Source organism: Lepidochelys olivacea (genome assembly GCF_965140295.1).
Source record: "Lepidochelys olivacea isolate rLepOli2 genome assembly, chromosome: 9".
In the NCBI taxonomy this organism is placed as follows: Eukaryota; Metazoa; Chordata; order Testudines; family Cheloniidae; genus Lepidochelys; species Lepidochelys olivacea.
In genome coordinates this window covers 25,022,923-25,266,734 of record NC_140419.1, presented here as the reverse complement: position 1 = coordinate 25,266,734, position 243,812 = coordinate 25,022,923, and the positions used below count along the sequence as shown (strand labels likewise).

General features: G+C 41.5%; 1 protein-coding gene and 1 long non-coding RNA gene across 6 annotated transcripts; one reads left to right on the top strand and one right to left on the bottom strand.

Annotated features, from left to right (window-relative positions):
• The first annotated feature begins 20,668 nt into the window (after positions 1–20,668).
• On the top strand, positions 20,669–50,454 carry LOC311525738. 2 transcript variants are annotated; one of them, XR_014712851.1, is made up of 4 exons: positions 20,669–20,822; positions 21,592–21,790; positions 35,024–35,133; positions 50,317–50,454. It is a non-coding gene; the product is annotated as an uncharacterized lncRNA (long non-coding RNA). The 2 variants fall into 2 exon arrangements; XR_014712850.1 differs by lacking the exon at positions 21,592–21,790.
• A 30,589-nt stretch (positions 50,455–81,043) lies between these two features.
• On the bottom strand, positions 81,044–243,211 carry PLCH1 (phospholipase C eta 1). Of its 4 annotated transcripts, none has more exons than XM_084640035.1 (23): positions 243,075–243,211; positions 214,812–214,929; positions 159,460–159,606; positions 154,111–154,354; positions 147,635–147,764; positions 142,709–142,879; positions 134,652–134,745; positions 130,805–131,008; positions 123,857–123,977; positions 120,307–120,478; positions 116,244–116,351; positions 113,754–113,915; positions 105,040–105,111; positions 102,372–102,466; positions 101,470–101,567; positions 98,396–98,575; positions 98,189–98,296; positions 97,244–97,368; positions 96,706–96,790; positions 93,242–93,388; positions 92,827–92,906; positions 89,987–90,347; positions 81,044–84,517 (listed from the first exon to the last, which is right to left on the bottom strand). In XM_084640035.1, exons 2-23 carry the CDS (start codon positions 214,888–214,890, stop codon positions 82,413–82,415), a joined length of 5,088 nt encoding a protein of 1,695 aa, XP_084496161.1. In that variant the 5' UTR covers positions 214,891–214,929; positions 243,075–243,211; the 3' UTR covers positions 81,044–82,412. The 4 variants fall into 4 exon arrangements, with proteins under 4 accessions (XP_084496161.1, XP_084496162.1, XP_084496163.1 ...); XM_084640036.1 differs by lacking the exons at positions 214,812–214,929; positions 243,075–243,211 and adding exons at positions 158,110–158,145; positions 187,067–187,164; XM_084640037.1 differs by lacking the exons at positions 154,111–154,354; positions 243,075–243,211 and having other exon boundaries at positions 81,045–84,517; positions 147,635–147,751; positions 214,812–214,923.
• Positions 243,212–243,812: the final 601 nt, after the last annotated feature.

Here is a 243,812-nt window from a genome sequence, read left to right as displayed (position 1 = left end):
GGAGATGTGTTTGGGTGGATATCTGAGGGTTGTCCATTGTCTTGTAAATATGTGAGGCAGGCAGCTATGCCACCACTGTGAGGAATGTTGGTGTCAGGGAAGTGACATCCATGGTGGCAAGGACAGTGTTCTGAGGGAGGTTGTTAATGTTGTAGAATTTGTGGAGGAAGTCAGTTCTGTCCTGGAGGAAGCTGACCCTTTGTGTGGTGAGTGTGGTTTTTGTTTTGTTTTATATTACAGTCCATTCGCCTGTGACAATGGGCTGTGGGGAAGGAAGTATGTTAAATTCCAGTGAGATACAGAATATAAAAGAAAATGTGTGAAAAAATGAAATGACATAGTGTCATAAATATAAAGGGAAGAGTAACCACCTTTAAAATCCATCCTGGCCAGAGGAAAAATCCTTTCACCTGTAAAGGGTTAAGAAGCTAAAGGTAACCTCGCTGGCACCTGATCAAAATGACCAATGAGGAGACAAGATACTTTCAAAAGCTGGGAGGAGGGAGAAAAACAAAGGGTCTGTGTCTGTCTGTGTGATGCTTTTGCCGGGGACAGAACAGGAATGGAGTCTTAGAACTTAGTAAGTAATCTAGCTAGGTATGTGTTAGATTATGATTTCTTTAAATGGCTGAGAAAATAGCTGTGCTGAATAGAATGAATATTCCTGTCTGTGTGTCTTTTTTGTAACTTAAGGTTTTGCCTAGAGGGATTCTCTGTGTTTTGAATCTAATTACCCTGTAAGGTATTTACCATCCTGATTTACAGAGGTGATTCTTTTTACTGTTTCTTCTATTAAAATGTTTCTTTTCAAGAACTGAATGTTTTTTTTCATTGTTCTAAGATCCAAGGGTTTGGGTCTGTGGTCACCTATGCAAATTGGTGAGGTTTTTTACCAAACCTTCCCCAGGAAGTGGGGTGCAAGGGTTGGGAGGATTTTGGGGGGAAAGACGTTTCCAAACGATGCTTTCCTAATAAAAATAAACCCAGATAAATGTTTGGTGGTGGCAGTGGAAGTCCAAGGGCAAAGGGTAAAATAGTTTGTATCTTGGAGAAGTTTAACCTAAGCTGGTAAAAGTAAGCTTAAGAGGTTTTCATGCAGGTCCCCATATCTGTACCCTAGAGTTCAGAGTGGGGAAGGAACCTTGACACATAGTTTCACTGGTTTGATGTTAATTGTGTGCTCGGTGAATGTGGCAGATCTTTCTGACATGGGCAAATGAAATCGAAGTTCAGTGTGCCTACACAGAGCTTCCAAGAAATAACCACATGTTACTTATTTAGAACTTGCATGAGATACCTGGACAACAGGTAAGGGTAACATTTTTAAAAGCACCTAACTCCCATTTTCAAAAGTTATTTAGGCACTGAGGAGCCTGCATGACATTGATTTAGGTTCCTAAGTCACTTTTGAAAATAGGAATAACCAATGGGAGGGGTTTTCCATATGACCATGAATGGAAGACAGGGAGTGTAAAGGAATAAGCACCCATGTGGGTTTCTTAAACTGGGTAAGGGCTGCCTCGGAGGAAGGACTCCTACCTATACCTCTGACATCCCTTTGAAAATCACTTATGCCCCCACCTTTCATTCAGATGCTCAACTAGGCACCAAGCTGGTGATTTAGGCAACGAGATATTTTTGAAAATTCTGACTTCAAGTGTTCAAGCAGAAGTGCTATTAATGTGCATGCTGTACTCTCCCTTGTTTTTAATAAGCAGGTTTAGTAACTGAAACAACAGAATATTCTGATTTAGAAGCAGCCTCATTACTCAGCCATGAGGCAGTGAATATGATTCTTTCACTCAAGCGAAGGCAAAATCTTGGTTTTCTTAAAAAAAAACCCATAACACTCCTCATTCAGAGGTGAAATATTTGACATTTAACAGCACTGAAGATCAAAACACACTTTTCATCACAGCATGCAAACTAATTAACCACAATGAGGTTTTTCCTTCTCTAAGCATGAATATGTCAGGGAAATATTTATAGATATGCCCTATAAAACATATAAGATAGAAAGTGTTTACCAAAGGCCTTAAAAACAACAGGCCAAGGAAATGTCACTGACTCCTACATTTATATTTTACTGCTTCCTCAATCAAACATTTAAATGCCCTGAAGATTTCACAGCAGGAATTCAACTTGTGGGTGACTGCATTGGATCTCTGTAGAGCTCACTGTACAATAAACTGTCAGATTTACAAGTTGAAGTTATAACCATTATAAAGTCCACAATTTTGGCACAGAAATGTTTAGTAAATTTCCTGGCAGAGGTATGGGAGAAAAAACAATGTCAGAAAAAGGGGGAAGATTGGGGTGCAAGCCCACCCCACATTCACCCTGCAACCACCCACAGCTCCTCTGCCACAGAGCTAGGCCCAGCTCCCTGCTCCAGGCTTTGCAACCTGGCACATGGGATTGCAATGCCTCTCAGGTTTGGTCTGTCCGCCCCTCTGTAGATGGAGACAGGCCACATTTGAGTGGCATTGCAACCCTGTGCACTAGGTCGCAACACCACTCAGTTTTTACAGCAACTACCAACAATTCATGGACTTTATTCAAATTCACGATTTCCATGATCACCGTGACCTCTGTGACAAAATCGTAGCCTTAACCATGATGAATAAACAACGTACCAGTGATGGAAACAATGTGCTACCAAGTGTCTGCATTTTCCATAAAATGCACATGGCTCCTAATGCTATAATGTCGCCAATGAAAATCTGGGGTTTGGATTGGTTTTGTTGAAGGAAAAATGCATGTAGAATGAAAGTGGCATTAACAGAGACACCATGAAATAGTAATGTCTGGGAGAAAAAACTAACTGATGTCCCATAAAGCATGGATCAACTGCTTCTTCCTCAATTTTCTTAGCAAAAGAGAATCTCACACTGACTGTATCAAGGTGTACATGAAAGACAAATATGCTAATCTCTGAGCATTTCAATTTCTCCTTATTAGTGAATGTCAAATGCGAATTTCCTCTCTCGCTAAACCCCTCCACTTTGCTTTCCCTGAAGGTTCCATCCTTGGCTTCCATCTCCTGTGAACATCTTATCTCCTTTGGTCATCTCCTTTCCAATTCATTGCAGGCTGAAGCCAATGTACAAACAGGGGAGGAGAGTCTCATGGTCTTCTCCCTGAGGTACTTCCTCAGTCGAAGTTCTCATCCTCCTTGGTTCAGGGAGGGAAGACGCTGCAAATTCTGCACTTGGCAGAGATATGAGCCTCCCCCAGGCAGTAAAGGCAGTGCTGATGTTTGTCACCACCAACGGAGTTAAACCCCAGGACAGTCTTAAATCCCAGGACTCTAGGCATAGTCCTTCTCTCCAGGGAGAGGGTCCCTGAGGCAGAGAGAAACTAAAGTATAGTATCTAAACGAAAAAACCACAAACACTAAAAATACACAGAGGATTCCAACTCAGGCCATGCAGCAGTAAGAAGTGTTAGTCCACCCGGCCCCTTATGCCTTCAGTATGGAGCACAAGGGGAGTGATTGTACAGGCATAGACCAATGGACTAATCACTCCCAAACCCCATCCAGACTAAAAACTAAAGCTTTCCATCCTCAACCTACTTCCCTCCCCATTCAACTCACCCCATCAGAAAAAGACCTGGGGAAATAGACAGGATTTGTAGCATGTCCTGAATGCTATACTCCTGAGGGCATGCTGCACCAAAAAAATAAAAATTCTGTGCACAATATTTTTAAATTCTGAAAATTGTATTTGTCAAATAAATGTGAAGCCTCCAGCATGGCATTGGGGAGCACAGACACAGAGGTGGGAGATCACTGTGCAGCTCCCCCGCAGGACCCGGACTGAGTAGTGAGGCTGCGCCCAACCCTGACACAGTGCAAGGCCCAGGGCCTGCCCCAGAAACACCCCAGGACCCTGGCCCTCCATGCCAGGTGCACCAGGTGTGAGCAGGCAGGCTTAGCAAGGCAGAATCCAAATGTGGAGGGACTTAGTGGGGGAGATTCAGGTGTGGGTTGAGAGGGTTCTGTGTGGGGCAATCTGGATACAGGCGGCTCAGTGAGGGATCCGGGTGCAGGGCGGGATCTGGCTGCACAAGGGCTTGTTGGGGCATTCTGGGTACAATGGTAATGGGACTCTGCAAAGGGGTCCAGGTGAAGGTGGTTGGGGCTCAGCAGGAGGAGGTCTCTGTGTGGGGGGGGGAATAGAGCTTGGCGGGGGCTCTGGGTGTGGGGAGCTCAGTGGGGAGTCCAGAAGCTGGGGAAGTGGGGCTCGGTGGGGTGGGGATCCGGGTGCGGGTGGCTTGTTGGGGTAGCCCAGGTGCAGGGGGAGTGGGACTGGTCGGGGCAGTTCTGAGTATGGGAGTGTGACGCTTGGCCAGAGGATTTGGGTGTGAGGGGGTCTGGATGCATGGGGGTTAGGCAGATGCGGGAGCAACTCCCCGGACAGGGATCCATCCCCCTGCAGCTGAGGAGCAATGGGCGCAGGAAGCGGAGGGCAGGAGTGGGGGGGTGAAGTTTGCAGAGCTTTCCTGCATTGGGGGAGAAATCTGGGGGTGGGTCTGACCCGGCCCCAGATGCCATGCAGGGGAAGAGGAAGTCCTGTCCTTCCCAGTCCAGCCAGGACTAGCAGCTGAGCCTGGCACAGGGTAGGAGCCACCAGCCTTGTCTTCCCCAGTCCTGCCCCCTGCCCCACCGTGATTTACCTTCTCTCTGTCTCCAGGACCCTCTCCCTGGGCACCCAAAACATACTGCTGGGGAGGGCCACATGACCACTCTTGCAGCTTCCCTTTTCTTCCCTGTCAGAAAGTCATTTTTCTGCAGGGACACAAATAAATCAGTAGGGGACATAAATTCTGTGCATACGCAGTGGCGCACAATTCCCGCAGGAGTTATGTCAACCACCTTGGGCTCTGCTGGACCAAGAGGGGTAAGAACTACATCCTTGAGTCTGGAATCCCTTTCCTGAGAACACTCCAAATTGTGGGACTGTGACCTGGAGAATCCCAGCTGGCCTCCAGTACTTGTGACAACACTTCCAACGCAAAACTCAGTGCCAACTACAGACATGTAAGCAAAGGTGAAATGGGCCCTATGGACATGAACAGTGCTGTTCTCTGAAAAATGAATTTATATGGCAGGGAAAGAGCACAGCCACACAAATTTCCCATCTGGTACTGCTAACAACTGTTTTTGCATGATAGCCCAAATACTGCTCATGTGATAAAAGCAAGCTGAATGTGTCCCCATGTGGCCTGGAGGTACAATGTATCCCCCAAAATGGACAGAGATGTGAGAGGTGTTGTTTTGCAACAGACTTTTTCTATTCCAGTGAATACTTTTGTGCAATTAAATTGGCCAAGTTTTCCTATTTCCAGTGGCTATTTATTCATTCAGCACTTTAGTATTTAGCAAAAAATTACATTATAAATCTAATCACCCAGAGAAAGATGTAGAAGTTCTTTATTTCTTTCTCTTTAACAGTTTTATGACAGCATTCATAAAGAGTTAATGTATTAGCTGAACTCAGTTTGGAAATGCTTTATGACTAATGGGGGGAGGCATAGCTCAGTGGTTTGAGCATTGGCCTGCTAAACCCAGGGCTGTGTAGTTTAATCCTTGAGGGGGCCATTTAGGGATCTGGGCCAAAAATTGGGGATTGGTCCTGCTTTGAGCAGGGGGTTGGACTAGATGACCTCCTGAGATCCCTTCCAACCCTAATATTCTATGATTCTATAATGTGAACATCTGTCAATACCTCTTTTATCTATTATTTGCAGACTGTCCTGGCATTCAAAAAATCATGTATCTGATTGAGTACTATGTTTAAGTAAAAGATGATTTACCATGCTGCAAGCGTTTATTGTGCAAGCAATTAATGTAATCAAAATATTTGGTTACATCTGTCAACTTCATTTTCCAAATACTGTAAATGAAAATGTAATAAAATATATAAATGAATTAAATAAAATAGCCCCTTTTCATTTGCATGTTGTGTTTTAGTCTTTCAAAGCAACTGGAGATTACATAATTTGCAGTTGGAGTCACAGTGTGACTTCGTGTGGGGTCAGAGAGTTATGTGAGCATTTTGTGGTGCAACTCTAGAAATAGATCTTTATAGGCCATAAATAGGTGGCAAAATTTGACAGCTTTGTTCATCCTACTCAGCTTAGTTTTGCCGTTGCATTTAATCATGATCCCCAGTGCTTCCGTCTACTCCTATTATTATAGCAAATGGTGTCTCTAAAGCACAGACTCTCAGTTGGTGTAAGTTAATTGAGGGTTTTATGCGAAGGATGAATTTCTGTCTAGACACTAGACTGAGATCCCTAACCTTATTTCACTTATGACTAAAGCAAAATGTGAACTTGGGCCTATACGGAATCATTAGTCTGTTAGTCAGTTACACCACTTAACTTCTGCTCTTTCAGGAACCCTTTCCCTATTGCTGTTTAATACTTTCCTGGGAGGAGAAGCAAGAGTAATGACCCTTTGCCTTTCTTCAGAGCAGTAAGAAAAAAAATAAACTTTTTTGAAAAAAAGGGTTATCACAGATTATTATCTTCTCAGCAAGTAATTGACCGATTTATGCGCTAGTGGGTTTTTGGTGTTATTTCTTCTTTAGTTTTTGGTTTCAAGGGAGTAATTTTCTATGTGAATCTAAAAATGCATTACCACAATCAACCTGAACATTTCCAGCATACAGCTTGAGGCTATTTATTAGAGTAGGATGAATGGTTCATGGGAAAACATTCAGAGCCTTGTGAAATTAGCCTGTGTGAATCTGTACACATCCAAGTTTGGTCATGCAACCTTGGCATTGCAGCATTTCAAGGGGAGACATTTAGCTCGCTCATTCTCCCTGAGCTCCGTAGGACTACTTCCTGAACTAGCTATCTCCTAAAGCTGGCACTGCAATGGAATATATCACAATGCAAATAGAAGCACTTTAGCTTTGAGTAGGGTTTCAAGTTCACTGAAATTTGTGGCCAAAACTCCAAACTTGAACTTCTGATCTGTCCATTTCAACTCCTTATGGAGGAAGGGAAGAAGCTCTCATTAGATTTCCAGGCCACTGATAGGATGATGCTGTGACCACCTTTTTTAGAACATAAGATGTGTTGCACAATATTCCAAAAGGGACGGCAAACAGAGAAAAGGCAACAAGAACCTGGGGTAAAACTGGATGCTATTGGAGGTAATTTTAACAACTGAGTAGTGAATGTTAATGGTGCAACTATTCATGATCACAGATGGGTTTGGGATAGTCTCCTCTGAATCCAGCATGTGAGGCCGTAATGTCTAACTGACCATGCCTAAAAATTGTATTTGAATCCCATAGTTAAATGTAAATATGTGTATAGCATGAAATATTAAATTCACAGCCATGATAAATGTGTCCCGGACTGTGAAATCTGATCTCCCTCCATGAAATCTGTATAGTATAGGGTAAAAGCACACAAGACTGAATCCAAGCATTAGCTACAAATTAAAAAAACAAAACATTCTCTATCAAATTTAACAAATGGAATAGAAATGAAGCAAAGGAAACAATGAACTGTACAAATGTCATTTTTAGGCATCAAGTGTCAGGGACTTACCACTACTTTCAAAATGCTCCCTTGAAGTCTTTAAACCATGATTTGAGGACTTCAGTAGCTCAGACACAAGTTAGGGGTTTGTTACAGGAATTGGTGGGTGAGATTCCATGACCTGCGTTTTGCAGGAGGTCAGACTAGATGATCATAATGGTCCCTTCTGACCTTAAAGTCTATGATTCTATGATTCTATGATATTGAACACTTATTTCTGCAAGCGGATACACCCATGAATGCATACTTATTTTCAGCATTTTTTCTTGCTATACTATCCACAGAAGAGAGACTAACTGGCATTCCCCATCCCAATCAGCGAAGGTTAACCATCTCCTTTGGCTCAATGGCTACTAAATAGGCCCACCTTCAGGGCCTGCTCTACTTGGAAGAAGCAAGCTTAAAAGAGAGAACTCACCACAGGAAAGGGCAGTAACCAGTAGGAAAACTGAGAGATAGTGGGCACTTGTAACAAAGTTGTTCGGAGGAAGACAGCTTGTAAACCTCTGCCGCTCACAAGGCCTAACCAGACCAGGGACAAGATGATTGTCAAAAGGGAGGTTTGAAGATAAACTAACTCTGACCCGGGGTTTAGCTGTACCTAACTACCATAAACAAGCCAGGCCTCTATAGATTCTCCTGAAGGAAAACCCAGAGCTTAAACATCCTCTTAAATGGCAGATCCCTATACCTGTGAATCTGGAAAGACTGGAGCAGGGTTCCAAAAGGGGGGAAAGGCCTTTGGAAGAGAAAGAGACTCTGAAAATGCACAAACGGGGGCCTGGTAGAGACTTAACGTATCACTCTCGCCTATTAACCTTTTCCATGTCAGACTATGAGAGGTTGGCTTGAAACAAATTGTTGGTATCCAAGTGTCCCTGTGTGACGAAGTGGGAACGTTCTTAATGTTTTCTCTGAATACTGTGTGGGTGCCTCAGTTTCCCCTATGCAGTTCTTAAGTATCTAGGTGGTGGGGTAAGGGAGTGTGATTGTCGCAGAGTCCTAGAGGCCAGTGTGATGGTGTCTGCACAGAGAATGGCCAACACCCTGTCTCCTGGCAACTGATGGCCTGGGCCCCTTCTCTGCAAAGGTGCCAACTGAAGGTGTTGGAGAACAAAGAGATCAAGTGGCCTCCTGGCCCGGGGAAAGAAACAAAGGCCAGAGGAGGGGTGAGAGAGTGGCAGTTTGGAGCTGGCTGGGGAAATGGAGGGAGGCTCAGATGGGGCTCTGGCCTCTCTGCACCCCAAGACGGACCTGACTGAGGGGTCCTGTTGTCTGTACCTACAAGCTCTGTTTTAGACCATGTTCCTGTCGTCTAATAAACCTTCTGTTTTACTGGCTGGCTGAGAGTCACGTCTGACTGTGGAATTAGGGTGCAGGGCCCTCTGGCTTCCCCATGAGCCCCACCTGTGCAGACTCGCTGTGGGAAGCGCACGGTGTGAAAAAGGGGGTGCTGAATGCTCCGGAGTCAGACCCAGGAAGGTCGAAGCTATGTAAGCTTCTTGCCCTGGAGACAGTATGCTTACAGAGAGGAGGCTTCCCCAGAGTCCTGACTGGCTTCATATGGAGTAGTCCCAGAGCATTACCCGGTGACTCTGTGACATCCTGAAGTTTGAGACCTATGTCTGAACTTTGTGACTTAAGTTCATCCTTACATATTCTGTGAACCAGGATGACTCTGTAGTAGCTACCACAAGACTTAGAGTGAGCAAAGTCACCTAAATCTGCCCCCAAAGCAAGAACAATCCCCCTGAAAAGGGAAATGTACTACATGACCTCATAAAAATCTTTCATCTCTAATTTCTAGACCATAGAATATCCATCTATCTTGGAGTTTTGCACCTGTCTATAGTAATACTGAACCAAATATCTGCGCCTATTCTTATGAAGAATAATGGTGCAGAGTATGTGCCCTTCCACTTCTTAGCATGTAAATTACACAAAGTTACTGACATGTAGCTAACACCCCCCTGTATAACACCTGTGAATTTTGCTCCAGGACTGAGTGTGTCTACATAGCACCTGGGAGGTGCTAGCACACTAAAAATAGCAGTGGCTCGGTCTAGATCCCCCAAGTATGTATCCGGGGGTCAGATGGGCTTGTACATGGGTGACTAGCCCAAGCCACCACCTGAGCCATTGCAGCTACACTGTATTTTTAGCTCACTAGCCTGAACAGAGCATGTATATATACCCGAGCTGGGAATCAAATCTCCCAGCAGCTTTGTAGACATAACTTTTGTGAGTTTGCTAAAGTCAAAATGTTTTGCTCTTTTCCTGAACTATATTTTTAAATGTAGATTTCTTTACTAAAGTGGCAAATTTGTACTTGTAGCAAATTTGGGACTTTTGACATTTTCATCACAAAAAGCTGTGTTAGTTGACAAACAAGGAGACTTGCAAATACCTGAGAATACGAAAATTCAAGTGCAAAGCTAGACTTGCAAAGCTAGTGTGGTAGTTTCTCTCACCTCCAGTCCAAATGATTTGAGTCTGATTAAACTTGCACTTGCATCAGTTTAGATCAGGAGTAATTCAATTAAATCAATGGATTTGTACCAGAAAAAAAACAGAGGAGAATTGGGCCCTTTGTATGCTATTCAACTGGAAGTTCCTTTGCTGGAGGTGAGAGCAGCAGATGGGGAAATATTCACAGCATTTTAACACTACCTTGAATTAAGCTGCAAAGATTCATAGATTCCAAGGCCAGAAGGGAACATTGTGATCCTCTAGCCTGACCTCGTGTATAATGCAGGCCATAGAACTTCCTCAGAGTAATTCCTAGGAGACACCTTTCAGAAAAACATCCAATCTGGATTTAAAAATTGTCAGTGATGGAGAATCCTCCACAACCCTTATTAAGTTGTTCCTATGGTTAATTACTCTCACCATTCCTCCATAACCCTTATTAAGTTGTTCCTATGGTTAATTACTCTCACCATGTATGCCTTATTTCCAATCAGAATTTGTATAGCTTTAACTTCCAGCCATTAGATCGTGTTATACCTTCCTCTGCTAGACTGAAGAGCTCATTATCAATATTTGTTCTCAATGTAGGTACTTCTAGAAGGTAATCAAGTCACCCCTTAACCTTCGCTTTGTTAAGCTAAATAGATTGAGCTACTTGAGTCTAACACTATACGGCATGTTTTCTAATCTTTCAGTCATTCTCATGGCTCTTCCCTGAACCTTCTCCTGTTTATTAACATCCTTCTTTAACTGTGGGCACCAGAATTGGACACAGTATTCCAGCTGTGGTTGCACCAGTGCTAAAGATAAAGATAAAATAACTCTCTACTCCTACTCAACATACCGCTCCGGACCCCTCAGTCAGGTCCGTCCTGGGGGGCAGAGAGGCCAGAGCCCCATCTGAGGCTCGAAGGATTGTAATAGCCCTTTTGGTCACAGTGTTGCACTGAGAGAACTTGCAAAGATTGTGGAAACAGCATCTCTAGCTGTGATGATGATCATAACACCCTTTGAGCCTTGCTTTCTATAGGATAAGATGTGCTGTAGTAGTTGTATATTGACCTAGGGGGTTATTTCATAATGAAGGGACAAGGCTCACAGTTATATATCTTTATGCTCAGCAGAACTACAAAGCACTAACACAGTAAGATGTTGTAGTATTTTGAAAACAACTCTCCCAATGTAAAAACCATTATAGATAGGTTTTTGCTCTCAGATTATTCTTTCTGTGAGTGAGGTCTAGCTCGGCTCATGTGGCAGATAGATCTAGCTTTTCACTTGAAATTAGAGCAGACACTGGATGTGTTGAAATAGAATTTATGTGAGGAAGATGGGAAAAGATCTATAAGGGATGAGTGCGGGAAAATTTCTTTTCTGTGTGAAGGAAGATAAGTAGCACAAGGCAAGAGTAACGAAATACAACATGTTCCAACAGGCAAATGGCTGTACTTTTAATAAACTTTGGAAAAAAGCCACCCAATTCAACATAACAACTTACAGTACTATTCTTCTGTCATTCTCTCTCAGACATTAGAACGTTAGAACCATTGCTTATAAAGATACTTCTTGACTATTATGTTTGATTTGAAGATTGACCTACTGTAGCAGTAGGCTGCTGAAACTTGAGTGAAACACAGAAAATACACACACTTAGCTTGCGTGTGAGGTACTGAAATGAAATATATACCCAAGAGATGGCACTGTACCTAGGTAATATTGGAGCTGAAAAGATTTAAGCGTATAGGTTTTGTTGCAGCAACAAAGAAACTCGGAGCCCAAACCAGCTCCCACTAAAGTCAGTGGCAAAAGTTCCACTGACTCCAGTGGAAACAAAATCAGGTTCTTCAACCTGGATTTTTTAAGGATTTAGGCAAGCACCCATGTCAATTTCAAAAATAAGATTCAGGTGTTGCAATCCTGAGCACAGTGACGTCGAATACCTTTAAAATTCTGGGCCTTGGGATCCATTTTTGTCACATGCTGAGCTCCCTCAGCTCCTCTTGAGTTTGTCATTCCAGGTACTCGGTCTCTAGGAAAAGCTTACAGATTATGGGGACTGGATATCTGAACAGACTGGTAATGATGGTGGCAACTATTGGGCTCCTAATGATTATAGAAATTGTGACAGTGAATGTTGTGGAATCACTGAACCCAAGCCTTTCCAGCGCAATTCAGAATGTGAATGGAGATGCCAGCTAGTGGTGGAAAACTGGGTTCAATTCCCTAGTATGGACAAGGTTTATGTGAAGTAAATATTTGTTGCCGATCAACTTTTGTATATTTTCCTACATACAGTAAGTTTCTTGCTTTTCTCCATCCAACAATTTCAGAAACTTGAGCAACAGTCAATTATATTAATTCCAAGAATGGTTTTTAACAAAAATGCAAATGCCTTGAGGTGTCTCAACCTATTTCATAACTTCTTGCTCACAACCATAGCATAGCAACAAAGCAAAAAACAAAATAAATTAGCCATCATACACACACGAAAGTTTCATGGGGATAATCATACATTTAAAAGCCATAAGTATTAGAAGAGGTTACTGAGTAATTCCAGTTAGGCTTATTGCTCAGTGCATGATCTTCCACAGCATCATGTTGAATCAGATGGAACAATATAAGGCAAATCATCATCAAGATGACCTGGATATCTGAAATCACTGATCCGTAAGACTCACTATGTATCTTAAACTTACAGACGGCCTAGACACTATGGTGACAGCCATTTTACAAACAGATAAGATGAATAAATACATCTGAACAGGGGAATATCAAATAGGAATAAGGAGGTGGCATAACCTATCTATATGGCATTAGGCAGACCGGTATTGGAATAGCGTGTCCAGTTCTGGTGCTAACGCTTTAAACAGAATGTTGAAAAATTGGAAAGGGCTCCAAAGAGAGCCCTACTGCCCCATGGTGGGGAGTCCACACCTACACCCTTGTAGGCCCAGGGGGTGTTGGGTGGCTAAACAGAACACTTAAAACAAAATCCACCTAAATTATTTTAGCATGAGACCCATATACTATTTAGTTATTTTTCTTTCCAGAAAAACAAGATATAGATCATGTCAGTTTACAACATGAGGTAGTGCAATTGGGATGACTTAATGTAATCAGTTTCACGCTGTTGGAGAAATGCTTCACAATACCGAAATATGTCAGTTTGGAAAACAAAAGAAGATGGCAATTGTGAGTATAATAAAAAGTAAACCCTAGGGATATAGGGCAACTAAATCCATCTTCCACTGGATATAGTATTCTCCAGTTACTTCAATAATCTGTAGTGCAGTGAAGCTGGGTTCTGATGTATTTCTCAGAGTGAGCAGCGGAAAGCCAGTCTTTGCAGTGATCTGCACCCACTGCAATCCACACTGCAATCTGTACAGTCTTTAAAGGGCTTTGGGATCCATTTCTGTTAAGGCACGAGGTAAGATTCTCCTTAATATAATGGAATCTTTAAATTACATATTCTGTACAAAACTTCACATCCTGTGGGAGCAGTGGTTTGCAGATATTCAGAGCACTCAGACCCTATAAACATTCACACATTCTATTTTACATAGGCCATTCAGTGACAGCGGCTACAAATTTTCTCACTCTGTCGTCGTCAAAAGTAGTTGCTTGATTCACGATGTCATCTGATGTCCCCAAAGATACATTATCCATATTATATCAATCTCAGGGCCAAATCAGCATTCAGATACCACAGTGTTGGGCCTTACAGAAAACTCTAACATAGATCATGATAATCCACAATGTGGGCTGACAAGAAAACCTCATAAATGGATCCTTGTATTCCTTTAAAAATTCCTTCTTTTAGGAAGATTTTATCTGTGTGGGGTTTTAAACTAGCTGAAAGAACCAAACAATCCTCTCTCTTTATAGTCCAGAACAGGATAACTCATGCAACACACAATCTTTGAATTTTTCAGAGTTTTAAAGCATATACCTCCAAATGCTATGGGTGTGACTCTCTGCTTGCTTGTAACCATGTAAATCCTATCAATGGAGTTACAGTGGTATAAATGGAGTGTAAGTGAGCACAGAATCAGGTCCTATGAGTCTTCTGCCGTCAAGAACAAATTACTTCCCCAGGTCATCCTAACTACACCCCACTTGTTTATCTCATTCACCTGTTCGATCGTCTCTCAGATTGCAAGCACTTCAGGAGCAGGTGTAAGTGGGGGAATGGTCCCACTATTGTGGGGAACTTTCCTGGCTTCTGCACTACCCCAGTGAAATGGGCTAGAGGAAGGATCTGAGTCCTCTCTCCTACTTCCTTTTCCCAGAGGCCTCCCTGCCCTTGAGGACTCTCCTTCTACTCTCCTGTCTGGCAGATTTTTTGTAACCCCAGCAGGGCTGGGCCCAAGATTGGGAGTCAAGCCTCCCAGAAATCCTGCTGTGGTCACCTAGGACAGGGGCTAGGGTGTCCCCATTCCAGGGTACTCTCTCTGCACTGGACACTTCCCTGACCCATTGATCACTACATACAATTTAAAGCAAATACAATTTATTTAATCAGCAATTAATTTAAAAAAGAATAAGGAAAAATGGGAAAGGTTAAAGGGAACACATCACCCCGCTCTGTGGCAGGGAACATCACAAACAGCGTCTCTGGAACGTCAGGGCAGTTCACAGTCTGTTCCGTGCAAGTCCCAGGCCTCCTTCTCCGGCCCTGGCTGTGCTGCAGGGATGCTGTGGGCTGGACACTTGCTCTGGGGGTGGCCACACACCTCCAGGCTTTGGGTGGTGGGACCCTTCTTCCCAGCATCAGCCCCACATCAGGTTAAGATCCCCCTCCCAGTCTGGCCTGCAAGGACCCTCGGCTGGGGGCGTCTCTCTGCGCTGGGCCCTTTGCCCGGGGCCCCCCCTTGGCTGGCCCCAGTGGCTCACCGCACCCGGCTCCAGACTGCTCCAGCTCCAGCCCCAGGTCCACTGTTCTAGTTTTGGCTCCGCTCTGCCTCAGCACGGCTGCTGCTGCTCTGCCTCCAGCCCCCTGGGCTGCTTCTCTGGCCCCTCTGGCTCTGGGGCTGCAGCCCTGCTCCCAGCACAGAATCTGCTCTCCCTGGGCTGTGTCTCTGGCTCTGGGGCTGCAGCCCTGCTCCCAGCACAGGATCTGCTCTCCCTGGGCTGTGTCTCTGGCTCTGGGGCTGCAGCCCTGCTCCCAGCACAGGATCTGCTCTCCCTGGGCTGTGTCTCTGGCTCTGGGGCTGCAGCCCTGCTCCCAGCACAGGATCTGCTCTCCCTGGGCTGTGTCTCTGGCTCTGGGGCTGCAGCCCTGCTCCCAGCACAGGATCTGCTCTCCCTGGGCTGTGTCTCTGGCTCTGGGGCTGCAGCCCTGCTCCCAGCACAGGATCTGCTCTCCCTGGGCTGTGCCTCTGGCTCTGGGGCTGCAGCCCTGCTCCCAGCACAGGATCTGCTCTCCCTGGGCTGTGTCTCTGGCTTTGGGTCTGCAGCCCTGCTCCCAGCACAGAATCTGCTCTCTCTGGGCCGTGTCTCTGGCTCTGGGGCTGCAGCCCTGCTCCCAGCACAGAATCTGCTCTCCCTGGGCTGTGTCTCTGGCTTTGGGGCTGCAGCCCTGCTCCCAGCACAGGATCTGCTCTCCCTGGGCTGTGTCTCTGGCTCTGGGGCTGCAGCCCTGCTCCCAGCACAGGATCTGCTCTCCCTGGGCTGTGTCTCTGGCTCTGGGGCTGCAGCCCTGCTCCCAGCACAGGATCTGCTCTCCCTGGGCTGTGTCTCTGGCTCTGGGGCTGCAGCCCTGCTCCCAGCACAGGATCTGCTCTCCCTGGGCTGTGTCTCTGGCTCTGGGGCTGCAGCCCTGCTCCCAGCACAGGATCTGCTCTCCCTGGGCTGTGTCTCTGGCTCTGGGGCTGCAGCCCTGCTCCCAGCACAGGATCTGCTCTCCCTGGGCTGTGCCTCTGGCTTTGGGGCTGCAGCTCTACTCCCAGCACAGGATCTGCTCTCCCTGGGCTGTGTCTCTGGCTCTGTGGCTGCAGCCCTGCTCCCAGCACAGAATCTGCTCTCCCTGGGCTGTGTCTCTGGCTCTGGGGCTGCAGCCCTGCTCCCAGCACAGAATCTGCTCTCCCTGGGCTGTGTCTCTGGCTTTGGGGCTGCAGCCCTGCTCCCAGCACAGAATCTGCTCTCCCTGGGCTGTGTCTCTGGCTCTGGGGCTGCAGCCCTGCTCCCAGCACAGGATCTGCTCTCCCTGGGCTGTGTCTCTGGCTCTGGGGCTGCAGCCCTGCTCCCAGCACAGGATCTGCTCTCCCTGGGCTGTGTCTCTGGCTCTGGGGCTGCAGCCCTGCTCCCAGCACAGGATCTGCTCTCCCTGGGCTGTGTCTCTGGCTCTGGGGCTGCAGCCCTGCTCCCAGCACAGGATCTGCTCTCCCTGGGCTGTGTCTCTGGCTCTGGGGCTGCAGCCCTGCTCCCAGCACAGGATCTGCTCTCCCTGGGCTGTGTCTCTGGCTCTGGGGCTGCAGCCCTGCTCCCAGCACAGGATCTGCTCTCCCTGGGCTGTGCCTCTGGCTTTGGGGCTGCAGCTCTACTCCCAGCACAGGATCTGCTCTCCCTGGGCTGTGTCTCTGGCTCTGTGGCTGCAGCCCTGCTCCCAGCACAGAATCTGCTCTCCCTGGGCTGTGTCTCTGGCTCTGGGGCTGCAGCCCTGCTCCCAGCACAGAATCTGCTCTCCCTGGGCTGTGTCTCTGGCTTTGGGGCTGCAGCCCTGCTCCCAGCACAGAATCTGCTCTCCCTGGGCTGTGCCTCTGGCTTTGGGGCTGCAGCTCTACTCCCAGCACAGGATCTGCTCTCCCTGGGCTGTGTCTCTGGCTCTGTGGCTGCAGCCCTGCTCCCAGCACAGAATCTGCTCTCCCTGGGCTGTGTCTCTGGCTCTGGGGCTGCAGCCCTGCTCCCAGCACAGAATCTGCTCTCCCTGGGCTGTGTCTCTGGCTCTGTGGCTGCAGCCCTGCTCCCAGCACAGGATCTGCTCTCTCCTTGGCTCGGCCCCACTCTGTCTGTCTGACCTAGGGTGACCAGACAGCAAATGTGAAAAATCGGGACAGGGATTTGGGGGGGGGGGGGTATAGGAGCCTATATAAGAAAAAGACCCAAAAATCGGGACTGTCCTTATAAAATCGGGACATCTGGTCACCCTAGTCTGACCCAGGGCGATTCCAGCTCACATGGAGGACGGGACCTTTCTGACCCCCTAAGTCCATCATTAGCCTGTCTGCCCTGTCAATCAGGCTGACCTGGAGCATTGGCCTCTCCCCATTGCCCCAGGGGACTGTCAGTCTCAGGGTCCTGGTTTCCCATCAGGGCCAGCTCCGGGCACCAGTGTTCCAAGCAGGTGCCTGGGGCGGCAGGTCGAAAGGGGCGGCAGTTCCTCCAGCCGCGGCAGCAATTCGGTGGCAGCTTTTCCCCTTTGCCGGCCACGGCGGCAAATCGGCAGCAGCTTCTTCCTTTTGCTGTCCGCGGCGGCCGGTTTTTTTCACTGCTTGGGGCAGCAAAAACTGGGACCTAGCCAACCAAAACCCCCCACTGAATTTTAGCCCCTTATACAGGGACTGTCACTGACTGATTGTTTCTATCCTGCCTCGCACCACGGGGCCCTAATCTGGATTGCCTCTAGTGCTACTTCAATACAAATATTAAATAACAACAACAATTTTAAATGAGGTAGCCCTATAGTGCTTGTGTGCACAGCTGCCAGAAGCCCATCAGTGCTGTTGATCCTGCATGCTGCTGAGTGCCTTCAACTCCAGTTTTAGTCAATAAGAACTAAGGAAGCTCAGCACTTTGACGGAGGTTCTTCAGACTCTTGAAATATCAGCCCCAAAGTCATTCGAGGCATTCCTAACCTTACTCCCACTCCCCATCCCTTCCTCTTCTCGGGGCTGGAAATACTACTTATGCAGAACACCCAACTCCTGCAGTCTAGAAGTGAGTGACCACGTTTGAGCCTAACCCTCAGATTGGCATATGGGGGTAAGATACAAGTCCAGGAGTAGCAACAGCTTCTTTCTTACACATCGCTGTGAACAAAATTATAGCACCTTGCCGTCTTGCACAATAAGTAAGCCTGCTTTGATCAAAAGCAAGCCTGTAACCAACAGCGAAGAAAACTGAATTTTAATGAAGTTAATGTTTTTTATTCTGCTAAATATATATACAAACCTCACATTCTCTGGAACTTTCAGTGTATGATGGTATTTTAAACATGTCAAGTTCAAATAAATACACCCTAAAGGTTATTTACATTTGTTGATTAGCTACATTAATAAGTCAGACAAAAAGGTCTGGTTTACATTAACCATTTGAATGACGTAATCTAATTTTACCTGACAATAGCATAACATAGGGCCAAGTCTTTTGATAAATTAGAATACTAGCAATCAAAAGACAGAAATAAAAGGGCTGGAGTAAACTAATGAGTCTCAATGTATCCTTGGAAGGCTCTACCACACGTGCTACACTGTTTTAATAAATTAACAGATGTTTATAAATGGAGTAGTGGCCAGGGGTCTGAAGTTCCATGTAATGATGACGTGGGCCCTGGTCCTGGAATGAGCTACATACATCTTCAGTCCCAGTCCTGAAATGGGGGCCTCTGCCCACATGGACCTAATTGCAGGATCAGTGCCTTGCTTTTTACAGACCTAGTTCTGCATGACACTGAGCATCTTCAGCAGGGAAATCTGAGAGGGCAGACCTCTGTGGAGCCCTACTGAAGTCAAAGGGGCTCCACACAGATGCAGGCAGGTCCACCTGTGCAAAGCCCAGTGACTTCAGTGGGGTTCTGTGCAAGCCAAGTGGAATTTGCTGAAGGATGATGGCCTTCCTGCATGCTACTAAGCACCTTCAAACCCCCTTAAATACTCCTCAACTTCCACTGAAATCAGATAATTAGCCTCTTACAGTTGGTATGGCTACTTACACCTTTTCATGTTCACTGTATGTATATATACAGTATTTCTTACTATATGTTCCATTCTATGCATCCGATGAAGTGGGCTGTAGCCCACAAAAGCTTATGCTCAAAATAAATTTGTTAGTCTCTAAGGTGCCATGAGTACTCCTGTTCTTTTTGCGGATACAGACTAACACAGCTGCTACTCTGAAAACCGAGATCAATGGTAGTTATGGGTTCACAGCACATTTCTCTGATCTCCTTGCTCATGCAATGAGAGTGTGGGGAGAAAGGAGGCAGAGTAAACAGAAGCAAGGGAACAAGAGGAAGAAACAAGATAACACAGGAAAAAGCAAATCCCATATGGCAGAGAATAGTAAGAATATGAGAAATAAAGAATCAGTGTGCATTTTCAAAGGAAGAGATGAAAGGAGAGAATGAAAAAGAGAAAGCAATCAATAAAATGAGAGAATGGAAAGAAAGTGGAATTGAGGTGAGTAGAACAGATCAAAAAAGGAAAGGAGAAAAGAAAGTCAGATGGCAAAAGAGAGAAAAGCAAGAAAGGGCATATTTTAGGCCACCGAATTTAATTCAATTACTTTATGTTCCTTGTCTCATTGTAGGGGACAAGTGCCAAATACTATCTGTCTATTTGGGGGAGAATGTCTATTTTTATACTAATGTTGTATGAATATTGCTAGCTACTCTGGATAAAATAGCTAAACAATATAAGCAAAAGACAGAGAAGGTAATATGTACCAGAAAGCAGCACACAACCCCCTGTGACAGATGGAACCCCTAGCAGCAACCAGGCCCTGGCTTATTTGGATAGATGTCCCTTGAAACAATTTTGGGGAAACTATGCACAGATCCCAGCACAAACAGCTGGGTTCCACTTCTCCAGCAGCAAAGGGGGCTGGTGGAGCTCAAAGATTCTCACTCTGCTTCTTCTATCTAAACAATATCACTTTGGGTTTGGGGGTGGTAGTGAACGAATCACCTCTGCACAAAATCCTGAGGGTAGTTCTGTGCCTAAGGCAGTGATTGCATTGGACAGGAATACAATCAGTTTTGAAGGCTCTGAAAAATTGGTTTGCAGATCCACCCTAAAATGTTATGGGTCATCTTAGCTTATAGAGAACCAAATCCTCAACTGGTGTATACTGGTGTAGTTCCTTGGACCTCAATGGAGTGACACAGATTTATACTATACTAGCAGAGAATCTAATCCTATACTGTATGCATAATACAAATGCTAACACATTGTACACTGACCACGCACTCAATGACACAGAGATAGAAAGATAAAACTGCCTCAATTTAATTGCAACACAGCCCTCCCTTTGGTGGAAGTCAGCCAGAGAAAGTCTCCTTGAGAAATGCTTCAAGTGGCTGAACGCTAAGTGCTCCTGCCAAATGGGGCAAGATCACAGAGACAGAAATGACCTATTAGATCAAGTCCACCCCCTGCAAGTGCAGGAGGTACCAGCTGAATGCGTTGGGTTTTTTTGTGATTAAAAGGAACATGTGTGGGCTGCTCAGAGAATGGAGCTGGATGGTTTGTAACAATTACAAAAAAATCGTTCTGAAGAATGGTCAATGCAGTTTAAACTGTGTGCGGGGTGTATATTTTGTTGAAACAATTCACCCTTTTCTTCTATAAAACTGGCCACAGCTGCCTTTCCTTATCATAACAGGACCCAACAGTGGGAGCATGGGAACCATCAGTGAAATACTTTGTTTCAGCATCTTTTTCTTTTTATAGTGCTGTCAATTCATTTATATTGTGGATTCTGCTGTAGGAGAAAGAGGGCAGAGACAAGAAACTAGCTAAGAAGGACATAATCTGACGAGAATGACTACACGGGGAAAGAGAGACAAGGTGGGTAAGATAATATCTTTTATTGGACCAAATTCTGTGTCTGTCACCAATACCCCAACAAAAAACTTCAAGAACAGACTCCAATGAGAAACTGCAGAATTGGAATTAATTTGCAAACTGGACACCATTAAATTAGGCTTGAATAAAGACTGGGAGTGGGTGGGTCATTACACAAAGTAAAAACTATTTCCCCATGCTAATTTTTCCCCTACTGTTACTCACACCTTCCTGTCAACTGTTTGAAATGGACCATCCTGATTATCACTACAAACATTTTTTTTCTCCTGATGATAATAGCCCACCTTAATTGATTGGTCTCATTACAGTTGTTATGGCGACACCCATTTTTTCATGTTCTCTGTGTATATATATCTTCCTACTGTATTTTCCACTGCATGCATCGGATGAAGTGGGTTTTAGCCCACGAAAGCTTATGCTCAAACAAATTTGTTAGTCTCTAAGGTGACACAAGTACTCATTCTTTTAACTGCTGCTCTGCTTTTCGCAAATACTTTATAGCTGCAAAGAGAGTGCCATCTGGTGGGTGCATGTGAGATAAACCTCTCTGAAAAATAATGGCCAAAATATGTAGCATCACCAAGGGGTAGGTTGCAGCAAATGTTGCAAAAATTAAAGAAATAATTAAATCTACAAAGTAAGCTCTGTCACTTAATTTGCTTTATGTAACAGAGTTAGTGTAATGCAAAACAGATACAGCTGTGAAGTCGTCTGGTAAAAGACCTTAAATATTTGCTCTGTCCAATTGCAGGAGGAAAACTGGTCTTATTGAAAAAACATAGAACTGGGAGTTAATAGAACTTAGATCAGTCCCTGGCTCAGCATAGGCACGGAAGGATATATTCAAACACACAAAGCTGATTTTCAGCGGGAGCTGGGTGCCTCTGAAAATGTCCCACTTTCCGTGGGGCTACGATCAACTCCCGCAGGAACTGATCCCTTTCCTCCTAGTAAGTAAATAATATAATAATACCTAGCTTTTATATTGTGCTTTTCACCAGTAGGTCTGAAAGTGCTTTACAAATGAGATATAATTATCGCCACTTTATGGGTAAACAGGCACGGGGTACACTAAAGTGAAGCGACTTGTTCAAGATCACCAAGCGGAGCAGGGAATACATGGAGGTCGCCTGAGTTTCAGTGTTCTATCTCCTAGGCTACACTACTTCATTAAAATCATTGAAGGGGCATTGAGTGGGTTAATTCATGAATGTCTATATAGGGCTTTGAGATCATCCGATGGAAGCAGTCACTGGGGAAGTTCTGAATATTTCCCAGTGCCAGATTGCATGCTTTTATACAGAGATAAAAGAAGAGCACAATACCAGGGCTAATTCAGCTGGTGCTGCCAATCCTGCAGCTACAAGAGAAACGCCTCATTACGGTGACCCATGAAGGCTAGTGAAATGGTTGCCATACTTACTGCTCGTTATTATAATTTAATATTTATATTAAGCTAGTGCCCAAAAGCCCCGAACAGGATGTGGCCCATTGTGCTAGGCACTGCACAAACACTCAGAGACCCCCCCCCCACCGAAATCAGACACTGTGTCTCCATGTGGAGGCAAGTGTCCATCCATGCAGATCCAGTTGCAATATCAGGGACAAATATTGCACGGGATGAAGGATGAGGTGTTGATTTAGACTTCTGTGAGCCCTCTGTGAAATAAAATCATCTCCCACTTTGACATGGCCTTGGCTGGAGCATATCACAGGTTACCTCCCCTGTTTAACAGAAAATCTCCATTCCCCGAACTGCTTCCACAAACACCAATTCAGACTCATTACCTATCCTCCCTTCCTTTTGAGGCACTTAATCTCTATAGCTGACACTGTATAAGAGACCGGGGCAGGTAAGGTATTCAGGAGAAAGAGGTTTGTTCACCAAATCTTAGGAATTAAATTGAATAATTTCTCAACAGAACCCAAATTTACTTGAGGCAGTCCTGACTACAATTAATGTATGTTCTATTTATTGGTTTGATTTGTCAATGGGCAGAAGATGAAAACTGAGTTTTTATTTACTTGGCATAAAAATCCAACAAAACACTGCAATCTGAACTCAAGGACCGGGTCAGAAAACCATCTCTAATGTGATAAATATGTATTTGCAAATTCTATTTACTTTACTGGGCTTGCTTTCAGAAAAGAATTCAAAGAAATGCACTAACATCCTAATCTATTTCAATGTTAATCGAACTAACCTTAAATCCACTTGAAACAGCTGCTTCAACACATCTGATATGGATGATGACACTAAGTCGAGACAGCTGTTTGAATATTTATCAAGCTTGCCTTTTGGCATTGAGATTCTATGAATATTTTCTGGTTTTATACATCTGATTTTGTTTTACCCTTTCAGCTCCATGTAAATGAGCTCACATGTGAAACGAGTGGAAAAAACAATATATCAAATCCATTCCTACAAATCTGGAACACTCTAATATTTCAGAAGTACTCTCTCAATGCATTATATCATCCACCCTGACAATGGTGTCTGCGGCTGAGCAAACCTTTCAAGAAAGTATGCACGCTTGTCTTATGAGGTTTCAGAGTAACAACCGTGTTAGTCTGTATTCGCAAAAAGAAAAGGAGTACTTGTGGCACCTTAGAGACTAACCAATTTATTTGAGCATAAGCTTTCGTGAGCTACAGCTCACTTCATCGGATGAGGCTTTCTCCAAGGCTTTTCAATCAATCAATTAATTTATTTTGGGGAAGATTGTAATATATGTTTTAATGCACTCTGCTGCCAGGCCTACAAGGTCCAATTCATAAGAAAACAAAAACCATAACTGTCATATGCAGCTATTCCTAGATTAGATTGTGAAATATTAGGGTCATTAGAGTATTAGGAATCCAAGGGGAACTGACGGTTTAAAAGAAAACCTGATGTTGAAAGTGTGTCTAGTCTAGGTCAGACTAGATGATCTGGTGGTCTCTTATGGCCTTAAACTCCACAGCCGTATGCTTAGTAACATCTGTATAAATAAACCACTTTTGCTGTACAAGCTGGGTGCAGCAAATTAATAGCCCAGTCCTAAAATCTTTACCTGACCAAAAAAAAAACAACCCATTGAGTGAAATTCTGCTCTCAATTACAGCAGTATAAATCTTGAGTAATTCCATTGACTTGTCGCCATGGGATCTTTACTCAAAATAAACAAACACTCATCCATAGTAACAGAAAACAAACACACCATTTAACCAATCCTTGCTCTACCCTAGGAAAAGCAAATGATAATTCCCTCGCTGGGTACCTAGGAACCCCTGATGTATCCACTCATGCTTGGCCCTTTATTACTCTGTGACCTCTGCTGTGCCCCCCTCATCACAAGGTATCCTTCTCACCTCAATTCTTGCTCCTTCAGCCTTCACTTCTCCAGCCCCCCTCCTTACACGTCTATTTCTTTATCCAAAGTTAAGCGGACATCACCAGCTTCAGTTCACTATTCTGAGTGCAAAGTGTTTAGCATCTTGTCCCATGAACCAGGTGTCTGTCTTGGAAGTGTGAATGTCTCCAGCTGGTGCTTGGAGGTATACAGCTTTCAAGCTGGTGCTCCTGTAATCTGCAGGGCTTTCCCATAATGACAAGAGGAGCTGCTCCTGGGGGAAGTCTTCAAGAATCTCTCTCCTGAGACGACAGGAGAAAGAAAGGAGTAGCGGGGCCAAGAGCTCCCTTTCCTCAGAATGAAGAAATAGAAATTCACCTTGAGGAAGGGGGTGGGAGGCTGCTATTATGGGGATATTACAAAGGCCCCCTATAATGATACAGCAGAAAAGGACCCCCCAAAAAAATATTGTGATCTAATAAAATGATCAAATAGCTTTCTATTTCATATGCCACTCTCTAACACACAGATGCACTTGCATTCCTCGGTCACTCTCCTTACTATGTGACCGGACAAGAGTATACATTGCTTCCAGGGCCACACGTCAATCTGTTGCTGCACATAAACTGGGGGTACCAGGATGTGTCAGCAAATCTGCTCAGAGTTTCTTTCTATTGCACTCGATCACATAAATGGTGGCTTCAAGTGCAGGGTTTAAGTGTCTATCTCACCTTAGCAGCTCAGCAACCATCCGGAAGGTTCTCAGAAAATACTGAGTTGAGGCACTAAACCAGGGGTGGGCAAACTTTTTGGCCTGAGGGCCACATCGGGGTTGCAACACTATATGGAGGGCCAGATAGAGAAGGCTGTGCCTCCCCAAACAGCCTGGTCCCTGCCCCCATCCGCCTCTTCCCACTTCCCGCCCCCTGACTGCGCCCCTCAGAACCCCCTACCCATCCAACCCCCCATGCTCCTTGTCCCGACTGCCCCCTCCTGGGACCGCACCCCCTACCCAAACACCCCTTCTCCCTGTCCCCTGACTGCCCCGCCCCTATCCATACCCCCGCCCCCTAACAGACCCCCCGGGACTCCCATGCATATCCAGCCTCCCCTGTTCCCCATTCCCTGACCCCCCCAAACCTCCACCCCATCCAACCGCCCCCCTTCTCCCTGTCCCCTGACTGCTCCCCGGGACCCCCCGCTCCCTGCCACACTGGAGCCACCACGCCGCCGTGCTGCCTGGCAGGAGCAGCAGGCCAGAGCATTGGCGGAGCAGCACGCTGAGGCTGCAAGGGAGGGGGAGCAGCGGAGGAGGGGCTAGGGACTAGCCTCCCTGGCTGGGAGCTCAGGGGCTCGGCAGGACAGTCCCATGGGCTGGATGTGGCCCATGGACTGTTGTTTGTCCACCTCTGCACTAAAGAAAACTGGCATGGCTCAGAAGGCATTCACTCCTTCGTGGGCTGGTGCCTGTAACTAGGAAATGGGACCATTATCCTGTGATATAGTTTTAATGCATTCATCAAAACATTACCTAAGGGCTTGGCTATACTTCCAAGTTGCAATAAAGGAGCCCTGGGCGCACTAGCTCACTACCCGTCCACACTGGCAAGGCACGTAGAGCGCTCTGACTCCACGGCTACAGCGCGGCTGGTACTCCACCTCGGCGAGTGGAATAACATTTGCTGCGCCCCTGCTGGAGCGCCGCGGCACCAGTGTGAACGAGGTGTTGCAGAACTCAAAGCGCTCTACATCTCCAAGTGTAGCCATGCCCTAAGTATTCTTGTCTTCCACTATGGGCATGGCTACACTTGCAGATGTAGAGCGCTCTGAGTTAAACCAGCCTTCGCAGAGTGCAGTAGGGAAAGCGCTGCAACCAGTCCACACTGACAGCTGCAAGCGCACTGGCATGGCCACGTTAGCAGCTCTTGCAACGGCCACAGAGAGCAGTGCATTGTGGTAGCGATCCCACTATGCAAGTGGCTGCAACGTGCTTTGGGGGAGGGGAAGTGGGGGGGGGGGTGACAGGGAATGTGGGGGGAAGAGAGATGGGGGGGGGCTGAGAGCATGTCAGCATGCTGTCTTGTAAGTTTAGACAGCAGCAGACCCCCCCGCCATCTCTCTCTCTCACACACAGCGTTCCACCATAATAGTTTGCTTTGTCTCAGAGCAGATAAGCATGCCGGATGTCAGAAATGGTGCTTTCAAAGGGTATAGCCGCATTCCTGCAGTGATTCGAAAACAATGACAAGAGTGGCCACTTGACTTAAGGGGATTATGGGACGTTTCTGGAGGCCAATCAGAGTGCAGTAATGCAACACCTCGTTCACACTGACACCTGGGTGTCTCAGCCAAGGCACACCAAGCATTAATCTTCTCGCCGAGGTGGTGTACCAGGAGCGCTCTACGTGCCTTGCCAGTGTGGATGGCTAGTGAGCTAGGGTGCTCAGGGCTGCTTTAATGCACTCTAACTCGCAAGTGTAGCCTCGCCCTGGGAGTGAATTATTAGTTCCAAATAAAGTCAGTGATTAGTATCACTGGTGTAATTATTGTGTAAGCTTCTCCAGACAGCTCTCCCTATGTACCTCACTCCTGAACCACATCTCCCCTGCTATTCTACACACAGGGTTTTTTTTTCCAGACATGCCACCTGTACCAAATTTGATATTGATTTGATAATGTGCACAAATGGACACTAAAATGAGAAAATCATTTTCATCAGCCACCAAAGGGTCAATTTCTTCTCTCCTTATGCAGGCAGTCCTATTAAATTTAATGGAATTACTTGTGGTAAGGCCCAATCCAACTTCCAGTGAAGTCAAGTCCCAATTACTCTGATGGGAACTAGACTGGATTCTGAGTGAGGAGATCAGATTCTGTCCCTAGAATTGGATTTAAACATCAAAGATCAAGAGATAAGTTGACACTTATCTACATGTTTATTAGACAATACTTTAAGCTTTCAGGCCTTATGAAGCCTAAGTCATGCTTATACTACAAACTACATATAGAATTCTTGCCACATAAATATAGCAACTTTTCCTAGCTCTCTTTCATCCTCCAGAGAACACTATGGATTTATACATAGCCATGTTGGTGTGATTGCATTTTAAATGAGAAAAGAGAATTTTGTTTTGGAAAATTTATTTAGAGAGTAAACATTATTCCAGAGTTGGGGGGGGGTTCAACAATTTATTGTTTAATTTAGTATTTCCTTTCTACCGCAAGACATTAAAGATGATCCATGTACTGCTTCGAGGTGTCTTGCATCCCACAGAGTTTACTTGTGTATCTAGGTCACCAGCTCCATTTGGCACTGTTTGTCACCACCAAAAATAAGGATTCTGGACATTTTAGTTCCAAGGAGGCTGATTTTCAAGATGGCTAGGAACTAGTGGTTTGGAAGGTAGGCAAATACCTGACCTACCACAGGACTCCAAATACCACTCAGTTCAGAAGTATCTGAACTAACCTCATATCTATGTTGTAGATAGAAAGTGTATATCATGCCTACATTGTGGTATTAAAATAAAATAGGCACTGTACAAGTTGTAAGGACTAGACATTTCCATTTAACTTCTGGGTTCTTCCAATCAATGTCATTGTGAAATCTTCTTTTCTGCAGAACAAAAAATTCCCTTAGTAAAAAGGTAGCACTGCAAATTGTAATAAGTGTTGACTGAATATGCACACGGTACAAATAACTTACCTTCATCAAGAAAAGACGATGTAAACCATTAATACACAACCCACAATCCAGCCAACCATGAGAAGTGCAGGTACAACAAGACGTGAGTATGGGATTTCCCCTGAAGAGAGAGAATATAGACTTTTATTCAGAAAGAATATGACAGATAGGTCACGTTACACTAACTCTAAATCTGTTAAGTAAAACATGTGAAAACTGTGCTGATCTTTAAAAAAAAAAAAAAGACCAGTGAACTGAGGCAACCAATAATAGACAATAGTGAAAGCCTAACGGATTTTTTAATTACCATGTAAAATTATGATTGTACATGAAAAGATTCTTATTTAGCACAGTGATTTAGAAAATAGAAATCAAGTTTTAGGAAAATCTATTTCTGTTCTAAATCAGGATTTCAAGAAAAAAATTTCAACCTCTTCCAGCAAATAGTAAGTTTGTACTGCCCAAAAGCTTACTACTAAGAATGGGATCCACAGAAATACTTTGTGGCCAGGATGAGTCCACTTTAGTTTCCTTTTAGAAAACATTTCAAAATAAGTCCTCCAGCAATGAAAAATATAGGAACTGTTTTGATAGCATAAGACCACGCATCACATTGAGGTGACTGGATCACATTGGCAGTCTTGGTGGGGTAATCAACAGCTCAATATTTTGCTCACTACACTATAAAAGCTAAATACACAGAGTATGCCATACCACTAAATAATAGACAGCACCTCTACACACAAGAACTGCATAGACTTCTATTTAAAATACAGCATGGATAAGCAACCACATAACACAAAGATAAACTCCATTGTAGGGTTTTGGTGACATGGAGCCACAAGGAAATTCCAAACTACACTTTCTTTTTGAGACACTTACGTATCGGATACTTCATTAGAGAAAGATACTTCTATTGAGAGACTGGCTGTAATATTTCCTAAAGGTCACATTACAAATGAAGGGCTGTATCCTGCAGGGTGGCAGCACAGAGTTTGTACAGAACAGTTGCTAAATTAACAGTAGGGCTGCTGAGTATGGTGCTTTGTTACTTGAGAGCTAATTAGATGAAGTAAGATATGAGAAGCAGGCGCTGCAAGCTGGTGGGTCAGCAAGAACACTGCCCAGCATAAATCATAAAGCACTGAGCAGCTGGCTCTGTGGAATAGTGTTTCATAGGAACCATTGGAAGCATTTATGTTAGTGGAGGAGCAGTCCTAAACACTGCTCACAAGCACAAGACACTGCTCCTGGGACCTAATCCAAAGTCCATTGCAGTCAACGGAAAGGCCCACTGACTTCAAGAGACTTTGGATCAGAGAGGTGGTTGACAGCAGGAGTAACTGAAAATCCTAAAAACAGCTGCTATGCCCCATATTTGCCAGTCAGCGCCTATGCTACTGCCATGCTCTCTTTCTCCCCATCGCCCTAGTTTTTCCTCTTTCTTAGTTGTATGAATCTCAGAGCCAGGGGTTTGTTCAGATTGCCGAGCACCCTGCTCTTTTCTGCACACTCCACGGAAGCTCCTCTGCACAGGAAAGGAGCAAACTGAGTGCTTTGGATCTCTGCACTTCAGCAGCTTGCAAGAACAAGTGTAAAGAGCCTAATCCTGCAATCCTCACTCCCATGAGTAGACCTTATGAAGTCAAGGATTTCGCTAGTACAGGATATATGCATGAATGAGGGATTACTGGCTAAGTGCATCACTATATAACTGGAAATGGGCACTAAGCAGCCAGTCTTTCCATTCCTCACTCAGCTTCCTCCTTTTTATCCAGAACGGTGTAAGGGCTCAGCTTTTCAGTCTTTACTCAGGTAAAGCTCCCCCTAACATGAATAGGATTGTGCCCAGGGTCTCAATGAACTCCTATTGCACTTGAGATGTCCAATCTGGCCAGGGCTGAAATGGGTTTACAGTGGTGAGTAAAAACCACATTCTTTGGTCTTTAAGCCAGTGTGCAAGCCAATTTGCTCCTTGCACAGGCTTAAAAATCTTGATCTTATACCTCCCATGCCCCTTAACCCCCAAATATCTCAGCAGATTTCACTTAGTAGATTTTTTTATATTCTATACCGTATGTACACACACATACCCCTAAACTACCATTTAGCCAACAGTCTGAATATGGAGTAGTGTGGAATCACTCGGGAGCTCGTGGAGGGATTGTGCAACCCCATGCAAAGGAGATGGTGTATGCTGCACCACCCTGTGCTGTGAGCCTGCGCTGAGGGCTGGTACAGATGGAGACAGGCTATAAACTCTGCCTCGCTGTCCCCTCTGGGGTGCTATATGCCTATGGGGTGCACTGAGGGAGGGGTCATTATGTGTCACTGTCTACATCTATTCCCCTTGTATCCTTGTAAGTGCTTGTCACAATATGGCAGATGCTGCCTATGTGTGTCCATCTACATATCTATAGCCACACATGCTTTATGGTACAGAATAGAGACCATACAAATATGTTGGTCTTAAAAGAAATTTAAAGATTCTTCTAAGATTCTATTATTTCCCTGGGATAAGGAGACTCATTCCAACAAACTCTGAAGAAAGGACTACCATGGGATCTGCGTATAAGAATATATAAATAACTCGGGAGCTTTTGTTGACTTTGTGTCCTCAGTATCGAAGAGGCATATATTGTTCACAATTACACAGCATGGAAGATGTTGCTGCTTTTATAAAATATGGACTTTATTTTTTTTTTATTTGTAACATCTATCCAAAGAGCAATAAGGGAATGTCATTCTTACAGGAAAATAATGTTACAAAGAATTTCTGACTGGAGCAGAAAGTTACAACATTCTAAAATGAATGTGCAATCAAATAAATACTTTTCTAAAGAAGAGAAGCACTCTTTATAAAGTGATAATTCCAATTACACAAATCAATCCATCTCCTGGGCTAGTCAGCTCACGCTAAAGAGGTGCTGGTTTGAGGCATCAGTATCCCAAAGGGTCAACAATATGATGAAATAGTTAATAACCAGGCACCCATCCATACTTGTATGCGTGGATTAGAATGATAAAATAAACCTGTCAATCCTGCTTTTTCAGAATGTGTATTTGATGATACACTGCATACTACATCTTCCTAGATGTCAAAAGCCCCAGATGTCCACTGTCCACCTGCCAAACTCCTCTGACAGCTTCTTCAATGCAATTATGTATTGTCAATACAAAATCTCTGACACACTGAAAATTCATTTCAATAACAAAATAAATAAAGGGAGAGCTCTGGTATGGATTGTTTTAGCAATTTTCATATTTAAATAATTAAAATCCTTTTATCTTTCAGTTAAGTGAGGTTGCCTCATGAATTGTCTGTCTGCTGCACTGAGGTATTGCAAGAGCCAGGGACCTTAATGGAGAATTTTGATCCAGCTTGCAGTTGAGTACATAGGACCTTGGTTAAAGATATAGTTATATAGGAAACAGTGACATCTAGTTGATAGGGCACCAGGCTGGGCGTCAGGAGACCTGGGTTCTAGTCCTGACTCTACCACTGTTTTACTGTAAAATCTAGGCCAAATCATGTGTGTCTTCCTTTATTTATTTATTTGTAAAATGGGAACAATGAGACATACCCTACTGATGTAAAGTACTTTGATATCTATGGATAAAACAGCTATATAAATACTAAATATTATTATTTATTCTGCATAGTGGTTGAAATGAAAAAGTCAGCATTCACCAACATTTATCACACTGCTGAAGCTGAGATTAGCACAGTTTTCCCTGTACTTAGAAGATACCAATGGTGACTGTGTAGGTGGCAGATTGTTCTCACTGGCTTTTACCATCTACAAATTTATAACACTTAATACTACAAATAATAAATCAAACAGAACATTTCTACAAGTAAACAACTTGAGTAACTACATGTACCAACCGCCAACATGGTTACACCTATAGTTGCTTTCCATCCACTCCTCGTGAAAATGGTGTAAATACAGCAGTGCACTATGTGTAGAATGCACTTTATTGTCGTTTGTTATGGGCAATCAATGCAAAAATCACACGTTGTGATTTCACTTTGCCCTGCCATTTGGAAACTGTGGAGTCACAACCTAGCTCATATAAAAACAAAAGGGTATTTATCTTTCTCACTTTCCCATACCCTCAGACTGTACCCACACAAACAATATCATTTATACACACACAATCTATACATATACATGCACTGAACATATTGTTAAACACAAATCAAAATATTCACAATAGTTTGGTAAATTAGAGACTCCTGTCAACTTAAAAAGTACATGTCTGGCTGAATAGATTGCAACTACTGTTGTTTAAACAACAACTGAGATGACTACTGCTGAAAGAGATCAAAGAGAAAAAAGTGTTCTCCGGTTTCCAGTGTGTTGGTATATTTGACAATACTTTGCATATAGTCATTTTTAGTGTTTAACCTATAAAGTCAGTTAGTCACTTTCCCTTACTGTTAGTCTTTCATGGGGACAGACTTTAAAAAACAGGAAAATGTGATTGTAAAAGCACAAAAACTGCCAGTGAGATTCGGAAGCAGGAGACTTCAAAATACTTTTAACTTTTTTTTTTTTAGCAGATTGGATTTCAAATGTACTCTATTCCTTTACTGAAAAGTAAAATATACAATACATCATCTAGGAATTAGTAGCTTACAAGTAGCATAATATCTTTGCACTATACTGCTATACTTATGCATTTTAAACATACATTATTTATCTGTGCATCTTACCTACTTCTGCCATTCCTCCCTCTACTGGATTTATTGACAAGTTTTAAGGTTTGCCTCAGCAGTTGTTACTGTGAGCTCTGGGATGCTTTAAATAGAGCAATATTTGGAATGTACTGCAGCTGCTTTTACACTGATGCCAATTTTCTGCTATATGCATTCAATTGTTTGAAAAGAGTTCAGGTCTTAAAGTTTACAACTTCCAGTTCTTGTTAATTTATAGAACTGTATTAAAGAAAGATAGGAGGTTAATTTTTGCATGGACAATGAAATGAGGGCTGAAGTTTGATTTATGGTGTCTTAGCTTAGTTTCAGCATTTTACTGTGTAATATTCATGATCATCACTTTATTTAGAGCAAGACTGGGATCCAATTTGCTCTTGAATTCCCAGTCCTCCTTAATTCCATTCCCTGATAAGAAGACAAGCAACATTACAGTTGCTTGTACATTTGTGTTACTATTATTTTCTATGCACCAACATTGAGTTTGGCATTGCACAGGACAGGAGAGAAAAGGAGACAGTCCCTAACCCTAAGAGTTTACAATCTAGAATCCTGTTTCTCTTATTCATGTGAGTGAGTATATTCAGTGGAGACACTCACATGAATGACGTAAAAAGCATTTTGCCATAAATATAACATATAAATAGGTAATTTAATAAAAATGGTTACAAGCTGCAATCTCGAATAATGCAGGGGAAAAATATAGGAACTGTTGCCAGCTGTATGCCAAAAAGATAAACTGTATGTGTTGAATTAAGGGGGAAATCCACATACAGATTATTAGGAAATGTTCCTGGTAATAGCTTTTTCACTGATTCATTAAGGATCTGTTCAGAGATCATTTGCTCGATGGAATCCAGTATTAAATATAGATTGTTCCACAGAAGATTGGAGATTGTTAGATATGCAGGTTCAATTGTACATTATCCATAAACACTAAACAGGATGTTTTTTCTCTATTTTGCTTCAGGGTTAGGATGACATTAATTTTCAGCACGCTTCAGCTCACGAAAGCTTATGCTCAAATAAATTTGTTAGTCTCTAAGGTGCCACAAGTCCTCCTTTTCTTTTTGTGGATACAGACTAACACGGCTGCTACTCTGAAACCTGTCATTCATTTTCAGCAAAATTATGTCCTTCAGAAAAATTAATATGATATGCAATCCCACTTGAGAGCTGTGCCTAAATGTCAACAAAGTGAACATTCTCCCCTATGGTTTTGAAATATAGCAAAATGATGAAGTGTTGGTCAAAGCTATGACAAGCTTTACTGGATTTTTGGGGGTTATCTGATCCAGATGTTTGCACTGTAAGTAATTTAGAACTGATCATACTGCCCCAAAGCTCTGCCCCTGCTCTACCTACATGTGACATCAAAATGAAATGGTGCTCACAGCATATTATGCAGATCTTCATAACATAATTATCCCTTTTCATATGTGTTTTAATCAGCAGTGAAGTAATTAACATTGTTGACCTTTAAAATGTTATCATTGTGCTTCAGCATTAACTCCTTATTAAGATGGATGGGGAGCTCACACCTTTCTTAAAGCAACTGTATCAGGCTGACCACAGGCTGACATTTTTAAAGGTTTTCTTAATATTTCTTTTGAATCAAAGTTTAAATATTGGAGCACAAGATGTTCTCCACCAGAGACAAGCAAGGACTCGTGGAGCCATTGTGAGCTAACTGATTCTAAAACCTGCTGACAACACGTGCACCTGCTCTTTTAAAAGGGGTGTAAATGAAAGCTAAAAGCCCAGGGTTCTGCGGGGTGAGGGTTGCCCTGGCACAGGCAATGTGGGATACAACGATACAGCTACTTTTCAAGGACTCTCACAAGCCCTGTGTAGGAGGCACGCCAGCTATGGAGATTCTGGGCCGAACTACAGCCCACAGGGACAGGAAAGACTGCCATAACTTAGAAACTAAATACCCACGTAAAAGGCAGTCGAAAGTGTGCTCACCACTGTATACAGGGTAAGAGCTCTTTTTCCTGTAACGGTGGAAACTATGGGCCCCGTACGGTGTATATTTGGTATCTGTGTGCAAAATATTCTCATCTAGGATGAACAAGAAAAATGGGTGACAATGAGATAATTGAAAGGGAATGATTTCTATTTTCATAGTCAGTGTCTTAGAAACCACACTAGGACACACAAAGTGACTTAGCTGCACTCAACTCAGCATAACTTTATTGAAGTCAATAGAGAGGATTAATTTAAACTTATTATGTATCTATTTCCCATCTTGCTGTCAACAATTCTTGTTTCCATGCCTGCTTACTTCAGCATGGTTTCTAAACTGATGACCACAGAAAAACAATGAAACCAAATGTCACCCACTGAAGTTCCCACCAGTCTCCAGTATCAAATGTCTGACTAGTTTTCTGGTTTCTCTTTCTGCCACTCTGTATTTAACTGATTCACCATTGCTTTACTTTAGCTTAAGGACGAATTACATGGACATAAAACAGAAGTAATACTTTTAAAAGGGCCAGAGCAGTATAAAGGGGACCTGCCCTGAGTGCATCAGGCCCATGCTGTCCTGTTTAGGTAGGTATATTTTTTCCTGTATTTACCTTAAACTGTATTTACCTTTTGTCCCCAGGCCAATGGAATTTGGGACTTCTATGTGGACTTCCACTCCTACCACATAACTCCTGGGCCATAACTCTCTTCAGGCAGACTGGCCAATCCAATGGTCATACTATTATTGGTCCATCTGTCCATGGCTGCATTCCCTGCCACCCTTTTCAAAGGGTGGATGAATGTACGGATTGCAAAGTAAAACTGCTACCGACATCTGCTGCTACTTATATGGGTTTTCCCTGGGGAATATATGTTCCTAGACTGGCTGCTCCTCGACTATTGCTCCCCTTCAGCTACAATATCCAAAATTATGTGTTTAAATGGGCTGCCACTGGCTCAGCGGGTTTGGGGAGATGCTATGTAGGTTTCACTCTACTATTCCCATTTGGCTGCAATCTGTGGCGTGGTTTGATTTCCTCCATGCATTGCAATGGAATGGAGCAAAGGGCCCTTATCCTGATTCCACACACACTCTCTTATTCCTGTCTGATAGTCATCTAACTATTTTCTTTTCCATTTATATACTTCTGTTTCAACCCTTTCTCCTAAAGTAGCTTTGTTCTTCATAACCCCTGCAGAAAACCTCAGTGTGTCACAGCTAACCTTCTGGTCTGTTATCTGCATTGTATTCAGAATGGAGAGCAGATTTGTTCCCTGTTTAATGGCCACAGTCCTCTACATTCTCTAAAGAAATCAGAGATTACATTATTTTCCCGTGATACCTGAAAGATTTTTTTTAAAAATTACAGAAATATTGAGCCCATCACTGAAGCACAGCTGCTTCGGTCAATTTGTGCTTAGATCTCCTACATTCTTCTGTTTTTAAATGTATGTCAGGGGCACCTAGCCCTCTGGATGAGTGCTTTCTGTGGTGGAGTTTCCATTGCTACAGGTACCATGGAGACACAAAGCCTGATTCTCCTATCGCCTGCATCAGTTTTACACCAGCGTGTCTGGTGACATCAATGAAGTTACTCCTGATTTACCTGAGGGCAGGATCAGGCCTGTAGAATCTGCAAGCTCCTGCTTGGTAGAACCATGAGGCTGATTTCCTGCAGGACTCTGCAGTACTTCTAGCACTGCAGAAATGTGCCATCTACTTTTCAATGAAGGCTCCTCTGGTCTCCTCAAAGAACATGAAGGGTCTGATCCTATGATCACTGAAGAGGATGGAAAGACCCCCCACTGGCTTTTATAGGCAGTGGGTCAGTCTGACTGTACGTTTTTGCTCTCATAAGTCTAACTATTCTGATTATTATACTATTCCTGCATCCTAAATTTGATTTATTTCATTGAATTATTCCTAGGACCCTATTGTTGAGAGTTCTTCAGTTTATAAACAACCATTCCTCACCCCGGTGGTCTAGCAGGAGTGAAGTTAGCATTGAGGGATTATTAATCACAAAACCTGGGCAGCAAAACTCATTCTCTCTTCCAAGAGGAAAATAAACTCCCAACTGGGAGTTATTAACCTCTCTTCCAAATTCTTCAGCATTACATTCTGAGATTTGTAATAATCACCTTATAAAATTATAGGATAAACAACCAGCACAACGCAGGTCTGTTTCACTCAGAAGTTTCAACTTTTGCTGGCTTTAAAACCATTTGTTTTTTCATAGGCCTCTGAGGAGCGATTCTTCTAGCACAGTAGGTGAAACACAGTGTTCCCTAACAGATCTTTGTTTATAATACTTCCTAAAGATGTCAAGATTTAATAAAACAGGTCCCAAGCCTTTTCCAATCTATAGTACATCCTAGTAAAATCTCTAAGTGAAGCATTTAAAACCTGAAGAGATTTTCTACATATTGACTAAATCTTTCTTTGTTCAAGATAAACCAGAATTTTAATCTACAGTCTCATCCAGGAACTTTCTTCTAAATCTAGGTAGTGGCATATGCATCATCCCTATAGTATAGCTGCTCCATTTTAAATCATATTTAAAATCTGTAAAGGCATTTCCCTTTTCCTATCTTACCACTTGAGTCCTCATTGGTTTTATTGGGCTATTTATTTGTGAACATACAGAATAAAAACCTGTAAGATACAGTATAGAATACAAAAAGACCTCTGATGGAGTCCAACTAGGAGAGCTTGTAGGATCAAATATACAGCACTTTAGTCAATTGGCTTATGAAGCACTGGGGAACAGAGTAAATGGTTCCACTGGCTACTAACCATCGCCATCTTATTTTTCATTACTCGCATAGGAAAAAACAACATAAACAAAGAAGGAAAGAATGCAGTGGAGTAAACTGATGTAAACAGGAGCTAAACAGCCTACATCCCCTGTTTCTCTCTCTTACATGACTAACCTTTTCCGTCTAACCCGCAGATTCTGGCACCATTATTCATGTTAGGGTTTGACCTCAGTGGGGTATTTGTGCAGTAGGGAACTAACTACTCATTCAACAACTCCATCAGAATCTGGCCCCTGATTTCTAATTTTCGTGGTAACTCCTCTGTTACCTTTGTTTGGGTTAAAACCTGGATTAGGCACAGGACAAAAATGAAAATTAGTGTTGTGCTTTTAGATTAGTTCTTAATAAAGAATGATGCAATGTTGTCTGAGTCACAGTTATCACTCCTTTTTAAGGAGACACTATGGACTGAATTAGCAAAGGTGCTGCAGATTAGTCCCGAAGTTTTTTGGCAGGGGTGTACGAATATGCCTACAGACTGCTTGTCAACACATTGCTGGCTTTTGCAAATCATTCTTTCAAGTTCACGAGCAATACAATTCCCTTTAAAAAATGCCTGCCTCTCAGCAAGCATTGCATGAAGAGTCTAATTTGGTTTTAGTAATTTAAAACAGGTACTTTGCAAAACAACTCATGAATCTATAATATTCTATCATGCTATGCATACCTCCCGCACAGCTCAGTGTATTATTTCATGATGAGAGACAAGATTAAAGATTAAAGCCCAAGCTTTAAATGCTTTTTCTAACTTTGGTGTTCAGGACAATAGTTTTTTGGGATAGTATCCAGTTCATTGTAGAAATAGGATTCTGTTCCCTGTACAACACAAAAACATTTATTTAAAAACTCTGTGATGCAATACCGTCATTGTCTGCATAGCTGCTCCTATAAGAATTCTATTTGCTGTACTTCTGCTAATTATATACACCTGATCTAGTGGAAATAATTTCTGCCATGAACAATGTATCCCCAACAAGACATACTGACCTTCGTGAATTGGGATCTTTCCAGTCCTTGCTCTTTTGAGCAAGGACACAGGGTCAATGCCCTTTAAAACAGCTTCAAGAACTAAATTAATTTAGCTGAAAGCATAAAAGGGATTATTTAGCAAATCTCAGGTGTGAAGTTCAGTTGTGTTACTCTACATTTTTTGTAAATTTACAGTTTAAAATGCGAGTTATTTGAAGCTACTAAACCACAATACAGAATGCAAGAATACACATTGGAAATAAATTAAATTCTACAACAGATCAAAGCACAACAGCCAAAACAAACAGGTGTACAGTTTCAAATATAAAAGCAAAGACATCTACACTACAAATGACCAAGGAAACAGAGCTCAGAGGATAATTCATAGCAAGTACTTGACTTGCTTCTTGCCTGCTTGCAGAAAGTCCATGAGAAGAACATGATTTCCTGAAATTGACTAGTGATTGAATTTGCAACGTTTTTTTTCATTTCCCCCCTTCCGTGTTTATTGTGATGATCCCATATGCAATATTCAACATTTGACCTGTTTTGGTTAGGGGTGATTGGTCACCAAATCACAGGATATAATTTCTCCTCATGAACTGGGTGAATAAGGTATTCAAGCAAGTGAGTAGTCCTATTGACTTCAATGAGTCTACTCATGTACTTAAAGTTAAGCACATGCTTTAAGTGAGCTGCTGAAATCAGGCCATAATCAAGAGGAGGGATTGAACAATCCACTGGAGCTTTGAGTTTCTTGGGAAGAGAAAGCATTACATGGGGTGGAAACAGGATTGTGCTATTTTAGAAAATATTAAATCTTTTGCTTTCTGGGCCATACAGATTTTGCTTTAGAGAAAGATCAGGCTACTGCTAGATTGGCCATATCTATTGTTTAAACGACTATATCTATAAAATAGTTGATAAAATACCATGGATCAGCGTGGCTATCTAGGTATCAAATGATAAAGCATAGCATTTCTATTTCTGTTAGCAGTATTTATAGCATCTGAACATCTATACACACCATTTTGTAGATTAGCTGAGGAATGCTTTCCTTTTTACATATCCCACTTGATTCATACATTCTTTTAGGAGGCACTGCTTCCAAAAAGGCTAGAAGCATTTCACTGAGAATATTAAAATCTGATTTGAGGAGAAAATTGCCTCGTATAATTTACAAGTTTCTTGGACTTTCCCATTATGAAATGTTAGCCCCCATCAAAGAAAATTGACATTTTCTTCCATTAAAGCAGCTTCTTCTCTTAGAAAATGAGGCGGCAATAAGTCAAAGGCCCTATTTTTATATATATATATATATCTTATTACTATTATTTTGCCAGATTCCATCAATGGCCTAGGAATTTTAATATTGATGAGAAAATATTGCAGTTTTATTAAATCTGAAGTTTAGGGACATGTGGATATAAACACATCTAGAGATATTTTTATTTGACATGGGCCTGAGTCTCAAAATGTGAATCCCTCCCCTGCCAAAAAGTGGCAGCAAGGTTGGAGAGAATTTCTGATCACTTTTGAGAGCATGAAAAATAAGACTGGTTGTTGACTTCCTTCATATTTGTTAAGTAGAGAAACTAAGAAATCTCATTTACTCTGCCATGTAAAATTTAAATCCACACACTCTTTCCCAGGGCTCAGGGTATACGTGAGCAATTTGTTTGTGAGCTAAGTGGGGTCAAGGACACTGGTTTATTGGAATACTGAAGCATATCAGTACAAAGATAACTGTGAATAATGTCACTTGGAGAAATGATGTTACCAATTCGCAACTTCACATACAATCTAATTTGGGGGTTGTTTCCTTGTTGTTTTCTATAATTTTAAAAATTATCTTGACAAAGATTTAGGTTTTGACTTTGCATTGTTTCATTTCAGACAGTGACTTTTGAGTGATTGCTTGGTGAATATCTTCTTTTGGATTGGCACAGGGATAATTGTTGTGAATAAAAATTCTTGACAGGTGATTTATGAAAAGTCATCTCATGCTGGATTTCTTCGTAATGGGCTCTAGATCACTAGAAGGCATGCTGCACTGTAAATTGACAGTATGTAAGGCAATATCATATTTTAAAGCAGCCACTTTAGCAGCTGCAGTATCTACTGGAGCATTGCAATTCTGTGTGGTGAGTAACAACAACAGATAGAGCAGCTTGTGATCTAGTTGTCAGGAATTTTATTTTCCAGTCAAATGTTATCCTTCCTCATCTTTTAACTGTATTTATTACCTGGGACAGAACCAGTTTAATAGCAGTAATGCCAGCCTGTGTTTTCCATACACTCTACCAAGAAATCTGACAACCTGTCCCATCCTCTGTCACATGATGTGCTATATGATGAATAAGAGGCCAGGCATATTTTACTACCGTGGTTTGGACACGTAGAGAAGATTAGGAGTCCTGTCCTGAAAAGTGCTAAGCCACTTAATCAGCCACTGATCACAACTGAAGTTGAGGGTACTCAACACCTGACAGGAATTACTCAGCACCCTGAAGAATGAGGGCCTGGGTCACTGACAGAAAGCGCTATAGATATTTCATGTAAACCTTCCTTAGTATTTCCTCTTCTCCAGTGAGCCTTATTCAGCAAGGAAAACAGCCAGACCATATACAATAGCACCTCAGGAACATGTCAAGTCTTCAGGAGGCTATGTTGTCAGATTGATGCCTTATTGTACCACCCTGGTGCGACTTATACTGCAGGAGCTGAAGAAGACCTGGCATTGCCGTTATAATTTTAAGGAGTTTAACATGTCACACTTTCAAAATTACATTGCTCTAAAACTTTCTGTCTGAGCCCAGGTGAAAGTTTTGATTTGAGCATGCCTGCAGTGTTTCCCACGTGACTTTTTGGCCATCACAGAAGCATGGTGCCAACAGTTAGTTTCCTTGCAGTATTGTGTAAGCAAATATAACCAACAGTGAATATTGTACACTATAAAACTTCAGGGACAACAAGACCAGTATGTATTCTAATGTGGATCTATTAGCAACTGACTGGATGCCAGTCTCCGTCCCTTCCACTGCCCCCATGCCACATGTAGGAGAGGGTTTCACCAGGTGTAGCGGCAACCCCTTTCACTATTCCTCAGGAGTGCCCACGACCAATGCCCAAGCAGCAACTGGGTTCAAAGACCCTCAGCTGGACCATTCCTAACTGACCAATCAACTGGAATGCACCAAAATTATGACAATTGTAATTTAGTCCCTCCTCTGAAACCAAATCGCCTGGATGCTGGGTAGCATGTGAAAAGATGCACAGCACTGTGCCACTTCCATCATTTTGGAAAATCCCTTCCAGACACACAGACTGGATATCAGCTTAGCCCCCAGTATCTCTGCAGATCCACTAACTAGTTTAAGGGTGGAAAGGAGGGGACTGAGCTAGGGAGCTCACAGTGGTGACACTGCCTAGAAAGCAAACTGTATACACCTTCCTGCTCGTCCACCAGACAGGAGCCAATCACCCAGCCCCACACTACTCCCATTGCACAATGGCAATGTGCAGGACAAGTGCCAGAACCTGGACCCAACAGCAGTGTGCAATTCTCCCTTCCTCCCCACCATGCCCTGCAGCATGAGGATGGAAGGGGAGGGAAGAAGGAATCAGGGTGAGTGAAGTAGCAGACGCCCCTACCAGAGGTGGAGGAAGGGGTATGGGGAACACTGCCTCAGTTGCTCCTAGCCACGATCACCCCTTCCCCACAGGGTGTCTTCACTGCTCCGCTCCCATCCTGACTGGTAAGAGAACATTGCTTAGAGTCAGTTTTAGTTAACTTCCCAGATTTCCCTGCAGTGCTTGGGACCAGAACCTCGATTCTGCCAACACCATTCCACTCCACAAAGGGAATAGGCAATGGAAGACTCCCCCAGTAAATGTTGAGGATGGGGGGGAATGATGAAGATGGGGACATGTAGTGCCAGCGGTGAAAGGAGGCAGGGTTGTAGAAATGTGGGACACTACAACAAATGTAATTTACAGCAGCCTAGTGGCTGAGAGCCATTGCAGCCCCCAGCAAGCTGAGGATCAGGTAAACAGGTGACTTAGAGCCACCTTCCCCTCCTTCTCAGCTGCATCAGTCCGCAGCTGGGCATAGCTGAGGTTCACGCTCTTGGTGCCTTGACACTGTGGCAATGGGCACATTAGAATACCTAGCAAGCTGAAAACCAAATTTAATAACTGGATATTCTTGGCTGGGTGTATGATGGTTCTCTTGCTGCTTTTCCAAAATACAGCAACAGCAATGAAATGTCCAGCCTTGATGCTTATTTCAGGTCTTGATTCAGCTCCGAATTTCACGAACAACTTCCTATTAAATTAAAACGTTCTGCATTTTTGTGTTTTCAGTTCATGTATAAAGAGGCAGAAAGTATTTGGACCTGGGTCTGGCTGTATCTTCTAAAAGAAAAACACTGGCAGGTGCCAAAAGTGAGATATAATGACAAAACATGAACTAGGGAAGCTGGCAAAAAAATGGAAAGAGAGAGATTTGATAAATACTCATTGGCATTGTTTGTTAAGAACATTTTATTTACTTGAGATTTAAATTATTTTAGTTTTAGTCTGAAATCATTTTGTTTGTTTAGTGAAAAGGCAGCTAAAAATGGAGCAAAAAGATTTCATTACCCTCTTAGGAACAATAAGTGTCTTGCCAAAATGAGGGATCTCCCCAGAAAGATTCATTCAGCAATTTCCTTTATCTAAAATTCTGGGACAAAACAGAGGGACAGCTAGCCCTGCCAGCCCTCCTCTAAAATAATTAGATGCAACTGAAACTTCCTTCCAGGAGATACTGATTCCATTAAAAAAAAAACCTGGGTCAAAGCAGGACTAAAGAGTAGGGCAGTTAGTGAAAAAGGATAAAACAGAAGACCAAGAGATATTACAAAGAACTTTCAATAGAAACAAAGTATGAATATACATTAACTGAGGATGTGGCCCTATATTTCACACCTCTGAGAAATAGCGAACCCTAAAAGCCAGATCCTCATCTTAAGAGCCATCCCCTAGAACCCACTCATTGCATCCAAAATCCAAATGGGTGATAGTGAGCTCCAGACACTCAAAGGGTATCTATCATTTCAGAATTATGGACCTGTACTTGCACTATTCTGTCAATGAGAGAGTTGCGACAGATTTCAAGTGGGAACAGGTTCAGTCCCTATAGAACAAACGTATTAAACTGGATAGGAAAGAAACTAATAAAATAGCACAAATAAATCTTTATACATTACTGTTTCAGTGGCACCTGATATCCTCGCAGTTAAAGAAAATTTACAAGATGTATCAGATGGCTGTTGGGGAGAATGTGGGTTGAAAGATTCCTTCATCCATATTTGGTGGGAATCTCATAAATCACAGGAATATTAATCAGGATTTTTTACTTCATAATAGATATAAACAAATGTGGAATGGATCCCATGGGAAGAGCTTTTGGATTTCCAGGATTTAAAAAATTATATATATATACATACCCACTCCCAGTACCAATTGTTCTCACATCTAACAGTATCAGGATGTGGACTGTCAGAGGTTAGGAAGAAGAGGGAGCCTTCTGGTAATGTCTTCAGCTTCAGAAGTGCATGGGATCTTCTCATATGGGGAAAGCTCACAGATGAGGCATTAGTTCTTCACAGAGTCTATTCTATATAGGTTCTTATACTGCTCATCACCCCAGTATCTGAGTGCCTACCAGAAGTGCATTAAGCAATATGACTTGCATCTGTCATGTGTGGTTTGTTCTCTCTCTCAATCTCTAGTCAGGAGAATTGTGTGCACAGTGGCGTGTTTTGGTGATGGGTTTTTTATTTTCTTAATTTAAATGCACATGCTACTCTATGTTTATGTTAGAGAAAGCAGGTTGAAGAAATGCGCCTTGTACTTGAAGAGGCAGGTGGTGAGGTTTGTGATCCTCCTCAGTTCCTATGGGAGTTTGTTCCCCAGTCTCAGAATGGCCTCCGAGAAAGCTTTGTCTCCCACACAGACAAGCTTTACCCTTATTGTAGAGAGTTCCATTGTGCATGAAGAGTGGAGTTGTCAACTACAGTATTTAGCCAAGAGTTCAAGGTGACCTTTTAGATATGCTAGGCCCAGGCCAATGGTGTACTTTTGGTGGCCCATGTTGGTGAGAAGATGTGCTGCACCATTCTGTACTAGCTGGAGTTTCCTAAGTGTGAACGGCTTCATGGCCAGGTATTCTGCATTGCTATAGTTGAGACAGGAGGTGAAGAATGCATCTATAACATAGGGAATGTCATTGTTTGCCAGGATGAAACAGTCTCCTAACCAATCAGTGATGGTAGAAAGCATGATGCATACAGTTATTTGAGAGCTTAGTGTCAGCGAGGAATCCAAGAGCACTCCTAAATTATGGACTGACCTGAACAATTGCAGCAGGTGTGACCTTGCAACAAAAGAAGACTGGCACCATGACTGCAAACTCAAAGTGCTTTTCTCTGCCAGCTAGCATAACCTCTGCCTTGCTCAGATGGATCTAGAATTATTGTAATATAGAAAAAGATAAGTCAAAAGAAACACAGGGGGTGAAATCTGGTGCAATTTCATCTGTCAATTAATCCAGTTAATGCATGCAATTAACGCAAAACCAATTAACGTGATTAAAAAATAGTCATGATTAATTGTGGTTTCAGATAACAGCCGTGTTAGTCTGTATTCGCAAAAAGAAAAGGAGTACTTGTGGCACCTTAGAGACTAACCAATTTATTTGAGCATAAGCTTTCGTGAGCTAGCTACAGCTCACGAAAGCTTATGCTCAAATAAATTGGTTAGTCTCTAAGGTGCCACAAGTACTCCTTTTCTTTTTATGATTAATTGTAATTTTAATTGCACTGTTAAACAATAATACAATAGCCATTTATTATAATTCTTTTTGGATGTTTTTCTGCATTTTCAAATATATTGATTTTAATTACAATACAGAATACAAAGTATAAAGTGCTCACTTTATATTATTATTTTATTATAAATATTTGCCCTGTAACAAAGATAAACAAAAGAAATAGTATTTTTCAATTCACCTCACACAAGTCCACTCAGTCCTATTTCTTGTTCAGCCAATCGCTAAGACAAATAAGTTTGTTTACATTTATGAGAGATAATGCTGCCCGCTTCTTATTTACAATGTCACCTGAAAGTGAGAACGGGCATTCTCATGGCACGGCTGTAACCGGTGTTGAAAGGTATTTACATTCCAGATATGTTAAACATTCATATGCCTCTTCATGCTTCATCTTGTAGATTCTAAAGTTTTACATTTGTAAGTTGCACTTTCAAAATAAAGAGATTGCACTACAGTACTTGTATGAGGTGAATTGAAAAATACTATTTGTTTTGTTTATCTTTTTTACAGTGCAAATATTTGTAATAAAAATACAAAGTGAGCACTGTACAGTATATTTGAAATCAGTATATTTGAAAATGTAGACAAACATCCAAAATATTTATAATAAAGTTAAATTGGTATTCTATTATTGTTTAACAGTGTGATTAAAACTGATTAATCATGAGTATTTTTTTAATCTTGAGATTAATTGTGATTTTTTAAATCGTTTGACAGCCCTAAGTGTAATGGCAAAACTCCCTTTAACTCCAATGAAGCCAAGATTTCATGCAGAGATTTCATAGGAGCAGATTTCACTTCCCTAAATGGATTGCACTCCATCCATATAAAGGCTTCACTCAGTCCTTAGGGAAGTGGGGAGGAGAAGAATAAATTTCATCCATTCTGCTTAGGGGAGACAATGGAAAGAAGAAGCAGAGACACAAGGAGAAAATATCCATTGAAAAATAAATACTATATATACACTGAATAAAGAGCCCCTACTTTTGCCAGTATGGCTATTTCTGGATGGAGTGTGTGTTGGAGGTTCTTTTTTCCTTAATACATACATAGCTTTGATTTCCCTTTATTTAGAAGTTTCTTTGTAAATCAATCACAACTGGGAGAAAACATGGATTTAAATGACAAGGAACATGATTCACTAATTCCAAATAGTGTTTCAAGGTTTGAAAAGCTGTTAAGTTATTTAAGCAAAACCTTCATATGCACCACAGGCAGCTCTGAATTGAGTTAGGCTATGTTACCCTCTAGTGACAAATGGTGGAACTTCACATTTAGAGCAATCTGAAGAGAGACAGTGCTCTGTTGCACTAGCATATTGAAGTGCAGTAATGATATAACTGGTACAAACAAAAAAATCAATGCAAAAATATTTTAAGAAACTAAATATACTGTAGTTTCTGAATAGAGTGGAGTTTGCTTCTTCCCAATCTGGTATTGACACTCTTGGGCTTTGAAAAGGCTGATGGACATTTGCTCTGGCTTATCAGAATATTATAATTATCTGAAACTTTGCTGGGCCCCAGAAACCTACTACCTAATCCCCACATATGTCTCCACACCTGTGGTTCCCCAACTTGTTCCGCTGCTTGTGCAGGGAAAGCCCCTGGCGGACTGGGCCGGTTTGTTTACCTGCCATGTCCGCAGGTTCGGCCGATTGCGGCTCCCAGCGGTCGCGGTTTGCTGCTCCAGGCCAATGGGAGCTGCTGGAAGCGGTGGCCAGTACATCCCTCAGCCCACACCGCATCCAGCAGCTCCCATTGGCCTGGAGCAGCGAATCGCGGCCGCTGGGAGCCGCAATCGGCCAAACCTGCGGATGGGGCTGGTAAACAAACCGGCCCGGCCTGGCAGGGGCTTTCCATGCACAAGCAGCAGAGCAAGTTTGGGAACCACTGCTCGATACGATAGCCTTCCTCCTGAAAAACTCCAGGTCAACTAATTCACAGCCTTGGAAAGGATCTCAACAGCAGAAGTGGTGCTGAGGGCCCCAGAAAATGGTGATGGAGCTGACAAGTACATTCAATAAATTTTAGGAACAAAGACATTGGTGAAGCTACCAGGGAAGGGTGGGCCTTGGTCTCAGTTTCCCTTGCTGAAAGATGGACTGACTTTGATTTTCCTGCTGTGGTTCAATATTTATTACCTTGTGCTTTCTAAAAACACATCTAAATGCAACGAGCACTACCAAACACTCACATCAAAGACTGCTATCGTTTTTTGAAAATACAAGCATTGATCCATTCCCAAAGTTTGTTAGTGGTGTCAAAATAAAAAAATGTAGATATGAATAATAGAGTCATTATTTGGAACAGAGTTTTCCAAACATAATGCATTTTAGTATAGCAGACATTCCAATTCATACCTAAAACCTTTACATTATACCATCACATATTCCAGTCTCCATCATAACACCCTATTATTCTTACAACTTCACCAAACTTTAGCCATTCAGGCTGAAATTTTCCAGGCCATATGTCTGCACCCCAGAGAGCTCTGAGAAGAATTCTACCTCAAGGACGACTTCTTTTCAGAGTTTTTCCTGGGGAGGGACATCTGTGCTCCTCCTCCAATACAGGGCTGTGTCTAATGTTATGAATGAGCCCTTAGAAAGTAAGTTGGAATCATCACATGCATCGAGACATTGTATGTGATCTTGCATGTATATATATAATCAGGGCCTGCTACCAGCTGCTTCTGCAGAATTGTGCTCCAGAAGTTCAGCTTTCATTGAATAAAATAATAAGGAAAGTTTCTGTTGTATCAACCAGGCAAGGTACTAACAAGCTTCAACAGGACTTTATTTTCAAAGTGGAAACCTCTTTACCAAGCTGCTGCTGCACTCTGTAGCTTTCTCTCAGCCTCTCAACTCCTCCCCCCTCCTTCCTGTTTCCTGTCCTTTCAGACTCCCAACAGCCAGTGCTCCCAATTCTAATAATTACAAGCAACATCTAAACACCACAGTTTCTCAACCTTAAGTTTCCAAAGAAGCCTTCCAAACATGAAGTGCAAATCAGACAGTGCCATCTGGTTGAATCTGCAGACAACCTGAAGCAATAGCTCTGAAATGTGTGAAACTGTTTGTCTCAACAGGTTGTTGACGCTGAAACCGAAAGACGAGTGTAGAATTTTCAAGTCCCACGACTTGGGCTGCTAACTTCCTTAAACTCCTTTGAAAATCCCAGCTTTAAATGTCAACATTAACTATCTCACTGATGATCACTTTAGCAGAAGGAGCCACTTAATGTGCGTGTTCCATATTCCCTAACTGCCTTCTCATCTGCCAGAGGCCCCAAGTGCTCCTGTCCAGATGTCAAAATCTCTAGCTTTAGCCCAACAACAATGCATCTAGGAGTATTCAATACAAAATTCTGCAGCACACTAACAATTAAAAAATTAGAGGCCAGATAAAATCAATTCAATTGAACATCAAATTAAAGAACACCAAAAATACTGTGCAGATAACATCATTCAGTTTCCTATTTAACACTATAAACCTCCACTTTTAAATGTATATAAAACTGTGGCCATTTCCAATCTGCTGCACCGGAGCACTGCAGAATCCCTGCCACAGAACACAAAGACCGCAAATCACAATCAAGGTGACTGAATATTAGTAGAAAGGAAGTGATACAGTGGAATGAACAGGGCATAAATCATCATTAGCTCAGACTGAAGTTTACTCATTCACAAATAGTTAACTGGGATGGACTAATTCTACCTGGTATCTTACAAAAGTTCATTTCCAATACAGAAACATTGCCAACCACACACAGACACAGGTAGACAAGCTGCAGAAACTCCTATTGCACTGATACCAAAATAATAATTCTGATCAGCTTCAGTTTGTCTTATGACCTGTGAGCTAAACTGTGCCCTTAGCAGCCTCCACACAATTCCTCCGGGGACTCTGGCAATGCACCCTGTTATGGCAGCTACATTTCCCTGAGAGAAGAGGCAAAATGCTGCACAGTGGTGCCAGAGAAGAGGAGTGGCTGCTTGTAATCTCCTCCTCTTGCATATCCTGCCAGGGGATGGGCATAGTCCAGCCCTAACTGTATAGTTTAGGTATCTACAGCAGCATCGCCAACTCCAAGCATTCAAAGGATTGGCTTAAAATTCACAATAGTTTTCTTTTTTTATATGGCAATTTGAAAAGCAACATTAAAAGTCAACGTCCAAGTTTGTCATCCATTCTATGGCTTTCAGTAACCTGGAACGAATCAAGGCTTCTCCTCCAGAGAAGGATCTTAGAAGGCAGAGATTCATTAGATGTTCCATGGTTTTGATATCTTTTTCACAGTCACATACTGAGCTGTCCTTCATTTGCCATTTGTTTAGTAGGTAACTGCATGGCACACATGAGGTTCTGATGTGGTTCGCTGTGATCCATATCTTACATGGCATGATGAAGCCAGGTTGTCGGTCTATAGGATCTGGGATCAGGTCTTGATTCTTGACCCCGGTCTTTTCCCAGCAACTCTGCCACTTGTCTTTTGGTGACAGTTCTGAGGTTTTAAGAGCTTTGGCCACTACCAAGAAGGGATTCCTGGATTTAAGGGGGCATCTCAAGGGGAGGATGGTGTTGGAGATCTTCATAGATGGGCAAGTCTGAATTCGTTGGCACTCTGTTGTAGTCTTGAATTATTGCCGCTTCTTTTTGGAGGGATGGCAAGATATGCACAAAAGAACAGGGAGCCAGACAGCTGGTGTTGCTTCACTACACCTGTAACAATTCTCATAGCAGCGTTCAGTTCTATATGTACGCTACGTGCCCCTACTTTGGCACAATATTCACCTGCTAAAAAGACAAGGATCAAGGTGGCTGTGTACAAAGCAGGTGTGTCTGCTCCCAGCAAGTTTGTGGATTATATTGCTTGTAGCTTTTACCAGGGCAACAGCCTTCATCGGATGTTGGCAGTATGTGAGGCTACAGTCAGTACCACTGAGATTTTTCAGGAAATTCTCGTGCCTGAGTTTGGTATCACAGAAGGTGACATTCAGGCACTTCTTTGTATGTGGTTGCTTTACTGGTATGCAGAGACAGCTGGTTTTTGAGGGCATGGTCAGAGTAGCCATAATCAACAGTATTCCATTTTTTTCAGGTCTTCTGTGAGGATGAGTTCCACTTGGGTGAAAGTGCTCGCTTGGATGGCGAGTGCAAGATCAACCATGAATCCAAATTTCCATGACTGGGCCGATGGCATGGTGTTGATATAAATATTAAAGAGTGATGCTGTCAAGATGGATTCCCAGGAGATCCTGTTATTCAGTAGATGAGGTCTGCTGGTCTGTTCATTGGATGTATGTGACACTTTGGTGCAGAACAACACTGAGCCTACTGAAAATTATGTTCACCAACCCTATTTTCAACACTTTCAGGAGCAAGCCGGCCCACGAAACTATGTTGTATGCCAAGGATAGACTACACAGGTCTCTGTTTTGAGCCTGCATTGATAGCCAGCTCTGATGTAAGTCCTTGGTATGATAACCTGATCACACATGCTTCGTCCAGGTCTAAATCTGGTTTGCTGTTGAAGAACAAAATCCTCAAAGATGGGTGTAAGTCTCTAAAGGAACATCCTTTCCAAGAGCTTGTATATTACACATAGTAATGATATTGGCTGGTAGTATTTCAGATCATTGCTTTTTTTCCCTGGTTTCAGGATGGTGGTGACCTGCCTATCACCATACAATGGTAAAGAAGCACAGTCAGTCGTGGCCATGCTGGTCTAGTTTTTCAGAAATTCTGGGAAGATGCCCTCTGGGACTGACACCTGATGAAGTTTAGTGTTATGGCCTTGTCCACTTCTTCTCTAGTGAATGGCTCTGATAGATTCGATGGTGCCGAGCAAAGTGATAGGCAACAATGAAGCTCTTTCTTCACTTTCCTTCTTTGATGACAATCCGGTTGAGCCTTGGAATTCATGAGCATTTTGGTGACAATGGCATTGGCTGTGACTTTTGGAACTCCAATTTGGGGAGGTTAGCACTGCCAAGATAATGGAGAAGCCTCCAGGCTTCCCCGCTTGAGTGGGTTAAAACTAGACTCTTCATGGTTTTTGTCTCATCTAGCGGAGTTCAGTAATTTAAGAAGTGAGGTTGCAACAGCAGGTTTAACTGCTGTCCTCTACTCCTTTAGCAGTGTTTCACCCTCTGCCAATCAGCAGGGAGTATAGGTTTTTCTGTAGCTGTGGGGGATGTTCCCTTTCACAATTTAAGGAAGCTGATGAAGATGTCGTAGTTGGCTACATTCACAGACAGTCAGGGAGCCATTTTTTCTTGTTTACATATAGCCATTCCAGTCAGCCTTCCTAAAGTTCCAGTGTGGCTTTAGGAGCGACGTGATGAGGTAGATGTGGAGACCAACATATATGATGACAGAACAGTGTTGGCTATGTAGAAAATCACTGAGGATAGTTTGTTCTGCCACTAGGGCCCGCGCAGTCCAGTCACAGGACAGAAAACCCAAGTCCAGTCTTTTCTCCATCCTCACAAGATTAAAACAACAACAGTAACAGTTGGGCTCTTTTTCTTTGCCTTTAGGGTGCACTTGGATCATGTTGTCAGGCATTTTTCTGCAGCCATGACAGCTAGAAACTTTCTTTTTTTAAATGGAAGCTGCGATTCTCACACAGTCAGCTACTTCCAGGAGCAGGGCCTTTAACATTAACAAGTATAATGAGACCTACTACAAACTAATGAGAGCTGGCGACACTACTCCAGGGTACCAAGCACAGTAGTATTCAGGCACAAAGTACATTCTTAAGGTAAGCATAAAAAACATCCACATAGATTTTGATTTTGTCATTCATGGTCCAATCGTTTGCACTTGCACTTTACTCCCTTTCCTCATTACTGAAGGTAACTCTCTGTAAAAAGGTGGCTTTTGGCCCAGTGCTATAAACTGGCAGGCTAAAGCCATGTCTACACTAGAAAGTTTCGTTGGTAGCAGTTGCTGTAATGTCACTAAAATGTGGCTGCATGTCCTCACTCCTAGAGGTTCTAGAGGAAAAAGACACACTGCACTTTAGGTAGACAATCCAGTGTGCCCTAGGTCACCATCAGCTACATTGACTTTTGAGGTATTTTGAAGGTATTGTGGGATGCCAATACTCCTCCTCAGGAATTGTGAGGATTTGGGGTCAAGTCGCCACAATTCCCTCTGCTCCATCCCACAATTTTTGCACTGCTTTTTAAAATTCCCACTGTTCATTCATAAGGCTACTTCAAATCTTTGAGGAGGGTGTCCCACAGGCTAAGACCCAAAGTCAAGACAGCCCCACCTCTGGCTACCAAAGTTGTCACTCTGTGTGTCTCACCTCTATGTCCCAATAAGCACAGATGTCTTGGTGGGGCACAAATGGACACTAGTTAATGGATTACTCTCAAAGTAGCCTAATTTTCCCTATACTATACGTGATCCGTTAAATCTGATTAACAGACCAGTAAACTAGGGTGGGGTTGTTCCCTGAACAGCATTCACGCTCCTGAACTACATTTCACCTCTCTGCTTTGCAAGAATCTACATCAATACAACAAATTTCATAATCAGTCAGTTTAGATTGAACAACCAGGTCACCCTATTCCCCCCACATCTGCTTTCCTTAGATCTAGCAGATAGTTTTCCTTCATCAGCTAGATGACCTTTAGACAGAAATAACTTGACATGCTGTATATCAATCAGTATGTACTTTAAAGTACTATGGCATTGTGGCCACCAGATGGCAACCAAGGTTTCAAGTCCAAATCAGCAAATCAGAATGTTGGTTAAATACTGATGTTAGATTTCTTCGATTACAGATTATTTCAGCAGGTAGAAGAGTAATTATTGTTTAGAAACATACACAGTGGATTGGCAAAATAAATCTGAATTACAAAAAAGTAATTACCATTTCTTTAAACAGATAGCAATAAATTGTTTAAAAATCAGGAATATTTTCTCATCACAGCTTCTTGGACTTGATTCTCCTCCCTTGAAATATAAATCCTACAAATTCAGAATAAGGCTCCACGTGTATTTTAAAAGGCTAATTGATCTCTCTCTCTCCACTTTCACATACACACTCACTCTTGTATAGCAGAATGATTTGTGCTTCTCCAACATTTGAGGAATGCTTCATCACCCCCCACTTTTCCATTCCCCGGATGCGCTCTCACAAAAAATAACAAAAGGATACCAAGCCCTATTGAAACACCCAAACTCACTAGTCACTTTTGAAAATGTAGGCATATTACACCCACTGAGCTGTCCAGATATGCATGTGTCTTCTTTTCTACCACGAACTGCTTTTACTTAGGCCCCAAGCTTCAAGTACATTCATATACATTTCCTTGTATTCTCCAAGCTGTCTAAACCGTGCTCTGCTCTCACAGCAGTTCTAAAGCCTCCTAGCTCCAGGAAACTTTTTATGTTTATATAGATATTTTACCTCTTAGCCAAAGAAGCAGCAACCTCTGGCAGAAATTTAGACATTTTCTGTGGAACCTGGCCCTGAATATGCATTCCTGGGGACGGGAGGGCGGAGGGGGGAGATCACCTATTTAGTCTTATTCTATTCTGCTTTTAAAATATAACAAAATATTGAAGGTTAACCTTACTAGGACCAGAGATTATGGATAGAGATGCAAACTGATTTGACTTTCAGCCTGTCAGCAAGCAGATGGATTTATTAGCTCCAACTCAGAAGATAAAAGTTGAGTCTTCCTCTGTAAGACCTTAGCTACTCACAAACTTGCACTAGTTTAAACAAACTGGTTTAGTTCAACTGGTGCAATTCCCTACCTGGACACTCTTATTTTGGTTTCAGAAATGTTTATTTCACTTTAGCTTCAATTTGTTTCTAATTGACCTAATCTAAACTGAAATAAAATGGGTTTAACCTGAAATAAGAGTCCACCCAACCTTTTCATCAGTTTAAGATCCCACCTTAAGTAAAAGGGTTGCAGCTCTGCACATAGACAAGCCCTGAGGCAGAGGGAATGAGAGGGAGGTCAGAGGAAGATCCTACCTTATGAACAGTCCAGTTCAGTCAGAATTTCAGATGGAGGTTTACATTAGTGAGTGAGTGAGAGCATGTGTGTGTACATATATAAGAAATCCACCTGTTTACACTAGTGTTTAAATTAACATACTGGTAAAATATCATTAGTACATATCCTTAAGTACCTATTTTGGGAATTGACAACAGAACTGCTGTTTGACTCTTTCCCTCCCTGGCAATTACAAGTGTCACCAACTGTCAAGTACAGTTTAAAAACAAATTCAAACCCCCAGATGAAACACAAATTCTCTCATTCTTTCCTCGCCAGGGGATTTTGGTTTGTTGCTTATTAATTCAGGTATGTCCTGTGAATAGTGATATTTAAATCTATTTTGCAACAATTACTCATCTAAAATACCAAATGAGACTTGCACATTCCATTTAAAGGGTCTATACATTGTAACAATAATTGAAATATGTTTTTACATAGAGATACAGATATGAGGGATAAATACAGCAGACTATTTCATTTCAAAATATTTTTTGAATTTTTCAGACCTTCCCTAAGCTGAGATGATTTTTTTTTCCTGTTTAGCTATTTCTGAACTAGAAGCCCTCAAAGTTTAAATGCTGCCAAATGCCAAGGGATGCCAAGGGATGAATACTAATTAAATTAGTAATGTATGTAATTATGCTGATTTTAATGCTGTATGTAGTATGTGAGGCTAAAACAAACAGACAGAATTTGCATGCACTGTCAAATATGACTACATCTTTATCATTTAGCACTAAAATATTAACACAGATCTGTTAAGAGGGTGATGTTGGTAAGTTAATGCTCTATAGTGCATAATTGTTAATGACTCTTTCTGTAGCATTAGCCAGCTACTTTGCTTTTGCAACGTTAAATGCAAAATTCAGACCAGTTTCTAGTGCCTCTAGAGGAGACTGTTGGCCAAATCCTGCACCAATGTATTGTACATCCTTTGCATCCCCCCTGGGGCCAATGAGATTGTCTTTGAGACTGATTCCTATTTATACATGGATTCCTATTTATAGCATGAGCATGAGCCGTGCAAGCTTCCCTGACCCCCACCCCATACCAATGTGGTCATTTCAGATATGCTCCTGAACAGCCATCATATGAAAACTCTCAGTCGCTGCTTAGCTGGGATGGATTTGAAGCAAAGATGAGTGAGCAGTTCCATTTCTTTTAATTAAGTTCCTGGGCCAACATGATACTTCAGACCTCCTCTCTAATTTTACTGAGCTGACAATCAGGTGTTCCACTTCGATCTTGCGCATTAAAACTAGTTGCCTCACAAATTCATGGTCTATATTTTAGTTGACCTCTTAACTCCTGTACTCTAGTTACTGCAGCGAACTTGCTCATTCACTGCTGCAATGCTCCTGTTGCACCCTGTTGTTTTCCATGGGACTACTCCCAAAGCATAAAGTTAAGCATATGCATAAGACTTTGTAAGATCAGAGCTTTGGTCTGTTAACTCCATGCCCCAAAATGTAAAACTGGAAAGATGGAAGTAAAAAGAGACTTACCAGAGCATCATAAAAAAAATTGCCCCAAAAAATAGTCATATCTTGGCTTACTTGGCATATGCCACCAATACTTATGGAGGCCAGAATTTCAGATCTCATGGATAGCAAGCTCATTTTCTCCATTTGTGCAGTAACAATGCAGTGTCACACAATGCTATTCAAACAGTTATGCACTTTTAATAACATACCATTCCACCTTTGCAAATACTATGGAAAATATCAATGTAAAGTGTGACTCGCATACTTAGACATTTATAAGAGAGAGTCCCAACAAAGGGCCCAAGCCCGCATTCCTTATTTGAAATCATGGAGACTGCAAGGTGAGGTTTGCCTTGCAAAAGAACTGAGTGTAAAGTGTTGGACTTTGGAATCTCACTTGAGGTGTCTTTAACCTTCTGGAGACTACTGCAGAAAAGTCACTTACATACAACTTCAGTCTAAGTCCCATCACTGGCATCTGCCATCTCCTCTTTAATTTATTATCATTTGCAGAATATTGTAAAATGCATCAAATATTTTAATGTTATGTGTGGGGAAAGCTGTTAGAATGAAAAATTTGGAAAACTAGCTCCGAGCTAATAAATAATAGATTTTAAAAAAGCTGTTTGCAGAATTTTTGAATAACTTTTGCAAATAGTGTAGGAGAGCCCATCTTTTAAACATGACTTTTTGAATATGCTACAGCAAATTAGTTATTTTCCCCTTTTTTGGCTGGAGAAAGGAACTCTCTATTGATATATCATATAGGAGGATCTGGATGACCTTGTAAACTGGAGTAATAGTAATAGGATGAAATTTAATAGTGAGAAGTGTAAGGTCATGCATTTAGGGATTAATAACAAGAATTTTAGTTATAAGCTGGGGAAGCATCAATTAGAAGTAACGGAGGAGGAGAAGGACCTTGGAGTATTGGTTGATCATAGGATGACTATGAGCTGCCAATGTGATATGGCTGTGAAAAAGGCTAATGCGGTCTTGGGATGCATCAGGCGAGGTATTTCCAGTAGGGATAAGGAGGTTCTAGTACCGTTATACAAGGCACTGGTGAGACCTCACCTGGAATACTCTGTGCAGTTCTGGTCTCCCATGTTTAAGAAGGATGAATTCAAACTGGAACAGGTACAGAGAAGGGCTACTAAGATGGTCTGAGGAATGGAAAACTTGTCTTATAAAAGGAGACTCAAGGAGCTTGGATTGTTTAGCCTAACTAAAAGAAGGTTGAGGGGAGATATGGTTGCTCTCTATAAATATATCAGAGGGATAAATACCAGAGAGGGAGAGGAATTATTTAAGCTCAGTACCAATGTGGACACAAGAACAAATGGATATAAACTGGCCACCAGGAAGTTTAGACTTGAAATTAGACAAAGGTTTCTAACCATCAGAGGAGTGAAGTTTTGGAATAGCCTTCCAAGGGAAGAGTGGGGGCAAAAGATCTATCTGGCTTTAAGATTAAACTTGATAAGTTTATGGAGGAGCTGGTATGATGGGATAACATGGTTTTGATAATTAAATATCCATGGTAAACAGGCCCAATGGCCTGTGATGGGATATTAGATTGGGTGGGATCTGAGTTACCCAGGGAAGAATTTTCTGTAGTATCTGGCTGATGAATCTTGCCCATATGCTCAGGGTTTAGCTGATCGCCATATTTGGGGTCGGGAAGGAATTTTCCTCTAGGGCAGATTGGAAGAGGCCCTGGAGGTTTTTCACCTTCCTCTGTAGCATGGGGCACGGGTCACTTGCTGGAGGATTCTCTGCTCCTTGAAGTCTTTAAACCACGATTTGAGGACTTCAATAGTTCAGACATGGGTGAGAGGTTTTTTGCAGGAGTGGGTGGGTGAAATTCTGTGGCCTGCATTGTGCAGGAGGTCAGACTGGATGGTCATAATGGTCCCTTCTGACCTTAGTATCTATGAATCTGTGAATATCTGGGTATGTACATTGTGCTCATGGCAATAGTATCTGAGTACAGTGCAACATTATAGAAGTAAATAAAAGACAAAACCCACTAAGTTTACGGGACTCTAGTTCTCCTGTCTCTCCTCAAAATGTCTTCATTTTCTTGGTCATTACTATGATCACTCTCTTCCTATTAGAGAGCTCTGCTGTGTTCTAAAATGGCTTTTATAGTGAGATAGACTTCATGGAGGTGGTGAAATTGTGGCTCTTTTAATATCTTTTTTCAATATTTGGGTACCTCTGAACATATATTATATTAATTATAAACTTTAAATACTGAAAAACTCCAACTCAAAAATACAACTAGTCTATTGTCTGAATCTTTAATTTTAGAACTATCAGCCAAATTCTAAGATACATCTAATTTAAAGGCATCAAAAGGAATCTGTTGTAGTAATTTAACTTACACATTTTTCCAGCTCCCTTAGCTTGTGTAGAATTGGCTTAGACTCACCTGTTTACTGATGTATGATTTATACCCATTCTTATACATTACCTCTGAATCTGGCCTACTGAGCTGAATTGACCAAACTCCCTGACACCAGTTCAGATCCATTCACTGATCTGTAATCTACACATCACCTCTGAATTTGGCCCAGTGTTAATCTTTGGACACAAATACAAGGTTCAATTTTAAATTTCCAGCAATTCATTAAATCACTTTTGTTCCAAGACACAAATGAAGAAAGTTCAGAATATATATGCATTTTATACATATGACATCATCTCTGTAATGTTAAAGTCACTGATACGCAAACCACATGGAAATACATAGAAGACCAGAACTGAAGCCCCCTGAAATCAGTGAGTGTCTTTCTATTGACGTCAGATATGGGTTTGCGGATTATATATTGTTCTACTGAGATCTGTTTAAAATAATATTTTAACCAAAAATAAAAAGTCAGCCTTCTCCCAATAAGAACAAAACTTAATGTAAATTAAGTACATCAAATACATTCTGTTTTATATATTTGAGGTTTTCAAATCAGAGTAATTTCATTATGTATCTTCACAGAGAAGGCTGGTTCTTTCCTCATTTAACTCAGTATAAACCAGGCACAAAGGCAACAGCATAACATTGGTGTACAACCAGAGAACAGTACAGCCCATCATGGGGAGCTCTGTACCTCAGGGAAGCACGATCCACTCCAGAGTCGCCTGGAATGTGAAGGGACTGTTCCACAAGGAATGACTGCCCTGTTGTATGGGCCAGCATAGACGAGAAGATACAGGAACATTAAGAGCTTCAGCAGAGCAAATATTCCTACCAAGTGCAGCTCTCAAATAAATGAAAACAAATGATCCCAACTGACATGAGTCATTTTTAAACAGTGCAACATGAACTGCATTTACTCAAATTTAGCAAGATAATATTAGCAAATTCCTGGTATTGTATTTATCCCAATTAAAAGGCTTAAGATATTATATTCCCAGCTCCTTGTATAACCAATTCAAGTTACATAACATAACTGTAACTGCTTCCAACTGTATTCCAGATGGTAATATATTACTAAGCCAAAGCTATACAATCACAATTTGGCAGAGAACAGATCACGACTTTATTACATGTCAAAACTATCAAACTGGCCTGAACATTTCAAATTAAAAAAGCAAACAGAAAATAATCCTTGTATTGGGTAGGTTTTATTGCATTACTTCACTCGTGAATTTATAGCATGATTATTTTACCAATTCTTTTGCTATTTTCCATTACCTCTAGGTGGGTTTCCATGCCTTTATTATGTCAATTTAGGGGGATATTGTCATTAGCACTGTATGGGTGCACAAAGGCTGTGGGAGGGGGGGTGACGACAACAAAAGGAGCCCTCTCCAAAACATAGGGAACACAGGGACAAGACACAGAATGGCTCCATGCTATCACTAGTCCCAAGAATTTGTAATTCACAGACACAGAAAATAGTGCAACAGAACTAAGGGGAAGGGGAAGCTTTTCATAGGCAGCCTGCTGCATGTAAGAAGAATGCAAGAAAAATCCTGGGACCAGCCTTTTACATGGATTTTGTCACATTTTACCGTGAGAAGATCTAAATACCTTTGTGACACAAGGGATATGCTTTTGCTACTAATGAGCTGGGGGCCAGGGCTAGGGGGTGATTGCATGGGCCTCTTCTTACTAAAGCCGTAGAGAGAATCTTAATTTCAACTAACCAAAGAAAGGCTAGGTTTTTTCCCCTCTTTCCCCTACAGCTTTGAAATATAAACTGACGTGAATAAGTCAATGTAAACCGATCAGTAGGACTGAGAGGAGCCGGGCTGCCTCTCTGCAGCAGGAAGCCAAGTGGGATATAATTAATTTCCTTCTCTCACACACACTTATTCTGTACAGTGCGGTAGTCAAATGTTGAGGTGCATCCCAAAGAATCATCTGTGTACCCCTTCCCAAAGTCCTCATGCCAGGCCTGTGTAGCATGGCAGAGAGGAATCAGTTCATAGGAAGGGGGGACTGTTTTCAGGCCCACTTAAAACTGCTAATGACAGGGTATTCCCTAAGGAAATGCTGGAAATAAAGATACATAAAATGAAAGCTTTAGAAACATTTAATTAAAATCATGCTTCCGTACACTGTTTTGATGGCTTTTATCTTAACTGTGGTCCTGAATACCACAGAGTATAGATTTTCACATCGATCTGTATGTAAAATACATAATAAAGGGCCCAAATTCATTAACAAACCCCAGCACACAGCAAAGTTTATGCGATAGTGAATTGTTCTCAAATGAGCAGTGCAACGAGAAATGCAAAGGGCCTAATTCACCACTGTGTATTGCTCCAGTTTTATGCTGGTGTAACGCCATTGACATCTTTAAGATACTGTAGGCAGTCATTCAGATGAATAACCCAGGATTCAGAGTGGTATTTAAATTGGATGCTGAGCCTTTGGTATTTACTCTGTACCATCCACAATAGTAGATCCTCTATAGTAGTCACCCTGTTATACATAAGGAAATTCAAAACTACTACAAAGTGAGGGTCCTGCCTCTCTCTCTTCTCCCCAAAAGAGGAGGGGTGGCAGAGGGGTTGTAGGACGGAGTAGTCCCTAAAGGGCAGGGATTGATATGATGATGATCTGTTCCTACGTGGGAGGCATAAGGCCCAATCTGCCCCTAAGCTGTTTTTGTTCAGTATATCCAACAAACCCTGCACTGTTCATCATTGCTGTAACTACACAGAAATCAACAAAGCTTGTGTGTGTTACTACTTTTGATTTTTTGGGGAGTTTGAGGGTAAAGGCCAAATAATCCTTCCATTAACACCAATGCAAAGCCACTGACTGCACTGGGGCTGTGTGAATGGCTCTAGATCTCTTTTGGCATTACTCCTTCTCAGATTTCTCTCTCCCATTACATTACCACTAATACTGACTTGTTTTTCCCCCAGATAAATTGCCTTGATTTTTCCAGAATAGTGGGCTGTCCTCCTTGGGGTAGACACACCCACTGTGTAGCTACCCCCTTTTTACAGTCTAATCACACTAGCCATGCTGCTGGGGGCACCTCCGCAGCCTCAGATGAGAAGGTTAACTCGTTAAGTGCATAAATCTCCCATCCTTTGAGAGACCACACCTATGTGTTGTGCTGCACTGTTTGGGTCACAAATAAGTGTTGGAGAATAGGGGGTTTTTTTGTTTGAATAAACCTTGTATTCCCCTGCTACTATATCGCAAAGTTTGTGGAGCAAAATATGTGAAACATGAAGGCAAATGCTAGGGAAGTGAAATAGTCCCTGTAATTTAATTATGCACTGAAATGTGGCTTAGGCAACCACTGAAGAGATTAACTAAAATCAATTAACAGAGTTGATCTTCTGATAAAGCTGGACCTCAGCTGTACTCAGTACTTTTGGGGCTCTCTCTTAAGACACAAGAGTGCCTAATAAGGATAGTCTCTTGTACAAATTTCACTGCATTTAGCTCCCACAACCTCTTCTTTTAAAAAAAAGGTACCTGGCAAAGTATAAATCCTACCACTATAATACCATTTTAATCATAGAAGGTTAGAGAGATGATAGCCCCGATCATCTGCTCCACCTACCACAGACCTATGCAATGTTCTTCTCTTAACAAAAAGCAGCTTCCTTTCCTCATTCTACTGCTCCAGAAACATTCACAGAATCAAGCAACTGTTTAATACTCAAGATGCTGTGAAGTTGCTTTTAAAGTAAAATGGTCAATAATTCCTACCAAGACATTCCTAACATAGTTTCAGCCTCTAAATACCTTTCCTTTCAGCTGAGCCAGGATCCTTTTTATGGCTTTGCTAAGGCTGACCTTTCATTCTCCAGGTCACTTGATTCAAACATATATTGCAAACAAAAGACAAAAAGAAATTCCTCTCTCTTTTCTTTCATCAGTAATTTTCACTTCCAAGTACAGACACTCTAGACATTTGCTTTAAAAATAAGTTACTGTTTTTTAGGGAAAAGGTCAGGTATTCATCTTAACTCCACCCCCATGCCGTAACTGCTGGCAGTCTCATACTATAAAAGCAGTGTCTGAGAGAGCTGCTTTCTTTTCAGTGTCAATTCTTGTTTCTAGGATAGGTTGCATTTATGATGGCTTGGGTAAATTTATTCCACAGAAGCTTATGCCCCAAAGCATATTTTACATACATCCCTCAGTTTCTTTGGTCAAGCTCTTAGAAAGTTAAAAGGGTATTTGAACCTGATTTAAAGAGAAAAGCGGCAAAAAGACACAAAGGTCTGAGCCAGCTCCAAATACATAGCTCCAAACAAAGGCATATTGCCTTTATAGGGGCAACCAATGACAAAACACATTCAGGTTTCACATATAATCCAGATTACTTTAACTCAGTCAGCTTTAAAAATTTTAGAGCTTTCAGGTGATCTATATGCTGCTTTTATAGCAGTGGTGGGCAACCTCTGGCCTGGGGGTCATATGCAGCCCGTCAGGGCAATCCGCTGGTGGACTGCCAGACAGTTGGTTTACATTTGCATGGCCGCCCGCAACTCCCAGTGGCCTCAGTTCGCCGTTCCCGGACAATGGAAGCTGTGGGAAGCAGCTGCTAGCACGTCCCTGCAGCCCGCGTCGCTTCCCACAGCTCCCCTTGGCCAGGGAAGGGGAATATGTGCAAATAACACAGTATTTAATTAAACCCAACCCAATCCTTTCACTATGCTATAGGGATCAGATACCTGTCCAGCTCACACTGTGGAAGGGGGCTGGCTTTGCTGGCAGGGCAGGCAGAGTGAAGAGAGTGTTGGCTGGGTGTGATCTCCCAGATCTGATTATGAAATGCCGTCTTCCTTAGGGGGGAGTTATGCCTCTAGTTGACAGTCTGCTATTGTCGCTGTTTGATATTACTACACCCGCCATGATGATGACACAGCGAAAATCAGTGTTGCCAGATCTCATGATTTTATCACAAGTCTCACAATGTTTGGTGTTTTTCTTAAAGCCCCAGCTCCTGGAGTCATGAGAATTTCTGCATTCATTACCAAAAAAAAAAAGTTTCTAGCCCTCATGATTGCAGAGAAAAGCTGAAAAACATGTACTGAGTATAACCCTACAGGGATTTAACCCCGGGGTAACCTTAGAGTTGGCAATACTGCTGTCTGGAATACCCAGCATGGGCTCCCTTCCACTATGTCTGCTAGCTCCAGCAGGAGCCATTCAAGTACTTGACCTGTCCCGTCCTCCATAGCACAGCACCGGGGGTGGGTTACACGCACAAACTTTAATAGGTTATAAAGGCTACGTGGACTGAAATAAGATATTATTTTGCTCCATTGATACAAAATTATATGGCTGACTAAAACCACACAGCTGATGTCCACAACTTCACACCTACTCTGGAATCATTTACTGTCAATAGGTGCCCAGGAAATCTGCGCTGAGAGAGGTGCTGTGTGCACACTAGTTTTTTGCCTATTTTCAAATTAGCAAAATTATCTGGAAGCCTGGCAGCTGAGTCCTCCCGCAGGCTAATCACAAAGGAGCTTCCCTTTTCAGGAACACCAATTACTTCATAGAATCAGTGCTATTCATCTCCTTTTCCACTTGATTGGACTAAAAATTTAATTCAACTGGGGGGGGAGAGGGAAGTGTGCATAAATTAAAGAGCCAATCTTGAAAGTACATTTTGAGCACTTCATTGAAACAAGCACTGGATGCTGTGATCTGCTCATTAGGTTGAGTTAATAGAAAATTAGACACCTCTGTCATTTTAAGCTATAAAATTTATTGCAACTTGCTCCAAGACAAATGAGTTTTTGTTTTAATTTTTTAAAAGAGCAAAATGTGCAGCAAAAAGTTATTTTGTCAGATTTTTTTTTGGACAGTAAAAAACAAAATCCAGTAAGGTACAAATCCCCCTTCTCCCCACAAACACACACACCAAGCAGGGTAGCTGAGCTTGAGGCAAGGGAGTTCTGCTGGAATTTGGATAGAAGAATCTTCCACCCATTAGAGAGCAGCAGTGAAGCTGCTCTGACGGGCAATGGCTAGCAAATCGACTGAACCTGTCTTCCAGTCCTCCCCCAGCCTTCTTCCATGCTGCACTGCAGGGACATGATGGAAACCCATAAAACTGGGCTCTGTGGCATGCTGGAAGTACAGTATGGGCCCTAACTGCATTCCACAAATCTTGTCCTCATTCCCACATGTGAAGTAGAACTGTCTCAGTCCTGCTGCTTCTGGGACGCTCTGCAATCATGGAGGACTTTTAATTAGCAAATTCCTTTACATATTGGATACACAGTACTGGTTAAAACAACCAAAAGTAACATCCTATTACTGAATACTGACGGATTACTCAAAGAGAATTTAGGACTCTGCCAAACATAGTGAATGCTTTGGCAGATGAGTCCACTTCACAAAAAGCAAGATTAGGTATGCAAGAAAAGTATGTCAAATTTTGACAGCATAATAAATTTGCCAGTGCAAGCAGCAACATATGCTAGGATTGGCACTAAGAAATGCCATACGGCCAGGATCATATCACAAGACAAACAACGTGTTAAAGATTCAATAAAGAGTTTTTATCTCAAACACAATAATCCTCTCAGGATGTTTGATAGCTGAAGAGAAATACAACCAGGGAATTTATTAATCTAATGGCATTGTGCTAAAATTAAATGAGTTACTGAATGATATTTTACAGTTCAATAGTCCCTTTCATGCCAAAGCATTCCAAAACAACTACCACACAGCACCGCTGAAGCACACCCATCTCTGGAGTGGCAGGGTGGCAGACAAGGGAGAAAACAGCACATAGACAGTGGAGGTGAAATATGGGGAGATGTTAACACGAGGACGAACCTTGCAATTTCTCTGATTCTAGGTATTTGAAAAATGAAGCTCCTAAAGCTGCCCCTCCAAACAAAACACAGTATTTGTCTTCTATAGAGACTTGGCCCTGAACCTCCCCACTGAAGTCGAAGGAGCTACGCCAATTTATAACAGCTAAGGATCTGCTCCCCTTGTTTCCATAACTAAGCTCTCCATGCTCCTGAGAGTGTATTAACATGGGTTACATCCTTACGTCTACTGTGAGGAGAGAAGTTGCCACAGAGAGTGGGCGCCTGCAGTCGGGGAGCCCCTAGAAGCAGAGATGAGCAAGGTCACACTTTGGCCCTCAGAAGCTTTGGAATCTTTTCATGGGGCAAGAATACAGATTAGGAATAAACAGAACAAAGCAAAATCACTGTTTTTCATTAGGGTGTTCTGTTCAGAGACCCTCAGAGTATTCAATATCCAATTCACATTTTATTTGTTATCCTTTTGAATAGGGTGGTTGGCTATTATTAGTACTATTTATTATTTATATGGTGGTAGCATCCAGAAGCTTCAAAGAGGATTGGATCCCCACTATGCTAACACAGGAAGATGTAGTCCTGGCCCCAAAGAACTTCAATCTCAGGGCAGAATCCTTGTCTTCAATTACTTCAGTGGGACTCCACGCCATTGGCCTCTGCAGTAACATCAGTGGCCCAGCTTCATAGTAGCACAGCAGTCTGCCTGCAAGGCTCAGAACGCCTGGTGAAAGATAAGATGGATAAGATAAGAGCCTGGTGAAAGATAAGATGCAGTAAATAAATGTGTCAAACAACAGGAGAGAAGGAAGGATGAAAGATGTCAGTAAGGAGTTCAAATAGTTACATCAGAATTAAAGTCCATGTTGCCAGTAAACTAGAATCTTGACATTTCTGCCAGAAGTCACCGAAGATCATCATTTTTTCTTGTTGCATTTCAAATGTTCAAGTTCCCTTTTCAGCTAGAATTTGTAATTAGATTCCTTATGGGGTTGGTTGTACAGAGGAGGGGGGAAACAGGCTCAAATTTGAACTTTAACCTTTTCATCAGAGGTCACCCCAAGACAAGTTAGTCTAACAAATTACAGTCGTATTAATTTCTTCAGTGACTCTGGGCATAAACCCTCTAATCTGGAGACAATAAGGTAACCTGAGGTCATAGTTTCTGTTAAGCAGATTTTAGTCACAAACTGCTCAAGATGAAGATTTCACAGAAGACATGGACTGTGATAGCCACATATATGCAAAGGGTGGGTGGCTGGCACCTAAAATATAGTCCTGGGGCCTCTACGACTTAGATTTTGGTTTGTGAATTGACTTAGTACTGGAGGACATTCTTAGCTATTATCCATCTTTACATTTCTCTCTTTACTGTCTGAGCAAGCAACAAATTATCAATAGTTTAATTATTAAGCTTCATGGAAGGTGTATTTGTAGGACATATTTAATCCCATTTCCTATTTCTCATAAGTGGTAGTATGATTCACATTAAAACTATGAATAGATTCTGTAAATATCATACACCTGCTTCTGCTGTCAAACTGATTCTGTTCTACTGCCAATTATTTCTCAGTGCTGCCTCTGAGTATATGTGAATCTCATTTGTATACAAAAAAGGAGCAGATGGGTTTGACAGCATCCATAGATTATTTCACCACAATGGCAGGAAAGTCAAGTTGTATTAATGTTTGACTATGTTGGTTTAAAAATAATTTAGTTCACTTTTTTATGATTATGGTTGACATGCCTTGATACCTGCTGCAGATTTCTTAACTAATTTGTCCTGACTAGACGGGCACAAATTATAAACAATAGTGAACTTTCAACGCATAAACAATATTATTCATGGTACATGAGCCAAAACCCTTAATATGGAAAATCTTGCCAACTGATATAGAGTAAAACACATCAGTCTCAAAAGGTATTATTCATCCAGACCACATGCCACTAATGGAGTGACTGCCAAAAGGAATATGTTCTCTTCTAGATGTTTTAGTCTCCCCTGTTCATATATTGTAGTACCTTCAATCATCCAATGTGCATGATATTTTTTTAAAAAAGACTATTTAAAAGCGCTGAACTCATATGTGCTAGAGGATTTTTTGATATGTTACTGAGGTACCTGTGGTTACATATACTGGCAGTAAAAGAAAGTAGAGAAGTTATTTTTGGGCTACCTTGTTACTCCTTAAGCATCTGATTGCAATGTGTGAAAAGAAAAATTGTGTTTTTATGGGCACTTCAATCTGGGAGATGTACGATGGAGGGCCCATGCACAGTAGCAAGATATCATTAGATATCTAAAAATAATAGATAACTTTGTAACACAAAATGTATTCCAACCAACACACGGTAGCTATTTTGGATCTCAGGGATAAATATAAATTAATCACTGGACTGGAAGTTGGTAGTTGCCTAGGGACCAGTGATTATGATCCAATTACATTCAACAAGGGCAAACAGAGGACAGTCCCAACCAGATATATGTACATAACTGGTGCTTCAAAAGGGCTAATTTCCAAGAGAGGAAGGAAATCATGAGCAAAAATGACTGTGAGGGAAAATTTAGACATAAAAATTTCAATGAAAATTTGGAATTTGTTAAGAAGAGTTTATTAGATAACAAAAAAGCCATTATTCCAACAATCAAGAAAGAGGACTTTGTCAAAAAGGCCATCCTGGTTCAGTGGCAAAGTGAAGGCAGAAATTAGAAAGAAAAAAAGCTATATAATAAGGAGTAACAAGGGCACAGATAACCATCAATATAAATTAGACATTATTAAGTATAGAAAGTAGATAAGAGAAGCAAAAGACATCAGGGAAAATATATGGCTGGTAGGGCTAAGAGAGTTCTGTGAGTATATTAGGAACAAAAAAAAACTAAACAAAACACCAGCAATAGTATTGACCCCAACTAGAAGAAGTTGGTAAAATTGTTATTAATGATGCAGAAAAGGAGGAAGTGTGAGGCAGACTCAGAGCCAACCCAGGGCTGCTTGCTCAACTATACTGTCTTAACCTTCCAACTCACATCCCATGTTTGAACATGATTGAGAAGAATCGAGTTAGTTGATAAAATGTGGTCAATGTGGGCCAGGATAAATTGTGGTTTGCATCAGGTAAGATAATGTGATTCTTCACAACTGCGTTCAGACATGGTCAAGACTGTAAGAGTGTACACCAGCAATCAACTGTCCAGGACAAAACTACAAAAAAAAGTTTAAAAAATTAAAATCTCATTTTACTGCCAACATACTAAATACTTGTATTCTAGCTCTACGTTTTTCAGTGAACAGCACAACACTTCTCAGAAACCCATTTTTTAGTGTGTGGGGATCATTAAAGCAATGATGCCATTCTGTGCCCTACCCCAAATTCAACCCACAAACGCACTTCCAACTAACTTCCATGAAAATCTCGGCACACACATAATGTCAGCTATTTGTGATTAGGGCTTCTGTTCAGCATTTGCAGTTAATTTGTCTCCATGCAGCTTTTGAATATGTATGAGGGGAGGTGATTTATATGCAAAGGACATGAAGCTGAGCAGATGGATTTGACAGCAACAGCATATTATTTCACAAAAATATGGCAGCATTACAAATAGAGCTCTTGTAAAGCATGGCAACTGTTAACATAACCACTTATTTACCAATATTTCATGGCATGTCAGACTTATTGGCAGTGTCAGAGCTTTACTTGTCAAAAGCTGAACGTATTGCCAACTACTTTCTCCTGGACTTACAAAATCAACACAGAGTTTGGGCAGGTTAGTTATTTGTCTGTTTTTAATATATTAAGAGCCAAGATCAATATTTGGAGTCAAACAGATAAATACAAGTGATCCAGAGTAGAATGGGCCATGTGAGAGAATCTTTGAAGAGAACTAACTAGTTTCTTTAATTATCTTGGGAGAGAAAAGTATCAGCCTATTAAGTCTGTGATTTATTATCTATAGGAGGCAAGATTTCAATTTAAAAAATCCAGTAGCCTCTAGTTCTCAAAACAGGACCACATACTAGTTTTCAAAGACCCAGCGAGCTGTAATCACTTGTAGGCATGATGTTAAAATGAGTTCTTCTTGGCCCGCGCTTTATCTATTTTTAAGGAAATTAAGTTCAAGATATTCTAAAAATAACTTTCAAAAGGCCTCAGAACATCCCCCACCTGGTCTTTTACTGGCCTGGTGTGTCCAAGCATAGTTCCGTTCAGATCATTCAGTTCTCCTTGTGCCTATACTGGTCCTTATCAGCTCTTTTGTGGCACGATTTAGGGAAGAAAATCACAGCCTTTCCCATTCCATGGGCCTACCACTCAAGCTGTACACACGCAGACAGACAGACATACAATGTACACATAATGCATATGTAAAAAAAAAATTGTTTAAGTATTATAATGAAGTGGACCCTTGCTACAAAAATAAGGCAATTGTTTTTAGTCTATTCAGATTGTGGACTATTGAAGAGATACACTGACATATAGAAATTTGCACAGCAGATCCTGTCTTTAATGCTTTGTAATGCATGCTACTGCCTAGTGCACCATGTTTCCATTTCAGCTTAAAGAAAGAATGGTTCACATCCAGAGGAAGCCATAAACACTTTAATGGATTTATGCAGTGAGTAATCCTGCTTAGTTCACTGTAATGTGATAAAAATATTGAGCTGTACTTTCTCTCTTTTTTTTTTTACTATTATGCATACCAGCCTATTGTTCCACTTTCACAGTTGAGAGCTGCTACAATAAACCAATGTGGGGTCTTAAACAGAGAGATTCCTGAAACAAAACTCCATCTCCCAACATCCTTGCAACATGTTCAAATGAGCTCTCTCATACTTTTCCATCATTACTTGTAAATAATTGGTGTTTCCTGTAACCACTTGATAAAGGTGAAGTGGTTTACAAAAGTGGTTAACTACACTAAAGCTCTATTCCTATTACTTTAGCAAATGCTGCATAGAGATATAGAGCAAAACCCCTTTTTGTGACCAAACAAAAATATAGTGCAATTGTGACTGATTTGGAGCTGCCTGTAATAATTTATGAATACTGTATCGTGACTGAGTTATTATGATATTTATTACATACAATATATTCAGTTAATTCAATACCAGGGCTGTCAGGAAATGCACTCAGGAAGGGGAGGTGGAACCAGTCACACACTTCCCAGCAAACCCTTAAGGGACAAAGCAAGAACCATACATGCTGATGCCCTAGCTTGGCCCCCTGCAAGACCTGCCAGGCAGACTTCCCAGGAGGGACTTGGTCCCTGGGCGGGGGGGAGCACATGGAGAAAACAAAGGATCCAGAAGTGTCAAAAGATACACAGTCCCTCAAGGGAGAAGACAGGTCTTTGGAGACTGAGAACCCAGACCTGCTATGTGGGGGTCTGGGAGAAATTAGATATACCCAGGTCTCCAACAGGAGGGTGCCTAAACTATAGGAAAGAAAGACCTGTGTACACCTTTTGTTATTTTAAAATCTTTTTTTTCCGGATGTCATGCTTTGTTCCAACTGTTAAGATTAAACAATATTTTGGTTTGAGAAGGCTGCTTTGGGTCACAGTAATTCATTGGTTATAAGCTCCTGAAGGGAAGTACAACAGATGGCTTTGTGTGTGTTGTCTTTGCTGGGACCATCAGTGGTGGAGGTTATTGTAGGGGGGGTTGTGGTGCTGCTACCCTTACTTCTGCACTGCTGCTGCTGGTGGCCCTGCCTTCAGAGCTGGGCACCTGGAGAGCGGCGGCTGTTGACCAGGAGCCCCGCTCTGAGGGCAGAGCTGTTGCCAGTAGCAGAAGTAAGGGTGGCACGGTATGGGATTGCCACCCTTACTTCTGCACTGCTGTCTGCAGAGCTGGGCCCTCAGTCAGCAGCCACCACTCTCCAGCTGCCCAGATCTGAAGGCAGCACAGAAACAAGGGTGGCAATACCGTGACCCCCCTAAATTAACCTTATGAGCCCCCTGCAACTCCCTTTTGGGTCAGGACCCCCAATTTAAGAAACGCTGCTCGCCCCCTGTGAAATCTGTATAGTATAGGGTAAAAACACACAAAAGACCAGATTTCATGGTCCGTGACACATTTTTCACGGCCGCAAATTTGGTAGAGCCCTAACTATGGTAAACAGAGAAGAGAGTTTAAGGGAGTCTAAACTGGTGTAAGGTAAGTTATTTAACACGTATATTGTAGCAATGCCCTGAGGCCCCAATTAGGATGGTACTGCAGGGAATAAGGCATTTCTCCAAATTCTTCAGGAACAGCCAGGGCCGGTGAAAGGATATTTTGCACCCTAGGTGAAACTTCCACCTTGTGCCCCCCTGGCCCCATCCCCCCCGCAGCATCGCTTATTAAAAGCTTTCAAAAATGAATACTGCATACTGTGGCATTGTTCATTAGAATTAATACACGTTCAGCTTGAAAATTTATTAATTTCATTATTTAGTCTACATATTTAATGAAAATAAATGAATTACCTAACAGCGTTGACATCGTTATTGTTTTCACTTTGCACAACATAGCATGGATCTTAAAATAAATTACATACATTATACACAATACACTGTCACAGAGTAACACATTAGAATTTAGAATTTATTTTTCCGCGCTTTCAGTTTAGCAAATTTAGAAACAAGCCCCTCCAAGTCAATGCTGTGAGCAATGTCATGTTCTACTGACAAGGTAGATAGCGCAACAACTTGAGCTTGGAGAAGCTTCACTCACACTGGCCATAGAAACTGGGAGAGTCAAGAGGATGCGAAGAGCAATAACTGTTGGGGACGCTATCTGCCAGCTTATTTGTCCATATGAAGTTCAATACATCTTGCGGTGATGCACTCTTTTGGACTCGTCTTGCAATAGCTTGCAATTCATTGCACAAGTCAAAGGCATCAATATCTTTGGATTCACCATGTTGCAAAGCTTGGTCCAGATTCAAGCAATATTCTATAATTTGCTTTGGTGTTGTATTTTGCAAACTGTAAACATCATATAGGAAGCCAAATACTGAACTAATTTGCTGCATCAATGTGAATCTTTCTTCAACCGAATGTATTGCTGTGTCGATGACTGCCAAGTTAAAGTTCACTTTGAATTTTTCTTTTGCATTATAAATAGGTTCATCATCTGCTTCATTTGTGAACTGCTTCCTCCGCAAGTTCACCTGCATCTACCAATGTTTTCTCAAAGTCTGCATCACTACTGTGGCCTACAAGAAACTTCTTCATTTCTCCAAGTTGATTAATGGCTTCACTTATGACGATTCTTTTGCCTGAAGTTGTTTGCTAGTCATGTTGATCTCAAACAATATATTATACCACACAACAAGAGAAACAAGAAACTTGAAACTAGAAATGGCTTTTGCAAGATCCTTTGCATCAACTTGTGACTTATTGCCAGATGATCCTGTTAGAGTAGTGTCATCATAGATGTCTATCACAGCATCATAGATGTCACCAAGCTGATAGCGAAGAGGTTTCAGGGCATCAATTCGACTTTCCCATCTTGTTTCACTCAATGGTTTAACTGTGAGATTAGATACGTGGTGTGTTAGAACTTCCCAGCGATGTGTAGAAGCTGAGAAATACACATAAACACGTTGAATTAAATCAAAGAAGCCAGTTGCCTCCAAGCAACACTTTGCAGCATCATTAACAACCACATTCAATGAATGTGCACTGCAAGGAACGAAAAAGGCTTGTGGATTAATATCCAAAATTCTTTGCTGGACACCATTTTCTTTCCCTTTCATATTGCTCCATTCATCGTAGCCTTGACCACGCAAGTTTTCTATAGGCAGTGACATCTCTTCTAACTGGTGAAGAATAGTTTCTGTCATACCAGCTCCAGTTGTCTCCGTAACCAACACAAATCCCAAGAAGTGTTCCTTTATGTATACTGATTCAGTCTCATTCTCTGTCTCTGAAGTAGGCCTATCCACAAACCGAACGATCGTGGTCATTTGTTCAACATGGCCTGCATCTGGTGTACAATCTAGAATGATCGAAAAGTATTTTCCAGCACGAGCAGATGCTAGGATTTTTTGTTTGATGGCATTGGATAGAAGCTGAATAAGCTCAACCTGTATGTCTTTCCCTAGGTAATGTACATGCATCTCCTTCTCCTTAATCCTGCGAAGATGCTCATCCATAAGCGGGTCAAACAAAGCTAGATATTTGACAAATTTGAGGAAGTTCCTGTTACCAGAAGTGTGCAGTGTTTCTTGTTTTCCCCGAAAGGCCAGGTTTTGCATACCAAGAAACCTGACCAAAGCAATCAGACGTTTTAGTATTTGCTGCCAATACTTTTCTTCTTGCTCAATGAAGCGCAAATGTTCTTCATCAATTGTTCTCTTGTATTTCAATCACAGTTCAAGTTCCTTCCATGTCTGAACATTCGTCAAATGTTGACTGCTTTTCTCGTGCCCTGAAAGAATTGCAGACATGTTTTTCCAGTCCCTTGAGCCTTTTCCAGAAAGAGATGATGCGCCAATAGTACTACTGGCAATGGCAAACAACTTGGCGCAGAAGCAAAAGACAGAATCATTTGATGTGGAATACTGCAGCCACTGACGGTGCATTTCTTCTCCATTAACAAGCCTACGTTTGTAATGAATTGTCGAGAATTTTCTTTGCTTACTACCTTTGGGAAAATCGAACTGCTGAACTTGTTCCGGCCCATGTTCCACCAAAATTTGTCGGACTTGGTCATCGCATTTGGCCCAAGTAGCAGGATCACTAAAGCTCAAATTATAAGAAGGGAATGGGATGGAGGTGCAAGCAAGGTGGGGCAGGAGCACAGAGCAGGCTGACCCATTTGTCACAGGAAAGGGGGAATGAGGCAGAGCTGCCCTCAGGTGCTGTGCTGGGTTCTTGCTCTCCCCTCCCCTCTTGTGTGAACGGCATCAGCTTCTCCCTCCTATTCAAACTCCCTTCTGTCTCCTGACAGGAGGGTGACCAGATAGCAAGCGTGAAAAATCGGGACGGGGGGCTATAGGCACCTATATAAGAAAAAGCCCCAAATGTCAGGACTGTCCCTTTAAAATCGGGATATCTGGTTACCCTACCTGACAGAAGGCGGGGGAGCTCTCCCCACCTGTCCACCTCTGATTGGCTGCTCTTCCCCAGGAGGGGGAAATGGAAAGGGCTGGGGCCAGGCTGAAAATCAAGGGTTGGAGCAGTTCTCCTCATTGCTACAGGCTCCAGCAGGGGCTAAAATCCTAGTTAAAGCCTGAGAGTTGGCAACAGTGACTTGTGCACAAAAGTCCTGGTTCTAGTTTACCATTTCTTTGAGCAAAGCCCAGTACAGTCTAAATAAGCATTACATTGTCTATATTTAAATAAATATGCATAAATGTAAATAACTCTGTAGTCATATTAAAAGAAAGGAAGAGAGAGTGATGGGGGAGAGCGAGAGAGAGCGCTTTCAGCATTTCATTTTATAAGGACATAAGAACGGCCCTACTGAGTCAGACCAATGGTCCATCTAGCCCAGTGTCCTGTCTTCTGACACTAGCTGGTGCCAGTTGCCTCAGAGGGAGTGAACAGAACAGGGCAATTTATTGAGTGATATACCCGTCGTGTAGTCCTAGCTCCTAGCAATCCGAGCTAGGGACGCACACAGCATGAGGTTGCATCCCTGACCACCTTTGCTAATAGCCATTGATGGACCTACGATCCACGAACTTATAGAACTTCTTTTTTGACTCCAGTTATACTTTTAGCCTTCACAACACCGCTGGGCAACACGTTCCAAAGTTTACTGTGTATTGTGTGCAGTACTTCCTTATGTTTGTTTTAAACCTGCTGCCTATTAATATTATTGGGTGGCCCCTGGTTCTTGTGTTAGATGAAGGGGTAAATAACACTTCCTTATTCACTGTCTTCATACCATTCATGGCTTTACCGACCTCTGTCATATCCCCCTTAGTTGTCTCATTTTGATCTTTCCTCAGATGAGAATTGTTCCATACCCTAATCACTATTGTTGCCTTCTCTGTACTTATTCCAGTTCTAATATATCTTTTTTGAGATGGGGTGACCAGAACTGCACACAGTATTCAAGGTGTGAATATACCATGGATTTATATACTGGCATTATGATCTTTTCTGTTTTATTATCTATCTCTTTTCTAATGGTTCCTAATATTCTGTTAGTTTTTTTGACTGCCGCTGCACACTGAGCAGATGTTTTTAGAGACCTATCTGGAGTGAAAGCCACTAATTTAGACCCCATCATTTTGTATGTATAGTTCGGATTATGTTTTCCAATGTGTATTACTTTGCACTTATCAACAGTGAATTTCATCTGTGATTTTGTTGCCCAGTCACCCGGTTTTGTGAGATTCCTTTGTAACTCTTCACAGTCAGCTTTGGATGTAAGTTTCTTAAGCAATTTTGTGTCAGCTGCAAACTTTACCACCTCACTGTTTACCCCTTTTTCCAGATCATTTATGAATATGTTGAACAGCACTGGTCCCAGTATAGATCCTTGGAGGATTTTGCTATTTACCTCTCTACACTACAAAAACTGACCATTTACTCCTACCCTTTGTTTCCTGTCTTTTAACCAATTGCTGATCTGAAAGAGGACCTTGCCTCTTATCCATGACAGCTTACTTTTCTTAAGAGCTTTTGGGGTGGAATCTTGTCAAAGGCTTTCTGAAAGTCCAAGTACACTATATCCACTGGAACATCTTTGTCCACATGCTTGTTGACCCCCTCACATAATTCTAATAGATTGGTGAGGCACGATTTCCCTTTGCAAAAGCCGTACTGACTCTTTCCCAGCATATCCTGTTTGTTTATTTGTATGATCATTATGTTCTTTACTTTATAGTTTCAACCTATTTACATGGCACTGAAGTTAGGCTTACCAGCCTGTAATTGCCAGGATCGCCTCTGGAACCTTTTTTAAAATATCAGCATTAGTTATCTTCCTGTCATCTAGTACAGAGGCTGATTTAAGTGATAGTTACATGCCATACTTTATAGTTTTGCAATTTCATATTTGAGTTCCTTCAGAACTCCTGGGTGAATACCATCTGGTCCGGCTGACTTCTTAGTGTTTAACTTATCAGTTTGTTCCAAAACCTCCTCTATCGACACCTCAGTCTCGGATAGTTCCTCACATTTGTCACCTAAAAAGAATGGCTCAGGTGAAGGAATCTCCCTCACGTCCTCTGCAATGAAGATCAATGCAAAGAATTAATTTAGTTTCTCTGCAACAGCCTTGTCATCCCCGAATGCTCCTTTAGCACCTTGATCATCTAGTGGCCCCATTGATTGTTTGGCAGGCTTCCTGCTTCTCATGTATTTAAAAAAATGTTTGCTTTTAGTTTGTGTGTCTTTTTCTAGTTGGTCTTTACATTCTTTTTTGGCCTGCCTCATTATATTTTTATATTTGACTTGCCAGAGTTTATGCTCCTTTCTATTTTCTTCAGTAGAATCTGGCTTCCCATTTTTACAGAATGCCTTTTTGCCTCTAACCACCTCTTTTACTCTGTTGTTTAGCCATGGGTTTTTTTGGTCCTCTTACTGATTTTTTTAATTTGGTTTGAGCCTCTGTTATGGTGTTCTTAAACAGTTTCACTCTTGTGAACTGTTCCTTTTAATTTCTGTTTAATTAGTTTCCTCATTTTTGTGTAGTTTCCCTTTTTGAAGTTAAATGCAGGCTAAATGGGCAATTTTCATATGTTTTGCAGTGATTACTAGTGGAGGGCAGGATGCAGTTCTATCTATTTAAATTTGCGTTAAGTCATTTGGTAACATTGCAATATTTACTTTAGAGTTTAAGGATTGAGATGTGTGCAATGTAGAGCCAGATCCTAAACTGCTGTAATTCACTGAAGTAACTGGAGCTACATAAATTTACACTAGCTGATGATCCGGCCCTTTCATTACATAACAAGTAGCATGGTGTAGATACAGCAAGGTAAAGTGGAGCAAACATAAAATACAATATAAATATACCATCGTCTGTGGATTCAAGTTTTGGATACTTGAGTCAGGATTTCATAGCAAAGAGAACAAACAACAATGGTCAGTACATAAGAGATAAGATGTCCAAAATGATGAAAAGCTTACACATCATGAGCTAAATCTATCCCTTGAGAACTCCACTGAGGAGCTCCATCGAGTTACAGCAGGGATGAATTTGGCCTAACACCTATAAATAAGAAGGCAACATTGCTGTTGGCAAGACAGCCTGATATTTTACAGTAATTGTAGTTTTCATCACCAAAATCTAATGCTCCTCCATAACTTGCATTCCTTTTTGTGGGATAACATGAAGCTGACTCAGTTAAATGAGCAAATTACAAAAGCAGAGAGAGAGAGAGAGAGAGAGAGAGTGGGTATTTCTAGACATCTGTGAAATTGTTTAAAAATTAGAATAGAACCCAACATAAAACCTACTATATTGCAATACATCTTTAAAAATAAAGGATTATCTCAGTTTATCAGCTGACTTTCCTGTATGACCCTTATTCAACATACATACTACTGTATCTTAAACTTTCATTTAGCACACAGAAATACTATGTCACACAAGCATTTTCTTTAGCTTTCACTTCCATCTTTTGTCGTTGCCTGAGGTCCTTGCTATTTAAAAGCTCATCATTCACACCATTATGCATAATGATGAGCAATGGGGAAATCATCATTTATGCAAATGGCTTATACAATGGAAATGGAATCGAAGTTTAATCTCAGATTTCAAGCATCTTTGTCTAACACTTACAGAAAGGCTCCCAATCCTGCAATACATTTATCCACGTTTAACTTTAAGCACATAACTAGTCAAACTGACTTCTATTAGACTAGACACATGGTTAAGTGCTTTGCCAGATCATGGTCTATGTTTTTACCTCCATTATCCACAAATATAATAACTTCATTAAGGGCCCAACCTTGCTGGACATTGAGGACCAGAGGCTTAGCTCCTTCAATTCCTCCCAAATTAAAAAGAATCAGATGGGACTCAGCAACCGGCAGAAGGAGAAGGACTGAGCCTAACAAAGGAGGGGTGTTTGTCATAATAATAAAATATTGAATTGGTTTCAGACACTCTAAAAATTAATACTGTTTTCTTATCATGTACAGTATTTACTCTTATTATAGACCTATTTTTCTACCACAATTTTTTGGAGAAAGCAACAATCCACTAAAGGGCTTGATCTGGGATTTTGGTTCAGACCCCTCTCTAATTCTAAGTATGTAAACTGTAAATACTTCCTTCTATTCTTAAAAATGCCTTGAGGAAGTAACAAACGTCTGTAGCAAGGCCCTTTTGGATAGCTGGCTGTTAGTACTGTACATTTAGACAAGCTGAGGTGTGTCAGGGCATTGGGCTTGCAAATCCTGTTTGGGGAGGATAGCTTTGTCATGGACTTGTAGTTCTATGTATGTACTTCACTTTCAAGCAGCAAATCTATTTCAATCAATTTCTGAAAACACCATCTTTCCAGACTGAAGGCTTTACTGACCTAAAAACCTCTTTCTCATAGGTTACTGCTTAGTCAAATAGACCTAAAACAGTCTTCTTATCAGCTCCTACCTCCCAGACCCACACGACACCAAACGTTATTCAAGAACAGGAATTTATGACAGTGGATGTGTGTAATTCTTCCCTCTTCACCTGCCCTACATATTGTGACAAGACCTTTGAAGGCACAAAACATTTAAGGGGAAAAAGCATTCAGGCACTTATGGATTCTGGCACACAGAACTATTTTGTCATCAAAATGGAGGCTCTGTAACATATTGCATCTCTCAGTGAGATTCCACATAAACAGAAAAAACACTGAGCCAAGGATCTCGGCCTGAGTCTTCACTGCATATGTTTTACCAACAGGCATTCATTTCATTACCCAAATTGAGCTGCAATTATCACATATACACATAACTGAAGGCCCGTTCCCCCGTAAGTCTCTCCTCCCTATATGTCCCCCGGATGAGCTATACAGAAAGAGTTTTCAGGTCCTACTAATGCGGACAAGAAATAGTTTTGTGAGTGTTTGTGACACGCAATGCCAAAGGATACCCAAAATGGCAGAGCAGTCACACCACTTTTTCACCCTATCGCTCAGTCAATGGTCACTTCAATGGTCAATATTGTTAAGCCACACAGTTAGTGTGACTTGAAAGCTGAAACTATTTCTCAGGAGGCACCAAGGCAGATTCTGCCACCTTTACTTATGCTGAGTAGTATCTTGCTCTGCAAATAGTGTAGAGGAAATTGCTGGCCCTGTTAATAGTACCAGGGTTAGCATCTATTGGTAGACTAGAGCTGGGCAAAAGGCTTAGAGTTTTGATCTGTTTCTGAACCTCCCCAAAGTTAGGAAGTTTGGATCAATCAATCCAAAATGGATCTCTCTTACTGGGATAAGCCCAATCTCTGGATCTGGATCCAAAGTTCCAGGGAATTCAGATCCCAGTATAAGATTTCCACTCCATTAGTAAAAGCATTCTATAGTTAGAAAAAAGCCTGTTAACATTTCCCTATATCCAAGTGAACATGACTAAAGAACAATTCTGCATAGGATAGTCAAAGTCACATATATCAATCCCGTGGCTAGTGCAAGATTATTTCTGCCCTTGCTGCATTTGTAAACACTGAAACTGACTGTTAACACCTTTTTATCGTTAGTTTTGTTCTTGATACATTGTATGATCACAGCAATGTGTGGTTTTTAATGCAAAAATAATGACAAAGAAAAACAAGTGACCTACTTAATCTCACAAAATAAACATTTTTTTCCCAAGCAGTTGGCATAATTAAGTACTATTCAAGGGCTTCCTGTTTTTCATTCACATATTTTGCACAAGCTCCAGAGTCATAATATTAATGAATGCTTTGAAATAGCATATCTGTTCCCTAGGAAATTAACACTGAAGTGAGACAAATTTTCATGAAGTTGCGTTATGCATTATGCATTCATGCATTTATCTAGAGTGAGGGATCTGTACAAAATGTAAAACAACATCAGAATGAGCAGACAGCAATCTTAGTGCTTGGTAGAAGGCATCCAACTGCATTAAAATGCTGCATTCATTAAAATCAGTATTCTATCATCCTAGTCCAAATTTTTTTGGACAATGCCTTGCATACATTCAAGAGGCTCACCAACATCAATATTGTCTAGCTCCAATGGGAATAGCAGTAAAATATTGTCAGATAGAAAGACTAGCTCTTGCGGTTGCAGTGCAGAGCCTAAAGCCAAAGGGCAACATGTGCCATTGTTATTTTTTTGCCTTGAAGCATTTTTATGCTGCTACTCCCCCTGAAAGCCAGTCAATATCTGTTTTACATTCCACACAGGGCTCCAGCTAGCATGCTAAAAATAGCAAGGTGGAAGTTGTGGTTTGGGCAGCAACTCAGGCTCTCAAGCCCAACCAGCCCTAGGTCTGAGCTCAGATGGCTACTCCGAGTCTTCACCAGAGCCACAACTTCCAGCTGCTATTTTTAGTCAGGGAGGGAGGGATGTACCAGGCAGGGAGGCATGTTCTACCTGCAGTGTAGATGTACCCTAAGAGCACTGGACGAGTGGACTGGAGGGCTCCCAATATTGTCACTGAACATGGGGATTTAGCAGCAGCTAATAGAGCTGGAGACTACATTGGACATTATTCTATCCTGTATAGTTACTATCCTTGTGTGTATGTTTTGATTTGATTTGCTCTAGCTGAGGGATATAGCACAAAATATTTTTGTCACGTGACTGGTTAAAAAAAATCAATCAGGAGAGTCCAAAAAAAATGGGTCTATTAAAAATACACACTGTATCAGTTAACATTCAAAATCTACAAATGGGCATTTTGACACAAAAAGTAGGGACATTCCATTGAAAAATATTGGATTGGGAGAAACTTCTACAGGGAGAGAATAGATAAATGGTAAATATGGCACTGTCATTTCTAACTGGTAATTATAGAAATACTCAGTAACTATGACTTCCTTTCAGAACCATTTAGCAACATTGGATGCTTTTCTCCCCTTTAGAAAATAGAATGTTCTGAGTTGTAAATTACTTGTTAGAATTATGACCACTACCTGACATGAGAAGGGTTTTCCTTTATAAAGATTTATTGCAAATGCACGACAAGACAAATGTCTGCAATCACTGACTGCCACAAGCTCAACAGTAATTGCATTTGCTGTAACATCACTAAATATGTATCAGGTGCATAAAAATCTATTTTAATGATGTCTCCATGAATAATAATATCCTGTATTACAAAAGAAAAGAGGTAAAAGGTCTTTTACATATCATGAAAAATGTGTTCACAGTGACAGCAAATTATACCTTAAACCCAAAATAAAGCTATCTTGCTCCCTTCAGGGAAGTTTTGTGTATTTTTGTAATTCACTCACTTGGTTTTCAACATAATGCAGAAAAAGCCCTTTTCTCAAAACCATGTGATGATGGAAGCCAAACTACTTATCCTGATATGTATGCAGTAACTACTATACTGACAATCAACAATTTAGCATATAACTACAAACATAGAAAACATCTCTGCTACTGTATTCAAGTTACATATACAGCCAATATCAAAAATACATAACAAAATACTTGGAAAGCAAGATTTTCTTCCACTTGTTGAATGCTCATTTCAGGATGGGAACAGGATGAACAGGAATGCTGGAAGAAGTCTATGTATAAGAACATTCCTGTTCACCACACTCGCATCCTGAAATAAGCACTCAACAAGAGGAAGAAAAAGTTACCATTCTATTTCATTTAAAGAGCGGAAGACGATCTACAAGTTACTTGCAAATTTGAATGAATCCTAATGCTACAAATCTGTATTTCATGTATGGAAAGGCTTAAAATCAACATTAACAAACATGTAAATACAATTAAGATAGAAAACAGCTTTATGAATGAAACATCTAATCCTGAAAACACCTATTATTGGTGTTAGTGATTCCCACCGTCAATAGTCCCATTGACTACTAATGGCAGGAAGCATTATCCTAAGTAGCAATTCCAAGATGGTGTCCAAAAAGGTGGTCTCCTAAAATTCTCTCTGCAAGCAGCTAAAAGGTTTAGGGGGAAAAGCAATATATTTATTGAATGAATTGCTGAGCTCTGCTGATGTGCACAGAAGTGCAGAACTCTATTCTTAAAATTTACATGCATTACAAATACAGGACACTGAATGTTCAGATCTATTGCATGCAAATAATTCACATTGTCATTTCTGAATAAAAATACATACATACATAAGAAAGGATCACAGAATCTATTTACATAATTTTTGACAGGAAACGGCACATGAAGTCAAGACTAAATCATTAGCTTAAAATTGCATTTCTAAATAATTTAAAAGTCAAGGACTATACTTCTTGCTAAAAATCCTTCATTCAGTGAAATAGTTTGTAAACACTGAAGATGTACATGTATACAATTTACAGTCTCAGAAGGAAATAAATTTCTGGTTTATCATCACTGCTTGGTTCCATCTGCAAAACGGAATCATCTGTACAAAATTGGTCATTGCCTCCATAGCGCAAAGAAGTACATGCGCCCTCTGGTACACCTCGACCTTCCAGATCCTCCCCACTGAAGTCATTCAGGTATCTTGCTATGTAAGAGCCAGTGGAATGCCTGTTGATAACATGAGCTGATACTGATGGTTTGTTTCTTAGCACTACCCCTGCTATGCTGCTAGCATTAGAAAGTTTTTGCTTGTTGGCTTCTTGTCTTTCCTTAGCACGACTAGCAATATTGCGTACTCTGCTTTGACTTCTGGATGACAGTTTTCTGACCAATGCCTTGGGGCAATCATCATCATTCTGCTTAGAATACAAAGTTTGACAGTTGTCCTCCTGGTCAAAGGACACCAGTTTTCGCAATTGTTCTGTCAGAGTGTCTATAGATTGTGGTCTCTTAGTTTTCATAGCTGCAACTTTCTTGTCTCTCATGCCAGATGTAATAAAGCTTCTACTTATGTATTTGTACTTGCTTTCAAAATTGCAGGAGATATCCTCTGATGTCAAGTCTCCCAGGCTCTTGGATTTGCAAGGACTAGGCTGTTTGACGACTGTAGTAGGAGGGTAGGGCAAAGTGTTCTTGGGTGTAGGTGAATGCATATTAAGTCTGGATCTTTGGGAGACATACAACAAATCATTTCGTGTATCTGAAGTTTGCAGATAATTATTATGCAAAAAGCCAACACTCTGAAATGCTGGGTAAGGAAAACTTTGATTTCTTGCAGTCCTAAAATTATTTGAATTATCCAGGGCAGCACTGTGAAGGTCCTCGTTAATTAAATTATTCCCAGAGATTCTCTCACAGTAGTATACTGAGTCCTGATTATGCTTCAGTTTCAAAGAAGCAGCAAGTTGGCTCATATCTTCTCTCTTGAATTCATATGCAGTTATCAGGAGGTCTTGGGAATCTCCCTCTACTTCCATAAGACTGCTGCCTGCTGAGGTTATACAAGCAGGAGGGTCAGCTATTGTATCCTCCAAAGTGCAGGAACTGCAATCCTCAAGGGTTTCCCAATTTGTTCCACACTTCCTTTTGGGATTTGCTGTTAGCAAATGGAGAGAGGAAGTGCAGGGGGACACTGGAACGCTATTTTCCACACAGTCTGATTTCTTGCAAGCTGGTTCATCTATTGGTTTACAATCAGAGGCTGGTGAAAGAGATGCCTCATGGATAATTGTATACACAGAATACTCTGTTGTCTCAGGGCTGGAGAACATAGCAGTATCTGGTGTTGAGAATAATGGAGATTCAACAGATTTTACATTAGTAAAGTTTTGTTTAAGGGGGGTACTTAGATCAACAGTAAACATGTGTGGATGTGCCGACACCACACTGAAGGTTTGGTTGCTGGTGCCATGAAGACTTGAAACCACAGTCAGATTAGTTCGGTCATCTGTAACATCAAACTGTCCAATCAGTGCTGAGACAGAACTGCTCATCTCGCTCTCGTTTGTTAAAGAAACCTCATCTATGAGACGAGAAACATCACTATCTTGAAGAGCTGCAGTCGAGTGTAAATCGTAGATGTCAGAACAGATGGTGGAAGATATATCAGCCAGTGAAAAAGCGGTTACAGTACTGCTCATAATGACATCATATTTATTATTTTCAAACTCCTGTTCCTTTGCAGAAAGACAACTTCCTGCTGGTGTTTTTTTCTCCTCTTTACACCCTCCAGTCTCCTCTTCTCTCTTTTCATCTGTGTAATTTGTATCTTGTATTTTTTCTGTATCAAGGTCAAAAACTGAATCCTGCCTTATATGAACAGGTTCATTGGAAAGGTGACTTTTCTGATATTCTGTGGAGTGATTTGTCTCAGCTATCCCACTTACAAAGTTGAAGCTTTCTGCATGTTCATGTACAGGTGATTCTGTAGAACTGCCAATTCTGGCGTCACTCTGGGAAGTAGCTTTTTTATGCAGAGATGCAGAATTTGAAGAAGGTGCAGCTTGCTCAGGGGATGAAAAGATATGTTCTTTCCAGTTTGTTTGGTTCACGCTTGTACCATTGTTGCTATCTGCTAAATCAAATAAAAAGCACATTCGTTATACATGTTTTGTTTACTATCTGCTAACAACTATTTTGCCTTTAGACAGACAAATGGAGAATGTAAAATTAGTTACAATTGTGATAAGACTTAATTATGGGGTTGTGCAGGTTTAGTAAAAATTATTTGTGTGATATGAATAAATGGGAAAATATAGTTGTAGGCACTTCATTGAAGCTTCCTTTGAATGTCTATTACATCAGACACCTGATGTAATATTTGTTGTAAATAATGTCAATGAGGTACCATATTTTGTACATGTGGCATTACCTTCAGTTGTGTTCCTATTCAGATTTGTACTATAAAGAAGCATGGTAATAAAGACAGAACAAAACAGCTCTGTTAAACAACATAATATATCTGGAAACAAGAGGCATGTTTATAAGAACTCTGAGTAGAACATCAGATAGTTGGACCCCATGCATAATGTTTTTGGTAACAGTTTATGTGCAATTTCAGATTTAATTTGTGAGTCTCTAACAACATTTAACTTTCTAAACTTCTGCATTCATAAGAGAACTAGATTTTGAATTCCATGAAAGAATATATTTTACATGTTTCTACATTAGCTTATCAAATTCTGGTTACATTTCTACAACTATATAGGCTGAATCCTGCCTCCATTACTCATTCCTTACATAGGTAAGACCCCTGTTAACTTCAGCTACACTTTTACCTAACTTAGGGCTGGATATGTACAGCAGGAAATTGACCTTTTACGGATTACAGTTTCTAACATTCAACAGAAATAAGGTACAACTAGAAAAAAAAACCCAAAGAGTAAGGGCCTGGTCCCTCATTTATTGGGCATTCAAAACTCCCAGCATTGGTGTTTATAGTGCACAGGCAATGCAGGATCAGTCCCCGAATTATAACAGTGAAAACATTCCTAATGTTCTCAAGACCAAACATATTAAGTTGAAAGTATCTCCACATACTGATTGAACTGATCCATATTTGATTTCTTTCTGTAGAGAACACAGCAAAATATACAGGGCCAAATTCAACCTTGGTGTAATTCTAGTAAAGTTAGTGAAGAATAATTTAGCCACAGTATTTTGCTGCAATGAGCCTTTGTTGGGTTCAGTTTAGCAGCCTGATGTTCTTTGCTTTCTGTAATGAAATATGGACAATTTGTAACCTGATTATTTCCTTTCTGGGACTGACCTCTCCCCTAGGCTGAAAAATTGGGGCTGAACCTCTTTTTCTACAAATACCATAGGCACTTCACACATGTGCATGTGTCTTTGCCACATCCCTTCCATCCTTGCTCAAGATAAGTACTTCCAAGGCTATACAGATATGTGAGATCCTTAGTAGCAGATAGACTATAACTAAGGATAAGATTTTATCATGTAGGTCATGGAAGTCACGGATTCCATGACTTTCAGAGACCTCCAGGACATTTTCTGCTTCAGCTTCAACCCTGTGCCCTTGGAGCTCTGAGCTGCCACAGAAGGCAGGGGCCGTGGAGCTCCGAGTCTCTTCCCCTGGAGTTTGGAGCCGCTGCAGGCGATGGGGGCCACTAAGCTCTGAGCCTCTGGCCCTGGAGCTATGAGCCACTGCAGGTGGTGGGCGCCTGGAGCTTTGAGGCACTGTGGGGGGGGCTCTGGAGCTGTCAGCCACATGGCTGTGGCTGGAGCCCTCCCCATGTGGCATAGCTCAGGCTCTCAGTCCCCCCCACCTCCATGCAAGGCTTGGGCTTCATTTGTTGTAATCGCGCTCGCCCCCACCCCTACCCCCCGTTACTTTTATTAAAAGTCACAGTTGCGGACTTCCTTGAATTTTTGTTTATTACCTGCGATCTGTCTGTGACTTTTACTAAAAATAACCGTGACAAAATCTTAACCTTAACTATAACTTTTGAACAGCAATGCCTTATTCGATTATGTCAACTATGTACATGGACCCTGAAGAGGCCACTGTAAAGATTCCTAAGTAACTTACCTTGGGTGAGGCAGACTGAAGGGAGAGATCAGTGCCAGAAAGAAAATCATCAAGGAACAAATTTTCCATTCTGGACCTTGATCTTTCCCCCAGTGTAAGGCATCTGGGAAGGAGTGATCAATAGGGGAAAATTCGTAGGGAGGGAGAGATAAGTAAAACACTAGAAGAAAGCTCCCCTTTTCTGTAAATTAGCAGTCTTCATCTATTTTGGGACCACTGCCCCTGAGCACCTTCCTAGCAAAGGATGTTTCTGCAGAGGAATGAGGTCCAGCCTTTAGTGTTTTATTAATGTAGTGATGGATGACCAGATGGTGATAGCATTACAGATTTCCTCTGTAATGGCTAATGCCCTTTGTCCCCACAGGCCACCACAGAACATGTTGAATGGACTCTGATCCCTTATGGAATAAGTTTATCTGTGGCTGAATATGCTTTGGTGATGCCACAGTTTATCCAGCTAGCTATGGAGGATTAGGGTACCTTCAGGCCCAATCATTTAGAGTGGGAGGAAACAATAAAGATAGAACAGTTCTGCGAAGATACATTTTAGTTGCTCTTCTTGCATCCAGCATGTGCCACACTTTATCTTATAGGCACTGAAACTTTAGGAGAAAAACTCCTTACTCTGTAGGGAAGGAGTTAGTTGTGAATTATTCTGGAGTATGACCCTAGAGATACAGTAAGTCCTCACGGAAGATACAGTAAGTTCAGTGTCTTTCAAGAGTAGAGGAGATGTGATTGTGACCAGGGAGCATGTCTCTACAGAAAGGAAATAAAAGGAACTGGATGACATCAGTTCACAAGGATGACACCTGTAGCACTGTAGTCAGAACCCAGATTCAGAGAATTGGCCTAACGGTTGTTTTGGATTGAGGTACTGGTCTCAGCTGGTCTCTCACAAGACTTGGAAGAGTCTGTGTTAGACACATTTTAACAATGCAGTGTGAGGTATGATGATGGGAGGATTTAGGCCCAAATCTAGGCCATCTAGCAGAAATCCAGAGGGCCTGGACTGTTTAGTTTTCAGGGCTGATCCATCCTGATGCTGGTAGGAGAATTTTATCCAAATTCTTACATAGGCCAAGAGGATGGAAAACTTGCACAAAACTAAGAGAGTCTATAACTGCCGAGGAGTATTCCATCTTGTTTAACGCTTGTCACTCATTAGCCAAACTGTGAGGTTCAGTAATCTGGACAGAGATACAAAAGTGGGTCAGAGAACAGGAGAGCCTGCCTGCTGGACCATGGAGTACATCCTGCCTGTGCAACAGCTCCACCAGCTCTGAGAACCACAGCCTTCTTAGCAAATTGAGGGTGATTAAAAAGGAGAAGGCCACAGTCATTCCAATCTTCTGAATCACTCTTCCGAGTACTGAAAGAAGGAGAAAGCGGAGAGAGGCTGATTCAGTCATTTGTGTCTATTTGTGTCACAATCTATTTCCAGTGACATTTTGTCTGGTTCCCTGGTGAAAAATAACCTCACCTTTGTGTTCTGGCTGAACATGAATAGGTCTGTTTCGGGGTGGCCTAGCTCCCTGGATATCAGCTTGGTTCATGGACTATTCTGAGCTGTCTATCTGCTGATAACTTAGCTTATTCACTTTTGTGATGTGGCCCATTTATGAGGATCACACCAGATCACTGTGTCTCTAGCACATTGTTGCTTCACAGAACACTGAAGAAGCTTTGAAGTCCCTTCTAAGGATGTCTTCTATCTAGCTGCCTGTAGAGTCTTCAGGAATTACCACATCCTCTACCAGGGATGCCCATACTGCAACAGCCTTCAGGCAGAAGAAGAGAGAACCTTTGAATTCTAGGACTCTGCAGAATTTCAGGGCTTGCTAACTAAGTCTTATCCTTTATTGGGATTTTCCCATTCTTCCCTAATGACTTATTTGAAGGAGGAATACAGGGGGATGGCAAACTTTGTTTTCATTTTGCTCACTGCTCCGCCAGAATCAGCTTTTAAAAGCTAGGGACCAGATTCTGTTTCTTCCAAGAACGCAGGGAAGTAGGGCAAAGATGGCTTATGGCTATAGACTTTCTCTTGCTAGGAGCCTCGCTAAGCCTGCTCTAATTTAAGAGTGGCCGCAATGGCTCTGTAGGGTGCCAGTCCATAGCCAAGAATAACCAGAATGCAGGCACACTCTGGCCATGCCTTCTGCCACCGATATGGTCCAAGCATGCTTCCTGCATCAAGAACTGAAAAGGGAACTGAAAAGAGGGCAGCTCTTCACTATCTGAAGAAACCCCTTATTCCCTGAGGGGCCATTCCTACCAGGTGAAGAGCCTTTTTATATTACTGGAACAGTATGAAGGGGCTAATCTGGCTTTCGTATTACAGTGCGTAAGACGGGAGTGCTGAACTGCTGCTCTGCACTGCCAAAAGCACCGAACCTGGAGCAAGGGTGCAGGGGGTATGGCAAAGCCCTGGAGCCATGGAGGTGTCTGAATGGAGTATTTGCAGAACGAAAAGTGCCGCTCAGATGTTTCAGACTGGGTGAGAGCTCTGGATCAGGAACAAAAAGGTCTCAGACATCAATACCACACAATTACAGACTTTCTGGAACTATTCAGATGCTCGTTTGTGTCACCTGTTTGGCACACTGAGCTGGGTCTGCATTTCATTTGCCCAGGTTTTACACCAAAGGCCACTGGATTCACCCCAGTATATCAGATATCAAACTCAGGCCGAGTGGATTTAAATACTTTTGTGCTGAGTAACTTCAAGAATCAAAACATACTACATGTGAACGTTTATATTTAATCTAGGAATATAAAAAATAACTAAGATTCCAGCCTCGCCCACCATTTTCCACATATAATCCAGGTTTATAATTTTGAAAAGTTAATTTTAAAGGACAATGTCAAGGTTCCTAGATTCAAAATTTGACCTACTTTTTTCCCCTTTTACATCTGTTTGCAAAGTCCATGTTTTTCTTTATATACAAAACAAATGCTTTTCTTTCTTTCCAAAACAAATGCTTCCTGCTTTTTTTCCCTTGAATAAAAAAATTAAAAATACACAATGCCAGCTCTCATGCGTAAACTCACAGTAACAAACCCAGAGCTTGAAAATGATTGAAGAAAAAACAATTTTGGCAAGGATGTAGATTTCATCTTCAAGCTTCTAAAGGATACTTAAAAAATCAACTGCTAATAAACTAACTTTTTAAATCATGAAAAGAAACTTGACAAGTGTTCTTTAAGCAAATCTGTGGAAAATACTGTAATCCATTTGCCTAGTTTGGGGAGAGGAAACTTTTCTTGGGTTTCACTTGTCAGGATACAGGAAGAAGTTTAAAAATGCAAGTGACTGTTTTGTTGCATATCACTTTGATAAGCATAACAGTCATTTTACATCCTGTTGGGCTTGATCCTGCAGTCCTTATTCACATGAGTTCAATGGAACTACTCATATGAGGATTGCAGTACTGAGTTTAATAAAATGGTTTTAAAGCTACTGCAGTAAAAGTCACTTTGGAAGCATCTTACCAGAGGTATTTTCTTTTCTTTTGGTGTCTTTAACCGTTTCACATTCTGGGGAAGACAATCCCATCAGAAGGAATTTGTCAACTGGCATAGAAGCAGGACGTGCTTGCAAACTCCTGGTTGTACGCCTTATAACTCCTTCCTTGTCTTTCATGTCTGTTGGCTCAGAGGTACCGTCTTTAATTTCTGTAGTTTCCTGAAAGCCCATTTTGCTCTTTTTCCTGCCTTTTGCCGGAGCACTGGCTGTGCGTCGGAGAATTCGATCACCAATTGATCGTTTCCGCACGTAATGCCCATTGTTTTCAGCAGAATTGTGTTTAGGATTCTTGTTAAACAACCCTTTGAGTCCTATCAGCTGCCTATTCTGAAAACAAGAAAACAAACACATTCTTTAAGTTCAGCCTGTGATTTAAACTGCTATTGAATACATATGTGTGAATCATGAATGCAACATCAAAAAGCAAAGCAAAGCAAAAATTCACACCAACTAATTCACACATATTCAGACCAGGAAACAATCAGCACAGGTCACCATGAATTCGTGCATGTATGAATTCCCCCTCATTCGGAAGGCAGCCTGCCATAATTATTGTGGATCTTTACTAGAAGTTTCCTAATCAGAGCTGAGAAGATTGTAAGAAATGCTCTGTAGTGACAGGCTGCCCATTAACATAGAGTTTTATGACATGGGCCTGATCAAAGCAACATTTAAATATTTCAGACTCTTAATGAGGAATGAAGAGATATAGTAGTTATGGTACATCATGCGACTGGGAACTGTTTGATAAATCTGTGCCCAGCAAGTGCAAAGTGCATGATAATGAAGACTACCTTAGTGGCTCCTAGAAAGTGCAATATAGTATAACTGGGATTGAGGATTAAAGGACTCCACTGAAAGGAAAACAAATGCAAACATATTTGGCTAACGTTTTCAAGGCTGTGACACAAGCAAGCAAGATAGGTGGTGTAAGTAGTTCTCTATAGTTAAGTCATTTAAAATAGATTATTAGTCTTACACTAATCTCATTCAGATACACACTTCACTCGGTATCCTCGGTTATACAGGGTATGGAAAGTATTAAATATAGCTTGTAAAAAAAACAATACAGTCCATCATTATAGTAAGCATTTGGTGGCAGAGCAAAATTTTAAACAGAAAAGCTCAAGCCTTACAGGGTGTTTTTTAAATCCTCTCCTAGTGCTACCATTCAGCCCAATTATACTAGGAAATTACTCAGAAATTTTTTCCCCTTAACTCTGTCCTCTCTGAAGTGTATGTGAGCCAAACAGCAATCCCTGTTGAACGTCAGTGACATGGGATTTCACTTGTATTCACTTGTGCATCTGAATACCTACAGATCCTGTGAGCCCCTATACATTTTCTTCAGTCCTTTTAATTTTAATTTAAGATGGATTTAGTGTTGGTGAAAGATGCCAGACTGATCACTTTGGAGACTGAGGATCTCTGTGTTTCCACAGAACAGAAACAGCCCAGGCAGTGTCAATGCAAGTTGCTCAGCAATGGCCTCCACCCTTTGTTGAAGGGACCACTTCCAGAGGTAAGAGCAAGTAATTCAGTTCCCATGTGCATTCAATCCCACATATATGCTGAGACCAGAGTGCCAATTGTGGGGTAAACTCCTGTACACATGAATCTGGACTGACATCGCCAACTCATTTAACATAGGGCAGGATGTTTATGAAATGGTCACGAATTCAGTCACTGTTGATCGGACAGTGTTAAAACTGGTGACCTAGGCCCCATCTACACTCGCCTTTTCCCCTCAAATGTTTCCGCTGACGCAAATCTACTAGTTGGAGCAACTGCAGGGGCTCTAGTGCATACAAAGTGCTGGTGGTGTTGCTTTTAGATCTTGTTGTTTAGATCTGCTCTGAGCAGAGAGAGAGACTCTGAGCTACCTAATTCCTCTTTTCACACTCCTTAAAAAATAAATCTAAATATAGTCATTGAAATGAAAGTCCTTTTTGTTCTTGGTACCCCTCTCTGTTTTAATTATCTTATCTATGCCATTGACTTCTGGTAATTCTTTTAACCCCCTATTTATAGTAAAGAGTTGTACAGAGGTAGCTAACGCTGAAATAATGAGTAATGGACTGAGCTTTTGCTTTCATTTTAAAACTTGAAGTTTTAAAATTTTTCATCTGAAAAAACAGAAAAGCAACAACACTTCACATGCTAAAACTTAAACGGTTGAGAATTAAAATTGGAGTTTAAAATGTCTTGTCAAATACCCAGAACTAATGGTGTGACTACAGCTCTTGACAATTACTTTTTAAAAATAAAGTAACTTAAAATGAGCCTATAGGGATGTACATACTGTACATAGGTGAGAAATTAATATTAGGTGACAAAGAAAAGAGGATTCACTGTTATGCGTGCTAGGATTATGGCAATGATATTGCTTTGAGGTTAAAGAGATCTTCTGCAAGCGTCGGGCGGGGGGAATTTTATATTATGGGCCTTATTCTCCATCACCCTGTGCTTTGTGCAGTCATTTACATAAGGGCTAAGGGAGTGAAACTGCACTGGTGTAAATGATGACACAAGGTGCAGAGCAGTAGAGAATTAGGCCCTATCTCTCTTGTTATTGTTGCTGTTGTTTTGTATATTTTGCTTTTCTCTGAAGCGTTAGGTGTTAGCCCCTAGATTTGATAGACCACTGGTCTGATCCAATATAAAAAATGCCATGTTCCAAAATTGTAGGAATCAGTCAGAGCCCACATTAGTTCTACGAGGTTATACTGATGCATCTTAATCCATTGTTGCCAGCAGTACGATATAGAAACATTTGTAAAGTATTTATGTTCCCATGTATACCTACTTTTCCATAGATTTCATTGATTGTTATATGGACAAATATGGAGGCTTCAGTCAGTCCCTCTAAGTACACATGACGATAGCCTAATAAAATGAGAAAACAAAGTAACAAAGAATCAGCACTATGTATTTTATGTGCAGTTAGCAAGGCTGTCCATACAATGTCTTTTGCAATTATACATTACATATACAGTAACTCTGAGCAATTGTTTATTTATAATAATACAGTCCCCTTCCATAACACCTTCCATCTGAGAACCTCAAATGGCTTCACAAACATTAATGACTTTAGCCTTACAACCCCCTAGTGAGGTAAATAAGTATTTATCTCCATTTTACATTCTCTGCTTTAACTACAAAACTATCCTTCCTTCTATTTTCAACTAAATATCAAAGTCAAGTCAATGAGTGGAACTAACCAGGCACAAGACTGCTGAAGGCCACAGTTCTTTGTCCAACAAAATCTCGACCAATAGGATCATGGTCCCAAACAAGAAATCGAACCAAAGCTATTTCAGGCATGTGGATGGTAAAAGTGAGAGTTTCCTCCCAAACAGGGTTAAATCCTATGGGACAAACAGAATAGAAAGTCAGGAAAATACAAAAGCAGCAGCCGATGATGATGTCATTATCTGTGAAACACCAGAGGTAAGGAAACCAGCCACTCAAACAGACCTGATGCACAAGTGAATGTACATTATTTCCCATAAAATCCCTAAGAGTCACTAGCAGACAAATAAATGAAGAAGCTGCAACATAGCCATGTCCCTTCTCTAAGTGGGAGCTTTGCTTTGTGGTTGCTACATGGGAGTTGAGCTGTGTGCCTGGCAAGCCCAGAGGATGGAGTGAGGAGAATAGCTACTAATGCAGTCTGTGTAAATTACAATGCACTATGATGTGCCAAGGCAGCTGTGCGAAGAGACCCATATGCAGAAAAATGAGTGGTATCTCTCTAGAAGCTTTTATGAACTACAGAAAGGGTCTGGATTGAGCATCTGGCAGAGAGTCTGCATGTGGCAGCATGGCAGGGCAGATTGCTGTGCTACTAGTGTGATAGGTCAAGCTGAGATGGGCCAAGATGCCCAGGAACTATCCCTGTGTTTCTCCACGGGACATTGCCATTCATGAGAATTGACAGCCACATCTCCCTGGCCGTTCCACTCTGTTGCTAGCCTTGTGTCCCATAGGAGCTGATGTGGCAGAGAGGCTTCTATGGCACGGTTTGTTTTCATTTTGTTTCTCATTATTTGTATATACCATGCATGTACGTACGATAGGTACTAGGGACTTCTACCTAAAGGAGACATAAGCAGAGTCCAGGGAAAAGAGAGATTGTGAGGAAGGCATTCTCCCTTCTCAACCACTCCATTATCTTATTTTTCCCACTCCTGCAATTTTTGGCTAGAAAGCAAAATTTTAAAGCTCAAGATCCAAGAATATATCATCCATCAAAAGATAGTCACTTGGTTCCATGTGCTATCAAGCTTTGCAGTCTAACACTGATGTGAAAAAAAATTAATACAGGATCTGACTGATATAGTTGACTGCAGATACAGAATTTTTCTTAACCATTTTGTTTTTCTTGGTTCTGGTGTTGGTCGTCATCTTACCTGCAGACAGCTTTTGTCATGTCGCTGTTTCCATGATTCTACCGTGAGCAGGTCAGTTACTACTCACACATGCCCTCTTCCCAGGACTCTTCTTAAAAATTGAAGGGTTAACCTTGTTTTCTTCTCCTCTCACTAGCTAGGAAATTCCAGCCCATTCTTCACTCTAAAGGGACTGTGGGCTTGAATACGTCATAACTATGTTACCTGCCTAATTAAGGACCAGATCCTGCCACCCCTTTCACATGCTATGTAATAACTTACCCTGCAAACTGTCCCATTTTAATCACTATGGGTACCTTCACCAGTGTTAGTGTTCAATGGGACTACCAGCATAACAAGGTATTACTATAGTATTACTTGACAGGAGGCAAGCATGTCAGAATCTGTCCCTAAGAGTATAATTCAATAACCATTGGAGAGAGAATTACACATAGATGTAGCAGAGAAGACTAGACCCCAAAAGACTAAAATATTCAGGGCCTGACTCTTATCTATGCCCTGTTGCCTCTATATAGCTTTGGTGGGGTAAAAGGGCCATAAAGGGGGAGAAAACAGCCTCAGGAAATGTTCTCTACACAAGGAGACCCTCTGGCAAGAGAAGAGCTGGCAGAGTAGCTCTGTGCTAGCCTCCTCCATGTCCCTAGGTGTATGCCAGGAACAAGTCAACAATAATTTATAGTCAAATACTATCAAAAACTGCAGACCAAGCTAAAAATCAGCAAGGAAATTTCACCCTTGTCAATCACTAGAAGGTAATTCTCAAACTCATCAGGGACATAATAACATGGAGAAGGATCAGAATATCACACAAGGACAACCATGAAAACTGGAGTTATAGAAATGGGATGAAATTGAATGGTGAAAAGTGTACGGTCATGCACGTAGGGACTAGCAACAAGAATTTTTGCTACAAACTTGGGATTTATTGGTTGAAAGTGACAGTGGATGAGAAAGACATGAGTATATTGGTCAACTATAGGATGACTATGAGCCGCCAGCGTGATGTGTCCATGAAAAAGCCTAATGCAATCCTAGGATGCATCAGGCAAAGTATTTCCAGTAGAGACAGGGAAGTGTTATTACCATTGTACAAGGCCCTGGTGAGAACTCATCTGGAATACTACATGCAGTTTTGGTCTCCCATGTTTAAGAAAGATTAATTCAAACTGGAAAGGATGCAGAAAAAGGCCACTGGGAGGACCAGAGGAATGGAGAACCTGCCTGACACGAGGAGACTTGAGGAGCTTGACTTGTTTAGCCTAACAAAAGGAAGTCTATGGGAAGATATGATTGCTCTCTATGAATACATCAGAGGGGCAAACACCAAGGAGGGGGAGGAATTATTTAAGTTAAGGGACAATGTTGGACAAATGGATATAAACTGGCCTTCAACAAGTTTAGGCTTGAAATTAGACAAAGCTTTCTAACTATCAGAGGAGTGAAGTAACTGGGTCCCATAACACAATTGTTATTGGAGTGTGGAAAATTCTGAGTCTAACCACTTCCTAACTTGGTTTGGCTGGCCAATATGGACATGGCAAACCATGCCTGAATAACTGCATTATGTAGCGCCCTACATTACAGCATAGTATGGCCCCATTTACATTGGTTGACCAAACCATATTAGCATGTCTAAGCATGGACATGTTTTACACTTTTAAGAAATTTGGGCTAAACACAGTTTCTAACACACTTTTGTCCAAACCGTATCAGCAATGGCCAGCTGAAACTGATTTTGCTGGAATTGATGTTAAACACAATTTCTCAGAATGATTAAAAACCCTGTATAGGTGGGGCTTAAACCAAATGAGAAGAAAGTCCATGCAATCCCTGAAGGATTAGTAGGTCAGCAGTTGTCACCCCAGCATTCCACAGCTCGCCTCTGCATTGATCTAGCAATATGTTTTTCATTATTTGAAAATATGGTTGTACTTCATATTAAGGGTACATTTATAAATAACTTATAAAAGGCTAATAAATGATTAATAGAAGTTATAAGCATATTATAGACATGAGGAATATGTTTTATTGATGATTCTATGTCAGTAAAGGTTTTATAGATAGTTATATGCCCTTATTTTAAACAACTTTTTGACCTGTTTATTAACTGTTTATAAACTATTGATAAATATTGTTTTATTATAAAGTGTGACCAAAAAATACTATGTTCGTCACTCTTTGCGTCTCTGGTAAATTATTCTGTGTACCTCTAGTCATGCATAATTATTCAATAATTTACTATAGAAAAGAGGAAGGAGGGTACGTTATCTTACCATTGTCATCAACCACTCTGGTCTGGTCTTTACAGCAATCTACAGGTAACCCAATAATTTCCACCTCGACAAAAGGATCTATTATCTATTTTAAAAAACAACAATTTAAAAGCAACTCATTGTTATATATACAGGATTATTTTCTATTAAACTCTCAAATAAATGCACATTTGATTGCTAAGTCACTGCTCAGTGTGATTTTCCCAGTAGTGTGATTATGGGAAATGCCACAATAGACTACAGGATGATGTAGGTTTCATCACTGCTGTTTTGTGACACTGGGATATGTGGCTAGGTAGAATAAACTTTCAGTTCAGTGCTAACAGCTAAAGAAATACTAACCAGCAGAATATATAGAATACAGGGATTGTGGGAAAAATGCAGATCTAATGTGCAAATCCTGAACATCTGAAAATTACTGGCATATTTTAATTTAAGAGAAAAACTCTCTTTAGAACAAATGCTGCCATGTCACTCCTAGGCGTACTATGGCAGCTATAGTGGAAAAAAATATTTAGTATCACTCAAACTACTTTACCTCCCCTCTGTCTCCTAATACTGAATCTGGAGGTTTAGGTAGTTGCTGTCCACTAATGACTTTGAGAATAAGCTGCTTTTTAGAGTTGGCAGGAAGTGGATCACCGGAATAAGGGTTGAATGTACCTAGAAATTTGCAGAGAATGAGAAAAAATAAAACCCTTAATATTAGAAATCCTATACAGGAGAAAAAAACAGAACTTCTACCCTCCCGAATGCATAGAATAAATAACATCATATAATCACATGCTTGACTGGGCCTCCAGTCTATAACTTAATTTCTAAGAATGACATTCGCCCTGATGCAAAGGGCTCATTCAAGGACCAATAACTACATAGGCCCATTTTACGAGAATGATCCTACCAGTTCCAGTGTTAATCTGGCTCAAAGAAATAATGTGATTTTAAAATGATGGTGGCGAACCAAAACCCTAAACAAATAGAAATGTGCTCACTGTATGAGCATAAGGATAACTGATTCCTGTTCTAGAAATACAAGGACGCCTATTGATTTCAGTGACAGATCAGGCCGTAAAAGCTGACTGCTATGGGGTGTTAAGTCACTTCAACTCCCAAGTTGCTCAGGCTGGTCTACACTTTGTAGGAGGGACCCAGCATATCACAAGACTGGGTGCTAATAACTTACCTAGATTAACTCTGAGAGATCATATTAGAGTATTTACATATTCATAAAGTTGGCAGTCATTTTTTTAAGGTTGATAGCAAACACTGCAAATGTGCCTTTCATTAATCATTTAAAAAGTCAGCTGCAAACCAAGTTAATTATTTTATATATGTGTCAAAAAGCTCCCATGCAAGTTCTTGTTTTAATTCCTTGTTTTATTCTAGATATTTAGCTCTAAATGCAAAATAATGGGAAACTGACTGCAAAGTCATTTTCTAAAATAACTGATATAATAATAATAAATGTGCAGTGTGACATTACCTTTGCACATCTGCTGAGGTTTGAGGACATACCCACAGTTGCCATTAATCCTGAATTTTGCTTGATTAACCTGCATCACGCGCCCATCAGACTGGTAGTTTAATGCCACTGTTGAATTAAGAGATTTAGGAATCATTGATAAGTGTAACTGTAACTTGCATTTAACATAAAGCCCATGTGAAAACATTACATACATAAAACACCTACCCAGCTGGCAACCAGCATTCCAGTATGGTATGGGGTTGAAATTGCTGGAGTCAATCCGATATGCAGATGGATAGATTCTGGTGAGCTGTTTCTGGTTGTAAAGTATAAATTGCTCAGACTTCTGCTGCACTACCTGGTGGGCCCTTGTTTCACTGAATGATAACACATTTCCCATAGTCCCTATGAGTTTATAGTTTAAAAAAAAACAAGAATAACAACTGTGAGACAAATTGCTATATTCACAGGTCAGTTACACTGGTGTATCTCTAGAGTAATTTGGACTGACATCAGTGGAGTTAGTCTAGATTCACAGATAGATTATCATCATACCTCTTACAGCTGGAGATCAAATGGAAAAGATATACAGTATAGCCTCTAATTCCCATTTGGCAATATTCCTAAACTGTGTTGAGTTCAATAAAGCTGATGTATAATGAACAAACTCTTTCCATACGTATGATTACGTTCTCCCTCATCCTACCTCCATATACCCATGACACCTTTCAGCTGCCTCCTGACAGCCTGCAAATCCCCTCGGGCTTTGACAATCCTCTTCCACACACCCCATCACTCCATAAATCACTGTATGGACCAGAAAGCTGGGTGAAGTTCAACCTTCCAAGCCAGGGCCAAAGAAGAAGCTAGGGAATTCAGGCTCCACCATGTCTTGCTGGCACTGGAGTCAGACAAGAACATGGATGTGGAATCAGGAATGGAACTCTGGCTGGCAGGTTGGATTTATGTGTGGGGGTTGTGGAGCCCCTGGAAGGACAGATCACATAGACCTCAGAATAGCACTGCCTTGCTCTTATGCTCTTTCTGTAACCTTGCCCCACCTTACCTGCAAGTGTGTGCCACAAGGTCTTTCCTCTACAGGGATTTGGGCAAGGGCTGGAATGGGACGGAATGGACCAAGGCACCAACCTCCATTTGCAGGACTGTCCCTTGCTCGGCCTCTTGCTTTCCAGGCTTATGTGGAAAACCAGGCAGGAGTCAATGTTAATTGAAAATGCATCATATCCTGGAAAGCCCCAACCAGAACTGTTGGTAAGAAGCTACAGAGGACTCAGACAATGACAGCATGGCTAAAATCTTGCTGAAGCCTTGTAGCCAGGGGGAGAGAGTAATCAGCTCAGCCCCACAGAAAGTCAGCTCCTTCCTCTATGGATCTGGGGATGCCCTTCGCTGTGGATCCCCCAGATCCATGGGAGGAGAATGCCTATGCAATCCACAGTCTCCTAAATTCATTCCACTAGAGGAAATATTTGCATGAAAGCTTGGGTTTTCATTTGGGGCCTAAAACATTATCCTGATTCTCACTTTTCCCTAAGTCAGTAGGCATTGTCCTGCACTCTTACATAGCTTGTCTCTATGGCTGAAGTGCTTTTGAATGTAGGTTCATAATTCTCTGCATAGTATTTTTTTAAAGCAGAAATAACCCTTGCACTTGAATGTTTTTTCTATCTTCCATATAGAGACAGAGACTCTAATTAAACAGAGCCACTGAGCAGTATCTGTCACTTTCAGATATTTAAAGCTGCTCAGTGGCATAATTCGTCTTTGCTTATATTACTGTTCTGGGAGAGTTGAAAAAGGCAGTAAAAATTGATACAGAAATTAAGAAATGTTTGCAGCCAATAGAAAAGCATTTATATTCCTTTAAAAGAACAAGGGTTCACTTTCAGCACTTAGGAAATGAGGAGCTGATCTAAAAGACTAGACCTGTGATCCACAGCTAGACCTCTGACAGTAACCAGTACCAGATACGTCAGAAGGGGGTGTCAAAAGCCTTAATAGTGATTGTGGAATAATCTGGTCATAGGACAAGTTTCTTCCAAGCCCTGTTAGTTAGTTGTTGTCTTGTGCCCTGAATCATGAAGGTTTAGTTCCCCTATAAAAACGTTTAGCCTATTGTTGAAACTGTTACTCATATGAACATCTAATCCTAGTAAAAATGCTACTAAGCTCTTGGACTCAACGACATCTTGTGGCAATGAGTTCCTCTAGTTTATTAGGCAATGTGTGAAGAAGTATTTTCTTTAATCAATTTTACATCTATTGTCTTTCAGTTTCACCAAATGTACTCAAGTCCTTGTTTTATGTGAAAGGGTAAATTGAAGCACCCAGTCTACCACCTCTATATCAATCACACCTCCGATTATTCATCTTCTCTCGAAAGGGACCCAGTCTTTTCAATCTTTTTTTAATGCAGAAATCTTTCTTCTGAGCATTTTTGTCTTTTTTCTGAGCTACAGTGACCAGGACTAAGCACAGTATTCTAGGTGGAGATGCCCAACATGAGAAACTCTAAAGGGGCCTGATTTTCAGAAAATACTCAGCATTCAGCATCTGAATGTCAGACCCAAAATTCACCCAAAACGACTAGTCACTTTTAGGCTTCTTGGCCTGAGATTCTCTGCAATGCCTTTATCCTCCTTAATTGCTCCATTTACTCACTGGTAGTCCGAAAGCCCATATATTCCCATACAAGCTGACATACACATAGAATTTCTTGTTTGTTTTTACATCTTTGGCTATCTGCTCTTCAAATTCCATCTTAGCCCTGTCAATTTCCATTTTCCCTTGTCTAATAAAACAACAGTAAGCTCTTTGGGGCAGAGACTTGTGTACCTCTATACAGCACCTAGCATAATGGAGTCCTGATCCCAACTGCGGTCTCTGGGCACTACATAATATCAATATTAAATAATAGTACATACTGTTATAATAAAAGCTAAGATAAATCTCATAATACTGTGAAACTATACAAGCTGCTCCTGGAAGAGTCTGCATTCCCAGAATCACGCAGGGAGAAGATTACTAAATTATGAAGCTCACAAGGAAATTGAAGAAACACGGGAGGGCACATTTCTCTGGGGAAGAAAAGGAAGGTGTTATATTGTCTTTCACATGGACAAAGATAGATGGCAAGAACTGATGAGCTACCTGGTCAACTTTTAAAAGTTCTCTGAAAATAGAGGAAACTTAAGACCATAGGCATGTGTCCCATCCAAATATATAATCAAGTGAAATAACAACATTTATGTAAGTAAAATCTACATTCCCAGTCTCACCATCATCTACTATATCTTGGGCTGCCACAGAGTTTGTGTACACCACTAAATCAGAAAGAGCACGGCACAACTTCATGGTTTTTCTCCGGCGGCCCAACCTGTTGAGTAACGTTATATATTAAAAACAAAGCCGATTTTTATTTTTAATACTTAAAAATTATTTAAATCTCTCTCCTGTAATTCCTTTTCACAATTTATCAAAAAATTAATTCACAGCTGAGCACGGTTATATCTATTTATACTATACTAACTATAGCTATTTCCTAACTGAAAAATAAGTTTAAATAGCAAGAAATAAAGGAAAGGCAAGAGGCTTACTAAACAGGATTTGGGGCAATCTCTAAGATTATGGTTCATTCCACACCCCTGTTTCTCTCTCTCTCTCTCTCTCTCTCTCTGTCTTTCTCTCACACACACACACATACACATTCTAGATATCCTGTTATACTAACAAAAACAAGGTGGGCAACCAGCTTTAGAAAAAACATCAGCAAAAGGGATATTTTAAATGCAATAAATGCATACTTGAAAATGCATTTATTCCATTCTCAGCTGTAATGAACTGGGAGAGGCTATGATGTGCTTTTATTCAGTCTATTTTCATGTAAAATTGACTCCGGCTTTTTTTCACTAGCAAAGTATTGCTGCACCATTTCTATTTAATTTAAGAGTCATTATTATTTGTATTTCACTGAAACACCATGTAACTCAGTATTTTAAGGAAATACATTTAAGGAAATACATACTTTAAGGAAATACATTTCAACAATGCAGGCGACACAACAGATTTGCTATTGAGAACTGACTTAGGTCACTGAGATGGCATAAAGCATAATATGGACATTTAATGGCAAACATGTCTCTAGTTTTCAATGAAGTGAAAAATTGTGGGGATTTCTGACCTGTACAACTGCCCAGTTTCCTTTCCAGAAGAATTTTTCTGACTTTCTTCATCATCAGATGTGCTATGAGATTTGGACCTTGATTTGACAGCTTTCTGTTGGGGAAATCAATGAATCCATCTGCCATGTAAATCCACCACACTTTACTGACATTAAATGAAGTTTAAGATGTCCCAAAGGTGCACAAGGTGACCTGACTGGTATTTTATATATCTCATTTCTATGATTAAAAAAAATAACAGATCTGGTTTCGATTCAAAATATGCAATGGCCATCATCTTACTGTCTCAGTGTAATGTATTAGAGAACATGGGGCTACATTCTTGCTGGCAACTCTGCAAATACAGGATAAGAGATGGCCAAGATGGGATCTGTGGGGTCAGCTCTTGTGCCCTGATTTTTACTCTCACAAAATCCAAGGTCTTCACACCCCACAGGCACTCCATGGATTAAAGCAGCAGTGTGGCAATCTGGGACAGGGTTTATAGGCATCATCCATGTGAATCCCACCTCACCCTTGGACCCACTATCACCTTACACTCCTCCTTCACTTGCACTATACTTTTGGTACCAATAACCTGCATGTGTGCTTTTGCAAAGGCTAATGAGGCCAAAGAAGAAGGCCAAAGAAGAAGCTAGGGAATTTTATAGGTGGGGGACAAAAATGAGGAGAGTCAACATTTGGCCTGTAATAAAACCAAAGTTATGACTGCTGTTTCCACTAAACTAGTATTGGTCATATTGGGTTTCTAATGTACCATAGTATATCTAATAACAGCAAAAGATCTTTAATAGACAGCAACACAAATACAAAATGCATTGCTTCCAGCTATGACTTCTGCACCATTTATAAGAGAAGATTAACAAATGCTTTCACAAAGAATTGAACAAACAGTCTCCAGGCAAAATTTTCAAACATCTTAAAGTTTGTTTCTGTTTTATGAGCCACACAGGATAGGAAAGGATCAAAAGATTCTAATTCCATACAATATACAATAAAATTTCTATCTACAATAAAAAGGCTAATATTTCTCTTTTCATAAGCATCTCTCTTTTAAATAGCAATAATGATTGCCAGCTGTAGCTTTTGTGATGCCAACAAGTAGCCAGTTTACTGAAAATATCTTCTCTACAGTGTAGTCTCTCCAACCTTTGATTTCAACATTCTTACATATTCAGTGACATTATGACTGCAGTTCAAAGAGCTCTTTAATTTCCCCTCTCAGTATTAAGTGGCTACTGTGTAAGTGAGAAGCCCTTTTCCTTTCTCTCGCAGATTACTCCTATTACATTCCATCTGAACTTCACAGATTTTATTTCATTTAATATGGTATACTAATAATGACCATAACTGAGTTGATCCTGCTGTCCTCTGTGCTGAAATAGAATGATCAACCCTTTTGTAGATTATGTATGCTGTTTAGTCTTAAATCTAGGGGCCTGGGAGTCTGTACTCCTGAATTTGACTTACAGCTCTGTTAATGACTCACTAAGTGAACCTGATGTAGTTACTTAACCCTGATTTCCAAAGTTCCAAATTTTCAAAGCATTTACATTTAATACACTTGTAAGTATCCTGATTTTCACAGGGGCTGTGCACACACAGCTTCCAATTAGGTCATTTATTTAGGAGCCTAAATTTAGATTTAGGTAGGTAATTTTAGGTACTAATATTTAAAAATATTGGCCTCAATCCCCTGTGCCTCAGTTTACCCTTTTTCACAGTGTATCCACTTAAAGCTACCCAGCAATCTGTTCTGTTGTGAGAATTCATTAATGTCTGCTTAGAGTTTTGAGAGTCTCAGTTGGAGGTCTCTGTACATGTGAAGAATATTACTACTACATATCCTCCTAAGCATCCTTTTGGCTGCCCGCATGGAAAATGACAGTGTTCTAAGAGTTAAGTTATTCTAAGTCTGTCTTGGTCTGTCTGCAATAGTCATTAAAAATAATAATACTCTGCCTTATTTATTTCAGCAATGATATGAAGTAAATGGGGCATCCAACTGGCTACATCCAATTAGAATAATTAGTTGAAGTAATTAAATTATTAAAACATTTTCCACTCCTCAGTGTAGCCAGTACTTTCAGTTTTTTAGCAACTGATTTCTTTATCTGGCATCCCAGTACAGAGCATTTATTCTCTCATCGGTGTACACTGGATTCTAATGTGTAATGCCCATTAGCGTGTATGTTACTTGTAGAAATCACCTGTGTATTGAATGGACAGAATTTCTTATTGCTCACCTTTTAGTTCCCTGAAAAACAAAGATTGTGAACATGTGCACTTAGCTAAAGCAACAACAACAACAACAAAAACCTACTAGTTTTAAACCAGTGCAATTTTATGATCTAATTACAAATTGGCTTGATTCTCTTCTCCATTATACAACTTCCACACTAGTGTAACTTCACTGATTTCATTTTAATTAAACCAGCATGATTAAATGGAGTTATTCTGCCATAAAAATGGTATAATGGATTAAAGAATCAGATCATGCAACTCCACAAAAATTCAGATATTATCTGAAATGCAATTAAAAGCTATGAAAAATTACACTTTTACAAAACAGAAGTATAGGACCTGGTTCTGCCATGGTTATTGAGTAACCTCTATTTATTAACCCTTAGACAAACAACAGATATGAGACACTGCAGTTCCACCTACCTTGTGTTTCCCAAAATTGCCCATTAATGAGCGGCTATGGGATTTCTTCCCACTTTCTTTTGTGTCTCGGTTCTGTACAAAGAAAAATGCACAATGAACATATTTTTCAAGCCACCTCAGGAAGTGTCTTTGTTCTGTAATTTTTTTAAGTTTGCTACAATCTTTAAAAAGATGTATTTTTCACACTAATGTGCATTCTTGTATGTGACACTGCTATTAAGATAATATAATAATTACAGGGGGGGAATAAGAGTGAAAGTGAAGCTGTTGAAGCCTAAACCCAAAATACTTAGCTTTGGATGTAAACTTAAATCTGCATCTGTAATACAGGGGTTTTCTGCTGCTTTATACTATTAATGACTTGGCAACCACTGATGGTAGGGAAAATGTACAAGTAGTAACCCAACAGCATTTTAAAACTAACTGAAGACCAGAAAACAAGAACAGAAGGAGATATTCTTTCTCATAAGTGCATTTTGATGATGGGAAATCAGCAACATCATCTTTATTCAGGCTAGCTGATGAAACCTCATTTTACAGACTGAATGTGATGGAGGCCAGATTAATGATTAAAATAGGAGAGATTCCAAATTTCTCTCTGCTTTTCTTTTAACAGACAAAAATATTCCTCTCTCCTCCACCTAATGCCATTTTCCTAACTATTGCTATCACTTCATCATCAATTGCTTGCTGCGAATAGATGAAGAAGCACATAGCGGCCATTCAAGAATTAGTGGATTCAGAGGGACACCATACAAATAGATGCTCCGAGTACAGAAGGCCACAGCATGATCGATAACAGTAGCAGGTCGTTAATGGAGAGCAAGCTTGATTTTTCATTTTATGCATTTCTAGATCAGTTGATCTGCCATGGACACTATCGCATAGGACTAAATTACTCCTGTTTCTAGTTAAACCATGCAAGTCAAGAGTAATTCTGTTCCCATATGTAAGTAAATCAGGAGTCACTAAACTGAAGTCAGTGAATTACAAATATGCAGAAACAGTGGGCTTAATTTTTCTCTCTGTCTCAGCAGCTTGTGTCACCAAATATACTTCTGCAAAGTGAGTGGGTGTAAAATCTTACCACCAGTGTAAGTGAGTGCATAATTCTGATAAGGTATAATTTTACAGCCACAGTGCATACACTTTGCACAAGTGTACATGAAGACACAAGCTACAAAGCACTGCAGATATAGGTCCTCTAAATGAGATTAAAATCTGTCCTAATAGATTTTTAGATTTTTTAGATTTTTTTAGATTTCCTAAACCACAAAGAATATTCTTGACTTAGCAACTCCATGGTTATCAGTAAATTCTGAGGATTCTGAATGGTTAGGCAATTCATTACATAGTTAATTTTACTCAGGCTAAGCATGCTTGTGGACTATCTCGTTTCTCAAGCAGCCTCTGAAACAATTATTACCCAAGTGAGCAGGCAACACATATGTTACATTATCTAGAGGCTAATGCTTTTTGCAGATGCCAGTAATGGGGCCATTTGTAAGCAATAAGTACATGTTTTAATGAGGTAACAGCAGGGTTGTGGGGTCCCTTTAGCAAAAGGAAGAGATGAATCAGCAAGATGTCTCAGGAGTTGAATTGAAATCATAAGGAATGGAATCCAGATGGACCAAAAAATAATACAAAAATCCTGCAGCATTTGAAAGTGTAGATAAAGGACACATTAAAAGCTGAAAAAAATGGACAGGTGCAGAGTTTGTTAGGCCACCTGAGTTTCACTTGTATAGAAATATCCCCTGGGACATCAATTTGATGATCACTGGCAGTATCCAGTTTTGTTGTTGGAAAAACACATCCCTTCATCTGTCTGAAGAGCTGAAGAGAAACCTAAAGATATTGAAAATATTCCCCCAACATTTCACAATGTGAATCCAAATAGTTCCAGTTATTCAATGTGCAGCTATGGGTTGGGATGTATTTTTAATTACCAGAATGTTAGAGGCATTAGATATTTTTCTTGGCTCCAGACAAGGTTGCTAATTGTATGCATAATTTTCATACATTTATTTCTAGCGTAAGTTGCAAGGCATAGTATGTAGAGGAAACTCTTAGCAGAGTTATTTAGATAATAGTATAGCCGTTGACAGTGTCAAATCTGCAAAGTCAAAACCAGTAGTAGACCTAGTGTCAAAAGTCTTACAGCTTCTGATCTTCTCAATACTTTTTCTCATTGTTAGTTGTAGATTCCATTTCCTAGCAGACGGCATTACACTTATTGCCAGGTAACTGAGATGTCTGTGAAAATACACACATTATTTATGAGTTTTCTTTCCATTATTTGTTTAAATTTGGCACTTTTAGAATTAAGGAACTAGTAGGACTGGCTAGATCCAGATAATAGTATGGGAGAGGACTCTCAAGACAGCTTGGCCAATGCACTTCAGTCCTGCTGTGTGACACATAGGAATGTATGAAATGCCACAGTGGAACAGGTCTGTGGGCCATCTAGTCCAGTATATGGTTTCCAGCAATGGCCAGTACCAGACATTTCAGAGGAAGGTATAAAACTCCTGAGACAGAAAACTGTGCACATACTTTTCTAACCCCAGCAGTTAGTGGTTTCCATGATTGTTTACATATCCCTTGTTTTTATACTATCCATGTCCTGAAGCATGATTGTTTATATATCCCTTATTTTCACACTATCCAATGTACTTGTGGATATTCTTGTTAGTCATATAAAGACTCATCTCTAATCCCTTTTTTTTTTTTTTTTAAATCCTACTAATAGCCTTGTTTTCCAGTCCAGGGCCTTTCCTGAACAAGGACAAGCAAATGTGCAGTGCTTCTCTGATACAAACAAATACCCACTTGGGATCCTGGTGATTGTTTTCATTTGTGGCCTGAACAGGATTTGAACTCATATCTCCAAAAATAAAAGGATAGTGCACAAAGCCACAGAGGAGAAAAAACCCCATGACAGTAAGCACAAGGAATCAGTGGTACTAGAAGGTAAAGACCACGTTCGTTTAAATCTTTCTGCTTTTGTACTTTTGTTGTGGTTCTTATGCCAAAAATACAAATTCTGGAGTTTGTACAGACTTGGTACAGCTAGTACTTTCCATTACAGTGGTTAGCCTTCACAAGTGACCAGCTGCCTCAGACTGCAATTAGACACACAGTTCAGTATGTTCTTTCTTTCCAGTAAATTCATAGATCATGGTAATTCAAGGAAAAGTTTACAGAAAGTTGTGCCAGGTCAAAAAGAAAAGGTCAAAAGACATCACCTATTTTTCCTCTGGACAGACTATTTTTCTTGTTCTAGGACTATTTACACAAAGTTTTTGAAGTAGATTATTAATAACAATCTCTCATACTTCTGAAGCAAGTTGCAGCTAAGGATCTGCAAAAACTTTGCAAATATAAATCGATTAAGACTTGTAAATCCCTTGTAAAATAGGCGGGTGTTATTAAACTCATTTTATAGACATGGAAATTGAACTTTAAAAAAAATCACACTTGACAGCATTTGATCTCTGAAAGGGCCTTTGACACAGCACAGAGAAGAGAAAAAAAACAACAAAATGTAGGAAAATTAGGTGATAAAACCTCAAAAACTGAACTCAGAGGCAAATGTAATTTCTTGAACTGCTTTCAATTCATTTTTTAAAAAGTGACTAGACTTCAGGTTGATGGAGTCTCTTTAAGTGATTTGACAGCAGCACCCAGGACACAACAGCCACGGTGATGGTGAGCTGAGCTGAGTGGGCTCAATGCTTGCCCTGGTATGGCGTCTGCACAGAAAAAAGGAGCGAAACAATTGTCTGCAGTTACTTTCACAGAGGGAGGTGTGACTGACAACATGTACCCAAAACCACCCGCAACAATGTTTTTGCCCCATCAGGCATTGGGAGCTTAACCCAGAATTCCAATGGTGGCGGAGACTGTGGGAACTGTGGGATAGCTACCCACAGTGCACCGCTCCGTAAGTCGATGCTAGCCACGGTAGTGAAGACGCACTCAGCCGACTTAATGTGGACATATGCAATCAACTGTATAAAATCAATTTCTCAAAATCGACTTCTATAAAATAGACCTAATTTCGTAGTGTAGACATACCCTAAGATTACACCATAAGGCCCTGTGTCTGAACAGCACCCCTCAAGAGGTGCAGCCTAGGAATGGCAGCGCAAAGGTGGCTTTCTGCCTGCCACCATTGTACCTCTGGGCTTCTGTGCTGAGCTGGAGCATGCTTGAACCTTGGCCTAACTTAGAGCACCTCAGAGGCGGCTCTAATTTATGACGGCTTTGAACAGCTCCCTATGGGTCATCTACCATGCCAAAATTGTAGTGCATAAGTACAGTGGACTCCAGTCATCCCCCCGCTTTCCTGCCCTGTCCCTTTCTGCCTCATGCATGCCCCTACACTGTGTTCTGCAAGGTGGCAGGTTGTACAGGGACATTACATTGGCTCTATGCCTCCCAAGAAATGCCTCTTTCCCGCCCCACTACTGTATTATTCCCTAAGGAGAGTTACACCAGTTTTGAGGTCCATTTTTCATGTCTGACCACAGAATCAGGGCCTATGTTTTGTGGACTATCTAGGAAACAGAATGTTGATTTCCTGATGCCTAGTTCTGTAATCTAACCATTACACCATGCTCCTCTTCTATTATGTGATATTAACTTGAGGACAAGGCATAAACTTGTGCTATAACATGCTCTGTTTTTGAAAACATGGTAATGCTATGGGGAAATGAATGACACTTGGATAGCTGCAATTAAGGGGCATGAGATTTGCATAATAAAACAAAAGCAAATGGAAAAATCTTCTCAGGAGATACCTTTCAGGTACGACAATCAGATGAAAATGATTTGAAACTAGCTTTATAATGACAAACACTTAGTATAACAGAGCTAGCTAATGAGTTACTGAATTACCAAAACATAAAAGTTTAATTCTTGTTTACAATTGTTTCTCTCCTATGTAGGTCAACATTTGATATCAGTTAAGCCTCCAGATACGTTGGCTTGTTATTGCATTGCTGAGCTCTGAGCTGACAAAAGGACCAAAAATCACTCCTAAAAGCCATAGTCAAGCACCGCAAGGCTTCAGACAGGAATGGGAAGAGACAAATGGGTATCATTAGTGGCCACTTAAATTGTATCAGATTAATGAATCAGCAAAAGTCTAGCCTCAGGGCTGGTCTACATTAAAGCTGTAAGTTGACGTAAGTTCGTAAGTTACATAACTGAAGTGGAAGTCCACCTAAGTTATGCTACCTCAGTTACGTAAGTTACATAACTGAAGTCGACGTAACTGAGGTCAACTTTCAGTGGTGTCTACACCACGCTGTGTTGACAGGAGATGCTCTCCCGCCAACTTACTGTACACTTCTCACAGAAGTGGAGTACAGACGTTGACGGGAAAACGCTCTGCCACTGACTTAGCTTGTCTTCACCAGACTCGTTAAATCGACACCACTGCATCAATCGCAGCAATGCCGATTTACCCGTAAGTATACACAAGCCCTCAAATTTGATACTGCTAGTTGACAGCATCCCACTCAATGGCTGGACATGGCTACAGTCATTGATATCTGCAACACTCTCATCTTCAACAATTTTCTTGGCTCATATTCATTAGATGTAACTGCTAAGCTCAGATGATTAATTTCTCCAAGGTGAAAGACTCATGCCCAACATGACTACCTCCTGGAGGAAATTACTATCATTTTTGTAAATAATCAAAGTGATGACCTTTTGGTGACTTATGTGTTTGACTTCCTAATTCCAGATTTGGTTATTTTCACCTAATCAGCAATTAGGTGTGTACCAAAGAATGTACTAAGTGGCAGGATTCTAGCTCAAAAGGGAACCTGCGTGGTTGATATCTGATCATAATTACTAATCCCCTGAGAACAACTGATGACTTTTGGTGACCTCTTGTGGAAAGATCAATGTTCAAATTTGTGAGAAGAGGAAGGGATCAGAGGAAAAGTCTTTAACAGTCAGACATGACAAGGTGGGGCTTTGGTCTCACCAGTAAATTCATTTTCAACAAAAGAGATTATCAATCTGGAAATGGGCTCCTTCTCCTTGTGGCGTGGCCTCAGTTCAGGAGGCTCTGCCCCCTAGGTTCTGCTACCCTCCCTCCTCCAATCAAAGCTTCCCTCCCTCTCAAAGAAGTAAGCAGGCTGGGCAGTATAAACCTGCCAGAATGATGCTCAGCTTTAGGCAGGTGCTCCTTATCCAGCCTCCCGGTATCAGTATCATAGAATATCAGGGTTGGAAGGGACCTCAGGAGGTCATCTCGTCCAACTCCCTGCTCAAAGCAGGACCGATCCCCAACTAAATCGTCCCAGCCAGGGCTTTGTCAAGCCTAACCTTAAAAACCTCTAAGGAAGGAGACTCCACCACCTCCCTAGGTAACCCATTCCAGTGCTTCACCACCCTCCTAGTGAAATAGTTTTTCCTAATATCCAACCTAAACCTCCCCCACTGCAACTTGAGACCATTACTCCTCGTTCTGTCATCTGCTGCCACTGAGAACAGTCTAGATCCATCCTCTTTGGAACCCCCTTTCAGGTAGTTGAAAACAGCTATCAAATCCCTGCTCATTCTTCTCTTCTGCAGACTAAATAATCCCAATTCTCTCAGCCTCTCCTCATAAATCATGTGCTCCAGCCCCCTAATCATTTTTGTTGCCCTCCGCTGGACTCTTTCCAATTTTTCCACATCCTTCTTGTGGAGCAGTAGCGGAGGTTTGGGGAAAGACAGTGGGCTGCAGGCTCAAATTACCTAGCAGCATCTCGGGGCAATCAATGGGCGACTCACAGCAGTAAATGCTATGCCCATTAGTAAATCAGGCCCTAAGAAAGTATCACTGGTTATTAACTCACTGTAATATGCTGTGATGGGGCGTCTGCCCCCACACTAGACCATAAAGCGTTAACAGAACCCTAGGGAAGCTGCGCAACAAGCAGCCTATTAGAGAGAACCCTAGGGAGGCTGCGCAATAGGCAGCCAATTAGAGAAGACCTGAGGGATGCTGTGCAGGAGACAGCCGATTGGAGGGGGCTACGAGGAGCAGCTAATCAGGGCCCATATAAAAAGAGCCTCAGGGCAGAGAAGGTCAGTCACTCTCTGGAGCTTGAGGAGTGTCGTGGACTGGCTGCCTTGCAGGCTGAGGGCAGTAAGCACCCTAGACTTAGCAGTGCTGTAGGCTGGTGCTGCAGGTTGAGGCCCTGAGGTTAGGGAAAAGAGGGTGCTGGGGCCTCAGGGAAGTGGCCCAGGGAGATCCACAGAGGAATCCGAGGGGATGCCGTAAGTGGCTGCTATATATAAGGTCCATGGGCCGGGACCTGGAGTAGTGGGCGGGCCCAGGTCCCTCCCCCCTGCTCCTTGCCACTGAAGGAAGTGGCTGGACAGTGGACTACAGTTCCCTCAGAAGGGGGGAACATGGAGTGTGGCACAGCCAGAGGGCAGTGTCATGAAAAGTACGCCATGGTCCAGGGAGTTATGTGGGTCCAGGAACAGAGGTGACAGTGGGTAAGACATCACCAGCAGAGGGCAGCTCTATTTCCCTGGACAGCCAGCAGGAGGCGCCACAGTGGTGAGTTGCCCCCTGTCACGTATGCTTGAAAGCTCAGACAATGTTTAAAATTCAGTGCAGAAATACTTTGCTTCACATTTACACAATCAAGTTCTCTTGATTCTGCTCCCATTGATTTTAGTGATTCAGAATTAAACCCTTTGAAATGGTTTTTACAATCTGCCCTGCAGTACAGGAGGGAACATGGCTAAATAGAAATGGAAGTTAGGACTCCAGGGATCTATTTCTCAGCTCCGCCACAGATTTTCTGTCACTTTTAGCAACTCATCTAACCTTTCAGTTTTCAGTTTATATTTTCAGTATAAAATGGCTAGCTGCTTACTTCACCTTGAGGTTTAATCAATTATTGTGGGTGAAGTAAGTTGAGATCTTCAGACTGAAGGAGCTATGGAAGTGGAAAGTGTTAGCATCGTTTACTATATGTTTCAAGCTACACTAAGCAAATAGAGTAAAGACACAGCTGTAAAACTACATTAATTTTGTAACTGTTTCTGTTTTATTTAATGTCTGAGGTCACACTCTCTTATATTGCCACAGTTTGGAATAAAAAACTGACTGGACCAGTTACACCAATGATAATCCAGAATGATGCCACTCACTTAAACAGAGTTACTCCAGATTTATACCCATGTAATTGGGATGAGAATCTACTCTCAGTGTGACACATACTAGTGAGACCATATCTAAAGCGCCTGCTTCGCTCACATTCTGTCACCAGCCTTCACTTACCCTTATCTTTCCTCATACAGGACACAATTTATGCCAAAGGACCTGGTGATGTGATGAGACCCATTAGCATGGACCTTTTGACCCATGTGCAGTCTCAGTGACTAGTGAACTTTATCTACGTATGAGTCCATGCTGGCAAATCCCTTCCAGTGCCAATAGTTGCTGCAGTTTCTTTACTAATACAGATTAACATATACCCTTCACATCTGACAGTTCTAGAATCCTCTCTTAACATTTTTAAATAACTGTTCCAAGCTCTTATTTTAGATAAAATAATATTTAAAGGGTTGTTTATAAAATATTACTATGAGCTTTTATTACACACCAAATCTGCAATGAATATTGCTACTATCCTAATATTACTGCATTTGTCATAACACGAGGAAGGAAAAAAGAATGATCATACCTGTTTCAGGTTTACATTTAAGCCTTCATGTGTTGCCTTTAACAGCGCTCTCACGGTGAAACTGTCAGGGTCTTCTTTGTCCCGGATTTGAGATTCTTTTATCAGTGATTCAAGTTTCTTTCTTATAAAAGATTCCATCTGGTGCTCAGTTGTACCATTACTCTGAAATGAATAAACAAATCCTGTTAAAATACATTCAGACACACCAATTCTATTTGAGTAACCCAAATGGAGCAGTATGGATGCTTCCATCCAAGCAAACTATTGATGTTCTCAACATTTCCTCCTACCCTTTCCAAGTACAACTAGGATGATGGAAAAAGCTTTAGTTTGCATCTTCCTATTGGCTGCTTTCCCTGCCATGTTTTTCCCTTTAGTCCTTTGATGTGTAAGTTACGTTGACTTAGGTCACCATTTAGATCACCTCAGAATTTTGCACCTCTGTGTCAGCTTCCCCATATGGGAACAATCGTATCTTACCTACTTACCTACTCTCTCTGAGATGTAGTGAGGAACATACAGCTGACGTGTTGCCACAGCCCTTTGAAAATGTAGAGCACTAAGTGCAACATTATAACTCTTTCTTGATGGAACACAGATGAGGCATTTTTATTATTAATAATAGTCATTTGTATTGTGATAGCACCTATGGGCCTGATTGTGCTAGGTGCTGTACAAACACAGAAAAAAAATGTTTAGCGGAACTTTTGATGTCAAGGGACTCACATCAGAGTGGAATTCCCTCTTCGTTCCTCTGCTGAGGGAGAGGGAGAGTTCACCCCTATGGAAGAAAGTAAGGGCTTATTACCAAATCCTACAGATGCTCCAGTGGCAGACACAGGGCCACCCACAAGGAAGCCCTGTGCGTCCCTGTTGGGTCTAAGGACTCCCATTCCCTGGCAGTGCAGCTCTTGCCTCGAGTGTCTCCTTTAAGATAATTCTATATGATGGAGGGAGTACCCAGGGAAAGCTAATATAGCCTCTGCCAGTCACTGAGAATGTTTCTGTTCAATGGTGTGGGTGCATGAATGGGGAGTTAAAGCTGTGGTCACCATTGGTTGACTAACCTTACCTAGCAAATGTCATAGTTTTTAATGCTTGGGGTTATATTTATAGTTGTATTCAATGGCATCTCTTCACTTCAACTCCGATCCTGCAAAGATTTAGACAAGTGCTTAACATTAAGCACAGCCTAAAGGCTTTGCGAATCGGGGACCTAAATTGCATTTAGCAACCTTCACTGTAGCTTAGTTTTTTGTTACTAAATATGAAAAAGTTCCAAGCTGCAAGAAATACGGAGGGAACATAACTTCTTGGGTCACTGAACGAGCAGTCTTTGCCTCATGCTTCATGGACCCAAATCAAAATTCTATTTCTCCATGAGGCTGTCTTGTAGACCATATGGCTCAAATAGCATCACACTACATTCTGACCACAAAGTAATAGGAAAGCCTAAGGCTTTGTAAAAATCAAATGAATCACATCTTCTTGCTCAATGTTAAGTATCACTGCATTTATCTGTCTTGAGAGAGAGAGAAATTCAGTCCCTTTATGCAATGTACATGACTCCTAGAGAAGACTTTGCTGATTTCTTGACATGTAGGTGGTGCCTGTGCATAGAATTAATGAAAAGAAGTGGCGTGAACATCTGCTTTCTCTAAACTAGTTCAGAAGGGAATCTATAGTACCTAAATCTGCAAACTGATTCCCAAGTCAGCCTGTGAAATGTTTAACTCCCAACAGCAGATGTAAATGATAAAGAAAAACAAAACAAAATCTGTTTAAAAAGCTATTGCAAAATATTTATTACAACTGAGAACTACATGGGGATGTGTGTCTGCAGTAAAAACATTCAATATGAATGAAAACTGTGTGTGTGTGTGTAATTAAAACAGTCAGTATAAATTAAAATGATATGGGACTGAGTGTGGGTAAAATAAAAAAGCAAGCTCACTGGGCCAAATTCAAACCTGAGATCAATGGAGTTACATCTGCTGATGCCAAATCTGAATTTGGCCCCTTCTATTTGTACCGTACTGTATAATATCTTCTTTCTTGTTCAAAATTTTAAATTAGTGAAGTGTGGCTGCTGCTGGGCTGGACATCTGTTGCATAGTGTGCATCAGCACTGCACAACTGTTTGTTAGGTAGCAACAAATATGGAAATGGCTAAAAATAAAATTAAAGCATCAAAAAAAATAGACCAGAGTTAAATATTTAAAAGAGAGAGTAAGTAAAGGGTCCGGAGTTAAAGGCAACAAAAAAAGAAGAGAAAACAGACAAAAGGCTAAGAAATAATAAAAGAATGCGTTAGAACTGTGAAATTCAGACCACTCTGGTGCTTACATAGGGATTTAGGTGCATGAGTTTAGGCATCCAAATTCAAAAATTTTAATCTATATCAGTAATAATATTAACTGGGAGTTTAGGGTGTGTAAGGAACACAGGATTGGGAAAGCAAATTGTGCCATATAATTGTTATACACTTACGTAACAGAGCTTTAACTTGCAGTCATCTTCAATTTCATCAGCACTGTCTTCATCAGAAACCTCCCCTTCTTCAGCATCAGCTCCAAGGTTATATGGTAGCTTCTTACCCTAAAAATTAGCACAAAAATATATATAATATATGTAGAAGTTGCTAGTGTTACTGGGGAGAAGACAGGCTAAAATTCTTGTTCATGTTCATAGTTCCAAATAAGGTCTGATGGGAGAATACATTTTTTCAAGTTGTGATCATGACCATGTGGTTTCAGAATTTTTCATTTAGGTTTTGACAGATACCTCCCAGGGAACCAGTTTATCCTAAGGAAAATGACTGCTGGTTAATGGGACAGTATAAGCAAAATATCTGCTTAATGGAATACACCCAGCCAGTGCCAAGAGCATTTTGCTCAGAGCAGATCTACGTAGCACGGTACTTAAGATACTGGCAGCTTCCAGCACCATGTCTATGCTAGTAGTTGGACTACTGATACCACAGGTGGAGGTGAAGTGGTAGGAAATTTTAGAGATATAACCCTAGTGTAGACAAGTCCTCAGAACCTTGCTAAGAAACACAATGTTCAAACACAATTGTAGGCAGTGTGGTTCTGATCTCAGTTTGGACAGGTTCTTCATAATCATTGCCCTTCACAAAGGCCAGATGCTAAGCCCACTGAACTTAATGGGAGTCTTGCTATGGACATCAATGGATTTAGACTACGCCATGAGTCTGGACCAGTCTCTCCGTGCACTGGTAACAGGCGCTAATTATATTGCGTGGGATTTTCAAAGCACCTAATGAAGCTAGGTGCCAATTCCCCTTGAATTTTGAAAATGCTACCTATTTAATGTTTTGATGTTTCCTATTACCTTTCATTACACCATGCAGTTGCTAACTCTGATGCTATCATTGAAGTGATGTAAAACAAATCTATTGTCTATGATCTCTGGAGTCTTGGTAACATCACATTTCTATTCTTAAAGAAGTTTGAGATGCTAAAAAAATAAAAAGAATCCTTCCTGGCAGTAAGTTGCCTCTTTTTAAAAAAACTCAAATGAAAAAAGGGCTGCCATTGGTAATATGTACAGTTTAAGAATTCCTCTCCCAGTAAGATGAGCAGCTCTACAGGCAAATCTGTATCTTGCCTGCTTTTGACAGACGTGCCATGAATATTGCTGCAAGTCTTTTAAATCATTAGGCACTGAAGCATCATTATACTGCTAGTCAGCATAAATGCTGTGCAATGTGCTGGTCCTAACTCTAGCAGTAAATTGACTTTATGTAAGATAGTACGTGCCCCACGAGTACTTTTAGATTCAGTTTATTGTTCAGTTATTATGTGTTAAAAATAGTAGAGCCCAAAAGTGTATTGTGCATTACTCCATTTTCTGTTCTCCACTGACCAATGGTAGTAATACTTGGCTCCATAATTTACATGCTTAACTCTTGGAATGCAATATTTTCTAGCCATTAGAATACTTAGGATGACATGAGCATATAGACAGATAGATATATGAGGCATCCAAAGGGCACAATTATAAAGATGCTGATTATCTATGCTCTTAACCGCTAAGGCCCTCAGCTTTCTTAAGTTCAGTATGTCACAGTCAATTTCTGCAACAAGAGGTAACTGCCTCAAAGGCAGGGTTAACAAAACCCTTTGGGAAGTCTAATTTTTGACTGGCAGAATTCACTGTCAGCTGCAGGATTCAAAGAACTTTCTATCCTGACGTTTTCAAAAAAATATTGGACATTCTCCCATCTCTAGCGCAGCCTTTTTGTCAGAATGTCTTTGTATAACGAGACTCAGCTGTTTCATGCTCACCTCCAGCAGGCTGTTCTGTGTTATAAAATCAGACCCTAAGGCTGACACTCTACATCAGAAGCAGGGAAAGTGCAGACACAAGGGAACTTGATTGCATTTGGCAGTTAGCGTGAGGGAAGCAGGAAAGCATATAGAAATATTGCATGTACAGTTCGGAGTGTAGTCATCAGTCTGAAATTAGTGGCTAATCCATTGCTGCAAGGCAAATATGTCTTACTTGGGTCTGGAAGGAATTTCCCCTAAGCTCATGTCTAGCTTTGAACAGCTGGCTAGTGTGGTGGAATATGGATGCAGCATTTGTTGGCTACTTCTGGTGACAGGATACAAGGCTTGAAGGATCAATGGTAAACAGAACAATAAATCTTCCTGAATTTTCCTATATGATCACTCACTTTGCAAGTGCAGTTCTGTAGATACCTAGCAGTGTATTAATAGAAGGTCTGATAAGGAATAAAAATCAAGATGCCAGTTAATATCTAGGAAATTAAACTTGTATGCTGTGATGTGTGCTTACCTTCACCACTGATTAGGCTCTCTACATTTGTCAATGCCAGATACCGCCACAAACTACATTATTCTCCATGAGATTTATACCGCGAGATAAACAGGACATTAACACTGCATTTTTTTGAATGGATAGTAGTAGTCTGCCAGCCAGAGGGTCCGATTCACCTCTGACTTACACCTTTATAACTCCACTGAAAGTGGAGCCACTCCTGATTTACACTGACCTAAGGGCTTGTCTACTTGGACAGCGTTTCAAAAGCGGGTAGATCAAAGTGCACTTCAGAACTGTTAGTTCACAACAGCAGGGTACATTGGATACTTAGCATGCAGCAGGCCAGCGTGGGGTAATTGTACATCCCAGCCCACCACAAACTAGGTGTTTGTGTGGATAAGCCCTAAGTGAGGGGAGAATCAAGCTCAGTGTCTGGATAATCCAGTAACACTACACGTTGTTCAGGGATGAAGGATGAACAAATGCATAAATGGAGTACACATAATGGCAGGGAGCTGTGGAACTGGCTTGTTACTTCCCCAAAAGCTGCTGATTCATAAGTAACAAAGTTTGTTTTTTCTCACATGCCGGGCTGACATGAGTAATAGATGGGATAGCAGTTACAGTATTTTGTGAAATCAAACAGTCTCCAATGATGGTGAAAACAGCCTTTGTCACTTTGAAATGCTGGCCGCTTCAGCTCCATGCTTAGACAGCTAATTCTGTGCTTACAGAGAATGAAGTGTCCTCACCATGCTAAATTAAATTAAAAAGAGGCAGTCTGATAGGGTAAATACATATTACTCATTCTCTCAAAGTACTATCTAGCATTTTCATCTTTATTTCATTATTTTCATCTAGTTCTCTGAAATACCTTTCAGAAAGGAACTGTTTACACTGAAAAGTTCAAATTATTCATCTCAAGACACAACACTGGCACTTTTTCCTTGTTGTTCCTTAGCTCTTCTCTGAAGCATTCTTCTCACTTACATAGCCACAACTGATGTACCATGAAAAAATGCTTTTATCTGATGAACCGTTGCTCTTAGCAGCAGGAAGGTGAGAAGAGAAGGGAAAGAATGCTTTTCTCATAAATTTGAAATGATTTGTCACTCTTTTCTATATTGTGCCTAAAGAATACACTGTAAGGAGAGAAAATTCCCAGCTTAGGATCATAATGCAGACTGGTGCTTAGCACCACTGTGAAGACACCTTAGAAAAACCACAGATCAAATGGAATAGATAGAGATTAGAGTAGGGGAATGGGAATCAGGGACCTTGGATTCTATTCTTGACTTTGCCATTGATTCCTTGTTTGATCCTGGCTGCCTCATATTCCCCAGCTATAAATATGGGTATAATAATATTGCTCCTACCTCATAGGGCTACTGTAAGTGTACGTAATTAACAGATGTAAAATGCTTTGAGATCATCAGATGAAATAATATATAAATACAAATTATTTATGTATTTTTATTATTATTAATTATTACTATTATTATTATTTTATTTAATATAGCCTGGTAATATCACTTTACAGGATACTTGCTAAGTCTGAAATAAAACCTGTTTTAATGTCTGTGTGAAAAGAAACACAAGATCAAAACCCAGCTAACTGTATCTGTTCTGTTGCTTGTGTTACTGGTAATTGCGTTCTTAGGGCCTGAGGGGACAAGAGCTAGGATGATAAGTATAATATACTGACTGTTATTACATTCTGTACATAATACTGGTAGCAAATTACCTTCACTAGGATTTTGCCTTTCAAACTTTGAGGGCTAGGAAGCTGCTTGGAATCTCCAGTGATTACAGATGACAAGTCCAGTTTGTCACTGAATATTTCCTTGAGGTACTGAGCAATCTTCTTTTGCTGCTGGATACTACAGTGATTCTCAATAGACAATATCACTGGAAACCTAAAACAAAAGCAAAACCCCCAGATGACATCATAACAGCTTTTCAAGATATATGACCAGGCAGTCATAATGCAACTTAGAAAGTAGGTTGTTTTACATTCATCTTGCTCTTGCAATCTCTGTAGCAGCAATTTTGTTTTTAAAATTGTGTTTTTCATCATACTATTACAATCATATCTCCTTGAATAAAGCATGAAAACTGACTAACTGTGATGAGGTGTACAAATCCCACACTGGGCCCAAAGGGGTTGAAAGGCAATACTGGACCCAGGTAACTCTACCCCTCTGGGACTACAGGAGCAGGTTAAAAGGAGCTCAGAAGGCCAGGCAAATGGTGGTGGATAGGCTGCAAGAGAGAGTTCTTCTCCAATAAACCAAATGGAGGATTGAGTCTGACAGTTCTGCGGAAAAGGACCTAGGGGTGACAGTGGACGAGAAGCTGGATATGAGTCAGCAGTGTGCCCTTGTTGCCAAGAAGGCCAATGGCATTTTGGGATGTATAAGTAGGGGCATAGCGAGCAGATCGAGGGACGTGATCGTTCCCCTCTATTCGACATTGGTGAGGCCTCATCTGGAGTACTGTGTCCAGTTTTGGGCCCCACACTTCAAGAAGGATGTGGATAAATTGGAGAGAGTCCAGCAAAGGGCAACAAAAATGATTAGGGGACTGGAACACATGAGTTATGAGGAGAGGCTGAGGGAGCTGGGATTGTTTAGCCTGCAGAAGAGAAGAATGAGGGGGGATTTGATAGCTGCTTTCAACTACCTGAAAGGGGGTTCCAAAGAGGATGGCTCTAGACTGTTCTCAATGGTAGCAGATGACAGAACGAGGAGTAATGGTCTCAAGTTGCAGTGGGGGAGGTTTAGATTGGATATTAGGAAAAACTTTTTCACTAAGAGGGTGGTGAAACACTGGAATGCGTTACCTAGGGAGGTGGTAGAATCTCCTTCCTTAGAGGTTTTTAAGGTCAGGCTTGACAAAGCCCTGGCTGGGATGATTTAACTGGGAATTGGTCCTGCTTCGAGCAGGGGGTTGGACTAGATGACCTTCTGGGGTCCCTTCCAACCCTGATATTCTATGATTCTATGGGATCACAAAGCAGGTCAGGCCCGCAGGCAGAGTGTTTCTAACCACCACATCCTGCAAGGCTCTGCTCCTTTGAACTCTTCTGTTAAAGGAGTGACTGTTTGGACTATAGGGGCCATACCTCAAACTGAAGGGACACATAGATAAGAAGTAGCCCAGAGCACTGGACTTGGACTTGCTGCAGGGAGGATCCTGCCAGTGCTGCTTCCCACAGCACTGTGTGCTGGGACCCCCTATTTCACAACCCCCCACCCCACCCTTCAGGGCCAAGCCCCAGGTGTGGGTAGAAAGCAGAAAATTCCCGGCTTAGAATCAAGAACAGGCACCTCTACTGCTTTGACAAAGAGATGAGGGGCTGGAAGTTGGGTATGCTAACTACTTGGCTGTCCAGCTCTCTGAGCACCCATCACACTAATGCAGTGGTTTTCAGCCTATGATCTGCAGACCCCTGGGGTCCACAGACTGTCTAAGGGGTCTGCAAAGGGTTGTTGTTACCATAGAACACTGGTTTTCAACTTGTGGTCCCCAGACCCTAGAGGGTCCAAAGACTATGTCTACAATTTCCAAAAGGGTACGCACCTCCATTCAAAAATTTTTAGGGGTCTTCAAATGAAAAAAGGTTGAAAACTAATGAATAAACTCAGAGGGACACATAGTTTGGTTGAGCCCTACACCACCTGGACCAAATTCTGCATCTGGTTACACTAATGCAAATCCAGAGTAATTCCACTGAAGTTAACAGTCACTATGGATTTACACTGGTGTAATTGCAGGTAGAATTTTGCCCTATATTTTTATCTCATTAATAAAGACAACAAGAGTCAAATTCTGCCCTGACATGCACTCTTTGCACCATCATTGAAGTCAATTAGGGTCTCAAGAGCTACCTAATTTCTAAAAACAGCTCAGTGTAGCTTCAGAGAAGATCCATGTTGTCTGTTTATGGGTCAAGGTCCTCTAAAGAGTAAGGACCCCATGACACTCTTTGTAAGACCATGTGTGGGTGAAAATATCCCCTCTCCTGTTGTTTTTCAATGTGCATCAGTTGTTTGATTGGCTTTAGCCTTCTGCCCTACAGACAGATGCACACAGGTAGTTCTCTGTGTGTATAGATAGTTACCTTCCCTTCCTGAGTAAAACAGGTATGAAAGGAAAACCCATGTGGAAAATGCCACCAGCTTTCCAGCTAATTTGGTGTGAGGGTAAATATCAATTTGATGGCAGAATAGACATGGGAAGGTCTATAAAGCCAAGATCCACAGGAATACAGGCACAGATCTCAGACCCAATAGTCTGCCATCTCCTCTCTGAGGCCACTACACAGGCTCCCTGTTCTGTGTGGAGTAGGAGTTAGGAGATCAAGTGATCTACAGACCACGTTCTCCTCTTAGGGCTCTGAAACTTAGCATGCAAAGCAATACTGTTGCCCTAAACAGGATATCTCCCCCTCTGCAGCTTTCAGAGACCTCACAAGGGGAATAAGAGTCTGTGGTGGAGCAGGGATATGAACATGGATCTTCCAAGTTCTCAGCTACCGCCCTAATCACTGGGCTGGTCTTCCTAGCCACTCTACATCCTCTCAGCAAACCTAGCTCACTAGAGGGAAGTATTTAAAAGCTCTATAGGTTCATCCCATGGAGTTCTCAATCTTCTCTGCCCCCCTTCCAAAGTTTTTATCTTGGTGGCAGGAATGATCTAGCCTTCATTTTCAATGTATCATGTTGTGCTTACAGTAGGTGCGGTAGTATCACGATTGACTTTAATAATATGGTATATTCTATAATCCTGAGGCACAATAGGATAAATAATGAGCAGAATGTTACCTTCTTTACCCTTGAACTTCCTAGATTTTTTTACTATGAAGATTTTAGAAAACTTTGTCCTTTTTCAGGCAAATCTGCCACTGAAATTGAGGACACTTATCCCCGAAAGCAACATTATGCCACTAATTTTTAAGCAGAATTCCCCACTGGAAATCAGTGAAAAATTCTTCTTAAAAATGGACCAAAACAACTCTGAAAGTATACAGTTATGGCTATCTCCATATATTAAACAAAAAGATGATTGAGTTGGCGATTTATAACAGATCCTCTGTAGCCTGGGTATTGATTAATGGGAAGATAAAATGTTCACACTGTTAAAAGATAAATCAAAGTTAACAATAGGGAAAATAATCAGATTCGCTGTGTGTTTGAAGGAAGAAATTTACATTGGGATACAATATTTCCATAGAAGATTTACTACACAAGAGAAGTAGACTGCTCTACACTCAGAACCTGCATTGCACTTACTCATTTTTGACAAAGGCATTTTTACTGATAGCTTCTACCACATCTCTGAAGAGTATTTTGGAAGTAAAGGTATAACCGTGATGCACTACTGGCTCTCCATCTGGACCATCCCAGCAGTCAACTGTCAAGACAAGAAAACTATACATGAAAAAATATCCAGTGTCTTATAAATTTTTTACAATTTTCTTCTGAAGGGGAGAGGAATTTTGTATGTGTTCATGTAAATCAGACATGAATCCTGTGTAATAAACTGATACTTTCATATTGTATTTTTTACAAACTATACAAAACATAACGGCAAACAACCGAAGACCGATCTCTATTATACAAACACTGTGATAAATTTATATTCCCTTCAAGTATAATTACAAGGATCTGTTGCCATCAGAACCAGAAGAAAAGCCTCCATAAGAACATTCAACCTTAAGGACCTGACCCTGCAGAAGCTAACTCACATCAGTAGTCCTTATTTGTGTGAGCAGTCCAGTGTACTCCTGCCCGTAAATTTCATTCAGCCAATAGGACTACTGATGTGAATTAAGGCTGGGGGGAAAGACTTTCTATATGCTATCAAAGATGGTTATTTTCTCAATTATCTGCTCTCAGAATATGGATATTTTATTTGTGGGGAAATATAAATCAATTTTCACTCTGTTACTCCAGTTTATATATTATACCATCTCCATACTGTATATGAATATGTGAAACATTTCTGAGTACCAAAACATTCTGATTACCAAACTGACGCTCAATTTACTATCACACGTGAATCACATTTCATTCATGAAAAAGTATTTTAGATCATTTTATTTCAGAAACGAGACTAGAAAAATGTAATAGCAAATCATAAGAAAATTAGAAATAAGAAAATCATAAGCAATTACTTACATTGCAAAAAGTTAATAGAGTTATCATATACACTACATGAGTGGACAGGAAAACCAGTTTCATCATAAATTTATTTATAAATTGGTTTACCTATCCAGTCATGTTTGTAGAACAGCTCTATTAGGTCTTTGCAAATACAGTTTCAAAAATGTAACTTACCAGATCTGTTCATGGGTCTCAATTATAATACATTTTTTACAGGGCAGGGAGGTTGTTTTTTTAAATTCTGAATATTAGCCTCATTATAATGCAGAAGGATAAGCTTATTGCCATTAAAATTGCTCTGCCTTTTGAAAATTAATAGCGAGAAGGTGGGTGAGGTAATATCTTTCATTGGAACAGAAATTGGTCCAATAAAACATATTATCTCACCCACCTTGTCTCTCTAATATCCTGGAACCAACACAGGTACAGCTACACTGCACATGACAATTTTGAAAATTATTACATTAAATGTTATTCCTCATAAAGTACTCTCATTCAATGATGAGCAGGGTTTCTGCTTTATGTGATCATACATTGAGAAATATTTTGTGTCAAAAGTTCTATGAAAAAAATTAAGGGACTCCTCAGGCTGGCAAAACCCTGATCCTCAAGAATTAAGGAGAAAAGAGTACATGAGTTGGTCTGAATGGTATATCCAAGCACCAGGCCAAATTCTCCTCTCGATTCAGTGGTCCTCTACAGGTGGGGTAGGGTTGGCAGCACAGAAGGAACCAATATCTCCACTGCAATCCATGCAGATGGAAGCCATATTGATATTCCATGCAGATGGAAGCCATTATCCTGATGACAGAGGTGTCTGCTAATGCTCACAGCAGTGCTGCATGCCAGTAGGAGTGAGTGGGGTGTCTGAGAAGGAAGGGAGGAATGGATACCCGCTACTCCTGCTTCACTCCATCAAGCTCTGAGGGGAATTCATGCTATGCTTTTTCCACAGAGGAAGTAAGTGCTGCTTCTGAACATGCCTCCCTCCAGGATTCCTAAAGCCATTAACTTACAAAGGTATAATGCCATCCTCCACTACTGCTCATAAGTTCAAGTTGCTAACCCCATTGTCTGGCGCTCTGCTGGTTCTCAGAGCCATAATTTACTACACGACAGACAACAAATTCATAATGAAAACTTACTAGCCCAAATACGTCTATTTATCCAACATTATCATGATAACATATTTTTCAAAAGACACTAAATACAATGTCCATTAGAGTTACTTCAGCTTCTTTTAGGAAACTGTGTATGAATTTTAAAAGTATCTGGATAATTACCTCTATTCCACTATACAGCTTTTTTCTTCTCTCTTTCATTTATAAAAGCTCAGGGGAACTCCCTCCCCCACCCGAAAAAAAAAGAATAAAGAATTTCGTGCCTGGCTTAATACAACAACAACAAAAGAAAGCTGTGACGGGGCGTGCATACCTGGCACTAGGCCAGAATGGGTTAACCCCACACTATCGGCAGAAGAAGTCCCACCCCTCACACCACACTGGGCATGCTCCAAGTGCTATGCTAGTATACAAGGGAGAAGCCCGGCTCAGTCTAGGCTGACTGCTGGAGAGGAAGGACCTTTGCTGGAGGCTCCAGCTGAAAAGCTGTCTCGGCCCATCCCTGCGGGACCCGGAGATCCTGAAATCTGGACCAGAGACCTGTTGCCATCAGAGTCCCAGGGAGTTACCTGTGCTGAGGAGCCCAGAGACCCCGATGCCCCAGTGACTACAGCTTCAGGAAGCTCGGTAGGAAGTGACCCAGAGAGGGTAAGTAAGTAGTATCTCCCACTCCTGTGAGGTCAGCGTGTTTTCTTGGGACTCCCCACTGACCCAGTGGTGGACCACTCTGCCACTGTTTGGGCCCTGGGTCGGGGCCCGGTGGAGTAGAGTGGGCCCGGGTCCCAATACCCAGGCTGCCACCCCCCTGGTGACAGCCCCCTGGGTATTGGCCACTAGGCCACACTGCCCTGTATCTGAGGGTGGCTATATTGATTCTGGCCACTAGGCTGCGCTGTCTTGTTTCTGGGGCTGCTATATGGACTCTGGCCGCTAGGCCATGCTGCCCTGTACCTGAGGGCTGCCGCTCAGACCCTGATCCTTGAATCTTAGTGTAGCGAGACCCAAGACAATTGGGTAGGCTGTAACCATGGTATCAGCATGCCCCCTGCCCACCCTGACAAGGGACGGGGTGTGCATACACCACCACAACTGCCAAAAGAAGGAATTTGCTAGAATATTTAATGTCATATGTGGATATGCCTCACAGACAAGTTGAGGAGAAGGAGAGATTCCATCAAAGCTGAGAACTTGATTATCAGAGCAGATCTTAACAGACAGATGGGAGAACACAGTAAGGAGTATGACAATCACCATGGAGGATGAGTTTTCGGAACCTGAAATGAAGATGGTGAGGATATCGTAGAGTTAGCCAGAGCCCAAGGACTGAGTGTTGTCCATACATACTTTGTAAAGAGGGAGAAGCACTTAATTACATACATGAACGGTGCCAACAGGTGCCAGATTGATTACTTTTTGACATGAGGAAGAGATCTAAAAAATGTGAGAGACTGTAAAGTGATCCCAGGAGAGCAGATTGTGGACCAACAAAGATTGCTTGTAATGGACTTTTGGTGATTATGTTAGTGGGAGACAAAAGATGAGTTGTGGAACAAAGGATAAAGTGGCAGGGGCTCCTGGAAGGTAATTTAGTCTGAGATTTAAGCATGAGGTTCTACAGAAGTTGGAGAATGACAAAACCGACCATGATGATACCAACAAAGTTTGGGGGGAAAATATCCAAACAAGTTACAGAAAGTGCACAAGTTACCTGTGGCTAGATGAAAGGAGTGTAATTTCATGGCAAAGAGACATGGTGATGGTCCAGCGATGTACATGTGGCAGGAAGGAAGAAAGAGGAAAGGTTTAAATGATGGCAGAAAGTGTGAATGGGGGAAAGTTATGAAGACTACAAGCTGGTAAAAAAATAATGGTGAAAAAGAGCATTGCAGAAGCTAATAGTCAGTCATGTAAAGCCTTATACACAAGACTACTTAAAGAGAAAAGATTAGCCAAGATAAGGCAAAGAAGTACAGAGCACTTAAGAGCTGTGACATGTGTCAAAGGTGAAAACGAAAGAGTGCTGGTGGAAATCTGCAAAATCACTAGGAAGTGGCAGAGATTTTATGAGAAGCTGCTCGATGTAGAGAATGTGAAGAAACTGTCGAGGGACGTGTCTGCAAGCAACAACCTCACAAGACCTATCAAAATGGTGGAGACAGTGGTAAAGATGATGAAATGTGGGAAGGCAGTGGGACCAGACAGTGTATCAGTTGAACCAGTCAGAGCATTAGGCCATGAGTAGGGCCCTACCAAATTCACGGTCCATTTTGGTCAATTTCATGGTCATAGGATTTTTTAAATCATAAATTTCATTTCAGCTATTTAAATCTGAAATGTCACGGTGTTATAATTTTAGGGGTCTTGACCCATAAAGGAGGTGGGGTCGCATGGCTATTGTAGGGGGGGCTGTGGGACTGCTACCCTTATTTCTGCAATACTGCTGATAGTGGCGCTGCCTTCAGAGCATCTGGAGAACAGCAGCTGCTGCCTGGGAGCCCAGCTCTGAAAGCAGCCCAGAAGTAAGGGCAGCAACACTGTGACCTCTCCCAAAATAACCTTGTGACCCCCCTGCAACTCCCTTTTGGGTCAGGACCCCCAATCTGAGAAACACTGGTCTTCCTGCATGAAATCTGTATAGTATAGGGCAAAAGCACACAAAAGACCAGATTTCACGGTCCATGATGCGTTTTTCATGGCCATGAATTTGGTAGGGCCCTAGCCATGAGGGAGTAATGTTGATGACTAACTTTTTCAGCTTACTTCCCTATACTGGACAAATGCTTGACAAGTGAAGGAAAAGCACATTGGTCCCAATCTTCAAGCGTAAAGGAGATGTGAAGAATGTAGCAATTATTGACGCATCAAGTTAATGATCCACATCATGAAAAGGCTGGAAAGAATTATTGAGAAAAGACTTCAGGAGAAGCTGGAGTAAGCAACAGTCAGTTCAGGCTTAAGCCAGGAAAGTCAACAATGGATGCAGTGTTTGCACTCTGAATACTGCAGGAGAAGCATAGGTAGAAATGCCAAAAATTACACTTTGTGTTTGTGGATTTAGAGAAGGCTTATAACAGCTCCTACAGAATTGCTGTGGTGGTGCCCATGGTTGCACAATCAGCTGAAGACATATGTTCAGACTAACATGGATATGTACTAGGGTGGCCAACAGTAGCGAGAAGCAGCAGTGGCTACAATGAGTCATTCACTGTGATGGTAGGTCCACATCAAGGATCAGCTTTAAACCCATTCCTATTTGTGATTGCAATGAACACCCTGACACAGGAGATTAGAGGAGAGGCTCCATGGAGCATGCTTTTTGCTGATGACATAATGTTGTGCTGTGAAGATAAATATGAATTGGAAAGGGACTAGAACTATGCAGAGCTGTTTTAGAAGAAAATGGCTTATTAATCAGCTGACAAAAGACAGAATACATGTGATGCTTCGTTGAGAGGGACAACGAAAAGCCACTAAAACTAGAGGGTACAGAGTTAAAGTCTGTGCAACAATTTAAATACCTCAATTCAGTGTTGAGCCATGATGGGAATGTGGATGCTCTGCAATAAGAATATGCCAAGTAAATTAGAGAGCAAAGTGTATAAGGTGATGATTAGGCCAGCCATGAGTATGGGCTGGAACGCTGGCCAATGAGGACAAGAGAAAAATAACTACTTCACACTGACAAAATGAAAATGCTTGGGTGGATGCTGGGTAAGACAAGAGCTGACAGGCTAGGTAATGAAATGGTACAAGACATGATGAAGGTAGCCCCCCACACGGAAAAGCTGAGGGAGTATCACTGAGACAGCTGGGTCATGTGAGGCAACAAGATGTGGGAAGTCCTAGAAAAAGGTGGCTTGAGACGCTGATGGAGGACATGAAGAAGGGTGGTGTCAGTTTGGAAGATGGACTTAAGAAGAAGACTTGAAGTCAAAGAACAAGAGCCACCCAACCCAACTGACAGGACAAAGTGAAGGCAAAGAAGAAGATGAAAACAACAAAAAAGAGAGGCCAAAAGAAGGAACTGCTAGTCTGAAATCCCGCCAAGGTGATGAAGAAAAAGGGGGGACTATCCAGAAAAAAGTTTATTACAGTGTCTCCTGCTTCTACAGCAGGCATTAAAGGCTACTAAAGCTCTTAAAGGCACTACCTCTTTATCTTAAAATATATAGTGAGAATTGCTATTGTCGCACATATCCCAGTATCTTATGCTTCCCAAGTGTACATTATCAACTGCAGGGGTCAGGAAGGATTTATTTCCACGATGTACAGTGTTGCACAATTGTTTGTTTTTTTCCCCACCTTCAAAGGTCACTTCTGGAAGCACAGTGCTGCTGCAGTAGATGAACAAATGGTCTAATCAACTATTGCAGAGCCTGTGTTCTCCCAGTGTTTGTTCTTAACACATTCTAGTCTATCTCAGAATGCTATTACTGATGAGAAAATCTGAACATCGAGTTTTTAGAATGACTGAGATTCTTATAATTAAACTCAGATGGTCAAATTTATCCCTGGTGTAACTCCAGTGATTTTGATGTTATTAACTTTGAGTTTGACTTCAAACTCCACCAACTTAGTCTCAGAGATGTTTCACACAGAAACACCAGGTTATTGGGCTATGACAGATATTACTAAAAGCAACAGGAGGAAAGAGAACAATGGGGAAGACATGGAAAATGTTATTAGAGCCAATGTTAAGGTGAGCCATTTAATAAAGGGCCGCAGAGGAGAAACCAGCAGTGGCTATGCTTTGTCTGTATGAGACACTCATCTCAACAGCAAACATTACTTGTTAAGATTGCTAACAAATAAAATTTACCAAACAGGTGAAGAAGATAGTGAAGTAAAATATGAGCAAATTAATTTGCACATTCAGTGCCAAACTTAAAACTTAAGAGTAATGTCTGTCAGACTTTATAGAGCTTTACACCCAAACAAATAACATTAAAACTACCTTCAACGCATCGACAACCATCCTGCAACACCCGGGCATACATCTCCACTTTGGACTGAGATAGAAGTTGGTCTCCTGTCAGGTATGTATTGTGAGATGAAGCAATATAGTAGTTACAAAGGGGCTGATCCATATCCTGGTGGACTTCAGAATGCAAAGGGTTAAATATATCACAAGCAGAACTGCGCATGAAGCTGGTGAAACCTTTGAACAAAAAGAAACAGTTTTTCAAGAGTGCAGTGTACCTGGACAGATTAACCTTAGTAGAATACACAGGTTGATAAAATAAATACAATTTATGCTAAAGCCTGTCAGTGTTAATCTGCCACCCAAGAATGGCTGTGTCATGTGGGATGAATCCACCATCCTGAGTATCTGAACTACCATCTATGGTTTGACTATTTCTTTTGCAAGTTCCTTCAGGCGAGGCCAAAGACCTATAGCATGGGGCACGGGTCACTTGCTGGAGGATTCTCTGCACCTTGAAGTCTTTGAGGACTTAAATAGCTCAGACATAAGTGAGAGGTTTATTGCAGGAATGGGTGGGTGAGATTCTGTGGCCTGCCTTGTGCAGGAGGTCAGACTATATGATCATAATGGTCCCTTCTGACCTTAATGTCTATAAGTCTATGAGACCAAATTCATTGCTAGCATCAACAGGAGTTACACCTGCTAAAGTCAATGGGAGTTCTGACCATTTATGCCAGACAAGTCTATCATTTTCTCCTGGTCTCTACAGCATCACATGCACTGTTGTCTCTCAAGAAATATTAAACAAACTACAAAACAAACAAAACAGAACAATGTAGTAATATGTTTACAAATCCATGCCTACCAAAGCCAGCAGAGTTTGGACAGCAATGGCACTGAGCTAAGGGATTCATAAGACATCTATTAACAAAGAATAGCGGGAGCAGAAATTTGTATTCAAGTAGTAAATATGAAAGCTTAAATAATGAATGGCAGCAATATGGCAGACTAAGAAAAGCAGAGATCTGCAATCCCATTATCAAGTCAGTGTTCACATCATACATTTCCTTCATGCCCTTAAGGAGTATATGATGGAAATCTGTGTGTAAAAATTATTTGGAACCCTGGAGAGTTTCTCTGGGCCAAATCTGATGCACAGACTTAGGCAAGTACTGTATGCTAACACAGTCTCTTGCAGTTCAAACGAAAACATTCCAATAACAAACAGAACAAAACAGCTCATCATTGTTTCCATTAAAAGTTATAAAACTTCCTTTCTTCAAATTATTTGATAAGATTAAAAATTATTTATCTTAATCTAAACACCACTGCAAACAATCAGGTACTTTGTACCCAAACAATGCCTCGCTGTCATTAAAAACTGCCCTGCACAGATGCGACCCTCGGCAAACTGATATCTCCTGACTCCTTGGGATGCGTTGTGGAATGGGGGAAGGGATGTCAATTGCCTCTGCAGCCACATCCCTCTTTCCAAAGACCCGGGAGAGTGTTCCTGCAGGTTGGGGAACCATTTGGAGGAATGGGGAAATGACTGGGTTGGTGTAAGGGATGGAGTGGGAGCCTCGTGTTGGGGGTATGAGGCATCAAGGGGATGCACATTGTCTTTCTACTGGCCCAGTGAAGATTATGGACTAAGAGTGATATATCCTGGGTATCATAGGATGGTCATCGCCTGGAAATGAAACCAATCCCGCGCACCTGTGCCCAAACAGGTGTTTCCACTTAGCATAATTAAGGGCCATGGCAGCACCTGGGCCAGGTAAATAGGAGAGAGCTGGTGCATCAGGACTGCTTGAGTGCACAGACTGGAGAAGCAAAGGACAGGGGCAGGTGAGAGCTGCCTGGGAGACAGTCTGCAGGGAATGGTAAACTTTGCAGGCCCTCACTGGGCAGAGAGGCTAGTGCACTGACAGTCCTGAGCTAGAGAGGCTGACAGGGCTGAGAGCTAGGAGTCAACAGAAGGGCTAGTTTGCTGTCTGTCCTGAGCTAGGAGGCTGGAAAGGGCTGAGAGCTAGGAAGCTGTGGAGGGGCTAGCTGCCGGCCCTTGCTGAGCCACAGAGCCATGGCTAGAGAGGGCTGAAGGCTGAGAGCAGGAGAGGGTGATGCCTGCTGGCTCTCTGAGCCAGAAAACGGAAGCCTGGGAGTGAAGTGTGGTGAGAGATGTCAAAGTTGCACTGGAGAGCTGGAGCATGGTGAGAGATCCCATGGTGAGAGATGCTGAAGCTGTGCTTGGTGTATCGCATGTACCCTCTGGACTATGCTGGGGAATTTGGGACTGTGCTTATGGGATTTGTGTTATAGTTTATCTGCACAGGGCTTTCTCTCATGATAGATTAAGCTGCTAAGGCTATTTTTATTCGGAAAGACTATTTGGCCTAGTCCTGGGGACTCTGAAGGAGAAAATGAGGCAGGTGTGCCTGTTGTGCTCTAGCCTGTTGTGCAAGCAGCCCTATGATACTGGGATAATATTACCTCTTCCATGGAGCCTTCTTCACCAGTGGGATCCCTCTTTAAGAGAAATGTCGGGACAGCTGGAGCCAGAGTAAATGCCTGGCAGCTGCTCGGAAAGATATGGAGGCACAGGGCCTGCAAGGGGATAGGCCTGGCCTCCTGGAGATCCCCCAGAATTTTGTACTGGTAACCATTTCCATGTTGGAACCCACGCTAAATGCAACACTGCAGAAATATTCCAATAGGTCACAATAATGTGAAAACGACCTAAATCCAGCTCTGGCATAAGTGGACACGATTCCCATTTAAATTAATGAGAGCTACCACTTATACCAGGGATGAATTTGGCTCCGAGGTCTCTACCATATCCTGACAAGGAATCAGAGGGCTTGATTCTGACTTCATACCACCATGACTCCACTGCATCAGTTACTGATTTACACCAGTGTAACTTAGATCAGAATTGGGACTAGAGTTTAAATAGCTAACTTTAGAATATGGAATTTAAAATGTTTTAAAGGGACAAAGCAAACTATTAAGACTCTGAATGTAATTAAGTGTGAGGGGAGCGTTATTAAACCTAATAGGAATAGAAGTGTTTTCAAATGTTTAAAATGCCACAGTTTGTTGCTTTGTTTTGTTTTCTTAATTCTAGCCTAAGTGAATTTCCCAGAGTAACAGAACTTATGGCAGAACCATGAGGATAAATCCAGGCCTCCTGTTTCCTTGCTGTGGTTTAGCAAGAAGATGATTCTTATCCCTACAGAATCCAACAAGCAAATTAATCTGCTCATGGAAGTTACCTTCTGGGCTAATTAACCGACCGTAGCATTTAAATTATTTCAATCTAATTCTGAAAGATTTATTGATACATGCAGATCTGAATATGGTATTAAGTTGGTTTCAGAATTAATATACCACCTGCAGCCTTGTTTTTGCAAATGAAAGGAGCAAGTTTCTAAATCTTGTAAGAAAATATTCTGGGCCCTATTATGTTCCCTGCTGCCACTTACTCGAGTGTAAATTAATGGACCACTGTAGAGTGGTTTTACACTAGTGCAACAGCACCAGTTTTTTTTACATCAATGAAAATAGGTTATGGTATAAACAAACACAAATAATCAATTAGCAATAAGAACCAATACAAATTTGTTTGCACTCTTGTTTTAAGATGATATTGGAATCACTTGCAGTACAATTGTGGCTGGTAGTACAGTACTAGAACCCATTGTTCTCCCATTTTTCAACCCATAACTTATTAAAATACCCCCCAAACAATCATGTGGTTGAGCCTTCACATTAATCGGTTGTAGTCATCAGACATTAAAAGCCACATCAAGGAAAATGTTGTTAGAACTCTTCCACTCTACTGCAATGGAAATAAATTGAGAATCAAATACTTTACCTTCTATCCCCAGAACATTTTGCTCCTTGTTTTCTTCTGAAACTTCAAACTTCCTTATGATGTCAAGGCAATATTCTGTGGTCACATTATTCATCTGCACAAAAATGACAGCACTGGTATACATACTTTTTTCTAGTATGTGACCAACATGTCAAAATATACTTCAGGCCCCTGTGTCTGGCTGAAAATCTTGTGATCAAACACTGAACTCAGTCAACCATGAATAAAACTGGCAGTAACACTATTATAAATTACCTTTGTTTTTTTTCTGGGGTGGGAAAGGGGGAAAGAGGGGGTTGGTAACTCTCCACAAGCCTCATGCTCTTTATCTTTTAACTTTTAGGATGAACATGGTAGAGAATTGATAATCACAACTACACTGGTTGGTTTAAGAGCTGAAAATTTGCAGGAAAAGAGTCTTTAATAGTTCGAATTCCAATATTATAATAGTAAGTACAGAGAAAGGATTGATACTGATATTTTTAATGCAATTTACTTTTTAAAAAATCTGATTTTTTTCCTCACACTTGTTTTCGACAATTAACTTCACTGCTTTCAGCAGTTACTTGTGATACATAGGAGATGTGACCGGAGAATCAGGTCCAGAGATGAAAGTCTGGCCCTACTGAAGTCAGTTATCTCCTTTCTATAATGACAAGTAGCTGTTTTTCATACCCTAAACTTAACAGAAGTGAAGTGAAAAAATGATTAGGTTAGGCATATTTTTTCCACAAAAATGATACTATCATATTTCCATAAAGCTTCTCATTCTTCACCAAAGTTAGTTCAAACACTGGCTTTGCATAACTTCAAATTAAGACATCAATCATACTTCAAGTGAAAGAATCCAGGAAGATAGATGTTTTCTTTCTCAAATTGTACCTAGTCTGTATTAAATATTATTGCTTCAGGCAAAGGCAACAAGGCGGATTGCTCAGTGTTGCAGGTTATTTGCTATTCACGGTTCAGATTCAAAGAAATGTTCCCTTGGTGGCTTGTTGCTCTTCCTTCTCGTTGACTGGAGGAATTTACTTTCTTTTGGCTGGCATTTCCAGTGACTTTACTACTTCTATAGCCTTGATTTGCTTTTCATCCTCCCTACCATTGTCTGTAGGTAAGCAGGCCCAAGTACCAACACTTACCTTTGTGGACATCTTTTGAGGAAGGTTGAGATCCTTGAGCGGAGCTCTTTAAGGGCCTAATTCTGCCAGGTGCTGAGCATCTTCCAAGAGATGGTGAAGGCCCTGATTCCCACTGACCACTTCTCAAGAAGCACTCAGCACCATGCAGCATAGGGCCAAAATGTGAAAGAAAGTGGAAGGGGGAAAAATCTTAATGTGCAAACAGTAAGTGTCATAATGGGAGGGAAACAGATAGTGATATTAGTAGATATAACATAAGATCGGCCATACTGGGTCAAACCAAAGGTCCATCTAGCCCAGTATCCTGTCTTCTGACAGTGGCCAATGCCAGGTGTCCCAGAGGGAAGGAACAGAACAGGTAATCATCAAGTGATCCATTCCCTGACTCCCATTCCCAGGTTCTTGCAAACAGAGGTTAGGGACACGAACTCAATATGGGCAGAAGTGAATTATCCTAGCTAGTGAGAAGTTCAAAAAATGTCACTAACTGAGAGGAAGGGACAGAGTCTCATCTACTATCCCCAGACTTATGTGCACTATTTAAAACTAGCAGTAACTTGGGAAACATTCATATCTGTAGCAGTAATGGAGCCTGTAATATTGCTGGGCTGCACACACAAATGAGCAGGTCTGAAAAGACTTACTCGTATGCTTAACTCTATGCACTGTAAACAGCCCCCATCAAGGAGTTATCCACAGTGCATAAACTTAAGCACGTGCAGAAGTCTTTACAGGATCAGGACCAGAGAGAAGCCACATCTGATGTTTCTGCTGTCAGTTACACCAACTTTATGCTAGGAAAATCAATTAACTGCCATACAGTTACTCCAGTGACTGAAGTGAGAGCAGAATCACTGTCAATATTTGCCACTTCATCAATCCTGTAATACTAAAGTACTTTCTGTTCAGAGTCAGGAAGGTACTGCAGTTACAGCAGATACCTAAGGATGTTGAGATTCTAGTGATACACTGAAAGAGATATTAATCCTGATGTTTGCTTTGACACTGTTTCTTTGGATCTCATTTGAAAAGAACTTTGGCTATTGAAATGCAAATTGTCAAGCAAAATGAGATGCCATTATCTCCAGGCCTGTCTCTCAGAGGTTTACACGTCTTCACTCAACCACAAAAAGTAGTTCTCTAATGAGGTTTTCTGGCAACTTTTTAATGCACACAAATGCAACCGCATAAAAGTTTTCCTGGCAGAATTTGATCCTTAGTTTGCACTAGGAATCATTTCATCTTACACTGCTGTGTTGTTGTTTTTTTAAGTCCAAATAACGATGGGACAATGAAGTTTCCCCTGGCAACACAGTCCGCGCCGCTTCCCGCAGCTCCCATTGGCCGGGAACGGTGAACCACAGCCACAGGGAGCTGCGGGCAGCCATGCCTGCAGACAGTCAATGTAAATAAACTGTCTCACAGCCTGCCAGTGGATTACCCTGATGGGCCACATGCAGCCCATGGGCTGCAGGTTGCCCACCACTGATCTATGCTCTCTGTATGTCTCTATAAAACACTGAGGAGATACCACAGTCACTTTGAGCTCTTCCCTTCAGACACTAATGATATTGGTCTCTCTTTTCGCTATTATGATACTACTTCTGACTCCCAGATATTGCATAGAAATCAGAAGGTGAGTCAGTGTATCACATCCCCACTCAGCAAATGTTCCTGGGCCTCCTGGATTTTTACAGATTTCATGGCTGCGATGGCTTTGCAAACATCTTCAAAAGCAGAAGTTATCCAGGGTTATTCTGCACCACCCATTGTTTCACATGTTATGTGATACATTTGTGGTAAAAATGGATGGTAAGACGTTCACACCATTAATGCATGATGCATATCTTTGTCAATAAGGCTATAAGACACCTCTTCTAAGGACCATAGGCATTTGTGGCAAGCTGTGCTAAGCCTAAAAGCACAGCTAGACCATCCAGACTGCCGCATGTCACTAGTGATGTCCCTATTTGCCAGTATTGGCTCCAATTCAAGAAAGCACTTAAATATGTGCTTAAGTCCATATGCAAGACCATGCTTAAGCATACGCTTGAGTTCTATTGATTGCTATGGGATTTAAGCCTGTGCTTTAGTGTTATTGTGACTAACATATTTTCCTTAATGGAGACCATTGTTTGGGACTGCCACATGCTATCGTAATACAATCAGAAGTGTGGCCCCATTGTGCCAGGTGCTGTTCAAATCCAGTGTAAAAGACAGTCCCTGCCTTGAAGAGTTTACAATCTAAATAGACAAGAGAGGCAGACAAAATGGACAAACGCGAACGAATATCAAACAAAATATATGCAAAAACTGAAGCAGAAAACACAGCCAGAATGCGGAATTATTAAAGTGAGGGAGACTTCTGCTGAGGGTCTCTCTCTCTGCCATCATCATCATCAATTGAGTAGATGAAAAACTTGTCAGGTTGCAATAGAAGACAGGCTGTCTGACCATGTGTGTAAAGTGTATTCAGTCTCCTTCTGCACAGACGTGCCTTCTACACCATTAGCAGGGTTTCAACATTCCTGTGTCTTTGCCTTTGCCAGTTTTAGGTGAGCACTCAGTACCCTAGAGGAAGCAGGCACATTTATCTTTGCTTTACTGGGATGCATTAAATAGAATAATTGGCCAGTGTTTCTGAGAGCTGCAAGAATAAGAGTTATGCACCAGAAGTAGCATATGGTTTAGTGGCTCTTCCTTACCATGACTTTTAATGCTAAAAAGTAGAAGACTTGGTATTTCTAAGAATTTTCACTTCAACTTTCATGCCAAGATGCCAGCAGAGAAGGAGGTTTAACAGGTTTTGAACAGTAGCTCCAAGATTTTAAGCTGAAGTTAATAATTTTGTCATAATATGACCATCCTGCTTCTGTCAGCCCAACCCCTCACAATTGGTCCTTCTCAGCTACAGCACAGAATCTTTGAACTGTGTTCCTAAAAATTGCTCAGGTTTCTCAGTGCTTCAGAAGAAGCAGGGTGAGCACTGGGTACATTTGTTCGCGGTGCTCCTCATGTCTGAGAGAGACCAGCTGCACATGTCTGAGCAATTTCTTTTCTGTGGAAGACAAAGAATGGGAAATGGAGTGTGACACGTGAAGACAACAACTGGTGAGCATCTTGGCGGCTGTGACCCATAAGCTGAGAACTGCTGCTCTCAGCTAATGGAAAGAAACATGAAAATAGTGGATGACTTGCAGGTTCTTATAGCTAAATCTTTCAAACAAACCTCAATACAAATACCAAACATCGCTAGTATACTGAAATAACTATACACTGTAATCATAGGACAGCTCATCTATCATCTATCAGCTCATATCTCTCTCCCTCCAAATGTTATAGAGAGCACAGGGGATGGCTCAGTTTGTTTCTTAGAAAATTTTATTTATAACTCCAAGCTAAACCTGCATCATGAGAAGCCTACTAGAATTACACAGGATAATAGAAATGAGAACACTTCACTGGAGAAAATAACTGATTATCCAAGCTCAAGTAGAGGCTGCTCTTTGATTGTAAAGGCTATTCCTAGCAGAGCCTTCTTCAGCACAACCTGTTGAGAATTAACTTTTTCATCATTTTCACAGGCTTCTTGATGTCTGTATGGCAGCGTTTGCATGTGTAATAGGAATGAAAATGTCTAATCTAAGCAAAGGTTACAGCTGTTAAGGGACAGGAGTCCCTTCACTTGTGCTCTTTTAACTTTAACTTGAGAGAGATGACACAGATTCTCACTTCTAATTAAAATTTACTTTAATTAAATTGTAAAATGCCTTTTACATGAACGGTAATGTTTGAATATGGGCATATATGGATACATCAGTTACTGAATATGCTAATTAATACTGGAACGTAAATCTTTTGAATGTAGGAATTTATACGCTGCTGATGAAAGACTGATTTTGATGCAGACATTTTTCTTTCAAAAAACCAACCCTCTACAGGTTCAGCAAGATGTTGTTTTTTGAGTATTTGAATGAGTCATCTGTTGGCCTAAAATAAAGTGTCACAAAAACTCATCAAGAAGTGACACTATCCCTGGCTTGCAGAGGAGAGAGTGGAAGGAGGATGTCACAGTCCCTCTGGGTAGGATGTTAGAAAACTCCACCACCCAACAATCAAATGTTAGCAAAGCAGCAATAGAGCGATGAGTAAGGCTCCATGTTTGTCACCCACGTCACAGATTCCGTGACTTTCCATGACCTTTGTGACTTCTGCAGCAGCCCATGCGGCTGGCCCGGGAGCCGTCTGAGCAGCCCCTGGACCAGTCACACCGGCTGTTACTGGGGCAGTCTCGGACTCCCCCACACCCAGGCAGCAGGAGTTTGGGTGTAGGGGGACTCAGGGCTGGGGATTGGGATGCAATGCGGTGCTTACTGGGGGGCTCCCCAGAAGGGCAACAGGAACTCCCCTACCTCAGCTCCGAGCTCTACATGCTGCCTCTGCCTGCAGGCGCCACCCCTGTGGCTCCCATTGGCCTCGCTTCCCAGCCAATGGGATCTGCTGTCCACACACTAAAGATAACTTTCATACACCAGCATCTTAATTTGTTATATGTATGACTGTAGCTCCTAGGTCTCCAAGCCCAGGATTAGGACTTCACTGTGCTAGATGCAGTACAAACAAAGAACTAAAAGACAGCCCTTGTCCCAGAGAGCTTACAGTCTATCCATATTTAAGCAAGTAAGTAAAAGTAGCCTGATTTTCAGAGGTGCTCAGCACCTGCAGCTCTTATAGTCTTCACTCTGAGTTGCTCAGTACAACAATCAAGCCTAAATGTGGATTTCGGTGCCTACATTCAAACAATTCTGTCATAGTCTCTGACCTGAAGAGCTCAAATACAGAGGTTTGTGCATGTTGTATAGCTTATCTCTAATATTTTTTTAAACAAAAAGATACCAGTGCCCTAGCTGGTAAAGGCAGTGAAAATGTTGCCTGTTACAAGAAGAGAACTGCTGAGTACTAAACCAAAATTTATACACAAAGAAAAGCCTTGTAAGTACTAAGCCAAAACAAATTTCACAATCTCTTCAAAAATCTTTTTAAAAAAGAAGCCCTGTACAAAGAACATGGATTTTTAACAGAAAAAGTTGTTATAAAGATATATATTTCTAGGCACACTGCCTAACCCCACTCTGACATAGTCAAGTCAGAATTCAAAACAGGAGATTGTCATAATGTAATACTCCAATAATATTAATTCTGATATATTGCTCATTACTTCACTTCACTTTAGGGATGAACAAAAGATTATATTAAAACTACAATAAAGAAAACACTAATCAATTGTCAGTAGTGATAGCTTGAAGTGAGTCCACTTTATTAACTTCCTGTATAAGTAGCTTGAACATTGTAAATTTTTATTAATTTGTAAATATTTAAGTCTTGGTTTTTAAAGGTACAGTAGCTGTTATTTATTGTTTTTAAAGTGACCTAGAGGCTCCTAGGTTGAGGATAAAATTCAATAAACGTATGGGATTTAATTTAAGTTTAAATGAAAAGATGTTGCATCAAAAACTCATTTTAACACAAACTACTGAACTAAAACTAGACAGGCAAATCAGATATGGAAAGTCACAGACTTTAGCTTTTTCTTCATCCTACATTATTTTGTTAAAAACCAAGTAATTGTTTCTACTTTAAAATGTAATCTGTATTGTCCTCACTCACTTTCTAACACACTTTTCAAACCTTTTGTTTATTAAAGGTCAGATTCTGCCACCCTTACTCATATTGCACCCTCCTTTCAACATAAACAAGAAACTTTCTAAAGGCAAGAGAAGTTATAAGATACAACATTACAGCACTAAAATGCACTGCTTGTTGGATTACTAACATTAAATGTAAATTTATTATCTGGAAGTCAGTATAAGCCAGTGTGGTTATTTACCTAATATGCCACTTTTCCCCCATAAAAGATCAAAAAGCTCCTGCTTTCCAAAAGCATTTGATTGTACAGTAACTCCTCACTTAAAGTCCTCCCACTTAATGTTGTTTCAAAGTTACGTCACTGCTCAATTAGGGAACATGTTCATTTAAAGTTGCACAATGCTGCCTTATAACATCGTCTGGCTGCCTGCTCTGTCCACTGCATGTAAGATTTTGTGGAAGAGCAGCGACTTTACAAGGGAGCATTGCACAAGTTCCTCTTCTCCGCCTCCGCCTCCTCCCCCTCCCTCCCAGCACTTCCCTCACTGCCAAACAGCTGTTTGGAGGCGCTTAGGATTTCTGGGAGGGAGGGGAAAGAGCGGGGAAGCACCACGTCTCCACTCCTCCTCCTCCCTCCCAGAAAGTCCTAAGCCTGCCAAACTGCTGTTTGGCAGCGCTTAGGACTTTCTGGGGGTGTGGAAGGAGCAGGGATGCGGCGTGCTCCAGAGAGGTGGTGGAGTAGGGGTGGGAAAAAGTTGGCCTGGAGTGGAGCGGGGATGGGAAAAGGCAGGCCTGAAGCATCCCCCAACAAAGTCAGCACCTGTTCTTCTCCGGGTAAGCTGCCACTGCTGCTGCAAAGGTGCTTCCTAGCATCCATGCCTGCAGTGGGCTGTGTCTGTGTGGGGTAAGTGTGGGGCACTTCCCAACCACAGTACTGTACAGTATATAATGCCTTTTGTCTGCCCCCAAAAAATTTCCTTGGAACCTAACCCCCCGCATTTACATTAAATCTTATGGGAAAACTGGATTCGTTTAACATCGTTTCACTTAAAGTTGCATTTTGCAGGAACATAACTACAGTGTTAAGTGAGGAGTTACTGTACTACAGTATTTAATCAGATTCATTTTGTCTTAGCATCTCCATTCCAAATCTTTCATTTTTAGCATTTGCTAGTGTTTACAGCCTGGACAAAGTAAGAGCTAACATTGGTCGCACACTTTTGTTGTGTGTTAAAACAAGACCATCAGCTAAATTTATTATTCTCTTACCTTTTGTTCCATCTTCAGAAACTGAGCAAATTCTTCAACAGTGAGATGATCTTTCTTATCACTGTAGCTCAAAAGCAACAAGTAGAGATCGCGTCGTAATGACATCATCTTGTAAAACACAGAGAATTCTTCAAATGTTAGGGTTCCCTGATTCTCATCTGTGTCAGCTTCCTGAGGAGCAAGAACACCCAAGTAAGTGTGCTGGGTAGGTATATGATGAATTCAGGGAATGGAGCAGAATAGAACATACGTATAAGAAAAGATACACTTTCAATACACTTCAAGCCACATGAACCCACTCATCCTCAACAACGCTAGCAAGCACTTGCTAATGTTACAACAAAATTTAAAGGATTCTTATTGGATTTCTTGGTGGAAATTAAATTGTTTAAGTAAAACGACAAAATCTCAATGAAAAGGCAAATTCTGTCTTTAGATTTCATTGTATTAAATTATTTCATGAGAAGGACTCACATTGGGCCAGATTCTGATCTCAGTTACACTGGTGTAAATCTAGAGTGATCTATTGATTCAATGGAGTCACACTGGATAGCATCAGAATCTCGCCCACTGACTTCATCGAAAGGCAGAATCAGACATTTATAAATGTTCTGTATTATATTACAATGCTAAAGAGATGTCAACATGATAAATTGCAACAATTGTTTAATCCCATTGCCAGCACAGTGTATGTGAACAGGATTAAGTCTGCAACAACAGCTACATTCCATGCAGAAAAATATCTCCACAGTCTTGATTGCTGTTTTAGTTTGTCCTCAGAGCTATTGTTAGAGAAGAAAACAGTACTTACTGTATTATTATTACTGCTTTTTACTTTGAGCATCTGCCTAATAGGATTTGCTTTGGATTTACAAAACATTTGACAGCAGTTTTATAATTTATTTTCTCTTTGATGTAGGTCTCTCCAGTAACCCAAACTCAAGAAAGACTCCTTTCACTGCTGAGTTTTAGATTGTAAGCAGCTCAAGAAAAGTGAAAGGAAGTTTTAACATCATAGATGGTTTAGTTTCCTATGTGCATCCATGAATAACACCTCTCATTCACAGCATTGCATATTGTTTTTCTTTATGCACTTTCTTTACATTTCAGTTAACCCAGGCCTTATGTCCTGATCCTGCATCAAGATCTGCAAATGAAGATGCCTGCAGCCATGCAGAGTCCTATTAAAGATAGTGCCTCCTTAACTTCTCTGTACAGGGCTCTCCTTTCTGTACAGAGTTCTTCCCAATGTTGATTTGCCCTGAATTCCCTCAGGGTGGGTTCTTCTGTCCAACAGTTTACCCAATAAAATGTGAACACAAATTCTCACAACAGCCTGCATCTCATCTAGGGTTGCCAATTCTGGTTGGACGTATTCCTGGAGGTTTCCTCACATGACATAATATTTAATTGAATATTAATCTTTAATTCCTGGAGACTCCAGGACAAAACTGGAGGGTTGGCAATGCTAATCTCACCACCAATCCTTTTTGTTCTGGGGTCAGCTTTTCCTTCCTCCACCCACTCTCACACTTGCCAGAGTGGAGCTGCTGATCAGCCAGCCTGTAACTACAGTGAACAGTAGCCCCAGTTGTCCAGTTTGGAACTACACTTTCCATTTTCACTTTCCCTTTGAACAAAGTATTCCATTTACCATTTGTTTTAAACACATTTCTAGGATATGAATATCACTGTACTCTATATAAGTAAACACCAAGATGAAAAATACAGCCTCATAATTCCATGGTTCTACACCCCTCTTTCCTTATAGACCAGTTGTCTCCTAGATGCTCTTGCTCTGTAATATATAATCCTCCATATTCAGGGGTGCTGGGAAAATGAAACTATACTGGGGTTAGCTTTCCCAGACTACGTCTGATGGCAAATTTGAAATCTTCTAGTCAGGATATCAGTCGATTCCCTGTAGTCCGCTTCTGGTGTCTTCACTCATGAATGCCTCATAGCAAGATTTACCTGGATCACATACATCTAATATTTCCTGGATTCTGGATAGCAGGTTATCTGTCTGGCATAGTTTTACTATTTAAGTCTACATAACAAAAGGAAGGGGCACATCTTCAGTGGTGCAAGTGAAAACTGGGAACAGGTAGCACAGAGCCCAACTCTGTCAGGAGAAATCATTTAGGACAGGTTTCTAGCTGCTTTGTATCATCAGAGCAGCACAAAGCTGCCTGATCCAGGACTAAGAATTTGGCACAGTGTCTATCCTTTATCATGCATGAATCTGGTAATAATGGAAGTCCACTGGACCCCTTGCATGAGTGAGGATGATTCGAGAAATAAGGGCTATCCGCCTGGTCCTCAAGCCAGTCTAACAACAGGATAAGCTTTCAAAATGTCATTCTTTCTTCAACAGCAAGGGTTCTGACCATTTCTGCAACATCTATGATATGAACCCAGATATAGGCTGGCAGCAACAAAGGAAAAAAATTCAACTTGTTTTTGTCAAATCAAAATAATAGATGGTTCTGGGTTATAAAAAGGTTGCCTGTTAATGAGATCATGTTACATCCCTAGATATTTCTTTTCCATTTGAAAGTGAACTAAAAGGCTTTTTGCCTGTCAATACATGACTTCACAATTCTCTGTTTCTCTTGCAGATGCAGCATTAGTAATAGCTAAGGAATCACAGGGAGCTGCATTCATTACACCAGTGGTTCTCAACTGTGGGTCAGGACTTCAAAGTGGGTTACAACCCCATTTTAATGGCATTACCAGGAATGGCTTAGACTTGCTGGGGCTCAGAGCCCAAGCCAAAGCCCGAGGGATTCAGCCCTGGATGGCAGGGATCAGGTTACAGGCTCCCTGGCTGGGGCTGAGGCCATTGGGCTTCAGGTTTTGAGCCCTTCCGCACCTGAGGCAGTGGGGCTCAGGCTTTGGCTTTGTCCCCCCTCCCTACCTTCCTCCCCGCCACCCTCCACCTGGGGCAGTGGGACTTGAGCGGGCTCAGGCTTCGGTCCCCCCTCCTGGGGTCATGTAGTAATTTTTGTTGTCAGAAGGGGGGTCGCAGTGCAATGAAGTTTGAGAACCCCTGTATTATACTATGTTAGGAGTTAGCATTGCTGTCATCTAAATCCATAAATTCAGATCTTAGCACATAAGTGAAAAAGGAAATGATTTTTAGCTACAAGGTAAGAAATAAGATTTGTTTGCTCATTTTAAAGTCTACACATACCCCAAACAAGATTTATGATTTGGGGGCAAAATTCAGTGTAATTTTTCTCTACATCTGCTAGCTAGTCCATACTATTCCCAGGCTTTGCACAGCCATGGAGCGTACTCTGCATTCCAAAGCTTACAGCTGTGCCATGCTGACTGTACCCCAGAAGGCTATGCACATTTGTAAAGGGTTCTAGGATCTTTAAAAAACTTCTGTTTTGTGCAGTGGTCTAGGTTTTGGCCCATAATCTTGGTTTTTGCATTTTGTTTTGCTCATGGTGCACCCAATACATTTTTAGCATCTTTCATTTCCAATGGTGTAAATATTAGGGATGGTCAAACAATGATGAATATATTCTCAGAAAATTTCAAAGTGAAAAAAAAAATTAGTTTTGCTAACTTTAATTTAAAAACAGAAGTTTCTGCAAAAATTGTCATTTCCTTCAAAAAGTCATTTTTCATTTAACATTTTTCTATGAAAAAAATTTCAACCACTTCCGCATTAGGTAGCAGCTCCACTTTGCATTTACACTAGGGTAAGAGCAAAATTAGATACAGAATGATGAGAACAAATAGTGCCCAAAACTGTGTGTCCTTTCTACAATTTGTGTATGTTGGGCCCTTCAGCATGAGGTATATATATCTATATGAAGTTAAAAGTGATACAGTGCAAACAACATGCTCCAAGAGAAATTCCATGGGCTAGAAGAGAGGACAGGTAACTTAGAAGTTCCAACTCCTGGGTTCTATTTCTGGCTTCCCAAATGAATGCTCCATGCTGCCCCCTAGTCATTCTAGTGTCCGATGGGTTCACTGTGTGACCCTGGACAAATTACTTGACCTCCTAGCACTTTATTTTGTCCATCTGTAAAATGCAAATAATATTTACCTACCTCACAGGTGTTTGTGAGGCAACTTAATTCATTAAGGGCTAGATAATCCTCTAGTTCAAACAGGAATCCAGAGAGGTCCTGTATTATACAGGAGGTCAGACTAGATGACCACAATGGTACTTTCTGGCCTTATAATCTATGAATCACGGCACCTATGTCACAGCTCTGCACAGAATGTTCTGGGACTTACGCATTGGGGAGACTGTGCCTCAGGCAGGCAAAATCTCTGGCTGGACTCCTCTGGGCATGTGTGTTGAATGCAATCTGCACTCCATGCATTAGAAAGGAGCAGACTGTCCCCCTGCACCATGATCCCACCTCCTCTTGCCCCTTTCAACTCCCTTTTCGGGCTCTTGCTCCCCTTACTCACTACACATGGGTTTTCTCTTACTGTTAATGAGACACTGGTTTTTGGAAGACAGGCGAGGAGGTGGAGTAATGTTGAAAACCTAATTGAAGACTTCATTCTGTCACGCGTATTCACATTCAGAAGTACTTTAATACATAAGTAGGATCATTGATTTCCAATAAACCACTTATGAAATGGCATACGGTGGGGGACACATACCTCAAAATAATAAAACTTTTCTATCAAGACTGTAATTAATCAGCTGTGAAAATTCCTGGCATGGAGGCTTTTGCCCAATGTCAGCAACCTAGCTAGAGCTAAAGGGTGAAATCACATAGTACAGTGTTCTCTCCTTCTCTTCACTTATATAACAACAATGAAATGGAACTGTTTGCTCATTAATCTTTAAAAATACCCACTTTTGTCAGTGACCTCAAGCTTTTCCCCGAGAAGGCAATATGTATTTACAAACAAAATATTGCACTGTGTGAAAAGTACACTGACCTGGAACATCTGTCGCACCTTTCTGCGGGGCAGATTGACATTCAGTTTATGCATCAATTGGTGGATCTCTTCAATATTCAAAAAGCCATCTCCGTTCTTATCAGCTTCCTCAAAGGTCTGTTTCACCCAAGTGCAAATATATTAAGGAAAGGTTAAACTACTTAAAATTAATGTTTTTATCTTGGAGAATTACAAAGGGTCAGGTTCCTCCAGCCTTGCCATATATGACATATGCCAATCAGTCCCTCAGTATAAGTAACGGTGGCAAAATTTGTCCCAAAGTGACAGAATATGGCCCATAGTTTGCATCAAAACGTGTCCACTTCCACACTCTGGGATAAATTCATCCCTGGTGTCATTTCTCTGGAGTCAATAAACCAGATGCTGATCTCACAGCATCAGTGTACACATTAGTGTAACTCTCTTGATTTTCACAGTTATTCCAGATTTACACTGGTATAACTGGGATCAGAATTATGATGTCACGGGAACCACACCAGGGATGTGTTTGACTCATGATTTGTACCACCAGGAGTCTTGCTCAATGGGCATGTGTATCAGTGACAAAATTCATCTAGTGCTAGAGCATGGAATAAAGATGTCTAAACAGATAACTGCAAGACTGCAATTTCAATAAGACCCTTATTAAAAAATTAACAGCTCTTGTTTTTCCATCCTCTCTCTCCTCTAAGTTTAAGCTTTTGTTTTTTCATGCTGCTATTTCACCTTTATATTTTTAATTCTTCTGAAAGCTTCTTCTCCATTCCACCATCACATTCTTAACCATAATCCCATCTCCTTAGGTCTCTTCTCCCCTCTAATCATGTTTCCTTCACCCTCTACATATTTCCTTTCTCTTTCATTCCCACCCTTTCCTCCCCATCCCACCTCACCGTCACTGCAGAGTACAGAGGGAGTCAGACATACTTGGGGAAAATAAGCTGAACCATCCTACGTCCACATGTAATCTATATGCGATGTGGAGTTCAGGGCGGGAGGGTGCTCCCTGACACACAATCCCCATCTTGGTGCTACTTTAGGCTGGTGTGGAGCATCCTAGACCTTACAGCCTAGTGCCTAGCTGGCACAATTTGTTCATCAATCTAGGTATTAGGCAACAGGCAAGTGCTGTCCACTTCAGCAGATACACAGGGCAGATGTGTTCTCTGACTGCAGGCTTCCTTACATCCATGGGGACGTCCATCCTACAGACCTAACAAGGTTCCAGGGTCGGAGTTCCCTTAACCTACAGCAAGTCCTTTTGAAAAGTATGGAAATGCATATTCTGTGCCTTTGGCCCCAGCTGCTTCTGTGACCCTGTGAGTTTCCTAAACTTTACAGAACTCCCCTTTCACTCCCTGACCACTGACTTTAATAGATGTAGGACCATTTGAGATAAAAATATTTAGGAATTGCTTGAGCCATCCCAGTGTTGGGTACAACTGTTCTATACCTGCAGCACTAGGCAAGAATGTTTCAAGAGGCAGAATTACACTCTGATCACTAAAATAACACTCTGATCATTAAAATGGCTCTTCGTAATTACAGCACGAGCTTCAAAGACAACATTTACTACATTTTAAATGATAATGCAAGATAATTCAGTAGGAGAAGTGATTCCTTCATTTAAATGCAAGAGATAGGATGGGGTCAGTGTACAAATGCAAATTCCATTTATAATTCCTAAAAGCTTTGGGGAGCATTAAAAATTTGTTAACAAAGTTGAAGGTGGCTTTACCTTGAATAAGGACTTCACGGCTGAGCACATTAGGCCCAAACCTGACCACTATGCTGAAGCCAAACACACAGATTTGACTCAGGGGTTCTCCACAAGGGGTTGGCTATAGGTCACACGTTAAACTTTTCTGCAGCCACTCCTGTAGCCCTTTGTTCTATACCTCCCAAGGAGGTTTTAGCCAAGACCACCGGCTTACACCACTTCTCCTGACTTCACCGGAAGCTTTCTGTTGCTCTTTTGTGGACCCCAGTAATGTAATCCTTAATCTCTGCAACTCTCCCCAAGAACAGACTCATCATGATAAAAAGTTTGGCCAAATTTAGCTTCCTTAAAAAGAAAAATGATAGAACAATGCTTTGTGATGATAATTTCACAAAGGTAGTTTTCCTTTGGTTTATACAGTTATTCTGGATTTACACTCGTGTAATTGAAAAGGAAATTAAAATCTGGCCATCTGTATTTATTTGACTCAAAAGTAATAACGTACAAACTCTCCGATGTTTCAGACATGGCCTATTCCTCCTCCCATAGAGGCAAAGTCCACTCCAATCCAAAATCTTATAAAATAGTTAAGCACCAAATCCAGCTCTCCTGATGGTTAGCCCTTATCCTAGCAGGAATTTCATTGTATTTTGAATATTTAAAAATAGTGCCAACTTCTGACAGAATTTTTTTTGTCTGAGTCCATAACACTTTCCCCCTTTGCCTCTCTTGTGTCTGATTTTAGCTGTTATTCCAGTAGTGTATGTTTAATTCTCAGACACCCCATTGACTTTCTCTGTCACTCTCTCTCTCCCCTGCTACTCCCAACCACTTATTCTCAATTACCTTTCTCCAGCTTACAGGTCCCCCGCTCTCTCTAGCTGCAAGCTTCTACCCTCTTTGGGGATAAATCTACACCTTTGTGGCTTCCATTACAGTCTCAGTCAAGATGGAACTGTAACAGGGTCATTTCATTCTGCAATCTCCCAGCTTTTTCTCTTGCTTAGTCTCATTTAAATCTCTGTTCTTTGCTAATACACTTATTCTTAGGTGTACTATAAACTATCTCAGTGCTGTTATAGTGAAGTAAAGTCTGAGTCTTCAGCTAACCTCAGAGGCTGGTGTATGCATTGAAGGCAGTGAATTTAATAATTTGTGTGTGTGTCCAGCAAGAGGAACTAGACCCTACTGAGAGACGTCTCGGGGAAACTTGAGAACTGGGGTTCACTGATTGTTACCTGCCAGGCAAGATTTGGATGGACAGATTTCTGAGGGGTTGGCTGGCAAGGCAAACAGGCGGGTGTGTCAGGGATCTGACACACAGTATAACAGCAGCAAACCTCTCACTTGCTGAGGCAGAGAGGCAATGCAGTGGCTTACAGTTCTGGGTTTCCTGAGCAGAACACCATATCCCTAATCCTGTCCTGGACAAAGCTAGGAATGAGGGGCATGGAAGGGACTGCTGGCCACATTATAACTGCAGTGTAGCCCAGACCAGCACCATGCACAAGTCACTAGGAGTAGAATAATGTGTACCAGCAGGGAGTGGGGGTTGTGCATAGAGTCTTCTGCTAAATCAGAGAGAGTATGAAAGCTTATGCTCAAATAAATTGGTTAGTTTCTAAGGTGCCACAAGTACTCCTTTTCTTTATGTGAATAATTAGCATGCAGACCACACACACTGAATACTAGTGTACACACTGTAAACCCTTCAAAATGATTCCTGTTTGTGGAAGACCAGCAGAGCAGCCTGTGTGTAACATTTCAGAAGGGCCCAACCCGGGGCAGCCAAATCCATCCAGCTCTCCTGCTACCATCTGAGGAATGTGCCTATGCAAAGCACGACGCAGAATTTGGACCTATCTATCTGCAATTCACAGATTTACACAGTTCCTTTTATTGATTAGGACATTCATTAAGTCACTTTAATGTTTGTAATTATCTGTCCTAAACCCAGTGTACAGTGTAGACCTTGCTGCACTGGCCCCAAAACTAAAGCACACCAAAGTAACTTTTCTGTGTATTGTTAACAAATCAAAAACAAATCTATTGGGGCAGTTTTAAACAAGTGGAGTGACCCTGCTACTGGAATTTTTACCAGATAATAAAATAGCTTTGAACTACAGAGCCATATTGTGTATTTTGATAGAAAAAGACAGTCATTATGAAAATTATGCAACATTTTGCACCTAATTTTATGTGTAACCACCACCAAATCAGAACACTGAAAGTGAGCAAAAATGTGGACCTTATTGGCCTTGATTGACCAAGGTACTTAAGCATGTGCAAAACTTTAAGATCAAGTAGTTTGTTTGCTTCCATGAACTATTTGCATGCATAAAGTTAGTCATGTGCTTAAGTGTTTCCCTGAATTGGGGGTGTCGTGATCACAGCTTAAATACCTGCATAAACTCAAAACACTTAAATATAAAATATAAAAGCCTAATTCAATGCTCTTTGAAGTCAAGGGGAGTCCTCCCACTGACTTTAAGAGGCTTTGGATCAGACGCTAAATCCTCACTTCTTTCTACTAGACTTTCACCACTACCACGCACTCCTGCACTCATGCCCCACCTTATTATCTTCTTTTATAACCAGCTCAAAAATTAATAATATGAAACAAAAAACCCTGGAGCTAGCAAAATGCATGTCACACTGAAGCAACCCTGCTTGCATTAGACTGTCAACTCTCTGAGGCAGGGACCTTGTCTTACAACATGTCTTTGAAGAGCCATTGAGACCAATGGCACTACACAAATAATAAATTATAATAATATTCATATGAGTAACCAAGTAGGATTGGACCTTTTGTCCTTCCTTTGTTTATCCAACTTACTCCTATAAACAAAGTGCAAAGCAAACAAGGAAAGATGGTTTAAACTAGGGTTTTGGGGTGGTTTTTTTTTAATTAAAAACAAACAAACAAAATGAAGTGATTGTATTTTTGTTTGACAAATTTTTGCAAACATTTTCATTCCTGAGAAAGGGATAGAGCACTAAAATAATGAGACTGTGTGAAGGGAAAAAAATTCTAACTTTTTAAATTTATTTTCCATTGGAAAAAAAGTCCAAGTGTTACTTTGCATAATTTTCTCTCACTTACAGAAAGTGTTAATTTTAAAAGTGAAGCTTACTTTCTTTCACTTTTTAACTTTTTAAAAAACTTTTCCTCCATTTTTCTAGAGGAAAAGGAGAGGAAAAAAGTATAAAACTAAGAGGTAGACATTTTCCACATGAAAAAAAATTAAAAATGTTGTCTTTTTTCTCAAACATTTGTTGTTTTGAAATATTTTTGGAAAATGAAAGATTTCTTAGTTAGTGAAGTCACTTTTTTAACAAGAAAACCCAAAACATTTAATCAAAAACATTGAGAAACAGCTCCACTGTGACTATCAACCTTCAAATAAAGGGTAATGATGTCAGCTGTGTACATTTTACCATCACCTGTACATTTCTGTCTTTTATTGGTTTAATGTTATTTGAATGCAGTTTTCTGTGATTTATCATCAGTTGACCCTTCCACTCCGCACCCGTTTCCCTCCATCCTTCCCCAGCTGGTAGCCTCAATCTCCACAATCTCCTAGATGTCTCATTGTGATTTAAAGTTAACATAGTCTTTCCCCCAAAACGAAACCCTCTCCACTCCTGTAAGATGTGAGCATCTGCTGAGATGTGCTGAGTACCCTCAATGCAGGCTGATCATGTTGAGAGCCTCTCACGAGTTTCAATCAATCCCTAACTTTGTATGAAGATGAAAATAAAGATCAGTTTCCATGATGGCAATTTCAATTGCTGATTTTAGGAAATGAAAATCTTTTCAAAAATTATTATACAAAGCCAGTGGGGAGATTTAAAAATATTCTTAATTTGTAACAATAATTTTACAAACCAATGACCTGATTTATTCCCAATGCAATCAATGGCAAAATTTCAGTTGTCTTGAGTGGGAGGTGGAGTGTACCTGTAGCAAGGTGGTCACCCCGCTCCAGCCCTGAAGGGGTTAAAGCAGCCCTGGAGAGGGCTGTGGCTGGGAACAGCTAGGCTGACTGGGGGAAGCAGCCACAGCTGGGGCCACGCCCCAATCAGGCCACAGCTGGCCCTTATAAGAGGGCTGTGGGCCAGAAGCTAGAGGAGTCTCACTCTAGCCCTAGAGTGGGGAGGGTTAGCTGCCTGGGAGCAAGGGGTGCGGGGCGGGGCGGGGCGGGGCGGGGCAAGGCAAGGCAAGGCAAGGCAAGGCAAGGCAAGGCAAAGCAAAGCAAAGGCAGCTGGGGAGCTCCAGCCAGGTAAACCTGCAGGTCTTGGTAAAGGCCCAGAAAGTTACTGGGGCTGTAGAGAGGCAGCCTGGGGTTAGGCAGAGGCAGCTGGTCCAACCTCCTTGCCAATGATGAGTGGCCATGACAGACTGCAGTTTGCCTCAGGGAGCGGAGCTAGATGATGACTGGCAGTAGCCACTTAAGCAAGGTGGGTTTAGAGGGTTGGGGGTTCCCCAGGGAGGGGAGACCCAGAGTGTGGGGCTACTGCTGGGGCAGCACCCCAGGATAAAGGGCACTGGGGTCCGGGAGCATCATGCCTGCCAGTGGCAGGAGAGACATAGGCCTGCAGAGGGAGCTCCGAAGGCTGGAAAGAGCTAATTGCCAGGAGGAGGTGCTGCACTGGTGAGTCGTCGCATTGCTACAGTACCTATAACACCAAACCACATAAAACAAATGAGAAAATACCAAAATGAAAGCCAGAGCTAATGTCCTTGAAAGGATATTGATCATGAGTTCTTTGTCGTTTAGCAAGAGAATCCTCATCACTTATTCCAGCCATCAAATACTTAAGTCCTGTGATCCAGGTACGAGCCTCCTCTGGATTAGAGGTGATCAGATCTAGTGACTCCATGTGGTTGCCATGGTAAATGGTAAAGCAGCAACTTGGGTCAAAGTTCCCCTCAGCATGGCGATGGAATATTTCAGACTGTCGGCCTTCTGTCACTTTGTAAATTGAATCAATTACAACTGCAAGGAAAAGGGGAACAGAAAAATTAAGCTGCTTGAATGTTCATCCAGTTTCTTTGCGTTTTCATATTCGTCTATATTTTTCAAAGTAAGTGTTTCTAAATAAAGGTAAGCTCATAAGCCTTCACACTGGAAAGGGCACTTTGGGTCACCAACTAGCCCTTGTCCAGGTGCAGGGGTGTGTGTAAGCAGCTTCCCCTGACTTGCATTCCTGAGCAGCCAAACTGACAGTGCCAGTGATCTCCTGAGTGTGGGATTTATTTCCTGAAATGCCTAGGGAGTGCAATCCCCTGCAGAAGGGGCAGGGACTAGATGGAGCACTGCCACCCTCCACCCCCACACTGGTTTCTGCCAGCCAGCAGACATGAACAGCCACGTAAGGGAGTACGCGCTATATACCATCCACAGAGAGATAAAAGCAGCTGTGCTTGTCAGCAGTGGCATAACGCTCATGGAGATATCCTAGTGTTCCTGTAGGGGAAGTATTGCTCCACACAGTTCCAAAACCAGGACAATACTTGACAATCTCAAACTGGCCCTCTGATATGAAAACACCAAAAGTGTTATTACCTGACCGTTTCCCTGTTTTTTACTAACTACCAAGCCTTAGTGGTAACACCAGACCTAATTACTTACCTTTTACTAAGTAAAACACTAGTTCCAGTAGGCACAATTTGGGTCCCTGTTTTTGTTTAGAAGGGATGGAGCAGGAGAATTGTTTAAATTAATAACAAATGTCATGTAATAATTGAAAAATAAATATTTTTATAGAAACAAAATGCCACTATGTTCAAATTTACTTCAAAGCAGCTAGAAAAGACATAGATTTCATTTGGTATCTGGCAAAGAAATTAAGCAGGCTTTTCTCTGACATCCTTCCTCTGGTGTCCCACAGGACAATCCAAATTAGTAATGCTAGGTTGCTTCAAAGTAACTAGCCCTTCCTAAAGAAGGGCAGCTGGAAGAGAAGCTTTTAAAATAGGTAGGTTCCTTTCTACTAAGCTAGACTGGGAATGTCATCCCAAGGTAACACATAAGACATCTACATCCTGTCACTCAGACTCCAGGCTCTTCACTGTCCATCAAGCACCTTACTTGAACATTCCATCTGCAGCTCCTAATCTGTATAGCAATGATGCGAGAGTAAACCATAAAAAGGTAATTTCAATACATAGATAGATACTATTACTTAAATGACTGGGGTCATTTTTGCAATTTCTAGGAACAGCTGTATTCTTAACTCTGCTTCTCCCCTACAATTATACAGTTGGACAAACAGTGTGGGCAGTCCATTGTTCCCGATATTTGTTACTTAGGAATAGATCAAAGAATATAAAGCAACATTTAAAATGGACTGCCTTCTCTAACTGACTGTAGAGTCTTGTACTATTCAAATAAAATAGTGATGGCCATACTTTGGCATCTAACCAAGTCATACACGCCCATGAGTTTATTTATGATTCATGTAAATTTGGGTCAGCATTTTCACATTGGCCTGAATTGTGTTCTCTGTTTAATTAAAGAAGCAGTGTTTCCTTTTAACTGCAATACTTGGAAAATTATAGACAAAATATAGCAATGACTTACACACTATGCACAAGGAGGTCACTGGAGCTCCCCAGGGTGAAGTCAGTGCTTAATTTGGTGGGCTAGGTTTTAAAAAATATATTATTGACTATTTAACTACATTTATAAGACGCCCATCTCTATAGTCTATGTAGCACACTTTAAATCATTTAGATCAACAGAAGTATCACTTACCCCAAAATGGGGAGTGAACACTTCTCAGCACCTTGCAGTAGCCAAACTAACTCCCTTGAAAGGACTAAGAATGGCAGACTACCAGGCAGGGGACTCAACTGTACCTACAAAGTTTGAGCATAAAGATTTACAACACATCACACTGCAGAAGTGCTCTGGTTCACATTTTTGGCAGGAAGACATTCCAGAGCTGAAGGTCCACTACTGACATCATCCTACCACCAGTTAATGTGAGCTCTACTTTTGGGGTTAGACAGGCAAAGTGTCCCTTCTGTAAGTAGGTGCTATGATGAAGCATAGGGGCAGAGCTGATCTCTGAGATACCTGGGACCTTGACCACATATGGCTTTTGTGATGGCAACCAGCACCTTTAACTGACAGCAAGTGAATAACACACCAGACTGATTTACTATGGTCTAAGCGGTCTGTCCTTCACATAAGGCAGGCACGCCACATTCTGCACTAGCTGAAACTTCCAAGTGACTCCCAAGCATAGCACATTAGCATAGCCCTGAGGTGAAGAAAGTCTTGGGTGTCACAACAAGGTCTACCTTTGAAAGGAAAGGATGCAGTCTCTTGACCAACTGTAGATAACAGAAGGTGTTTCTGGCCAGTGCTGCTATATGGGAACCAAGAAGCAGTGAGTAATGAGTCCAGTCAAACTCCTTGACTGAGAACCATTTTGAGATTAAGTGAGCAGGTCTCAACTGAGTCCCTAAAAACACTTTCCCCTGCCAAACACACCCATCTTAGCTGAAAGGAGCCTAAGCCAGTTGGTTTCACCCAGGTCCCTATTTAGAGACATTTGTAGTAATACTTCATTGACAAAGGGTCTTGTTTAAATTTGGAGCAGGAGAGAAACAAAATGGATAAGGGAGGCATTTTAAAATAGTATGTGCTTTTATGTTTATGAAATCATTTAAAAACTATTATTTGTACAAGTACTTATCATGCTTTTTTTCCACACAAAGACCTCTCTGATGCCTCACAGGAGGATGAAGGCAACATGAATGCCAGTCCATGTGTGGATCAGTGAGGGCTATTTTTCAATGTTGCTACAGACACCTGAAGCCTTGCCATAGGAACTCGAAGCATCTCTTTTCAAATGTACTCAGCTGTCATCCCCCACAGCTACACAACTACAGCGTGGTTCTACACTGAAAAGTGGCGAGGGCCATCCCTACCCATACACAAAGTACGCAGCTGCGTAGGACAGCTCCTCCCCCCGCCCCCACGGGGAGAATGCATAGGGCACCAAAATGGCTAGGGACGGCCCGGAAAGTAGCTATGTAAAATTGGCATCTTTTGCCGTACACAGCTGCGTGCTGCTCCAGCCCCTGCTCCGCCTCATCCCCAAGGTCCCCGCCCCTTCTCTGCCCCAGCCCTGCCTCTTCCCACCCCTGCTCCACCCAGCCCCACCCCCACTCCACCCCTTCCCCAAAGCCCCTGCTCCACCTCCGCCCCGCCTTTTCTCACCCCTGCTCTGCCCCAGCCCCACCCTAACTCCCCTGAGGACTGCAGCAGCAGTCGGGTCCCTGCACTCACAGGGCAGTGGTAAGTGGAGCGACCCGGCCCCAGCCCGCTCCACACCACTGACTCCCAGCCTGAGTGCTCAGGAGCGGTTCCCCCTGACCCCCCAGGCCGCAAGTCTGGGAGCCAGGGGAGCAGAGCAGAGCGGGCTGGGGACAGGTCACTCCACTTCCTGCTGCCCCGTGGGTGCGGGGTCAGGCCTGTCCTGTACTCACCAGGCGGCAGGAAGTTGAGTGACCTGGCCCCAACCCACTCCACCAGTTTGTGCTGGGGGGCTGTTTCCCCCCTGCCCCCCAAGCCTGCTCCTGCCCCCCCACAAAGGCCTGGGGCCAGTCCCCCACCCCCACAGAGGCCTGGGACCCCACACCTTCCCCCCCCCCCCCCCCCACGGGGGCGCTGTATAGGGCACCAAAATGGCTAGGGATGGCCCTGAAAATGACTATGTAAAATTGGCATCTGCTTACACAACAGATTTGCTCCTTGTGCGTCCTCATTCTTAGCTGTTGAGTGACAAAAATAAAGTTGTTTTATTGGTTTTTACTCCTGCTGGACCTGTAGAGCAAACACAGTTAATAGAAGACAAGCTGGATTCTATTTCTTCTTGTGCATCATCAATAGATAATTCACTAAATTCCAATTACTTACACCTAGGGAAACCCATAGGTGTCACCAAGAAAATAATCTGAAAACAAAGGGAATACATGGGTGTATTTGATTTAATATAGCCTGCCAAATTGTTGTTAGTGGTGATGATGTGCAAAATGGAATAACCCAGCTTGACATTCCATTTAGACTGAATTTGCAGGGTTGGCAATTGAAATGACCCATAATTTCACTTGGAAACTTAGTGCATTTTAAACAGCACTCAAGGAGAGACAATATACGTGGAACCCCTCAGTAACATTTTTATAGTCACTTTTCAGGGCAGAACTGTGCTTTAAAGATCAATAATGCCAAATTCACTCATCCCTTCTGTTCTTAAATAACAGCAAAAACATGCTGTGGGCATGTCACCTGATGCTATCGGATTCAATCTGGCCCACAAGCAATCTGTCACCAAACCTTAAGACAGCAGAAATATTTCCAGGATGTTTTTGCCAAACTCCAGTTGAAGCAGTGTTTATAAACACACAGAGTGCAGGGATTGAATATCTGCTTGGCTCTTACATGCGTCACACTCCTTACACCCTCTCCTCACACTGTGCACCAGTATAAGGTCTAGGTGGAATCTGGCTCTAAATAAATGTGATGTGGCCTTTTCACTAAACATGTTAATAATAATAAGGATTTCTATAAATTAGCTTAACATTTCTGGTTCCTTTTCTTTTAAATCTGGAGTTGGATCAGGATATAAGATATTACACAGATTTAAGCTAGTATCTGGACTATTTTAGAAGATGTATTTATTTGTAAGCTCTTATCTTCCCATATGAGGACAGTGTACTAAGGCCAACAGTCTTCTCCTGGTCAATTTATGCCAGATCTATCCTATAAAGTAATTTGTTGGCAATATTACTACATGGTTAAACTGGCATTTGTACTGTACAGTGCATGTATACCAACATGCTACTAAACTGCTAATATTAACAGAAATATGTATTTTTTTCTGGCAATAACAGTGCCTTTCACAATGTATTTATTGTGCAAAAATGGTCAATAAGTGTTTATAAGTATATCACATTTACAAGTATCACTAATAAGAGTTTATAAACTGAAAGATACATACTGTAAAGTACAGTTTTTCTCTATCAACCATGTGAATTCATATTCCAGTGCACAATTATTCAAGCAATAGAAATGTTAAGAGAATTTACTTTTAGCCTTTTCACTTTTTCTGGACGGTCTCCATCTGATGCAAGTCCTGTGTTCATCCAGGTAAAAGAGACGTACTAGCCCTTTTGTTCCACTCTTCAGCTTAATCATCTGAGTCCCAGACTGCATTACACTCATACATCTTTCAACTGAAAAGAAAATTAGAACAAAGTCAACTAAAAGTCTATTTTGTCACACTAATAAAAAGGACTTACCAACTTTTAAACATCTAGCTACCACATAAAACCTTTGATTTGCACCTTATATGACAGGAATTAAACATTAATCTAAGAGAATAAAATTGAAAATGGAGTAGTTTTTAGAAGGCTTTGTCAAATCTGATTAAATACAAGCATGAGAACTGAATCTATCACTTTATTAGAATACAAAATAATTATTAATGTATAAAGATGCAAGTCCTGGTACTTGGTTGTACAGGACAGCCATGTATTCCTGTTCAAAGAAAGAATAATGTTTAGCTTCTTTAAATACTTGGGAGTCTGCTTCCATCACCAGAAATCCAAATGTCATGTACAGGTTTTCAAGTCCAGAAACAATGAGCACCAAAGACATCCTATTGCTTTCACATCTGTAAATCCCAGTCAGATAAAATCCTATCATACAAACATGATTTAAAATAGCAGTTCAATAAGTGATACTTATTCAGCACTAATATTTTTAGGTTGGGATTTATCAAAAATTAAAGTTGAATATTATCTACTGACACCAACAATTAATATATTCATAGCAGCATCACAAAAGAGAAGCTGTAGTATTTTGTACTAGAGAGAGACTCACCATATCATGATTGTGCATATGTGCATATTTTATTTTAACAGAGTGGGGGGATGGTTGTATATTTTTAAAAGGAAACAGCAAATGTCCAAATGTAAAGGCTTCTATGTTGAGATTATTGACATTTTTTAAAGCAGATTACGTAGTTCAGTCAAATATTTCAGATTTTGTTATGAAGTGCATATGCACTATGAAACATGCACTACCAGGATACTGCTACCTGTATTTTGATCTGTAAACTTGAATTGTTTATAATTTGTTACATTAAAGACCTGATTCTGATCTGACAGCAGTTTTACTCCTCTATAACTGTGTAGTAACTGTAGAGTTACTAATAGTTCACACCACTCTAGTGAGATGAGAATCAGGTCCCAAAGCTCTTTTACACTCTTTCATTACCCTGCCATTGTTTCACCATGAAAACAGGCACATTTCAGCTATACTACAGGTGTTTCACCTCTACAAATAGTCAATCCATAGCAACCCTAAGAACCCATCAAACATTGTAGGATTACACTTATTTGCTTTTCAAAGTGACTCAGTCACAGGTATTCATCCATTAAACCAATATTCTTGTGTCTGGGCACAAATGTCACAAAATACCTGACCATTACAGCACACAAGCCTGCACTTAAAAAAAAAATTACACAGAAAAAGGCAGAGTTGGAGTTGGACACAATGTCTCATGGAAATTGTATATGTGACGACTGTAAAATGTCATCTTCAAGTTTCTCATATAAACCATTTTTTTTAATTTTTCTGCAAGACAATAAATTCCTAGCATGCCTCTTCCTTATCTCTGTAATCACAAATGAGCAGTAATAGGATCCCATTATTTTCTGAAATGCTGCTTCGATTATGCTAATGGAAAGCCTTTCTGAAAATGGAACATTAAAAACAGTCATTTTTGTTTTGACAAGTTCCCACTGCACTAACTTGGATATTCACCCTTATTTCTCAGAAGAAGAAGACAATGTAGCACATCTAATCACAAAACAGCACTGAACCTAGGACCTGATCCTCAGCTCCAGATGAGCTGTTGTGCTCAGCACAGGATACAAAGAGTGTGGGATGCAAGCTGGCTTTACAACTCCTTTGTGCTCTCCCAACACCAGGAGGCAGTTTCATTCCTAAAGCAAATTAAAGCAGTCTCAGTACTCTTCAGTAAAGGAAAATCTACCAGAAACATGGGGCCTAATTCTCCACTGCCTGGCACTTTGGGCTCTGTCATCTACTTCTCCTAATGTGCCCTCAGAGCAACACGCAGGAGAGGCCACAAAGATCCATTAGTGGCTCCAAGATGCTGGATGATTCTGGCTGGATATGCCCCCAAGATAGCAGCATGCAAATGGTCTAGCCATGCTCCCTTCCTCCCAGCCTCTACATCAGAGGCTCTGAGGAGTGGTGGAATAGAGATGGGTAAGTCTACACCTTCCCGGTTAGAGTAGCTTTAAAGTATGAAGTACAGTGAGCTGATGACACTCAGTTATGTCATGACATTATTATGAATCTTGAGGAGGTAGTGTCTGGTTGAGAATGGGACCTCCATGAGGGCTGGCTTGCTGAAATCCAATTCAGATAAGACTGAGTGTTAATGGAGGGTTGGAGGAAATTGTTTCCCTGTACTCCCCCTCTCTGAATCCAACCTTTTGTCTCTTGTCTTTCAGTTCCATATAGATAGAGGGAACACTGACATTTTAGCACTTTAGCTGACTTGTCTAGAGCTTCAATGTAAAATTCAACAAAGGGCTTTGGAAAAGAGAAGAACTTATTTGGAGTTTCCCCATTCAGTTTCACGTATATTAATCGATCATCTCACCTTCCGCTTTTTTGACTGGAGTACTCTACAATGTACTCTACCTACACAGCTGTAACTGTTGGTGAAGAATAAAAAGGACCTATTCTAACTCTTGTAGTCTCTATTCTGCAAGGTTGCACAGTTTCCTCTCCTAGAAGCAAACAAATGTGTGCATTATCCAGTACAGCTTTTTAATGCTGTATATCAAAAGTGCAATTTGGAAAAAGATTTCTCATAATTCAGATATGACCTCACTGGGTCACCGCAATTCATGTGGGTGACAGTGTACCTGTCAGCAATGGGAATCCTCTGACAGGAATAACAATGGTCTAAAAGAGAAAGAAGGGTACCATTCAAAGGCAGTGAAAAACAGGGCTGAATATGAATTTTTTTCTGGCTAGTTTCTCCTCACAGAACAATAAAAGTCAGCTATCAAAATGTCAAGCACTTTTGACTTCACAACAAATGAGGAGAGGGAAAAGTTAATAAATCAACAACAGTATAGTGAAGGAAAATATATTTTAATTTACTGTTCCACATTTATTTTCTGTAAATTGGATTTTATTTTCAGATCCATGTTATCATTCACAATATTAACAGTAGAGGTAGTGGTGATGGTACATAAAAAAATTAAATCTAACAGCAAATTTTCAGTGACAAAACTATAGTTCCAGGATTGTGTTCTAATGGGCACACAAACCCCGCTAGCTTACCTCTTCTGGTTCTTGATCCCACCAGAACACTGAGTGGCATTATGACCATGTAATCTTTCCTTTTCCCCTTACACACTTACCCTTATTAGACACTGTCACTTTTCTCTTTACAGTAATTCTAAATGTCATCCTTTCTCCTCTTCCTACTGCCAAAACTCTAGTACCTGCTCTGATAGCTTCCATCTATCTCTCCAGCCAAGCATCATGGATATTTCTACAGTGACGATTTTTTGCCTCGATAACCATAGCCTCCTCTTTTCTACCCTGTTCTCATCCCTCCCTTCCTCATCTTGTATAATGCGGTAGTCAAGACTGCCTCCCTCTCTGCTTGCTCTGACTACATTTCCATCTTCTTAAATCACTTCACTCCCTCATCTCTAATTAATCCAAGCTTCTCCTTTTCCTCATAGTTAAAGCACTCTAGCTTCATCTTCCAGCTACCTCTAGGACCTTGCTTCCTGCTACAGTTCTTCTGGTTCCAGAGCTGCACCTGAGCTTCCCTCTTTACAGTTCACTTTATCCTCCTCCTTCCACTCCTTGCTCCAGCTCCTCAATTCAGCAGCAAGGATTAATGCACACTTCTGCTCCTCTTCCTGTGACATTAGCGAGTTCTTTTCTCTGTGGGTCAAATCGTGAAATGTCCTAAGCACCTAAGGATGGGCTTAAAGCAGATTACAAGTTGTGGTTTTCCAGCAGCAGCGGAGACTTCAGGAAGGAGGATTCCATAACACATTGGCATACCCAAGTTCTCCAAGGTGGGGATTTGCAACTCAGCTCAAAGGTAAATGTGGCCAGCGTGTCCCCTCAGCACAGATCCACATGGCCAAAAACTCATGATTAAAGGTGGACAAGTTCACTACTCCTTCTGTGATGGGGCATCTGCCCTGCACTGGCTCTGATAGGGTTAAAATCCAGCATGGACGGCTGCAAGGAAACAGCCAATTAGGGCAGTGGCTGCAGCCAATTAGGACGGTGGCTGGACCAGCCAATCAGAACCCAGCCGGCCCCTATAAAAGGAAGCTGCAGGCCAGAGCAAGTGAGTCTACTGCAGGAAGCCCAAGGGAGGGGACTGGTTTCCTAGAGGCTGCAGAGACTAGTACCTTGAACAGGGCTGCTAGGGGTTGCAGGCCCAAGGCCCTGGAAAGAGGAAGAAGGAGCCAGAGGCAGGAGCTGAAGGTGCTGGGGCTGCGGGGAAGTGGCCCAGGGGGTTGAGACAGACTGGTGAAAAAAGAAAGAGGGGCAGTGAGAAGCTGTTGTTCGGGTCCCAGTCCAGGGACCCAGGGAGTAGTGGGCGGGCCTGGTTTTCTCCCCACACTCACCACTGAAGAAGCGGCCAGGCTATGGACTGCCAAGCCGCTGCGAGGAGTGGCTGAACTGTTGCGGAAGGAGTCCCCCAGAAGGGGGGAACCTGGATTGTGACACTGCCGGAGGCAGTGAGACTGGAACTTTGATGGGTCTATGGGTGGAGATGAGGACGGGTGAGCCACCACCACTGGAGGGCATATCTGCTGACCAGAGCTAATTCCTGAAACCACCAGGAGGAGGTGCCAGTGTGGTGAGTGACACTGATACTGACTCAAAGCCAATTATTTTTGTATCAGCTGGCCATGGCCAGGATGGTGTCCCAGGCTCTATTTCTAGCATACAAATGAAAAGTCCATCCTCCCCAGCTCTGTCACTGCTCCCACATAAAAGCCCTTTGCTTGTGAGTCCAGTGTCAGACCCCATGATAATTTTCCTGTTTAAGAGCTGAATCTGAAGTAGTATGTTTCTGTTGACTGTGCTGTCTTGCTGGAGGAGGGGACTCAGTGTGAGCCGCACAGAAATGCAGAAGCATGCTGGCAGTGGGCTCCACTTTTAAAAACATTTATTTTCCCTTCTCTTCTGGGAGACAAGCCTGGTGAATGGTAAACAACACAGTACCCTAGATTCAGATTTTTAAACTCCAAACCCAATTACCTTAAGGCTTGCCAACATGGGAGATTTTTAGAGTTATTCCTATATAATTATACCAGTGTAGTTAACCTACATAGACACTTTTGTAGGATATGTCTACACTGCAATCAGGTCTGTGAGTGCAGAACATATAGCCGTACCCAAGCGAGCTTTGATTTGGCTAGCTTGAAAACAGTAGCAGTGAAGTTGTGGCAGCGTGGGCTGCAGCACAGGTTAGCTGTTGGAGTACAAACATGTCCAGGACCTTGGTTACATACTTCGGCTTCTAGCCCTTGCTGCCAACCGTGCCGCTTCACTGCTATTGTTACTCAAGCTAGCTAGATCAAAGCTAGCTCAGGTATGTCTACGCATGCTGCAGATACCTCTAATCACTCCTGCTGGAATAAAAGTGGCTTCCACTTCCAAAGCAACAAAAGCTAAACTGGAAAAGGGTCATTTTATACCTTAAGAGTGTCCACCTGGGGAGTTATACAGATATAATTATAGTGGTTTAATTCACAACCTTCCTTCTACTGGTACAACTTTCCTGTGCAGACAAGCCTTAGATGATGGAGGAAGAGACAAATCAACAAAGGGGAGACGTGATCTGGAACAGGAATAGACCACTACACTTAAAAAAAAAAAATACATTAATTTTGCATAAATTATTAGGCAATTATTAAGCAAAGGACAATCCTTGAGGTCTGATTCTCTATATACTAGTGATGGGCCTGAACTCACTCTTTTTGGAATTGAATTCAGATCCAATCATCCCCAGTCTTTAAGATTGTTTGAGCTCAGGTTCATCCCTACTAAATGTATGCACAGAATTTTGCACAGGAGGATATTCTCTCTTAGGGTTTATCTCTTTGAGAAAGTTGCATGGCTATAACTTAAGGTGTGAATTTAAACAAATAATTTTACCGCTGCAAAAGACTGTGCTGACACTCTGAGTTCAAGTGGCTTATTGCCATTTAGCTTTAGCCTAGGAGCAGGCTTACCTAATCACAACAGTCCAAGCATGGACTTAAATACAACTGTCCATACTGCCTTTTCCAAAGGTTGATATATCAGTTAAAAAAACTATTTGTTACACTGGTAACTTTCTCACATAGATAAGCCCTTAGATTTTCTATGGCTCAGCTGGAGGCGAGTTTGAACTGGAATTCATATTACAGATGCTGCAGATCTTGCTAAGGTCTGCGGGGTGGAGGGAGCAGGGGAAGTGAGGACTGAATGAAAGAAACAGACAAAAGTTTTGAGGACAATGTTGTGCATCAAAAAGGTAGAAAAAGGGTGCAGAGATGAGACAAGGTTGTTTTTTTTGCTTCGTAATTCATCTTCAAGGTTACCACTGCCTTAACAGTTATACGATATCACTCTTCCATTTGAGAGCCACAGTAAACTCATTTCCAGAGAGATTTCAGAACTCAATTAGACCTACAAAGGATCTAATCCAACCACTCCTACCCACATGAATAATTCTTACTCGCACGCTGATGGGGTGTCCACCCCACACTTGCCCTGAAGGGGTTAATGGAGACCAGATGGGCCAATTAAGCAGCAAACCAGGGAGATATAGGCTGCATGGAGAGCCTTGATTACAAGGAAGCCACTCACCTGAGCAGAGTGAGCTGGGCTATTATAAACCCTGGAAGGCTGGCAGCAGCAAGGGATCCGGGAGGAAGTTTGCGGTCACACTCTGCTTAGTAGAGAGGGAAGGAGAGAACCAGGGAAAAAGTAGGACCCTAGGGGCTTGACCCAGAAGCAGGGTGTACCCAGAAGAGAGCAGGGTGGAGAAGAGAGCCTATGGAATGTGGATTAGGAAGCAACCCAGGGAGTAAGCAGCAAGGTTGAGCACTGAGCAGACCTTGTAGGGTCCTTGGGCTGGAACCCAGAGTAGAAGGCAGGCCCGGGTTCCCCTACCCACCACTGGGGAAATGGCACTTCTGGGGCAGAGAACTGGAAGATGGCCTGGGTCCCTGTGGGAGTGACAGAGGCTTTGAAGGACTATTCCCTGGAATTTGGGAATGCTGAGTGACCTGGCGGGAGGCCCGAGTCACAAAGAGGACGCTGTGGTTCCTGGAGCAAGAGAGGGGCTGCAGGATGACAGAGAGACAGCATGCAACTGTGGGAAAGGGTGTTGATATCACGGAGCTAATCCCCAGAATGGCCAGGAGGGGGTGCCATCCTAGCAGTGAGTGAAGCAACCCCTCACACACACATACTGAAATATACACAAGATTAGCTGAGTTAAGAATCTAGCCCATTTACTTCAATGGGTCTGAACAGGTGTAACTGAGGGCAGAATCTCATCCCGAGATATCTACTTCACAGAGAGATAAAGAGATGAAGAAATCCTATTCCAACCACACATCTTCCATTTTCCACCCATTTATCAAATGCCATCACTAATCCTAGACAACTTTTCTAGTTGGAGTTGTACAGTTTCAAGCAAATGACATCAGAGAGCAAATACTAAGGGTGGTAAAGGGGCTACAACACTAGTCCATTATATTTTTCCCTTCAGCTGCTTCCTGCACAAAAATAATCCATTTTAAAGAGACCCACATGGTGAAGAAAATCCCACACTTCTCAAATACCCACTGGGATTGAACTTTAAGAAACCATTCCCTTCCTTGCTGCTGTGTATTTAATAATACACACCAAACAACCAAAATCCTTTTCTCCAACTCAGCTTTTTAATATGCTAATTATAATCTTTTAAACAAGCAAAACAGAACTTACACCCTTCAATAAAAACAGAATAGGATACACGCATCCAATAAAGGTGCATGCCTAAGAATGAAGCGCTAGAGAAACAGGGAACTCAGAAATGCTTTTATTGATAAAATGACATATGGAAGAGGTATGTTCCTGTAACCAAATAGGCTATTTGGGAAAGGATCTACTACTGTAGAAGAGCAACTGATTTTAGAAAAGGAATGCTACTTTAAGGAAACTTTTCTGTGGTGATTATACTGTTCTATATAATCAACTACTTCTTGAGTGGTAGGCTACTCTAGATAAACTACCAATTCTGGAATGGGTGTGCTACTTTTGCTAGAAGGATAAAATTACACTCACATGAAGAGGTGTGCTAAATTTTAAAAAAGTAAAGATATTTCTCCATTATAGGGGAAAAAAAACTTCTAGGGGATGAGAAAGGGTTAGGAATGCATTTTTATAATTGAAAATCCATTTTCAAACATCATAACTTAATTTCTGTATTGCTGAGAAGAGATTTAATGTTATCAATGGAAGATGATACAGTTTGTTGTATCTGGAAATGCAAACAAAACATTAATATAATGTATTGCAAACAAGCTATAAAGTTTTAATTTCAAATTAAAAGGAAGCAAAGAAAATTTGATAACTGTAAAAAAAAAAAAAAAAAAAACCCTATTGGTTTAAAAGGTTTGAGAACTTGCTTTTGACAGTCTTCTAATCAGAGTAGAAAAGATTCCTTATAACCAGACTATGATCATCATTAGATTACTGTGTTGTGTTAACTTTACATGATTGATATTTTGTTAACAGAGTGATTAATTTCAGAATTTTAAATTAATCTTTACACTCAAAACTACACACACAATATTCGGGTATTGTACTGACTGGCGCTTAACTGTTTACTCAGGTTCGGCACAAGTCTTACAATTACATGCAGAACTATATTTTGTTTTGTGAACAGCATGAATGAACCAGTAGCTCCAAGGCTTATACAAAAGCAGAACCAAGATATAACAGTCACTCACCATTAGGATTCAAGAAGGCAACTCAAGTGCATTAAGCTGTATTCTAGCTGTGCCTTGCAAATATGTCTCATTTACAAATGGTTTTGAAACCTAACCTTTGAAAAATCAGCTATGGGCTATTTAAACCTGGAACCGAATAAACATTTTTTAAAAATCCAGTGACATAGAATCTTACTTTTTTTCTCTGAAACTACCACATACATACAAAAATGTACCCCCTTTCACTCATGATGTAACAAAGGTCTTGCACCAAGATCAAAAATAAATCTCGAAGACCACATCTTTTATAAAAGTAGAATGAAACCATTTACAGAGTAATCAAAAATAGTAATTCTGAATGCAAAGAATTTCCAAAAAGAGGATGTCATAAATATAAAGGGAAGGGTAAACATTATGACAGAGGAACTATTGAAATTTAAACAATGAATAATGCAAAAACATCTGTTACAATTTAGCAGACATTTGGGATTTTATTTGCCATTTAAATTAAATCTATTTCATTTCTATACCCAAACTGATCATACAACATTGTTATGTCTTTTTTCAAATCTCATAAAGCAAAATAGATCAGAGCACCGGCAACATCTGCTACGGTAATTAGCACAGCTACAACCATCACTCTCAACAATATGCACATCCTCTAATTCTTTTCAAAGGTACTTCAAGTATCAAACTCTAAACGAGGTACAAACCCATTTGTGCCAGCCGGCAACTCTGTGAAGTAGCTTCTCTTCCTACCACATGGTACATCTCAGATGCCAGGAGGGAAGCCATTTCAGCACCACAGAAGTCCAGATGTTACTTGAAAGCTTGTACATAGGCTGATAATATTTATTCCACCTGACAAACACTAATTCCCTCGGCTGAATAAATCAAAGCTGCTGAACTGGGAACACTAAGCTGAAACTCTGAGCACTAGCTATACGCGGCCTTACGTTCAAAAAGCATTCTAATCCACCCCACATCAGCTGATTCTACCTTCCATATAACCCAGTTCTAGTTTATCCCTTCATATCAGACCTTTAATAAACTATGAATAGTTTAGCATCAAGCCCTATATAAAGTCACTCAGATAAAGTTACTGTTATAGTTACTGATCATCAGCCATTTCTAATATAAACCTTGTTTTTATCAGTTCATGAGTCATATGATTTAACAAGCTCAACTTAAATGTCTGTCATTATGTGTTTTGCTTCAAAATTATTTTAATTACTCAGGAACTTTTTAGTTGATGTAGTTCAAAAATACTGCGATTTTAAAATGCTTTTCCTACCCACTCAATCTTTTTAAAAAATATTTATTTTATTCTGACTTATATGGTGCATTGGTGCCCATGGCACTTTACATCAGGTAAAGAAAGAGCCCCTGTCCCAAAGAGCTTGTTTATTTCAAATGAAATGTAGCAGCCACTTCATTCTTAGAGCAGATAGGCTCTTTCCATAAAAACCGGTAACAGCTGAACACTGGATATGACTGCTTCTTACTACAAACATGCAGAGGCTGCTTTCTGTAATACCCCCATCTGCTGCATGCTACAACCACACTGAAATCAGGTTTTCTGGGTTTCCCTTGGTCTTAAAAGCTGGCAGCCCCACCACAGCTTCATTTTCTACCCTCATGCAGTCCCTTCATGGAAAGCCTCTCTTAACCTTTAACTTAATCTAAAGTAATCCTAAAGTAAACAATTTAAGCTGCATCTTGTTTTTTTAATTTCCAATGACTGACCCCTTCCCCCAGCCCTTTGGCATAAAGCCATCTGTTGCCAATAGTGTTAAGTAAAATCTTGGGGAAAACCCTGGGTTCGGTGCCTTTTCAGCCTGATTTCTTTTTCACATCACATCTCATTTTAAAAACACATTCCCCTCCTTTGCCTATAAAGTAGCATAGGGAGAGAAAAATTATTTAATACTTAACTCTGTGCCTCCAAGGGCCCAGATCCTGCTTCTATTTAAAAGACAGGTCTTGCTCCCATTGAAGGCCGTAGGAATTCTGCCATTAACTTCAGTGGGAAATGGATCAGGGATTCAGGGTAAAATTTTAAAAGATCCTAAGTCACTTAGGCTCTATGACCCATTTCAAAAGGCATCTAAGTCGCACTGACTTTCAAAGACACTTTGGGTCCTAAGTGCCTAAATCACTTTTGAAAATGGAACTTAATCTCTGAAGTCACCTATATGCTTTTGAAAATTTTATCCTAACTCATTGAGAATTTTGCCATTGGCTTCAGTGGGTGCAGGATCAAGTCCTAAAAACCTGCCTTTTTGGCCTTGCTCCATGAGGCTCTACTCCATGAGGAGTAGAGTTCTTCCAATAAGGAGAACATGGGCAGAGGTGGCAGCGGCCCTCTACCCTAAGCACATATTGAACTGGTGGCCAACTCTCCTAGACTCCTACAGCTAGGCTTATTGTAGCCAGGAGGAGATGGGGAGGTAGTGCTACCCTGGAACACCACGCTTCCCCAGGGAAGCTCCTGTGGCCCTATAGCAGCCTCTGTGTCCCCATGAGTGCAGGGCCAATAACAATAATTGACCCATAGAATCATAGACTATCAGGGTTGGAAGGGACCTCAGGAGGTCATCTAGTCCAACCCCCTGCTCAAAGCAGGACCAATCCCCAATTTTTGCCCTAGATCCCTAAATGGCCCCCTCAAGGATTGAACTCACAACCCTGGGTTTAGCAGGCCAATGCTCAAACCACTGAGCTATCCCTCATGGCAGCCACATCCCTCCCCTCTCTGTAGCCACATGAGGGCTAATCACAACGTGGCCTTAAAGTAACATTCTGCAATACGCAGCATTACATAAAGAGAAACATTTTCACTGTAAATCTTTTATAAGGAATCTTATATTGCATAATATTCAAATTAACTTAAAACAATTCCTAGGTCATATGTAACCAAGTTTTATGAAACAGCAACAAAACTAAGTTTTGCTCCAGTTCTAATTAAATAAACCTTCCTGACACTGAGTGAAATCTTAAGATAAGCATCTGCGCTGTGGACTTCCCTTGACTTTGACTCCTACTGTGTGACTATAGGTTGCACACAGCAGGTACGAATGTGAATAACACTGTGGAGAACTTACTGAAAACGAAGGGTTCCTTGTGCTACTCTCCTGTCTCCACCATCCTCTGCCAGAGCACACAGCAAGAGCACAAAACATCAAATAAGGGGCCAAACTGTGCTCTGTCCTACAGTCCCTTTCCTATGTAAGTGAATGGGACCATCACATGAGCAAGGTCAGCAGGACAGAGCACAGTTTTGAGGAAGACCATCTTTAGGCATAACTATAATCAGACTCTTATCATTGCTACTATACGCTGATTAAGAACACAGTGTAATAATGGGAATAGTATGCAATTTAAAATGAAATCCAGATTTAGGATATTAGGGTTACATAGAACATAAGGACCTGATTCTGCCATTCTTTAGTCACCCTCATGAGTATGCCAAACACTAAAAATTCATTAGTCAGGCCCCGCAAAAATTCAGATTCTTTAAATCTCATGATTAATCCAATAATAAATGTTGGGTTCATATTATTTATCTGGGTTTTTGATCTTTAGGATTCGTTTTCAAGCTTTGCTGTTCAACCATGAAGCTTAGAAATGTACTTTTTCTTGCTTAATGAAAGCTGAGATTCTCATGTTATCACATGACTCCTGGAGGTGGAGTTTTAAGGAAAACACCAAATACCCCAGAACTCTAAATAAAATCCAGAGACTTGGCAACACTAACACTGAATAGTACCTTACTCCTCTTCTAGTTCCAGTGACCTTAGTGGAACTACTCATGGAATAATGAACTACTCAATGTGAATAGGAGTGGCATAGTATCTGGCTCTTAAATGAGCTATTCAACTCCGTTTCAGTGCTGTTAAGGCCAATTTGTTTCCAAAGAATCATTGCTCACCAATGTGTCATGTTTGGACAATTAACACTTAAGTGGTCCTTGAAAATGAAATGCAGTAAAATGTATGCATTCATAAAGCTGATAAATATACACACAACTCTATTAGCTGCAGTGCTGCAATCTAGTATTTATCAGTATTCTGTCTCCAGTAATTAAGAATACAAATTTACTTTATACTATATTGACCACAAAACTACTTTTTCTTGGGGGGGGGGGGGGAGAGATCACAGTCCAAAAGTTAAAAAAGGAGGCTTACTGTCATACCTAGTTTTTATGGAATTATTAATGTTCCAATCATCTGAAGAGCACTACCAAACAATGGCAAGTATAATTATGAAAGAGGATATAAAACTATATTTCTAAATAAAAAGTAGAAAACCGCATTAATGCAACATTAGAACTGTAACGTTAAAACCATAAACAGTTACAAAATGCAGAAATTACATTTCTTATAGCAACATCAGCTCTGCTCTACTCCGCTAAACTTTTGTATGTCCTGGTTTTTGGGGCTGCGGGCATACGTCAACTCAATATTGTCAGGCTTCAGTATTTATTTTCCAAACTGTTTCTTTTTCTTTTAAAAAATCAAGAATGAGAAATATCCTGTTTAATAATATTAATATTGAAATTGTTCCAGTTAGGGCCTCTTGATGGGTATGTCTTTACTGCAGAGCTCACCCAAGGTGATTGGCACAGGGGTCTGAGCACTTTGCTTGTGCTAGCCCACGTGTGAGCAGCCACATTGCAAAGCCCTGCCCGAGTTAGCATCTTCACTGCTGCTGCACTCGCCCATGTGTGTGGGTTTCATTTCTGGGGGCATATCCCATGGTTCTTTGTGCTGCAGCAAGCTGAACTGCTCTATATGGCTCTTCCCCAGTGAATTGTGGGAGAATTTGTCTGTTCTTTTCCCCTGGGGGGAACTGTGGGAAGACACTGGAGGACTATCAGCACTGGAGTAGTCTAGCCTGCGTCCTCACTGCAAAATAGGTGTGTTACCAGCATGAGATAAAGCATCACTCAAGCTTTCGCCTATATCCCAGGACTGATCAGTTACCCAGGACTGAATGCAACACTAATGCTCAGATGAGAGGTTTTTGTGTGTGGACAGGAGCTGGGTTACCAGTGAGTAAGAGCCCAGGTTAACTCTGCAGTGATAACATACCCCAATGAAGCCTGGTCTACACTTAAGTTTTACCAATATAACTCTGTTGGTTAGGAGTGTGATGTTTTGCTGACATAGCTATACAGGTAAAAGCCCTAGTGTACATGCACTTATAGTAGTTTAAAGGTGTCTTACACCAGTATTGCTTATTTTGATTTCCGAATTGGAATAAGCTATACCAATATGAACTGCATCCACACTGTGGGGGAGGTTTTGTTTGTTTGTTTTTTCTCCTTGAGCTGTATTGGCATATTAGAGAAGCATTTTACATATAGATAAACCCTTAGAGAAATTTGCACCCGTGTAACTACACCAATGTGGCTACACCAGTGCAAACTCTTAATGTAGATGCACTGCACTGATGAATAGCAGGGTGATTAAGTCATCCCCAGTTTACATTTATGCAGCACATCCACATTAGAGGTTTGTATCATTGCAACTACATCTTATATTAGTGCAAATTTCTCTAACATTAACAGGACCCTAGACCCTGACATTCACACCTCCTTGTGGTAAATTGGATGGGGAAGAGATACATTTCCCACCATTCGCAACCATCTACTCAGGCTAGGCAGAAGAAGGTGTAGTGACAGCATTAGGTCTAGTCTACACTGGCAACGCTAAAGCCACAGCGCTTTAACATGCCTTGTGAGGTCACGGTGCAGTGCTGGGAGAGAGGTCTCCAGGCGCTCTAAAAAACCACCTCAATGAGGGGCATAGCTCTTAGTGCTGGGGCACTGTTTACACTGGTGCTTTACAGTGCTGGAACTTGCTGTGCTCGGGGGGGGGGGGGGGGTCTTTTTTCACACCCTTGAGCAAGAAAGTTGCAGCGCTGTAAATTGCCAGTGTAGAGAAGCCCTTAGACGCTTCTAAAATGAATCGTAGCAGAACCCTCTTGTATCTTTCATATTTGTAAATTGTTTTTAACCCAAACCAAGCACAGAGCCAAAATAATCCCTGATATAATTGAATCTGGATCATGCCATTTTTCAAAATTCAAGGTGGTTGTTGTTTGTATAACCATAGCACTTAAAAGCCCTAACTGAGATCAGGGCCCTATTGTGTTAGGTGTGTACACATGCTAAGACATAGACAAAGGACTTGCAATCTAAATAGACGAGACAGACAAAGGTAATTAGTAACATCTTCCCCTGTTACTCTTGGGAGACTGAGGCATAGAGAGGTTAAGAGACTTGCCCAAGGCCACAAAGGAAGTCAGTGACAGAGCCAGTCATTGTATCCAGATCCAATAAATCTTAGAACAGTGCCTTGCACACACAGACACTTTTCCAGTCTCTTGTTTTTAGAAAAATCAGATTAGATTTTTTTAACCTTTTGGAATATTGCATTGTTTTATTGTCTCAACTTGAAAATGGCTGATGGGCATTTTGCTCAAAATTTCAAACCAAAAAACAACCTTGAGCAATGACTAAGAAGGGGAAATGTTATCCCAAAGGGGAATGTTTTGGGAAACAATTAGCATATGAAAAGTAGGGATTATATATGCAAACTGTTTGCCAGCATCAGCAGCCAGGCACATTACAGCTTTGCATCCACTGTCATGGGCACTGTAGAAATTTGTAAATAAAAAGCAAAGCTTCCTCTGCTTTCATGGGGCGCCATTATGAAACTAAGGCTCCACATTGCAAACAATCAGACAATTGTGATTGTCACTGCAAAAACATACTCGATAAAGAAATTTCTTTCCATTTTTTCGTTATATGCCCATCATACTATTTTGCAGATAATTTCTGCACTGCCAGTACTGTATACTCTAATTTTGCACTTATCATATTCCCATTAAATGCCATTTACTACTTTTCCTCCAAAGAGTACATTTTAGCTAAATCCCATAAAACAGCACTAATATCTAGAACATAATGCAGCTTACTACTGATATCACCAAATTGTTGATTGTTATCCCTGTCTCTTGTTGATTACGTAACAAAAAAACAAAGACCTCAGAGATAGTCCCAAAGAAATCTCACTGGTAACCTTATCTGTGCAGGGCTAGTTTTCAATGATAACTACATTTCATATTTCCTGACAGGTTTTTTTAATTCATTCTGCAGCAATTCTTCCAACCCTTTGTACAAACTTCCATTAAGCCTCTTCCACTGGATTTAATCAAACCTGCTTAGACGTCCATGAACACAAGATAGACTAACTCATTTTTGTAAAATTCATAAAATCCTTATTAACGCTGAGCAATTGTCCCAAGTTAGTAATCATCTGTATCCGCGCTAGAACCATTTGCAAGGCCCACCTGAAAGCAGTTTGAGGGTGTTTCATTCATTGAGGAAGCAGAAAAAGTACAAAATGCCTGAGTTCACTAGCAACTTAAGAAGAGAGTATCCTCAAGCGGCCAGGCAGGGAGGGTGCTGGGGCTATTTTTTGTAGTGCCAGAACTTAGCTCTGTCCTGTATGAGGTTCTGGAGCAATGCTCTGGATAGCTCTGGCAGCACTACACTGTGGCAGAGAGAGACTGGGGTTGTGGGGAGACTAAGCCTCCTACCACCTATGCATGGGCCTGAATCTCCTCTCACTGCCATCAATATTCCTTATTTACACCAGTGCAAGAGAGAGGAGACTCAGGCTTCTGGTCTCTGCCCGGAAGACCCTACACTCATTTGCATGACTCACCAGGATATGAACCAAATATTTAAGAGAAAATTGGTAATTTCCCCCTTCCTCAGATTTGCCTCACTGTTAAGATGGGTTTGCCATTGGGATACATAGATCACTGCTCCACTCACAAAAGCAAGACTATACAACTAATTAAAGCAAAATACATGTAACTGCATCCCATAGCATAGCCTGTGTAAGGAGGATCCATGCTGAGGCAGCTTCCCTCTTTTTCCAGACAGTGTGCCACATGTTGCAGCAGGAGGCTCCAGTGCGTGACTTTACAGGAAGATGACCATCCTTCACTGAACAAAAAGCAGCCATTGGAGGACTGAGAGGCTTTCAAAACTACTCTTAAATAGCATGCCAGATCTTTAAGCACCACCCTGTTCCTGAGTTAAACATGCCCACGTATTTTATATATAACTAAATATTAACATTTTTGTGGAACTTGTTGAGGCACTAGGGGGGCATTCAGCTCTCTCATACTGCAGTGTAAATCCAGAATTGTGCCCCAAAGTTAATGGAGTGACCCTGAATTTACTCTAATGTAACTAAGATCCAGTCTGGTCCTTTATCTTTATTGGAGATCAGTGCACAAGAAGATGTTTCACTTCAGGACATCTTAACTGTTCAGTTTAAAATGTCTCATCTGGAATTCTGACCTTAAGAGGCCCCTGTGTGAACACATACCAAACCCTTAATCATGAAGATTGCTTGTACTTTACCTAACATAACACCAATTACTATTTCACAGTGTATTTCCTAATTCTGTGTCTCTTCTATTATATTTCACATCAAATATTTATAATTCAGTGAAAAACTAGAATGTGTAAACTTATCTAAAATGTAATATTGGAGCTAACTTCTGTGATCAAAATATATTAAACATTTGATTTTCCATCTCTCAGTTTTGAAAATATTACATGTTTTTGCTGTGTACAATTACAGTGCACTATAAATGCTTCCTATTAAGTTCAATAGCAGTCATGTAGCTAAAGCCTTTTTACAATGCTCTGAAATTGCAGAGGATAATGTTGACACACAACCTAAAATGACAGGTTGCCAATTTGGTGGTAATTAAAAACCGGACACTCCAGCAGGAGTGCCAGAACCTCCCCTGCCCTACCTCTTCCCCATGAAGCCCCACCCTGCCCTGATCTACTCCTCTTCCCATCTTCTCCACTCTCCTCCCCCCATCACTCGCTGCTTTTCCCCTCCCACTTCACCTCCTGCCCGGGTCAGAAGGGACTCACCTCCGGAGCTGGGAGCTGCAGCTGCCGGATGTGGGTAGGAGGCAGCCCCAGCTGAGTAGGGGCTGCTGCGGGTGAAGACCCGGCACCTCCCTGCTTCCCCTTACATGCAGTAACCGGACTTTGGGTTTCCATCAGAAAACTGGGCACCTGGCCACCCTACCTAAAATATCCATCTAAATTTACACTTTTTAATAATAATTCTTTGCAGTTTTACAGCACCTTCACTTCAAGGTTTTCAAAGTGCACACAATTAATGAACCCTAAGTATTAAGCACTACAGACACATAGCAAGTCAGTAGCAGAGCTAGGATTAGAACCCAGGAACTGCTCACTCTCAACCCACACTCATTCCTTGAGACTGGCTATCCCTCTAATATGATTATGCTATTTTACAGCTGAGTCCAATGAGGAGTTAAGGGATTTGCCCAATGCACACTTAGCAAGACAGTAGTAGAGATAAGACCAGATCACAGAAATCCTGACTTTCAGTATCATGGTCTAATTGTTAGACAATGCTTCCATCCCAAACAAAAAGATTGACCTGATTTCCAGAGCTGCTAAGCACCCATCTCTCCTACTGACTTCAAATGCAGTGGTAATGCTGAACAGTTCTGAAAATCAGAACCAACTAGCTTAACTGCCCTCAAAGTTTGAGTGCAATCATTTGTACACACACAATCTCAAGTGTGTGTGTGTGAATCAAATGGGTAACCACAAAGAAATCAGCCTTTTTGTCCATAATTTTACATATATTCAAAAATGTTGATTCAGGGAGACCTGACAAAACTATGGTGGTAAAGGTTCAAAGAGCACCAACCAATCTGCGCTGATGTACAGAATTAGACCTGTAATTACAATTTTTTTAATTGTTTAATTCTTGATAAGTTTGATCACTTGTACAGTTTTGATTCCATGATTTGCAAATCATGGAATTTAACATTTTCTCCATGACTGGTCTGTGAAACTGACCAGCTATGCTCTTAGCTATACAAAGGGCAATCAATAATACTGTGGCAAAATAGATTTTTTTTTTTTAATTTTTAAAAGCAGACTGTAATTGCCATCATTGGTATTTGGCCAGGACATTGAGGTTAACACCTCTACAGTTGCAAAAAAGTGCCATAGGATTTTTAATGGCCACAAAAGATCAGGACTTCTGTTTTACATTTCATCCAAAAAGAAGCATCTCCAGCAGCTGGATGATTTCTAACATAATGCTGGAAAACTGATTCTGTGCCAGTTTACAGGGGAGACTGCCACTTACACAATAATCCCCACCACTTCCCAAATTACACTGGCTTTTTCTTAAAGCTCTCGCCTTCAGGAACTGACCAGGTCAGCACAGTCTCAGTTTGTGGGATCTGATATATTCAGTCTGAGGTGGTATGGCTCCAGATTAGCAAACCCTTTATCAAGGCTGCAGACCTAGTAAACCTTTTAGCTAGTGTGGAAAGACACAACCATTTAACTGCATGCATGGCCAGCTGCCAAAACCCATTGTAACACACTGTCACATCATTATTGCAAGCAAAGATTGCACACACAGTTAAGAAGTTTACACAGCTTAATCATCTTCATTGCAAGGGGAACAGACCAACAGCCTTAGAACAGATGGAAGCTTTTACATAGCCATTTGACTCTGTGTTTCCCCATGTTCCCTTACTGGTGCTCAGGGTCCCATGTTCTCTCCTGCACCATGTAATGGTATAAGTTTCTGATTTCCAAGATGAGTGAGGACTGGATCTTGGACTGCTCAGTGTCAGCCAGGGGCAGGGGAAAGAGTCCCAGGAGTGGGGAAGGTGGGGTGAATGATCAGGTTCTCTGTCAGCCAGAGGAATGGGCCCCAGGAGGGAGCTGGAGGGTGGCAGGGTAGTGTCAGCCAGGAGAGTGGGTCCCCAGGTGGGTTGGTGGTGATTGGATATGGTGTCAGCTGGGAAGCAGGTCCTAGGCATGGCCACAGCTGAGGTACAAAAGAAAACAAAACATCCGTGAGGATACTGAGCTCATAAAACTGCACAGTTGGCAGTATGTAGTGAGCACTCTTACAGATTTTGCAGAACAGCTGCCTCAAAAAAAGGTTTCAGAGTAGCAGCCGTGTTAGTCTGTATTCGCTAAAAGAAAGGGAGTACTTGTGGCACCTTAGAGACTAACAAATTTATTTGAGCATAAGCTTTCGTGAGCTACAGCTCACTTCATCAGATGCATGCAGTGGAAAAAAAGGATGATCTTGAGAAAACCTGGACGGATGGCAACCCTAGTGGTGGCTGAGTATGGCATCGGCCAGGGAGTGGGGCCCTTGCGTGGAGTAGGGGTTACGGTGTCAGCCAGGGAGGTGGGTCCCAGGGATAAGGAGGGGCCAGGTAAGGTGTTGGCCAGGACACTGGAGTTTCTATCCCCATGAGTGCTAGCTCAGTCCTGGCAGTGTGGTGGCTCCCTGCAGTGGAGCATTTAACCCCCCCAGATGTGCCCTATGTTCCACTGATAAATTAGTGCTTTGCTCATTTTTCTTTATTTAGTGGTTTACTTAAAGTGTTAAAACATTTTCACTTTAGTCTGGTCATCTTTGCCGTTTTAGTGTGCCGTGCTGCAAATAAATTGTGTATTACTGCAAATACAGGTTTTTCTTCTCAGTGCATGTATACAGTTCTAGCAACATAGCAGAGAGTTAGTTCAGAGTAAGAAGACTTTACAAAAATAAAGTTTAAGCCTCCAGAAGGACAAAAATGTAGTGCTCTGTAGCCCACTCAGCACAAAGAAAATTCAGCGGAAATGTTGGTCACAAGCAGCTTTCTGGGAATCCGAATCCTGTTCCCATTCCTTGGCTCCAATTGGGAATTCTATACTCAGTCTTTACTTGGGCAAACTCCCATCAAAGTACTTTGCCTGAGAACTGGATAAGGGCTGTAGGTTTGGGTGCTTTGTCACTGGTCTTCCACTGAAGCAGATTTGCTTAGTCACTGATAAACAGTTCTCAACAATGCCAATGCCAGCTGCACCTCCTTTGAGACACTTTTAGAACCAGAGGAAAGGATTCTGGAGTGCATCCATGAAGGAGACAGTTGCTAAATGCAGAGGTCACAGTGCGAAAAAGTTAAAAAACCTACCCAAAGCGAAAAGTAGGCTGCCTGTCCCAAGAGCCATGTTCAACAGGCTGTCTTGCTTCACAGCCAAAAAGACCTGACATAGACACAGCACAAGCAACGTCTCGTAATTCAGGAAAAAATCTTACTAATGCATCCAATACAATGAGTGATCGCCAAATTCATTTCTACTTTTGCCAGTGTCCCAGGCCTGACCACTTTAGCCAGAGGAAGGGCACAGGATTGGATATCAGCTTCTCTTGAATTCTAATTCTGGATCTATGTAATAAGCATTAATTACCTTGTTTGCTTGATGAAGAGAAGCAAACACAGCAAAGCACCTGCAATAACTATACAAGACAATCATCAAGCTAAAGAAAGTCATATTACATAACTGTCCCTTATTGTTTGAACATGATGTGTCTAAATGTTTCTCATTTAATTTGTTTATAACTCGAGACAATAATGATTCATGCAACATTTGTAACCCATAATGGAGAAGGACATTAATTAGCATTGCATGCAGTCTATTTTTCTTTGAAGTTTTATAAATGCATCATTTAAAACCTTATGAAATCCAGGACCTGGAACTTGCATATGTGGGTCCAATCCCACAGCCCTTACTCTCACAACGAAACCCACTGATGTTAGTGGGATCACGTGTGTGAGTTAGAGCAATGTGCAATAAAGGGCTTGGCCTTGAACTAATTTGAAGACAAAGACAAAATTCCCTTTGATTTCAATGGAGAGAGGTCAGGCCAAATAAGTGTGCCAGTGATGTGGGATTTGGACAGTGAGTGAATGGTTAGTCACTGCAGCCATTATTTGCACTCACTGGTGGCTACTGAATCCCCACAATGTCTGGATAAAGCTCCAGAAGCTCTAGGGCACAACCACCCTGGCAGATGAGTACGCACAATCCCACTGAATTCACTGGCTGATCAGATTCAGGCCTGAGATGTTTCTCTAAAACTGGGGAGGTTCCTGGCTTTCAGCAGAATCCTACCTTTCCATCTACCTCGCCTACAGGTCTATAATAGCCACAGCCAACCCTCCCTGAAAAAAATCCATGGTTTATGACACCACACACCCTCCTCCATTTTAGTGAAAGTGTTGTAGGCCTGCCGCATATCTGCTGGCCTTGATCTCGTTTCTTTTTTTCAAATGTGCCATCTATTTGGGGCTTCCTGAAAACGTTAACAGAGACAGCCCAGCACAAAGACTAGTGGTCTGCTGCCCGCAATTCTTTCAGCAAGCGGCAAGAAGTCATCATATACTTCAAATGAGTGCGGGGAATCCACATGCCAGACTGGGAAGGGGGAATGAGTTACATCTTGTTACGGTGTGTATGGTAACACCCACTGTTTCATGTTCTTTGTGTATATAAATCTCCCCACTGTATTTTCCACTGCATGCATCCGATGAAGTGAGCTGTAGCTCACGAAAGCTTATGCTCAAATAAATTGGTTAGTCTCTAAGGTGCCACAAGTCCTCCTTTTCTTTTTGCAGATACAGACTAACACAGTTGCTACTCTTTCTTTTTGTAGATACAGACCTAGATTAGGGAGCATACATTTCTAATGGTGAGACATCTGTGGATAAATAATGAATTTATAGAGACAAATACCCCAAAGTAATCTTGTTAAGGCAAATAAACAAAATAAATTCATTTTTTGCATCTGAGTGTTAGTGCAGAACAATGCTTCTACATTCCAGTGAAAACATCTGAAAATGTATCCAACTCAAAACGAGTGGGCAGTACAACATGTCTGTTACTGTCCTGATTTATTTACTGACTGCTGATATACCAGTAATTCACTTCCTCTATGCTGAAATCTTGACATACAACAGGAAGAAACTTCCTAACTTTCAACTGCTTTCTAGGTTTCCAACAAAACAAGCTTCTGTGTTTCCCAGTTTATCTTCTGTTATTTGACAGGCTAACCAATACAAGACTAATGTTTGTGCACTAACAAGGTTGTTTTCAATTTCTGAGCCCTGAGTAATTACTTTAAAAACAGAAAATAAAGAGGAGAAATATACACACACACACATTCTCTCTGTAACCTAGTAAGAGAGTAGAATCAATGCTGCAAACAGAAGTAGGGAACATGTTTTTTCTCTGTGAGGTTAATTCACCCAGGATCTTTTCTATTTCCAGCTAATGCAGACATGGACATAGCTCCTTTGGCAGCAAAAGTCCACCCACAAATGAGTAACAGAGAAGCCAGTTATTAAGAAGATCTGTAGATGATGAATGGACCTTTTTTAACATTTTTTTTTCACCATCCTAACAAAATAGAACCTGCTTAGAGAGAAGCAATATGGAGGAAAAGGCATGAAAGCAGCAGCATGCCTACAAGTAATTAACCTTTGTTTATGTTAGTCTCAGGTATGCTTGCAAGTAAGATAGTTACAACCCTTCTGGCCTTCACTGGTACAGAGAATATAGCAAAAGAAACTCAAAACACCAAGTTTCCTTTGTTATTTTTCTATTAAGCACCTGAATTTTACACACACAAAAAGTCAGTTTCACATGAAACAAAGTAATGAACACGTTAAAGTAACTAAGACCTTACTGCCCATTTTCACATTTGTGTATATAATATATGCTTCTCTCTTTATCCTGCATCTAAACTACGGATCATAGTCACAGACAATAGGGCTGAAAAAGCCTTTCTGGTTCAGTCCCCTGGATAAAGCACTTTTCTTTTCACTAATTTCTCATGTATCCTACCTTGCCCTCTCTTAAATACCTCTTTCGTTTCACACAGCATTTTGCAATCCGTGCACAGAAGACACAATACCATGGGCAAAGTATTAATATTGTGTCTCCAAGCTGTACATATTAAACTCCTTTTACCTCACCTCAGAAGTTGTATCTCCTAATCGTTTTAGTCCTGAATGTGATCTATCTCATGAAAATAAGAGAATTCATCATCATTTGAACAAGTACAGAGCAGTCTGAGTAAAGAGAATATCAGAAGAAATGCTGTCCTGACAGAATGCAGATTTTATATTGGCAGACTCTGGCTACCTCTACCCACAGCAACTTCCTTTCCATGACTCCTCTTCCATTTTCTTTGACAGCAAGGGGAGTGAACCTGCAGTTTTGGAGCCATATGTGGAGAGATTAAAGAGGCTAGGACTTTTCAGCTTGGAAAAGAGGAGACTAACGGAGGATATGATAGAGGTATATAAAATCATGAGTGGTGTGGAGAAAGTGAATAAGGGAAAGTTATTTACTTGTTCCCATAAAATAAGAACTAAGGGCCACCAAATGAAATTAATGAGTAGCAGTTTTAAAACAAATAAAAGGAAGTTCTTCACTCAGCGTATAGTCAACCTGTGGAACTCCTTGCCTGAGGAGGTTGTCAAGGCTAGGACTATAACAAGGTTTAAAAGAGAACTGGATAAATTAATGGAGGTTAAATCCATTAATGGCTATTAGCCAGGATGGGTAAGAAATGGTGTCCCTAGCCTGTTTGTCAGAGGGTGGAGATGGATGGCAGGAGAGAAATCATTGATCATTACCTGATAGGTTCACTCCCTCTGGGGCACCTGGCTTTGGCCACTGTCGGTAGACAGGATACTGGGCTGGATGGATCTTTGGTCTGACCCAGTATGGCCGTTCTTATGTTCAGTAGCTAAAATGTTGAGGCTCTCCTCATCACCACCTGGATACATGCCTGTAACTCTGGTGTTCTGAAATACCAGCAGGTGATTCCTTCCATTTTCCTTCATGTGCCTCCCCAACCCCCACAATTTCTGCTAGGGTTTATGTCCTACCCTGAACCCTCCTGCATACCACCAGAACCTTTAAATCAGAGGTTTTCAAACTGTGGGGTGCACCCCCCTCGGGGGACATGGAGAAATGTTTGGGGCGGGCTCCAGGAGCCACCTCCACTGGTTTGGGGGGTGGGTGGCAACCAAAAATTTTAACTCAAAGTAGGAGCTCAGCTCAAAAAGTTTGAAAACTGCTGCTATAAATTGTGCCCCTCCACCCCCACCCCCCAACAGTTACGTGTCGTCTCTGGCTGCATCCAGTGTAGGGGACGGGACAGTTGGGGGACGGACAATTCTTAACTCACCAGGGTAAAACACACCTGTGCATCTTCTCTTCACCATGCTCAATAGCCTCTATTTAGATTAGACCTTTAAAGGACAAACTGTGACCCTGCTCTTACTCCCACTGGTTAGCAATTACTCACATGAGTAGTTATGTTGACTTTGAGCCTCAAACAGATATGCAGACTAGGGGTCTGACCCTGCAACACTTATTGCTAAGCATGAATCAGTGGGACTACAAATAACTGTATGCACTTCATCTGGTAGCAAGCATTTGTAATGTTGGGTCCTATAGCAGATCACTTCGTCCAACACTAAAAGGGAAGCACTTCTTACAAGTATTACAAGGGCTCTGGCTGTGCCATCCTTACCAGTTCATACTCTCCCTTGAGCACAGAGCCTGTAACCACTCTTGATTCTTATGTGGACTGCATAAAGATGGGGCGAGACGCCTGCCTTCCTCTCATTCCCATTACACTCTGTGGAAGGTCCAGGCATAATACTAGCCTCAAATGAGGACCGATTGGGGATTAAGGCTATGTTGACAAGATAACAGAAATTTTTTTTATATAACACATTTATTTCACACATGTAAAAATCTAACTGACACATTTTCCCCTGAGGGTATCTGTAAAATACTGGTCAAACAGCATTATTATCATTAAGCTATAACATGAGCTATAAACCCAGGGGGCCCAGTTTAGCTCTTAACTGCACCGACGCAACTTCACTGAAGTAATGGGGTTGCACAGATGTAACCGAGAGGAGAATATGGACCATCTTTTGTAAAAATGGAGTGCGGCAAACTTGAGCTGCACAAATCAAATATGCAAGGGGAACTGGGTTGTATTGTACTTATATTTATTTTTACTCTTTGTCCTTGAGCTGCCTTCTCCCACAAAGAGGAATGACAGTGTTACAAACTGAGCAGGATTAAAGAAAATGTACATTAGACAGTTAATGTTACATTTGGCAGGAGGAAAAGTAGCTACCAAATGGCCTTTGAAAGAACTACAACATAAATTAAATATTTCAGTCTGAAATGTGCCTATCTGTGGATGCACACTTTGAAATAAGCTCTGTTACACAAAGGAACTTATAAGAGCTAAAAAGCTAAACCAATAAAGTCTGATTTATCTCTACCACTTCTAAAGGCTTTAGCAAAGCTCCCTTTTAAAAAGCTAATTCTTGTATCCCCCCTTTACATCCTTTGCTTCCTAAAACAGATGGAGTGGCACTTTGTCCTCTTTACTTCACCATATACATAAACTTAATTTAGAGTTTTGTGTAACGAAAATAGAAACCTCCAAAATATAAATACAGTTCTTGGAAAAGTAATATACCAAATCCTCAATACATGTGTCCCTTCTCCTAGAGGACAGACCAATAAATCTCATTCCCAGCATCTTATTTATGGATTAGAGAACACCAATGTCCATTCAGATAGCATCAGATATTGGTAACAGTCAGAAAATATTTATCATAATAAATTACAACATGGTAAATACAAATTGCCATGAAGAAAGTTAGTATCCGAACTTTGAAAAAATCAATGAATAAGTCTGTTAGTCTTAAAAAGATACTTGGGACAAATATCACTAAGCTATTTTTGGAATATTTCAGAATAAAAGATATTGCTGAAAAATGTTTTCTGAACTTAGAGAAACCAGTCCCTTGCCAAATTTATCCAAACACTTCCAATATTTTTAATATTTTAGTGTATTTAAATATTTTTATTTTAATGTTGATGTTGATCTATTGTAACTTTTTCTTTAAAAGCACACTACCTAAAACCATTACTAAAGACAGGCAGCATACAAAAGGTATAACATATTTAACGGATAGGATCATGATTTCTTCCTCTATTTCACCATATCAATTATTTTCATCCCATTTACAGGCTTAAGCTAATTACAGTTTTCCACCCACCACTTACTTTAGTTGAACAATATTAGATTTCATAAATTGCAAATTACTGAAAAAAATTGTTCAGATCTTCTTTCTTACATAATGCTCATATACTCCTTGGTAGGACATATATACTTCAACATATATTGTCTGATCAGAACTTTATACACAATTTGCCTAGATACACACTATTTGTAAGTGCTACTGGAGTAAAATAGGTGAGGTTCTTATGCAAGCCTGTAGTGTATATCATGGCAAAATGACTTGTAGATTAAACGGTCAGGAATGTTTATATTGGCAAGTAATTTGTATTAATTTAAAATGACACAGAAGTACAGTTTGTCAGTCTGATGAAAGTGATAGCTCATACAAGCCCACGTTTTAACGGGGACACATACTTCTGAATGAATGAAAAAAAAAATTTTTTTCCACTCAAAATACACAGTAATATCTACCACAATTATTTCATGATATCAATGTCCAAATAAATGTAAAATGCAACTTACCATTGATGAAGTATAAAATATATATGATCTTTCCTATATACATGTCGAGAAATGTACATGATCTTTCTATAGTATTTCCAAAACCAAAAAATCCTTACCTTTTTCTGGACTTAAATTTTTATATACTTCAAGGTCTGCCATTAAATTTATTATTGTTATGCATTATTGACAGACACAATGGAATATCTCCCTGAAGGAAAGCCTCGATTCAGTCTTCATGTCTACAGAGATAAAACATTTGGAAAGCAGTCCTTAGAACTAGATGAGAATTCTGCCAGTGCTGTCATTTGTGAGTCATAATGAGGTCTCTGTGATCCATAAGACAGAGACGGGAAAATATAAATCCATGAGATATTATACAACTTTGTTCAAAGCTGAAAAGCACAGCCTGACAGGAAAACTGGAAGCATCTGCCTTGTGTGGCTGCTATTGTGGGAATGCAGGAGCTGTGACTACTTTTGGTCTGAGACATGCATGCAAGTATAAAGATGAAGACCCTCAAGGCACTAAATGTGCATAATGCCTGTGAAGAGCAGGTCTTTAAGGGTCAAGGAAATCCTTCCCATACCTATGGTGGGTCAGAAACTGATTAGCATACTTCAGTTTAAGAATGGGTGAGTGGCGCAGCCTGAATGCTGAAGATGAATCTCACTCAAAAGTAAGTCTCAGCATCTGCAGCCGAGGGAATCCATGAAGTGGAAGAAGTAGTCGTCTTGTCCTTTCCCAGTTTTCATTTTAGCAATAAAGACATTTTTCAAAGGTTTCTTCATGTCATATGCATTAAAACGAATGCACCACAGAAAAGGCTGCAATGCTTCCATCTAACTTAGGGTCTGATCCTGCAAGGTGCTGAGCACAGGAATGTCACTCATCAGGGCCCTACCAAATTCACAGTCCATTCTGGTTAATTTCACAGTCATGGGATTTTAAAAATAATAATTTTCATTACTTCAACTATTTAAATCTGAAATTCCATGGTGAGGGGGTTGTGGTACTGATACCCTTACTTCTGCGCTGCTGCTGGCAGGGCGCTGCCTTCAGAGCTGCACACCTGGCCAGCAGCTGCCACTCTCCGGCTGCCCAGCTCTGAAGGCAGCACAGAAGTAAGGGTGGCAATACCACAATCCCCCTAAAATAACCTTGCAACACCTCCCCCACCTCACCCCCGCAACTCCCTTTTGGGTCAGGACCCCCAATTTGAGAAACGTGGGTCTGTCCTGTGAAATCTGTATAGTATAGGGTAAAAGCACACAAAAGACCAGATTTCTTGGGGGGGAGACCAGATTTCACACTCGGTTACACATTTTTCATGGCTGTGAATTTGGTAGGGCCCTACTCATCTGAGAAGAACTTCAAGAATTCTGACTCCCAGTCCCCTGATCACTGAACAACACTTCCTGACTCAGGGACTTGTTAAGTAACTACAAACCCATACAGGTGTTTCATAAAATGAATCAAATCCATTCAGCAAGAATAAAAGATTGTATCCACATTCTGACTGTAACTAACACCCAGAAACATATGTACTTGGTTGTGGAAGGGGAGTGTAGATTAGTTTGCAAGGCAGAGGGGGAAGTTGCTCATTCTCCCTGACCATGGTAAATACTACATCAGTCACCAGGATGGTCTTCCATTGTGCTCCTTCCTGAGCACTGGGGAACACGGGAGCCATGGGAAGTGTGAGCAAGCTTGTGCAGAAAGTGGAGGATCTGTCTTTAGGGCTCTACTGAAAATAGGAGCCAAGCAGAAGACAGAATACAAGTAGATTTGATATATGTTTCAAATTCAGAGTTCACTACCTCTCAAGTGTTGATGACACACATAGCAGGGTTCCCTGCAATCAAGATATATTCATGATGGACTGCAGCATACCAGGAAACAGGCACGCAGAATACCCAGCAGGTGCAAAGTCTGCAAAAGAAATCTAAAACCCACCTTTGCATTGTCATTAATAATATTCATACTTTGTGCTTCTACTAACTCTTTCAACTACATGCAACATGATTTACAAACTAATTAACTCATACAAACTTATGAGATAGCTAAGTAATATCATCCTCATTTTACAGATGGGGAAACTGAGGCACAGAGAAGCTATGTGATTTTCCCACCACTACAATTGCTATTGGAGCCAGAATTAGAATTCAGAGCTCCTGACTCCTAGCCCAATACTCAAAACAGCAGACAGCACTTCTACTTCATAGTAACTATGGGTACGCAGTATGTTGTATCTTTGCTGAAGCCAATGGCAGCTTCACACAAAGCAAGCTTGCAGATATTGGGCCCTATACAAACTCATCTACATTTATACCATTCATCTTTTCCAAGATGTTTTAGAGAAGAACTCCTGAGGGTTTTCAATGGATCACCAACTGAATATGAGAAAAGGACTTGCTCACACTTAATATATCACCCTCTCACAAGATGAAACAGCAAACAAACAACAGATGAAGAGTCTTTTATATTGACCCCCAAGACAACAATAAAAGCCTCAATCCAATATGCTGCCTTCCCCCAGCATTTCAGGAGACCTATATGGTACACAATACATGCACTGAAGTACCTGGCTATCAGTCTGCAAGAAGACTTTCATTCGATAGAAGCACCACAGTGAAGCTGTTAGTTATAATCTGAGCTGCACAGATTTACATTCCAATGTAGTGATCTGTTATACATGCAAAAAATATTAAAATAAACTGTCTCACTGAATTCCAATTTTAAATTCTTGATATAATCAGACTACTCTCAATTACATATTATTAGGTACTAATTACTGCACATGCTTTAATGATTTAGTACCCAGAAACAATCTCAGCTCCATTATAACTATAATTTTGTTTTATTCCATAATATCATCTATACAATGCATCCTTTAACTTGACACTTCCTCTGGAAGAACGCCTGCCCGGTGATTTATTGATCCATCCCTTGATGTTTGGGCTTTAAAATATTACTTCTCTTTTCTTTTTTAAAGGCATAACGGCTTAAAAGATAAGCCATTTTAAAATTTAAAGCATGGTGAATGAATTAGCAAGAACATCACAATAAAGATATCAACATAATTCAAACTATCTATGCTAACCTACATGAGAAATGCTTGTAGCTATATTTAGCTTGAAATATCAACACAACTCAGTAGTGACATATCAGATTTATGTCAAATCCCTAGCACTGTCATTCAGAGAGGGATCTGAAGTTGATGCACACATGAAGACAGCCTCTAGATTACAGTTAGGCTGTCTGGAAAGGGAAAAGTCAAAGGCAACAAACTCATTTTGCACCACCTGATACAATATCCCGGTCTTACTTAAATACTAGCTGAGTCAACCTCATACTGTTCCAGTTTTCCTGCTTTCAGCTCAAACCACTATAAATAACAGTGAAAAGAACCAGCAACTTAATGGTAGGAATAGCAATGTACATGGGATCCTCTAACAGTTTTGAATGTGAAACACTGAAAACAAAATTCTGCCTTGAACATTCAATTTTGCATCAAAATATCACAATTTCAGTATAAAATGTATCAAACAGTATAATATGTTTCATATATGTTCAGGATAAGAATTTGGCAGTATGAAATTAGTTTCTACTAGCTGCGTTAAATAAATATTAATGTTCCTGGTACATAACAGTACAGCTTTCCAAGGCCAATACTGTATCCAGAAGACTGGAAAGGGGCAAATATAGTGCCCATCTATGAAAAGGGAAATAAGGACAACATAGGGAATTACAGACCAGTCAGCTTAATTTCTGTACCTAGAAAGATAATGGAGCAAATAATTAAGCAATCAATTTGCAAACACCTAGAAGATAATAAGGTGATAAATAACAGTCAGCATGGATTTGTCAAGAATAAATCATGTCAAACCAACCTGATAGCTTTCTTTGACAGGGTAACAAGCCTTGTGGATGGGGGGAAGCGGTAGATGTGGTATATCTTAAGTAAGGCTTTTGATACTGTCTCGCATGACCTTCTCATAAACAAACTAGGGAAATGCAACTTAGATGGAGCTACTATAAGGTGGGTGTATAACTGGTTGGAAAATCATTCTCAGAGAGTAGTTAACAGTGGTTCACAGTCATGCTGGAAGGGCATAACGAGTGGGGTCCCGCAAGGATTGGTTCTGGGTCCGGTTCTGTTCAATATCTTCATAAATGATTTAGATGATGGCATAGAGAGTACACTTATAAAGTTTGTGGACGATACCAAGGTGGGCGGGGAGTGCTTTGGAGGATAGGATTAAAATTCTAAATGATCTGGACAAACTGGAGAAGTGGTCTGAAGTAAATAGGATGAAATTAAATCAAGACAAATGCAAAGTACTCCACTTAGGAAGGAACAATCAGTTGCACACATACAAAATGGGAAATGACTACCTAGGAAGGAGTACTGCGGAAAGGGATCTGGGGGTCATAGTGGATTACAAGCTAAATATGAGTCAACAGTTTTGGTTTTTTTTGCAAAAAAAGTGAACATCATTCTGGGATGTATTAGCAGGAGTATTGTAAGCAAGACACGAGAAGTAATTCTTCTGCTCTACTCTGTGCTGATTAGGCCTCAGCTGGAGTATTGTGTTCAGTTACATTTCAGGAAACATGTGGACAAATTGGAGAAAGTCCGGAGAAGAGCAACAAAAATGATTAAAAGTCTAGAAAACATGACCTATGAGGGAAGATTGAAAAAAATTGGGTTTGTTTAGTCTGGAAAAGAGAAGACTGAGAGGGACATGATAACAGTTTTCAAGTACATAAAAGGTTGTTACAAGGCAGAGGGAGAAAAATTGTTCTTCTTAACATCTGAGGATAGGACAAGAAGTAATGGGTTTAAATTGTAGCAAGGGCAGTGTAGGTTGGACATTAGGAAAAACTTCCTGTCAGAGTGGTTAAGCACTAGAATAAATTGCCTAAGGAGGTTGTGGAATCTCCATCATCGGGGATTTTTAAGATCAGGTTGGACAAATACCTGTCAGAGGGGGTCTAGATAATACTTAGTCCTGCCTTGAGTGCAGGGGACTGGACTAGACGACCTCTCGAGGTCCCTTCTAGTTCTATGATTCCACAAAATACACATTTATTCAAATGCTTGCCTTGAAAATGAAATATTCTTATTTAATCCTCTCTCCCTCCACTCTTATTTGTTATTCAACTCTATCGTTCTATTATTTTAACTCTGTAAAGCATTTTGAGATACAGTCTGTAAGTAAATTGAGATGCAAAATAGCTAGGGCAGGGCCTAAGTGCTATGCCTGTCAGTGTTTGCAGGGTAAGCACATAAAAACTGTATTATATTGTCGCAAATTATGGTTTTAAATATATATATATATAATTTATAGATAAAATGTAACTATCTGAAAGGATTTAGAACGCAAAGAAACTAAAGATCAGTATAACAGAATACTAAAGTGCATTATATTATTTAGCCACTAGGTGGTGCTATGTGTAACATACCTTATAAAGCTAACCTCAGCCATACCTGACAGAGCATTCAAGGCTCTTACAGTGAACATATCCAATGTAAAAAGAAAAGGAGTACTTATGGCACCTTAGAGACTAACAAATTTATTTGCGCATAAGCTTTCGTGAGCTACAGCTCACTTCATTCAGTGCATCTAATGAAGTGAGCTGTAGCTCACGAAAGCTTATGCTCAAATAAATTGGTTAGTCTCTAAGGTGCCACAAGTCCTCCTTTTCTTTTTGCGAATACAGACTAACACGGCTGCTACTCTGAAACCTGTCATTATGCAAGGCACTGAATTTAGCCGTATGGAGTGGAAATCTATCCACTTCATGAAAAAACTCGTACAGATACAGACAGACATCATCTTCCTTTCCAAATGCAAACAGATGGACATCATACCAAAAGGACTGAAGGTAAAAAATCCATTACAATCTACATACCACACAGACTATGCTGACAGCTTGTGCCACACACTCTCAAAAGTCCACTGAATGCATCCGATGAAGTGAGCTGTAGCTCACGAAAGCTCATGCTCAAATAAATTGGTTAGTCTCTAAGGTGCCACAAGTACTCCTTTTCTTTTTGCGAATACAGACTAACACGGCTGCTACTCTGAAACCTGTCATATCCAGTGTGTATCTCTCTGAGAAGGAAGCTCAGTGGCCAGTCCATATCTGGTACAGCAGCCCTGCAACCTACTGTGTGCATGCACTGCATGATGTAAACCTTCTTAGTGAAAAAGATACCTGACACTAGAAGGCTCAGTTATCTAGCAGACAAATGCATAACGATCCAGTGACAGGATCCTGAGGCTAGAAAAATTCAAACTAGTAATAAGGCAAACAGAATAATTAACCACGGGAATAGGCTATCAGGGGATGTGGTGGAGTCTCTATTATTTGATGTCTTCTGGGCTAGATGTGGTTGAACTAGAGTATATCTTTCAGAAAGCAAGTTATCAGGCTCAGGTTAGAAGATACTGGGAGAAATGCTATAGCCTGCATTGTGCAGGAAATCAGAACTGATGATCCTAATGATCCTTTCTGGCCTTAAAATCTCTGAGTGAGAAACTCACCCCTACTCCAGTCCCTATACATTGGGGAAAAAGGCAGGAGTAGCTTAAAAGAATTAAAAGGGGCTCTAAACATCCTGGTTCCTGCTGAGAAAAGGATCTTTGGCACTGGCACTGCAGAAGCCATCCTTAAGGCTGCTCACTGAGGGCTGCATAAGTCCTGCTGTAGAGGGTATGCCAGGAGCAGGGTGGCAAGAGGGCAAAGATTTCAGGCAGCACTGCAGCCCACTAGGCAACACCAAGAGGCTGACTTAATTTAAACAGGATCCCCAGGACTATTTAAATTATGCCGAGGCCTCTCCAACAGCCACAGCAGCCTAGGATTGGTAGCTGCAAAGGATGCTTTAGAAAGAGTCACCTTACATACCCACCCCTGGGCTGTAAATTGTCACTCTATGAAACTAAACAAATATTTCAGAAGCATAAATCCTACACCTACTTCCTGCTCTATGATCACCGAAGGCCCTGAACATACTGGAACTGGTGCAATTCTGGTGAGGTGGGTGATGGGCTGCAGGAAGCCCTTACAGGGTTTCTCCACCACAGAACTCTGCTGTGATGCGGCTCCCTCCATCCCAGCACACAAAGGGGTAGACACAGGAGGTGAGTAGGCCCGATAGGATCTACCAGCTGAACATCTATCCATTCCTATGCAAAGGATGAACACAGCAGTTGAGTGCAGACGACTGCAGAATCTGAGGCTACAGCAGCAGCTGCTGCATGATCCAATACCATTCCACAGACTGAGGGGACGTTTCCTTCCCCTCCCTAAACCCTGTGGGCTTACTATTTTCCCCTTTGTGCCTGAACAATACGAAAATACCACATTTTGTTGTATATTTAGTATAAGGATATTACTTTTCATTGCCAAAAACTATTGCTTCTTGACAGGCAAGAATTTTAAGCACCAAAAAGACATCTTAACAGGAATATGCACAAGAAAAAGAGAAAAAGATGGTGCACACTTTACAGCAAAGTATTCATTTACCAATAAATGAGATTGTGGCTTAATTATTAGATCTTGAAATTACAACATCACAAGAATTTTAATTTTCTGCTTCACCAGTTCGTCTCTTTCTCTGTCAAAGTAGCTGGAAACAGTTACAAAGGCTAATTTTGCTAACGAGCATGGAGAGCAGATATATAGAACTTTTCTCTCCTACAATAAATAATGAAATAAGAAAACAATAATATTTTAGCACTTCATCTAAATTTAATCTAATTTTGACCTAAACTGTAATACAATCTCTTCATGAAAAGTCATCTAGCAATGAATAAAATTTCATATTATCTGCATCAGAAATCTGCCATCTTTATCAGATTAAAGATTTATATTGATTTTTCTACTCTATACGTGACAAGTGAAGAGGATGTTCTTTGGAAAGATGGCAAATACAGGCAGAAGAGAATAGAGATATACACATGAACAGAATTGAACGGTCTGGTGCATTTTTGGAAACCTCTTATGCAAGAGAGATCCCAGAAGCAGTGAAATGTCCTGCCTTCATCCAGAGATATACCATTTGATATTCACAGACATCTGAAAGGTGTGCATGTGTTTGATGGCAGATGGGGAGGCAGCTAATTCATAAATTTGATATACATTGTTTATATTTATTAATTTAAAATTGCATATTTAATTGCTATCTTTCCATAAATTTGTTTACCTCAATTATAATTGGCTCTTTAAAAGGCAGATGAATGAATGAACTCTCTACATGTTTCTGTAGTCAGATTGTAAATTCAAGCACAAATTATTGCATTAGATCTTTGTTTTAATTCCCTCAGGTGTCTTTATAATTTGAAATTGATTAAGAATGTGAATTCTGCAATCTGTATCAGGCACTTATGGCACTGTAGCCTTAAGTTCAGGCTTGAAAAAGGCTTCAACCAAGCTCATTATATAGCACTGCCCATCAGCGAAATGAAGCCTAACAAATATGTGCTATTTTGAAAATAATTTAATAATGTTTTAGTAAGTTCTTGTGCTCTAGTGATTAGGCAAGATTTTTACTGGTAAAAAATGAAAAATAATCAGCATTTCTACAAATATAGCCTAAAGTATTGTGTTATGTTACTATTCCTTGAGTACAAAAATCCAAGACCATTGGAGCAAAAAATATTACAAGAAGTTGCACAATGGTTAGAAGAAATGGAAGAAATATATAGTATATTTTGTCTTAAGCAATCTCTCAAGAAACTTTCCAAGACTGGCTGCTTAACAAAGGTAGGTGTTTGTCACATAAAGATGGAGCAGAACTGTACTCATTACATTTGGGGAATCTTGGCCCAATCTTTGAGGGAGGTTGCACTGTACAAATTTAACTGTAGTTATATTTAAGTCATGCAGTCTAGTTGTAACTGTGTCGGTCCCAGGATATTAGAGAGAGAAGGTGGATGAGGTAATATGTTTAACTGAATCAACTTCTCTCTCACCAACAAAAATTGGTTCAATAAAAGATATTACCTCACCCCCTTGTCTCTAATATTTAGGTTAGGAATTTGGAGTAAATTGTGGGGCCGGGGGTGGTTGAATTGAGTGCTCCTGAAAGTGAGAGATAATAGCAAAGGCCGGAGTCATACATAATGTAGACCAGCACTGAGCAGCCCTGCTGCCTGCGGCTGGATGGGTCTGCAGTCTGGTGCTCCTGTGTTGGGCAGAAGGGTCATAGAATCATAGAATCATAGAATATCAGGGTTGGAAGGGACCCCAGAAGGTCATCTAGTCCAACCCCCTGCTCGAAGCAGGACCAATTCCCAGTTAAATCATCCCAGCCAGGGCTTTGTCAAGCCTGACCTTAAAAACCTCTAAGGAAGGAGATTCTACCACCTCCCTAGGTAACGCATTCCAGTGTTTCACCACCCTCTTAGTGAAAAAGTTTTTCCTAATATCCAATCTAAACCTCCCCCACTGCAACTTGAGACCATTACTCCTCGTTCTGTCATCTGCTACCATTGAGAACAGTCTAGAGCCATCCTCTTTGGAACCCCCTTTCAGGTAGTTGAAAGCAGCTATCAAATCCCCCCTCATTCTTCTCTTCTGCAGGCTAAACAATCCCAGCTCCCTCAGCCTCTCCTCATAACTCATGTGTTCCAGTCCCCTAATCATTTTTGTTGCCCTTTGCTGGACTCTCTCCAATTTATCCACATCCTTCTTGAAGTGTGGGGCCCAAAACTGGACACAGTACTCCAGATGAGGCCTCACCAATGTCGAATAGAGGGGAACGATCACATCCCTCGATCTGCTCGCTATGCCCCTACTTATACATCCCAAAATGCCATTGGCCTTCTTGGCAACAAGGGCACACTGCTGACTCATATCCAGCTTCTCGTCCACTGTCACCCCTAGGTCCTTTTCCGCAGAACTGCTGCCTAGCCATTCGGTCCCTAGTCTGTAGCTGTGCATTGGGTTCTTCCGTCCTAAGTGCAGGACCCTGCACTTATCCTTATTGAACCTCATCAGATTTCTTTTGGCCCAATCCTCCAATTTGTCTAGGTCCTTCTGTATCCTATCCCTCCCCTCCAGCGTATCTACCACTCCTCCCAGTTTAGTATCATCCGCAAATTTGCTGAGAGTGCAATCCACACCATCCTCCAGATCATTTATGAAGATATTGAACAAAACCGGCCCCAGGACCGACCCTTGGGGTACTCCACTTGATACCGGCTGCGAACTAGACATGGAGCCATTGATCACTACCCGTTGAGCCCGACAATCTAGCCAGCTTTCTATCCACCTTATAGTGCATAGGGTCACTGCACAGCATCAGTTAGTAAGTATTATGTTTCAAAGTTATTTGTTTAGCGCCAACAGTGCGCTGTGTGCTTTAATAAATAGGCCTGAGGACACTTCCCCTGCCTCAAGGGGCACTGGAGTCTAAGGCTCCGATTCACAAAAGTATCCATATCAGGACCGCACTTAAGCAAATGCTTTAATGCTTTCCTGAACAAGGCCTCACCTTGATCTTAAAGAGTAGAATAATACATCTCTCATTCTCCCTTCTCACCTCTCCACAATGTTCTCTGTTCCTGCTGGCTCAGGGAACTGAAGACTAAGCTCAGTACCTGATCTGCTCCAGGAGACACAAAAACAATGGAGTAGCAATCCAAGTCATTTCCAGTTGCTCAAGCTGAACTCTTTGAACCTTCACATAAAATGATCAGTTTTCATCTGCTGGTCTGATCACATATATTAACATGAACTAACTGGCCACCTGCAAGGCTGGGGGAGGGAGGAGGGGGTTGGTTTGTTTGAAATCAGGTTTATAATATGGGCTGGTCAGCTTGACACTAGCAAGTGAAAAATCATTTATGGGCATCTCTGCTCCAGGAACTACGAGCAACGGCTTCTGTCCTAGCTCCTTTGCCTGCCCAGCAGCACCACTAGGGGTAAGAAAGAGGCAATCCATCTACCCACCATTCCCCTCCCTGCAGCAGCTGCTTCTCCTGGCAGAGAACTAGGATGCCCAGATAGCAAGGATGAAAAATTGGGACAGAGTGTGAGGGGTAATAGGCGCCTGTATAAGAAAAAGCCCCAAATATTGGGACTGTCCCTATAAAATCGGGACATCTGGTCATATTACAGAGAGAACCTCTGTGTTTGCCTCCCCTGCCTCCCCCCATCCCTTTGAACAGAAACTCCACCTCTATCTGTGGAGACCTGCTCCCAACCCTGCCAGTTGTCATGGAGACGCTCTCTCCTGCACCCAACAGCCTTGGGGACCTCCCCTGTTCCCCACACGCCAACAACCTGGGAGGACTCCCAAATCCTCCACCCATTCTTCTGTGCTACACACACAGTCTTCAGAGACCCCAACTTCCCTTCACAAACACACACGCAGCCTTGTGAGACCCCAACTCCCCCCCAAACACAGGTCCACACAGTCTTGTGAGACATCTACCTTCCTCTACTCTCTCACTCTCTCTCTCTCTCTCACACACACACACACACACACACACACAGTAGACTCCTGACTCTCCCATACACAGCCATGGCGAATGATGTTCAAATATATCAAGTAGCTTCTGACTTGAGATTTTGAGCTTTGTTTTATCCTCCTAAAGAGAGACAGAGCCAAAATTTGCCAAACAGTGTCCGAGGCCAGCAAACAAAACAATTATACATTTTATACTATAAAACCCCTGATAAAATGTTCTTGTGTTGCCTTGTGCAAGTTTCCACAGCCTGGAGACTGGAGGTACTTTGTGTCTGTTGGCTCATATCCGTTTAGACCGAGGGTGTGTGTGTGTGTGTGTGTGGAGGATTAGGTTCATCCAGTCCTGAAGAGAGTTATTACAAACATAACTATTTAACCTATTTTTCATATTGGAGCCAGGTTTTGTAATGGGAAACTACTAAAACATCTGTTTTTAACTAGCTTGAGCCCAGCTGTGTCTCTAATTTGTTATTCTCTACACATACGTACTACTGTATCTCTCCTTTAGTGAAGAAAACTGACATTGTTGCTTCAGGACATGCAGAGATTCCCTGGAGTACAAGATATATCAGCAACAGCCTCCACTTCTGTGACCAGAAATTTCAGACATAAGCAGACAAGAATTTTAATATCATGCAAATGCAGTTAGTAACAGCTTTTCCTAATAAAATTAGAGAAGGATAAGAAATCCTGAAGCAATGCAGACATGTTACATGCTTGAGCGTAACATGCATGGAATGTTCAGCTACTACTTAAACACAACTTGTTAGACCCATGTGGAAGGGATACAATTAGGTCTACTCCTGGCCTGCAAAATAACATACACACATATGCAGATACCTACAGACTTCATTATAATATGGTAATGAGATGTCTTGTGTATATGTGTACCACTATTCTCTTCTGAAGAGACTCAAGAAATGCCAAGTTGTTTGTTCTTTAAGAATTAGTAGAGACCTACTTTTAGTTCAAGTGTGCTTTTGAAATAGGGGATCTAAGTTCTATCCCTGATGTCACCAGGATGTTCAGAGTGTACTGTAGCCAATGACGTGGAGCAAAGTAGCAACTGTGAAGTTCCTCAGTGGTCATATTGCTAATGAAATGTGAGAAAGGTATAGTCCCTATTCATTAGGAAGATATTTATACTTACAGAATGAAACATCCAAATGAGGCACAGTGCTGTAAGATGTTACTATGAAAGCAAACCAGCTAAATTACTCCAGTTAAATGCAAGGTTTCAGAGCTCTTGTTTATAAAGTTCACCCACAAAAATCACATTTTCAGATGCTTCAGTGAAACCATTTGTGTTCGACAGGCGGCAGAAAAAATGTCATAAAAAGGCAAAGGCAGGAGGCAAATTCTAAACTGTACATCTCCTGAGACAGTTCCAGTCCTGGAGTCTCCAAGGAGACAGATGACACTAAATTTTAAAATAAGTTAATTGATGAGGTGACTTTTCAAACATGTTGAGTTCAGTGCACATGAAATGCAACAGTTTCTCCAGATTAGAAGTCCAGTCACGAATAATAATGATCATGGCATAATGTGAAAATTATAGACAGCCCTATACAATTGAATTAATGCATTGCACTGGGTGAGAGGGCACCAGCTAGGATAATTTGAGCAAGACTGATTTAACACTACAGCCTCCCAATAACGGTCAAATCACTATTGATACTGAGGTCTGAAAGTAGAGAGGGAGCTGACAAAAGGACAGATTAGAGACTAAAAGGAGAATTAATGACAATTATGGAAATGAAGTTTACACAAAAGGCTGAAATGTCTGATAAGTCAGAGGAAATAATTGTCTTAAGTAAACAGCTCTAATATGATAAAAATGAAAAGCTGTTTTCAGACCTGGTGAGAGAAAATTCACTGTTTGTTAAACATATTGTGTCTTCTTTCACTTAGGCAATTACAGAATATTAGCATTCCTAAATCTAGAAGAACAGGCAAATCAGTGGTGCTCTGTGTGCCTGCCCAGTAAACAGCCAAGACTCTAGATGCCAGAACATGAAGTTCTAATGAAAAAATACTGCAGAAGAGATGCTTAAATGAGAAATACACTTCTTGGTCTGCATAACACGAACACTTAGCTGACAGAAAATCACTTGGGCCAGATCCTGATGCCCTCACTCTTACTGAGGATCACTTTACTTCATGAGTAGTCCCTTCACCAGATTTTTTTCTTAAAATTTACCATGGTGCAGTTACTCCACTGCAAGCAACAGGGGGAATCCTAGTAAAGACGGGCCACCAGATTTCTAACCACTACTGTGTTCTAACCCTGCTAGCCCAAACGCAGTCTCAGTCAAGAGATAAGAAATTCCAATTCAGCTGTTATTTGGCTATTCCCTTAGCTGTATGCCCCATGGAAGACTCAACTTCAATATTCAATCCCAGTTTGTCCTCCTGAGGCTGGCAAGGACTGGGAGAACTCCAGAAGCAACACACTAGTTCCCTGTGGAACTAACTTGTGCCAGTTAGTAGCAGCTCCTTTGTCCAACTGCAAAGTGGCACTGACAGTCTGGACGTGAGGAGTGTTTAAAAGTGGGAGGACAGGAGGACCCGTGGGGGAGAATGATGATTAACCCTGTATGGTCACAAACAAAAGCCAACTAAATTAGGCAACAGAATTTTTCTGTTTTAGGATGTCGGTTAATTACGTCTTCTACTTTAGCTGATTATCACCTTTGCAGACTAATCGCTTTAATGGCTGTTGAAGGATTAGTGGAGTTTGTGGTAATAGGCCATTCTTGAGAGTTCTCACTATCAGTAGTGTTAAAATGTTTTGTTGTTGTACTACAAAATACCAGATCAAGGTACAGGTGGAGGGTCAGGCCTTGTCCACACTGCCACTTACAGCGTTGAAACTTTCTTCGCTCAGGGTGTGAAAAAACACCTCCCTGAGTAATGCAAGTTTCAGGGCTGTAAAGTGGCAGTGCAGAGAGTGCTACAGAGTTGGGAGCCGTGTTCCCAGAGATGGTAGCTATTCCTCTTGTGGAGGTGGTTTTATCCCAGGGCTGGAGCCGCAACTACACAGCCACGTTAACGTCGGCTGTGTAGACATACCCTCAGATTCTGCTCCCAGTTACACAGGAGAATGGTAACTTGACTGGCTTCAATGGAACTATTCCTGGTTAATATTGGTATCAGAAATCTGATACTTGCTTGGAGAGAAGTATTATAAGAAGCCATTCTATAAAATGCTACAACAATGGTCAAACTCATTCCATGAGAGCTGAACAGAAGATACTTTTGGGCCAAATTCTGTCTCCCTAACCCACGGTGAGATATATTTCGCTGTGCAAGCAATTCCACTGAAATTATCAGGATAATTCACACAGTAATACAGACCTCACCATGATTAAGAGTAGTAGAACTGGGCCTTCACAAGGAAAGAAGAGACTTTATTCTGATTATTTACTGTTATTAATTATTAATTATTATTATTCATTTAGCATATTCTTATTGTGTATCTCAATGAATGCCAATCAAAACTCCTAACTAGTAAATACAGAGAAAATACACAAAATAATAAAGAGTACACTGAAATACTACATAATACTACAAAGAAACTGTGATTACTTAAAATATACAAACTTAAGAATTTACCTAAAAATTGCCTGAATGTCTACACTGAGCCATATGAGTAAAATCAAACCATAGCTTTACTGGGACATACTCCACCCTGACTACCCCCTGAACAAGCCTTCTGATGCCAATGGTACCACACAGAATAGGTCCTGGCAGAATTTGCAACTGCAAGGATACTTTGTATAATCTAAAAATGTCCATGTTCATCTAAGAGTCCACCCTTCTTTGTTACTCTTATCTTTGTGTATGGGATGCTGGTACATGTATGTGAGTGATATACAGATTTACATTTTCACACCTACTGAGATGTTCACTGTGCTTTATCTTCCGGATGTCATGAATTCAGTACCAGCTAATTTAATCTTCTGAAGCCAAATGTTGATGAAATATAGCTCTTGGTAAGTTTTCCTAACATGGCATCTATTGCTCCATCTCTTTCCAGAGGTTACTTTAGTTGATTATTCTAATACTTTGTAAATAGAGATGGGCCCAAACCACAATTCATGAACCAAACACCTCTAGACTTTTGGAGATGTTTGAAATCCAGGCCCAGCTCTTATCTAATCTATGCATCCATCTGGGTATCTCTCACACACCCAACTCCACCCTATCTAACAAGAGGAGGATCCAAATCTCCTAAACCAAAACCCTAGATCTAAATAAACATGTTTCTACTAACTCTTGGGGGCTCATAATCGAGGTCTGGAACTGAATCTCACAGTTTGGACCCATCATCTCTATTTCTGAGGTTTATGATGTGGAATCAAACTAATTCTGAGGATTTTCTTTTAAGACTCACCCTCAGGGAAAACCTGGATCCGTCATTTTATCATCTAAAGAAACAGCTTTGCCATAGTTTTGTTGCCAGGATCCCAACATTCTGATCTGCCTGTGTCCTCCTGGCTGGATCACAGTAGTTAGTTCATTATCTGCTGGTTTTTAATCTTTTTCCTAATGGGTGTGTGTAGCACATACAAAACTCTCTGTTAAGATGCTCACTAGTACTAAAATCTCAAGCATATTATTTCTATGCCTTAGCATGTGCAGAAGAGCTGACTTCAGGATTCTCCATAGACTTGCTTCTTCCTGTCTTTTTGAACTAATTTTCCACCGCAAGGCTTAGTGTATTATTCATTCAATCTCTGAAACTGTATTGTGTGTTAGATTAGTGCTGTTTTATTTGGTCCTGGGTGCTCTATTCATTTTACACCTTCTTTATGGCACCCATCACCTCCCCCCTTCAGATATTGGGATCAAATTTTCATTCAGTCTCAATCTGCCTCAAACTCTGCATTTGTATAGGCCAATCAGGGGGCAACCTAGCTTCCTGACTTGTAAGAAGAATGCTTTCTTGCACATACAAGTTTAGTGGCTTAGGGGGATGATTCACCCCTGGAGACCATAGATAATTTCAAGAATACTCTTATTTTTATGATGTTCTCATTCAAACCCCTCCTTGATAGTCACTTCTTCCTACCAAATCCTACCAAGAATATGCCAGCCAAGAAAAAATAGTTTCATACACCTATCTAATAAAAATCCCCCAAATCCTTGGTCCACTCCAAGACAGAACCATACTCTGGGTCATCCACTGTATTAGGGCAAAATTCACCCACTGCTGAGGGTTCACCCCTGGCGTGCCACACACCACATGGCCCCTTGGGGAGGGGGAGGGGGTCCAAGTGGATCTGGGACATGGAGGACAGCCGGGGTTGCACCATCTGCAATCTGTGGAAAGGGGGGGGTCCCTCAGACTGGAATGGAAGAGAGTTGGGAGCATAACAGGGAAGGGACCACAGGATTCACACTTACATGGTTCCAATTAACCAAAACACCTGCTAAAGGGAAATGAACAGGTATCCAATTGCAGGTCACCAGGAGGACTAGTAGTTGTTAAGATGCTGCATTGCCACTGGTGCATAGTCAGGCCATTGGTTTGATACATTAAAATCATCCCCCAGCTCCCACTTATTTTCCTGCACAGAACATACTGATTCCTGGGTTCGTGCAGCGAATTTCACCCTTTGTATCTAAATTGTTAAGAACATAAGAATGGCCATACTGGGTCAGACCATGGTCCACCTAGCCCAGTATCATGTCTTCCAACAGTGGCTGGCACCAGATGCTTCTGAGGGAAAGAACAGAACAGGGCAATTATCAAGTGATCCATCCCCTGTTGTCCAGTCCCTGTTGGCAGTCAGAGGCTAGAGACACCCAGAGCATGGGTTTGCATCCCTGACCATCTTGGCTAATAGCCATTGATGGACCTATCCTCCATGAACTTATCTAATTCTTTTTTGAACCCTGTTATAGTTTTAGCCTTCACAACATCCCCTGCCAACAAGTTCCAGAGGTTGGCTGTGTGGTTTTGTCTGTCTATTTAAATTGTAAACTTCTAGGGGCAGGGACTGTGTCTTTCATTCTGTTTTGTACAACACGAAGCACACTGTCAGCACTCAGTAAATAATACATAGGAACAGTACTCTGATTGCATACTGTTATGGCATTTTTATTTGATGATACCTTTCTAAATTGAATTCAGTTTGCATGTTTATTTTCATTTGATTTATGAAGAGATCTGAGATTATCAGAACATAAGAACGACCATACTGGGTTAGACCAAAGGTCCATCTAGCCCAGTATCCTGTCTTCTGACAGTGGCCAATTCCAGGTGCTTCAGAGGGAATCAACAGGACAAGTAATCATCAAGTGATCCATCCCGTCGCCCATTTCCAGCTTCTGGCAAGCAGAAGCTAGGGACGATACCATCAGATGGGGTACACTGTACACAATAACTGACTGAACTTCTTACATATAAATAAGTCTGTGACATTGCACTCCATATGATTTTATGAAAATATGCTAATGAGTGTGAATATAATGTAACTGGAATATGCTTCATGCAAAAGGCATCTTGTGAGGTATCATTACAAAGCTTATAATCTACTGAGTGTGTTCATGCTATTTGTATAAATGTATCACTCTTGTATCTGACACTAGAAATGTGAAATATAACTCAGAGGTCCTATTGTAATTATGCACAGTGTGGGCCCTTAATGGTGGTTTGGAATCTTGACGGCTCCCATCAACTAGGACAATTGACTGCAGATGGCTCTGTTTACTTGTAAGTCTTCCTGTATACCTGTGTGCTGGCAAGTGGGTAATGAAGTCTTACAGTGACATGTGATCATGTCACCTGGTACTGGAATACATCTTTAACCTGGTGCTTTTCCGTTTAGAAGGAGGGGTGGGAACCCAGAGAGGGAGAAAGGATTCCCGCCTTGTGCAAAAGATATATAAGGGGTCGGAAGAGAAAAAAGGAGGCTGCAGTCATGAGAAATCCCCTAGCTACCATCTGAGCTGGAACAAGAGCTTTATACAGGGTAAAACGGATTTATTTGGGGTTTGGACCCCATTGGGAGCTGGGTATCTGCGTGCTGGAGACAGGACCACTTCTTAAACTGTTTTCAGTTAAGCCTGCAGCTTGTGAGGGATGTGATTCAGATTTGGATCTATGTTTGCAGCAGGCAAGTGTGTCTGGCTCAAACCAGTCAAGGGACTGAAGTCCCAAGCTGGCAGGGAAAACAGGCTCAGAGGTAGTCTAGGCACATCAGGTGGCAGTCCCAAAGGGGTTTCTGTGACCCAGCCGTCACCAAGTCAGAGACATAAAAATATTAAGCACCATATTTATCCATTCTCTATTCTTTTCCATGATTCAGTCTTCACTTCTATCACTGCACGGCAGCGCTTATTTATGCATTTGGAGGAGACTGTGCTCACACATCAAAACTTCGCTCTTCCAGATTTGCTGTGATTACCTTAGGAAATGTCTTCGTAAAAACTGAATAAGTCTTTCCTACAATGTTGGTATCAATTGTAATACACAGCTGAAAAATATTATAATGTGGATGCTTGAGATGCTTTTTTACAAGAAAGTTACTAATATTCTTCAACTAGAACTAGAAGCACCTAAAGGCAAGAAAACGAACACAGGAAAAAGTGATGTTACCTTTGAATAGGCTTTTATTAAAGGGATGCACAAGTTAGCAAATGTTTAATCCACACACCAAAACTAAAGCATTAACTTCAGTAAACATTGGCACTGCTCAAATGACAAAAAACAGATATGCACATAGTTATGCAAGGGATTATATAATTGTTCAGTGAATTGCAAACATTTCTTGCTTTGCTCACAGACATGGAGATCTCATGATAATTATCATCTCTAGCAAATTTGGGTCCTCCAGACCAGAAGATATTGGATTTCTAAATTAATAAGGATTTCAATAAATTAATCTGAATTGTAATTCAACCTTTAGAACAATAGTGGATATTTGCTTTCAGTTCTTTCATAAAAGTTCATAAAGTCAGGTGTATTATAACATCTACTACAAAGAAAGGTGGAAAATAAATAAGAATACACAGGGATCTCATCCTCCATCAATACAAGACAATAACTTAAATTAGTGGGAGATCATAAGGCTAGATATATACAGACCTGTAATGAAAATGGTGCTGAGTCTCATTGCCTAGCCCAGGGGAAACTCTACAATTACTCTTTTCTTCAACAAACTTCCTCTCTACTTCAGTATTCATATAATATATTCACATGACTTACGAGACTTCGGGCTGGTCTAAACTACCACGACAAATCGATCTAACTTACGCAACTTCAGTTACATGAATAACGTAACTGAAGTTGACGTAGTCAGATCCACTTACCACCGTGGCTACGCTGTGCTGTGTCAACGGGAGAGCGTCTCCTGCAGATCTCCCTTACACTTGGAGGTGGAATACACAAATCGATGGGAGAGTGCTCTCCCATTGATTTAGCGTGTCTTCACCAGACCCACTAAATCGATACTCGCTGCATGGATTGCAGCAGTGCCAATCTACTGGTAAGTGTAGACATGGCCTTACATAAGCCACCTCAGGCAAGCATATCTGGGGCTAGGTGTTAGTGGGCTCTTGGGATGATGATGGCAAAGCTTCTCCCACGACATAGCTATCGTCTCTCCGGGAGATGGACAAGCTCTCCCTGCAGCATAGGAGCATCTTCACTTACAAGCTACAGTGGTACAGCTGCATCAGTGCAGGATTTTAAGTGTCAACCTGCCCTCAATCTGTTGGGAGTTTTGATAGAGCAAAGACTAAGAAATATTTTGCAGGATTTGCCTTACTTTTTATTTATTATTTAATACAGATCATCGTGATAATACCTGCCTTCATTTTACAGGTGTCTTGGATTTCTGCAATATCGCCATCATTTCAGAAAGTAACACTCATAAGAACATAAAATAAAAGTAGAACTATCTTGTATTTATTTAGCACCATTCATCCTGAGCCAGCTCCTTCCCTCTGAAGCAGCAGTCACACTTCTCGCCTCCTTGCAAGTGTCTCTTGCAAAGAATAGGACAAGAGCAGGTGAAGGGAGCAAGTTGCTGTTGATTCTACCGCAGCTGGGCAAGAAGTTGGCTCCTGGAAGCAGCCAAAGAATCATAGTGCCAGGCCTCAGCTGGTGTATAGTAGGGTAGCCCCATTACCTTCAGTGTAGCTATACCAATTTACACCAGCGAGGAACCAGCCCATAGACTCCAGAGGAGAAACAGACCTATTAACTCACCTCCTGCCTCTCCCAGCCAGTGCAGGACTGCTCCCTACACTGTCTGGGACAGATTCCTGGTAAATGTGACAAGCAATAAAAAACTTTGCCTGCTAACAGATCTTACTAGAGAATCATAGTAAAGCAGCCCTGTAGCCCTGCATCTGCTCAAAGAAAAGGTCTTTACTTTAGACTGCACTGCAGTTCTCAGGAAGAGGCCGACTCCTTGGACTCAGGCCAGTCATACAGACTGCATTAGATTTTAATATTTATATTTATTGGAAATATTATGGGTAAATTATCCCTGCTGTAACTCCACTGTAATCAGTGCAGTTTATACCAGTGTGACTGAGTGACTGAGTAGAATTTGGCCTAAAGGAGTCACAGCAGGACTGAAACTGGCCCTCGAGATGGGCTAATGTGGTGGGACTTGGGCGAATTCAGGCTTCAGTCCCACGTCCTGGGTCGTGTAGTAATTTTTGTTTTCAGAAGGGGCTCGCAGTGCAATGAAGTTTGAGAACCCCTACTTTAGCCAAATTCTCACTAAGTCAAATCCTTTCCTTGGTTACAATTACCAACAACAGTAAGTGCCAGGAAATTTAGATCTTCTGAACTCCATTCTATTTACACCCCAGTTGGAGCTCCATTTACTTTACATCTTATTCGTACATTGCAGACATTGTGATTGCATGGGATACAAGTCAGGGAAGAATTTGGCCCATGGGAATTTTGGCTGTATAAGCACTCAAGGAGTTGGACTATAGTGGGATTTTTTATGTATAAAGTTAAATTAAAGAGCTTATTTTAAAAACTACTATCTTGGTGTCCTCAGTTATTACAGGTCACCTGTAATTATTTTAATTAATCCAATTAGTTCATACACTGTATTAACTCATGATGCATCCTACTCAGTAGCCAAGGGTAAAAAGCTCTAAAACTAGATATAGCATTTTATATGCACAAACACTATTCAGTTCCAAATATTTACAAAGAGTTTAAGCTAAAGCAAATAACATGGGTATAAAATTGCTGTGGTCACAGAATACGGACATCTGTTCCTGAGGCCTGACTGATGCTAAAGGAGTTAAATGCAGGGCAATGTTGTAAAATAGTGCACAGTGAGCTCTACAGTATGTACAAGGGTGTTAGCAGAGGTGTCTTTGGCAAACCTGACACCTGTGCTGTGGAGTGCTGAAAGTAGACCACTCAGGCCACTCACTGCAGGGAAGTACTGAGAGTACTACTTTCATCAATGGGGTTATTATACCATGCTTGCAGTCTACACTGCTACTGCAACAATCAGCAGCTGTGCTCAAAGCAACTCTATTCCAAATGCTTGTGCGACCATATGTGTACCACTGGGAGCCCTTGTGTGTGTGAATGCAAAATGTATTCCAGGTGTGCCAGGAGGAGCCAAATTTCTCAACAGACTGTTTAAATGTCCTTTTTATGACTCAACAATTCTACCTAGAAAACCTAGCCAGAGACTGGGGTTCAACTCTGCTCTGCTACAGACTTCCTCTGTAACCACAGGCAAGTCACTTGAACTAAAAAGGTGGGTTCTTAACTCAAGTTAGCTTACAATGAAAAGAGGAACTTTTTCCCCCTCTGCAGGAAACACTGTAATTTACATTTGTGGCAGAATCTCAGAAGTTCCTTTTTTAAAAAAAATTATCTTTGAACAGTCTCCACACTATATTGTACAGAAGACCTTCTTTAGGTTTGTAAGGAATAATTACAGTTACATTGTCTCTCACATACAATTTTTTTAAAATGTTTTAAAATATATATTTTTCATATCCCTCCGTCTGTACAGCCTCAGTGCCTAGCAAGTTTAACTGGACATACTTGCAGGGAATGGAAAATTAAAATTAATAAATTTTAAATATCTAAAAGTAGCTTTTCTAGACATAAAAAGGCCATAACTTTAAAGTCTAATATTTCAGGATCTGACAGAGCTAGAAGCAAGTGGAAAGCTTCTTTTGAATAGAATAAAACTCCAGTTTGTAGCACGCTCCATGGTCACACAATATCAGACCTTAAACTTACAACTGGGGAAGGACTGAATATTGCCCATACTCAACCTTGGGCCAATGTAACTTTTGTGGAAGCTGCAGGGAGAACGGAGGAAGGGAATTCCTTATTTCGGGGAAAAGGAGGAAACATTTCTGAGGCATTTTTTTTAATGGTGTGACTTTGAGCTTGATAAGTTTATGGAGGGGATGGTATGATGAGGTTGCCTACAACGACATGATAGGGGCATTAGATGGGGAGGGCTCTGAGGTACTACAGAGAATTCTTTCCCAGGTGTTTGGCTGATGGATCTTGCTGACATGGTCAGGGTTCAACTGACCACCATATCTGGTGTCGGGAAGGAATTTTCCCCCAGGTCAGATTGGCAGAGACCCTGGGGTTGGGTTTTTTTGCCTTCCTCTTCAGCATGGGGCATGGGTCACTTGCTGGTTTAAACTAAAGTAAATGGTGGATTCTCTGTAACTTGAAGTCTTTAAATCATAATTTGAGGACGTCAGTAACTCAGCCAGAGGTTATGGGTCTATTACAGGAGTGGGTGGGTGAGATTCTGCAGCCTGCAAGTGTGCAGGAGGTCAGACTAGATGATCACAATGGTCCCTTCTGGCCTGAAAGTCTATGAGTCTATTTAGAAGCTGGAAACTGAAATGCTTATTTGATATCCAAAAAAACTTTTAAAAATGACTATGTTAATAGTTACATAATTCTGATGCACTTTGATAACTGTAAGCTTCTGAGTCCCTATTATTTCCAAAAACACACTTCATTGTTTAAAGATGTACAATCTTTTAGATATTTTGTACGTTTAAATTTATTAAAAGAATGCAACTTTATATTAAGTCCTCTACTGCCCCCTTGTGTACCTGTCTAACATTTAAACAGCTAAAGCTGCCAAAGAAATATATATTATATAGTAAGAGGCAGTGACACTAGCAAAATCTTGTGCAGTATTTCAAGCCAAATCCTGCATTAAGTGACATATGTGCAAACTCAAGTAACTCAGCACAAAACTTAGCACTGCAAATTTTAGCACAAACGTTATTTTAGCACATTGACTACACATAGTTCCACAAAAACCCTTGTGAACTTCCTGCACTACATAGATACAATGGGTGAAATCCTGGCCGCATTAAAGTCAGTAGGAGTTTTGCCATTGACTTCAACAGGGCAAGGATTTCATGAGTACAGATACAGAAGGTGACAGCCATAACTCTTGAATCTCTCTGCTTTGGCTGGTTTAAATTAGACCCTTATAGTTTAAATTAGACCCTTATATTAAATATAAGTTTTACTATGATCATAATAAGCAGGATCAACTTTATGACTGGCAGCAACCAAGCAACAGCAGGAGCCCAAACTGCTGGAGGGAGGGGATCAGTTTATCGTTGTCTCCCAGCCAGCTCTTACATCAGAAGAGCCAGCTCATGAATCTCAAAGCTTGCACAAAACCCAAAATGGCAGGGCCCTAATCAATCGTCTACTTCACTTTTACTAATAGCCAGCCCTGAAAGAAACACCCATAATTTTGCACCAGTGTTAGAAGAGAAGAGGGATACACAGAGATTTTTCTGTCGCTGATGAAGTTCATCCCTGTCCTCTTGATATACTAAACCATAACTCCAGAGATTGTTGGATCATATTAAAGAAGTTCTGTATTAAAATCACAAATGAGTTTGATTCTCCATAGTTTAAATTCCAGGGTATTACTAATTAAGAGGTCTCTTGGTTTTTGGTACTGTTTCTCTCCCTCTATGTGTGAAACTTGCAAGCCGCTAATTGTGTTAGTACATTCTAAGACAGAGTCTGCTCTCAAAGCAATTCTTTGTAACAACTACTCACACAGAGAGAGACTCAAAGCAATACTCTGTAACAACGAAACAGCACTCAAAGACTCCCCGCCCTTTTGTTGTATTAACAATTGTGATTAAAATAGAGATAGAGGATGTATGTGGATGGATGCTTGGTGTGGATAATAACTGAATGATCAGGGAGGTGCCAGCCTAAGAATCCAGTGTCCATCGGCTGAAGAAGGCGTCAAGTGGAAATAATCAGAGGACCCCCGGAGGGCAGACTGGAATCCACCCAACAGCCTCAAGAATGGGAGAACCAAAGAACAAGATAATATCTGGCAGCACAGAGCCATCAGGAATGTGAACCATCTGCTGATTGATTCAGCAACAGCATGATGAAGCAATTGCCATAGACTGGCATAGGAAGAAATTCCTATAAAAATGGACTCTAGAAAGTGAGAACTTTGGGGTCTGATTCTGCAAACCAACTTCCAGGAGCATCAGATGAGCATCTGACAAGGCCCTGTTCCCTCCTCATGTCCAGGCCACCTGGCCAGTGGCTTGCCATGAGCAACTCTAAGGCTGGTAACTATGATAACAACCTTACAGAACCTGTGTGTGTGTGTGTGTATGAATGAATGTGTGAATAAATATGAAATTGAATGGAATGTTATAGCTGTAACTAACTGCTTACTATGATTCTTTCTGTATTCATAATAAATGTGTGTAAATTTTGCCTTTCCCCCTTTAATAAGATCCTTCTGGTTTTTAATTTATTGGTATAACAAGATAACTTTCTGAGTCGGAGGTAAAAGTTAATTCTGAAGGGTGAAGGTTTTACTTTGGAATCCACCAGGTTCCATCAAATTATGTGCTTTCAAATATTTTCCTACAGAGAATAACCTTGGACCACTCTGTAAGGAATTGGTTACCCTGTGCCCCTTTTGTAAGTGGAGAACACTTCCTCACCTTGCTTAGTCCTGCTGCACTTAGTGATTAAAATAGCGTATCTAATTTAAAAAAAACATACAGACTCCAGTTTTCCACAGCAATTGCCTACATGACTGCAGCATCACTGCTGTAAGATTATGGGTCTGGTTGTTGCCTAAATTACACCAATAGCATAAGACACTGGGCCTGATTCTCCACTGTGATCCCCAAGGACACCACTCTTGTGGGGCACAGGGGTTGGAAAGCTGATGGACACTGCCTTTGGGGAACACCCCTAAGACAGATGGCCTCCTCTGGCTAGTATACAGTTAACATAAGGACCCTGCTTCACTCCCCTTCCCAGCCTCTGCCATAGGGAATATGTAAGGGGGAAGGAGGTGATAGGAGGAGATGTTCCAGGCAGAGAGGTGCGCTTGGCCAGTGTCCTGTGAGCCAGCATCTCTGTTTCCTATGGTCCACATTTAACTTAAACCATGGGGAACTCAAGAGCGGTTGGGGTTCCTATGGCCCAGCAACAATGACACTCAGAATCAGAACCACTGATTCCAGTAGTATTACTCCTGTTTTGCCCAACTGTAAGTGAGAGGAGAATCAGGCCTTACATCTTATCATAAATATATTGCAGTGTGTTAGACCATCATCACAGGAGTGGTATGAGTCCACACTAGGTATGTTGTTTCATGTACTGGGGCAATATTCAGCCATTAGCTGCACCTGTCCAACCCCAGTGATGTCCATGGGGCTGCAGAGATGAAATAGAGCAGTGACTATGGCTCACTTTGAACATATCACAAAAACATGTTTTACTACTGTTAGGTGGTGAACAGCCTTGAGCATGATCCCAACTATGGCCCTGTCTGAACTACCAATACAGTGTTTTGGAACTAGTTCATGACACTCACCTAACGTAGTTACAAAATACACAACTGAGTTGTGTCCTCACAGAAACCTTATTCGTAGCATAACCATGTGTGTGCATTCACACCTGCCGCTATGTTCAACTGTTTGTATTGGTGCATTCTGGAAAAAATTGGGCAACTATCTCCAGTGTTTCAGCAGGGGAATATAGTACCTGGAGTACATGAACACAGAGTGGCACCATCATCACATGGGTTCAGAGCACTCTAGGATACACCAAGAGCTGGGAGGAAGGATGACTGGCCTGGGTGGCATGTGTATGGTGGTGGGGGTATCATGGAAATAATATACAAAAGCTGCATGCCAAACCAGTTACAGGAGGACAACTATATGTCAGCCTGGTCTCTGAAAAGGGTGACACAGTGTTAGCTGCCATGCTTACTGAGTATTAACTATGTTGTGTGCAGATACAGCCATGTCACTAACAAGTTACAAACTTAGTTAAGAGATGCAGCATAAGCAGGCCCTTAGGCAGTCTCTATCCCTTCTGTAGCTGAGCACTACATACTAAGCAACCTGCTGCACCTCATCCATTCAGGCACATGCTATCCATATTGAGAGACAAATGGGAAAATGCAAGATGAACTGGGAAAAATATTGACATTAACAAAAAGACTTAAATGAAAAGTTTATGATTATTGCTTTAAAAAACTCTGGACTGTAGATTCAGCTAGTCAAAGCAGTTACCTTGAATGTCTCCAATACTCATTAAAATAGACAGTCATATGAATTGACAAGAAATTAAAAGCACATTATTCAAAACAGGGCTCCTCACAAGCCTCTTGGCCAGATACAAAGCTGCCTACCTAAGGAACACAGCTTTAATCTAGACCTGGTCAGCTACACCAGCCAGAAATCCTCCTCCCACTTCCCACACAGTTCTCTTTCAGCACAAATGGAAACTACATCTCCATCAAGGACTGACAGAAGTACTGCCTGTTGAACAGCCACTTCACCAGGGAGCTTGCAGTTTAATAGTGCTTAAGTGATCTTGGAGATTTTGGCCCAAATTCAACCCTGATATAACTGGGTGCAACACCATGGAAGTCAATGGAAACACTCAGTACGGAATATGACTGTTTGTCTTAAACATAAAAGACACAGAATATGACTGTGCCCAAAGCAAGGGGAAAATTCTAAATAGCAGGATTTTCTCCAGTATTTCTGGTCATCATCAGTAGTATAAAAGCAGAATTTTCCCTGATATGTTTACATCATACCCCTGACCTACACCATGAATCAATACATTTTTATTATAGTAAATTGTAATTAAAGCGGTATATCTGTATGCCTCAATAAGCACTTCCATAACAAACTAATATGCTCTGTTATCTTGCCAAGTAAAAATTGTAACTCCAAAACATTAAAAATCATTACTAAATCTACTTTTATCTACAAGAAGATCATTATTACCTAGTTATATGCCACTATAAAATTTCAGTTGCATCCGAGTGAAGTAAGAAATGAAAAGAAAACATGTAGCTTACCATGAAATACACCATTGTCCACTAAAAAATGTCTGCAGTACTGCAGACAACTTTTCTTATCCAGGCTCCAATAACTCATTGTAACAAGACTTCCTGCTCAGCATCAAAGACAATTACCCTGCAAAATGAAACAGAATACAATTATAGATAATAGAAAGGTGTCTATATTACCTCATACCTTCTCTCTCTATTAAACAAAAAGAAATGTGCCCATCTCCAAGACATCTAGGCACCCAAGAACCTATCACAGCACACAACAGCCACAGTTTAACCCCTCCAGACTATACTAATTCACACCTCAATTTCCTGTCTGCTGTATAGACGGGGATTCCACCTCCCCCAAGCAGCTTGATTGGGATGGGGAAGGAGATTAATCTTTGTGTCTTTTGTCCCTTTTCACCCACTCCTTAGCTGACCTCTGGAAAAAAGTAGTCAGTCAAGTTGACTCCAAAAACTTCAAGCCATGGCCCCTTTACACTGGCTCCTCAACTGACTGACATTCTGGCGGCTGGAAAAATACCCACTTGTGTTAGGATTCAGAGTCCAATCCTGCTCCAGTTGAAGGCAGTGTGGGTTTTCAAGAGCAGCAGGAGCAAGCCTATCAAGACAGGTCTTCAAGGGTAATTTACTACAGAATGCTAGCAGTGATAGCCCTCAGAACAGACAATAACCTTTCTTATAACAGGCCCCAGAAATTTCTCAGAACTTAACAGCTCCAGCAGCCAATTTTGCTTAATCAGCCCATTAATATTTATAAGTCAGTTAAAATGAAAATGCACTCTAATCAAATTTTAAAAAAGACAAGCTAAGTGAAAAACATGTGTAGCTGAGAAAAAAATCAGCCCTTCAGTGCTCATGAGTATTTGGACCACGAGTTAGTCCTCTGTTCCACTGCTACAAGAGAATACCATGTAAACAGTTGGAACTATTATTTTCAGGGATCAGAGGCCATGTCTACACTACCATTTATGTCAGCAAAACTTATGTCACTCTGGGATTCGGAAAAAACACTCCACTGAGCGACATAAGTTTCATTTGCATAAGTGGTAGTGTGCACAGCGCTATGTCAGCGGGAGACCTTCTCCTGCTGACAGAGCTACCACTGCTGGTTGAGGTGGTTTTATTTTGTTGACAGAAGAGCTCTCTCCCGCCGGTGCACAACGGTTACGTGAGTGATCTTACAGCAGTGCAGCTGCATCGGTACAGCTGTGCCGCTGTAAGCTCACTAGTGTAGACATGGCCAGAGAAGATAAAATATAACTCTTAAAAAGCTGATGGATATAGCTCAAAACAAGGCTTTATTTGTTCAACCCATTTTATTAAATTCATTTTTGAAAAATTCCAACCTTTTGTTTATTAGAAATGGGCCTTGCAAAATCCATCCCATCATAACAGGGCCTGTTAGTACAGACTTGGTTAAGGCTCAATCTGTCAAATAAAGGGGTTTATAGATCTGTCATGAATATTCCCTTCACAATGGGGTTTGTTACTTACTAAAGATCAGATTTCTAAAAGAGCTCAGAACCCCTATTAGGCCCACATTTTCAAAAGAGTTCAGAACCCATTTAGGCATCAAATAAGCAGCCAGATTTTCCAAAGTACCCTCCAAGATGAAAATGGGGGCTGGATGCTAAACACTTTTGATGTGGTCCCAGTCAATGACTAGGGCTCCTAGGCACTGTAGTCAAAATAATATCTGACCAATTATTTTGGTGCCTCAAGGGGATTGTAGCTCTTTTGAAAATTTGGCCTCAATTGTGGCTGCTCAGCATTTGAAAATCTGGCACCACGTAGCCAACATTTATTCTATTGCCAATCAGCATTAGTATGAGTGAGCAGCAGGCAAACCCAAGAATTTTCACTGAGCTGCCTCCAGCTCCCTCACTAAGACTATATGGTCCCCAACACCATCGTAACTGAGCTCCATACAATCTCTAATGTACCTATCCTCATCACACCTCTGAGGCAGGGAAGTGCTGTTATCCCCATTTTACAGAGGGGCACTGAGAGACTAAGTGGCTTACATATAGTCACACAGGACATCTGTGGCAAAGCAGGGAACTGAACCCAGGTGTCTCAAGTCCTAGGATAGTGCCCTAACCACTGGACCACCCTGCCTCTCTAACACTAGATTCCGCAGCCTGCATTTTCTGTTCACCTCTTCTGCACTCCTGAGTGGGGCAAAGTTCTAAGGCAGGCAAGGCCTTTGAATTGGCCATATGGCACAACCAGTCTCTCCATCTCTCCTACCTCCTCCTCCTTTCCCCATTGGGGTACTACAAGGAGTCATAATCCAGGTAGGTGCTAGGAAAGGGGAACAGCAGGGGAAGGAGTAATCTTAGCAGTGCAGCATCCTCCCCAGTCTCCAGCAGAGCAGTCCCCTTTGCAGGTGGAGAGCCTGCAGTATGCTCTGCAGCTGCACTGAGTTCCTGCCCCTTTGGATGAGGTCTCTGCCTATCTCATCCCCAAGAAGGTGGGTGCTTCCTGTCCCCACCACCATGTGGCCTTAGGAGAAAACTGCAGAGAGCGGCCAGCCAGAGACTCCAGTTGGTAGGAGCAGGTGCAGGAAAAGCAGGGACCTCGGCACATTCAAAGAACTTTCTACAGTTTTAGCTGGACTTCCTCTCCCCTGAGCTGACTGGCTATTTGCTCCACTCCTCGCACCCTCAGTCTCTACAGTCAGCTTCACTCCTCACCTGCCCCCTTATTGTTCTCTCCCGCTCACTGCCTTCCCTCCTAAGTAAACTCATCCCCACCGCAAACATGTAACTGCCATCCCACAGTTCACTCTGCTTCTGTGTTCTACCTCTTCCCCCACCAGGTGTCTGTCTGATCTTTTTAGATTGTAAACTCTTCGGGGCAGGGAGCGTCTACGACTCTCTGTACAGCACCTAGCGAAATGGGGCACCACTCTTGGTTGGCCCTTTAGCACCACTGTAATAAACATGATTAATACAAACAATAATCAAAGGAGCTGCTGAATGCTCATGTCTAGAGAAGGGGGCATATGGTCCGAGAAGGAAAGGGGCTGAGAGGGAAAGGTTCAGTCTGCCAGAAGGAAGAGGGGGAATCCCCTTCTCCCCGTTTGCCGTGCTTGCATTTTGTGTTCGTTCCAAGCTGAATTTTTCTCCACATGCACAAATGACTGTAAAGGCCCTTCTCTGATTCAGACAAAATGCTGCTGCTAAAATAATCTCATTAGCCTATTGCTCTGCAACTTCCCAGTCCTTCCACTGGCTTCCAGTTTCCCATCATATCAAGTACAAGCTTCCTGCCTTTACCTTCAAGGCCTGCCACAGCTCTGCCCCCTTCCTATAAACATGCTCTTGTCACCTAGTTATCACCCTCCCGCCTCCACTCTTCCAGTGCTGCCTGCCTCAGCTACCTTCTTCTCTGCTCCTCCTGCAAATACCGTTTCTTCCCCTTTCTTCCATGCTGCCTCTTATCCTGAAACACCCTCTGAACTGATCTGTAAGGCTGCTCCCACTTCTCCTTCAAATCTCTTCTGCAGACACACTTCCGCCACATCTCCTACAAGAAATCAGTCACCATTTCAGAGCTAGACTGAGGGGCTGCTGGAGGAGCTGGCTGAGGGACAGTTGATGTCTTTTTACTTATGTAATTACAAAATTGAAAAAACAAATGAAATGTATGTATAAAATTTTTAGATATATTTAATTATCTTCCCATTCCCCAACCCTTCACATTGTGTCTACCTTCCACCTAGACTATAAACTCTTCAGGGCAGGGATCCACCACTCTGCTTGTAGAGCACCTAGCACAACAAGGCCCAATCCTGATCTTAGTGCTACCATGATATAAAAAAATTAATTAAGAAGATGAAGGTTTCCATAAAAAGTGTGAAAATTAGAAATCAGGTCTCTCCAAAACAGCAATTTAAAAAAAAAAATCTTGTGATCTTTAAGCCAATCACATAATTTATTTGGGTTTGTCCCATGTTTTTGAAGCCTTAGGGTTGACAGCACTGCATATCCCGTAGCAGGAACATAGGGCCCCAGATTTGATTTATTTTTTTAACCTGAACACAACCTACAGTCTCCAAACCTGAGTCATAAGCCTCTCTGAAATGATCATAGGCAAAAGGATGCATGTGTGGAAAAGGTTTTGTACAAGCTTGGCTAAAAAGTCACTCCTCCTCTCAGGAGAGCTCTGCATGGCTGCCTAGAAGTCATCCACTGTCTCACAACAGCATCCATGGAATGGTTAGTTGTAAAAAAAAAATTAAGCAGAAAACATCTCAGCAGCTCTACAAACATGGCAGACCGTACAAAGAGCTTTGTATTTTCTAATTACACATTGAAGGTGTTAAAGGTTTTCATGGGTTTTCAGTGCAGGGGGCAATGATGGAGGGCGTTTACACACTATCAGAATTAGAAAACAGATTGTTTGGGGAAAGCAAGGAAGAAAACCATGCATAATATTTAGGGAGAAAGAAAAGAGAGAGCAGAAAGCATTGTCTGTGCATAAAATTATGTTAATTTTTCTTTACTTTTATTATGTGAAGTTTTTGACCCCAATTTTTAAAGGGGTGTTTTGCACATCCCTCTTGCACATACAAACTTTTACAAATTTCAGTTGTTGCTAGTTCTGGTTATTTAATCTCATTATCATCCCAAGTTTTTTGTAGCTCAGTTGAAGAATTTTCTGCCTACTTCTTTATGATGGAGGCGTCATGACTCTGGACCCAATCCTGCTATTATTGAAGTCAACAGGATTTTTGCCCCTAATTTCATGAACTAGATACAGCACATTTTCATTCTGGGTGGGTAGGTGGGTGGATAGGGGGAGGGAGAGGGAGCAGTTAGTGTGTGTTTGTAAGTTTCTTTCTGTGGGACACAGGATGTTACTCTGAAGCTGAGAGGTGGCGTGGCATGGGAGAAGTGGTCTCTGCATATGGTCAGTTTGGATGAGCTATTACCAGCAGGAGAGTGAGTTTGTGTGTGTATGGGGGTGGGGGGGATGTGAGAAGGCCTGGATTTGTGCAGGAAATAGCCCAACTTGATTGTCATGCACATTGTGTAAAGAGTTGTCACTTTGGATGGGCTATCACCAGCAGGAGAGTGAATTTGTGTGGGGGGGTGGAGGGTGAGAAAACCTGGATTTGTGCTGGAAATGGCCCACCTGATGATCACTTTAGATAAGCTATTACCAGCAGGACAGTGGGGTGGGAGTAGGTATTGTTTCATATTCTCTGTGTATATATAAAGCCTGCTGCAGTTTCCACGATATGCATCTGAGGAAGTGAGCTGTAGCTCACGAAAGCTTATGCTCTAATAAATTGGTTAGTCTCTAAGGTGCCACAAGTACTCCTTTTCTTTTTGCGAATACAGACTAATACGGCTGTTACTCTGAAACCTGATCTCTGCATATTGTTGGTTAAAATGTCAGACAATTAGCATTGAGTAGGTGATAATGGACTTTTTATGCATGCTTCTGTTGTAGTTTTTGTTAATAAGCCATTCTGTTGCACAAGTGTACTTTGTTTTCTCCCCTGGGGGTTAATTAGGTAGGTATGTTAGGCCTGTTTACTTATCTTTCAAATTTTGTCTTTACTCTGAAATTGAGTTTTGCTGTCTCTGGGCAATTCTGTGGCCAACAGTAATAATTTAAGTCACTTTCCTTTTGATTGCTGTGAAATACTGGTGTGTTCTGATGCAGTCTCTTTCTGTTTTATCCCAATGTATCGGGTTTAAAAGTCTCCCTCAGAAAAGTACTAGACAGGCAGCCTACACTAATATGTGGTTAATTACACTAAAAATTAGATCTATTAAGATTGTCTTGGATACTAAGCAACAATACCTGTGACTTCTGCTGGTGGTTGTGTTCTTCTATATTTCTTTGATTTTTGCCCTTATCACACATGAATTTTTTCATTAAAACAGCTGAAGTAAAATCACTCTCCTAGTTATAATTAATAAGGAGCCCAAGCTGAGAAATTCCGATCCAGGTTTTCCCAAAGTTTGGGGGTGATGCAGACCATATTTATTCATGTTTCATCAGATTAAAATTGTAGGCTAATCATCAAATAATGAGAAAAAGATAAAACTAAGTTATGTTTTAATTAAGTAAATACATTTTATTTATCAATCCTTCATCACTAAGATTATGTGAGAAAGAAAAGATAATTTCTTAGCCCCTCTCAGCACCCACAGAGTTCACGTTGCCTGGGGATTTTTAACAAAAATATTACTTCCAATATACGTTTAGTCTCTTTCAAAGAAATTCTTCAGCCTAACTCTTATATTGTGTCCCATGCTGATACAATATCCCCTTTTATTCTTAGCACAAAGGATTCTCCCATACCACAGGAAACTCTTATCAAAAAAAAAAAAAAAAAAAGCACTCTGCTACATGTTAGAGATGAAGACGGAATTATAAGGGAAAGGCAACTACTCCACATTTGAGAAAATCTTCTAAAAAGTACTTTCATTTTCATCTATACTATTATTTGTATTATGGTAGCTCTGAGGAGCCCCAGTCAGGATCAGGTCCTGGGTAATGTACACTGTACAAACAAAGAGTAAAAGACTGGTCTCTTCCCCGAAGACTAAAAAATATAAAGGCAAATACTAAGGGCTTGTCTGCACACAAAAGTTGTTCTTCTTTAACAATACTGATCTACCTCAAGTGGTACAATCCTCCTAATGTGGACTCAATTATAACAGTATAAAAATGGTTATACAATACAGTTTATTCTGTACGTGAAGGGGAATAAACTATACCATTGTTTATATTGGTATAATTGCATCTATACTGGTGGTTGTACCATGTAACTATTTCAATGTAAAAATCACACCCATAACCATGATTGTTACACTAGTACAAAATCTGTGTGTAGTATAGGCCTAATTTACATAAAACAATCTTCTGAAGTAATCAGTAGTTGGCGCTGTAATTTAGCTGTAATGTCACTATTTCACAAGAGGCAAAATTCACTGGTCAGCCCCCCCGAACTGGCACAAGACAAATCTCTGTTAGTGTCCTACCTCAGCAAAAAGAGGTTATTGTAAATCGGCAAGAACCCATTCACAATACAATACAATAAGTTAAAATGTACTTAACACCTAAACTCAGCTCAGTGATGGATTCTATGAAGCAGCCTCTAGAAATACATGAAGTTAAAAGAACTATTCTTTCAATAAAAATGAATCAACTAAAAGTTGTGTGTGAGTCAGCAAAGGTTATTCTGGTACCTTGAGTACTGTAACTCACAAAGCCTTCCAAGGTACTTCACAAAATGACATTACCTGAGCAAAACCAATTTATCTTCAAATTCAGTTTGCCAGCACTTGTTTATTTTATACAAGAAATTACAGTTTACTTATGTATCCACTTACCAACGGTTCTACAGTTAGCATTAAATTACAGCTTTAACCACAGCTCTTCATACAGGAGCTCAGAGGTACACTGACACAGGGGAAGCATAGGTCACAGCAGCCTTTGAAAAGGACCAATACAAAAAGGACCCTCACCCCCTATGATGGCTTTGCTCTGCTGCTGTGGTGTGAAGGCAAGAAGATATCCATGCTCACAATTGATCGTTCCTTCCCGTAGGCACTATGAATGTTAGCTAGCTAGGTGCAATGACTGTGAATACAACCGGCAATGGAGGTTTCTGGTTCCCACTCCTCTTCCCCCGCCCCCGCCTTCTTATGCACAGAACAAATCAGAATCTAATTCTTCATTAATGTTTTATACATCTTGCAATAAAATATATAAGCACTGGATTCAGTACACTCTATTAGAGTGTACTTTATTTACTGGTGTCATTAAAATGTGGACTAGTTTAACAAGAGAATGAGCATCTGCCATGATTTTAAGAGACATTAAAAACTCATAAAAATGACCATGAGTTAAACAAGAACAAGAAAGGACAAATGGGAACTGCTGCACCTAATACGCCATAACCCTAGCAAAGGGCATCAGAATTCAACACAATTAAACTACAGATTTCACTATGGAGTTTGCTTCTCATTAGTTTCAGTTCATGTAATAAAATAATAGTCAAAGGAATTAGAATAGATCCACACTTATCCCAATGAAATGGGGGATAAGGAATTTATCTGGATAATTGGAGACTTTTTAATGTAAATAATTCATATCAAGGGACATATAGCAATTGAAATAATAGGGGTTTACAACTAGATGAGTAGATAAACTAGTTTCTGCTGACTTCTGACCACTTTCTTTTTCTCATATATACACACACACTTTAGAAATGACAAGTGTGACAAATTAAGTAAAATATTTTCCTCCAACATTTTTCTCAAGTTTAAAGGCTGGATTTTTTTAAAAAGTTGAGCATATGCAATACTCTGATTGTGTGTGTATATCTATTTGCCTATGCAAATATTTGATTCTTATGTGCAATCCCACTAACTACACATAGCAAGTATGCACACAATTGTGCAAGTAACTTTTTTAATATCAGATTTTTAATACTGAATGGCATGGAATACTTATAAAAGGAATTTCTCTTTAATCCAAGTACTTTAATGTGATTACTGAACACCCATATGTGAAGGTCTTATGCTATCCCAGCCCTTTTTCTAGTTGAAAGGTCAGGGTGAAACATAACCAGATTCACAGCAGCCCAAATATCCAGTCTCTTAATAAAAGCCTAACTTTAAGCACTGAAAGTATCAAAGCTAATGTAATTGGCTCTATGCAGCCCAACTGATGGACAAAGTTTGTGATATATGCCATTGAAGCTAATTTGGTAAAAAGTAGGGCTGTCAGGTGATTAAAAAAATTAATCGTACTTAATCACACTGTTAAAGAATAATAAAATACCATTTATTTAAATATTTTGGATGTTTTTTGCATTTTCAAATATATTGATTCCAATTACCATACAGAATACAAAGTGTACAGGGCTCACTTTATATTATTATTTTGATTACAAATATTTGCACAGTAAAAAACAAAAGAAATTGTATTTTTCAATTCACCTAATACAAATAATGTAGTGCAATCTCTTTAACAGGAAACAGATTTCAGAGTAACAGCCGTGTTAGTCTGTATTCGCAAAAAGAAAAGGAGTACTTGTGGCACCTTGGAGACTAACCAATTTATTTGAGCATGAGCTTTCGTGAGCTACAGCTCACTTCATCGGATGCATATGCTGTATGAAAGCTCATGCTCAAATAAATTGGTTAGTCTCTAAGGTGCCACAAGTACTCCTTTTCTTTTAACAGGAAAGTCGAACTTACAAATGTAGAATTATGTACAAAAAAATAACTGCACTCAAAAATAAAACAATGTAAAACTGTAGAGCCTACAATTCCAATCAGTCCTACTTCTTGTTCAGCCAATCGCTCAGACAAACAAGTTTGTTTACATCTGCAAACAAGTTTGTTTACATTTGTTTACATAATGCTGCCTGCTTCTTGTTTACGTCACCTGAAAGTGAGAACAGGCATTTGCATGGCACTGTTGTAGCCGGTGTCGCAAGATATTTACGTTCCAGATGCACTAAAGATTCATATGTCCTTTCATGCGTCAACCACGCTTCCGGAGGATGTGCGTCCATCCCGATAACGGGTTCTGCTCGATAATGATCCAAAAAGTATGGACTGATGCCTACTCATTTTCATCATCTGAGTCAGATGCCACCAGCAGGCTGATTTTCTTTTTTGGTGGTTCAGTTCTGCAGTTTCCGCATTGGAGTGTTTCTCTTATAAGACTTCTGAAAGCATGCTCCACATTTCATCCCTCTCAGATTTTGGAAGGCACTTCAGATTCTTAAACCTTGGGTTGAGTGTGGTAGCTATCTTTAGAAATCTCACATTAGTACCTTCTTTGTGTTTTGTGAAATCTACAGTGAAAGTGTTCTTAAAACGAACAACATGTGTTGTATCATCATCCGAGACAGCTATAACATGAAATATATGGCAGTATGCAGGTAAAACAGAGAAGGAGACATACAATGCTCCCCGAGCACATCATCAGCACGGAAGCATGTCCTCTGGAATGGTGGCCAAAGCATGAAGGGGCATATGACTGTTTAGCATATCTGGCATGTAAATACCTTGCAATGCCGGCTACAGAACTGCCATGCAAACATCTGTTCTCACTTTCAGGTGACATTGTAAATAAGAAGAGGACAGCATTATCTCCCATAAATGTAAACAAACTTGTTTCTCTTAGCGATTGGCTGAACAAGAACTAGGACTGAATGGACTTGTAAGCTCTAAAGTTTTACATTGTTGTGTTGAGTGCAGTTATGTGACCAAAAAAAACCCCTACATTTGTAAATTGCACTTTCACAGTAAAGAGATTGCATTTCAGTACTTGTATGAAGTGAATTGAAAAATACTATTTTTTATCGTTTTTACACTACAGATATTTGTAATAAAATAACATAAAGTGAGCATTATATACTTTGTATTCTGTGTTGTAATTGAAATCAATATATTTTAAATGTAGAAAAACATCCAAAATATTTAATAAATTTCAATAGGTATTCTATTGTTTAACATTGTGATTAAAAGTGTGATTAATCATGATTATTTTTTTTAATCGCGATTAATTTTTTTGAGTTAAGCGCGTGAGTTAACTGTGATTAATCGACATCCCTAATAAAAAGACATATGTTCATAAACAGTAAGAAATAGAAACAATGGAAGGTGGACTGAGTAAACTCTTCAGGCTGAGGGTTTCTTTTTATTATCTGGAAGCTTTTACTAAGTTATTCCATTTCTAAAATTGTTTGTGTGTGTAAAAAATTAGTTTTGCACCAACATGTGTGTCTGTGTACACAAATCGGTTTTGCATCAATGTATGTAACTCCAGTATATGAATCCTCTGTTAAATACTCGATAAAGAATACACCTAGTTTTTGATCAACAGGGACTCCTAACCCCAAAAGGTTTGTAACTTGATATCCCTAGAACACAAGGTTAGAAGAACTTTCTGGTTCCACAGTACTTTGCAGGTTCTCTCACACAAAAACTGTCCCCTGGGGAGTTGTTCAGGGAAGTAGGTCACTACTTTTGCAGACCCACAATGCACTGGTATAGCAATAGTTGGAGGGAATGCTATATGTGCTCACAAGGAACCACTTTACACAAACCAGACTGGTTAATGTTTCAGGAACAAACAGTACTAGAAATGCTCAGCAGCAATATTCAACCTTGAAGTTTTGCAGTTTAGTAGTGCAGACGGGGTTTTAAGCACCTGACCACTTCACACTAAAAGGCTGAGAATTCATACCAATTTTCCCTGTCTCATATCCTTGCTAATGTTCAGACAGATTAACTACATTAAAGTGAGCAGTGCACTGGATGGGGAGATTACTAATCCCATTTTCTCTCAACTGCCCCCCTTCCCTCCTTGTTCCTGAAACACTTCAGTAGACACCAGTTATACTGACTGGCTGACCATCAGGGATTCCTACTGATCAGAGCAGATGACAGTCCACTGAATCCCCTCCCCCACTGCCAAAAAACCAATCTTACTATTCCATTTTACTATTGCAGCCCAGTACCTGTTACCATCTTTTGCAAACATCAAATGCAATATTCCCCCTTTCTTTAGAAAAAAGGGAACCACAGATGGTAAAATAAATAAATCAATATTGAGACCTTCCAAGAGGTGCCACACACAATAACCTCCTGTGCCTGGTTGATTTATGTTTTACTCCAAAACAAAAAGTAATCCAGTAAGAATGCTGTGAAGCACTGAGGCAATAATATGGAAAAGGCACCAACCCTCAGGCCATGATGGGTGGGGGTGTGAATCCCTGTGACTGACAGAAACTTTAGAGGGCCTAGCTCAGAAAACTATTGAAAGCTACAGAGAACTTTCAGAAAATGAGTGGGTACAACAACAGGGGGTGGAGGAATGGGGAGAGAATTGAAAATATATTATCCTACAGGTCAGGCAGCATGCAAGAAAACCAAACAAAGCCAAGCAAGAGACTCAGTTTCAGGGCACAGAAGAGGCATGATTAGAAGTAATAACATACTAGCTTTAGGAATTTCCAGAGAACCACTCTTATAAGTACCACAGACAACTGGATCAGAAAAAAAACCCATACCTCTAGACCAACTGTCTAGCAATAGTGGTAGGTGTTTGGCTAGCAGGAATATAGTGCTCACAAGAAAAACACTGGCTTTTAACTTTGGAGTTGGGATAGAGGAGTGAGCCTGTATGGTGGCAGGCCATATTCTGTGCTGATTTGCACCCTGTGCAGCCCCATCGATTTCTATAATGTGTTTCTTTCAACTGCCCCCAGAATACACAAAGACAGAGGTAGTGAAAATATTTTGCACTTGTACAGCACCTTCCATTGGAGAATGTCAAAGTGCTTGAGGAATTTACAACATGCCTGTGTAATTGGTATTACTGGCCTCCTTTTATAGATGGGGAGGCACAGAGGCACAGAGAAGTTAAGTGACTTATCCAGAGTATGATTGGAAATTTCTGGCAAAGTCAGAAATGGAACCAGCGTTGCTCATATCATATTCCTGTACTTAGACCATATGCAGGCAGTAGGAGGGACCATGTTAGCCAGAACCATGTTTTTATGAATACTGTTTTCATACAGTTTGCTCGGCTGTGTAAATTTGGTTTAGCCATTTACATATGGTGTTCTACACTAGGGACCTAGTCCTACATCCCCTTACTCATGTGAATACGCCATTTTCGGGATCGAGCCCTACATTTCTAAAGGCCAGATTCTGCTATCTTTATTCATATTGGACTGGGTATCTATTTTAGACGAGTATGGGTGGCAGAATCTGGCTCTGAACAAACGGAGAAAATGCTTGGTAAAGCCAAAGCAGAGGACAGCACGGCACTTTTACTCTCATATCCTAGAGCGTGCAGTGTTGCTGTAGCCGTGTCAGTCCCAGGATATCAGAGAGACAAGGTGGATGAGGTAATATCCTTTTTTGGACCAACTTCTGTTGGTAAGAGAGCTTAGAGACAGAAAAGCAAGCTCTTCTTCAGCTTTGTGCGGCTCAAAAGCTTGTTTCTCTCATCAAAAGAAGTTGATCCAATAAAAGATATTACCTCACCCATCTTGTCTCTCTAATATCCTAGAATATGCTGTCACACAATCCAAAGATTAGAGCTATTCAAATTTCTCTTGCACTTTATAATACCAGTATATGCTGAGCAAGTCATAAGTGAGAGGGAAGACATTACTTGCACAAGACTGCTAAACAGTGACACCCAATTACACTCCCACCTTGCTTTGTTACCTATTGACAAATTGGGGTATATTTAACATGTTGCTCCTTGCATCAAAGTTTATAATCACCCATAGACCTGAGCGCCAATCTGCCTTATTATGAAATGTAAGAAAAGGAGCTGTCATTTCTAGCCCATGTTTTTACTAACCAATATATTTAATTAATAAATCACACAGCTGCTTCTGGTAAAACAACCTTCAAACCTCTGCAAGAAGACCAGCTGCTGCACTGATCAGATTATAAGTAATATAATATACTTATATAATATATACTGTTACTCTGAAACCAATTTTAAAAGACTTTTAGAAGACTGAGACATAAAAATTGAATGTTGCTTACAAATATAAGACTTTTCATTGTCCTTGAACATGTTTTTAGCGAAACCCGGTGTGGAGTAACTATTAAGTTGATGGTGAACACCCAAGATGCCAGTTAGTGCTGACTATGGTGGTGGCTTTTGTGATGTACCCATCTGTCCCACTAAAATATGGATGAGGGCCACTTACTTATTTCACTTAGGCCACCAGATACCCACTAGATCAGAGGTGGACAAACTATGGCCTGCGGGCCACATCCAGGCCACAGGACTCTCCTGCCCAGCCCCTCCCCTGCTGTTCCCCCTTCCCCGCAGCCTCAGCGCGCCGCACCGTCAGTGCAAGGCTCTGGGCGGCCGGGCGGCACAGTTGCAGAGTCGCGGCCTGACCCAGTGCTCTGGGCAGCACAGCTGTAGTGCCGCCAGCCACCGGTGCTCCAGGCAGTGCGGTAACAGGGCAGGGATGGTTGGACAGAAGGCAGGGGAGTTGGGGGGATTGTCAGGGGGCAGGGGTGTGGATAGGGGTCGGAGCAGTCAGAGGGCTGACGACAGGGGGGTTGAATGGGGACAGGGGTCCTGGGGAGGCAGTCAGGAAGGAGGGGGGAGTTGGATGGGGCAGCGAGGGGCAGTCAGGGGCAAGGGTTCTGGGGGCAGTCAGGGGACAGGGAGAAGGGTTGGTTGGATGGGGCAAGGGTCCCGGGGGGCAAGTCAGGAATGAGGGGGGTTAGATGGGGCAGCAGGGGGCAGTCAGGGGTGGGAGGTCTGGGGAAGGTCAGGGGACAGGGAGCAGGGGGTGGTGGATGGGGTAAGAGTCCCCGGGGGGCCATCAGGGGACGGGGGGGTTGTATGGGGCAGGAGTCCCGGGGGGTCCATCAGGATGAGAAGCAGGGTGGGGTCGGATAGGAGGCGGGGGCCAGGCCACGCCTGGCTGTTTGCGGAGACACAGCCTCCCCTAACCAGCACTCCATACAATTCTGGAAACTTGATGTGGCCCTCAGGCCAAAAAGTTTGTCCGCCCCTGCACTAGATGGTGACAACTTTTGGCCAGTATTTAACTAGGCTGAAGTTGAACCAGCAATCTAGAATTTGAAGGGCTCCATATATTTTCTGTGCAAAATTCTCCTCTGATCAGCACTATGGGTCTGTAGTATATATTTTGCACTCATTTAACATTGAGAATAAGGGCTATAGACATCAATGAAGTTACGCACGTAGGACAAATGCAGAATATGTAAGAGATCTGTTCTGTAGTGCAAAAGAGAGACACAATGCAGGGGGTTTGTATTGCAATTTGTATAGTGGGGTGCTGAGAGCCATTGAACCAAACTGTAAACTCTGTACATGATGGAAACCATTTCAAGCCTAGTTTCAGCACCTATGTCACAGTGCAGATAGGAGTAGATAATTTGACTCTATGGTTTAATAGAAAATCAGTTTTGTCATTTTAATAATTTAGTCAGCAATAAAGGGTACTGGTGAGTATACAACGCAAGCTATTTGTTTTACAATAAGGATATTAATAACATTTGGGAACTTAAAATCTTGCTTTCATATCAACAAAGAGAAAAGAGAAACATGCCAGCATATTATTCTCTCTTCTCTTTTAGTTACGGTGACAGGAATTATGATCTGTAAACAAACTTCATTCTCTGCCAAAAATGACAAAGAACATTTTATGGCCAAGATTCAATGGTAGATGTGAGAAACACTTAGGGCCTTATCCATATAAACTTTCCAAGACACCGTAACTTCAAGACTTAATTTCATAAAATTATCCACAATTCAGAAGTGATACAGACAGAGCCTCCAATTCACTGGAGTTACAATCTTTATATAAGACAAGAGACAATAGTTGGAGACAGACAGACACAGGGGCGGCAGGTTTCTATAATTTTTGGTGGTGCCCAGAACGGGTCCAAGTCCCACCACCCCTCCCTGTCCCCAAACAGACCTGCCTAAGGCTCAGGGAGAGAGTTTGGGTACAGGAGGGGGTGCAGGCTCTGGGAATGGAGTTTGGGTGTGGGAGGGGTGAGGGGTCAGGCTCTGGGACGGAGTTTGAGTGTGGGCTTTGGGCTGGGGCAGGGGGTTGGAATGCAGAAGGGGGAGGGCTCTGGGAGGCAGTTTGGGTGCGGGAGGGGTGAGGGATCAGGCTCTGGGACGGAGTTTGGGTGTGGGCTTTGGGCTGGGGTAGGGGGTTGGGATGCAGAAGGGGGAGGGCTCTGGGAGGCAGTTTGGGTGCGGGAGGGGTGAGGGGTCAGGCTCTGGGACGGAGTTTGAGTGTGGGCTTTGGGCTGCGGCAGGGGGTTGGGATGCAGCAGGGGGAGGGCTCTGGGAGGGAGTTTGGGTGCGGGAGGGGTGAGGGGTCAGGCTCTGGGACGGAGTTTGGGTGTGGGCTTTGGGCTGGGGCAGGGGGTTGGGATGCAGCAGGGGGAGGGCTCTGGGAGGGAGTTTGGGTGCGGGAGGGGTGAGGGGTCAGGCTCTGGGACGGAGTTTGGGTGTGGGCTTTGGGCTGGGGCAGGGGGTTGGGATGCAGCAGGGGGAGGGCTCTGGGAGGGAGTTTGGGTGCGGGAGGGGTGAGGGGTCAGGCTCTGGGACGGAGTTTGGGTGTGGGCTTTGGGCTGGGGCAGGGGGTTGGGATGCAGCAGGGGGGTGGGATGCAGCAGGGGGAGGGCTCTGGGAGGGAGTTTGGGTGCGGGGTGCAGGCTCTGGGCTGGGGCAGGGGGTTGGGATGCAGCAGGGGGAGGGCTCTGGGAGGGAGTTTGGGTGCGGGAGGGGTGAGGGGTCAGGCTCTGGGACGGAGTTTGGGTGTGGGCTCTGGGCTGGGGCAGGGGGTTGGGATGCAGCAGGGGGAGGGCTCTGGGAGGGAGTTTGGGTGCGGGAGGGGTGAGGGGTCAGGCTCTGGGACGGAGTTTGGGTGTGGGCTTTGGGCTGGGGCAGGGGGTTGGGATGCAGCAGGGGGGTGGGATGCAGCAGGGGGAGGGCTCTGGGAGGGAGTTTGGGTGCGGGGTGCAGGCTCTGGGCTGGGGCAGGGGGTTGGGATGCAGCAGGGGGAGGGCTCTGGGAGGGAGTTTGGGTGCGGGGTGCAGGCTCTGGGCTGGGGCAGGGGGTTGGGATGCAGCAGGGGGAGGGCTCTGGGAGGGAGTTTGGGTGCGGGGTGCAGGCTCTGGGCTGGGGCAGGGGGTTGGGATGCAGCAGGGGGAGGGCTCTGGGAGGGAGTTTGGGTGCGGGAGGGGTGAGGGGTCAGGCTCTGGGACGGAGTTTGGGTGTGGGCTCTGGGCTGGGGCAGGGGGTTGGGATGCAGCAGGGGGAGGGCTCTGGGAGGGAGTTTGGGTGCGGGGTGCAGGCTCTGGGCTGGGGCAGGGGGTTGGGGTACGGGAGGGGGTGCGACACTTACCTCAGGCAGCTCCCGAAAGCGACCTGCCCACCCCTCTGGCAGCGGCTCTTAGGCAAGGGGACAGGGGGTCTCCGCGCGCCGCCGCCCGCAGGCAGTGCCCCCGCAGCTCCCATCGGCCGCAGTTCCAATGGCAGAGTCGGCACTCAGGGCGGGGGTAGCGTGCGGAGACACACACACCCACTCCCAGAGGCCGCAGGGGACGTGCTGGCTGCTTCCAGGAGTGGCGTGCCGTGCGCAGCGAGGGCAGGCAGGAAGCCGCTTTACCCTCGCTGCGCCGCTGGTGGTGGCAGCGGGGCCCCCAGGCCCTTTTACATCTGCTGGGGTCTCTGCGGGGAAGGGGGACTCACCTGTGACTCTCTCCGCTGCCGTGAGGGGAGGTGGGCCAGGCGGCGCCGAGTTGGTAGTATCCTTTGCATTCTCCACCCCCCGCAAAGTGGACCCTCCCATTGAACAATGGAATTCCGTCCCATCCCCCCTCATCCCGCAGCCCAGCACTGAACGCAGCCCTCCCGGCGGAGCGGTCAGCCCGGCGGGACTGGGTGGGGCGGAGGCGCGCGGGCTGGCTGCCGAGAGGAAGAGACTGCACGGGGCTGGAATGCACAGCGGCTGGGGAGCACGTCTCACCCGGCTGGCAGCAATCCGGGGGGAGTTGCACGGGGGCGGCAGGCGGGGTCAGGGGAGAGACCCGGCCCCGAACATTGGTGCAGCTGGGCCCCTGTGCTCTGAATATTCCTGGAGCTCGGGCAAGCACCATGGGCCAGTACAACTCGCCATCCCTGGACAGACAGACGGGGTAGTACAAGGCACCCTGGATGGTGAAAAAAAGTGTCTGAAAAAACACTGGATAGGGCAGGGGTGGCCAACCAGTGGCTCCAGAGCCACATGTGGCTCTTCAGAAGTTAATATGCGGCTCCTTGTATAGGCACCGACTCCAGGGCTGGAGCTACAGGCCCCAAGTTTCCAGTGTGTGGTGGGTGCTCACTGCTTAACCCCTGGCTCTGCCACAGGCCCTGCCCCCACTCCACCCCTTCCCGCCCCCTCCCCCCCAGAGCCTCCTGCACGCTACGAAACAGCTGATCGGGAGGCGCTGACCGGCAGGGCTGCTGGTGGGCCACGGTGGGAGGCACTGGGCGCAGGAGAGGAGGGAGCTGATGTGGGGGCTTCTGACATATTACTGTGGCTCTTTGGCAATGTACGTTGGTAAATTCTGGCTCCTTCTCAGGCTCAGGTTGGTCACCCCTGGGACAGGGAAAAATTAAAAATACATTTCAAGGCTTCAGAATGCACAATAAATAATGAGGAAATTTTAACAAAACAGACCATTGTTTCTTAAGGCTAATAAACTTTCCTCAGTGAACATGCAGTGTAAAAGTTTGGACATGTAAAAAAAAGAAAATGTAAGTCTGTCAATCAATAACTCTAAATCATATCAGAGCAATACAAATTATATTGCTAACAGCTGTATTTCCTCTTATTTTGTAATAAGCTACATTCTGGAATGTTTAGCCTAGTGTACTAATATTTAATTCTTACACTCATTACCTGTACTACAAATAAAAGGAATTCAGGAGAGGTCTGCCAAATTGTTTTACCAGGGCCTACCCGGTGCTACTGAATCAATAGTATCTTTACCCATGCTTTTTCCCATGAGGGGTCATTAGGAAATAGTTCCGCCGTTGGGAAAATTAAGTTCCCTCAGATGCCAATTTAGGAGTTCCTGATAATTCCCAACCAGGTCTTCAGCTCCTTCAATGAAGACTGAAGACTCCAAGTTTACTCATCATGCTTGAGAAGACCAAAATTCAAGTTTTCTGATGAATGGTTCTATCATTCAAGGACAGAAAATTCTATTCCGCCCCTGGAGAAAACAGTTCCACTCATTTCAGTGCCTAAAGATGTCAGCAAAGTGGGCTATGCAGGCCTCCAATATTGAATCATTGAGGGTGTGAGCAAGAGGACATTGCTATCATTCAAGAAAGCATGCAACTCCGGTCTTAAGTGCATTGTTAGCACTTTATCTATATGAAAGCCACCTCACTGTAGTGTGAAACAGCAAATGCTGGTGAAAGGAACCAATGTCCTCACAGAGTGATCCAAGAACATAAAGAATCCATTTAACAGCTGTTAATGACATTCACATCTTTAACAGCTTCATGAAGTACCTGGCACAGCTTTTAAGGCCTTTTCCTAATAACAAGAGCATAGCAGTGTATGAAACAGTGACACTATGGAGCAATAGGTGCGCTGATTCAGAATGGTAACAAGGCTACATTGTGCTTACCTATCATCACCTGAGAACCATGTAAATCTTTGTCTGTTTCCAGAAATGCCTTCAGTAAACATTCCCATGTTCTAGCATAGCTTTAGAAAAAACCTGCCTCTTCATCAGAACAACCAGAGGCACACCTTGCAAAAGCCAGGAGTTGTGCAGCACCAGAGACTTTCCAACTTGCTAAGTAGTCACACTTTCTGAGTTTGGAAAGCAGTTGTTCTCATATGTCGTCAGCCACATCACTAACATAGCATGAAACAGTTGTTATTTGAGAAGCCCAATGTTTACAAGTTGGTAGCTGCTTCAGGCCCTGTAACTTTTGAAACTATACCTCTTGCTCACAGAACGGTAAGATTTTCTGGAATAGCACCCATCTCAAATAGGGATAACCATTAAATGCCAGAGTGGGGTTCATGCTGATATTGCCGGTTTGGGTAATCAGACCCTGTTGATTTTTTTTTTTTTTTTAATATTCTCAGATTTGTCTTTCACTGACTGAAGTTTGGTTTCTAAATATTGTGTCAACTCTGAAGATTTCCTGTTCTCAGCCACAATCACTTTCCATCATACCACACACAGTTGTTTTGCATCAATCAATACAGAAACCATACATCATGTTTTTGCCATTGTATTTCCTCACTTTCTTTTTTCGCCATCACTGGAACAGCTTGCTATGCAATGATCAATCTTTCTGAATCACCTCGGGCCAGACCTGAGCCCAAACAAAGAGTGAATGATGTACGCAACATGTACGGTGACATGAGGCTCAGTAGTGCTTTTGGCCCTTAGCAATTACACTCGACTCATCTGGTATTCCAATGCAGTGATACATTTGGTCATGGTCTGTGTGCATGGCTACATGCACTTATGCTCTAATAAATTTACTTGCACTTTGTGTCATACCTAGGAAACAATGTTTGTAATGGGGCTTTTCCTGTTTTGTATAAAATAAATTCAAACACACACACACACACACATGTTCACTAACAGAGGGAAAAGCAGCCTCCTACACACTCACCTCTTGAAATTGTCCACAGTAAACCATCAGCTGGTATTTTAATGGACGAGCAAATTGATCATCCTTATAAGGACACATCATGACAGGACTTAGAGTGGGTATCTACTTTTATTATTTTATATTTATTGATTTTTTTTCCCAAAAAACATTTACATTATTTGATAACTGACCTCAGCCTCCATGGATCTCGCCAGGCCTCCTCTGAGTCTTTGACCCATAGTTTGGGAAACAGTGATTAAGAATTTTGTTTTTTTTAAGGGAAAAAATAGAATCACAGAATAACAGAACTGTAGGACTGGAAGGAACCTTGACAGGTCATCTAATCCAGTCCTCTACACAGAACCAGGACTAAGTATTATCTAGACCAGGAGTAGTCAAGCATTTTTAGTCAAAGTCCAAATTTCTTGGTCAAGATATAGTCAAGGTCCAGACTCCAGAGAAACATTTTTCACACAGCAATAACAGTAATGATAATAATAACAACTAAATAAGAAGATTTTGGGGTCCATTCAAAAGCATCTGGCAGTCCAGATTTGACCCATGTTCTGCCTATTGACTTCCCCGATCTAGATCATTCCTGACAGGTTTATCTAACCTGTTCTTAAAAACCTCCAATCACAGAGATTCCACAATCTTCCAGGGTAATTTGGTCCAATGATTAACTCCCCTTGTCATTAGGAAGCCTAACATATAACCTAAATCTCCCTTGCTGCTATTTAAACCCATTACTTCTTGTCCTATCCTTAGTGGATAAGGAGAACAATTTATCACCATCCTCTTTATAACAACGTTTTACATACTTGACTGAACAAACCCAGTTTTTTCAATCTTTCCTTGTAGGTCAAAGTTCTAGAAAACATGATCTTTTTTGTTGCTTTCCTCCGGACTTTCTTCAGTTTGTCTACATCTTTCCCCAAGTTTGTTGCCTGGAACTGGACACAGTACTCCAGTTGAAGCCTTATCAGTGCTGAGTAGAACGGAAGAATTACTTCTCATCTCTTGCTTACAACACTCCTGCCTTTATAATTTTGTCCCTACATGCTTGTGTCTTTTTTTTACTATTCATCCTTCATAATAATAATCTGAACTAATACAAAGAATCATATATCAATACTAAAACTCTAATTAAGAAAGCACATGGCATTTTAATAGGCCATCATAGCTTGACAGCCAAAGATGCTGCATATTAACAAGACCATTTTGACACAGACAGCTATACTACCCCATTAAAACACAAACAAAATTATCGGCCTTCACTAACCAAACAATCTATTTTTTACTACCGCTGAACCAAACAATACTCCTTTAGTGACAGTCTGACAACTAAGAGTTAATGGTTCTCCTAGAAAAAGTATGTGGATGCATTCTAAACTCAGTATATAACTCAAGGCTTAAATGGAAATCCATACAGCAATCAGAGATGCTTGCTTCATGTGCCTATATCCTACATGCCATACAGATGGTATGATCTGTAGTACTAGTGACTATCTATTGACATACAAGAGGTAATTAATTTTCATTGACTCTTATAAAGGTTGCCCAGAAAACCAGACCTAATTTTCTTAAAGGCAAAATAAAAGCTATTTTAAATTAGCTCCCACCAAATAGTACGAATGAAAATTTGTGACTAACTAAAAATGTGACTAACTACAAATGAAATAGTGATATAAAGTATGAATCACAACCACATATTTATTATTTTCTGAGTGCCAACAATATGCTCAGCACTGTACAATACAGAGAGGAAGACACAATAAGGCTACTTTGCATTTTTGAAGCACCTTCGTCTCAAACATCTTTCATGTACTTTACAAGCTCTAATGAACTGAGCCTCAACATAAGTCTGTGAAGGAGGTAAATTTTATCAACCCTATTTTACTGAGGAAGAAACTGAGGCATAGACAGACTGTGCTTCCCAAACTTACACAGGACGTCTGTAACAGAGCTGCAAAGACATCCCTAACTGTAAGAGGACCGGTTTCAGAGTAGCAGCCATGTTAGTCTGTATTCACAAAAAGAATAGGAGTACTTGTGGCACCTTAGAGACTAACCAATTTATTTGAGCATGAGCTTTCGTGAGCTACAGCTCACTTCAAGAGGACCTACAGTTATGACCTGATCTAAATGGCAAAACTACTGTTGACTTCAATTGTAGCATGAGTAGGTCCTTAGGTGATATAACCATTAAACCCTACTCAGTGTTCATTAAAGGACAAGCTTCTTTTTATGTAGTGTAGTTGTAGCTGTACTGGTCCCAGAATATTAAATAGACAAGGTGGGTGAGGTAATATCTTTTACTGGATCAACTTCTGTTGGTGAGAGAGGCAAGCGTTCATGCTACAAGAAGAAAAGGAGGACTTGTGGCACCGTAGAGACTAACAAATTTATTTGAGCATAAGCTTTCCTGAGCTACAAGAGCTCTTCTTCAGGAGATACTGAGTGTCACAGCTAAATGCAAGGCTGAAGAGATTGTTTAGCGTAAGTAGTTAGCACATATTCTAAGGGACCATTCAAGGTGTTAATGGGCCACTCTACCTGGAATGGTCCCTTGGAATATGTGCTCACTGCTTATGCTAAACAATCTGTTCCACCTTGCATTTAGCTGTGATGCTAGCTAGGAGTACCTTTCCCAGACCTGAGAGCTCTGTGTGCCTCGGAAGCTTGTCTCTCTCACCATCAGAAGTTTTTCCAATAAAAATATTACCTCACGCAACTTGTCTCGCTTAGGCTACATCTACAGTAGAGAGCTTACAGCGGCACAACTGTAGCGATGCAGCTGCGCCAGCCACTGTAAGATCTTTCATGTAGCTGCTCTATGCCGACAGAAGAGAGCTCTCTCGTCTACCTAATTAAACCACCCCAACAAGCAGCGATAGCTATATTGGAGAGAGAAGCTCTCCCACAGACATAGTGCTAGGCACACTACTTATGCCAGCGAAACTTATGTTGCTCGGGAGGGATGGGGGTTCACACCACTGAGCAACATACATTTTGCTGACATAAGTGGTAGTGTAGACAGGGCCTAAGCTTCTTTGTAGTAACAGAAAGATTCTCCCCTCAGATCCACATGGTAATACTCAACTACAGTATTAGCATTCCCTAACATCACAAGAAAAGTCACACAAATCGAAGAAACTCTGAATACTGAAGCTGAGTACTAACATAAAGACCTGAGATGAGAATTTTCCCCTGTATTTTGAGGATCAAACCATTTTGATGTCTATAGTATTTCTTGACAACATATCAATGCAAAGGGCACTCCTGCTTAACGGCAGGCTTGGGATCTACTAGCAGCAAATCAATAGTGGATAACTTCACCTACAACTCATATGGAGAGAGATTTTTTTCCCTTTAAAATATTGATGCTTGCTCCCAAAGTCATCTTGGAACACAGGCCTTAAAGGGTGAAATGACAGAAGCGCTAACTCAATTCCCTAGGCAACATCCCAAGCTGAGCTGGCATTGTTACAAAAATGAGTTCCACTCCACTTGGTCCAGAAGTACCAGCTGATCCCTATTTTATAGACTTTTAAAATGGGAAAATGTTTTTCAGCCAGTTCCATAAATCTTTTAATTAATCATTGATAGTCAGATGATAAATCATAATATTCTTTTGCTATACAACCTAACCTTTTATCCAGAAACTGAATCCTTCACAGGCTATATAGAAGGTATAAGTATCTGTTCACTCTGTTGGGCTTACTCCAGGGGCTGTTGCTCAACAATACAGGAAGATTTCAACAGTGTGTACACTACAGCAGTAGTAGATTTTTTTCTTTTGTATAGAACCTGCAACCCTCACACCAATGAGTAATCTTTATTTATTTTAGTAGTTCTGTTGATTTCAGTGGGACTACTTGTGTTAGTAAGTCTTGCAGGATTGGACCCAGACTTCTTTTAAGTACTGTTATGGCAGAAATGTTTTGGATATGGGTACCTGAATAGTAACCATATTTATATTTAATAGTTTCTGGAGCTTTGTGAAATATGGGTCATGAACCTTAAGAACAAATATATAACCAGAGTGTATGTAAAGGACGCAAACACTGTACTTTATAACTCAGACATCTCTTGAACAAAGAAGCCCTGAATAGTACATTTGATACCACTGATACAGTCTTACATTTGTCTTGGTAACTTAAGAATTATGCATGATTCTTTTGGACGGTTTCTTCATTTCTTTTGCTCTCCAGAATTATGTGCCGTATCTTCTAGCAACTTAACTAAACCGAATAATTACAACAGACACACAGCTGTGAGCCATACATATCACAAAGGATGAAGATACAATTAGCGAAATAATGTTGGGGGGGGGAGGTTGGGGTTTTTTTGGGGGGGAGGGTTGTTTGTTTTTTTGTTTTCTTAATTTTTATTTTAGGGCTAAAACTCAGTTTAAAAAAGCCTTAATTAGATGTTTGTAAAGTGCTTTCAGAAAGGACCCAATCCTGTTAGGTGCTGAGGTTAAGTCAGTGGGAGCTGAGAGTGCTCAGCATCTTACAGGATTGGACCAAAAAGTGCTACATATAGATGCTAAAAATACACTCAGGGTGAAATTCTCATCCCTTTGAAGTCAATAGCAAAACTCATATTGACTTCAATGCCTCAGTTCCTTCAACAGAGCTGCAAACAGAATCCAGCTCTCTAGACTCTCAGTCCTTTTTCTTAATCACAAGACCTCTGTAACGGTAAGATCAACTACAACAGTTACCAGCAGGACAGTGGGGTGGGAGGGGGTATTGTTTCATAGTCTCTGTGTGTATATAATGTCTTCTGCAGTTTCCATGGTATGCATCCGATGAAGTGAGCTGTAGCTCACGAAAGCTCATGCTCAAATAAATTGGTTAGTCTCTAAGGTGCCACAAGTACTCCTTTTCTTTTTGCAAAGACAGACTAACACGGCTGTTACTCTGAAACCTACAGCAGTTAGGGTCTCCTATCTGAATGGCAAAACTCCCATTTATTTCTGTGGGACCAGGATTTCATCCCTAAATATTCCTAACAAAACTGAGGGTCTAATGCTGAGAAATGCTGAGGACCTGCAGCTTCCTGGAAGCCGTAGCCTTCTGAATCTCACACTCTTCTTGTTCAACAAGACAAAAATAAACTTTTGTACATGAGGGTCTAAATGAACAATAGGAATTCTATTTCATATTTTCTCTTTGAACTGAAAAAATAAATACAATTTAATACAATTCCTGAAACAGACCCTGGAAGAGATACACAGCTCTTTATGACTTATCTTCATATCAACTGTATCTTGAATATCAAATAATGCCTAAGAAGCATTGAATTAATGTTGTAATTGCCAACACAATTTCTCTCTCCAGGCTCAATATTTCTTTCAAAGTTATTCATATGAACAAGGCATGAGCTCCTTATAGTGAGATATAGGTAATAAAGATGGTACTTATAGAGGACTTCACTGGAACTCAGATAAAAGACATGGTTTATTTATAGCCTCAGCGTATTGACGTATTGTAGAACTTTAAAGCATCTCATCAACCAGAAGAACATTCTAACTGAAAAAAGATGTCAAATACTGTAGATAGGGTTGGCAGAATTCAATTTTTTAAATAATGTCCAGGGATAATATCAATGTTTATTTTTAAGCATTTTTCCCTATTTTTATCTATTTAAATTTTCATGGTTGTGAAGAAATATGGATTTTGAGCTTTTTTGTTTGATTTTTATCAATTTACATTCTCAGTTGCGGGAAAGTATGGGGGGATAATTATTACAGATAATAATTATTTAAGGACAGTAGATGTTGAGATTCAAAAAGTTCAAGCTTTATAACTGTTAAAATACAATTGTCAACATCACATGTCAAAGTATACAAGGTAAATATTCTTAAGTCAAACTCTAATAAGTTCACAAGCAGCAGTTTTCTTTGCCTATCTGTAAATTTTGATTATCATCAATGCAAAATTTTTGTCAGTTTGTATGCATACAGTGAAATTGACTTTACTGACATTTACCAATAAAATAAATTCTTCCAAGCCTGACTATACATATTTATTTTAGACACTTTGGCTATAAACTTTTAAGAAGCCGATGACCAAATCAGAAATTCTTTCAATGGTGCAAGTTTTAAAAAAATCCTGGACCAAATTACTCAACCTATTGTTCTTTCAAAACCAATTTTGCCTGGCTATAAATCTAGACTGCACCAAACCCTTCTGCCTTTGTTTCAGCCCCATCCCCCCTAGGTTTTTCTATCTAATTATCTGACTCCCTGCTAACATTGTTCTTTGCAATTTACCTCCAGGAACCAATAGGAACACATGTCATTGGGAATTAGGGAATTGCTGCAAGATACAAACCAGCAAACAGGATCATAAACTATCTGAATGCCAAAACTTTCTTTAACCATGAGATGTGAGGGCAACACACAATATCTTATTCCATTTACTAATAGGATATGATAAGAGAACTAGTCTTACAAAGCAGAAAAATGATTATTTAATTCAGATGTCTTTGTTGTCCTTGAGACCAAGCACTTAATAACGTATTATATAGCAACATACTGCACTTTATTCCATATAATCAAAAAGTAAGGCCCTAGTCATTTAATTCCTTTTACAGGGCAAGGAGATCAATTCCAACTACAGCTAAAGAATTCCCTAACTCCATTTAGGAATCCATGTTTCTTGTTTGTGGCAATAACTACTAGAAAAGGCTCATCGGCTTTCTCATATATGATGCGTACCATACATCAGCTAAATAACCACATTGGGTTACTGAGCGGAGCAGGAAGGACAAAAGCTGTGCTGAGCCACCTGAAATATAAGCCTGTTAACATCATAATCTAAGAAATATGTACATGTACCAAATTTAACACTCCTGGTAAACAAACTCTGTTCACATTCACTGAGAAGATTGTTTAAGAATAAGGAAATATGCTTCCCAAACAACGGGATAATCTGTATTGGCTATCTTAACTTTTATGGCTCTGGTGAGTTTCAGTTAACCTGCAAAAGACTTAAATGGGTACAGAAAATGAGATGGGAGACCCACAAGAAAAGCAATTAACCTTTCTTCAGAGGCTAACTTTTTGCTCTCTCTTTCACCTACATCTCTGAACTCATCCGCTCAATACAAGTGTATTACAAAGAAGGAAATATTAAATCAAGAAGACTTTACTTGACTGGAGTTTAATCAGATCCATCACTGTTTGCACAGCTACTTTTTATTCTTAATTAATGTTATCTAAAATCAAAACATACAAGGCAAAAGAGTTCTGTCTCTCTCAAGCGCCCACTTTGGGTCACACAGCAGGTGGCAAACTGGAAAAGTACAAACCAGCAACACAAGAGAACACTTATCCTTAAAAAATATCTGCCAGGCCAATTATGTTTGGTTAGTCTAGAGAAAGCAGATGAATGAAAAAGATGTACCAATTTCAAGAGGGATCCGCACTCCAGTGTTGCGGCTTTCCAGCTCCCAGGCGAACGAAGGCACATTCGTAGCTGTTCAAAAATAACTGAGACGCTTGCTTAGGGTCTATCTAGTAACTGGGTATCAGTCATTTCTTCTGTCTACCCTCCTCGCCTCTCTTTGCCTTCTGTCCCCCTTCCATTAAATGCCAATGATTCACGCCTTTTGAGACTAGCGTGAGCTCCTCATTTCCATGGCATTAAACGGAGGGCTTAACCGTTCGTGGGGGCTGTCGCGGACACAATGACCTCTCCCCTGGCTCCCTGGGGCCGAGACACTCGGAGAGGCGATTACATCTACTCCAAGGAAGCTAACAAAACCTGCCTCCCCTGGGCTGCACCTCGAGCTGGTAACAGCCCGCTGGCGTGAAGCTCCCCTGGGAGGGAGGCTGATGGCTCCAAGGCGTCTGCACCGGCCCAGCAGCGCCTACCCATCTCCCGAGCGTGTTACCCCGACAGAAGAAACCGGCTGCCCGGGGGGCTGCGCCACACAACTGCCGGGGATGCCGCCACCGCCTGCCACGGGGAAGTTGACGGGAACTTGGTGCCTGTCCTTAGCCCCCCCCCCCCCGCCCCTCTCCCTCGAGCCGCTCCCCAGGGCAGCTCGTACCTCTGAGCGGCTCCCTCTCGCCAGGGCACGTCCCCCCGCAGCGGCTGCGGAACGGCTCTGCCCCAGCCCCGCAGCAGGAGCAAGCAGCGGAGAAGGGGCCGGCACCCGCTCTGCCGCCGCCACAACCTGCGTCCTCATTCAAACACGCACAGCGATCCCCCCAGCAGCGCGGCGACAGCAGCAGAAACCCGGAGCGGGAGCCGGCCGGACCGGAGCGCCCCGCGCCGCCTGCCCCGGGCACGGAGCACACGGGGCCGCAGACGCCGTGCAGCAGTCGGGGAAAGGGGTGCGGGAGCTGCGGGGCCGGATCCTACTCCCGCTGTAGTCAGTGTAAGGCCAGGATCCTGGCAGATCAATTCCCCGCTGGGGGGCGGGGGGGCGGGCTGTGCTGACCGCAGCCCAGTTGCCCCAGCGTGCTGGGTGTTATTCTGCCATTTCCATTGTATCAGGATAGTTACAGACACTTGGGGGGGGGGTGTCATTTTTGATAGTCTAGCCTAGTTTCTTCAGTCCTTCCTCGGGCAGAACTCCAGCTGAAGTCAATGGGAGTTCGGCTTCATGAACAGGGAGAGGAGGATTGGATCCTCACCCCACCCTGGAAAAGTATGAGTAAATGGGAACTATAGAGGCAGGTGGTGGGAGAATTAAATCCATTACCAACCTGCGGACAGCAGCTCTGCAGCCCCTTCTCCACTGCAACTATCTAGCTCATCTATATTACCTGAGTCCCTGGGGTAG

Coding starts and splice junctions, on each gene's coding strand:
- PLCH1 (XM_084640035.1), bottom strand. CDS start 214,890: ATGAGTTATTGGAGCCTGGATAAGAAAAGTTGTCTGCAGTACTGCAGA. Junction 105,112..113,753: donor TAAATGTAAACCTGAAACAG/GTATGATCATTC, acceptor TTCTTTGTACAG/AACCGAGACACAAAAGAAAG. Junction 84,518..89,986: donor AAGAAAAGAAAATACCTCTG/GTAAGATGCTTC, acceptor TATTTGATTTAG/CAGATAGCAACAATGGTACA.